The sequence below is a fragment of the Vombatus ursinus genome, unplaced genomic scaffold (assembly GCF_900497805.2).
Source record: "Vombatus ursinus unplaced genomic scaffold, bare-nosed wombat genome assembly UNPS02014821.1, whole genome shotgun sequence".
Classification (NCBI taxonomy): domain Eukaryota; kingdom Metazoa; phylum Chordata; class Mammalia; order Diprotodontia; family Vombatidae; genus Vombatus; species Vombatus ursinus.
This window is the reverse complement of record NW_020954599.1, coordinates 10,969,084-11,223,911: the sequence shown is the minus strand read 5'-3', so window position 1 is coordinate 11,223,911 and position 254,828 is coordinate 10,969,084. Positions and strand designations below refer to the sequence as shown.

Below are 254,828 nucleotides of genomic sequence, written 5' to 3'. Positions count from 1 at the left end.
TCTTTCTTTCTTTCTTTCTTTCTTTCTTTCTTTCTTTCTTTCTTTCTGTCTTTATTCTTCATTTCTTCCTCATTTCTTTCTCTTTCTTTCTTTTCATCTATCTTCCATCTGTCATCTATTTACCTATTATCTATCTATCTGTCTATCTACCTATCTATCTATCTACCTAAGCATTTATCTGTCTATTTGTAATGGTACAGAGGGTTTTATGGTGTTTTGGAAAAACCAGAAAAAAAATATTTTGGAGGGCCAAGAGGTACCCACAGATTTAGAGAAGTAGCAGCAGTGGGAAATCAGCAGTTATTGACATTGAGTTGAGTCCTGGGCTGGCTGATGCAGAAGTGAACCGGCATCACAATAGGGAAGTTCTGGGAGAGCTGACGGTGGCCTTTACATCCCACGGCAGGGCCTTATAGCACCACAAAATAAAATAAACGTTGATTCACATGGAAGGGATGGGGGATCTTAAAGAAACAAAGGAGTTGGGGTCATGTGTTTGTTGTAATAATAAATGGGATGGTTGATTGGTGGACACCTTCAGCCTCCCCTCCGTATTCAAAGCATTTCTTTTCCTTTTGCTTAGTTCTACATCATCCTTAGGTCCTACTTCCTGAGATTGTGGGATTTAGCAATTTATCCATGTGGGCGGGGAGGAGAGAGCAGGGAATAGAAGTGGTGGCGAGTAGGAGCTCATTCCTGTACAGTGTACTTTGCCTGGCGCATATTCTCGTGGAGTCTCGGTGAGCCCTTTTTTTTTTTTTTTTAATCTGGGATACATAATTAAAGGGCCTCGCTCCCAGTTCAAAGCATGCACAGGCATTCTATGACTTTATTATCTGATTACCGTATAGAGAAGAAAATTTTTTTAATTAACTGCTGAGCTAGAACTGAGAGTGCATACAAAAGGCACAAACAAGTGAATTCTCTCTCTCTCCCTCTCTGTCTGTCTGTCTGTCTGTCTCTCTCTCTCTCCTCTTCCCTACCCCCGTAGAAATTGATAAAGGAAAAAGAAGTACTATAAGCCCCTGGGTGAAGAGGAAGGTATGTATCCTGCTGCAGTCAGTTGATTATCTCCCTGCCTGGACTTCCATGTGATCATGAACATATTAATACAGGATGCCAATATTTCTGGAAGCAGCTAGGTGACTTAGTAGATTGAGCACTGGGCTTGGAGTCAAAAAGATCTGAGTTCAAATCTGACCTCAGACACTTAGTAGCTATGTGACCCTGGACAAGTCACTTAATCTCTGTTTGCCTTAATTCACTGGAGAAGGAAATGGTAAACCACTCCAGTATCTTTGCCAAGAAAACCCTACGGACAGTATTGGCGTGATATGGCCCACAAGGTCATGAAAAATTGGACACAACTGAATGATTCAACAACAACAACAACCGATGTTTCTATCTCTATTGTAATTGTCCTTCCTTGATCCTAGGTGGGTGAGTATCAGTTTTTTCTTTCAGTCATTCCAGATGACTCTGGAGGAGAAAGTGAGGCTGGTGACCTTGCCCAGGCCTCCCTCATTCAAATCAAAGTCAACTGTAAGTTATGTCATTATCTCCCTGATGTCATGGTCCTCTTCAAGAACAAAGGACAAACACAACAGCAATGAGTATCAGAGACAGAATAACTGTATGAGCTTTGAAAGGTTACGAGGGTCATCAGGGGTCCAGTAACAGGAGTCCATAACAGAGTAGGCCGTACTCACAGTAGAATAGTAAGCTGCACAGCCCTAAAGATTGACTTGCTTGACTCAGGCCAGCTATTGATTGGCTCGGCAGCGAATATGCCATGATCAGCAAGCAAGAGAATGATTTTTCCATCAGCTATGCTACACTCAGAAGTGCACTTGGTGGGAAGAATTCATCGTAGCTACCACTTCAAGTGGGAACCCATTATCCCCAAGGACCAAGTTGGAAGAGAAGAGTGTCTTCCTGGTTTCAGAGGGTTTTTAGGACTTTGGGTCTTGCTAGAACTTCTCAGTAAATATTCTTTTGTAAAAGCAGGTTGATGTGAATTGGTTATATATGATACCAGGGAGGGATCAACTGATCATTGATATTGGGGAGATATTAACTGGGTGAATGATTTTGGGAGGGAGATTACATTGAATAGGGGCTCATGAGTGAGAGCATTATGGAATAACTACACAACTCCTTGAAGTTTCTCCTATGGCTCTGAGGCACTCTGAGGATCCAACCATCAGTGGTAGTATGTGTTGGGAAAGTAAATCCAGAGTTTTGATGTGCTATATGAGGCAGCTAGTGGGCCTAGAATCAGGAAGAACTGAGTTAAAATCCAGCCTCAGATATTTACTAGAAGTATGACCCTGGACAAGTCACTTGACTTCTATTTGCTTCAGTTTCCTCAATTATAAAATGCGGATAATAGTGGTACCTATGTCATAGGATTAGGGCAGCTAGGTGGCACAGCGGATAGAGTGCTGGACCTGGAATCAGAAAGATTCATCTTCCTGAGTTCAAATCTGTCCTTAGACATTTACTAGCTGTGTGACCCTGGGCAAATCACTCAACTCTGTTTGTCTCAGTTTCCTCATTTCTAAAATGAGCTGGAGCTGTAAAATGGCAAACCATCCCAACATCTTTGCCAAGAAAACCCTAAATGAGGCCACAAAGAGTCGGACACAACTGAAAATGACTGAACAAGAACAAAATGTCACAGGATTATTGTGAGGATCAAGTGAGATAATGTTTGTAAAGCATTTAGCAGTGACACATGGTATATTCCCTTCACCTACATCTGTTTAAGAAAATTCTATTACAACAAAGTAATTTGGAGTCCTTTGGTATTTTTTTTTAAAAATAGCATTCTGTACAACCTCCCTAAGCAGACCACATAGTCTTTTTTATCCTCTTTGTTCAAAATATCTGAAAATCTCACTAAATCACTTCTCTAAATAATTAAACATTTATCTAAGTTGCTAAAATAAAAAAAAATTTCCTTGGTGAGTTTCTCTGACAGACTTTGTGTAGAAAATAACATTAAGAAAAAGATATGCTCTGTAAATAAATCTGAAGAATCTTAGCCAAAAAACACATGGAAAAAGACAATTTCCATTGGAGTTGCTTTGGTAATGTTTAGCAATTTCTGGGTCATGTAAAACGACCTAGCCACAAATTTTCCATTGGTTCAAATAAATTTCAGAAAACAGGGCAATCTTGGTCCACATAGTAGCATTGGATTTGTCACCAAAGTCCCTTTCATCAATACACTATGGGGTCACAAAAGGCCAAGGTCAAGGAGATTCACAAAAAAATTTCTAAACTTCATTGCCAAGCTGTTTTAATACGAATGTGCTGAAGGGCTAAACCTGTGAAAAGGAGCCTCCTGCATGAAACTGAATACTTTGAAAACAAGTCTCTATTGAATTCAATCTCCAGATTTCAAAATAACATGGCAAAATTTTCCAAGACCTTATTTTTATGGTTCCTTTGCAAGACATTGAAATATATCATTTCCTCACCATGTGTTTCTTATCCTCTCTGAGGCTGAAAACTGTGTCTCTGCCTGGTGTGTGAGTTTAACGATGCTTGTACATTCTTGTGGCATTTTTCTGTTGAAAGTTTAAATCACTGGTTGTTTTGATGTCTAACAAAGTAACAATACTTGGTGTCAAAACTTACAAAAGGAAAGAGAAATGCACACCTTTGAATGTACTGTGGGTGGGTTTAGGGTCTTTTTTCACCCTAGGTAAAGTCAACTATTTTCAGGGATTTATTTTTCTATCCCAGAGTTTTGAAATAAGAAACTATCTTAGAAGTTTACATCTCAAAGATTCTCACATACTATGGGTCTACGTGAAAAACAGCCAACCAATGAACTTTTTCACTAGAGCAACTATCAAGGTAGTGGTGAAAGGCTTTTTGGTTGATGAGAGAAATGGTCATTCCTGCTCAGCATTCCAAGTCCTGGATTGGGGATTAGGAATCCCAACTCCCATTACTCAACCCATTCTTACCAAATGACTTTTTTGTTCATTAATGCGTATTATCATCTCTACTATAAATTGTCTGAATATGGGGGGTAAGGGATTGGACCTTTGAGCTTTCTTAATTTAGGGAGTTCCCAAATGAGTGAATTCCTCTACATGTACATCCCTTCTCTGCATACAGAATTGACTAGAATACTGAGAAGTTAAGTGACTTGCTTAGAATTGCACAGCCAGGACGTGTCAGAAGCAGGATTTGAATGCTGGTCTTCCTGACTTTGGGGCCAATTCTTTATTTACTACACATGCTGCTTCTTATATGAATATGTTATTAGTTCTATGGATTATATATATAGCACTCCTTCTTAAATGGGTTGCCTTTTACTTTGTATTACACAGTTTTGCTGCTTTTCTCTAACACCAGGATGTCAGTACAATACTTGGGTCAAAGGGGGCGATCCCATGGAGTGGGAATCCTGGTTTCATGGAGATGGGGATGAACTTCCTGGTAAAGAGCAAACATGACTTCTCAGGTCTGATTGGTCCCTTGGCTACATCAAATGGAATTGGCTACTGAGCCAGAAGGAGCTGTCCACTTCATAGGTTTGAAAGGAACTGATTCGAAAAGCTCTGCCTTCCTCTCTTTTCAAGCTTGTCCCTTGGGACTTTGCCAGCTCTCCCTTGGACTTCCAGAAAAAGGAGTGGATGAGCGAATTTTCCCCTTTCCTCACCAGTGGCCATGGCAGACATAAGCATATGGCAGTGACAATATGTGCTTGCCCATGAGAGCCCGACATTTAGTCTTTGACTGCTTCTTTTGTTTGGGTTTCTTCCCCATGTCGAGAACAGTGACCCCGAGGAATGGATGGTTTTGACCTCATTGATTACTTTGGGAGTTGGAGAGGTTGAGAGTCCTGAGTTGAGGCTGGCTGCCCAAGGGAAAGGTACTTCCTACAACCATACTGCAGCTCTGGGGAAGATCCCACACTGCCCAGAGAAACTTCCAGGAAAATACTGTAAATGCAAGGACTGAAACAGCCCAAGCCATGGCTTATCTTACCAGAAATTCCATATCCATTAGTAACCCAGATGATTTGTTAATACACAATGATGAGTCTTTCCTCTTGTAGGCATTTTTTTTGAGGTAGAAGAAATAGTTTTCTTATATGTCAGCACTTAGTAAATGCTTATTGACTGATGTTTAATAGTAAGGCATTTAATAAAAATGCTTGTTGACTGCTGGAGTCAAATCTGATACCAACTTTGTGGCTTACTGTTATTTCCATTAAATAATTTGTAGCTTTGTGTATAGAGAAATCCAAAGTGGGAGCTGGCTTGTGGGAAAAGATGATAATTACAGTTTTACACATTTTCTGTTTGAGGTAATGATAAGACATCTGACTAGAGATAGTTCTAGTATTGACTGCCAGGAGGCAATTAAAGATGTGGGACAGAAAGTAAAAGCTAGAGATGTAGATTTGCAAGGGTTGTGCTATGTGGTCACTGAGGTCACTTCTAAATCTGAAATTCTGTGATTTAGGCATGATCCACGTAGAAGCTTGATGTAACGATAAAGCCACTAGATGGAGAATGAAAAGATATGGCTCTAAATTATAACTCTCCCATTTTTTGACCACACAAAAGTCACTTAACTTGTTAGGATCTTGGTTTCCTCATCAGAAAGATAAGGGAGTTGGACTGATGAATTCTTAAGGTCCCTTCCATCTCTGACATTCTGGAATTCTATGAGGAATCTCTACTAATGGTGAAACCATAATAAAGACACCAAATTTTGTGGGTTGGAGGATGCCTTAGCAGTGCCGTAATTAGGGCAATGCAGCCTAAACTTTGCCTTGTGATGCTGGCATCTGGGTGGGTGGGGGGCACACTTCCTCTCTATGGTCCATGAGTCCTATGTCATGTGACACCACTCCTAAAATTCCCTCCCCTTCGAGTGCACTTTCTTCCCATACTCTCATTCCCTCATTTGCCAACATATGTCCCCATTTTATCCTTTGTCTTCTTTTGAAGTATGAGAAACCAAGAGTTTTGTGTGGTGCTGGGACTTGTATCTGTGGACTATGAGATGTCGCTTCTCTCAGAGTGCCTGAAACCACCCAGGGCAGATTATCTTCAGTGTGTCCCCCTAAATTCCTTTGCCTTTTAGTGCTCAACTAATTTATCCTGGAAAGCAAAATTCCTAGTTAAAGCTTTGCCCCTTAGGTTGAGTTTTCAGTATGCAAGAGATAGTAAAAGGAATGGGAAGTTCCAGGGAAGTGTCCGAATCCACCATGGCCAAAGGGAGCCTTTGTGAGATGATCCCCGGAGCTCAGAGTCAAATATAGTGTGTGGGGGAGGGGGGTTGGGGGGGAAGATGGGAGCTGAAGACAGGGTATACTAGCACCCTGATAATTTCTGATATGGATTAAGTTGATGGATAGCTAGAGAATATGTCCCGGTGAAGGCACTGGAAGGACCACCTGCTGAATTTTGAACAGGCTGAGAGGGTGAGTTTTCCTCTAGTTTCTTACCATGTTGGGGAGGTCATGCTGGGTGCCCAAAATCCTATGCCAAGGGATCACAAGTTGGAATGGCTTCAAGTATAGGCCCCCGATGGACTGTGTACAGGCCATCATCTGAGGGCCAACCTAGTTATGATCTCAAAGGTTCTTTCCCAGGCTCTCCACAGCCATCACAGCAGTTCACAAAGACTGACCGCTAGGAATAGAGCAGCTTGTAATCTGCATCTGTGAAGCAAGGGCCACACCAGAGAATTCACAGTTCCTTAGAATATGGAAGTGTTGAAGTAGGAGGGTAAGAAGGTCCAGGAAGAACCAGGTCCAGAAAGGATAAAGTTAATGACATTAATGAATTAATGGGAATGATTTTGAACAAATATATCAGAATTTAAATATCAGCCAAATGATAAATAAGCATTTATTAAGTACCTACTACGTGCCAGGCACTTTGCTCTGGGGACACAGAGGCAAAAGTGAAACGATCTCTACCTTCAAGAAGCTTACACTCTACCTGGGAGAGACGTGTCTAGATCATTAATCTAAAGCTGAAAGGGAACTCAGAGTTCATCTAGTCCAATGCCTTCATTTCATACATGAGGAAACTGATATCCAGGAGAGCTGTGACTTGGCCAAGGTCACACAGGTAGTAAATGTCATAAGTAAGGTGGCAAAGTGGTTAGAATGCCAGGTCTGGAGTTAAGAATACCTGAGTTCAAATCAGACCTCAAACACTTGCTAGCTCTGTGACCCTAGGCAAGTCATGTTACCTCTGTTTGCCTCAGTTTTCTCATTTGTAAAATGGAAATAATAAATAATAGCACCTATCTTACAGGGTTATTGTGGGGATCAAATGATATCATTGTAAAACATTTAGCACAGTCCCTTGCACATCATAAATATATACAAATATATTTGTATATAAATTTTTTTTATTATTATCATTTCCTTTGACTCTAATTCTTTCCACTAACTATGTAGATCGAGGCATGGTGCAGTGCTATGTAGAAACTACCCAAGACACTGAGTAAGGGACCCAAGAGCTTAACAGCTACCCTCAGAATTATATCTCTCAGGATCATTGGTTGGACTCCTGTACTCAGAGAAAGACACAAAAAGCAGAAGCCAGAGGCTTGAGGTCCACCAAGTACATATGTGTGACATCTCCATAATTCACAGGAAATTACATGCCATACTTTCCAGAGAAAGGAAAGGAAGAGAGCACGAGAGGTCAGAATCACTTATTTTCAGGTGTAATGAGTAGACAGTTCTACTAAACTCAGTAGCTAATTGACTATGACAGAGCTTTGACACTGTGCTGCCCTGTCTGGAGAAAGGAAGGAAAGAAGCACATGGAACCCAACCAGAAGTCCTTTGGAAAGGACCATAGCAAATATGTCACAGGAAGGGGTCTAGCTCCAAGGGCAACATATATGGCTCTGAAAGTAACCCAGCTCCAGTCATGCTTCAGGAGGTTTGCTTTAACCAGAGCTGAAGGGGTGGCAGTAGGGGTGGAGTCCCTTGATTATATCCTTTACATAGGTATAGACAAAATAGATATTAGGTCACAGTGATGGCATAGGGACAGCACTAACAGCTAGGAGTGGGGAGTGACCAAGAAAAACTTCATGTAGAAGATAGTACTTGGTCTGAACTTTGAAGAGGACCAGAGAGGGACTCTGACAGAAGGAAGTGAGGAGAGAGTATATTCCAGGCATGCAGGACAGCCAGAGCAAGGGAAGAGATAATATGCTGCATATGAGACATAATGCAAGTGAATGTTGTTCACTATAAGTAGTCATCTTCAGAGACTTAAAATAAAATTATCACTGATCCAAACATTTTGGGAATTGTTTTCACAGCCAACAGCACTTCTTCTTGAAGTAGGCAGAACATCAGAGTGGAGAGATTATTGGTTGATCTATGGAGCCTCTAAGGTTCTTTACAGATCAAGATCTATGAGGTTATTGATTTAGTACCGGCCTGCCATTTACTAGCCACAGTTACTGGGCAAGCCATTTTACTTTTGGGGTCCTCAATTTCCCTGTCTGTAAAATAAGGGCAATGGACTTGATATCTCAAATTCTTTCTGGCTATCACAAACTACCAAATACATTTCCCTAGGTTTGATTTGGGGGGGGGGGGGCGGCAGATGAGAGCAGTAGTTTCACCAGTCACGTATCATGATTATCACCAGTAGTAGTAAAATTTTGGTTTTTATAAGTAGATTTGATTTTTAGAAATAGTCAAAAGTTATTTCAAGTCACATGTGGTAAAAAAAGGTTGGTGATAATCTCACCAATGTTATTTTTAATAAAACAACAACCCCTCCCCCCAAAAAACCTCATGAGGCTGGACTATAAAAATAATCATGTTCCTCTTTCTGCATGTCTCTTAAATGAATTATTCTCTTAACCTCTATCTCAGTTTCTTCATCTGTAAATGGGGATAATAATAGCACCAACCTCCCAAGGTTGTTGTGAGAATCAAATGAAATAATAATTGTAAGGTGCTTAGCAAAGTGCCTGGCACATAGTAATCCCTCTATAAATGCTAACTATTGTTATTATTATCATGATTACTCTCAAGATAATTTTCAAAGGAGTGGCCTAAACATATTTTGAAAAATTATCAGAATCGCTAGAATAAGTATATAATCTCCCAAAACTACTACTTTGAATAGGATAACATTTACACACACACACATACACACACACACTTATTTATTTCTATTCTAGCACATTTCTTAAAGAAAATCCAGTGTTTCAGTAAATGAGCAGGCTCTTTATTCAGAATATTTATTAAGCACCTACTGCATTCCAGGTATTGTGCTACTCGCTAGTGAAACAAAGCCAAAAATAAAATATTCCTTTCCCTCAAGGAGCTTACATTCTGGAGTCAATGGGTGAGTGTATTGTATCCTTGACAACAGCAAAAGGCCACCGGAGAACTAAGACCTTCCTCCCCAAACAATTCTTACTAATATTTTAATGATCTTTAGAATGGATGGCAGAGAGGATAGAAAGAGTTCTGGATTTGGAGTCAAGGGGCCTGGTTTCAAATCTTACCTCTGATGTGGTACATCTGTGTGACCTTGGGCAAGTCACTTCAGTCCTTTGGGTTTCAGCTTCTTCCACCGTAAAATAAGGGCTTTGGACTAGTTGATCTCAAGGTTCCTTCCATTTCTCAACTGTACAGATTTTCAAAAGATACAATAGCAATACATTAGCTCAGTCTCTTCTCTTTTTGTTGTCTTAAGGACAACTTTGCCTGTTTTATTCATTTTCAGTGCCCTCTTATTATTTTAATATTGGTGGCAATTTAAGGCAGTTTGTGTTTTTAAAAACGGAACTCCTGAGGTTACCACTGCTTGCACAAAATCAGTCATGTCAGTTGGTGGGTTTGCGCTCATTTCTAATTATTTGTTTCAGCTAATAAGAAGGAAAAGCCATTTCAGTAAATGGAGATGATCTGTATTTTCTTTGTTAAGGGGTTCCATGCCTCTGTTGATCAAGTAGATGGCACTGTGACATCAAAGCTAACCAAAAAGAAAAGAGACTCAGTAATTTGCAGTTGGAGGGAAGGAAACCTGAGAGGAGAAAAATAAAAACCAGAGGAAAATGTTAAAAGATAAAAGGTATTTTTTGAAGAATTTTTAATAGGCACCAAATTTCAGAGGAGCATTGAAAACCTCATTAATTTTAACAGGGGAGATGTCTTCTGGAGCTGTGGATGCCAGCTCTGTGCCTGAGCTGGCTTGCACTGGATTTAGCAGAATCGGTTGGGATTTCCAGCTGGTACTTTTGATCTGGGTGTTTAGTGTCCTACAAAGATCACGAAAGGCTATCTTACACTCACCGATTGCCTTTCAACTTTCAAATACTTCCAAAGATCTAGTCCCACCCCATCTCTAAAACCCCTCCCCCACGAGTCTTAGATTTCTAAAGACCTGCCTTCTAACCAAGGCTTCCCAATATGTTAAAGATTTTGTTGCCAGTCTTTTTCCTTTGAACATTTCAGCTCTTTTTCTAATCCCAGGGTTGGTCTCTTTTCAATTCTCACTTCAGGATTCCCACCTCTATCCACCCTCAAACATGACTTCCAATCCCCTGACCCATTTCCACTGTGCTTTTTTGCTAGGTATTCTGTTTCTATGCCTTTTACCTAACCTTATCATTTTTTTCTCCATCTGCTTAATATTTCCTCTCCAACCTATACTAGTTCTCTAACTCTCCTGCAGAAATAACATTTTTATGTTATTGGATCATAGATTGAGAACTGGAAGGGACCTTAGAGGTCATCTCATCCAAAATCCTTGTTTTGTAGATGAAGAAACTAAGACCCAGAAAAATTAAGTGACTTGCTCAAGGTCACACAGTCAGTAAGAAACAGAGCCCAGATTAGAATTCGGGTTCTGTAACTGCAAGTTCTATGTTCTTTCTACAGCACTATGTACTGATTTTCTCCATAGTTTCTCATAAAGATCTCTTACCTCTCTAATAGCAGCGACCTAATGTTCTTATTCTTCCACCCATAATCATGAAGTGGTAAATATGACAGGGATGTGGGGACACATTCAGGGCCATGGCAAGAAGACCATGATGCTGGCTTGATATCATGAATCAGGACAGCATGGCTGAGGCAGAAGTTCCAAAGCTGGATGGATGAGGTCCTCCAGTGCATGGTCCCTGAAAGGCTAGTTCCAGACTGTGGCAGCAGCGGCATTCACAAAGTGGCAAGGCAGAAAGATGACCTAGGTGAACCATGGTTAGAGATAGACACAGTGGGTTCTAACCAACCAGAAAGGAATATCCCGAGGGTAAGAGTTGCAGAACTGAGAGGCTTAGCTTTTCCTCCTCTTTTTCACATGACAATAGCCATGTTTCCTCCATCTTGTACTTGTATAAGTAATTAAAAAAAGAAACCAACTAACTACAGTATTTAACATTTCTGCCTATGGAATTTTGTCTTCTTAGCTTCTGTGTACCAAGAACTTTTTAGGTCCAGATGATGTTATGCAGTGTATTAGCTATCTATGCCAGCTTTATATCATTTGCTGATCTGATAAGCAAGCTAAGCCTTTGTGGTGTGGGATGGGGAGCACTGGATAAAATAAGATCGACAAATCTTTGTGATAATTCTCTAGAACCTCCTCAATCCCAAACTGGCATTCCTTGATCTAATCACTCAACCAGTTCTGAACTTGTTTTTGGTAGGGAGGAAAGGGTTGGGACCTGTGATGTCAGAAGTGTGTGTTTCTTCTGTTATGGAAATTTTCCCTCCTGGATACAGATCAGCAATTCTTCTGTCCCTTATTGTCTTAGAGAATTGCCTGGAGCACTGAGGTTAATTGTCCATGATCCCACTGCCAGTATTTGATTGACGCAAGATTAGAAGAAGTAGGTCTTCCTAACTTCAAGGCTACCCCTTCATTCACCATCGTGCATTACCACCTCTTGCCTATAGCTGGGCTAAAATTCAGTCTAAGTGATTTGCCCATAGTCACAAAGCTAATAGGTGGGAGAGACAGAACTCAAACACAGGTCTTCTGACTCCAAAACCAATGTTCTTTTCATTTCAAGTTAAAGGGCTTCTATAGACTTAAAGGAAGAGTCCACCTTAAAAATTTGGTAGTTCATTCTCCTCATTTTACAGGGTTTTATAATATGCTATTTGGAGCTGAAAATTCCTTCTGCTTGTTTTAGTCCAGGGGTAGCAAAAATATTTCATCAAGTCTCACTTTATAGTTTTTTCAGCCTGTCTAACAATATGCAGTTAAATCATTTGTGAACCTTACATAGAAGGTAAATTTCGTTATTCACTCAATATACAGCAAAATGGAAAACTTTATGTTAATTCATTATGCAAGTCAGGGCAGATATCTTTAAGAACAATTCGATTACTTCCATTTTCCCCTTCTCCATTTTGAAAGGTTGTTTCCTAGGGCCTCACTCATTCATGGCGACTCATAATGTGACTATACTTATCGCACTACCACCCCCAGCCCTGTTCATTACGATTTCTACAAAACTGAACTGACAAACCTTTGAAAATGGAAGAGAATCACAAGAGTTTTTGATTTTTAGCCCCATTGTATATCTTCCTGTCAAGAATCTTTGTTACTTGGAATTTCTGCTTGGCTGAAACTTAGTTTCAATTCTCTTTGTTGGTGTGTAACATGTTTGGAATCCTTACAAAAAAAGCTAGTTTTCACTAGTAAAGAAAATGGTCTCATGCTTTTCTCATCTACTTTTCTACCATGTGCATCTTAAACTCTCCAATTCTCTAATTCTGCTTCAGTTTTTCATCTTGATAAATCAGATATTGTTCAGTTATGTCCTGCTCTTCATGACCCCACAGGAGATTTTCTTGGCAAAGATACTGGAGTGATTTGCCATCTCCTTCTCTAGCTCATTTTACAGATGAGGAAACAGAGGCAAACAGGGTTAAGTGAATTTCCCAGGTTCACACAGCTAGTAAGTGTCTGAGGCTAAATTTGAACTCAGGAAGATAAGTCCTCCTGATTTCAAACCTGGCACTCTATTCACTGTACCACCTACCTGCCCCTGTAAAAGAAAAATAGCATGTGTTTAATGCTCAGTATTTGCCAGGCATTGTGCTAAGTGTTGGAAATATAAATGCAAAAACCTGTTCTCAAGGAACATATACTTTAATAAAGGAAAACAAGAGCTGTAGGAAGTATTATTCAGTGTCTTCCTGATTCAAGACCTGGCACTTTATCCACTTCACTATCTAGCTGCCCCCGATAAATGACATAGCAAGTCTCATTTCCACAACCCAACTCAAAGGGTTGTTGAGAGATAGTATCATTGACCCAAATTTATCTTTCTAGGCTTTTCCTACTACTGATATCTATTGGGGCATTTAACAAAGAGGGCCCAGTCCTTTAAAAAAAATGTATAATATTGACGGAATCCTAGTAAAGCTGCCCCCAGCCCCAATATTCTAACTTCCTTATGAACTCCACTGATCAGTAGGTATGTCCTGATTTAACCACACAACCTGACTTTAACCATACCTCAGGTACCCAGACTCAATATAGCCACTGCCACTAGCTAGCCACTGCCCCCAGATCCAATTCACGTATTTGAACAGGTGTGTTCTTGTACTTAAACATAATCACGTCATCCTTTTAGCATAAGACAGGACCACAACACCTAACTATCCATCTTGACCAGATAGGACCACAATAGCTAGCCAATCAGAAAGCAGTATGACCATGATGTTTGACCACTGAACCATGGAAGGGACCCCTCCCCATTACCTAATCTCTCCTTTTTAATATTCATGATTTCTGTTGTGTAATCAGCATCATTACACTCTAAATTTGCCTGTGTTGCCTTGCTAAGTTTCTGGTTCCTCTTGGAACCTAGCCTGCTTCTGTGGGGTGTCAATCCTCAATAAATGCCTATACTTGGATCAGAGGTGGTCTGACTCTTAATTCTTTGAGAAAGTGCTGCCACAATACACACCATGAAACCATAACAATATGCTCTACAATATGTACCAATCCATGTGGAGGCTTTTTTGAGCCCGCTTCTCCATATGTATATTTGATGGACCCTTTCTGGATCCACAGCAGACACAGGTATACTGACCATTTTCTGTCAATTGTGAAGAGCTTTTTAATTTACTGATGAGCAAGACCTGAGTGAACATACAAAGACTTGAATGGATAAAATTAATTTGTCTTTCCTGGCGGCTTTTCTACTAAGGAGAAAAAAGTGTTGTGGGCCTCTATGTGGGGAGAGATGTGGCATCAGACATCAGGCACTGCTTTGGTTTCCTTCTCTCTTCCCTCTCCTGCAAACTTTGTTTCTTCTGGCCCTGTGGTGTCTATTTTTTCCTGATCTTAGGTAAATGTTGTAGCTAAATGGACCCAGTTTATAATCTACTGAGCTTCTCAATAGCAGAGCTTTTCAGTCATTACAGTAATGAATCAATCTAGCAGCTAAAACATCATGTCTTGCAAGTATGGGAATGTCCTCTACTAGTGAACTTGGCGCAGGGAAATGTTGGTATTCACCAACCTAAGCATGGGCCTTCAGAGAATGAAGTGATAGAAGAGATCCAGCTTTCCATTTAAGATTTACTTCATTTCTTGGTATTCTCAGAATTTGTAAATGTTAATTGATGTTAATTGGGTAATCGATATTAGAGGGTTTTCAGGTTAATGATATTGAAAATATTACTGGTCAAAATGATAAATGAGGAGACTGTTGAGAAGCTGGTACCTGGTTGATTGATATTGGAGGAAATATCCTGGATGGGGATTTGTGAGTAATGGTAATATAAAAAGATACTTGCAAGCCCTCTGAGGAGAAGTACCTGTGCTCTGGGAACCCAGCTCGCCAGTGTGAGTTGTGACAGGAGAAGAGCTCCATAGTCTTTGTGTGTTACATAAAATGCCGGAATCTGAGTGGGAAGACACTTTTGAGTTCATTGTCTGGATAGTTAGATGGGACTTAAAAGATTATCTAGTCCAATCCCTTCATTTTATAGATGAAGAAGCTAACATCCAGGGAAGTTAAATAACTTCCCAAAGTCCACTTAAATGGCTAGTTGATGAAAGAATGGAGATTTGAACTGAAATCCTCTGGACACCGCACAAGAATCCTCACTATAACATCTTAACTAAGCAGTAATCAGCTTCTCCTTAAAGACCTCCTGAGACAAGAAAATCACTATTTTCTGAGGCTGTACATTGTTTTGAACATAATGTTGTTTTTCCTTATATTTGAGCATAAATTTAAAAAAAAATTAAAAATGCCTCTGAAATTTCTACCAGTTACTCATAGCTCTACGCTCTAAGAGAAAGCAGAAGGAAAGAGTCTAAGCTGTCCGCCAGGTGACAGCCTAAGGGACATGATAATAGTCTTTAAATATTTACTTAAGTATTTATTAAGTATTTACTTAAAGATCGTTATCATGGCCCTCAGGCAGCTAGATGCCTCAGTGGATTGAGCGCTGGACCTAGAGTCCGGAAGACCTGGGATCCAATGTGGCCTCAGATACTTACTAGCTGTGTGATCCTGGGCAAGTCACTTAACCTCTGTTTGCCTTAATCCACTGGAAAACGGAACGGCCAACCACTCCAGCATGTTTGTCAAGAAACCGCCATGGACTATGGGGTCCATGGGGTCATGAAGAGTTGAACTGGACTGAATGACTGAATGACAATAATCACGTTTCTCTAAACCTTCTCGTTTCAAGACTAAATATCCTTAATTCCTTCAATTCCTCCTGCTATCATGTGAGTTTCTAGTCCTCCCAAAATCTTGGTAGATCTCCATGTCCATATTTCAGTGTGTCCTCACTGAGTGCAAGGCAGAGCACAGTGGAATTGTCACTTCTGGGACACTAAGTTTCTATTACTGTAATCTAAGTTAATTTTTTTGGCTGACACATTCCATTGTTGTTGACGTATTGAATCTGAAGATTACTAAACTAGGTAGTTGGGGTATTTGAATTAGTTGACTTCAGGTCTGCCACTGGATTACTATACCATATCTTAGAGATCCTTTATGACTGTGCCAGCCTGGCATCTTGCTTTCAAAACCACTCCTTTCTTCTTTGTTCTTGTTCTCACTTCTTAGGCTCTATAACCTGTCTTCTTACTCAAACTTGTGTTATTCTGGAATCATTTCCTATTGCAGCCAAATCCCTGAAATAGACCACTCATTACCTGTCCTCTGGTCCTTACAATTTTTGTTTTCTCCCAGGCTGTTACTGCCCGAGCCTGTGTTCTGACAGCCTGGTATAACTACCTAGGTACCTAATCAGCATTTGTTAAATGAATGAAAGAATTTGTTCCTTATTAAATGTGTTCTCATAGATAATTAGGATTTCTTAAAAGCCAGTAAATAGTCAATTAACAAGCACTTATTAAGCTACGTAGTGAATAGAGCACTGAATTTGGGGTCAGGAAGACTAGGTTTGAATTCTGCCTCAGACATTTGCTAGTCATGTGACTCTGGGAAATTCACTTAACCACCTTTGGCCTTAGTATCCTCCTGTGTAAAATTGGGCTAATAATAGCTCCTACCTCTCAGGGTTGTTTGAGGATCGAAGGGATTATATATACATATATCACATATATTTATGTATATATTTGTGCATATATACAGTGTTTTGCAAATCTTTAAAAAAGTATATATAAATGCTAGTTGTTATTGTTATTTTCATTGCTATGAGCCAGGTATAGCCACTGAACATAAAGTGATGGAAATGAAACTCCCTGCCTTCAAGGAGCAACATGCACCCATGCAAGTAAATATAAAATGCAGTGCAAAGTAAATAATGAGCTAATTTTTTTTATTGGGAAGAGAGTGAGAATAATGAGATTATATGGTACTTAAACTGAGTTTTAAAGGAGAGTATGAATGGGGGGAGGAGGCAGGGTGTTACATTGAAGCCTGTACATGAGAAGGGAGATAGAATATAGTATAAGATAAAAAGCAAATAATGGAGTTTGGCTAAAGGAGTGGTTCTTAACCTGGGATCTCCGAGCATTTTTTTTAAAAATTTTTAATAAGTATTTCGATATAAGGGCAGTTATGTGGCTCAATGGATAGAGTACTGGGCCTGGAGTTAGGAAGACTCATCTTCCTGAGTTCAGATTTTGCCTCAGACACCTTCTAGCTTTGTGACCCTGGGCAAGTCACTTAACCCTGTTTGCCTCAGTTTTTTTCATCTATAAAATGAGCAGAAGGAAATGGCAGACCATTCCAATTTCTTTGCTAGGAAAACCCCAAATGAAGTCACAAAAAGTCCTGACTGAAAAACTACTGAACAGCAACAACATTTCGGTATAATTGTTTGTTTGTTTTTTTTATAATCGCATGTGTTTTATTTTATTCATATCAAACACATGATTCTGAGAAGGGATCCATTCATGACCCAACGAAGGTTAAGAAGCCCTGGCCTACAACAAGGAATGTACGAAGGCAAATGATGCTTAATAAGTCTGGAAAAGTAAGTTGGAAACAGATCTTGAAAGAAGGCAGATTTTAAACCTAAAGAAAGGTCAGACCTGTGCTTTCAGAATCTCACTTTGGCAACTATGTAGTGAATAGTTAAGAACAGGGAGATAGATGCCTGAGGCAGGAAGCTATTACAGGAGTTTAAGTAAGAGTTGCTAAGAGTTCTGGAAAGCAAATCAAATTTCCTGGGGTTCCACTGAATCATCATGATCTGAGTTTAGGGCAATGGCTCTCTATATCTGGCTGTAAGTGTCTGAGATGGTAATTAGGCTCACGTTTTTCTGATTTCAAGTTTAGGGCTTTTTATAGACTGAGGCCATCCTGAAAAACTGGGGTCTATCAGAAAACATAGAAAACTTTAAGGACTGTAGATCTTTAAATGTGAAGTGACGATTCGCTTTTGATGCTTAAGTGCATCAAAATAGAGGAATTCCTTCTTCCTTTCCAATGCAATGATATAGTCCCCCTCATCTGGGAGCACAGAGCTGTGTGCTAACTAGCCTATGGACTTAGGAATCTTGTTCTGAAACTCTTCCACATCTGCCTTCTGTCATAAAGCACTGAGCCAAGTTGTCATTCAGGTAAGGACCTAGCAGATATATATTAACTGTGCTAAAAAAATAAAGAGACAAGTGAACTACCACCTCATTTAGAAAAAAAATAAAAAACATACCTTTAATATTAAGAAGTCCTGTGAGTGGGAGCTAAAACTAGGTGGTGCGTAACAGCTACATGAGTTATAAAAAGCACTTAGTTTAAATCATATATTCATAAAAAGCCCTTTGGAAAAAGAATGTTTTTCCTTCTGAGAAATTAAGCTTAGGTCATTATGGGGGGGAGAGAGAAGGGGAGATATTCTGAAATGAAAATTACATCAGAAATTGCTTAAAGATAAATAAAATAGAACAAAATTGTCTCAATAAAGAGTAAGATGCTGGAGTCTATGGAAACAGTAAAATTGTCCATAGGATACCCACAAGGGAGAATACAGCAAATCAGCCTAATACCACTTAACATGAAATGATTAATGAGCCTGCAGATTCGATGGTTGAAAGTAGCAATGCTATCTATATCTGCTGATGACAGTACAACGTGAGTTAAGAGCAAATGCATACTCTAAATGTAGCATGTAAAGGTACTAATGATGCTCTGAAAATCACTATTTGTTAGGAAGGTAAACTCAAACAACGATTTTCGTCAGATAGGCAAGGAAAATAAGATTAACAAGGAGGGAGGGGGCTGGGCTAGAATGCTTGCTGAGTTTAAATTACCAGACTGATATTGGATCATAAGCTCTGGAGAACTAAGCCTCCTGTCATTCCCTTAATACAAAGAAAAATAGACTCCCAGAAACATTTAACAAGGATAGATATGTTGAAGAGTTAAGGTTAGAAGAAAAAGCTGATGACATTTTGTTGCACTCTGGTAATAACTATTTAGTTTAGTAACAGAACAATGCCAAGTATTTAGAAGAAAAAATATCTCAACTAGCAAGTGTGGAATGAAAGTTGACTTTGGAAAAATGCAATGCATTCAGTAACGGTTTTCATATTTTCGGGAAATTTACTTGATAACATGAAGAGTATAAAGCCTTCTTCCTTCCCTCCCCTCCCTGGATAAAGGAGTCCAAAGTTTAATGAGATATGGAGGTCTATATACCCCAGATAAATTTATCTAAGTTCAGCTTCAGGAATAACATGTGATAATCCAATAATCCTAATGTTAGCAGCAGAGTCAGAAAGTGAGTAAGAAAATATTAGAGAAAGCTAATCATTTTAGTTGACTGTTGCTAAGTTTATCTGTATAAATTAATGTGTTGTGGCCAGAGACCAAATGTTAGCTAGTGCCTTGAAGAAAAGAACATAGAACAGACTTCTTAATTTTCCTATTTATCTATCTAATGTTAAGAATAAAATTTTTTGAGATATCACTTCCCCATAAAAGCCATTAGTGCCTATGACTTAGTAGTATCTATTTCAAACTTTGTATGTGTATTGTATTTGAAATTCACATGCACTAATTTTTACCTTTGTTAGGTTCTGAGAACTTTTTCACTGAATCAATTAATCAAAATTAAGTGTGAATAGAACCTGTATACCTCCTTTAATCAGTCCAGACCATTTCATGAAAGACTTGATCATGCCTTAAGGAATCTGTATAAAAGGGAGAAGCTATCTCAGAAAAACAGGAAATCTGAGGATCTGGAAGTAGAGAAGAAGCATGTGGGTGATACAGAACTGAAACAAGAACCAGCATCCCTGGGGCAGCCAGTGAAAGGAGAGCAAGCAGAACTGAACTATGGCAGAGAAAGGACATAAAGAGGAGGGCCATCCTGTAGGCATTTTGGAGCAGAAAACCTGGACATGACTATGTCCATTCATTTATTCAAGGACCGGGGAAAAGTCCTGGTCTATCTACCCTGTCTGGTGACTATTATTCATGGATATAATAATATAATCTGTTGTTTCATTTCCCATCTGTTTTCAGTAACTTGGATTTTTGCCTCAATTGTAAGAATACCAGGGGTTAACTAAAAATAGATATCAATGTAAATTTAATCAGGGAGCGTAACCTCTGCCTAAATATCAGGCTTTTTCCTAACTAGGTGTTATGAATGATTGTTTTTGAACTCATAATGTTTTGTTCAAAATAAAATTCTGAAGGCCTCAGAGGAGGGAACCACTTGGATCTTAGTGACCCTTAATTAGGGGCTTTAGTGGCCCCTAAGGTTAAGTCAAGCTAAAATTGTAACAGAATATTATAAATTTTTGTATATTTTAGAGTTTTTTTTTTTTTAATGAGTGTGAGGAACAATAAAAAGGTTTGATAATTGAGAATAAAGCTGAAAAGGTAGATTGTGGTTAGGTTGTCAAGTGATTTAAATGCCTAACAGAAGGGTTTATATTTGATCCTGAAGTAGAGAACCCCTGGAGTTTATTAAGTTGTGGGATGATACGGTCAAATTTGCATTGGAGGAAAAAAATTTTGGCAGCTGAAGGAAGGATGGGTTAGAGCTGAGGGGTCTTGACTCAGGAAGACTCAATTAGGAGGACAACGCAACAGCCCAGAAGAAATATGACCAGGGCCTGAACTAGGCTGGTGGCCGTGTGAGTGGAGAGAAGGGGACAGATGTGAGAGATCTAGAAACAAAGCAACAGCTTCAATGTGGGGTCCTCCTAATTGGTCAGTCCATCCTATAAAGAGCTGCCAGACTAATGTTCCTAATGTGTCGGTCTGACCGTGGTACTCCTTTGCCCAAGAAGGTTCAGGGGCCCCACCTTGCCTCTAGATTAAAATGCAAACTTCTCTAGGCTCCAATTTATCTTTCTAGACTAACTTCTTATTACTTCCCATTACATACCATTACATATTCTGTTCTGAGCAAAATCTGTTATTTTCTTTTCTCCATACATGATGCTCTATCTCTGTCTTATGACAAATGAAAAGCCTGAGAGACATAGTTTCTGTGTAATTAATAACCAATTTATTAATTAGGCTAGCAAATAATCAATAAATTGAGGTCAGTAGGAGGTGACTGAATGTTTAAATACCCTTGGAAAAGGAGGTGTCCCTGGGGGTGAGAATCGACTCTGGTTAAAAATTAATGAGAGAATGAATACTATAAGTAGAGGTGGGTTTTTTCTAATGAGGGGCTTGGGGGAAGTGACTTTGATCAAGTCAGCATTTTCCCAGGTCATTCAGCCTCCAGTAATCTATACAAAAGAAACTGTTCTCTACCCAGTCCTAACCCAAGTTGAACAATGGACCGGAATTCACCTAAATTAGATTCTCTTTACCCTTTAATCAGAAATAAGCTCTCCCAGTTGGGTGGGGTCCCGTCCAAGATTGAGGAGTTTGTCTAGTTTATCAGCCCTGTCCTGCAGAAGTACTGGGCTTTGAATGAGGAAGTAAAAGGAGGGAAAAAAACCGTACTAATAACTAACCTACTAATAATTGGTTAATAATAATCAAAAAGAAGATCTTTGGGTCCCATATATAAAATTGTTTTTTAATATAAAAAGAAAATAATCATTTTTTCAGTCTTCTGTTTCTTTTCACAGCTCATCCTCCATGCTTAGCGCACTCTCCAGTCCTTCCCGCATCCTTTTGGATTCATTATCTTTTTCAATGCTCAGCGTTCCGTGCATCCCTTTCATGAGGTTTTCCTGCCTCTCCTGCCTCCATTCTATTCTCTCTCATTTCACATTGCTATCTTATTAACCTTCCCTAAAGCACCGATTTCATTGTGTCCTTCTCTCACTTAAAGATTTAGAGTGATAAAAATACAGCATTAAAAAAAAAATTATAGTGGCTCCCAATGCCATTTTCTCTCTTCTAGTTTGTATTGTTACCCAATTGTTTTATTTGAAGCTTGTCTTTTCTTCCCAAATAGATCTATAAGTACTTGGAGCAAAGGCTTGTATCTTGTATTTCTTTTGTATTCTGCCTCAGAGCTCACTATGCTTTGTACATAATAAACCCTCAATGAATACTTTTATATGAATGAAGATGGTAAGAAATATAAGCAAAAGGCCAGAAAATAACAACTTGAGTTCTTAAATTTAGTGTAATTATTATGTACCTTAAAAAAAAACACCCTAAGAAGTATATATAAGATTTACATTGAACTGAAAGACAGATGCTGAACCACTTTGCCTATTATAAATTTGTTTTTATTGGCTTATAATCTCATAAATTTGACACTTCTTAGATAAACTCTTGGAAATATTTCACTAAATTACAGAAAGTGAATTTTGCTGATTTGAATGACCATGGATTCATTTAGCCTTGTAACATTCTCCCTTTTATATGAAAAATAGTTTGAAGACATCTAAATTATTCTCTAAAAGACTAAAGCTTATTCTTGTTTTGTGTGCTTCCACTGTGGCTTCTAGTAAACATTTACTTTTCTAAGCCCTTCAGTTTTTCCATGATTTTTTTTTTCCTACTCAGAGGACACATGAGATTTGTATGTTAATTGTCACTATTAAAAGTTAACTACATTGACAGGGCTAAGGGGGGCTGACAAGAGTAGCCAATAAACTATTTATTCTAAATGTGTCAGATTATCTATTGGATACCTCAGACTGATAGGAAACAGAGTATAGCTAATTTGAGACATTTTTCAGAGAGGAAATTTTTCATCACTCCACCAGCCCCTCAAGAAATCTACCATTTTATAAATGCCACAGAGCAATAATGCATCTAGAACCAGACATCTGGAATATTTGATCCTATCTGAAGAATCTATAGATCATAAGAAATTAGCCTACTACTTAAGTCTCAGAGGGTATCTGTCTTGTTGAAACATCTGATCTTGAAAGGTTAATGGAACAATTAAACTTCCTTTCCTACTATGAGGAAACAAAGCACCATATAACCACTGTGATATGTGAACAAAAAGGGATTTTTTTTCCTACATGAGTGGAGACAAGTGCCTCCATTTGACCATCATCAAATGGACTTTATAACCTAGGTAACACAGAGAAAAACTAATAATCTCTCCTTGTTAGAAGTTTATAGCCCAGTCAACCTAGAGTAGAATGGCTAGCAAGGAAGTCTACCTCAAATTATGACCCTCATCAGAAGCACTTTAGTTTGCATTGAATTATGAAAGGGTAAGTTATAGAGCAGGGGCTCTTCACCTGGGGTTCATGGATGGATTTCAGAGGAGAATCCATGAACTTGAATTGGAAAAAAATTATATCTTTATTTTCCCTAACTTCTATCTGAAATTTAGGATTTTCTTCAATTATGATTTTTTTTAAAAAATCACTATACCGAGAAAGGATTCAGAGGCTTTATCAGACTTCCAAAAAGAGTCCATGACCCAAAAAAGGTTAAGAAGTAGTGCTGTGGGGTGTTCAAGCAATAGGTAGAACTCTCTCCAATATATAACTTGTACCTTTATGAAAATCTCAAAATCACAGAATCATGGGTCTGGAATGAGCTGTCTTTATATTTTAAATCAGAAGCGAATTTAGATTAGCCATGTAAATTTGAGATATATATTATATATATATATATATGATTCTATATAAATTTGTTTATAAATTTATAATTTTCTATAAATAAAAATGGTAATAAATGGAATAAATCCAATATTTCCTTTATATTAACTATAGGGGACAAAGGGATTTGCAGGAATACTTCTGAGAGAGGTGGGGGGGCTTATGCCCCTCCCTCCAGTGTTTCTAGGATCTTCTTGAAGTTTCAAGGCTATTTGTATGACTTGAGGGCTAGCTGACAGGAGCTTGATGGAAACCAAAGTGAAAAATAAAAAGGGTGGCCACTGTACTTATCCCTAGTCTCAGAGAGGCAGATCAAGAAGTATGAATGGGTGTAGAACACATAGTCTACACCCTGGACTAAGGAAGAGGTGATGGGCATTCATTCACATTGGTCCAGCTAGGAATTAGGGCTGTCGAGAAGATGAGGGTGACAGATGCCAAATCTAGTGAACACGTCTTCAGACCTTTTCTTGTTCAGCCCCAAAGTGTGAGGATGCTTCCCAAAGGAGAAAAGCAACAATAGCCACCATTGCAGAAAGCAGTAGCAGAAGGTGAAGCTATAATAGATAGAAAGAAATATGATAGAAAGCCAGCACATATGACAGCAGTCATGGGAGTGGATAAGGGGTGGAGTTGAGAAGCAGGGGATGCTAAGGAAGATTCCAAGGAGCTTTGGAAGTTAAAGTTGCATGACTTCAGGCAGGAGGAATATGACATAAAATAGATAGCTTTTCAAAACCTTTCCTCCAGAGATTATCAGTTTTCCAGGGACTTGTTCCCTTTCCCACTGGCTTATGAATCTGTAGCAGTTTGTGCCCATTTGTGTATTGGAGGAGAGCAACAGGATGATTGCATTACTTTATTTCACTGCTATTTACTTGCTATTCTAACCCAATTAAATGCTTTGTTCCTCTAGTCTCCTGGTAAAGAGTATAGGGGTGCAAACTGAATATTAGTCCCAACTTTGAACCAAAGTAACTGTGAGTTCCTATAGTTGAATAATATCCTCATGAAATTATAGCAGAAAGAATGAATTTAGAGAGATCTGGAATCTAGGCCTAGTTATTTCCTTTCTATGTTCCTATTTGAGTTTTTTTTAGGGAGTAGCACCTAGAGTGGATCATTGAGGTGGTTGGATGAGGAGGTTTTGGAAATGAGTAGAGAGAGAGTTTAAATGAACTACTTTGAGTACAACGAAGATGTATTTGAGTCTAAAGGTGGTAAACCCTCTGAAGAAAGATGCTAATCAGGATTGTTATACAGGATTCTGAGCAGTTTTAAGCTAATGGAAGATACCTGAAATAATGTTGCTCTGGGGATGGAAGAAATAAGCCCACAAAGATCTCCAGATGTGAGAGTTTTGATGACAAAGCAAAAAAAAAAAAAAAATCAAGAGTAAGGAGTATAGGAGGATACCATAGAATTTTAGAGTTGGGTGGGATCTTAGAAATCAATTAGCCCAAACCACTCAAGTTATAGATAAGAAAGCTAACTTTCAGAAACTTCTCAAAACAGATTACATGCTAACCCCTGGTCTTCTGGAACAAAGACTTAGAGCCATGGCTTGAATTCAACTCAGCTACCATATTGTTAGTTCCCCTAGTGTTGGATGTGAGGCATCCCCCATCTAATAAAGAGGAGTCCATATAGCAAGCTACCCCAGATTTAAGGTACTCTGTAGATCTGAAGACACTCAAAACAAAACTCCTGCACCTCCAATATGCTTATTTGTACAAGTTTGCTGGGGAAAAAAATTAATTCAAGCAAAAATATTTAATAAAATAGCCTAGTTAAAAAATATCAACAAGCATTTTATTGTGTCTACTATGGAATAATGACGAAAGTAAAACAGTCCCTGTCCTTTCGGATTTACATTTGGTTTAAGGAAACAGATGTAGATAGACCCAAAATACACATATTTGGGAAGGCACTTGGAGCTAGGGGAGAGGAATCAGAAAAGGTTTCCTGTAGAAGGTGGGACCTGAGCTGAATTTTGAAGGAATCTAGGGACTTCAGGGAGTGTAAGTGAGGAAGGAGTACATTACCAGGCACGGGCTATAGTCGCTTCAAATCAAGGAAATAGGAAATTGAGGAAAGTAGCAATAAAGTATCTATGCTAAACACTATACAAATATCTCATTTGATCCTCACAGCAACTCTGGGAGGTAGGTGCCATTACTATCCCCATTTTACAGATGAAGAAACAGAGGCAAACAGCTGTGAAGGGACCCCTCTAGGAAGTGTCTGAGGCTGGGTTTGAACTGGGATCTTTCTGACTCTAAGCCCAGCACTCTATCCATTAGTAGAAACAGCGGCCACACATATAGGGAACATGTGTGTAGGGCAAGTATTTAAAGGGACAATTCGTATTTCTGTTGGAACAGGGCCTCCTGTGTCTTCTGTTGATATCTTTTCAGTGACATCAGTGGGTCTTCTTTTCCTCCTCCCCGCCTCAGTCCCCCACTGGTCTCCTGTAGCGTGGAGTCTTTGCTCAGGAGAGGGACGTGGCAGGGAGTGTTTGCTGTATGCTGCTTTCTTTTGGTCTCAAGCGGCTGTTGCTTGGTGGTGTTTCACTCATCCCGTGATCACTGCTGATCAGGGGCAGTCATGGCTCCACAGGACGTGAGACTGAGGAGTTTCTCTTGAGTTCAAGTCTCCAGCTTCAGTTGAAATCTTCAGCATACTCTTCCTCAGAAAAGTGTATTAGGAAGGGAAGCTCCTTACACAGGCGGGGATCAAACAAGTAAAAAACCCCAAAAAACAACCCCATAAAATGGGTTAGATTTTTCTCCTGTATAAGGAGGGTGTCTCAGTTGTCAGAGCTTAGCTATAACGGGCATTTTCTCTCAAAAAAGGAGATTCCTTGCCCCAGGAGACAACTTCAAAGAACACAAAACAGTCAGACATCTAAGTTGCTCCCCATAGGCTTTAAATTTATTTTTTAACCTTAATTTCCTGCTCACCAAGGGTCGTATCTCTGTCTCTAGCTGCTATGGTTAGAAAGTCTTTGCAACTTCCATATACTGTCTGTTCAATAAACTGCACTCATTCAGCTTTGTCTTAAAAGCTGCCCTTCCAATAAACTTTTCATAAGGGTGAGGTCAGCGGTCCCATAGTTTTTTTTTCCCCCCCTCAATCTCAATATTCTTTTTTTTTTTTTCTTTAACAGGAACACTTCTATTTGAACTGCTCTTAAGTGAATGTACAGGTGAAGTTCCTCCCTTCCCCCATATTGGCACTAATCTCACTGAACTCCCCAGGAGACTATAAAAAGTCTTCATGAATATCTAGATTGGAGGATTGGGAGAGAAAAGAGGTAGCCATTATGGCTCTTGCAATTAACAACAAAAAAAAGAAGAACAGATATTAAGGCAGAAGACACAAAAAGTTTTTTTAAAGGATTACATAATTTGCATGTAAGCAATACTATTACCTCCCCCACCCCACTTCTCCTCCATTGCCTGGATGTATGTAATTGGCTTCTTTTTAGAAAGCAGAGCAGTCTTCATAGAGGAAAGTAATTCCTTGTAATAAGGCAAATAACTTTTGGTATGATTGTTTTAAGTATAGTAAGTGTCTTGACAATGCACCATAGAACGCTGGGGATGTTTGTCTCCAACAAACTTAAACTGTTATTCATCACCTTCACTATTTCAGGTTTTTTTTTTTAGGGATTCCAGTTTTTAAATACTAATTCAAGTGACCCCCAAAAATGAAAGGAGGGAAGAAAGGAATAAAGGAGGAAAGACAAAGGAAAAAAGAAATAAAAGGAAGAGAGGAAGGAAGAAAGACATGCCAATCTCATCTCTTTTGGGGGTAATTATCATGTCATACTCTTTGACAAGAAAAACACCCCCCCAACAAAAACAATAGGTTATTTAGAAGCATTTGACTCCAAGAAATTGTAGCATGAGCATTGGTCACACCCTAGTAAAACTTTCTCAGCAAAAGGGCTAAACCAGGTTGAGGGTAACCAACAGGCCTGAAACCCATCAGTGACTTAGGGGAATGTCTACCCCAAGCTTGTGAAGACTTCCCTTGGCAGAATGGGTACATGAGAACAACTTGTTCCAGTGGTCTATGAAGATGGCTAAAGCAGGGGCTGCGGGGTGCCTTGAACTTGATTAGCCATTGAAGATGCCAATATCATCCACTGCACCCCAGGCCATCACCAGCCATCCTGACTTTGTCTGGCTACTGGACAATAATGGCTCTGGAAGAGAGAGTGAGGTTAATGACTTTGCACAACTCTGCCTCACTTAAATCCAATTCGTTGGCAAGTCAAGACATCACCCTGTTACATCATCGATCCTCTTTGAATATGAAAGATGAGCAACAACAGTGAATAATGAAGAGTCCAGATTCATTATAATTCCTGCTTGCTGATATACAATCTTCTGGAAAGTGGACAGGGAGGCCAAAATGGAACCTCCAAAACAGAGCACTTGCTCATGAATGAGGGCAATGATCTTGATTTTCATTGTGTGAGGGGCTAGGACTGTAATCTCCTTCTGCATCCTGTTAGCAATGCTTGGAGACATGGTGGTACTACCAACAAGAAAAAAACAAAAACAAAAACAAAAACTGTGGAACCTTGGGCAACCTCTAATACAAAATGGTATTGATATAGATAGATCTTTATACATCACGCTTAATGTTTGAGTTGAATATAGTTTCATGGATACCACAGGACTCTATACTTAAGAAAGGCAGTTGGAAGAGAGCTTCTGGGCAACTGAATCTCTCCTTGCCACTGGTGATAAACTAGAGGAGCAGGAGCCAACTTCTGCTCAAAGTCTAGGGCAACACAACACAGTTTCTCTATCATGTTTTGCACAATTTCCTTTCAATAGTGGTTTTGAAGTCATAGCCTCTCTAGGATGAGATCTCCATGAACTACTCTGTTAGGTCATAGTAAGCCAGATCTAGATGGAAGATGGCTTGGCATTGGGAAGGGTATACCTTCACAGATGGGCACAGTGTGGGTTACACTATCACCAGAATCCATCACAATACCAATGATATGACCAGGGGCATAAAGGAATAGCAAAACTTGGAAGGCAATATATAGGACTAGGGGTTTTGAAGGTCTTAAACATAATTTTTGTGAGCAGTATAAAGTGTTATTCAGGGGCCACATACCCTGAAAGCGTGGTGCCAGATCTTCTCCATATCATCTCAGTTGGTGACAATACCATTATCAGAGGGGTTCTCCAGGGTCTAAATAAGTCTCTTGTTGTGACACTCATTCCCTCCATTTCCCAGCTGTCTTTCTGGCCCTTACCTGTCTTCATAACCTCACATCTAGGGCACCCAATAATGGAGGAAAAAAAAAACCACTTGAAGGTCATGATCCCCTGCAAAACCAGTTTGGCATGTTCTAGAGCTACTAACAACCATGAGGGCAACAATATCATCATTCATGGAGAACGTTGAAGTGGCAAGTTTGAACCCTTAAGGCAGAGAGGAGGTGGTACCAAACTTGGCTGAGGGTGCAGGGAAGATAATACATTCTGAGTAGAAGAGCTCACAGATACCTAAAGCTCTATTTTCTTACTGGTTTCTCACACAAATCAATGAGAGGGATGAAAGGCAAAGAATAAAACTCCTCAGTTATAGCTACTTCAAGCATTATTTTCTGCCTCATCTCTTGTTTTAAAAACCTGCCTTTATTATCTATATGTAGCTAGCTTTAAAACTTTCCAGGATTTGAGGTCCTTCATATACAAGTGTGGCCATCTTCTCTGTCTTGATATATTTAACCTAAGTAAGAATTAGATAAAAATCATACCCCTCAAGGATCCAATCTGTTAGAGCTTTTGATTATGAACTCAATCATGGTAGAGAATACATCATTATAAATAAATACATAAAATGATCACATGAGTATCTTTATACTTATTCTACAGGCAACAAAACATGCTCAGAAAGGTTCAGGTATCTTGTTAAGTGTGAGAGTAGGGGGGTTCTAAGTTTTTAAGTCTCCTGACTTCAAGTGCAGGTCTCTTTCTTCAATGCCACCTCACATCTCTTAAATTTACAGACTTATATAAAGTGATAACTTCTCTACTTTCTCTTCTCTTGGTTAAATATCCCAGGTTTTCTGTATATGTTTTATTGATCTCAATTGTTCTAAAATCTCAGTCTACAAATTGTCATATATTTTATAATAAATAATACAGTATGTAAAATGAAATACAATTAGCCCTACGCCAGATTATTTTGGGCCAGGACCTGAGCTAGATGCTGAGGAAATAAAAACCAAAAAAATTATGAAGAGTTATAACTAGTATTGTAGAACCTGTCTTGGGGCAAACAGCGTAGAAGATATCCTCAATTCAACATTTTAAGACAAGTTAGCAGTTGGTCCCAGATACGGAAGACTTTGGTTGGGGGAGAGGGAGAAGGATCTTGGTTTTCAGGACACAGGGCCCCATGGAAAATCGAGACCTTGAAACATTAGACTCTAGACCAATGACGTAGAGTCAGCTGCCTGGGATAAAGGGTGTTGGGGGAGGGAGTAGGATTGGCCTTGCTGGGGAAGTGCTCATGTGAGATGTAGGTAAGAATGGTGGAGAGGAGAAAGAGACCATACAATAGCTTTCTATTTTAACTAATTATTCTTTTTAAAGAACAACCTCTAAATTTGGTCATTATGGCGTAAAGTTCTGTTTAGTCTGTTCTAGTTATGGCTCTGGTCCCTAGCCTTGAGAAGTTTATGGTCTCTGTGAACCTGGGGACCTTGATCCCAGTTTTTCTAAAAATTTTCTAGAGAACTATGATGATGCAAATGAGTCAGGACATTCTGTGAGATAATTTGCCTTTAATCATTTTCATCTCAAGTCTGGAACTTGAGACATTCATATAGACCTCTTTCTCACAGCTAAAAAATACATGGCTTGAAATGATCTTGCAAAGAAGAAAACAGAACAATAAAATGGTGATCAGAGCGAAGGGAGGGAATGAACAAGGTTGGTGATATTGTTCCACTTGTTTTTCTGTAACCTCAGTGGATAGATTTGTGAGTGAGGATGGGAGGTAAGTGGGATTGAAGAGAATGGACCAATAACCCCAGAAAATAATGACTTTTATTACTAGTTCTGAGTAAGGCACAATTTTATCTACTGCACGTTCCTGCTCCCCCTCCCCCAGGGCACTCAACCAGTACAAAGATAAGTAAAAAAAAGATAACTTGAGAAGAAAGAGAACATTAGCCAATAGGATATCAAGGAAGTCCTCACCGAGGAAGTGAGTTTTGAATAAAGAGAAAGATTCTGAGAGGTAGAAAGGAGGAGATATTCCGGATATGAAGGACATATTATATAAATATTGGAGGCAGGACATGGAGCATGGAGTTCAGGGAACAGTAGTAATCCCATTTTGTCAGAATGTAGTGTGTAAAGGGGTACAATGCAAAATAAAACTTGCTTCTCTAATAACAACTAGTTTATTCGATGATATCATACTTGGAATAGTATGGACTGTTTTCCTGGGCTTCCAAGGATGTGTTGAAAGATGTGACCAAAAAATGGACATGAAATGACAAATAAAGAATCTCTATAGTTCATCATGCTTCATTTGTAGGCTAATTGCAAGACGGGGGTGGGGGTGGGGACAGGAACAGTATAAAGATTTCTGGATTTGTCAGAGGGCCCGTGTTCAAAATCCCGGTTCTGCTATTTAATACCCCTTAATCCTTAATCCTTGACCTTGGCCAAATCATTTAATTTCTCTGGATCTCCATTTCCTCATCTTTAAAAGGTGGGGCATACTTTGTTGTATGACACTAAGTGCAAGGCACTGTGCTATAAAGACAAAAGTGAAAGAGTCTACTCTGGAGGAGTTTAAATTTTATTGGAAAAATTTACTTCTTGAAATATTTTACCTTATACATGAAACTTTCTAAAGTACAGAAAGGAAGCAAGATTTTGGTTCTAAAAAAGAATCAAATGGAGGTAAATGGTGTTTAAAAAGTGCTTCTGAGTAAAGGCAGTGAGATTAAAAAAAAAAAACCAATATGTGCCAAGACATTGGATATCCCTCTTATTATTTGAAATTTTAAAGATTTGACTTCCATTTGTTCACTCCCTTTTAGGAGCACTGATCCAAAGCTGGAATGAACCTGATTATCTACTGGGAAACGGCTCAGAGATCATCTAGACCAACCTCTTCATTGGGCCTCATATGAGAAAACAAATTCACAATTTAAATGATTCACTCAAGGTTACCCGGGTAGTAATTGTCAGTCAGGATTCCAACTCAGGGCTTCTTACTACAAATCTGTTCCTCTTTTTGTCTGCTTTCGTGCTTTTTTAAAAAAATATGTATCTCTGACACTTTCCACACTCCTATCTCCATAAAATGTTCTCTTAAGAAACAAAAACAGGTAAATAAAACAGTGACATGTGGACTCTGACTGATAGAATATGCAACAGTTTGCACCTCTAGTCCAACACTTCTCTTCCAAGAGTATTAGCTCATCCATGAGTTTTCTGGAACTCAATCAAGGGTATGCTGGTAAATGTTTAACAACCAGCTCCAGAGGGAGGGAGGGGATGGTCAAATGGTACACTTTTAAGTTTAATCTGCATCATTAACATTTTCTCTATCTCTTCCTTAAGTCTAGATGGGAAACCTGAGGCCTTGAGGCCACATGTGGCCCTCTAGGTCCTCAAGTGCAGACCTTTGACTGAATCCAAACTTCACAGAACAAATCCCCTTAATAAAAGGATTTGTTCTGTAAAACTTGGACTCAGTCAAAAGGCCACACTCAAGGACCTGGAAGACCACATGTGACCTGCAGGCCACAGGTTCCCCACCCTCGGTCTAGATAATTAAAAAAAAAATACTAATCAAGCCCTGATTTATAGTGTTTGGCAATCTGGGAATAAATAAATGCTCACACTGAAAATTTAGCAATAGATTTGAGCTGGTTACAGCAACACCCCCCCCCAACACCCCCACCCCCCATTAGATAGTGTGTATAGCCTGGATTCTGATGTCCTTTAGTGTTGTTTTCATTTGATTTGTTCATTTCTTTAAAAACCCGAACCTGCAGATTAGATATGCCGCTAACATTTGGCTAGATCACTAAGGTAAAATCTGACCAAGGGGTCACAGGCTTTAGTCGTCTTTGCTGACCTTAAGGTCAAACAGAATATTGTTTTGTGTTCAGGTGCATCAGAATTACACACTAATTTACACCCTTTAAAAAAAATGGAAAATCCCATTTCTTTACTAAAAGCTTAGCCAGTAAGAAAGACCATTCTTTGAAACAATTTAAAAAAAAAACATGCACAGGTTCTTTTTTGTTTGTTTGGTCAATTTAATACTTATTAGATATGCTAGCTTGTATTGTTCAGTCCTGTCCAACTCTTTGTGACCCAGTGGACCATACTGTCTATGGAGTTTTCTTGGCAAGGATACTGGAGCGGTTGGCCATTTCCTTCTCCAGTGGATTAAGGCAAACAGAAGTTAAGTGACTTTCCCAGGGTCACATCGCTATTAAGTGTCTGAGGCCGGATTTGAACTTGGGTCTTCCTGATTCTAGACCCACTGATCTATCCAATGAACTGTCTTCCTGATTCAAACTTGTATCACTCACTCCAAATCTTAGCATGGTCTTCAGGTTAACAGTTAGGGTTAGGCATTAAAGGACTCTTCCCCTCTACCAAGGGCTTGTATTTTATTGAAAGGTGAAGGCTTTGTTCAGTGACAATTTGCGAACGAAGTCTTCCAAATCCTTAAAAACTTTCAGTTGACCAGCCCTACTGTTCCTTCACATTATTATTCTACATTTCCCCTCCCTTTCATATTCAAACTCCTAGAAAAGTCTACTGAGTCACACTAGTTGCTTCACTTTCTCCCTTCTAACTTTTCAGTTCCTTGTGATCTCGCTTTTGACTTCAACACTCCATGGATGTGGCTTTCTCAAGGTATCATTGATCTCCTTGGCACAGTGGTGACACATTTTCAGGATGTAAGAGGGCACCTCTTTACATTTTAATCACTAAATTCAATGGTCTTTTCCTTTTTTGGTCCTCTTTATTAATCTGGTAGACTCGAGGAAGAACCTCACGGCTGTTTTAATTTGCGTTTGTCTACTTAGTAAGTGATTTCAAGCATCCCCCTCCCTCCACCCCCAATGCCTGTTCTTAGCTTTCATTTCTTCTTTTGAAAACTGTCTCTTCATATCTTTTGACTATTTATTTGTTTAAGAATAGTTGCTGTTCTTATACATTTGTATCAGGTCCTTACATATCTTAGGTATGAAACAACAAACATGAATTTGGACAGACTTCAAGAAATAGTGGAAGATTGAAGGACCTGGCATGCTGTGGTCCATGGGGTCAGAAAAAGTCAGACATAACTAAATGACTGAACAGGAACAGCAACAACAACAAAATCAGGCCTTTGTCAGAATCTTGCTATTCCATTGATTATAAGCTCTATTTCTTATTCAGGACCAAAATATTTGATGATTACCACTTTGTAATTTAGTGTGATACCTGGTACTGCTAGGCCCTCTTCCTTCACGTTTTTTTCCTTTGATTTCTGTGATACTCTTGACATTTTGTTCTTCCAGATGAATTTTATTATTATTTTTTCTAGCTCTTTGCCTTCTTGGAATATCATATTCCAAGCCCTCTGCTTTATAGTGGTAGCTGCTAAATCTTGTGTGATCCTGACTGTGGCTCCACTAAATATGAATTATTTCTGGCTATTTGAAATAGTTTCTCCTTGAACTGAGAGCTCTGGATTTGGGCACTCATACTTCTGGGAGTTTTCATTTTGAGATTTCTTTGAGGAGGTGACCAGTGGATTCTTTTAATTTCTACTTTGTCCCCTACTTCTAAGATGTCTGGGCAATTTTCCTTTATAATTTATTGAAATGTCTAAGTTCTTTTGTTTTATTGCTTATTTATTAATCTTTACTATTAATTAACATTATTGTCTCATGCAGTCATTAGCTTCCACTTGTCCAATCCTAATTTTTAAGGAGTCATTTTCTTCAGGGAGGTTTTATGCCTCTTTTACTATTTACACAGTTCTGATTTTTTTTCTTGTGGAAGTGTTGCATGACTACACATGTATAACCTGTATCGAGTTGCTTGCCTTCTCAATGAGGGTGGGTGGGGAGGGAGAAAGGGAGAAAATTTGGAACCCAAAGTTTTAAAAACTAAAGTTAAAAAAAATTGTTTTCACATGCAACTGGGAAGTAAGATATACAGGAAATGGGGTATAGAAATCTATCCTGCCCTACAGGAAAATTGAAGGGGAAAGGGATAAGAGAACGGGGGAGAGATAGAAGGGAGGGCAGATGCATGCCATCTTGGGGTGCGGGGAGAGATGAGATGGGGAGAAAATTTGGAACTCAAAAAATTGTGGATGTGAATGTTGAAAACTAAAAATAAAAACAACAAATAAAAATATAAAAAATAAAAGTTATTTTCTTCAGTAATTTTTGTTCCTCCTTTACCAAACTGTTCTCTTTACATAACTTTCTTATATAGTTCTCATTTCTTTTCCTCATTTTTGCTCTACTACTCCTATTCTATTTTTAAAATAATCTTTTTTGTTTTTAAACAAAATCTCACAAAAGTGAATGTTGAAAACTAAAAATAAATTAAAAACAATAACAAAATATTAATAAAGCATTTAAAAATGAAAAAAAAAATCTCTTTCTTTAGCTCTTCTAGGAATTATTGTCAGGCTTTTGTCCAATCCATTTCTGAGGCTTTCTTTGCTTGTAGATGTTTTGAAATCATTCTGAGTTTGTGTCTGGAGCTTCGCTTTCAGCATAGTAGTTTTTTAATAGTCGGGCTCTTTTTTTTGTTGTTTGCTCATTTTTCCAGCCTATTTCTTGACTTTGAACTCCATATTAGAGTTGGGCTCTGCTCACTTCTAGGAGAGATGTCTGTCCTAATCTTCTGGGGGCTTTTTGTGTGTTTTTCTGCTGCTACACAGTTTGGTGGGGGCCTGTTCTTAGTGCTTCCAATGTGCAGTGATCCAGGGAGAGGTCTTTACACTGCTCTCCTGGTGTTTGCTCTGGTCCTTACCCAAGCAGAGCTCCTGCTCCCTTACCACCTCAGCCACCCTTCTCTCTGCCTTGGTACTATGATCTGGAACTGGGTGGTGAGTGATACAGCTTCCAGATGGCATTCGATCCTGCTCTCAATGCTAGTATAGGGGTCTCTGGAATCTCTTTATGACCAAGGTTTCAGGCCCCTCACTATCCCTGAGTATTGTGTTGCAGCTTTCTGTTGCTGCTGCTATCACAGCCCAGTGCTGCCGGCACTACTAGAGCCACTTCCGTGCTCTTGGTAAGCTCCCACTCCAGTGTTGAAAACCTTTCTTTGTCTTCCTAAACTGCCTCAAGCTGGAAAAATGCCTCATTGTGATTTTTAATTGTCCTTCCTGCCCAAAATTTGGTTTGGTGTGCTTTTTAGGCTGTTTTGGGAGATCTCAGCAAATTCTGGCTCCATTCTGCCATCTTGATTCCACCTGCCCTAAGATCTTTCAAAGTTGTTTTTCTCTATAATGTTATCATCATATAAATTGTTCTAGTAATATCCACTTTACTCTCAAGTCAGTTCATAAGATTCATGCCGGTTCCTTCTAAAACTGTCCATTTCACCATTTCTTATGGTATATTAACATTCCATTGTATTCATTTACACAATTTGTTTAGCCATTCCTCAATAGTTTTGCCCTCTGTTTTAAATGTTTGGCTACCACAAAAAAATGCAGCTATAAATATTTTTGTACATATAGATCCTTTTCCTCTTTCTTTTCTTCTGGATATAGTCCTAATAGTGGCAAAGCTAGGTCAAAGAGTATGTATAGTTTAGTAATTTTCTGGGCACACTTCCAAATTGCTTCGCAGTTGACTGGACCAATTCATTGCCTCACAAACGTTGCAACTGGTGAATCTGTTTTCCTGTTCTCTAACATTTGTCATTCTTCTCTTTTGTCATCTTTGCCAGTCTGATGATATATGGTGGAATCTCAGAGTGGCTTTAATTTGCATTTCCCTCATTTTTAGTGATCTAGGGCACCCCCATATGATTATTAATAACTTGGATTACTTTGAAAACTGCCTATTTATATACATTGACCATTTATCTAGTAGAAAACACCTCTTAATCTTATAAACTGGAATCAGTTCTCTATCCTATATCTATATATGTATCTCTCTCTCTAAACACATATATATTATGTTTATCTATACAGTGAAAGCCCAGTTCTTAGAAGCAGGTTCAGTTAGCCTTGCTGGACTTTCATTGACCAATCTCTACGATGTAAGTATGTAGCAAATTAAATTTGCAGGTTATATACAAATATACACATATACATAAATATAAATAAAATAAATGTAGGTATATATGCATATAGACCTTTATCAGAAAAAACTTTTTAAAGATTCCCCCCTCACCCCATTTAATTGTTTTCCTTTTAATCTTTGTTCTACTGGATTTGTTTGTGCTGAACTCTTCGTTTTATGCCATCAAAATTACCCATTTCACGTGCCCGATCCTTGGGTTTAGTGATCTCTTCATCTCTCTATAGATCTGAAACGTAATCTCCTCTTTGCTCCCCAATGTGTTTTATGAGGTGACCTTTTATATTTATGTTGAGTCATAATTATATATTTCTATATAATAACATAACCTAAAATAATATGATATAATATAATATAAATTATGTCATGTATCCAGGGTACATAGCAGGAGGTTGATCCAAACCTAATTTCTGCCAGTTGTGTGGTTTTTGTCTGTCTTTCCTTGGGGTGGCTAGGTGGTGCAGTGGCTAGTGCTGCTGGGAATAGAGTCAGGAAGACCTGAATTCAAATCTGAACTCAGTCAGGTCATTGCATCCGACCCTGGGCAAGTCACCAGACCTATTTTGCTTGCTCTCTCAACCGTAAAATGGGGATCATAACTACAGCTACTTGGTTTGTCATGAGGCTCAAATGAGTTAGTATTGGTAAAAGGTGCTTAGCACGTGGCTGGCACATAGTAGGTGCCTTTTTCCTGACGGGGAAGCTTCTGCTGGGGGGGGGTGTGGAGGCTCCCAAGGTCGCACCTGGGTTTCCGTTAGACAAAAGCAGATCTCCAAACCTTGGCCTCCCCTTGGCACCAGGGCCGGGGAGGGGCCGCGGGGCGTGGCCGCGGCGGGGCGGAGGGGGAGGGGAGAGGAGGAAGAGGAAAGAGAGGAGGCGGTGGCTTCTCGCAGGCCATGCGTGCACTGAGGCTGCTGGGGCTGCTGCGGCCTGCGCCGGGGCCGTGGAGGCCCGGGCTGCCGCTGCGGGGCGCCGGGGCCGCGGCCTGCGCCGGCCGCTCGTGGCCGTTACCGTCGCAGCGAGCCATGAGCCAGTACTGCAAGGAGGTGCGGGGCCACCCGCGCTCCGCCCAATACCGCGTCTACTTCAGTGAGTACCGGCGCCGCAGCCCTGCGGCCCGTCCCCCAGGCCCAGCCTGAGGCCCTGCCCCGGGCTTCCGCCCCTCCCCTCCCCCGCCCGCCGAGCCGGGGCGGGGCCAGGGACCGCCCTGCCCCTAGACCCCCCCCTCCCTAGAGGCCCCGCCCCCCCGGCTTAGGGCTCCAGTTCCCTCCCTGCCTCCTTACTCTCCCACCTTGCCCCGCTCAGTCCTCCTCCTTCTCACCTTCTCCCTCCCTCTTCTCTTTCCTTCTCTCCTCCCTCTTCCTTTCTCCCTCTTTCCGTCTCTTTCCTCCTTCCCACCTTCTCGCCCTCCCTCTTTTCCCCTCCCCACCTTTGAATACCTCCCCCCTCTCCTCCCTTCCCCCTCCCTTCTCTTCTCTCCCCTCTTCCACACCTTCTCTTCCATCTTTTTCCTCTCCTAACCTTCTCCCTCCCTCTTTTCTTTCCTTCTCTCCTCCCTTCTCTTCTCCTCTCTCCGTCTTTCCACCTCTTTCCTCCCTCCCACCTTCTCGCCCTCCCTGTTTCCCCCCTTCTCTTCTCCCCTCCTCCTTCTTCCTCCCACCTTCTCTTCCTTCTTTTTCCTCTCCTCCCTCCACCCTCCTTCCTCTCCCTCTCATTTCCCCTCACCCTCATCTCTTATATGACAAGCCCTCCCCTTAACCCTCCCTCCTTTCCAAACTACCCCAGTCCAGTGTTGCACTGCTCTGTATTTATTCCCTTTCTATTTATTCCGCCCGTCCTTAGGCTCCCTCCCCTGCCCTCCCCTCCCCCCTCCGGGCGTCGCTGCGAGGTCACGCCGGCCCTAGGACCACCTTGGTGGGCCCCCGCAGCCCCGCAGAGCTACTCTCTTTCCCCGGGGAGACGCCGCTAGGAGCTGATTGTTCCTCCCCGAGCTACTTAGCGGCATAGAAATCACTCTGGGAATTAAAAGCCTGCGAGGTTGAAAAGATCCAGGCTCGGGATTAGTTCCCAGTTTTTCTCCTGGGCTTGGGGGCAGGGGCCAGCTTTCTTTTGGGAAAGGCTCCTTGAATGGAGGGGTCGCATTCCTTTTTTGGGGGGGAAGGGGTGTCCACTGCAGAGATGAAGGCGTGAAGGCAACTCTCTGATCTCCAGTTTCTAAGCTAGACTGATGTAACAGCGCATGAAGTCAATTCTGTGCAGTCTGCCAACCTCCCTGGAAGGAAAGGATGTGAAATTCATCAGAAATATGTATCATTTCCTATTTTATAGGCTCTGTGATCCTATGACATGCTTCTGTTGTTTTCACGGCACAATTTACTAGATAAAAAGGGAATAAGGTGAGAGGAGGTAGGTAGAAGGAGGCGGTTAATAGAATCTTGACTCCTGATAAGGAGTATGAATTTTTTAAAAATTGGGTTAATGATTTCGTTGGGGGGAAATTACTAATGCAGATCAGCCCTATTCTGTAATTTTAACAGTCTTGGACTGTTGCCTGGGACACAGAGGTTAAGTGACTTGTTGTGTCAGGGTCATACCTCTTGACAGAGCCAAGATTTGACCCTTAATCTTCCTTACTGAAGCTGGCTTTTTGTCCAATTTGCCATCTTGCCTCTCATGGGGGTCGCTGACTGAGGGTTTATTTATTTGTGTGAGTTGCCCCTTAACTGAAAAAATCTTAGGGCTTTAAGAGACCATAGAGATCATTTGGTGGTAGGCCCGTAGGATTTAGAGCTGGAAAGGATTTTAGAGATTATCCAGACGCATTTGAAGAAATTGAACCTTAGAAGTTAAAGGATTTGCCCAAGGTCACAAACTAATTTATGCCAGATTTAGGGTAGGAACTGACATCTCTCGCTGGTTTAAAAAGTCTCTTGCTTTAAAAAAAAAATCATGATAATATTCTGTTCTGGTTGTGGGGTAAAAACAGTGACTGTTGCAGTTTTATTTGGATGCAAATCATTTACTTTAGTATCCTTGTTTGGTGAGGGTCGTCCAAATAGATAGGAACAAGTACACAGAATTTGTTTTTCTTGGGGGTGGGGGAAGGGGGGACATAATGAATGGATTATGTTGCAAAAGTTAAATGAGTTAGTTTTTTGGCACTGAGAATATATTCCACAGAAGCAATGTTACTGTGGTTGGTATCTCAAATTGTCCTATTTGCCTTAGCACATATTAAGTACCTAATAAATCCCTCCATCCATCCTTCCATCCATCCATCACACATTTAAATACTGTGGGTTTGCAATAAAATAGCAAACATCATTGTTACAGTTACAATATAAACAACACTTATAAATTAAAAATACAAAAGAAAAGACTATAAAATAATCTTAAAATTTTGACTCAATTGCTGGTTTTTGAAGAAAAGCTAATTTAATTAGTGGGAAACAGATGGAGATTGGTGTAGATTATGAAGAATTTCAGTGAGGTGGTCAAATTTCATTTCTTATTTCTGCCTTTCCTTTTCTTTCTGTCAGACATTACCAACACTCCTCTTAGCTTACCACCTATGATTAGGGTCATTATTATTATTTTTTTTTTGCCTCAGCAGAGTGAAGTAAGATTTCCCAAGTTAACCAGGAGGGAGATGGGAGAGTAGGGTGAGGAGGATGTTAAAGAGGATGTGAGTGTTCATGTGAGAAAGAGATTACCTGAGAAAAAAATCAGTTGAGCAGTGAGCTGAAGAAGATAGGAAATATGTGGACCATGACATTTTCTGCCTGAGTGGAAGAAAGGAGCTAGTGGGGGAAAAATGTTGGGTCAGACAGTTCCTCACATTAGCTACCACCAGATGGTGCTGTTGGTTCAGTACAGCTTTGTTGCTGTGTAATAATCTGTACCTCAAGGTGTTTTTAAGTAGTTGGAGGGAGTAGACAACTAGCCACTTGTCCTCACACAAACTTTAGGTGTTTGTAACTTATAGTGCTTATATACTGTATTGTGATGCAACTTTAAACTCATTTCCACAGGAAAATTATTAGTGTAGCACTGCTTCCATAAGAAGTATTTTTTTAAAAAAAGATTTAAAATAGAAATATTTCTCATATTTCCAGGAATATTTTTTTTGAAAGAATAATGGAGTAGGAGGTGAAAAGTTTTAGAACTATAAGTGGTTTTACTTACACTGTTATTTAGAATAAATGCTAAATGGTGTGCCTCCTGCTTTGTATTAGTATTGAATTGTCTGTATGGAAGTCATATTAACATGAGGTAGTGTGCCCAGGCACATGCTAGGTACATAATAAATGAATAATTGAAAAATAACTGTACTGGGAAACAAAGTACTTTGACTGCTACAAATTGTTGTCTTGAACAATTTCTGTGTGTTTTACTTTTTTAAGTTAAAAAAGTTTCTTTTTCATTGTGACCTTATTGATCATTAACAAAAACAAATATTTCAGCATATAAAGGAGAATGAGAGACTCATATCAGAAACTAGGAACTTCTGTCAGTAAAGTTTCTTTTTTTAGAAGTATATACACAGCAACAAAGTACTTTATTTGTGTCCCTTTCTATGCTTTTAAGTTTTCTTCTGTGCATTAAAAAGTGAGGGTTTTTGTTTTTTTTTTTTTGGTTATTTTATTTATCACAACCTACTAATCTATCATCACAGTGTCCTCCATCCCCGGCAGAAGCCCTTCCTTGTAACAAATATGTATAGTCCAGCCTTGCCACTTCTGAGAATGCATATCTTATTCTGTATCTCTAGTCCAGTTACTTTGTCAGGCATTGAGAAGTATTTTTCATCATCCTGCTTTGAAGTTGCTATTGTTTGCTACTTTGATCAGAGTTCTGAGGTCTTTCAAAATTCTTTCCTTTCATATTATTATTGTCATTGTGTAAATTTTTCTCTTTCTGCTCATTTCACATTGTTTCAGTTTGTATGGGTTTTCCTAAATTTCTCAGAATTGATCATATTTCTCATTTCTTATGTTGTAATATTGTTCCATTACATTCATATACCCAATTGATGGGCACCTCATATATTTGCTGTTCTTTGTTACTACTAAAAGCAGTGCTTTAAATATTTCTGCATACTTGGGTCAATCAATCAACAAGCTTTTATTAAGCACCTAATGCATTCCAGGCATTGGAGATATAAATACACAGATTGAGAAAATGCCTACTGGGTCTTTCCCTCTGTTCTTGCTCTTCTTGGAATATAAACCTAATATAGTAGTATTTCTTGGTCAAAGGTTTTGTTTTATTTAGTGACTTTTTTGGGTGTAGTTCCAAATTGTTTTCTAGCATGGTTAGACCAATACCAACGTTGCACTAAATATGCTTATTTTCCCAAAGTGCCTCCAAAAATTGCTATTTTCCTCTTTTGCCATCTTTGCTAATCAGATAGATATGGGGTGAAACCTGAGAGTTGTTAATAATTGCATTTTTCTGATTATTAGTGATTTGGAGCATTTGTTCATATTGTAGTTAATATTTTGTATTTCTTCATTTCAGAATTTCCTATTCATATCCTTTGGTCACTTATCTGTGGGTGAAGGTAGATAGATATCTATATCTATATCTATATCTATATATCTATATATCTATGTGATTTTACATAAACAAGTCCTTTTTATTTGCCCTTCTTTCTTAAAATGTATACAGAAAGCAAAGTTATCATTTAATTAGCTCTTTACTTCTTCCAAGTATTATTTTTTCCTAGGAATTTTTCAAGAAGTTTATGAGTCTTTAAACATTAGATTTCAGTATTTATTATCTTCGTCAGAACCGATTACTTTTCTTCTGTTGAACTTAACAGTTATTTTCTTTTCTGTTTGCTGGCTTACTTTTTCAAGAATTTCTATCAATTCTTGCTCTGATACCTTTCCACTTACCTGCCCATGTCTTGCCATCTGTATGAGGTAGTTCTCCTCTACTGCTTTGGCCTTTTCTGGCTTTACAAGTGCTAAATTCCTTAACCTGGCCCCGTGCTGACTGACCCAGAACTTGAGCTAGAATATTGTTTCTCCTTTCGGCTTCCTTGTGTTGCGTTCCTCCTGTTGTGTTGGGTCACCAGAAGAGGCCCCGCGCTTTGCCTGCAGTTCAGCCAGCCTCTGCTCCTGCAAGGCCTCCAGGTCTTTGTCTGCCATGCTGGGTCCATCGGGGTGGGAGATGAGCTAATTGAATAGCACCAAGGAGGGAATATGTACACACACACACACACACACACACACACACATATAAATAAATATATATATATATATTTTTTTTAAATGAAGTGGCCTGTTGCCCCCTAAGCATGTTTGTCTGGTTGTTACACTGCACTGTCTTGTAATTGTGAAATCACAATGGAGTTAACATTTATAGGATCATAGATTTAGAGCTAGAAGGGGCATTTGAGGCCATTGAGTATAGCCTTCTCATTTTACAGATGAAGAGACTGAGGTACAGAGAAGTTTGCTCAGGGTCACATTTATTCAGTGGACTAGATGGGATTTCAACCCAGATAGGATTTTCTATCTCCAAATCCAGAGCTCTGTTCATTACTGCACTCGGCTTCTACACTGTCATTCATGAGGCTAAAGGCCAAGCCCTGCTCATCCATAACTTCTTGGACATATTGCTTGGGATTTTTGCCTGGAAATTCTCTGTATAAAATCACTTTGAGTTCCTCTTTATGGATAGGGAGAATGATGTTTCCTATACTTAGGATGTTTATTATTAGCTTTTGATTATCCATAAGGAAGTAATGACATGGACAATCCAAAAGTCATTTTTAAATTGGCCTTGTACCACAACACCTAGGTAGCTAGGTGGCACAGTGAGTAGACCACTAGGCTTAGGGTCAGGAAGTCCTGAGTTCAAATCTCACTTCAGAATCCTACTAGCTGTGGAACCCTGAAGAAGTCACTTAACCCTATTTGTCTCAGTTTCCTCGTCTGTAAAATGAGTTGGAGAAGAAAATGACAAATCACTCAAATATCTTTGTTAAGAAAACCTCAAATGTGGTCATGAAGAGTCAGACACAACTGAACAACAAAGGCTTTTTACTCCTCAAAGATTCTATGATGAGTCATATCATAAATTTGGAACTGATAAATATTCTGATGGTTCCCATCCATTTCTAGTATTCCTTTGTTGTGTTGTTTAGTTGTTTCAGTTGTGTCTGACTCGTGACCCCACTGGATCCCACTGGGGAAAAAAAAAGAAGCAAACAAAAAGGCTCATGTCATATATACATAGTCAAGCAGAATAAGTACCCGTATTACCCACATCCAAAAAGGTCTTTCTCATCCTGTCTATGAGTCTGTCATCTTTCTGTCAGGACTCAGGTAGCATTCCTCATCATTAGTCCTTTGGAATCGGGTTGATCATTGCACTGATCAGAATTTTCAAGTCTTTCAGAATTGTTCACTTTGGCAACATTGATGTGTGTTACTGTGTAAGTGGTTCTGGTTCTTCACTTTGCATCAGTTCATATAAGTCTTCTCAAGTTTCTCTGAAATCATCTTTTTCTTCATTTCTTATAGAACAATAGTATTTCACTAAAATTAGATAATATAAATTTGTTCAGCCATTATCCACTTGTTGAAGGGCATCCTATTAGTTTCTAGTTCTTTGTCACTGTGAAAAGGTTTGGTATAAATATTTTTATACAAATAAAATATTTTCCTCTTTTCTCTGATCTCCTTGGGACATAGGCCTAATAGTGGTATTTTTGGGTCAAAAGGCATACACAGGTTGGTAACTTTTGGGGAATAATTCTAAATTGCTTTCAGGAACTGCTGGACCAATTCACGTCTCTTCCCGTAATGCATTAATGTGCTTGTTTCCAGAAGCCCTTCTAACATTTTTTAGTTGCTTTTTTGGTCAGCTTTGCCATTCTGACGATTGTGAGGTAGAACCTCAGGGTTGCTTTAATTTGCATTTCTCTAATTATTAGTACGTTGGAGCAGTTTTTTGCTCATCGCTATAGACAGTTTGAAGTTTTTTTTCCCCTTTGAGAGTTGCCTGTTTGTTATCCTTACATAGTTTATCTGTTGTGGAATGGCTCTTATTCTTATAACTTTGAATCAATTCTATATATATCTTAGAATTGAGACCTTTATCAGAGAAACTTTCTACAATTATTGTTTTCCCATTTAACTTTCCTTTCTTATCTTAATTGTCTTGGATTTGTTTATTAAAAATTTATTAATTTAATGTAATCAAAACTGTCCCTTTTATCTTGTGTAAACCTCCCCTTTCTTTGTTTAGTTATGATCTTTTTCCCTATCCATAGATCTGGAAGGTAATTTCTTCTTTCTTTCTCTAATTTGTTTATGATGTGACTTTTTATACCTCGGTCATATATCCATTTGGAGCTTATCTTGGATTAAAGTATTGGTGTAAAACCTAATTTCTGCCAGTGTACTATCCAGTTTTCCCAAATGTTTTTGTCAGACTGAGTCTTTTTGCAGTAGCTGAGGTGTTTGGGTTTATTGAACCCTTGGTGGCTGGATTCATTTGTTTCTGCTAGACCCACTTCCTTCCAACTTTTTTTTTTTCCATTTTCTCCCTTGAGATTCATGACCTTTTCTTCTTCTAGATGAATTTTTAAATAATTTTTTCTAGTTCTATAAAGTAAGTAGTTTGATCAGTATGGTACTGAATAAATTAATTAACTTAGTAGTATTGTCATTTTTATTATATTGACTTGGTCTCCATGAAAAATTACTATTTCTCTAATTATTAAGGTCTATGTTTCTGTAAAGTATTTTGTAGTTGTATTCATATAGTTCTTGTGTGTGTCTTAGTAGGTGGATTCCCATGTATTTTATACATTGTGTTATTTTAAATGGAATGTGTCTCTCCCTTTTGTGTTTTATTATATGGTAACATATAGGAATCTTGATGAATTATGTGGGTTTATTTTATATTCTGCAACTTTGCTGAAGTTCTTAATTGACCTGTGTGGATACCAGTGGAGTGCATGGTTTCTATCAGTTGTCTCTTGCTACAGGACTGCCCCGTCTTTTCTGGTTACACAATTTTACCCTGTTTGTTCTGTGCAATTTTTTGCTGGTCACTCTAATGCATCTTATTTACCATGTGCTTCGTCACCTTTTGCACAACCCGTAACATTAATTCTGTATAAACTGTGGTATTCTTTGACCAGAATGACAAAAACCTACTAAGCATTCATTAGATTTTTTTAAAAAAAATTGTATTTTATTAATTACACAAAGCAATTACACAAAGCAACAAAACAAAGACCAAGTTTGACATGTGCCTCATGCCACCCATGTAGTCTGCCATTAGGGGGAGATACATTTCATTATCCATATACTAGTGTCAAGCTTGATTATTGTGTTGACCTGAATTTTGATGTCTTTTAGGGCAGTTAAATTATTGCAGTCATTATGTGTGATGTTTTCTTGGTTTGACTTTTTTCGCTCTCAATTCGCATGTTTCTTTGAAGTCTCCATATTTTTGTGTTTTTTTTTGGCTGTGTAACAATTTTCTGTCACATTCATTCACTACAGTTTATTCAACTGCTCCCCAAAAGATAAACGACTTGAGCAATTTTCAGAAGATGTAATGCAGATGATCCACAGAAATATAAAAAAAAGCTTGCTAATACAATGCAAATTAAGGTGAAAGAAAAATTGTTAATATAATGACAGAAAATTGTTAATACCAAATGTACCTGCCACTCCTTCAATGATCCTAGTGATGTCAGAATTTCAGTAATGTCGTTGCATTACTACTCTTGAGATATTTACTCTCCATTAGGGTGAACTGAACCACACCTAAGTCTTCCCTCTCTATCTTACCTTGTAAAGGAACTTAGCTTGAGCTGGATCTCCTAATGGTCTTGTCCTGTTCATTGAGATTTATGGCGAGTTAAAGGAAGGGTAAATTAACCAGAATAAGTGGGTATTCTTGCTCAGATTGCCAAGGGCAATCTACACTGGGATCTCATGACCAGGCCTTGCTACCTAGTGTGACCCCCTCCCCCTTTCCTCCTAAAACTATAAGAACCTTTTCCTGTGAGTCTGCTGGTGGGACATCCTCTAGAGTGGCAGGTTTGCTACCCTATTATCCTGATTAAGGGAGCCTTATTCCTCCACTTTTGAGTTTGATTTATTTCAGAACTTGACAAAGGAGATTCACCTCATACCCAGAAAATTAACAGAGGTGATAAAAGACAAGTACCATGATCAATGTTGGAGGGTCTGTGGGGAGACTGGAACTCTGTGAATTGGTCCAGTATTCTGGAAAATAATTTGGAACTGTTAAAAAAGTGACTTAATTGTTTATTCCCTCTGACCCAGACCTGTTGGTGCTGGTCATTTTATCCCGTGAGGGTCTGTGACAGAGAGAAATGTTCCATATATCCTCACTTCTTTATAACAGTGCTTTTGGTGGTAGCAAGGAACTGGAAACAGAATGGGGGCCCATCGATTGGGAAATGACTAGATAAATCAGGGCACACACGATTTGTTGCAGTCCAACTGGAGAACGAGCTGTTTTCTGATCATCAAAGCTGAAGTGATTGCCCCCTCCCCTAATTTCCTATGGGTTTTGGATCTTTTCTTTGCTCTTACCACATCCTGCCCTGTTATCATTCTTCTGTCTTATCCTCCCCACCTCCCACTCTTCACCCCATTATAGACTCATAAATCAGGAGCTGAAAGGGGCCTTCTTGGAGGCTGTCTAGTTCAAACCATTCATTTTACAGGCAAGAAAACTGAGGCTCAGGGAGGTTAGTGATGTGCTCAAACTCACACTGGTGGTACGTGTCAGAGGCAGAATTTGAACCCAGTGCCTTTGATTCCAAAGCCAGTTCTCTTTCTTATTTTCTCTTATTTTGTTAGCTCCTTGAGGGTTATTCACTTGGCTCTTTTTCATCCTTATCTTTCTAGCACCCGGCACACTGTTGTGCACACAGTAGGTATTTAATAAATGTTTATTGATGATTTGTTGAGAAGTGTCAGATTCTCCTCCCATTATTTTTCTTTTGTTGAGGTAGGGTGGGCTAGAACATGTGTAGAATGCCCACTACAACTCAGAACTCTGGAGAATATTGCAGAGCACCCTGATAAGATGGTTTCTTTCTCATCCCTGGCCTGTCAAGAGCAGCCATTCTTTCAACTGCCTTCTTTTTCATGTTGTTGCCGTTGGCAGCAAGATAAAAAGCTAAGAAGTGGATCGATCCTTTCACCCCTATCCTCCTTGTTAGTTTAAACATTTGAAAAACTGAATTTGAGAACTATGTTAAAAAAGTAATTGGAGGGAAACATTCCCTAAATTGAGAAATGCCAAAGTTAAAATAGTCCAGGATACAGATTTAGGCCTTTCATTTTTATGATTTTCTAATTAAAGGTATTGTTTTTGAAAAGTTGATACATCCATAGTATATAGAATGTATTTCTTAGCCCACAAAATGAAGGAAAAAAATTGGGATCATTAAAGATATTTCAGACTTGAAGTTTCGTGGTCATATCCTCTCACACTTGGGGTGATCCAGAGAGTAATTTGCAAGATTGTTCTTTGGAATATTATAGTACCTCCACCTGTACCTTTCTTCCTTTTTTTCTTCATGTGGATTCTGGGAGGACAGAGGGCTCCCTAATGCATAGGTCTTCTCTAAGGTCATGGACGTGTGCAGCAGTGGAGGGAATAGCCACACTTATGAAATTACTTACCTACTAAAGCTTTCTAGCCATTTACATCAGTTTTAATTCAGTTCACTTGGAAGTGAATGAAGTGCTGTCTCCTCGCCAATATTTCAAATCACTCAGTCAATAAACATTTATTAAGTACCTATTGTGTGCCAGGCACTGCGCTAAGAGCTGGGGGTACAAATGCAAGTTAAAAAAGAGGAAAGACAGGGGTAGCTAGGTGGCGCAGTGGATAGAGCACCGGCCCTGAGTTCAAATCTTGCCTCAGACCAAATACTTAACACTGCCTAAAAATTAAAATATAAAAATAAAAAAAGAAGTGACAGTCCCTGTATTAAATTACAATTTAATAGGGGAAGACAGCAAACAAAAGGAAACTGAAAAGGAGAGGTAGGTACCCACCTATTCTCTGCTTCAATTTCTTTATCTGTAAAATATGTCTACAAATAGCACCGACCTCCCAGGGTTGTTGAGAAGATCGAGTGAGACGGTAAATGTAAAGCACTTAGCAGTAGTGCCTGGCATGTAGTAAGCTCTATATAAATGTTTGTTGTTGTTGTTATTGTTATGATTATTATTATCCAGCCCCAGGTGGGTGGGTGGGGGTGGGGTGAAGAACGTCCAGAGAAGTCCAAAAGCAGTGTAGCTGTTGGGAAATGGGAAGAGACTATGTTGAACCCCCTCCTTAAACAGAGGCCCTAGAGCTCATGGTCCTGTCTAGCCAGAAGGTCCATGGAGGGGCAGAGGGCACTGAGGAGATGTGAGTACCAGGCAGATTCAGTCAATTGGGCTTCTACATGGTCTGAGTGGGCCATTGAGAGACATTTTCAGACTCTGAACATGGTAAATCAGACTCTGGTTTGATTTACCATTTGCATAGGATTACAGCCATGGAACTGGATGCGATGGGGCTGAAAGGAAGATTTGGAAACGGGCCATTGGTTTATTACGAATTGCTTTCTGACTGAGCAGGTTGGAGCAGATTTTTAAAGCCAGCTTTAATTTCCAGAGAACAGTGTTTTGAGTAAAAATGTTCATTGACACACATCAGTTCCTGATGGCTTAGACATAGGGTGTGGTCCTCGGTTTTAATGTTTTTTTTGTTTGTTTGTTTGTTTTTATCTTGCAGAGAATGTAGCTGGTCACTACATCTCCCCTTTTCATGACATTCCTCTGAAGGCTAAATCTAAAGAGGTATTACCCTTAATTATTTTGGGGTTAAAAAGATTCTCCTAAAATCATCAAGGAGCAGATTGGGATGTACAGAGAAGATTATAACAAGACCACAAGATTGGGAGATACTACCAAGGCATACAGCCCCATGACAGGATAATTGAAGACAGTAATCTCTAGGAGAAGGTCTGTTAAAGGGATAAGGAGTGGGGGAGAGATTCCTAGAATTTGCTATCAAGTAAGGAATGAAGCTCTAGAGACACCAGAACTGCAGGAGTTTAGATACTGCAGAGATGAATGGGAATAGAGGGCAGAGCTGATAGTTGGGAAAAGGGGAGTTTCTGAGTAGTGGGTACCACATAAAAGTATATAGGTAACTAATGTAAAAAAAAATGGATTTATTGAATAATATACATTCATTTACTACCAACATCACTGAATTTTTTCTGCCTTCAATAATGTGTTTTTTTTTTTTTGGTGGCACTATTAAAAGATAAATTTAGATATGATATTTGGTCTCAGCTTTGATAATATGAAAACTGGGCTGTCCTAGTTACAGGAGAAGGAAATCAGCTGAAAGTGAGGCCTTCCAAATTCAAAATATTTGACACATATAGTCCTTTAAGATATGCAAAGTGTCCCTAACCTTGTGCTAAGATTACCTTTATTTTAGATACTGAGATTGTTGCTAGTATCATCTTTGTTTTATATACTGAAATAGGTTAAGTGAATTACCCAGATTTATCCAAACCTAGAATAGCTAGGAAATGTTTGAGATGGGATTCAGACTCAGGGCTTCCCGATTCTAAGTCCAGTGCTCCATGTACTATGGCACAATTGGAGGGAGTGGGTGAGGAACCAGAGGATGGTGGAGGATCGTGGGGAGAAGGCCTGGGTAAGTGAAAGAATTGTATGTGGATTAATAGAGTTGAAATTGACCTCAGGGCCACGGTCATGTTTGGTGCTTTGGAGGTGATAGGGTCGTGGAATCATAGATTTGGAATTGAAAAGGATTTTAGAGATCATCTAGTTTAAACTCGTTTTACAGATGAGGAAACTGAGGCTCAGAGAGGTTAAGTTATTAGCACAAGGCCATCCAGGTAAAATAGACTCAAGACTCAAACTCAGGTGCTCAGATCCAACATTCTTCACTGTGTCCTGATGGGGAAGTAGACGTGGGTGCTAAGGCACATGGTTTTGTTACAGAATCAGGTTTCCTAAGCAAAGGAAGGCTCCAAGAATCCTCTCCAGAGCACAATCTAGAACTGCTGTCGCTGATGTAGCACTGTAAGGGGGTGAACTTAGTTGAAGGTCCCTCAGCTGGATTTATTTGTGGTTGTCAGACTGAGCAGAATGGGACGGAGCAGCTGAGTAAGGCTTCTGCTGCATCCCATGCTAAGCCGATTGAAGGGTCTAGTGCTCCTCATTGTGGAGTAGGGGCTTTCTGTCTGCAGAAGTCTATGGGCGCCTCAGAATAATGGTTTTAAATACATGCAGTAATACACAGGATTACCGTTATAGAAAAGCAATTCTATTGAAATATGGGTATAGAAGTGGTTTTTTTAAAAAGTCCACACGCCCCAGGTTGAGGAGCCTTGATTTAGAGAACAAAGCCAGCTATGAAGAGGTAGAGTCTGAAATAGACTTTCTACCAGTCACAGGCTGTACATGGTTGTTCTTCAGGTGGTGCAGTGGATAGAGCGCCTGGCCTAGAGCAGGAAGACTCATTTTCCTGAGGTCAGATCTGGCCTCTGATACCCACTAGCTACGACGCCGGGCAAGTCACTTAACCCTGTTTGCCTCAGTTCCTCATCTGTAAAATGAGCTGGAGAAGGAAATGGCAAACCATTCTCTGCTAAGAAAACCTCAAACGACGTCATGTAGAGTCGGACGTGATGGAAAAACAACTGAACAGCAACAATAACAACGGAATACTGGAGTGTCTGTCCTTGCTCGTAGTGTGGCTGCCACCTCTAGGGCGTGGTGAATCATTGGGAATTAGGAGCATCATAAGCTTGGAAGAGTAGAAGCAAAAGGAGAAGTAGTCATCGGGGCCCCAGTGGTTGCCCTTGGAATGTGCAGAAGGACATCTGGAGCATAGGTTCATTGAGCTGGAACTGGAAAGAGGCTTAGAAGATATCTAGTCCAAATACTGTCTTATCGAAGATGAGGAGACTGAGGCTCCGCAAAGTTAAGTGACGTAGCACTATGCTTGGCACTTAGTAAATATTTATTGAATTAAATTGAATATGTCATGTAATTAAAAAAATACAGACAAACATATTTGGTCCAAAGTATCAAAATGACTTCCTTTTTGAGAGGAGTGATTTAGGAGGTGACCACAGTGGGTTTGAGAATTTTGTGTTACACAGAAAAATTTAGCTTGAGGTTGGGGCTTTCTTAACATTACAATGAGCCAAGGCTAGGAGAAGCCCTGTGAGTCCTGGATGATTGGCAGTGGGGTAGGGATAATGGCACACTTAGATTGTCACAGTGACTGCAAACAGTTTTCAGTCCCACAGGGGTCGCACAAATAGGCTTTACTCACGCAGCCAATAGTGATTAGAACCACTGTTATTTGCACTTTGGAGTGTGGTTGTTTGGAAGACAAAAATAATGTTTTAGGGCTGGCTTATAACAGTCCCTTTTCCTACATTTATTCCTGAATTATGTTCATTTCCTTCATGATGGGTTGTTTTTCTGTGCAAAAGTACACAATGTGTAAGGTGGTGTAAGGGGCATAGTTCTCCTTCCCGCCCCATCCCAGAGGCTGTTTTAATTTAAAACCAGCAAGGATGCTCAAGAGAGGGGTGGTAATCACACCTTTGGAGAATTACAAGGCATGGGCTGCAGTCGAGTACTTTCACGTCTTGTTAGTCACACTCCCTGGAGTTTCATTTCGATAATGAAGTGACTGTTTTATACGTAATCGCTGGAAGCTGCTGCTGCACTTGCCTTTAGTTCAAGCACTGGATTTGCTTCTTGAAGAAAGACTTGGGAAAAAGACCCTTGATAGAGTTGGTTTTGTTTTAATTATTTTTAAACTTATGAGAACACACCAAACAAATCCACTCAGACGTTTTTAAATGGTTCACGATTCATTTTAAAAAAAACCAACGCTTTTTTATGCCCTCTTTGGATTTAACCTTGTAGGACATTTGATCCATAAGGCACTTGGTGTCATATTCATAGAAGATATCAGTGTTACGTGAATATACTGGCAGTTCTAAGCGTGCAGTAGGTGCTCAGTGATTAATTGTTGGTTGCAGTTTGGTTCTGTTGTCACCTCTTACTGCAGTTTTATTTTAATCTTCTGGCCGGGCAATATAGAACAACACTGACAAACATGTCTTTATTACAGTAATCAACAGGCATTTATTAACGGCACTGGCCTAGACTCTGGGAATGCAGTAACAAAAATTAAACAGCCCCTGCCCTCTGGGTACTTGCATTATGTGTGTGAATGTCTATCTAAATCTGTATATCCACACACATGTAACATGCATATATATATATATACATATAAATATACATATACAGACCTCACATATGTGTGCATGTATATATGCTTCCACATATAGATATATCTCTATATAGATACATAACTATAGATAAAGGAAAAATGTAGATAAAATGTAGATATATAGAACAGTATAGATATTTATGTAGATATAGACGTTTATAATAGATAAATAGATAATATAAAAATATAGCTATATATAGATCTATATAGATAAATATAGATGTACATAAAATTTAGTTATACAGATATATCGATATAGATGGATATTTATTTATATGTAGATATAGATGAATTTAAAAAAATATGTGCATTATGTATACATTAGACCATATAGAATATGTACAAAGTAAATACAAGGGGATTTCTGCTGGTGTTTGAGCTGCGCTTTAAAGGAAAGTAAGGATTTTAAGAGACAGAGGTGAGGATGGAGTGTGTTCCAGGCCTGAGAGGCAGCCTGAACAGATGGAATCTGTGTGTGAGTAGCCCCACATGGACCAGTTTGGTGGGACTGTTGAGTGGGCAGAGAGGAGTGATATGTAATAAGTCTAGAAAGGTAGGCTTGAGGCAGATTGTAAAGGACCTTCAAAACTGACTGGAGGAGTTTGTATTTTATCCTGGGGGACCACTGGAAGTTTTTGAGTAAGGCAGTGACAAGGCTGGACCTGTGCTTTAGAAATATCACTTTGGAAGCCGTTTGAAAGATGGATTGGAGAGGAAAGAGATTGAGGTAGAGACACCAATTGGGAGGATATTGCGAGAGTCCTGGAAACAAAGTTTAAAGGCCTGACCCAGGTGGGGGAACAGGTGCAAGAGATGTTGTGAAGGTAGAATCCGAGTGAGTTGGCAACTGATGGCATATGGTGGGGGTGCTTGTGGGGGGAATTGAGGGAAAGTGTGGAATTGAGAATGACTCTGAGGTTACAAAGCTGAGTGACTGAGATGATGTTGATACTTTGTACAGAAACAGGGAAGTTACGGAGATAAGTGGGGTTTGGGGTAAGGTAAGGAATCGTTTCAGATGCCTCTAGGACATCCAGTTGGAAATGCCCCAGAAGCAGTTGGTGATCTTTTGTAAAGAGATGTGCAAACATAAGTGTATTTCTCCCCCTCCTCATACATAGGAGAATGGCATTCCTGCAAAGAAAGCTCGGACTAGTGAGCACGACGTATGTCTAGAGGCTTTTGTTTTTTGTAAATAACTTTCATTGTTTAAGATCATCATAACAATCATGACTGATATTTGTATAGTGCTCTAAAATGTTTTTGCTTGTGTCTCTGATTTTGTGCTTCTCGTTCTGTGAGGCATGCAGAGCGAATGTTGTTGTCCCATTTTGTAGATGAATAACCCAAGATACAGGTTGATTTGTTCTGGTCAAAGAGTAAGGGCTTATATTTAAACCTTAGAGGAAACCATTTTATTTTAAGAACCTGAGAGAAGGAGTTTGGTTAGTAGTGGATAAATCGTTGGGCCTTGAGTCAGGAAGACCTGAGTTCAAATGTGACCTCACACACTTACTAACTTTGTGGCCCTGGACAAGTCACTTAGCATATTTGAACCTCAATTTCCTTTTCTGTAAAATGGAAATAATAACATCTCCTTCTTAGGGTTGTTGTGAGGATCAAATAAGATAATGTATGTAAAGAGCTTTACAAACCTTAAAGCATTATATAAATATTGGTAATGACTTTTATTAATAGCTGGAGTCATACAAATAGATACATATTTGTGTGACTGTATACACGTATGTATACATGTGCATATGTGTATGCATACATATTTGTGCATATGTATACATATATACACTTACATTTCATACATATACATATATTTTTATATGTTTGTGTGTGTAGATATACACACATATGTGTATCATCTATCTATCTATTTATCTAAAAAATGTTTGCTATATAAAAAATGTGATCTCCTTGAGGGTGTAGGGCCTGCTTTTGTCTTTCTTTGTATCCCCAGTGCTTAGCCTTGTATATGGCACATAGAAGTGTCTAATAAATGCCTTCTAATCTATTGATTGATGTTCAGTTAATTTTTTTCCTTTGTTGGAGGCAGTGTGGTGTAGTAGAAAGGGGTTCTCACTGGATTTGACCTCTGGAGGAGAGACCTGGCTTTGACCCAAGGCCAGCTGAATGATCCCTGGGCAAGCCACTTCGTTTCTCAAGGACCCTGTCTTATCATCTGTAAGATAAGGGTGATGTGAGCTGAACTGTTTACCTGACTGGGTTGTTGTGAGAAAAATGCTTTATGGCTCTTAAAGCACTCCTCAGGGGCACGGATTTAGAGTTAAAGGGTCATCTTGAGAGGTCTCATCTTTTTGTTTTGCAGTTTTAGAAATTGAGGCCCCCCCCAAAGGTTAAATGACTTGTCAACCTCACATGGGAAGTAGTAGTAGAGCTAGGATTCATACTAAAACCCCCTGACACTCACTTTCTTTCTCTCTCCTCTCCCTCTCCCCCCTCTCCCTCCCTCCCTTCCTCCCTCCCTTCCTTCCTTCCTTCCTTCCTTCCTTCCTTCCTTCCTTCCTTCCTTCCTTCCTTCCTTCCTTCCTTCCTTCCTGTCCAAGGAACATTTACAAAGGAATAGCAAGAACAAACATACAAACATCCCCCCCAAACCTGGGGACATTAAATCCGCTGTCCCATCCCATGACCATCTCATACACTGGGGAAGGGAAAGGAATTGACTTCACAGCTTTGCACACTCCCATGTTCCAAGTCCAAAGCCCTCCTTGGGCTGGAGTCCCTGGTTTCTTAGGGCTTCCTCTTGGCTACAACATCTGGGCCTGGAATCCTGGCTTCAAGATCCCCAGGGCTTGATTCCCTGTCCTGTGGGAATTCTACCCCGTGCACCAGGAGTGGAAAAGGACAAATGAGACAGGATAACCAGCTACCCAGAGCTGGCTTCTGGGGGCCCCAAGGTAGAAGAGGAGAGCAGGGGAAGGAAGCCTTCCCCCTCTCAGTGCTCAGTGCGTGGCACCTATGCTGTGGGTGAACATGAATCTTTACCCTATCCAGAAGCAAAGAGAAAGAGCTCCAACACCTTCCGTTTTAAAAAATTACACTTAAGTCAGATTGAGAAACGTGTTTTGTACTTGGTGACCAGCAGTAGGTGAGATAAGAGAGAGCAGTTTTGCAGGTAAATTGGATGAGGTCAGCTTTCCCTTTCCAGTGCATGAATAACTGTCCAACTGAATGGAGACCTGGCTAATCTGTCCTCACCCAAAGGTGCCGGAGGACTGGCTACTGTCCCGTGTGCTCCGAATCCTGTCCTCACCGCCACGGGAGCTGCTTGCACACAGTCTTCCCCGTCTTCCTGCTCTCTCTTCCCCACCCCCCACCCCCACCCCCGCAGATCCTAGGCTTAGGACTCCGAGGGGCTCAAGCTAAGAGAGTTCAAGGGGGCTTGGGATTTGGGGAGAGTGCCCTGGGCTACTGACTGTTAGTACTGTTTCAGGAGTGGGCTGGGTTATGTGGTAGGGAGGCTTTTGTGAGCTAACCAGTCATTTAAAGGATTGCATCTTACAATATAGCGAGCAAGGACCATTTCATTTTGGTCTTTGTGTCTCTAGCCCCTAACGTAGTGCCCGGCGTGAGGTAGGTGCTTAATAAATGTTTATTGATTGATTAATTGATTCAATGATTGATCAATGAGAAAATGCATTCAGAGTTCCGAGCAACTAACTTACAAACGAACTTTTAGGAAAAACGATCAGAAAAATGTCATCTTCTTACCCTTTATTGTAAGCACGTGCCTTTCACTGTAGAAGAGCAAGTAGGCAGGCTGGGAATTAGTCCTCAGTGAGCAGAACCAGAATGAGAGAGGTTTTGGGGGAGCTCGTGCTTGGCCAGCTTAAAATTCAGCCCTCATCGATGGTCCTTTGGCCGCATTCTGAGCTCTGTGAGTGGTGATGGTAGTTAGCATTGTATAAAACTCCATTTCTTGTCACTAGTGTGGTCTTCTCTGTTACCCTCTATGCATTCATCCAAAGCATTTGTTCTCTAGTAACCAGGCTTTCTGAGATGAATAAATTATGTGAACATCTGCCATTTACTTAGGTTTTCCTTTATAACGATGACTTCAGACATATTTAAACAGGTGCAGAGGTGCCTCACGAAAGAGCATAGAAAATGAAGCATAATGGTGCGGCTGTGTCTGCAGTTGCTTGAGACAGGCGATGAGACATGCTCTGGGGGAATAATTGTTGAGAATCAGAGCAACGAGAGAAATCCAGGCTCAGGTTTAGCCTCTCCCCTCTTATAACTAGCATGCGGCAGTCCTGCCATATGGATCCCTGAGCCACAGCTAGGGGCAGCTTCATAAAAACACCATTCAGTGCCTTTGTGTTTCTTTGTAGTTCCATCTAATTGTGAGTAAAGAACTTTCTTTGTTTCAGCCTCTGAAAAACTTCAGACATGGCTAAAGAAAGCTCTATCTAAGCCATTATTTAGCAATGATGAGATTGGCTGTTAGAGCACTTCCTTTGGGTGACTTAACCTTATCTTGAGAAGCTGTCTTGATAGGACCACTGAGGGGGGTGGGGGTAAGGAGACCTTTGAACCCACCATAGTCCTAGAACCACTTTTGATTGAAACTATACTTTTGTAGCCATGCAGGGCATTCATAAAGTTCAGAAATGGTAAATGAAGCAATGTGCTTGTTTTGCAGCTAACTCTAGGGTCTCTTACCTTCTGGCTTGCAGAGTTTGGCAATACATTGGCTGAGACTACTCTTAATTGTGCTGCCTGTGAGATCAAATTTTAATGACTACTTCTACTAATTTTGCATTTAATAATAATAATTTGTACATTGGTATAATATTTTATACTTTTCAAGTTTCAGCTTTCCCCAAGCTTCCTTTCTTTTGATCCTTAAGATAGTCTTGTGAAGTGGGCAATTATTACCTAAAGATGAAGAAACTTCACCTGAGAAGCTTAAGTGGTTAAATGGAGATGGGACTAGAGCCCCCATGCCTTCCGACTATCTACTAAACTGCACTACGGAATTCATTTCCGGACGTAACTCTTCTCTGTAGTAAGGGAGATTGGGAGAAGGGAGATCAGCGTTCAAATGCTGGCTTTACCACTTAGTAGTCATGTGACTATTTGTTTTCTCCTTTCTTTTCAGTGTTTATTTCCTTTCTTTGTCAATGTTTATTCCGTATGGGCAACTGGTCTTAAGTTCTGGAAAAGGCCATGCCCCCATTTTCAGATATCTGCTAAATAGCATCTTGGAATTTCATATAGAACTTAAAAAAAAAAAATTCAACAACAACAAACAAAAACAGGTAATTTCACCTCACTCTACCTCATTTTACCTATCTGTCAAATGAGAGGATTGGGCAAAATAATCTCATAGGTCTCTTCTAGCTCAGATCTTCTAGGATTCTCATCATAGGATCTCATCATAGAGCCAGAATGGGCCTTTAAGGACATCTAGCCCGAACTCCTCATTTGACAGATGAAGAAATGAGACCCAGAGAATGTAAGTGACTCTTTCAGGGTCACACAGGTATTCGGTGGCAGATCTGAAATTTGACTCGAGGCCCTCTGACTTGAATTTCCATGGTTGTGATGACATGGAAAATTGGAGAATGTAGTTATATTTTTTTAGACACTATTTTCCTCTTAGTTTTTAGGAAATTGGAGACTTTGGCTCATTGAATTGGAGTAAGAATTTTTCTTAGATGAGGTTGATGTTCATAGGAAAAGAAAAAAACCTGAAGCATATTTTGAAGCACATAAATTGAGATGTTATGAGTTGATAGGTTTTAAATTCTTTTATTATTGTTATTATCACAGGCAGTGTTTAATATGGTCGTAGAAGTACCTCGTTGGACAAATGCCAAAATGGAGGTATGTGATTGAATATATCCTACTAATATCAAAGGAAATTATAACTTCATTATTAAGTATCCAGAACATACGTGGTCTTTTAGTTAAGCGGCTTCCCACAAAATTCAATATATTTGACCATTGCTTTTTTAAATGAGGACAAAAGTTATAATTTATGAACCTTTTTTGTTGAACTTATTTTCCATTTGGTTAAAAGAAAAACTCTATTGATCTGAACTACCAACGTGATCTTGGGCCAATCACTTAACCTCCCTGTGCCTCAGTTTCCTCATTTGTAAAATGAGGGGGTTGGACTAGATGGTCTCTGAGGTCTCTTTCAGCTCTGCGTGTGTGAGTCTATGACCTATGATATCATCAGGATAGAGAACTCCCAGTGTGGACACTCCCTCTACCGTTGCAGACCCGTAACCCTTAGACATTCATATTGTTAAAGCATCACTGAAGGCACTGAGAATGACTTGCCTGAAGTCGCACAACTAATATTTTCCAGAGACAGAACCTCAAGCCAGGTTCTCAGAACTCTGAAAACGGCCCCAGGATACGTTTAAAAAAAAAAAAAAGGATTTACAATTTAGTTGTCAGGTGGATGCAGTTGCACTTGTCCTTATCTGTTTTTTTTTTTCCAGTGCAAATCTATTAACTTAATTTTGTATCGTAAATGACCTCTGTATGTGAGAATTGAACTGACCCTTCTCCTCCCCCATCCTCCCCTCCACCTTGAGAAGTGGCAAACACTGTTTTCAAGGGTGACCTAAGCAGCCACTGAGTTATATTTAGTTCAGTGATGGCCCTGAAATCTATTTATTTGGGAGTGATGCCAGTTTTGGTTTCCAAGGACTTAATTCTCCCTTTAGATTTTGCTCATGCGGGAGTGATAGAGTTTTCCAGGGGAATGCTTGATTTACGATGACTATCTAAGAACATCTGCTCTTCTGCTGATTAGTCATTCTGAATCTTCTTCAGAAGAAGATGTTCAGACCAAGGCCCCTCCAGAGCTTCCCCTCATACTCTGAAGTGTTCAGCAAGACCACTTGCAGAGCAAAGTAGGATTTAATTTGTGGCAACTGTTTCTGTTGAGTTATCCAAAGCATTTCTACTTTCTAGTATTTCTAGTGTTAATGTTAATTCTAGCTTTTAAATTAGGTATTTTTTTTTTGGTAAGTCTTTTTCTCAGAATGTGTGGAAGTACCTCCTGCACCTGTTTATAATGATCAGCCTTTATTAGGGTTTTCAATAATGATAATAATAATGATGAACACTAGATTATTGCTCTCTTTATTTACAATATTTCACAGTCTTTTCCTCCTTTGCCTAGTAAAGGAAGACACAGGATCCCAAAATTTGAAACTTCACCCAATGCAAATAATTTTCTTCATCAAGCATGCTAATGCTTATTTTTATTAACTTGATATTATGGGTAATTTTTTTCCTTTCAATAATTTGAAACTATTTTAGTGAAGCTTAGTAGAAATGTGACTTTGAACCAACCAACTAGACCATGGCCTCCCAATTAATTTTATCATAACATTGATTTAAAAAAGCTTAAGATGAGCAACAAAAAAAAGTAAGTTGACTAATCATACTCTGTTGACCATTCCAATCTTCCTACTTGTTAGATTTTTGAGATTGATAGACTTGTAAAATCTCAACATTTCTTTTCCAGACATTCTTTTCCAAACCTGTAAAGATTAGCTTGTAGATTCATAGTATGAACAGTCTTGACTTTTTTTTTTTAGCCTATGACATGAATAGATTATATGAACTTTGTTGGTCTAAAAATAGCAGACTTTTAAAGAACTTTTCAGCCACTTGGATAGAGGATTAATTGCTATTCATTTGACTTTTTTCCTTTTTTTTTCCTATGATCTCTTTAGATTGCCACCAAGGAGCCATTGAATCCCATTAAACAAGATATAAAGAAAGGCAAGCTACGTTATGTGGCAAATATCTTTCCTCACAAGGGTTATATATGGAATTATGGTGCCCTCCCTCAGGTAACATTTTGGTTCTAATGGCGAAACTTTTCTGTCTTCTGAGTAAATTGCCTTATAAATCCTGTGCACTGCATGAATTTAAATCAGCTGTAAGGATATGTCTGTTTGAGAGATTTGTAAATTTGATTTTTTTAATGCAAAGTTTTATTATATCAATAAATTTTGTTCTAAATCATGTATATTTCCACAAACAATTTCATGAAGTTCAGCATTTAGGAAAACTCCAACTTGGTATTTTATATATATATTTTTCCTCCTTTTGGACATGACTCTGCCATGTTAGTCAAAAGTGTTTAAGCCAAATTTTATTTACAGTCTTCCCTTTGAATGTGAAACATACAATATATTTATGTAAAAGAGTCTTTTTACATCTTTAACAGAGAGTGGTGTGTTTTCTTCTCAACTGATTTTTTCTTTCCCTGACCTCATTATGAATTAGCTTAGTAAGCTTATTCACTTCGACTGTTCAGTGTTTGGTGTTTATAATCTTTAAGTGGAGAACAGTGAAAAGGAGGGAAGTGAGCACTGAGGTAGCATTGTGAGTAATGGGAAAGCAGCATCTGTCTTTTTCCCTCTCTCCCTGTTTCTTTTCTTGTCTTCTACACCCCTTTGCTTGCCTTTCATGCTGGTTCCCTCCCAGTGAGGAGGTGACTCCTTCCAGAGCACCAGAATGAATAAAAATGAGAATGTACCGAGCTGAGCCCTACTGGACCTAGAAACATCTGCCTTCGTGTTTACATAGGCCATTGGAACCCCCATCTGTCTGGAGTTGGGAGTTTTTGTTTGTTGTCATTGAGTTTTTGGGTTTTTTTTGAAGTCTGTATAAAATTCCAAGATGCTATTTAGCAGATATCTGAGAATGGGGCATTGCCTTATCCAGCCCTTAAGACCAGCTGCCCATGTAGAATAAACATTGACAAGAAAAGAAAAGAGAAAACAATTTTCTGAAGGGCCAGGCTGTCTTTGATGCAGTGAGGCCACCCACATGGATACATTCTGGGTTAAAGTGGTGTGCTGAAAGGAATTAGAATTCCTATTGAAGTCATGGAAATAGCAGGTTTCTCTGTCAGCCTTGCGGCTTGAAAATGCAGCCTGGTTGACCTGTGAGTAAGTGAAGGGGGCTGTGAAAGGCTGAAGGGGGCTGCCTTGATCACACCGTGGAGGAGGAGAAGAAGAATGTGTGAAGGGACGGGGCTGATAAAGGAACTCCAGCCACTTAGCTCTTTAAATCCTGTCAATTAGATATTCTCCTATGGGAACATTTGCATTTAAAGCACTTTTATCTGATGTACTAATTTAATTGAGACCCAGCCCTAGTAGGTGGAGAATTGATTGATGTTGGAGCCAAGAAGACCTGCAAGTCCCATTTTTTTAACACATCCTGATTGAGTGACACTGAGTAGTCCTTTACCTTCGAAGGGCTCCAGCAGCTTTCCAAAATTGTAAGTTACTTAGAAGGTGAAAGGTTTTTCCTCCTTTGGGAGTTCCCTTTACCAGTGCCATAACAAGCCTAGCCCCTGTTCCTGTTAACTTAATTAGGTGATGCTTTTTTTTTTCCTCCTGGAAATATGGACCCTAAGTTGCCCAGGATCGTGTAGTTTTACATTTGAGTCTTCTGGGATTCTAGGTGTCAGGGTCTCATAGCTTGAGATATGTGACTTTTTCCTGGGTTACTTCTAGTACTAGCACTTAAGTATCAAATGTGAAGGAGTTGCTTTGGCTGGGAATATCCTAGGATTTGGCCTGGAAAGACATTAGAGGTTGTCTAGTTCAGCTTCCTCATTTTACAGTTGAGGAAACTGAGACCTGGTGAGGTTAAGTGACTTGTTTGAAGTCACAGGTAGAAAATGTTAGGAGGTGGAATATGAACCTTTTCCCACTGCATTACTGAGTCTACTCTGAGTGCAAAGTCAATGAGTTGGCTTTTGTGATCATATTTTTATTTCATATAGCAAGTAATTTTGCAGAGTTGCTTATAGTGAAGGAGCACAGTTTTCAAGGACAAATGGAGGTGATTGTGGCAGCTTCTCCTTCAGCCTTGTCTAAAATCGGTATAGGGAATCCCTGAGTTACACTTCATGAAGAATAAGAACTTGAATTCATTGAGTTTGCAAAACAATTTCCTTAGAATAGTCCTGTGAGGTTGATAGTTTGAATCTTATTAGTCCCATTTTATAGATGAGCAAACTGAAGCTCAGGGAGATTAAATTATTTGCTCGGGGTCCCACAGATAATGTCACAGAGCCAAGACTTGAACCCAGGTTCCTTCTCTCTAAACAGGTGCTGTTCTTCATACAGTGCTGCTCGTATATGCAAATACAAACATTTATTAAGTTATTGCTGCATGCAAAGCACTCTGCCAGGCTCTGGGGGACATACAGAGTTTACATAAGATAATGTTTCTGTGCTCCTCAAGTTTATCTTTGAGGAGGGGCTTAGGATGTGAACACAGATAGCTACAAGGCACTTACCCAATATTGTGTATTAAAGAGTTGTCCAACACATTGCCTTTGAGGCTTGAGGAGAAGGGATATCAGGGAGGCCTTGTGGAGGAAATGATGACATTTGGGTTAGGTTTTAAATGATGAGGACAGTTTAAGAGGCAAGAGGCAGGAAGGGCATTGCAGGCACAGGAGATAGTCTGAGTGGAGGCAGAAGAGTGCAGAGTGTTGCCGGGGGGACAGAAAGCCCAATGTGGCTGGACTGAGAAAGACTTTTTGTAGAAGGTGACATTTTAGCTGAGACTTGAAGAAAGCCAGGAAAGCTAAGAGCTGGAGATAGGGAGGGAGAACAATCCAAGAGTCGGGGACATCCAGTGAAAATGTATGGAGTTGGGAGATGAATTGTCCCGTGAGAGGGACAGCAAGGAAGCCAGTGTCACTGAATCATAGAATCTGGAGAGGGTGAGAAGGTACAAGAAGACTTGAAAGGTAGGAAGGGGCCAAACTATGAAGGGCTTTGAAAGCCAAGTATGGGATTTTCTATTTGATCCTAGAAGTCATAGGGAACCACTAGAGTTTTTATTGAATGGGGAGGGGAGGTTGACGTGGACACATCCCTTTGGTAGCAGAGTAGAGGATGGAGTGGAGTGGGGAGAGACTTGAAGTGAGGAGAGCCATCAGATAAGTTCACAAGACTTTGGTGTTCCCTCCTTGTCCTGCACAGCTGAATGCATCATCACATGGAAACAATATTATAAATTTGGTTAAGCCCCATTATGCCACTGCATGTCCTCGGGCTAATCCTAACTTCTTTGAACCTCAGTTTTGTCATTTGTAAAGGGCGAGAGTGTGGACTGGACCTGTGATTTTAATGGTGTAGGGTGAAGGCATTCCCTCTATCAGTGCAAATCTGCATTTGCTGCAGGTCAGAGTCATGTTGTCCAGTCACATCTGACTTTTTGTGAAACTGGCCATGGGGTTTTCTTGGCAAAGATACTGGAGTGGTTTGCTATTTCCTTTCCTGTGGATTAAGGCAAACAGAGTTTAAGTGACTTGCCCAGAGTCACACAGCTAGGAATGTCTGAGACTGGATTTGAACTCAGGTCTTCTTGACTCCAGGCCCAGCACTTTATCCACTGAGCCACTTAGCTGCCTCATAGTCTTAAAAAAGTTGCTTACAGCACTGAGATGTGAAGGGACTTGCTTGGGGTCGTATAATTTGTCTATATGTCAGGCAGGGCCTGAACCCAGGTGTTTTTGGCTTCAGGATCGGCTCTCTGCCCACTACCCTACACTGCTACATTTGTAAAATAACGGCAAAAAATATTTGCACCCCCTTCCTGCTGTTTGGGGAGCAAATGAGCTAATAGATACAAAGCTCAGTGTAACCATAGAGTGTTACCTAAGTATAAATTATTTAAACCCAGCTTTTGGTACCCTGAGAAGAATAGTCTGCCATGATAAGCTAGTCCTGGTATTCTACTAATATGAATAGTGAAACATATTAACCACATGGAACAGCAATATGGTGGGAACCTTTTTGGCACCTCCCTGTGCTTGGAGGTAGTCCCAAACTCTCAGCATTGGGGAAATTTAAATGGGTCTTTTTTTAGTATAGGATATTTTGAGAAAGATTTTCTTTGTTGCAGTGATCCTACCATTAGTCACTGATTGCTAGGAAACTTTGGTTATTGGCTTAAAGAATCTTTTGAGTCTTTTCCAATCCTAAATAATCCATCCCTCTTATTCATAATTTGCAGGAAAAATGTCTGCTCCAGGTAGAATCTCACAGAAGTATTTACCAAATAGAACATGCAAGATAAGTGACCTTCTAGAGTATGGAAATGCCGTTAGCCTCCATTTCCTCTTCTACCCCAGGCTGTGTTCGGTAGGGCACTCCTTGCTTGGGCCAAGAACAGCATAGCTCAATGATGAGCAAGGCTTTTGAATGAGATAACCCAAAGGAAGCACTTTGTGCACCTTAACGCACTCCATGAGTGTTATTATCATTATTAATTGGAGACCAGTCACTTGAGTAAGTCAGGTAGCTGTTTCTCTTTGCTTGATGCATTTATTACTCAGGTAACATTTTGTGTTCAGCCATCTTGCTTATGTTATACTTGGTGTGGGATTATGCTCTTCTCCTATGATTTGGCTCGTAATGGAAAGAAATTTGTACAGAGCAGTTACCAAGCCAACCATGCTTAGCAGAACGCTGAAGCAGGGAAATGCTGCTCAAGTGGCTGTCTCTCCACTTAACTTGTGATTCACCAGTGTGCTGTCATTATCCCAAACTTGCAGCCCTTTAGACCTTCAGAAGTAATAGCTTTTCCTGCTGAAACAGTAGCATCTCCCCAAAGTTGTAGCTAGCATTGGCCAAAAATCATCCTTGGTTTTCCCTGAGGTACTGAAATTAGCCACATGTAACTAATTATCTTCCAATTGTACTTCTCTGTGTGAGTGTTTAAAGAGCACCACTAAGTGGCCCCCCCCCCCCCCCCCAGCTAGATGATTAGATGATACCCAAGGATGGCTTCAGATATCTGTTGTCTAAGGGAAATCTTGTTTTAATCCACATGATCATTTTCCTTCATTGGTACTGAGAATCCTAATACTTCCTCATGAATGAATATAGTGTCTTACATGAAAGCTAAAGGCATTTCAGGTTGAAGGGAGGACTAGATTGGAAAGCAACATTATGGATGAAGACATGAAAGGACAGAGGGCGACAGGTGTTTGTCATTAAATGAACGTGAGAAGGAGCAGGTTGAGACTGAAGAGAAGGCAGACACCTCATGTTTACTTAGAGCTAAGAAGTAATAGCCATCATGATGATCACGACAGAAGACCAGGAAAGGCGGCATGGTTCACAGAGTGCTGGATTTGTAGTCAGAAGACCTGGATTCAGATCTTGGCCCAGCTTTTCACTACTTGTGGACCTTGGGCAGTTACATAATCTCCTTGGGCCTCAGTTTCCTTATCTGTAAAATGAGGTCAAACTTGTCAGAGCCTTTGGCATCCCGTCTAGCTCTCAATCTGTGATCCCCTGAAGTTGCTGATGCCATAACTTGAGGAGCTAACTTAGATTAGAGATGTAGATTGAGTATAGAGCAGGAAACTCTGGCATCAGAAGATTAGTGAGAAGAAAGATGTTTTTTCACGACCGTCTTTCAGAGCTTCCTTCTCCACAGGAGCTCTGGCTTTCTGCTTGGCCAATGGCAGTTGGTCAGGCCTGATTTTCAGGGCCTACATTTGCCCTCATTTCCCACAAGAGGGCGTGCTCGCAAAGCATTTGATTCTCTTCATGTCCCTGCCCTGGAGACTCAGACCTCTTAACAATTTCAGAGCCAAAGAGGCCCTTAGAGATCATCTGGTCCAGTACCCTCATTTGATATAGGGAAACGGAGGATTTGCGAAGTGAAGCGAGGTGCCCAGGGCCACGCAACTGGTTCGTGACTGAATCAGGACTAGAACACGGGTCTCCTGACGGCCAGGTCACTTTTCTTTCCATAATCCCCTTCTGAGCTGTGGACAAAAGGCAGAAATTCAGAAAAGAGAAAGAGGATCACACAATCAGGAAGGGAACTCAGAGGCCAGGAGGCCAACCTTCTCATTTGACAGATGAGGAAACTGAGGCACAGTGAGGTGATGTGAGTTGTTTAGGATCACACAGCCAAGGAAGCGTATAAGATGGGATTTAAACCCATATCCTCCAGACTCTGAGCTTAGTGTCTATCCATTATGTCAGTTTGCAGAAAAAGAGTTAGCAGCTTAGCAGTGAAAAGGCTGAGTCAATACTCAAAAATTGAACACATTGGTCTCCCAGTCTGTTTTATATGAACATCACTAAAGAAAAGGCACAACATCAACGGTTATGATAAAAGTAAAAAGTTAAGGGCTGATGAGTGAAAGAGAAGTTAAGTAGATTTCAGTGCAAGCTAAGGAAGATGTTTTATAACAATTTTAATGATTCAGCAATGGAATATGAAGTAGTGAACTTCTCTCCATTGAAAGTATTTAAACAGACTTTGTATGTCATCTTTCAGGGCAATTGTAGAGGAAATCTTTGCTTTGGCTGGGATGTTGGATTAGAAAAGTCTTCAGGTCCTTTCCAACTTGTCAGATTTTTATAATTTTTTCACCTTGGTCGTTGAAAAGTGAAGGAAGCAAAGAGAAAGAAACAATGGAAAGAGAAAGATCATGGCTATAGACAGAGCTTGTAGAGATCTTAGAGGTCATCTAGTTCAACCCCCTCATTTTGTAGATGAGGAAATTGAGGTGACTGTGAGTTACCCAAGGGCATTTGGAGAGTAAGTGGTTTGCCTTCAAATATAGCATTTGAAAATGATTAGGCCTTCTAAGGGAAGATATTGCTTGAGATTATGAGATTAGATAAAGGACTTTGAGATGAATGATGTGAATTGAGTGGGTATAGAAAATTTGGTATGGTGAATATAGGTCATTGGAATTGGTTGGTTGATTTTGTTTTGATTGGTTGGTTGGGTCCATTTTGTTCCACAGTAGGCTGTAGAAAGTAAGAAGGAAAAAATACTTGAGTAGGTAGAAATTCTACCTATACCTAAGAATGTATATGAATGTGTAATGTGTAAAGTATAATGGACTACGACCAGCTGTATGACCTGGACAAGTAGCTTGATTTCCCTGGGTCTCAGTTTCTTCATCTGAAAAAAATTGGAGGTTCTGACTAGATGCCAACTCTAAAGTGCCTTCTACTTCTAAAATTCAAGGAATCTGTTATCAGTCCCAAAGGAGGGGACAGTGATATATGGAATCCAAAATTTTAAATAGGCCTGATAAATGAAAAGGGCACTGGAATTGGACTTGGAGTCCCTAGTTTTAAATTTCTGGCTCCAGCACTTCCTGTTCTCTTATCTCTAAAATCTCTAAGGCCCCTTCCAGCTCTGAATCTGCTCATGTCCCTGTCTTCTGGCAGTTTAAATTGAAAGGATCATGTAATTATTGTTATTAATGATGATGATGATGATGATGACCTGTGATTTCATTGAGTGTTAGGTGAGGAAATTCCCTCTAACAATGCAGGTTAGCAACTTTTCTATAATTTGCTGTCATAGTTGCCTAGAGAAGGGGTACCAAACTCAAAGAGAAAGGGAAGGGGGCCACTAAACCATGTGTAAAGATCCCTGCAGGGATGTATATTGACTTAGAAAACCACATATTGATATTATCTATCTTCTTTTTTATTTTTATTTATTTTGTTAAATGTTCTCAATTACATTTTAATCTCCTTCAAGCCACAGGGAGTATTGCAGGCTACATGTTTGAGACCTCCAGTCTCAAGCACAAAACAGCTAAAACATATACACATATGTATTTCGGAGGTCAACAGGATGCAATCTTTTCTCAATTTCTAGATGAACCAGAGAATTTAGGAATATCCTGTAGGCTTGTGAAAACCTCTGGCAGACACGGGGGCAGAGATGGAAGATTTCTATGAATGGAATAAAATGGGGAAAATATAGATGCAGTCTTGCTTTTATTTAGTTCATATTACTCAAGAAGAGACTGGGTTTCTTCTGGTAAAAGATATTTAAAGAGCACAAAGTTTGTTCCCCTCCAAGCCTATCCCCTCTCCACTCAGATAAAGTGCCAGCTCGGCTGTTACTGTTATACGGGGACTGATTAAAGTCCAAATTCTTGCTGGCAGAGAAGGGCAGGGGCACAGTATGGGAACTGGAAACGAGAATATAAGTTTAGACGCTGACTAAGCTTGAAGAAACGTGTGTGTCTGGGAACACCACCCACTTCCAGATGTGATTGTACAGACAAATGGAAGTCTGGAGGAGGAAATATTGTAAAATCTGCTTCAATTGTAGTAGGAGTTATGGATGTACTGGCATATTGACTTTGAGCCTATGTGAAGCCTCAACAGAGGAGAATCTTTCCATTCACATTGTGGATACCTGCAAAACTTCATGGTCACAGGGCAAAGGGAGAAGTTGTTGGAGTGAGAGTTTGGTCATTAATTTACATTTCTGATTTTGTTCTTTTTAGACTTGGGAAGATCCTCGTCATAAAGACAGTACCACCAACTGCTGCGGTGATAATGATCCCATTGATGTTTGTGAAATAGGCTCAAAGGTTTGTTCTATTTGAAGGATTCTTCCAATATTTGTTCTCCTTGATTTATGCAGAAATTGCTCGGGATTGAGAGGAGGGTGATGGTGAGAGGAGAGAGCTTTGGGACACTCACCTGGAAGTCAGACAGATTTATGATATTGCATTTTAGCTAGTAAGAAGCAAAGCCTTGAGACGTGAGCCTTGGAGTCTTGCCTCTGATACCTGTTAGCTGGGTGATGCTGGGTAGGTCAATCTGATTTCTCTGAACCCCCGGCAACTCTTCAGGATGACCAAATGAGGTGCCTACCCAGGTGCAATTACAGATCAGAACCAAGAACTAAAGCATATAGTACGTCCACACCCTAGCACTGACCCACCATGCTGATTGACTATAGTATGGGGTGTCACGTGGAACAGCCCAAGGCTTTCTTCATTTTGTTTTGGAAACCAGGAAGGGGTAACTCACTGAAATCAAATGACTTTTTTGAGTTCTATGCTCTAAGGGTATTAGTATTCTCTCAGTGTAGCCTGTGAGTAAGTGAGGTAGCTCATCTTTTGCAGGCCCTGAGGGTACTGTTATCACATTGCAGCATCCACAACTTTCCTACTTTGAACACCTCACTACATGACAGTGAGGTTTTGTATGAGGTAGAATTTGGGGGCCCATTAGCCACTTAAACGTCTAAGCTTTCTGCACACAAGGTTTAGAATCCTTGAGCTGCTGCTGTTTTCTGATCCCAACACTCGTTACCAGACATTGAGACAAGTGTTAATGGTCACAAAAGCTAAATTAGAGTGAAGGCCTCCATTTTCCAGTGAGCTCGCTGGTCTCTGTGGCTCCCAGTCATATTATGAAGTGCTTTTAAGACTAGAGAGTTGAGAAAGGATAAATAAATGCAGTTCAGTTGATGGGAATCTCATTGTGAGTAGGGATAGTTTCGTCCTTTGAATGAAAGGCCGGATCCTTCCTAACTCTTCCCCCATTCTCCCACCATTCCCTGCCCCGCCCCTCACCCCACCCCAACCCCATTCGAGGGCCTCGAGCTTTGACTAGCATGTAGTTAGCACTTGAGTGATTGATTAAATATGCCCCAAACTACATGAATCTAGATGTGATTTTTTGATTCTTTGGGATACTTCATCAGGGTCATTGCAAGTTAATAAGTTCATTCAGACCTTTGGGAAGGGATCATGTGAAGAAATAACATCATAAGGGAACCAGTTATTTTCAGTAATGCTGTTTCTGTGCTGAGGCAGCTAGATGGCTCAGTGGATGGAGTGCTGGGCCTGGAATCAGGAAGATCTGAGTTCAAATCCAGCCTCAGACACTTACTATCTGTGTGACCCTGGACAGATCACTTAACCTCTGTTTGCCTTAGTCCACTGGAGAAGGAAATGGCCAACCACTCCAGTATCTTTGCCAAGAAAACACCGTGGATAATGTGGTCCCTGGGGTCACAAAGAGTGCACATGATTGAACAACAACAACAGATTTTTGTACTGTTAGAGTAATATTATTCAGTAACATCCCTAAGAATGTAAGTTGAAGAATAGTTGCTGATCCTCACTGGAATAGGGAATTTCTTCACCAGGGAGGGCCCTATACTGGTGAAATCCTGGGTCCAGACTGTAAAACAAAAACTTGGTCATTTTTCTCCATTAAAATCCTCCTTCAGTGCCTCACTGTGACATGGGGGATTCTTGAAGGCTTTGCCAGTCAAGTGTAAGTTGGAAAGAATTCAAGTCCTGGCCTTTCTATTATTTGAGAGCCAACAAATAAATTGGGAGAGGTTGATGGTTTGCACTGAGTGATGAGCTGGTTTTGGCCACGGCAACTCTTTTGTGCTTTCTACTAAGATAAAATCATGGATCTTTGGAAGTATTTTAACAATTATTCGTATTTTGTTTATATTAAATCATTACTAATTGCAGCCTGAGTTGGGTTCTAATTTAGTGGTGTTTCATAACCTGGAAGAGTTGTCCTGTGAAATTTAAACACTTGGTAAGTTAACTTGATATAATAATATTCGATATCACCAAAGTTTAGGTGCCCCTGATTCTAAGAAAATATTCTATATGGAATTTTTAGCTCAATTGATTATATAGGGAGTGATTTTTTTTTAAAACAAATTCTTTCAAACTTGTTATTTCCAGTCTAAAAGCTGTAAGTAGATTGTCAGTTCCTTGAGGACAAGGACTGTGCCTTCAAACTCTTTTGTATTCCATACAGATCTTGGCATAGTAACACGTATACAATAATTGCTTAATAAATACTTCCTTTTGTACTGACTCGTTACTAATAAAATGGCAGTATTTACATTTGCATTAAGTGAAGCCTTGTGATATAAAGGGCAGTTAGGTGGTACAGTAGATAGAGTGCCAGACCTGGAGTCAAGCAGATGCCAGTTCAAATATAGCCTTAGACACTTACTAGCTGTGTGACTCTGGGCAGGCCACTTAATCCTATCTGCCTCAGTTTTCTCATCTGTAAAATGAGCTGGAAAAGGAAATGGCAAACCATTCCAGTATCTCTGCCAAGAAAACCCCTAATGGGGTCACGAAGAGTTGAATATGACTGATATGACCGAACAGCAACAACAGTGATATAAAATGCTTAACTTGGAGAGAGGAAGATGTGGGCTCCAATCCTGTTTTTGACATTTGCCATAACTGTTTAACTAACATGGACAAATCACTTTTTCAACCTCAGTTTTTTCCTTATCTGTCAAATGGGGTTAGTAACACTGAACCTCACAGGGTTATTATAGACTCATTTGAGATATATAAATTGCTTTGCAGACTTTAAAACACTATAGAAATGTCATTATTATTATTACTTAGACTAAAGGAGGAGGAGAGCAAAATTTTGAGAATTGAATGTTGTTTCAGAATACTGCCAGTCATGGGAAAAAAATTTTATGGTGCAGAGATAGACCAGTAATACAGACGAGACCCTGGTGGAACTTGGAAAGTGTTGAGAGTGCACAGAGGAAAAGGAGATGTGAGTCAGGACCAGCAGGCAATACTCTGCTTTATTATTCCAGTGCTCAGCATTCTATGGGCCTGGCCACCATTTTAATGCATTTCTTATTCTAAGTTCTCAGCCATTCATTAGGGATTCCATCAAGAGAAGGAAGGGGAAGTATTCAGATATTCCAATTTTGTTTCTTATAATTTTACAATTCAGTTACATTTTTTCCCTTTCTACTTATATTTCTATACTTGCATATACTGTTCTCCTTGTTGGTCTTACCTCACTCTTTATCAGTTCATTGAAATCACGTGTTTCTTTGAATTCAGCATATTTTGTTTCTTACGGTATAGCAACACTCTGTTCCATTCATGTACTACAACTTGTTTAGCCATTGTTCAATAGATGAACATTAACTTTGTTTCAAATTCTTCGCTACCACAAAAAAGAAATGCTGCTATAACTATTTTGTTGTGTGTGTGACTGCTATTTCTGTTTGTTGTTGTGTATGTGATCACTCTTTTTGTCTGTGACTTCCTTGGGATATGTGCCTAGCAGGGTCATCACTGGGTCAAAGAGTACAGATGTTTTAATAACTTTCTTTGAATTATTCCAAATTGCTTTCCAGAATGGTTAGACCAGTTCACAATGTCTCACATTATTTCACATTTCTCATCATTAATGATTTGGAGCAGTCTTTCATATGTTTGTTAATAGCTTTCAATTCTTTTGATCAACAACATTCCTGAAAAGAGCTCATCCATCCTCTGCTTTCACACTTTCAATGACGGGGAATACACTGTCTCCTGGCGCAATCCATTCCATTCTTGCTGGCTCTAGTTTCTAAAAAGTTTGACCAAATGGCTTCTGTGGTCTCTTCTAAAACTGAGATTCTCTTTTGTTGCTTAAAAATCTGTCCCTCTGTAACTTCTACCCATTGCTTCCAGTTCTTTCTTCAGAGTTATAGCGAATGTCTAGCCCGTTGTCACATGATGACTTCAGGTATTTGATAATAGCTATTGTGTGTTCCTTTTAGTGTTCTATCTTCCAGGCCAAACATTCCTATTTCCTTTCTTAATCATTCCTTATGACATGATTTTTTTCTATCTTTCTCCACTGTAGTCACCCTCACTCATCTCAACATGCTCAAAGTTTGCTTCTGTCACCTTAAAATGTGGTACCAGGAATTAAACATGGTGCTTCCAGTAGATTCTCATTAGTGCAAAGAGAGCTATGTTGCTGTTTTGTGTATAACCAAATACATGTGTAGCCTTGGATTTCCTCCTGTAGTATATTCAAGACCGTATCACCCAATTGAGAAGCAGCATGGCTTAATGGATAGAGAGGTGGCCTCAATGCCAGGGAAACCTAGGTTCAAATATTACTTCTGACATACTGGCTCAGTGACTGGGAGTGAGCCACTTGTCCAATACCAGTCTTCCAGTACCACAGGGAACTAAGAGTGTAAACCCCAGAATGGATCCCGATTTGCATGATAGAAGAAGTTCCTCACCAGGACCATCCTGTACTGACATCACAAGTCTGGTAAAAAAAGAAAAATTCAAAAGTTCAAATCTGTGAACTGTCACTGGAAGAACTGTTTGACCAAAGCTGGTGGAGTGTTGCATGGGGAGAGTCAGTATTTCAAGTGGTCAGACCCAAGACCAAAGGGAAAGTCTTTGTTCATCGTGAGTCACTTAATTGTGAACAGTACTGCTGCTGTATTTCTCTCACAGATGTGGCTCTGCTTGTTTAACCCCTCAAGTCATGTAAAATGTAGCTGAGTTGGCCAAACCACGGACCCTCTGAGCTGGTGCCAAGGAATACGTGTTGGATAATGGGTGTTCCCTGTTGTAACTTCTCTGCAGAGATGGCAGGCTGGATCTTAAGAGGGCTTTCTCTACACATTATGGGAATCTAGTTACTTTATGTCTGAATAGAACAATAATAATAATGCTAACAATAAATAGTGTTATAGCTTACGTGGATAGTGTTTTTCTTTTGTGTAATATGGAGATAATAGCTGTACTACTTAACTCACAGACTTTTTGTGAGGAAAGCATTTTTCATGCCTTTTAATCAAAATTTGTTCCTTATAGAAACTTTTTTTTAATCAGTGAGGTGGTATAACTATAATTATCCCTATTTTATCTGTGAGAAAACTGAGACCCAGAAAGATTAAATGGCTTTCCTTATGAATTTTGAGGTAAGGAAATAAAGTCGGTAGATAAGATCACAGGCTTAGATCTGGAAGCTCAAATGGAGGTTAAGAAACTTACTTCCTCAGTGGCAGAGGAAGGATATGAGCACAGGCTTTCCAACTCCAAATGACTCTTCCTGACAGAGAATACTGCCTTTAGGAACGTTACTTTTTTTTTTTTTAATTTTTTTTTTTCAGGGAGTCAGCTGGGGCTAGTACGTGTCAAGTGTTTGGTCTGAGGCTGGATTTGAACTCAGGTCCTCCTGACTTCAGGGCCGGTGCTCTATCCACTGTGCCACCTAGCTGTCCCTGGAGCGTTACTTCTAATAGAATTGGATGGGTATAGGATGTAAGGGTCATAGATTTAGGGACTATCTATAGTGGCCTAGCCCTTTCATTTTACGTATGAGCTAACTGTCCCAGGTAGGTTTCATTGCCCTATCCAAGGCGAGTTTAGTGGTGTTTCATAACCTGGAAGAGTTGTCCTATGAAATTTAAACACCTGGGACAGCTAGGTGGCGCAGTGGATAGAGCACCTGCCCTGAAGTCAGGAGTGCCTGAGTTCAAATCCGACCTCCGACCAAACACTTGACACTTACTAGCTGTGTGACCCTGGGCAAGTCACTTAACCCCAATTGCCTTTAAAAAAAAATTTAAACACTTGATAAAATAATATTCGGTAGCAACATAGTTCAGTTGCCCCTGGTTCTAAGAAAATATTCTATATGGAATTTTTAGCTTAACTGATTATATAGGGAATAAATTTTTTAAAATAGATTCTTTCAAACTTAAGTTATTTCCATTTGAAAAGACATAATTAGATTGTCAGTTCCTTGAAGACAAGGACTGTGCCTTCAAATTGTTTTGTTTTCCATATGGAACTTGGCACAGTAACAAGTATACAGGTAGGTTTCATTGACCTGTCCAAGGATAGACATAGACAGTAAGATTCAGGGGCAGGATTTGAACTCTAAATCCACCACTTTTTCCACTGATTCTCATTGGTGTAGTGACTTGGACTGGGTAATTGAGAGGTAACATCACATGGCAAAGAAGTAAAAGTAATGAGTATCAGTCAACAGTAATTTATTGAGCAACTCCCAAGTGCCAGGCACGGTGCTGAGTGCCAGGTCACGACTCCCAAGTGCCAGGCGCGGCGCTGAGGGTTGGGTCATGACTCCCAAGTGCCAGGCGCGGCGCTGAGTGCCGGGTCACGACTCCCAAGTGCCAGGCGCGGCGCTGAGGGTTGGGTCATGACTCCCAAGTGCCAGGCGCGGTGCTGAGGGCTGGGTCATGACTCCCAAGTGCCAGGCGTGGCGCTGAGTGCCGGGTCACGACTCCCAAGTGCCAGGTGCGGTGCTGAGTGCCGGGTCACGACTACCAAGTGCCAGGCACAATGCTGAGTGCTGGGTCACAAAGAAAGGCACAATAATAACAACAAAACAAAAACCCAAACCCAATCCCCCCAAACCTGGCCTGCCCTCCAGGAGCTCACTTACTAATAGGGGAGACAACAGACAGATAACTGGGTACATACAAGATGCACACCAAGTAGTAGGGAGAAAGTAATCTGGGCGGGAAAGTCACTAGTAATTGGGAGCCAAGAAGGGACTCCTGAAAATAAGTGGTTTTGAGCTGAATGTTGAAGGAAGCCAAGAAAATGAAGAGGTGGAGATGAAGGGTCAGGGTGTTCTAGGTACGAGGGACAGCCAGTTAAAAGGCAAGAGACAGGAGTGGGAGTGTCACTTTCAGGGAAAAGCAAATAGACCACCATGTTGTTGTTCAGTTATTTCAGTCACATCCAACTCTTCGTGACCCCATTTGGGGTTTTCTTGGCAGAGATACTGGAGGGGTTTGCCATTTCCTTCTCCAGCTCATTTTACTGATGAGGAAACTGAGGCAGATAGGGTTAAGTGACTTGTCCGTAATCACACAGCGAGTAAGTGTCTGAGGTCAGATTTGAACTCAGGAAAATGAGTCTTTCTGATTCTAGGCCTAGCACTTTATCGACTGAACTCCCCAGCTGCCCATGACTCTTATAGCTGGATCTCAGAGTGAATGATGAGAACTAAAGTGTAAAAAGAACAGAAAGGTAAGAGGGGCCCAGGTCAGGAAGAGCTTTAAATGTCAGACAGATGACTTAATACTTGATCCTAGCAGTAAGAGAAAGGAGCTCATGGAGTATGATGTGAGTGGAGACCTATTTTTTTTTTTTTTTGTTTTTTAGGCAATTGGGGTTAGGTGACTTGCCCATGGTCACACGGCTACTAAGTGTCAAGTGTTTGGTCTGAGGCTGGATTTGAACTCAGGTCCTCCTGACTTCAGGGCTGGTGTTCTATCTGGTGTGCCACCTACCTGCCCCCGAGACCTATGCTTTTGAAAAATATTCTGACAAGTTGCAAAGTGGTGGGGGATTGGTTAGAGTGGAGAAAGGCTTGAGGCAGGGACTCTAGTGAACAGAATATTTCAGTTCTTTGAGAGAGAGATGATGAGAACTTGAACGAGGCTGATGGCTGTCTGAGCAGAGGAAGGCCACACAAAAGGCTACAGGTTAGATATATGAGGTAAGTGGAGCAAGAAGTTGAGAAGGACGTTGAGGTTGCAAGCCATGTGTCAGGTAACTGGGAGATGGGGAAGTTCAGAAAAGGGGAGGGTTTTGGGGGAAGATAATGAGTTCAGTTTTGAACATGTTGAGTTTGAGATGGGGACTTCCAGTTGGAGGTGACCGAAAGAAAAGTAGTGATGCAGGACTGGAGCTTAGGAGACAGGGGTGGGGAACCTATGGCCTTGAGGCCACGTGTGGCCCTCTAGGTCCTCAAGTGTGGCCCTTTGACAGAATCTAAACTTCACAGAACAAATCCCCTTAATAAAAGGATTTGTTCTGTAAAACTTGGACTCAGTTCAAAGGCTGCACCTAAGGACCTAGAGGGCCACACGTGGCCTCAAGGCTGCAGGTTCCCCACCCCCGGACTTGGATTCCATATGGAGATCTGGAATCTGTCATAGAGATGGGAGCTGATAAGAATGTAGACTGTGGAACTTTCTAGAATTCAAGTTGGGACCACTTTATTTAAAATTTTAGCTACGAATGGGGGAGATACAGGAAGTCATCTCAAGGGGTAGCAGGGTCAAGGGAGGGTTTTCATTCAGATAGAGGAGACTTGAGAAGTTTGTTTCTAAGTGGTCTGAGAAAGAGCCAGTAGTGAGAAAGAGTTTGAAGAAAGAGGTGAATGTGTAGATGTTTCGGATGACCACTGGAGAAAATTCTCTGAGGAGACGGTAATCCACAAGTGTTTATCAAGTATCTGCTATGTGTAACTGAGCCTTGTGTTGTATTCTCGAGCCATAAGAAAACACATTCCTTCCCCTTGTGGAACCCATGGCTGCCATTGTGGAAAAAGGAAGGGTACATAAAAAGATAACACCACAGTGTAGCACAGGGGTGGGGAACCTGCGGCCTCAAGGCCACATGTGGCCCTCTAGGTCCTCAAGTGCGGCCCTTTGACTGAAGCCAGACTTCACTGAACAAATCCCCTTAATAAAAAGATTTGTTCTGTAAAACTTGCACTCAGTCAAAAAGCCATACCCAAGGACCTAGAAGGCCACATGTGGCCACGAGGCCACAGGTTACCCACCCCTGGAGCAGCGTATGTTAGTGAAGTCAGTGTTTCCTACCTCACATGAAATTATTGCTCTTTTATTAACACTAATGTCCCCTCTTTCAATCCTCACGGTGATGCTCCCTTGTACTGGTATGTTGAAATTTGATGGCAGGTCTGTGTTCATTTGAGCTATACTTTTCATATTTTTATAGACTTCAATGGTATCTTTTCTTAGCTCTTATCATTCCAGATGTAAATCCTTATTTTTATAGTTTGTCCCTATTTGCCTGCATCAACAATACTCGGTTCTAATCACTTGTCAGGAAGAATCAGTTTAATGTCATTTTCCTATGAATATTATGTTGCTGTTTTGTGTGTAACCAAAATACAGATATGTCCAAATTAAAATTCAGTTATAGATGTGATTTTTGGAAATGTCATAGTATATTTTCTAAAGGAGTTATTCTGTCATTATATGAGAGAACTTAATTCTGATATAGTTATTTTATTTACCAGAGCAATTTCAGTCATATACTTGGAGAGGGATCTGTTTCCAGTTTAACAAGTTAATTATGGATATTTGGGATATGTTTTGTTGTACTAAGGAAAACTATAATTATCTAGAAAACATATTTAAATTCTTTTATTTATCTAAAACAACAAACTTAGGTTAACTGGATATTTCTTGTGAACAATAAATGTGTAATTATTTTAACTCATAGTTAGAAACATGAAATATTTAATTTAAAAATTAAATTTAAATAAAAAATTGAATAAAATTAGACTCTTTAGATCAGGTTGATATAATGAGCTCAATATATTTACTCTACAACTATTGAATACCTACTATATGAGGTGCCCTATAAAAGGCTCTGCTTGGGCTACGAAGATGAGTAAGATGCGGCCTTTGTAACCTGGGAAGGACGATAAGACAATTCTACAAATGACTATATTTTAATGCAGAAGATGAGTATATAAAGTGCTGTACTGGTATTCAGGAATCATCTGGGAGCCTTCGTTCTCACTGATACCTCACGTCCAGTGTTGCCAAGGCTGGCAGGCTGGAAGTAAATTAGTATTTATTAAGCACCTACTATGTGTCAGGCACTGTGCCTTTAAGCCTTTTACAACTATTATCTCATTTGATCCTCACAACAATCCTGAGAGGTAGGTGCTATTATGATCCTCATCTTACAGTTGAGGAAATTAAGGTAGACCAAGATTAAATGACTTGCACAGGGTCACACAGCTAGAAGGTGCCCAATTTGAGCTCAGTTCTTCTTGACTCTAGGCCTGATTTGGTGCTCTATTCATTGCACCACTCAGCTGTTGATTCTGCCTCCTCAAATTTTTTTTTTGTATTTTTTCCTTCTTTCTTTTTTCTTTTCTTTCTTTTCTTTTCCTTCTTTCTTTTCTTTTCTTTTCCTTTTTTCCTCAACGACCCTGGTCCAGGCCCTTTCTCCTGGACTATCTTTCACCTAGACTGTTTTAGGAATAGCCTCCTAATTGGTTTCCCTGAATCGAGTCTCTTCTCTCTCTAAATTATCCTCCATGTAGCTGCTACCTTAAGCTGTGTCCTCCCATGCCAGTATGGCTGTGTCACTCTCCTGCTTAAGAAGCGTCGGGGTTCCCCGTTGCCTTTTGCATCACACGCCAGTGCCTCTGTCTGGCATATCAAGCTTTTTACAGTTTGGCTGCAGCCCGTTCTTTCCAGGCTGACTGTCCATTACTCCTGCACAGGCACAATGAGCTGCAGCCGACTTGGCCAACTTGCTTCAGTTAGATTGGCTGGCTTCTTTGCTGCTCGCTGCCGGCTGCCTTTGAGCAGGCCGTCCTTGAAGCCCTGGATGCTGCCCTGCCTACCTCTACGTGTTGCAGCTTCTACCTCCTTTCAAGGCTCAGTTGAATTACTACCTCCTTCGGGAGGCCTTTCCTAATTCCATTTGTCAGCACACAGGCCCCCCTCCCCCACCCTCACTGCATAGTGGCATATACCTTGTATACTTACCTGTGAATGAGTTCATGGATAGAAGCTCCTTACAGGGGAAGGAAGGGCTGGTTTGGTATTTCATCACCAAAGCCTCACCTACATAGTGCCTGCTCCATAACAGGTGCCTAAGAAATGCTTACTAATTGATAGATTCAAAGGGTGGAGAGGTCACATCTTGGGGAGTGTGGGAAGGGGGATCAGTGAAGATTTCAGAAAGCAGGTGATATTTGACCTGAGTCTTGAAAACAGGTAGGATTTCAACAAATAGAGATGAGCCTGGGAGTGCTTGCCATGTACAGAATATAGTCAATTACTGCTTGATATTTCAGTAAAGTTGTTAGAAACTGGGACTCCTTAATACTGAGTGCCTCTTTACCTTGTTACTTGGCTTAGTGACCACGCCCTGAATTCCTGCCCAGAAGCTGTGTTGATGAGCACCTCAGGTATAGCCCACTTCCTCAGGCCTGCTGCTATATTTCCAGGCCCTCTCCTCATTAAAATAACCCCCTCTGGCTATGTTTTATCTCTCTTATTAGGAAATGGTAGCTCCTTGAAGAGGGGACCTCTTCTTGCGTTTGTATTTGTGTCCTCAGCACTTAGCACAGTGCTCAGCACACTTAACAGATGCTTTTTCGTATGGGCATTCATTTAAGATAGAGCAGATAATCAAGTACCTCATGGGGCTATAGCCATGAGTCATTGAATGGGAGCTGCTTCAGACAAACTGAGACCTGAGAAAGACCTTAATTTAGTAAGTCCCAAGTCACCCACTGCATCCTAGGCCATGGCTAGTCATCTTGACTTTTGTCTTGCCACCTCATTGTGATGACTCGAGGAGAGAGTGAGGCTGATAACTTTTTTGAAGCTCTTCCTTCACTTGAAAGTCAAGATATTACCCCGTGATGTCAATGGTCCTCTTTGAGAATGAAGGACAAACAACAATTTGGGACTCTAAATCTGTAAAGTTAGTTTGGTGCCTATCGGCACGAGAGGCTTTGACCCTTTTTGAAGAGGGCAGAACTATTTATGTGGCTAATTCAGGCTCTACCTTTCTTCTCCTATTATCTATAAACTGTTAACTGAGAGAGTAAATTTCTTTTTAGATTTATCAACAAATTCTCAATGGAGAATGTTCACAAGAAGATAATTTCCCTTCAATTCTTACAAAAGAAGCTGCTGCTTACAAATGTTGGATTTTCACTTCGGTAGTTTGTGATGAGTCTGGGTACTTAAGCGTGACTCCCTCCATTCTCCTAGTGTGCCTTTCATTAAAACATCACCTATAAACACTTTATTTCTTGAACTTATTATAGTTGGTATTACTTTGATCTCATTCTTTTCTGTGTTGCTTCCTTTCTGGTAGCCTACAAACATGCTCAAGTTTTCCCATCCTCAAAAACCCCTCAATACTCATATCATGCAGAGTCTCTCCTTCCCTTATCAACCAAACTCCTCATGAAAGCCTTTTCACCCTTGGCTTTTACTTCCTTTCCTGTTAATCTTTTCTAAACCCTCTTTAGTTTGTTTACTTTTTTTTTTAACCCCATCACTCCACTGCAACTGTTTTCTTCAAAGATACTAATGAACCTCATAAATCTAATGATCTAATAATTGCCAAATCTTGTGGCTTTTTCTCAGGCTTAACCTCTTTGCTGTGCTTTCTTCTGGATGCTTTCTCCTCTCAGGGCTTTTGTGATGTTACTTTCTCTTGGTTCTCCTCCTATCTACTTGACTGCTCATAGGATTTAATATTGGGTCATATATGAGAGAAGTGGACAGATGGCCAGAGATGATAGAGGTAGAAACAACAAGATTTAACAACTGAACAGATATGTAGGTTAGTGGGAATGAGGAAGTTAGGTTGATATCAAGGTTGTGAACCGGGATGACTGAAAGGAAGATGATGTCTTTGATGGAAATAAGGAGAATTGGAAGAGGGCTGGAGTTCAGGGGAAAGATAACGAGCTCTGTTTTACACAAACTGAGTTTGAGATGCCCAAGGGACATCCAGTTCCAGATGTCCTAGAGACAGCTGGGGATATAGGACTTTACACACAAGAAGTAGTATATGTAAGAGTTTATTTTTTTATCTGCACCTGTGATTTCATTGGTGTAGAGAACTCTCAGCAAGGAAAATCCTTTTAGCAATGCAGTTCAGCAGCTGCTATTCTATGTATAGAGTTGTCTGGGGACATTGAAAGGTTAAAGATATTCCTGGAGTCGTACAGCTAGTCTGAGTCTGAAGCAGTTCAGTAACTCAGGGCTTCCAAATCCTGAGATCAGCTCTTTCACACCACCTGATGCATGAAGTAAGGAATGTTCTGGAGGAAATGTATGCTTAGAAAAAGAGGTGGGCAGGTCATATGGTAAGAGTGAGGGGCAGCCTGAGTGGTAGTTGTGAAATGTTACAAGGCCTAGAGGAGGCTTTCAGCATGGAGAGTTGATCCTCCATGGAGGATTTATGAAAAAACATGGATAAGAGAGTTGTGATTTGTATTGCTGGAGAGAAGTACCAATATGGGCAAGATCAAAGATCTGTTGAAGTGTTGATAACCTGGGGAAGATCCAGAGGAAAGTGATGAGGATGATGAAGGGCACTGAGATCATGAAAGGAGGATTGATTGAAGGAACTGAGGGTGTTTACCCTGGAGAAGGAACCGAGGGTGTTTGCTCTGTGGTTAGGGATGAATAGTGGTGGGGATATGAGTTATCTTCAATAACTGACTGTCTGTTAAGTAGAAGAGAAAACAGCTTTGTTTTGTCTGATTAGGGAGAGCAAAACTAGGCATAAAGCTTTGAAGTGGTGGAGGGGCAGATTTGGGGTGAAATATAAAAGAAAAACTTCCTAGTCAGGATATCTAAGGTCCCTTCCAACTCTGTATTGCAGTATTTTTAAGAGTCTGTATTTGTACTTCTGTACTGAAGTACTGAAGTATTTAAGCGTTTCTAGCATATTTATGTTTTTCTTAAGGTACAGTGACCAGAATGGCTCCTGGAATTCCAGATATAGTTCAGAGAAATAACGCATTCTAGTACTGGAATGGAACTTGGGGAAACATACCTTGAGCATCCCAGATAAATAGTCTTCCAGTCTGTGCTTGTACACTTCCAGTGTCAAGGAGCTCTCTAACCCATAAGGCAGTCTAATTCAGTTTTCATACAGTGCGAATCGATAGAGTCCTTTATGTAGAACCATGATTTTGAACAGGAATAATATTTTCTTTTTGTTCCTTGTATCCTTCCTGTTGGTGCCTAATATTCCATTGGTCTCTTGGGTTGCAGGACCACCTTTGGGTCAAAGCTTTAGCGAAAAGCCTGTGAAGGTTCTGAGATCTCTAGTTCGTACCTGCTAACTCAGAAACCATCCTCTCATGAGCACAGTTTCGCTTTTTTACACTTATGCTGAAGCTCCTTTGCTCCTTGTTTTGCTCACTCGTGTAGTTGTCAGTGCTGTTTTGCCACCAGGAAGAACTTAGTGTCATCTATAAACTTGGGAGATTTCATTGTGTACTTCCTGTGAACTAGTGTTGAACCTAACTACAGGACTTTCTATATTAGATTTCACCATGTTAAAATTAACATGAAATGCTGTTAAGTAGGTATTTAATGAATATAGGAATCAATGAATGGACCATCAACCTGTTCCCTCTTCACATATGTTTTACTTGTGCAAATACTTTTTAAGTGTAAGTTTAGGATTTTGCCATTCTTTGGTGGGGATAGAATATGTTGAGTTTTTTTTTTTTAAGAAAAATTTCATTTCTTTCTTTCTTTTTTTTTTTTTACCTCACCAAATTTCTCCAAATATCCTTTGGCCTTCTCCCCCCTCCTAGGGAACTATCCTATATAATAAATACTATCTTTAATGAAAAAAAAAAGAAATCAATAAGTGTGTCAAAAAAGTCTGAAAATAGGTGCAACAATTGTGTGATTTCATCATTGAAGGGAACTCTTGGTGAAGGGACTTCCTTTACCAATGTAGATTGGCATCTTCTCAACAACTTATGAGCAACTCAGAGGGACTGAGAGCCTGTACCAGACCTGTATATGGCAGAGGTGGGACCTAATCTCAGATTTTCCTGACACTGGTCCAAGTCTAATTCTTTATTCACTAGGCCACACTGCCTCTTAGCACCCTTATCCTCAGGTTTTCCTGACTCAGAGGTTAGCTGTCTATTCCGTCATGCTGACTCTCACCACCTTTATCCCTTTGAAATTTCATCTTCTTAGTCTTGGCCACGAGTGTATTTGTTATCCCACTCAGAACTGTCATCTGCTAATTTAATTGGCATGATTTCTCCATCTTCATCTAAGTCCTTGATAAACAATGTTGAACAAGATAAAGTTAGCTATAGAGCTCTACAATTGGTATCTATTTTGGGGCCTCCTTGTTCAGTTTCAATGGATCCCATTAAACTGTACTTAGAACTGCCCTTCACATTCAGCAGTCCTTCATTGAAATCCTACTTTAATACCTCATTCGGTTTAATCCAACAAGCTTCTATTAAGCACCTATTAAGTACACCGATAGTGTGCCGGCCACTATGATAGCAACTCCTTGCAGTCTTCAAAGCTCACTTCAAATTGCCTGACCTTAAAAAGACCTTTCCTCTTGATTCCTTTGGTTGTTAGAATCTCCTATCTCCAATTCACTGTATTTTTTACACACACACACACACACACACACACACACACACACACACACACACACTCACACACACACACACATTCACACACTCTCTCTCTCTCTTTCTCTCTCTCTCTCTCCCCCTCTCCCCCTCTCTCTACCTGTTTACTTATCTGTATACGTGTTGTATCCATCTTTGAAAGCATGGATTACTTCACTTTTGTATTATTCTCCCTACCTGGCATATAGTAGACATCTGATAAATGCTTTTTAATTCATCGGTTGAAAATAGCTACCATTCTCCCAATTACCCAGTCTTGAAACTTGGAGCTCTCTTTCAGATTCTCCCTCTCTTTAATTTTTTAAGTGTCTGATCTGTTCCAATGTCAAAGCCATTGTCTTTTTTTGTTAAAGGATGATTAGAGTTTTTCCCTTTCCTTTCCATTTCTATAATCATTAGGGTCTTATCAAGTCCCTGAAAACCTGGTCTGGACTACTTCAGTAACCCCCTCACTTAGTCTCTCCTTTTGGTATTTCATTCTTCTCAGAAACTTATAGGGGCTCCCTTTTTTATTAAGTTCAAATGCTTTTGGAATTTGAGATTCTCTGTGATCAAGTTTTTTCACCTAAAAGAAAATTAAATGGAAATCCAAGCTTATCTCTTAAGACTCTTATCCACCCTTCTTTTCCTGTTAGGCCAGATTGCTCATTGTCCTCTGCAGATACCATCACCCTTTCCCCATTTTGCCTCTTTGCTTATGCTGTTTTCCCCAGTTTGGAATGCCATTCTATTTCCTTATTGGCTATAAAAATCCCCCACACATTTTCAATATGTCTTAAGTGCTTCATTTAACATCAGGTCTTCCTTAGATTGCTTTCATTTTTCCCATCCTAAGTGCTATGAATGCTTATTTTTTGTGTTACATGTTTTAGCCCAAACCATGATGCTCACATTTTGGCCATCATCCTCATCCCTCTTGGATTGTCCTCCTTGTCTAAGGGGCTCTGATAGATGAGAAAAGCCTTATCTTGCCTGGAACTAGTCCTTTTCTTTACTTCCTGGGTCATCTCCACACCATGCTGTTGTGATTGTCCCCCTATCCTTTCTGTCTCCCTTTTATGTGTCGTCTTCCCGTATTAAAATGGAAGTCCTTTGAAGGCAGATATTTATTGTCCCTAGTAATCAGCACAGTACCTGGTATATATCAAGCTCTTAATAAATGCTCTGTATAATCTCTCTCTTTTTAAAAATTTTATTTATTTTATTCTGTACTTAAATAAAACAAGCATTTCTATAACATAGAAGAATAGAAAAAAAGATGAATATGTACACGAAACTGCATATCTATTATGTACAGCTTTCTATTCCTTTTAAATATATAATAAAGTTATCATGTAACATTTTTCCTTTTTTTCTTCCCTCCCCATCCCCCACCCCTGCCCTAGAGATGGCTGCCATTAGACACAAATGCATACACACACATACATATGCACATGTACACATATATCTACATATATACATACATATATGTATATAAAATCATTTTATACATACTTCTATCTGTCAGTTTTTTCTGTGAATGCAGATAATACCTTCATATGTAGTTAATTTGAGTATTTATAATAGTAGTTAATTTGAGTATTTATAATAGTCAAAATGACTTGTTGCTGAAGTTGTTCTTAACACAATGTTGTTGTTACTCTATACAATGTCATCTTGCTTCTGCTTATTTTGCTCTTCATTATTTAATGCAAGATTGTCCATGTTTTTCTAAGATCATTGAGCTCATCATTTCTTATAGCATAGTAGTATTCCATCACAATCATATACCACAACTTGTTTAGCCATTCCTCAATTAATGGGGATCCCTGCAATTTCCAGTTCTTTACCACCACAAAGAGAGCTGCTATAAATATTTTAGAACTTTTTTCATTTTTTCTTTTTCTTTTTTTTCCTTTTCCCCAGTCATCTTGCGAAGCAGACCTAGTACTGGCATTGCTGGCTCAAAGGGTATAGGCAGCTTAATAACTCTTTGGGCATAATTCCCCAAAATGGTTGGATCACTTCACAGTTCTACCAACAGTGAATTAGTTTCTCAATTTTTCCACATCCCCTCCAACATTTGTCACTTTTACCTTTAATCATTTTAGCCAATCTGATAGGTATAAAATTATATCTCAAGATTGTTTTAATTTGCATTTCTCTAATCAATAATGATTTAGAGCATTTTTTATATGACTATAAATTGTTTTGAATTCTTTGGAAAATTGCATGTTAATATCCTCTGACCATTTATCAGTTGGGGAATGACTCTTATTCTTATAGATTTGACAAAGTTCTGTATTTATTTGAGATATGAGACCTTTATCTGAGAATCTCTATAATTTTTTTCCCCAATTTTTTGCTTTCCTTCTGATCTTGGCTGTATTTGTTTTATTTATATAAAACCTTTTTAATTTAAAGTAATTGAAATTATCCATTTTTATACCTCACACTGCTCTCTGTCTCTTGTTTATTCATAAATATATGAATATAGCCCATGTTCTTCAAATTTTCATGTAATATCTCTCATTATGTCTAGATCACGTATTCATTTTGACCTTATCTTGGTGAATGTTGTGAGATATTTGTCTGTGCCCATTTTCTACCAGACTGTTTTCCAATTTTCCTAACAATTTTTACCAAATAATGAATTCTTATTCCAAAACTTAAGTCTTTACACTTTTCAGATACAAGGTTACTATATTTATTTGCTGCTGTAAATTACATGTCTACTCTTTTCCACTGATCTATGTTTCTGTTTCTTTTTTTTTTTTGACACAAAGCATTTTATTTTTTTACTGATCAAAAGGAGACCTACCCCCAAAATATTAGTTAGAGAATTATGATTCCCAACAAACGAGTCATTTTTACATAGGCAAAAAACAACTCTTTTCCCCTCCTCAATGATCAAGGCCACACTATTTTCAAATGCATATCTACTGAGAGATTAGTTGTGCATTTGATAAGGTAACATAATCTGGTTAAAAATAAAAACAAAATTTAGTTAAGAATGCTTATGTGCATGACATATACATACACTCAAGCTTCCCCCAAAGTTCGTTAACTGACACTCTCTGAAGAGCAAAGTATGTGGAAATTAATAGTCACTTTTTAATACCTTGTGTAGATTATTCTACATCTTTGTAATGTTGGGGAAAGGTCACATTTATGTGTTTCTGTTTCTTAGCTAGTACCAGATAGTTTTGATAATTGCAACCTTATAATTTAGTTTAAGACCTCCCTCCTTCACGTTTTTTAATAGTTCCTTTGATGCTCTTGACTGTGTATACCTTTATCATCTATCTCTTTCTTTCTCCCTCCCTCCATTCATCCTTTTCTTTCTTCCTTCCTTTCTTTTCCATTTTATATTTTTGTTGTTGCGTGAATGTAAGTTCTTGAGGACAGGGGCAAACTTTTTTTTTTTTAATCCCTCAAGGTGCCTAACAAATACTAAGCACATAATAGGCTCTCAATAAGCACTTTTTGAGCCAAGCGGAATTGAATCCACCTATTATTTTTATTTCACCATCAGCATGCCTGAAAAATACTGAAATTTTCTTTTTATGGTTTGGGAAAATAGAATAAGTCAAATTATGTTTAAATAGAAGTAGTAACATGATCTGCACAGAATTGCCCTCATCATATTATACAATTTTAGCAGCTAAATAATGAAATGTGCCTTGGAAAAAATCTCAGCAATTATTAGTTTCTCTTCCTTGCATATGAAAAAGATGGCTAAAGATTATACTTTAGTTTCCTTAGTTTATTTTTTCTTTTGTAAAAGAATACTCTAAGCATAAAATGTTTGTGTTATAGAGGCTGGCAGGAAACTTAAGTGAAAGGGCTTCAATTTTTTTTTTTTGTTTAATGTCTTATTGATGCCTTTTGTTTTTCACATCAGTCACTTTCTGATAAATGCCTTATCCTATATAATTCTACCTTAAAACAAAGAAAAACAGTTAAGTAAACCTACCAAAAAAACCAACTGAATCGTCTATGATATGTGATATTATACCTCTGTAGTTCCCTACTTTTCTAACTCTCTTCTGAGAAGAGAGTTGAACTAGTCACTGCATTTTGTAGGAGTTCTGATTTTTTTAATGTCTTCATTTATGTTGTTGTAATCATTTTATGCCTTGTTCTACTCATTCTGTCTTCTTTGCTTATCATCAGTTCATACAAGGCTTCTCATGTTTCTCCAAATTCTTCATACATAGCATTTCTGATGGTACAATAGTACCACATCACATTCATGTACCATATTTTTTTCAGTCCTTTCCTAACAGAAGGACATTCACTTTGTCTCCATTTTTTTTGTTACTATCTAAATGCAGCTATGAGTATTTTGGTATATGTGGAAACTTTGGTTATTGACCTCATTAGTGTTTATGTTTAGTAGTGGTATCACTGAGTTGAAGTCTAATAGCTTTTTGCTTGATTCCAATCGTTAGACCAGTTTACAGATCAGCCAGCCACATATTAGTTTAACTGATTTCCTATAGCCCTTCAATAGTGACTATTTTTAACCTGTATCATTTTTGTTAATTTGATAGGTATTAGGTAAGACTTTAGTTGTTTTCATTTCTCTTATTATCCATAAGCTACTTGAGTGTTGGGACTATTTTTATTTTGTTTGTATCTCTAGCACCTGACACAGTTTATTATTAAGTATACATAGTGAGTCCTTAATAAAGGCTTATTAACTTGAATTATTAATGACTGGAATAATTTTTTCATATGATAATTTATAATTTACATTTCAGCTTTTTAAAAATGTGCTTTGACAACTCATCCATTAGGGTATGACACTTTGTGTGTGTGTGTGTGTGTGTGTGTGTGTGTGTGTGTATACATACATACATATATATATATATATATGTTTTGTGAGGCATTTGGGGTGTTTTATATTTTTGTAAATGTTTATCCATTTCATTTAGGTTTTCAGTTATGTTGTCATTTAACTGTAGCTTCTAATCATTTTCTCTTTTTCTTCACCTATGTGTTGTAGTTTCTTCATTTTCATTTTTATCTGGATAGTTTGGTTTTCTTCTCTTTTTTTTCCTTGATTAAATTAGTGAATGGTTTTTTCTGTTTTATTCTCTTAAAAATCCAGTTTAGTTTTATTCATTGGCTATGTAGTTTTTTTTTCAGTTTTGTTTACATATTCTCTGATTTTCAGCATTTCTACTTTTGTGCTTGTGGTTAGGTCAGTTCAGATCTGACTGAATGAATGTACCAGAGAAGTAGTCAGTCTCTAATGGAGTGCCTCAAAGATCCATGTTTTGCCTTACACAATTTTAACATTCAGGATGGATTAGATAACTTCTCAGGTCCTTTGCAACTATGAGATTCTATGATTTGTTCTATCTGATTGACAGTTCTGGGCATTGTGTTAATGTGGTTGGACCCATCTTGTAAAAATTAGATTTTGTGCATATTCTATATACTAGTTTATTTTCTATACTATCATAACTTAATATTTCATTTTGTTCAGTAACATTCTGCAGATATACTGATTATACTGAAAAGATTTAGTTTTGTGATTTTGTGTTTGAAGTAAAATTTTAATAAAGCTTCCTTTTTCTCTAAAAGGAATCATTTAAAGGTATAATTTATACTTTATCTTTCCTGTTTGTGTTTTTAAAATGTTTTGATGGACTTATATTTTGAATGAATCATTAGGAAATTCACACTGACACATTCATTTAAATGCCAGCTTGTAGTAAAATTTTATCAGTAGTTAGAACCTTTTAAAACAAAGAGGCACATAGAATTCATGTATGTAAACATGGTCAATAACTTTTGTGGCACAAAGAACATCATTCCCTTCTTGGAATTCTCTCTCTCTCTCTTTTTTTTTTTTTTTTTTTTTAGGCAATTGGGGTTAAGTGACTTGCCCAGGGTCACATAGCTAGTAAGTGCCAAGTGTTTGGTCTGAGGCCGGATTAGAACTCAGGTCCTCCTGACTTCAGGGCCGGTGCTCTATCTACTGCGCCACCTAGCTGCCCCGTCTTCTTGGAATTCTCTTAAAAATGTTGAGCATTTGATTAAAACTGTTTTGTGTATGCATTTAAAATGTTCCCAATCTTTCAGGGTCATGTTTTATCTTTTCCATGAAAGCACTAGAAAATGACTCTTGCTTTTTTTTTTTCAGGATTTATTTTACATACTTAAAGGTGTTTTCCACTTGTAATTTAGCAATTTGGACCTGAAACTAGGTATCACAGATCAGAATTAAATATAGTTGATGCCTCACGTCTTTTCCTCCTCATTCCGCAGGAATTCTTTGGAGTCTAAAGTGATGTGTATGACTCTATTTTGGTCTAGTCAGTGTCCAGTACTGGTATAGATCTTAAATTTCAGGGCCTATAAATAGCTCTGTTGCTTTGATTTTTGTACCAGTTTGAAAGCTCCTTACACTGTCAATTTTCCTTGGTGCCAAATAAAAATAATCATACGATTCTGCTTTTGAGGAAATGTTTTGACTTCTGAGTTTTGAAATTTTAAATATTTCGTAGCAACTAAAGTGACTTCTCACTTCTATCTCTCAGAATTCCTAGTTTCATTTCAGACTGGACAAGTGTTACTCTCTACTTGAATTATTTCCTGGTCACCCCTCCCCACAGATGCTAGTGCTCATCCCTGTCACATTGTATCTACTTTGAATACACTTAATTTTAGCACCCTCTTGTGGCCCATTCTTCTGTCCTCTAGCCCTGGTAAATCAGGACCCCAGTGGGGAGGTAGCTGATCACTCCTCCCCTCTGGGTTGTAAAGGTCAACCCTGAAGGGTTTGGGGAGGGGGGTGGTTTTTAGTACTATTGCTCATGAACCCCCATTGGTATACTCCTTATTGATTATCATTTATACAGATGTAGTTAATTAAGGCTTTTAGAAATAGCTATTTACTAAGGAGATATAGTAAGAACAATTATAATTATAGTAAGTTGAACATTCCCCCAAAAGTCTGGGATAATCTCTGTCACAATAATATACAGTGTCCAGGGGAAAGTGGACTTTAGCTAAAAGAGCTCATATGGCCAGTAAACTCACACATCCTGATTATTAGAAGTCCTTTTCTCGTGTTGTGGAGAGTTCTCATGAGGTTTTCCTGAGGTGTTTCTAGCTCTGTAGGTCAGAATCCTTGTGAAATCTTGAAGCTCCACTTTTCTTCACCCTGAAGAGGTCACATTCCCAGAAGCTACCTTTTCTTATACACTGTATATTATTGTGAGAGAGATTATCCCAGACTTTTGGGGGAATGTTCAACTTACTATAATTATAATTGTTCTTACTATACCTCCTTAGTTAATAGCTATTTCTAAAAGCCTTAATTAACTACATCTGTATAAATGATAATCAATAAGGAGTATACCAGTGGGGGTATTCTTGGTGAATCCATTTTGTCCTCTCTCAGATCCTGGCTGAAAGCTTCATCCTTCATCCAGCTTCTCTGGTGTCAGTGGAGTGGGAGTTGGGAGAAGAGAGTGTGAGACTTAACTCTGGGCTCCCTCTCTGCCTCTCTCTTTGCTGCGCTTCTGGTTACAGGTACAAGGACCTGCCTTTCTAAGCAATTGCTTCAATTTTCCTGGAATCCTTTTCTGTGATGTACATAGACCCAAATGTATGTTAGATGCTTTCAACTAATCCTAGTACCTCTTGTCATATGATTTCATCCAGTGATTCAAAGCACTTTACTTCCAACTTGATTAGGTAGATTATTCAAATCTAGTTAATGCCTTTGAGTGATTACTTGATTCTATAACTCAAAGAGGTATAACTCAGCTGAAGGTGTCAGACCATAAATCATCTTGTTAGGTGTATTAATTGAGGTTGGATTGTGTGAAACCCCTCTCTTTCAATACTATATGTAAATACTGTCTTTCTTGGCTAGGCTGAAAGCTCCATGGAGGCAGGGACTATTTTCATTATTTTATTTTTGGATCCCCAGCACCTAGCAGAGTGCCTAACACATACTAATACATGCTTGTATATATTAATTACAGGATTGGTTGCTGTTAATTTTGTAAGAATCATTTTTGTTCCTTGAAGTTCTGAAGCTCAGAGTATGGGGTTGAACTATATCCTCCCTCAGCATTTGTTGTCTCTGGAGTGGCAGCTAAAGAAAGTAGTGAGCCTGCCATATTTTCTTCTCATCTTGTTTAGAATTTCTTCTTCCTTTCTGCCTTTTGTGAATCTTCTCCCCATCTTTGAGTCCTCTCGCTTTATCTTGTACTCTTGTTTCAGAAGCCCAGCAATGCAGTTCTAGTTGTTCCCAGTTCTGCTGGGGAATTCCTGGGCTGTTGGGGTTGTTGGGTGAATAGATGCCTTTGCTCATGCTGATCTCGCCGCTTGGAATGCTTCCCTCTCCGTCTTTACCTGTTGAATTCCTGTCATCCTTTAAAGTACAACTGAAGCAAAAACCTGGAAAGACTTACATGAATTGATGCTGTGTGGAGTGAGCAGAACCGGGAGAACGTTGTCCCCAGTAATAGTGACGTTGTGTGATGATCGACTGTGATAGACTTGGCTCTTCTCAGCAATACAATGATCTAAGACAATTTCAAAAGACTCATGATGGAAGATGCTATCCACATCCAGAGAAAGAACTGTGGAGTCTGAATGCAGATCGAAGCATGTTATTTTCACATTTTTTTTTTGGGGGTGGTTTTTCCCTTTTGTTCTGTTTCTTCTTTTACAACATGGCTAATGTGGAAATGTGTTTAACATGATTACACATGTATACCCTATATCAGATTGCTTGCTATCTTGGGGAGTGGCAGGAGGGAAGGAGAAAAATTTGGAACTCAAAAATACTGTTTACAAAAAAAAATAAAATGAGCTGCAGAAGGAAAAAAATAAAGTACAACTGAAATACCACTTCCTCCATTTGAAGCCTTCCATGATTCCCTCAGTTGGTAATTAGTTTTTCCTCTTAGATTCTACTTCTGTCCCCTTATTTTGCGTATCACAAATGCACTGATCATGTATCGTTGTGTATTATGGCTATTTATACGTATATGTTGAATTGAGTTGAAAAAGAGTGCATCTGAAAATACAGTATCACTGGAAATTGATGTGGTCTGGAGAACCAAGCTAGCATGATCTAGGGTAGAAGTTATCCCATTCTTTTTCTTTTTTTCTTCCTGGACAGCTTTTTCCTGTTGCTCAAAGTAGCAATACTGTCATTGAGGTTAAAGAATCATGTCATTGGAATATTCTCTCATCCTCATTCATTCGTTTTTCATTTGCTGCATCCCTACTAGACAACTCTGACTAAATGTCCCGTTTGCATCTCAAACTCACCATGTGCAAAAAGGAACTCATTACATTTTCCCCAAAACACATTCTTCCAAACCACCTTGTTTCTATCCCTAGTACCGCCTTTGTCTTTCCCTTTACGCAGGTTGACAATCTTGAAATTATACTTGAAGTTTTTCCATCCCACAGCCCACATATCCATTCATTGCCAAATCTTGTCAATTCTGCTGTCACAGTGTCACTTGAATACATCCCCTCTTCACTTATATAGCTTCTAACCCTTCAGGCTTTTCATACCTCTCATCTAGAATAGCCCACTAGTTGGTCTACCTGCCTTGAGTCTCTTATTGACTCTTATTAAAATAATTAAATTTAAATATTTATTTAAAAATTTTATTCAAATTTATTATATAATATATAATACAATATTATAATATATTAAATTTATTAATACAATATATTTATTTATATTATATAATTAAATTTTTTTAATAATTAAAGAATAAAATGATTGTTTCAATAGATTTAGAAGATTTGGCAAAACATGGCACCCATTTATGTTAAAAATAGTAAAAAACATAGGACTAGAAGGACCTTTCCTTAATAAGATCAAAAGTATCTAAAAATAAGATATAACATATTTATAACACAGAAACACTAGAATTTTTCCCAGTAGAATCAATCATCTTAACCAGGTCTGCACAACCTGTGACCTGCAAGCTGTAAGTGGCCCATGGGCTCCCCAAAGGATTTTGGGCGACCTGGGGAAAATGTAGAGGATGTTTTCCTCTACATTTTTGGCAGGCTGCAGCTTGTTTAGGCCTGATCTAAATTGTTGCTTATATAGTGAGGAATTTCTAGCTGTGAGAACAAAATAAGAGAAATTATTAGAGGTTATAATCATAAGCAAAAGTGGCAGTGGAAAGAGTGATGGATATAATGTTAGAGGACCTAGGTTCAATTTCCAACTTAATAGCAGTGTGATAAGTCATTTGTCTGGAAAAACATTCTGGACTTTAATTTTTCATGTGTAAAATGAGTTGGATTTGTTAACTTCTAAGGTCCCTTGAAGGCCTCAAAGTTTTCCTTTTAGAGTTTTGCTATGTAATTATCAGATAAATATTTATTTAAGATTGACATACTCTTCATTTTGCATAGCATGATATAATGCCTTCCTTCATCTCTCAATACTTTCTGGTGGTCAGCTTTGTCCTACATCATTAAAGATACTCCTACTTTTTGTAATTTTACTATGACATCAGAAATCTTTGATTACCCTTGCATTATCAATTAATTTAAATCTTTTTGAATTAATATTTATGATAGCATATTTTTGGATTCTTCTTTTCTATTCATTATATAATTCTTTTGCATTCTGTTGGAGAGTGTGGCCCATTTGCATTTAGTTTTTTGATGGGTTTGGCTTGTCTTCAGTCATTATCCTGAAAGGGTTTCTGCATTTTCTTATTTTAATTCTATTGTTAATCCAAACATAATAGTCACATTCTAAATACAGTCTCTCTCTTCTGCATTAATAATTGTAATTTATAATTTTATATAACTTCAATTTGAGCTTGATATCAAGCCATTTGTCAGCTGCCAACCCCAACAGTCATTTTCATAGCTTTCTAAGTCAGCTTTTACCTTGCTCTTAAAGAGCCTAGAACAGCCTCCATCGTCTCTGTAAGATAAAAATTTGAAGCAAAAGTTGCATTTGACTTTGTCTTTGCCTTTTTCAGTCTACAAAATTGACAGTCTTATAGGAGCACCCCTTTATATTTCACTATTTTTTTTTATCAGTTCTGGACAGTTTTCTTTGATTTCCTGAAAGAGTATCTAGAATTTTTTTTTCTAATTTATCTAGGATGTCAGGAATTCCAGGATTACTGCCTTATAAACCATCTTCCGGGTCTGTCACTTGGGTATATGTGTTTTCAGAAAGTTTGGATAATTCAGAGATTGTGGGGAATGGGAGAGGAGGGAGAGCTGAAAAATAATTCTAGTGCTTTGCATTGTTCCCAATTCCATTTTCCTTAAGTCTGCTTTTCATTGCTTCTGTAGATTAAGTTTTTTTAATTCTAAAATCTTGTATTTTCTTAATTGCCATTTCTTTTTGTCTCTTAATTCTCACTTAATTTTCTTATATGATTTTCTATCTTCTTCACAATCTTTTATTTTATTTTATTTATTATTCACAATCTTTATATGCATTGTGATTTCCTTAGTATTTTCAGATTTTGTTTGATTTTTTCAAATGTCAGCAAACAACATCTCTATGGATATCTTCTAGGATATCATTTTATATTCCTTTTATCTGGTATATTAGCTAATTTACATATTCTGCAGTCACGAAGGCCTTTGTTTGAATCATCCTTGCTTACACATTAATTGAGTGACCCTGGGCAAGCCACATAGCCTCTCTCAGCCTCAGTTTTTCCATTTGTAAAATGGGAATAATAAAAGCATCTACTTTACATGGCCGTCATGAGGATAAAATGAGAACACATAAAGTGCTTTGCAGACTTTAAAGTGCTATATAAATGTTAACTATCCCCATTATTTTACATTTCACTGACAGTCTTTTTCTTCTCTATTTTACTCCTTATTTTGGTTGGTCTTTGTTAAATTCTAGTTGATTGTTTTGGGTGTTTTGATTTGCGTGTGTGTGTGTGTGTGTGTGTGTGTGTGTGTGTGTGTATGTGTGATTGGATGTCATTTGGTCTGTAGTGGAGGACTCAGGTGAGCAGGATTGAGGATAAGACTCCATGCTTATTAGATTCACAGATAGCATAGTGATTGGAGGAATAGCTGACATGTTGGATGGTAGAATTGGGATCTAGAAAGTTCTTACCAGTTTGGAACAATGGGCCATAACAAATAAGATGCAATTTAATAGGGATGAAAGTAAAACTTTTTAGACTTAGGTTTGAAAGGACAGCTTGGCTAAATAGCAGTTCTGAAAACGGTCTGGACTACAATCAACAGTATGAGATAACAAGCATTATATGGCAGCCAGAAAAAGCTAGAAAAAGCCAGAAAAAAAGCTAGAAAAATCATTTATTAAGCACTTACTATATGCCAGGCACTGCGCCAAGCACTGGGAATACAAGTCTAAGTAAAAAGACAGTCCCTGCCCTCAAGGAGCTTACATTCTAATGGGAGAATAAAGCAGATAAAAGGAAACTGAAGGGTGGTGGTGGAGAGATGAGGGAGTGGGTTGAGAAAGGGATGTTCTGGGAGCAACCAGCCAATCAGAGGAAGGAGCGTCATGAATCATCGGGTGGAGGAGGCTGCTGTCTTAGTGGCACTCCAAAATGTGTCCTGAGTAGCTGTGAGTTCATGGCTCAGGTAATTAGGATTCTTGTACCTGTGGTTAGACCTGCAACAGCCATGCAGCCATGGTCATTAAGAGCACAGATCTTCCTCATAATTCTTTCCTCTTGAGGCTTGGCACCAGACATTTGCTGTACCTCCAGTCTAATTGTATCAGTGCCTCAAATTCCCGCCATCATTAGACTCTTCCTTGCCACCTCTTTACGTTCCACTTGGGAGAGGCACCTGGTGATGTTCTGCTCTGGCTAGATCATTTCTGAAGTATTACGTTCAATTCTGGGTAACACATTTTAGGAAGGGTATTGAATTAGTGTTTTACAGAGCTACAGAATATCTGAAGCATTAAAGTTATGTCTCCCAGCTGATTGCAGTAAAATTAGACTGTAGAGAGTATTGGCCCAGGAGACCCAGGTTCTGATCTTTTTTCCCTTACTAACTAACTGTGTGACAAATTGCTTCACCTCTGTGTTTCCCAGTTCCTCATCTATAAAATGAGGGGGGCTGTACTAGATGACCTCGATGGTCCCTTTCAGTTCTAAATATATGATCTCAAGTGCCACGGCCAGGACTTGAGCTACTGCCCTTTTGGGTTGAATTGGATTCCTGGCTGACTTTATATGTGAAAGACCAGGGACAAGATTGCTGCAGTAGCAACTTAGACCTGTTGGGCTCACTGTTAAAGGCTTTAAAATATTTGAGAAAGCTGCATGGGTTCATTAAAAAGTTTAAACCAAACTCTATTTAACTTGAGATGGGGAGAACCGAGAGAGAGAAAGAGAGAGAGAGAATCATCCTTTTAAGGTGCATTGTCTAAACTGGGTATCTGGGGAATGTGAATATGCAGCACATGGGACTCACAGAATAAAATCTGGGAAGAACCTGTGGGCGCTGATCATTGACTTTTCTTTTTCTTTAACTATTCTCATGATCCAGTCTCCAAAGTTCAAACATTAAGATCACCTCATACTGTTTTGGCAACAGGGGAAGTACAACATTTTAACATATTATCGTATGTATATATGTATGTATATATATGTATATATGATATATCATGTATATATATGTATATATGATATATCATATATGTATCAAGTGTCTTGACCATTAATATGTCCCCAAGGCACTTGATTCTGTGAAGGGTATTGTGAGGCACCCTTTTTTTGGTTTGTTTTGAATTCATATAGCTTTTTATCACTGCTCTGTCTAAAGTCTTTTAAAAAAAATATTTTCTGTGGCATAGGGAGATAATAGCCTAGCACAGTAGATAGAGAACTGGCCTCAGAGTGAGGAAGACCTAGGCTCAAATCTTGTCTCTGACACATATTGGCCAGGTGACCTTGGGCATGTAACCTGACAGCTCAGCGGTTCAGGCAGCTCTCTAGTACCTGAAGTTTTAGAGAAGGCGCTGATGGACTCTGGTAGTAGAAGTTCCTCCCCTGCAGTTCTATGCTTGGATGAAGTCTCAGCTGTGGTATAAAAAAGATTAACCCGCTCCAAATACCTGGGTAGGCTCTTCCTATGTTTGTCTAATGCTGAAATTCTTCTCTGAAGGTTCGTGCTTGTGGCGACATAATCCAGGTGAAGATTCTTGGAGTTTTGGCCCTTATCGATGAAAATGAGACAGATTGGAAGTTAATTGCTATTAGTGTGGATGATCCAGAAGCCTCCAAGTTCCATAGTAAGTCTTACACCATTTCAGGAAACTGAGCCGAACTATCCGGGTGGGATAGGTGTTCTGGGAACTGAAATGAGACTTTTATTGCATAGAGTTTATTTAATTAAGAGTCAGATTTGTATAGCCTGACTTTATTGTTTCTGTATTAAATGAAATAGGCATTGTAATGAGATGGTGTCTGACTTGTGTCATACTGATGGGAGATGTAGAAGAGAAAAGGATGCAGGCAGCCTAATGATGCTTCAGACTTAAAGTATGTGCTCTGTCTTACTGGCTTAGTTTCTCAGGATTTACAGCTTTTAAAAGATCAAAGTGTTTTAAGAATTAAAGAAGTGTGGTGCCTTAACTGCTCATGAGAATTTTTAAACTTTGTAGGGCAGTTTTGGAAAATAATATTGGCATATTAGCTCACCCGTGAAATTACCCTCTTTTCTGGGTAAAGGGGAAAGGATACTGTAAAAGTGGGAAGAGGGAGAACAGTGAAAGGAAAGAGTATCAGAAGACCCATCGGCATTATTCCTGCTTAGGTGAGTATCTGCAGGGCTTAGCAGGATTGGGAGGTAGGCCCCTGTACTCAGAACTGTGGTGATTCCTAAGTTTTCCTTTTCTGGACTTCGCCTTCTCTTCTTACTCCTTTCCTTCTTTCTCAATACAATCCCCTCCCCACCTTTATGCCCTATGGCTCCGAGTGTGCCTCGTCATTGTCTGCCATAGTGGCACATGCTGGAGAGCCATGAATTAATACGATGCCAGTTTTCCCAGTGCTGCAGCAGTTCCTCAGACAAGTGGCTTGAAATCAAGGCAAATGACATGAGCTGGTTCCTTTTGTACACTGAATCAGATAGCTTGCTCCATGAGGACGCTGTGGTAGGAGTGGGGAAAGACTGTTGGATTTGTAGTTAGGAGGTTCTTGGGCTTGAATCCCTCCTCCAAAATGTGCAAGATTGTGTGACTCTGAGCAAGTCATTTAACTTCACGTCAAGTGTTTCTGAAGTGCTTATTTTGTGCTAGGCACTGTGAGAGGTGCTAGGGACACAAGGACAACAGTGAAATAGCCCCTGCCCTCAAGGAGCTTACATTCTATTGGGGAGATAACATGGAAATAAAAATAAGATTATGTAAAATCTACACAAATTAAGACAAGGTAAGTTTTTTGAGGGAGTTCATTTGCAGCTGGGAGCAGCAATCAGGAAGAGCTTTGTGTAGAAGGCATCCTTTGAGCAGAGTTTTGAAGGAAATGTGGGGATCTCAATAGCAGAGGTGGGGTGGGAGAGTGTGAGGGACAGTTTGGCCTAGCTATCCCCATAGGCAGAAACCAAGTGAATGAAGGGAGTTTGAGGTTCAGACATTGGGATGCGAGTGGTTGGGCTGCCTGCGGAACTGGCTCGTCAGTGCATATATGTCAGGCCGACACTACACAAAAACGGCAGACTGCCTTTGGGAAATGCCTTTTACTGAACTCAGTCTTCTCGGAGAGAAGGGGCTGTCTTTTTAACAGCAATAGTCTTCCAGTTATTGTTGTATTATTATTGTATAACTGTTAGTTACAGAAGTCAGAAATCATTTATTAAGTGCCTACTATGTGCCAGGCACTGTGCTAAGCACTAGGGCTGCAAAGAGAGTCCAAAACAGCCCTTCCTTTCCAGGTGTTCACAATATGATAGGGGAAACAACATGCAAACAACTTGGAACAAGTGAGCTATAAGTTGGGGGTAGTCTCAGAGGGAAAGCAGAGGTATTAAGGAGGAGAATGCCGGAAAGCTTTCTTGCAGAAGGTGAGATTTTAGTTGACATGCAGAGAAAATGCACAGTAGGGAGATAATGTGCCATGTGCAAGGAATGGCAAGAAGGCTAGTGTCTGAACCATAGAGTATGTGGAAGGGAGGAAAATATAAGAAGACTGTAAAACCAGGAAGGGACGGGTTTAAGAATGGATTCGAACTCCAAACAGCAGATTTTCTGTTTGATCTGGGAAGTAATAGGAAACCACTGTAGCTTCTTGAATAGGGTCATGACATCTTTGGGAAGATCATTTTGATAGCTGAGTGGAGGATGGACTGGAGTGGGGAGAGCCTTGAAGCAGGGAGCCCCACCAGCAGGACATGGCAATAGTGCAGGCATGAAGTGTCTTGTACTACGGTGGGGGCAGTGTCAGAGGAGAGATGGGAGAGCGAGACTACCAAGGTGGAATGAACAGGGCTTGGCAGCTGATTGGATATGGGGAATGAGAGAGAGTGAGGGGTTGATGACGATGCCCAGGCTGCAAGCCTGGGTGATTGAGAGGAGAATGGTGCTCTTGATAATAATAGGGAAATTAGGAAGAAGGGAGGGCTTGGGAGAAAGATAAATAATTCCGTTTCGGATATGTTGAGTTTAAAATGTGTATTGGATATCCAATTTGAGATTTCCAGTAATAGGCAGTTGGAGATGTGAAACTGGAGGTCAGCAGAGGTTAGGGCTGGATAAATAGATCTGAGAATCATCTGCATAGAGATAATAATCGAATCAAGAGGAGCTGATGAGATTTTCAAGCAAAATAGTATAAAAGGAGAAGAGAACAGGATCCAGGACATGGGGGCCATGGTTATTGAACATGTCATGGATAAACGTCCAGCAAAGAGCACTGAGAAGTATTCAGATGGGTAGGAGGAGAACCTAGAGAAGGCAGGGTCATGGCAACCCAAAGAGAAGAGAGTTCCAAGGAGAAGAGAGCAATTGACAACGTCAGAGGTGGCAGAGAGGTCAAGAAGGATGAGGATTACGAAAAGGCAATTAGATTTAGCAGTTAAGAGATCGTGGACAACTTTGGAGAGAGCTATTTCACTTTAGTGATGATGTCAGAAGCCTGACTATAGAGAGTTAAAAAGAGAGTGATAAAAAATGAAGAAGAGGGGAAGAGAGGAAGGGGAGTTCTCGGCTAATGGCCTTAATTTTTTCAGTGAAACATGGAGTAAGGTTTTTAGCTGAGAGGGTGATGTAGGGGACCCATCGGAGTTCTGCGGTGGGATGAAAATGTTTGGAAAATCTGTTCTATTGAGTGGAATAGTGAATCAGTTACAGTGTGAAAGTGTTGTCTTGCTACAGTGAGGACCTTGTTGAAATTACCAGCGTAGCCGTTGAGCTATCCATCATGTCTCTTGTGACCAGCTGACCTCCCTTTCTTGTAATATAGATCTTTGATGATGGCTTCATATATGCTGTTTGCCATATACAGGTCATCATTGCGGAGCCCTATATCAGTATATCTTTCTGTTTTTCTTTGGAGGATGGTTCCTTTGATATGTTGGCCCAAGATTCGTTGTCGTAGCTTTAGAAAGGGAAGGATCTCATAGGTCATCTAGTACAATGCCCTCAATTTATCATTGAGGAAAAAGAGGCCCAGAGAGGACAGTTGACTTGACCACAGTTCCAGAAGTTGTAAATGACAGAACATCACCGGCTGACCCCATGCCTGGAATTCACTCTCTGTCTTCACCTCTTGGAATTCCTTTCTTCCTTTAAGATGCAGCTCATACATCATCTTCGTGAAGTCTTTCCTGATTCCCCTAATTGCTAGTGCTTTCCTTTCCAAACTACCCTGTATTTAACTATGTTGTGTTTATTAACTTTGTATTTATCTACAAACGCATTTGTTGTCTCCTTCATTAGAATGTAAACTCATTGAGAATAAGGATTGTACTTGTGACCCCAGTGTCTAGTACAGTGCTTGTTGCATAGGCAGGGCTTAATCGATGCTTATTGATTGACTTGATACCATTGGTATTAAAAAGTTTTTTACAGCAATAAGCAACTTAGGACTATTTAAAACACCAAAAAGTTTCCAAAATTTGATCTGTCCTGTTTCCCATATTCAGTTCTGGGCCCAGTTTATTATCTGTCTGCAGCATGTAACCTCCCTACCTTTCTTTCTGTCTTTCTCTCTCCCGTCCCTCCTTTCCTTCCTCCTCCCTCCTTCTCTCATGTATGTATTTGTATATATATATATATAAATATATAAAAATAACATATATATGCATGTGACATATATGTATATGTAAACATATAGGTATATATGTGACATATATATGTGTAGACACACACTTGTGTGTATGTGTGTATATGACTACCTCAGTGGGACGTCATGTCGTAATGTGGGTTTCATGTATTTTTCCACTGTTTTTTTAGTGTGTACAGTTAAATTAACTTAATATCATTAACATTACTGAAAAAGCTTTGTTGTATTTTAGAGATTTTTATGATTTGTACAGTGAAAATAGGAGTGTTTGGAGATCGTCTCCCTGGAGTGGAAGCAGAACGTCTTCCATGACACTGACAAACCACCCAGTGAAATCTTTAATCTCAGAAGTTGTTGTTAATTCTCAGAGATCTTGCTGTGGTCACGACTGTCATTGAGTTTTATATTTTCAATACATGCTTGCAAACCACCTGATGTGAGGGAAGCCTTTAAAGTAGTGTTATATTTTACTGACTCAGTCCAAACCAATGTAATTCAGCAAGCATTTACAACTTGTCTATTCCATTGTGCTGGGCACTGAGGATCCAGGAGCTTCTGCCTTGCTGGGAGATTATGATGGAGACACAGAGAAGTGTTATGCATGACAACTGGAGGAGAGAAAGAATACTATGTAGGAGGGCCAGGGCTTCCCAGAAGTGGCACTTGAGCTGAATGGTGAAGGAAGCTAGGACTTGTAAGAGGCAGAGGTAGAGAGGGGTGAATGCCTTGTAGAGGCAAAGAGGTAGGGTTGGAAGATTGAGGGGGTGATGCTTCAGCTAGGGCAGTCTGGCTGAAAGGTAGAGAGTCATGTGAAATAAGTTTGGAAAGATTAGTCCAGAGTTTAAATGGTAATGGAATCACTCAAGGTTCTTGAGCAGGGCAGTAGTAACATGGTTAGACTTGTGCTTTAGGAAGTACATTGGGGGAGGAACCAAAGTGGAGGAGTAAAGGCAGTGACTTGCTTGAGCTCTCCCCCAAACCCCTCCAAATACCTGTAAAAAATAATCTAAACAAATTCTAGAGCAGCAGAATGCACAAAAAGACAGAGTGAGACAAATTTCCAGCCCAAGACAACCTGGATGGTTGATAAGAAAGGTCTGTTGCACTGGGCTGGGAGAGGAGTGCAGTTCAGCGTAGGCTGTACAAGTAAAGACCGGGCCAGAGCAAACCCAGAGCAAGCCTCAGGAGACTGAGTCACGGGCAGCTGTGGTGGTTTCCAGACTTCTCAACCCACAAACGCCAAAGACAACTTAGAAGGTCAGTGGGAAAGGTCTGTTGGATCTGGGTGATAGAGGAGCATGGTCCAGGCCTGGCCCTAGCGCAGCCCCAGGGCAGCGGCCACTGCGGCAGCAGCTGCTTCAGGAGCTCTTGGTCCGCAGATGGACAGGGATCTCTTTGTTGGCACTGAGTCAGGATTCTCTTGCCTTGCCCATGCTTGAATCTGGGTTACAGTCCTGGGTGGTGGTCCTGGGGCAAGGAAGAGTGTGGTAGAGCTTGTAGCGGCAGTGAAGAGGGAATCCTCCTCACAGTTCCAAGGCAGAAAAGAGTGCTTGTGGTCACTCACAGACCAGAGCACAGACTAAGGAAAGGAGTAAACACCTCACCCTTGATCATAGCACCTTGGAAGAACTGAAAATTCACAAGTGCCTAGAAGTATCTCTGAGAACAGCTGCACAAAACCCCTGAAGCTTGGGACAGTACACTCTCCACACTGGAAGCTGAGCTGTACCTTAACAAAGAGTTAAAAAATCAAGTGATTGACTGGGAACCTGAACAAACAGTGGAAAAAAACTCAGGCTATAGAATCTTACTTTGGTGCCACAGAAGATCAAAACATACAACTGGAAGAAGACAACGAAGTCAAAGCTCCTACATCCAAAGCCTCCAAGAAAAATGTGAATTGGTCTCAGGCCATGGAAGAGCTCAAAAAGGATTTTGAAAAGTGAGTAAGAGAAGTAGAGGAAAAATTGGGAAGAGAAATGAGAGTGATGCAAGAAAATAATGAAAAACAAGTCAACAGCTTGCTAAAGGAGACCCCAAAAAATGCTGAAGAAAATAACACCTTAAAAAATAGCCTAACCCAAATGGCAAAAGAGGTCCAAAAAGCCAATGAGGAGAAGAATGCCTTCGAAAGCAAAATTGACCAAATGGAAAAAGAGGTCCAAAAGCTCACTAAAGAAAATAATTCCTTAAAAATTAGAATGGAGCAAATGGAAGCTAATGACCCTATGGGAAGTACATTGAATTATGAAAAATGCCCGTATGGTCCAGGATATGCTTGTAGCATCCTTCATTCCACCAAACATGCTCCATTCTTGTGGGGTAGAGGGAGGGGCACAGCCCTGGTCACTTGCAGCTCTGCTCAGCCCTTAGCCTGAGGATAGGATACAGCTTACAGACTTCCCTCATCCACATTTTCCTAATTAGTAGAGGTAGTTCACCATGGAGACCCACTGTGGGTATGGTGTTGGGATTGGGATGTGAGGAGGCATAACATTTTGGACTGGCTCTAAACACCAGCCTAGCCCTTCCTGTGAATCACCCAAGCTGCAGGTGTCACCCAAACCCATTATTGGGGGTGAGAAATGTGGGCTGTGGGAGACTTAACTTCCCCTAGCAGACTTTCTTGCTATCATATTTGTGGTTTTCTCACTGAGTCTCTATATTTCTGTGCCTCTTTCTTGGTCTCTGTCTTTTTCTGCCTATATAACCTATGTAATTAAATTCATTTAAGTGAAATGAAAGCATGACATAGCTCAACTCTAGCAATGAATAAAAAGATTGCCAATTTGCCTGTAAAGTGGTTTGTTTTTTCTTTATAGGACCTATGATTTCATCAATGCAGGAAACTCCTTGTGAGGAAACTGCCCCTTGGGAGGAAGCATGTGTAGTAGAGAGATGACTGGCTTGGGGGTCTGAGCACCTCCCATTCCCGCTTCCCCCCTGTGTAACCTTAGGCAAGCCAGAGGTGGCTTGTAGGATCTCAAAGGCCCTGTCCAGCTCCATGATCCGTCCGGGGTTTGAGCTAATGCTTGCTGTTCACCTGAAGAGGCAGGAATGAGGAGAGAGCTCTGACATGGAGAGCGGGGGTGGCAGTCAGTGCAAGGGCAAAGAAGGGGAGATGGAATGCTGTTTATGAGGAACCAAAAATAGGGCAGTTTAGCTGGAACTTAGAGTATGTAATGGAGTGTGATATGTGATCATCCAGGAAAGCCGGGCGGGAGCCGGATTGTAAAAGGCGCTGAATGCTCAACGGAGGAGTCTGTTTTGCCTTAGAGACTGTCTTAGGGAGCCATAGAAGCTTTCTGAGCAGGGATATAACTCAGTCTGACTTGTGCTTTAGGGCTGTCCCATTGACAGCTATGTGGAAGGGGTAAGGGGTGGGGAGGAGAGGGAGATTTAAGGCAGAGAAACTAAGTAGAAGGCTGTTGCAGTAGTGTAGGTAAGGGTTCATGAGGACTAGAGCTAGGGTGGTTGTGGTATGAGTGGGGAGAAGGGGACAAATAGGAGAAATCAATGAGTAAGCACCTATTAAGTGGTTACCACTTGCAAGGCACTGGGCGAAGTGCTGGGAATACAAAGAAAGTTAAAAAAAAAACACAAAATAGTACCTACCTTCAAGGAGCTTACATTCTAATAGAGGGGACCTGTTGAAGAGGTAGAATTGACAAGACTTGGCAATTGATTAGATAAGTGGGGTGGGGAGAGTAAAGTCAATGATTAGTATTCCAGTTGTGAACCTTGGTAAAAAAAAGAAGGGTGATGATGCCCTTGACAGAAATATGGGAGTTAAGAACCCAGAGTGGATTGTGGGAAATAATGAGTTCTGCTTTTGGACATAATGACCTTGAGGTGTCTATGGGGCATCCAATTGGAGATGTCCACTAGGCAGATGTTAACGAAGGATTAAAAGTCAATTGTAGTAATCTACACAGAAGGGCAGCTAGGTGGTGCAGTGGATAGAGCACTGGCCTTGGAACCAGGAAGACTCATTTTCATGAGTTCAGCTCTGGCCTCGGACATTTACTAGCTATGTGACCCTGGGCAAGTCACTTAGCCTCGTTTGCCTCAGTTTCTCATCTGTAAAATGGGTTGAAGTCCCCTTGCCAAGAAAACCCCAAAATGGGGTCATGAAGGTTGGATACGACTGCAATGACCCTCCACCACCAATCTGCACAGACGAGAATTAAATCCACGGGGCTAATGAGATCGCTGGGAAAGAGGGCATAAAAAGAGAAATGAAGTCCCAGTATAGAGCCATGGAGTGTGCCTACAGTTAAAGGGCTGTATTTCACTGAAGAGCCAGCAAAGGAGACCATGAAAGAGTGGTCAGGAAGGTGGGAGAAGACTGAGAGAGTGCAACATCACAAAAGCAGAGGGGAGAAAATATCCTTGAGGAGAAGGGGGTGAACCCCTGTCAAATGAGAGAGCAGTAAGGATTTGGAATGAGAAAAGGACATTGGATTTGGCTGTTAAGAGATCATCGGCAATGGGTAGCAGAAAATCCAGTGATTTGGAATCCAAGGGCCAAAGTTTGAACCCTGCTTCTGCTACTTCCTGTTTGCCCATCACGTGGGCAGTTAAAGTCTGAGCCTCACTTTCATCATTTGTAAAGTTAAGCAGTTGGGTTAGATGACCTCTTAAGATCTGTTTCAAGATCTAAATTCGATGACCTGGGTGATAGGTCTCAAACTGACTAGTTCTTGGCAGGCTAATTTTCTGATTATTTGCATTTTGCTGTTTCATGCGATAAAGCCACTCACGATCATTTATTAATTTCCTCTATAATATTTTAGCCATGAGCTCACACCCTAAGTACATGGAAGTCATTGCTTTTGGCTGCTGTTTCACACCTTTGCAAAGAGATTGTCTCTGACTTGGGGTAATTTCTGGGGATTTTTGGCTTCTTTGTGGCTACTTTTTCCCCAATAATACTTCCTAAGAAAGGGTAATAGTTTCTTTATTTTTGTTTCTCATTTTTCAAAGTTGACAGCTTATTAACTAGGTTGAGTTAGAAATGTTGTAATCATATGTAGTGTCTTTCTCCTCCCTTCATCCTTCTAATTTGGTATTTATTCAGATCTTTGCTTCAACTAGTCAATGATTTCACTGTATTCAGACAGCATATTGTGAAGAGACTTATCTATAACTAGCTGTTTCTTCTCCACTAAGACATAGTTTCATTTCTTCAGATGTTTTTAGGTCCTTGACATATCCAGCACCTTCCCAATTTTCTTTTTTTTTGTGTTTGTTTTGGGGGAACAGAATTTATTGCTATACTTTTTTTTTTACAGACACACTTCTCAACAAATATCCAAACAAATGCCTTTACAAAGTAAATACCAGTCCCCCTCCCCCATAAGATTATCAATTAACAGTAGAAATGAGAGATGCTCACTTTAACTTTAGCAGTGTGGCACTGACATTGACTTTTTTTTCTTTTCTTTTTTTTTGGTGAGGCAGTTGGGGTTAAGTGACTTGCCCAGAGTCACACAGCTAGTTAGTGTTATGTGTCTGAGGCTAGATTTGAAGTCAGGTCCTCCTGACTCCAGAGCTGGTTCTGTGTCCACTGTGCCACCCAGCTGCCCCAACATTGACTTTTTTTAATGACCACTTTTGTTGTTTCTCTATGTTGTCTTTATTTGCAATGTAAATAGAAGAAAAACAAAACAATCTAAACTGAATGCTATGAAATTCTAATGGCTAAGGTTAGTCCAGAATAAGGGATATAAGAAAGTACCTCCTCCCATTCTTTGCAGCGGTGGGAGACTATGAGTGTGGAATATTGCATATGTCAGACATTTTTGATTTGTTGGTAAGTTTTACTGATCTGTTTTTTTCTCCTCTTTTTTAAATTTGTTGTAAAGGATGGTTGCTTGTCAGGGGTTGAAGGAGAGGGCTATCTTGGGAGATATAGTTGATTTGAAAACAAAATATATCCATAAAATTTTTTTTAATTAGAGCTGTCAGAAATTATAATAGACTTCCTTGGGGGGTATGATGGGTTTGCCCTCCATAGAGGCCTTCAGCCAAAGGTTGGATTACCAGTAGTCAAGTATGTTGTAGAGGAAAAGACTCTTTCTCAGCTCTGGGTTGGACCATCTGGTCTCTCAGGTGTTTTCCAACCTTGAGGTTATATGATTCTTTATTGTGAGACAACCCAATGTTCCATGAAATGATGTTTCTTCCTGCCTTTGGCTGCAAAATCCAGCCAACCCTTCCAGCTCTTTTATTTGCTTTTCCAAGCAGAATCTCTGAGCCAGTCTTTAATTTTGCTGCAACTTCTTTATGTATTCTGGTTTGATTTATCAAGAGAATGTCAATATAGATGAGGTTCATTTCCTCCAATACTGTACCAGTGATAGGTCATTGGACAAAGAATATATGGTGAATACCAACAATTACATTAATATTTTTAAAATGTCTGTGAGGTAGGTGATTGTTAGTGCCCTCTGCTGCCCAAATTTTTTTTTACTACTGTACTGCGGTCACTGCAGAAATGAAAGAGGAATTGTATAAAATATGGAATGTATATGGCTTTTATGTTTAATATGTTCTTTTGTGGGAGTTTTTTTTATTTAAAAAAATTTACTTATGTGGTTAGGAATGGTCTAGTCTGGTCCACTCATTCTGCAAATGAGGGAAACTGAGGTCTTAACAGAAAAGCAGCTTTCCTGAGGTCACACAATTAATTAGTGGTGGAGCCATGGCAAGAATGTAGTTTCCCTAAGTCCTATGTTAGTGCAATTTGTATTGCATGGATTCTAGAGGTGAGTATCTCAGCTAGGATCCAAGTATGAAGATTGTATCAGTCATTACTTGTTAGTGATGATAAAAATGATAGCAGGGAGGACACCCCAGAAACAGGCAAGTAATTTCCTTAATCCCTTTTATCTCAGAATTAAGGGAAAAGTGAAATACTTTTCATAATACATTTTAGTTACTTTAATGAATAGACTAACAATGTTCATTTAGAGAACAAAGGCTGGGAATCAGACAGTTTTGTAATCTGGGTAGAATCACTTGTGGATGTGAAAGTTCCATTCCTTTTCACTCATCCTTTCAACAAATCAATTCCAAGTGGATAGCTATAACTTGGTGTTCCTTAGTCACAAATCAAGCCATATGAAATGCTTTGTGTATTTGTTTGAACTTAAACATATTTTATGAGAAAGTTGAGATTACTCCTAGGTAAAGACAAGCAGTTCTGTTACAATGATAATACAAATATTTGGCAACTCAGAAACTTAACATTAGTTTCAAAAAATGAAACCAAAATATTAGGTGACTTAGAAAAAATAATACATGTTTGTGGGGTATGTTTCAAAATACTGGTCACGTTATGATTGTATTCTGTGTAGCAATAAGCTGGCTGTACAATATTGGAGTTGATAGATAATTTATTTCCTTTTTATTAATTCATATTCTTAGTAGAAGATTGAGATAAAAGGCAAAAAACAACAATAAAGAAAAAAACAAAAAACCCCTCTCACCTAAACAAACCATTTTATTTGTAGTATTTAGCAGGTAATCTCATTTGCTTTGAAAATAAACATGCTGGGGGACAAAGCCAATATGGAGGACCAGAGGCAGCGACTCAGCTGACCTCTCAACATTCCCTTCCAAACTTTAAAATAACACCTCAAATCCTGTTTTGGAGTGGCAGAACCAACAAAAGGTCGGGGTGACATATTTTTCCAGCTTAAGAAAACTGAGTGGGTTAGCAAGAGAAATCCGTGACACTGGGATGGAGGCCTGTCCAGAGTGCACACGTACAGTGGCAAGAACGGTTGTAGCAGCAGCTTCAGGAGCGCAGAGACAGTAAGGAGGTCAGACTACTGGTCAGAAAGAGATTACAGGGGACCCGTTCCTGGCACTGGGTACAGTTGGCACTGATTGGCAACTCTATTGCCCAGGTGCAGTTCTGGATCTCACTTCCACGGTGGAGAGGAATGCTTCTCAATCACAAGGGAGCATAAATCTCAGTTTCAGAGCCAAGAAAGGCGCGAACACTTGCAGCAGCAGGGGAGCAGGGGATTTGGTCACAGTTCCATGGGCTGGCAATAGAGCTAATGCTCGTGACTGCAGGGGAACCGAGGCCCTTCCTGGGTAAAGACCAGTGCGTAGACCAGGAGAGCAGTGACCACACTTCTCCCCACATCACACCACCTTTGAAGCACTGAAAATTTGCAGACCTCCAGAACTAGAGCTGAAAACAGTAGCACGAAACAGCCTAAAACTTGGGACAGAGCTCCTCACGCCCAGGTGAGCAGAGCCCAACCTTAACCAAGACACAAAATCAGAAGAAGACAATATAAAAACAGCTACAGGTAAGGTCTCAAAAAACAAAAATGCTAATTGGACATAGGCTCAATAAGAATTCCAGAAAGAATTAAAGAGATAAGCATGGTAGAAGAAAAATTGGGAAAAGAAATGAAAGTGATCAAAGAAAATCATGAAAAGAGAATTAATAGCTTAGTAAAAGAGGCACAAACAAATATTGAGGAAAATAACACCTTAAAAAAGCACAATTGGCCCAGTGGTAAAAGAGGCACAAAAATTCATTGAAGAAATGAACTTCTTTTTTTTTTTTAATTAATAAATTTATTTATTTTTTGTTTTCAACATTTACTTCCACAAGATTTTGAGTTCCAAATTTTCACCCCATCTTGCCCCTCTCCCCACCCCAAGATGGCAAGCATTCTGAATACCCCTCCCCTAGTCTGTCTTCCCTTCTATCTCTCTCCCCCTTCTCTTATCCCCTTCCCCTTCCCCTTCAATTTTCCTACAGGGCAGGATGGATTTCTGTACCCCATTTCCTGTATTTCTTATTTCCCAGTTGCATGTGAAAACATTTTTTTTTAAAACATGTGTTTTTAAAACTTTGGGTTCCAAATTTTCTCCCTTCCTCCCTCCCCACCAACCCTCATTGATAAGGCAAGCAACTCAATATAGGTTACACATGTGCAGTTATGCAAAACACTTCCATAGTAGACATGCTGTGAAAAACTAGCTCTATTTCCCTTAATCCTATCCCACCCCCCCATTTATTCTATTCTTTCTTTTGTCCCTGTCTCTCCTCAGAAGTATTTGCTTCTGTTTACTCCCTTTCCCAATCTGCCCTCCTCTCTATCATCCTCCTACTCTCCTGTCCCCTTCCCCCCCCCCCCCATTTTCCTGTAGGGTAAGACAGATTTCCATACCCAATTGAATGTGTATGTTATTCCCTCCTTAAGTCAAATCCTGTGAGAATAAGATTCACTCATTCCTTCTCACCTTCCCCTGTTTCCCCTCCACTGTAGGAGCCTTTTTTTTTTGTGAGATAATTTACCCCATTCTACCTCTCCCTTTCTCCTTCTCCTAGTATAATCCTCTCTCACCCCTTAATTTTATTCTCCAGATATGACCCGTTCATCTTCAACTCACCCTGTGCCCTCTATCTATCTATCTACCTATCTATCTACCTATCTATCTATCTATCTATCTATCTATCTATCTATCTATCTATCTATCTACATACATATAATTTTTTCCCTTCAACTACCCTAATACTGACAGAGGTCTCATGAGTTACATATGTCATATTTCCATGCAGGAATGTAAACAGTTCAACCTTAATAAGTGTCTTATGATTTCTCTTTCCTGTTTACCTCTTCATGTTCCACTTGAGTCTTGTATTTGAAAGTCAGATTTTCTATTCAGCTCTGGTCTTTTCATCAAGAATTCTTGAAAGTCCTCTATTTCACTGAATGACCATTTTTTCTCCTGCAGGATTATGCTCAGTTTTGCTGGGTAGGTGATTCTTGGTTGTAATCCTATCTCCTTTGCTCTCCAGAATATTATACTCCATGCCCTGTGGTCCCTTAATGTAGAAGCTGCTAAATCTTGTGTTATCCTGATTGTGTTTCCACAATACTTGAATTGTTTCTTTGTGGCTGCTTGCAATATTTTCTCCTTGACCTGGGAACTCTGGAATTTGGCTACAATATTCCTAGGAGTTTTCCTTTGGGGATTTCTTTCAGGAGGAGATCGGTGGATTCTTTCAATTTCTATTTTGCCCTCTAAAATATCAGGGCAGTTTTCCTTGATAATTTCTTGAAAGATGATGTCAAGGCTCTTTTTTTGGTCATGGCTTTCAGACAGTCTAATCATTTTTAAATTCTCTATCCTGGATCTATTTTCCAGGTCAGTTGTTTTTCCAATGAGATATTTCACATTGTTTTCTAATTTTTCATTCTTTTGGATTTGTTTTACAGTGTCTTGATTTCTCATAAAGTCACTAGCTTCCAATTGCTCTATTCCAATTTTTAAGGAAGTATTTTCTTCAGTAAGCTTTTGGACTTCCTTTTCCATTTGGCCAATTTTGCTTTTGAGGGCATTCTTCTCCTCATTGGCTTTTTGGACCTCTTTTGCCATTTGGGTTAGGCTATTTTTTAAAGGTGTTATTTTCTTCAGTATTTTTTTGGGTCTCCTTTAGCAAGCTGTTGACTAGTTTTTCATGATTTTCTTGCATCACTCATTTCTCTTTCCAGTTTTTCCTCTACTTCTCTTACTTGCTTCTCAAAATCCCTTTTGAGCTCTTCCAAGGCCTGGGACTGATTCATATTCTTCCTGGAGGCTTTGGATGTAGGAGCTTTGGCTTTGTTGTCTTCTTCTGGTTGTATGTTTTGATCTTCTTTATCACCAAAGTAAGATAATATAGTCTGACTCTTTTTGCGCTGCTTACTCATGATCCCAGCCAATTACTTGAGTTTTAAATTCTTTGTTAAGGTAAAAGTCGGCTTCCAATGTGAAGAGTGTACTGTCCCAAGCTTCGGGGTTTGTGCAGCTGTTTTCAGAGCTACTTCTAGGGACCTGTAAATTTTCAGTTCTTCCAAGGTGCTATGATAAGGGGTGAGGTGTTTCCTCTCCACTGCCACAACAAGCTCCACCACACCAGCACTCCTCCTCACCCCATCTCAGTGACTGGGAGAGAGGGAGAGAATTTGGAACTCAAAATTTAAAAAGAAACGAATGTTAAATTTTTTTTGAAAAGAAAAAAGTAAACAAACATGACTATTTTAGTTTTTAGACAATCTTTCCTTTCTCGTTTACCCTGTATATTGTCCCAGGCATTTTAAAGTAAATAGGAGGTTAGCTTTATTTGGGATCAAGAAGTTCTTCTGTACTTATAAATATGTGCAGACTTTGATTAGAATAGAATTTTTTTTCAGTTGTTTATAATTTTCAATTGCTGATTTTGGAAGACAACACAACTGCTTATTCTTTCAGTTATGGAAGACAGGGAAAGCATATTTTGAGTAAATTGGACACTTAAGGAGGCCCATTAACACTTCGGGGCTACTAGGATATCACTTAGGTCTTTGCAATTAGGCCCTGAGAAATCAGGCTTTAAATGGTTCCTAAATGACTTGAAAAGTGGGACTCCCCAAGCTTGGAAATTATTACCAGGGTATTACCTGGGTGCTAGGGAAATTAGAACCTGAGTTATGAAATAACCAAATCCCAAACTGTGTGTTTTGGTTTTTTTTTTTTGGCTGGTCAGTGGGGTTAAATGACTTACCCAGGGTCACATAGCTAGTGTCAAGTGTCTGAGGCCTGATTTGAACTCAGGTCCTCCTGACTCCAGGGCTGATGCTCTATCCACTGTGCCACCTAGCTGCCCCCATTTTCAAGCTGTTTTTAGACTTATCAAATGCCTGGGCATCTGTAATATTGTTTTGAATTTAATCTCTTTCAAATACAGTGTTTCAAATGTCCATTCAGTAGGTATTTGATCCTCTTCAGAGCAGGCAGCAGTGCCTAAGGACCTCATGTCAAAATGAAGTGATTTGGGTTCCTCATGGCTTTTTCCATTTTTAAATCACTGAGGATTTCTTTCCATCTTCAAGTGTCTTGAACTTTTTGTTTATTGTCCAGCAATAATGCCTGTTATCTGTGCAATAACTTTTACTTATTTGAAAATGAAAAAAAAACTTGTAAAGTAAAACTGAGCCTCAAACAGAGCTACTGTAGATATACCATTGCACCCTCAAATGAATAAATTATGTTAAGAATAAGTACATTTTTTAAAAGTAGTTGCGCTAGTGCTATACGAAGCCAGACTTGCATTTCGTATATGTTTCATGTATGTGCAGTTTTAAATTGAAACAATGGAAATATAAAAGCCAAATAGGCTGTACCATGGATTTTTTTCAGTGTAAAATCCTTTTTAAGATAGAGATAAATATGTGGAAACTCTAAATCTCTTTGGCCTGAATTTTTACTTGCTAAATAAAGCCTTCCATTTACCCACAAAACCATTTATTTCAGCAGTATCTGTACAAAAGTTTTGTTTTTAAAAGCTGAACTGATAAATTTGATTTGAATATTGATTTTGTCTGTAGTCTGAAGACTAGGTTAAGTGTAGAGAAAGACTTATCAATCTGTTGGCAGTGTCAGCCAAAAAGCTATTAGATTTTTAAAAACATAATTGGATGAATCATAAAGTACATATGGAAAATCAAACAGGCAAGAATATCTTGGGACACTTTTGGAAAAAAATGAGCTGATAGAGGTGCTTGCCCAAAGTTTAAAACATGTTATAAAGGTAATATGAATTGGTAGCATATTGTAGTATATTATAAAGGTAGTATGACATTATAAAGCAATTATTATCAAAACTATTTGTCATGGAGCATTAAATAAGAAAAAATGGAATAGAATAGAAATGGAAGAAAGAGTCAAATATGTAAAAATTATTGAAAAATCAAAACTGGAGAAAGGATTCATTATTTAATAATCTTAGGACAATTGGATAGAAATACAGCGGGAAATAAATTTATGATGCCATCTTCTGCCACATACCATAATCAAAATTGCAAGTGATATAAAGGACAATGGAAAAATATAAGGTGGGTTTGTGAGGCCTATAGTATATTACAATAACACCTTTGGAGGAATATGTCTTCAGGAGTATTTATGATGAGAAGATTAAGTGGGCCCATAATGTAAGAAGGACATTGACATGCACAACCTTAGTATTGCTGCACTATACAAAAAATATTAAACATGAAGAGGCCCAGAGCAAGTCCTCTAGTGTGTATTTGGTAGATACTTTGTGGAATACTTATGAAAAGATAAGGACAAGAATTGTATGGGTTGAAAAGACATGGAAGGATTATGATCAGTGGAGATACGAATATCATCTTATGGTACATGAAACCAAAAGTGTTAAAGGTAGATTAAGAAGCAACACAAGGTAGTGGAAAGAGTACGGGATTTGGAGCCAGATGACGTGGGTTCATATACTGGCTCTGTTGTGGTTACTTGTGTGTTCTTGAGGTGCATTTTCTCATTTCTTTTTTTGAGCCAGGCTTAGTCATTATTATTACCCAGTGTTCAGTTCTGTTTGGTTGTTGTCTTAGAATATTAAGATTTTAATTATAAAATACTCTCTTCCTCCAAGGATCATGTATTTTTTTTATTGCTTTGATTACCAGAAGGTATATTAGGCCAAGGAAAAGAAATTTTCAAGATTAAGATTGGAATTGAATTACGGTATTTGGTCTAATGACCTATCTTATTCTGGACTTTCCCTCAACTCTCAGTGTTATTAGGTTATGTTTAGTTATATTTTTATTTTTATTTATGTTTAGTGATCATATGTGGTGTGGTAGGAAAAAATGTTAATGGTAATCAAAAGGCCTGTGTTCTAGACCCCACTACATTAACTCTAGGAAAGTCATAGAGATAACAGTTTACTGTTCTACGAAAGGAGGTATCCATAAGATTTTAAAATTACTTATAAGGTGAGGTTGTTGCTCAGTGCAATGAGAGGGGAGTACAGGTGCAGGCGGTCTAAGTGAAACTCCCTTCCAATTCAAGGAAATATCAATTCAAGGAAAGCTTGCTTCACTCTGCTTTCTGACATGCTTCTTTCCTCTCTCAGACTGGTTGTAGCTTATGCCCTGGCATCATTGCAGTCAAACCCAGAGACAGTGCTTGCTATTATTTTTTAAGGGGATTGAGCAGAGAAACACCTTCTCCCCCACCCCCACCCCCACCCTTTAAAAATAATTACATTCCAAAAGTTCCTTTGTGACTTAGTTGTTTGGGCTTAGAATACATTTTCCTAGAGAAATAATGTTATAAATGGTGGTTCGGTTCCCAGGCTAGCCCATTTATCTGTAATATGGCTCAAATAGTATATATTTACAGTAAGAAACAGTGCTGTTAAAATACTAGTAATTAAAAGCAAAACAGAATTGAATAAAATATATTTTGAATGCTTGTTCTTGAAAAACAGGTTTGATTATAGGGAAGAATGAAGAGGCAGATGGAGACTTGTAAAGAATCTGAAAGGAAATTCTGGTTACTTTCAAAGGTTTTAAAGATTGATGACTCTGGTTATTACATTTAATTTTACTTTAGGACTCATGATTTTCGTTTCTGTTATACAAGCATATCATTACCACTGCTTTTGGCTTTGCAGCTATGATTTGGATCATTTTCTAGCTCGGAGTAAAGTGAGGGAGTGGAATAAGCAGGAATAAAGATTCTTGTGAGGTAACTGAGCAAGAGTTGAAAGAGAAAATGGAAAGAGAAATGCAGGTTGAAAGGATTATGTCTGGAAAGAAGAGAGGGAAGGAGGGAGAGAGAGAGGAGAGAGAGGAGATGAAAGAGGAGGAGAGAGGGGAAGAGGTGAGAAAAGAGAAAGAGACAGAGGAAAAGAGAGGAAAGAGGGTGGGGAGAGAAGGAAAGGGGAAGAAGGAAAGAGAGATAGTGAGAGGCAGAGACAGAGAAAGAGGGAGAGGAGAGAGATTATTAAGTAGTATTCGTAACTGAATTATGAACAGTAAAAGGGTAGTGGGGAGTATAACATGTGTAAGGAAGAGGAGGAGGAAAACTTCTAGGTCATAGATGTTCCTGTTCTGTGAGCCCAGACCTGTGTGGTTGCTGTCCTGAGGGAGTGAAAAGAAAGTAGGACAAGAGTGGCTCTCATAGTAGATGAGGTGAGAGAGTCTGTGTAGAATCAGTCATTGCTGTGCATAGAATGTTCACAAGTCAGATGTTTGTATCTTGGCTCCTCTGTAGCAACCAAGGACATCAATAGCGTTCCCCATCACATTCAAACCAGCTTAGTACCAGGGCTTGCCCACAATCGGTTCTCAGTAAATATTTACTGGTTTGAGTAGGATGGGAAGATGGAAGATGCTTTTGGCTGCTGCAGAGGGCCACAGACATGTAACTTGTAAACATCCTGTAAATGTGAATTATTAGTTCTTTACAGCCTTTATCATGGGCACATTTTTTTTGTTAATTGGGGGCGGGGAGTACCTATGGACCTATTTGTAAACTAAGAATTTGGGGGATGAGACAAAAGTCTCTATATAATTCATTTTCAGAGGTATTTGCTGTTACAATATCTGTTGGCCTCTTTATAGAATCCTCTGGGTAACTGTTAGAAAGTGAATTAATTTATCTTTTAGAAATATATTAATGTATTTTCATGATTTCAAATCCTTTTTTGGTATAAGCTTTAACTTGATGACAGTAGCAGAGGAGGAGTGAACGGGGAACGGAATAGAGAGAGAGAGACTCCCCAAGTGAAGCGTCCTGCTCCTTAGCGTGTAGATGATGCATGTGTTTGTATGTTCAGTGTGTTTGTATATGTAGAGCACTATGGGAAGCATAGGAGATTCTTTCAGTGAGCCCAAGCATGTACCATTCAAAGAAAATCAATCTTCTGTGCTGGAACCTCTATTTGTGATGCAGAAGATATAGTGGATGCCTTTATATGGAATGAAATGGCTGTTTCCTGTGAATGTTTATAAGACGTTATTAAAAACATATGTCCTTGCTTCCCTGGATTTTGTTTAGAGTGCTAGCTGTACACATGTTTAGCTCTGTGAGGAGCAGCATCTGTAACACAGAAATGGTAGTTTTGTGCTAATGTCTTTTAATCACTTCCTCTGGTAAAATCTCATTGAATTGGGACCTCCACTTACCATGGCTCATTTCTTTAACCAGTGCTAGTGTGAGATCATCCTTTAGGTGTTTTGTTTTGTTTTGTTTTTTGATTCAGGAAAGAATCAAGACAATCAGTGTAATAAAAGATGTTTATTATTTTTCCAAATCCTCAGTTTCCATAACTATGAAGTTTTAGTCCACCCATCCTAGTACATCCTAGTCCACTAATCTAGTAGAAGGTGACAAAATGGACAGCATGCTGGATGCTCACCACCTATGTGACCCTGGGCAAGTCACTTAACATCTCTTAGCCTCAGTTTCCTTATCTGTAAAACAGGCATGAAAAAATAAATCAATCAATAAATAAAACAGGCATGATAATAATACTATCTACCTCACAGTGAACTAGAAGAGAGAACTTGAGTAAGAACTGAGGACATCAGTATATAGAGTAGGTATATAGAATTTTTGTCCCTATCCTTGCAAATATATATTCATCCATCCTAATTTTCTGCTCCCTTGACATTCGTCTGCAGAAAGCTAAATTATTAGTAAGCTCAAATTGTTTGCAGTGAGCTAAATTGTATAGTACTTAGGATAAATGCTGCTTAGTTACATGGGGCTTTTGAGGTACTCCTCAGAAGTTAGTCTTTACCTTTGTTCTTTAAATCAACTAGTGACAATGGGTAGTGTCATGGAGAATCTGAAACATCAGATTGTCTCAAAGCCACTTTTTTTTTTAATCATTGGGATACATTCTGTGCTCTTTTGGGCAGTAAGCTTACCTTACTCTTCATATTCTCTTTAAACCAATGTTAAAATGAAATCATATAACTTAGCATGCAGCAATGTGCACGCGTGTATGTGTGTGTGTACACTATGGGGAAAACTACCCAAATGGATGCATTAAATTAGTTAAACTTAATAAACTTTTAAAAAAAACTTTATATGGTACAGGCTACTGTTTAGGCACTGGAAACACAAAGATGGAAACAAAAATAAAAGCCCTACCTCAAGGAAACTGCAATCTAACAGGAAGAGAGAAACCATCCTGTAGTTCTAAATTCGACATTTGTAATTTAGAATTGGTTGTCTTTAATCTTTCAGTCAATGACTTATTGAAGAGTATAAGCAACAAATTCTGATCACATCAGCTTCAGTGGGGTAACTATAATTATTTAATCATAGAGAAGTAAAAATATGAGAGTCAGTAGATGTCCGGACCGTCGTATGGATAGTGAAAGAGTTACAGGATATGGGTTCAGATCCCTGCTTTGCTGCTTGCATAACATTGGGAACAAACATTGTGTGGGAATTCCAGCAAGATGACCGAGTGGGTGGTCATAACTCACTCCGCTTCCCCTTTATTGCCTCAGCATTGCAGTAAATATGCCAAATAAATAATAATTCAGAAGAAATGTAGGGAAAAAATCACCTCATGGAAAAACAAACAAAAAAAATAATAACTAAGGAAATGAGTAAGGGAAAAGGTGAATATTTTGTCAGTATAAGTGAGGAATGTTTCCCAGAAAAAAAGAAAGAGCAATGCATCAGAACCCCAGAAGCCAAAATGGTACTATCTTAAAAACCTTCAAACTGGTTAATCAATTCAAAGAGAAGAATAAAAGACCAAGTGTCTGTAACAGCTGAAATAGAATCCATGAAAGAATATTTAACCCATGAATATGAGAATAGCTTTTAGCCATCAATGAATCATAAAAATGCAGAATTGGAGCTAGAAGATGCCTTAGAGTTTGTGTATGTAGTTTAAGTCCAAAGTTATGCATGACAAAACATGAGACCTACAGGGATGTGTTGACTTGCCCAGTGTCACCCAGGTAGGAAATATTAGTCAGGATTCAAATCAGATGATTTGCCTTTCATGCCAATTACACTTTTCTTTCTTTCTTTTTTTCTGTTACACCATGAGGCTCTTTTTAATCATTGAATTTTCTGAGAAATAGAATCACCCTTTTGGAAGTAAAAAAAAATGTAGATAAAACAGAACAAATAAATTAAAATCTTAAAAGGAGCACATCGGGGCAGCTCGGTGGAGCAGTGGATAGAGCACCAGCCCTGGAGTCAGGAGGACCTGAGTTCAAATCTGACCTCAGACCAAACACTTGACACTTACTAGCTGTGTGACCCTGGGCAAGTCACTTAACCCTAATTGCCTAAAATAAATTAAAAAACAAAAAGCACATCAGGAAGATTTTAGATTGCCGCAAATGAAGCTAATCGTTCTATAGGTCAGAACTCAGAAAGGCAATGAGAGAATTATCAGTCTTCTAGAAAAAAGGAAGCAAAGAAGAAAGGAAGACAGTGGTACATACTAAGTGCTAAGTACTGAAGGTACAAAGACTAGCATTCAAGACAGCTCTTGCCCTCAAGAAGCTTATTTCAAATAGGGAAAGGTAGCATATAAAGAAAGGGGATCTAGAAAGGGATAAAAAGGTATGGTTTGGAAGTGGCAAGAAGTGTGTGGCAAGCCTGATTCTGGGCAAGATAAGAAAAAAAAAAACTAACAACCCAGAGTTCCACGTTCCAATGAGAGGGGGATAAGGGGGATGGCAGGATTCTAAGCATTCTGATTTGAAGAGGATTTGAAAGTGACTTGGCAGCCAAGTTCTGGGCAAGATAAGGCAAGAGCTCATCTGTCAGAACCCAGAGTCCCAGAACAAAGTTGATGTTCCTATGACAGAAGAAAGAAGAGCATTCCAGAGTCTGAACACCATATCTGAGAAAAACCCTACAAGAAAATTTCTAAAAAGCATTGAAGACGGAGTGTGAAATGTGGTCAACCGTGCCCCCTGTGCATGTAGAGGAACCCCCAGATTAACTCAACCAGAAATGTCATTGTCAAATTGCAGGCGGTCAGCAACAAAAAGAGAATATTGTAAGAAACCAAAAAGAAATGAATCATGTATCAAAAAAAAGCAACAGTTCAGATTTGCGTAGGATTTCTCAAGGATGACAGATGAAAGGAGAGACGAGTGTAGAGGTTGTCTAGTCCAGCTCTCTCATTTTATAGATGAGGGTGCCCACCCAGAAAAATCAAAATCATGTAGTTAGTAGCAGAACTGGAATTTGAACCCAGGTCTTATTGTTGAGGTTTAGGGGTACTGGGACCCCAAAATAGCAATGCAGGACTGTGTTGAATGAATTCAATCCAGACCTTCTTTCAGCCAAAGACAAGGTTTATTAGAATACTGATCAGGGATGGGTGAGATTTTCCGAATCCGCTATATTGACCAGATTCTTAAGGAATCTAAGCATTTGTATTACTAACGCAAGCGATTCGTATTGAATCTAAGCAATTTAATGGGGGAGCAAGATGGACCTTATATATAGACTTATATATAGAAAGACTGTGGGAAGGATCTAGGAGTGGCCAAGTAGTCTGGGGTGCCTGGGAGGTAAGGGGTCTAGATGGGATTAAGGGTGAGAAGTGGCTAGGGGTGATCCAGAGGTAACAGACAATGGGCTTGGTTAGAGGTAAGCAGAGAATTGGGAGATTGGGCATTGGCCACAATAAAAGGTCAGTTGGGATGAGTTAGTGCCTCAGGTGAACACCAGAGACTAGACCATGTGGGAAAGTTTAAGGAGGTGGGTGGGGGGAGGGTTTCCAGGGCCTATACCTCGTCATTATGACTCTAGTGCTGGTTCCACAGTACCAGAATTGCCTACCCAAGGAAGTATTGGCCAGCACCCCCAAAATTCCCTTTCCAGAAAAACTGAGCATATCCTTTCATTAAAAAAAAAAAGATTGACTGAAACAAAACAACCCCCCCCAGTGACCTGTAACCCTTTTTTTTTTTTAAATTTACAAAAGAAACCATCTTTGGGCAGGGCTTTTGGCACAGAAAATGACTAAGAAGCTGTAAATTAACATTAAGGAATGAACCGGTAATGACCCATGATGTTGATTTATTGTAAAGCATAGACCATTGTTTCTTTGAAAGTCCTCCCTTGTAAGAGGGACACTGGGAAACATTACATAAAAATTGAGAATGAAATTCTGTTTGTGGGGGGCAGGGGGGAGTAGACCTTCAAGAGGAAGGGGGTGGGGGAGAGGAAGAGAATTAGTATCCCTTATATTTGAGTGTCGCTGAAATAAAGACAACCTATCAAAGAGTTATAGTGATGTAAGGGGAAAGGGTCAGATAAAGTCATCTCTATATAACCATCTAGAGCTAGAGAAAAGGCAAAAAAAACCACATCAGTAAAAGTAGAATCCTGGTATCTGTGTTTCTATCCTTATAGCAACCCTGGGAGGTATGTGTTGTTGTTATACCCATTTTACAGACGAGGAAACAGAGACAGTCAGTAGTCAAGTGACTTGTCCAGGGTCACACAGCTAATAAGTGTCTGACCAGATTTGAACTTAGGTCTTTTGTACCCCAGGCCCAGTGATTTATCCGTTGTGCCACCTAGCTGCCAAAATGTAGGAGAAAATATTAAAGGATGTCAGAATTTAGATTAATTTAATGACCACTTTTGGTTCTAGAGGTGTGATGATGAAACCCATTTCCTTCATCTCACTAGAAAGGTGGTGGATTATAAATTTAAAATGCTGAGCACATTGCTAGACATAGTTGATATGTCTGTTTTCCTTAGCTGCTACCTTTTATTACATGGGATGATTCTATGGGAATAAGGAACTATTGGGAAGCGACAGTGATGTTAAAAAAAAAACAATTATAAAGCAACAGTAATATGTTAAAAAGAAAGAAAATAATGGATGATTGAACCATAGCCTAAATGAATAAGATAATGTATTATTCAGTCATTTCTGACTCTTCATGACCTCATGGACCATAGCACACCTGTGCTGTCCATGGACTTTTCTTGGCAAAGACACTGGAGTGATTCACCATTTCCTTCTCCAGTGGATTAAGGCAAACAGAGGTTAAGTGACTTGCCCAGGGTCGCATAACAAGTAAGTGCATGAGGTTGGATTTAAACTCAGATCTTTTTGACTCCAGGCCCAGTGCTGTTTTCACTGAGCCAACTAGCTGCCTCAACCTAAAAGGGATCTAGTTTGAATAAGAATATTCTTGGCTTCTTCATATTGTTTTATTTTCTGTGTGTGTTCTTAATAAATCACTTCACCTCAGCTTCAATTTCCTTATCTGTAAAATTAGAATATTAATATTCTTGATGTCATAGGATTTTTGTGAGGATTGCAGAACAGGATACATGATCATTATAATTGCAAAGTGGTAAATGGATGGAAGCTATCATATAAATGTAATGATCCTTCTGTTTTTATAAAAGAAGATACAAGATTAATTGAAAGATGAAACAATGGGGAAACCTTTGTTTACTGCCCTTCTGATTATCAAGATAAATGAGGCAGGAAACAGAGTGACAGTGTACTTGCCCCTGGTGTTTCTCCTGTCCTGGAGGATGTCCAGGAGAGAATCTAAAGAGAATTATTCATAAGTTGTGAGGTCCTCTAGATGCTCCTGCTCACAAATGACATTATATAATTACATCAAACCCTGAAACATTGCAGAGCCTCCAAAGCAAAGCCCATAATCATTCAAAAGAGTTTACCTTATCTATTCATAGTAGAAAAAGCAAGTAGTTGAAGAGTGTCTGTTGTCCAAACTAGCATATGCAATTATTAGTCTGTCAGTTAGTAAGCATTTATTAAGCACCTACATGTACCAGCTACTGTACTAAGCGGTGGGGATACAAAAAACAAAACAAAACAAAAAAAGGGACTTAGATGGACTGATAGCCCATAAAGCTGGGTATCATCCCCCCCCAACACACACATAAACACACACACACACGCAAATGTGTGCACATGCACACACATATTGGATATGGATAGATACTGCAGAAAGATGCAGAATTAATTAGGTTAGAAAGCTGGATTACCCTTGGGAAACTCTATAGTACTTTTAATGGTCTAAGCATCTCCCTGAAAGAAGCTCATTATTTTTAACCCTAGTATTCTTGCAGTGATATTGTATGACTGCAACTCATGGCATGCCACAGTCTCTGCAGAATTAAAGTTTCAGAGTACTCAAAAGGCCGCAGAGAGATGTAAGTCCATGGTAGGCTCAAATAGGCCACAGCATATTATCAACAAAAATTGTGAAGGAGAAACCTAAAAGATATTATCAAAGACATATATGAAAAGATGGTGGGCCAGTCCAATAGCAGATATGAGAGATAATTGATGGATAAAGCACATGCTTCATTGGTACCCACATAATGTCAAGAAATTCGAAGGAAGCTCCCCATTGTAGTGATTCGATTCCCCCGCCTCCTTTTTTCCTCTCTCTCCATCCCAGAAGGGTTTATGAGAGGAAGTGAAAAAGTCACGCAAAATAAGAGAGCGTAAATATTCTGTGATTTGCTTCATAGAACAGAGCAACGACATTGAGAAACACATAGGTCTATTAATTACTGCTTTAGTAAAGTGGGAGGATACTAAGCAAATCCACAAAATCACCAACATTTCTTTATATTATTAACAATAAAATGGAAATAAAAGAGAAATGACATTTTAAATAACAATAAAAAGCATTTAATCAGCTGGAACTTTACCTACCAGGATATTCTAGTCTTGGAGTCAGACAAGTTTGAATGAAGTTCGAGCTCTTCTACTTTGTGACCTTGGGCAAAATAAGTCACGTAAGCTCAGGGTGAGCCTCTATTTCATCATCCCTACAATAGGGATAATATAATATTGCCTTCCCTAACTCACTCACAGGTTGTTTGGAGGGTGGAAAAGCAATTGTAAATTATGAAGCACCAAATAAATGAGATCATACTGGCACATGGTCCATCGCTGTTTTCAGTGGGATTGCTAATGATGGCCCTAGCTTTTCCTCTTCTTCTTGTGTTTCCAGTGATCTCTTGAGGCTTCTTTGGAACCCTAGGGTAATTTACAGGGATTCACCCTAGTCAGACTATGGTAGTGGTTAGGGAAGGGTTGATGTGAGGTACAAAGGTGAAAAGAGAACAACTGGAATATTTATCTCATTTTTAGACAGACTGAGTAGAGGAAGGAGAAACCTTGCTCAGACTCTAATATGGGAAAGGGATAATGGAATTCATTTGTCCTGACTTGGCCAAGAAATTGGCTGGATATGGGTGGGTGAATATGGAGGTCTTTATAACTGGTCGAAGTGACCGTTTTTTGGTGCAGAGCTATGGACCCTGACTAAAAATGTGTTGACTGTCCTAGAAGCATATTGGCCCTGGCTATTTCATTGTAAGAGAGCTGTAACATTTACTTAGAAGAAGAAAGGAGACAGTGGGAGATGGCTGAGAAGTATCAGAGTGGGAAGCAGGCCGTAGCATGATGAGAGACCTGTATGTCTAGGAAAGAGAGCCAAACAGAGATTGATACCAGATAGGAGCCTTGGTTACAGATATGTGCCAGTAGGCATCAGATCAACTCCTTTTTCCTACTTCATGCATAGGGAAAGCATCATCCAAATACATATATGTAGGAAGCACAGAGAAGGTGACATTCCTGTGTTGTGATAGTATGTAGAATGAGGACCCAACTAAAGGTAATGATTCAGGAAAGAAAGATGGTGCATCTAGCAGCAGACAGATAATATGACGAAAGATTGTGGATCAAGGAGCCCAGAATCAGGGGACGCAGGAACAAGAGGACTTAAGGGAAAAAAGCAACAAAGAGAAAGGTGCTAAGTCTGTTTTTGGAGTGAAGATATTTCAAAGCAAAGACCTTCAGTGGGGCATAGGATTCCCTTCATGAAGCAGTAATTTAATTATGTGCCATGCTGTGACTGTGCTCAACCTCTGGAGAAAGAAATGCGGTTCCTGTGACAGGAAAAGGCTCTCCCTGTTACTTAGCTGTGGGCTCATATGTGAGTTCTTCCTGTTTGTTATCTGTTCTATGGTTAATATGCTTGTTAGCCTGAGTGCTGGCAGAGGAACTGGAGGCCTTAGGTAGGGAAAATAAGAGTCTGATTCTGATGTTCCCAGAGGAAACCCCTTGTGAGGGGCATGAGTCAGAGATCATCTCTTATTGAGAGGTCCCCAAATTTGTACCAAGGCCCATTTTGCCAGAATCCTGAGCCTCTAGCGTGGGTTAAATAAGGCATTATTATTAGTCAATCATTTGTGTGGTGCTGAAGAAAGAAACACTGGCTCTAGTGACCTATGTCCAAATACTGTTATTTGCCTCTGACCTTTACTCTGTGTGTGACCTTGGGCAAGTCCCTTAGCCTTTTGGCACTCCATTTCCTCATCTGTAAAATGAAGAGACTGTGCCGGATGGCTTCCGAGGGGCCTTTTAGTTCTGGATCCATGAACTTCTGAAATCAAAGTGGGATGGAATAAAAAAAAAAAAACACAACAACAACAAAAAAAACAAAACAGAAAAAGAAGCCTGGACTTGAAAAAGACAATTGAACTTTCAAGATCTGTCTGTCTTTTGTTCTTGTTTCCCCATTAAATGGGCTTTACTCTGGAGTCAGTATTTCACAAAAGAAGTCGGAAAGCCCCCAAATTCTGGATGGATTCGTGTGGAGATGTGATTATACTTTTAAATGACACGGCCTTGGTTTTCATTTAAAGAGCCCCTGTGAAGAACCTCCAAATAACCTTGGTCAATTGCTTAACGAACAGTTCCGAGTTTGCTCACAGTTCTGACTTAAAGTTATGGCTCAGCATTATTTGCAGACGACTCTGACTTAAATTTTCAATGCCATCTTTAAAAAAAAATATCCCGAAGGGTCCCTGTTTCATTGGCCCCTTTGAATCTGACTAAAGTAGAAATTGCCTTTGAGTGTTACAAACACATTTTCCTTGGATTAGGTTATCCTTTTTCAGGGTTATTTCCCCTTCATCTTTGACGCTTTGAATCCAATTTAAGCCCATCCTGGTCTAATCTTTACTCTCCTGTGTTATTTTTTTCTTTTGGAGTTAAATGTCCAATAATTGTATTCTGGTTTTAAACTGCCTTTTTCCTATAAGAGATTTTCTCGCAAAAAAATGACTATGTATCGTAAATTACTAGCCAATAAAAAGGCAAGGTACATTTTCATTTTCATGTACTTATTGCATTAATACAAGGACAATTAAGCTATCAAAAGACGATTAATAATAGTTCTGAAGTACTGCTTTTCTTTTAACATCCGTGCCTGAATGGCCATCAAGTTTCATTCTTGAATTTTGAAAGACTGTTGTGCGTAATGTCCTTATGTTTTCATGGAAGTATAGAAGAAACACTGTAAAGAAGGAGAAAAACCTGGCACTTTCTGCTAATTTAGATAAAAAGGAAAAAGGCTGGAGTTTTTGTTAAGCAGTGACAGTCTTCTGCCCCATCACGGCTGGTGCCTTTGGCCATGGTGATTAGGGAAATGCTTAGGGCTTTTTTTTATTTTAAGTTCTTTTATTAGTGAACTTTCAAAGTGGCATGTAAAGATGCACCTTCTGTTTTCATTAGTATCTTGGAAGATACCTTTCTGAGTCCACCCAGAATCTTGCAGCTTCTGCTATCCCGCCAGAGCTTTCCCCCTCTAAATTAGCAGACTCCTCTCCGCTGAAACAGAAGGAGATGGAGCTGCCCGGGTTCGTTAGAGACACCATCAAAACCTCCTCCTCTTTTGTTTCTGAGTTTTCAGAGTTTCATTTACTGCTTGTTAAATTCCAAACATTCAAAATGTTGGACTCCAAACATACATTTGAGCATTCTAGGAAATGCATTGTTTTGTCAGGCATCTCAAAGGGACGCTGTCAAATGAACAGAGACCTGGCATTTCCTTACCTTGACTATAACACCACTAAATGGTACTAAAATATGCACAGATTTTGTTTGTGGTACATTTCAAAAAAAAAATTGATGTACAATTTTGCCTGAACATCTGTTGGAAAAATTAAAACCCCCATATGGGTGTGTTCATATCAGACTACAGCTTTTGTTGACAGTGTGAAATTTTCTCTCTGCTGTGTTTTGAGGTATTCTGTTCACAGTGCTTCGTAATAAATATCCACATGGAGACAGTTTTCTTTTCCTACATGCTGTACACTTAAGGCTGCTTTCCCACAATATGATTCTGTCACTTTCATTTACATTATTTGTTATTGGTGTTTGAATTCTCACTGAACAGGCAAAAAAAAAAAGAAAAGAAATGTTTTTGATCATCATTGATTGAAGGGGATGAGTTTTCCTAATTCCATTTCTGTTTTCTCTACTATTTGTAGATTAATAGGAAAGTCATTGAATCATATAGCCAAAAAAGTTATGCACCCAGAACTTGCTTTCTTAAGATGTTTTGATCTAGTGGTCATCCTTTCCCTTCAGTCAGCAGACCCATGTTTCATTATTTTCTGAGAAGCAGGGTAGTTGTGGTTTAGGAAATAGATAAAATGGATTTTTGTCCCATTTCTACCAAACATTGGTATGACCTTGGGTAGGTCATCTGTAAAATAGAGAATTGGACTAGATGAGGCTGATATCCCTTCCATCTCTAATGTTCAATGATTTTTTCCAGTATTTTAAAAGCAAAAGTATACCTGTAAAAAGAATGTTCTGTTTTTCTCAGAAGGTGAGTTCTGTATTTTACATGGTTAGCTCTCAGGTATGGGTGCTCATTCAGTACTTTATCAGCTGGAGCGTATGGGGTATTCAGGGGAGTCGAGCACCTCTGGTGCTGAACCCTTTTCAGGGCTGCTTGTCCACCTGTGATGTTCACCTGTCACCCAACTCTCACCTGGGGCTCCACGAAGCTATGGCGTGGGTAGTAGCCACACCCTGGTAAAACTGTTTCAGCAGATGGGCTAAACCAGATTGAGGGTAACTGATAGGCCTCACATCTGTCAGTGAGTTAAGGGGATGTCTACCCCAAGCATGCAAAGACTTCCTTCAGCAGAATGGGTGGATGAGGACAATTGGTTCCAACAGCCATGAAGGCAGCTGAAACAGGTGCTGTGAGCCACTTAGAGCTTGGTCAGATGTCGAAGACACAAAAGTCATCCGCTGCATCCTGGGCCGTCACCAGTCACCTTTTGTCTTGCCGCTGGGACGTCGTTGACTGTGGAAGGGAGAGTGAGGCTGATAACTGTGCAACTCTGCCTCACTTAAATCTAATTCACAGCGAAAGTCAAGACATCACCCTGTGATATAATTGGTCGTCTTAAAAAACAAAGAATAAACAACAACAACTTCATTAGCTAATCAGTTTCCTTTATGTCTGTGGTGCAAAGGACATCAGGAATCATCAAGGTTACGACATTAAGTCATAATGGATAAGTAGTGTCATAGAAATTTAAGGTCGGATGGATTCTAAAATTAAGCTGGAAAGGAACCTTAGATAGTCTAATCCTTTCCTTTGTGAAATGAGGACATAGGCATAGAGGGGGTGAAGTGAAGCCCAAGCTCGTCCAGGTGGCAGGTACAGGGCTAGATTCTAAGGGTTTCCATGACACCATCAATACCCTCTGCCTTCTGGAGTTATCAGTAAATGCTGGATGCTAGTCAGTCCTAGAAATAGAGCCTATGATAAGAGTCAAATGGCAGTGGACTTTTTTTTCCCACTTATTAAAGTAAGTGAACAATACTTATTTTAGTATTAGCGAGTGTTGCTTGAACTTGTGCAAAGAAAGATTTTCTAAATGATTTTGAGTCCGATGAACTTTCAGTGCCATAGTGTCAGGACTCAGACCTTTGCTGTACTTGGGTGCATGGCACAAGTAGATAGACATTCTCTGTGTTTACTTTGCTTATGGCGTCCCTTGTGACAGTTGTAAGGCTGTGAGCTCCTATTTCTCAGGTTTAATCTCCAGAGATCACTGAACAAAGTTATCTCAGTTGCATCTCTTGCAGAGACTTGTATGAGCTTAACATAGCCTTGAGGAACGCATTGCATGAGGACATTCCCCTTTGCCTCCACTGAGAGACAGCATACCTTAGTGGATAGAGCACTAGATTTGGAGTCAGGAACACCTGGGTTCAAATCCTGCCTCAGATTCTTAATAGCTGTGTGACCCTGGGTAAATCACTTAACTTTATTTCCTTGTCTCAGTTTTCTCATCTGTAAAATGAAAGGGTTGTACTCGATAACTTCTGATGCTCCTTCATGGTTGAAATCTATGATCCAATGAGTTAAAGGCTTTTTAAAAAAAAAAGACCAGAAACAGAAAACCCAGTAGGATCGCATATTTTCTATGCCTCTCAGTTAACTTTGTGACAGTGAAGATGCAATCAGCTTTATAAAATTATCTGTTAATGCCTACTTGTTCTTGTCTTATGTTTTCATAAAGGATACCCTCAACATGAAAATAAACCATTGTCTTAAAATGTTTATAGAGTTGAGAAAATAAGACTGTGAATTGATATTAGCTAATGGCTTCCTAGTCACACTTTTTTTGGGGGTGGGTGGGAATAAATAGTCGTCTTTAGCTGTCTTTCCCTATTAGAGGTAGCTTACATTTTTGACTATTTCCCATAGTCCCTGAGCCAGGTTTGGAGTCTAAGTTTGGTAGTTCCACTGTTGTTGAGGATAAGAACAGATCTCTCTAGAAATACTGGCAGGGCTGTGTCATTTTCTATCCAATGTGCTCCTTCCAGTATCAGCCATAAATGCTCTCATTCTGATCTTGTTTGGCCAGATAGCTGGTAAACTTTCTCCAGGCTTGTTTTCTTTTCTCTGTTTTTCAATGGTTTGCTCTTAATCTTCAGTCATCCCAGTCTCCAATTGTTTGCATATGAGCTTATAATATAAAGTAATGTCACCCATGCCTCTTCATTTTGCAGAGCAATCAAGTATTTGTTTACCGAGGCACTTTATTGGCTCTTTTGGTCTCCTGCTTGTGGGAGCTCTTTTCTCTCAGTTGGGCTTTTTAATTAATTAATCAGCAAACATTTATTAAGACCTACTATGTGCCAGGCACTCTTTTAGGCCTTGAGAATACAAGTGCAAAGAATGAAATTATCTCTACTTGCAGTGAGCTGCTTCTTTCCATGCTGGAGCCATTGGATCTTCTGATTAAACCATCTCAGCACCAGGGGACTTGCAGAGAAAGTCTTCCCTATCACCACCTAAGGGCCGGAATGAGGCTGGGTGTGGCCCAACAGAGAGCCTTGACCAATCAGACGGAATATGACGAAAGTCTCCGTTGGTTTGTGAGGAATCGTGAGGGTGGATGGACAGGACACAATAACCTGCCCTGGATCGGTGCCCTACGTAGTGAACAAGACTGAGGACTCTTAAGTGCCTTCTGGGCTTCGCGTTTTGGCCTGAGCCAGATTTCGTGGCTTTTCAGGCCTTAAATGCTGTTTGCAGTGTAACTGGTTATTTGTAGATTGGAGCCAGTTGTTCTCACAGTTCTGTGGTGGGGGGAAGGGAAATAAGCCATTTATATAACACCTGCTATGTGCCAGCCATCATGCTAAGTGCTTTATTATATTATCTTATTTGATCGTTACAATAACCCTGTGAGGTGGGTGCTGCTGTTACCCCCGTTTTACATTTGAGGAAACTGAGGCAGACAGATAACTGAATTGCCCAGTCACCCAGCTCGTAAGTGTCTGAGACGGGATTTGAACTTAGGTCTTCCTGACTCCAAGCCCAGAGCGCTATCCATGCTCCGCCTAGCTCCTGTGATCCCAGGAGCCCCCTGTTGGGGGCCAGCAGGACCCACGAATCTCTCCCACTGCCCCTGCAATGTCTTAGGAATTTAGATAATAATGTGGTGCTTATAATTAAGGAGAACACAAGGCTATAGCTAGGGTTTGAGAGTGAGAGAGAAGCTTGTCCTTCCCAGGGGCAGGGGAAGAGGAGACTAAGAGGGGGGAGGAGAGATGTAGCCAGATGAGTCCCTTTCCAGAATGATTGACTAAGTGGATTTGTTCGAGAGACAGAATTAAAATCCAAGGCAATCTGCTAGAAAACAGAACAAAACATAGTATGCTTTTCACAGAAAAATGGACCACTTTGTTAAACTTGAGCTTCTTCCAAGGTTAGCAAAAGGTCTTATTCTGCCCTGGCTGATGCTAATCACTGAGTGATTCCAGGGTGGTCCAACTTCACAGGTTCCCAACTGGAGTATGTATAGCCCTGGTGGGTATGAGTAGCTTGCCAAGGTGTTGTAGGGAACACTTGGGAGGTAACTATATTATCCTGTTGAAATAGTCCAAAAGTATTAGTGTCAATTAAAAAAATTGCAAGTTCAAGTTTTCTTTGTGAAAAATTAGTCTTCGTTTTATTTCTCACTTGCATATCAGTCGGCAAGTGTTTCCTCTGCACCAGGCACTGTGTTGGTTCACATATACATGGTAAACTCTAGAATGTATGTCCTATCGTATTGAATAAGGAATACATTATTGATTGATCAATACAGAACAAATTTACTGAAAGCCAGGAGGTAGAGGGGCTGAAAAAAGTCAAGAATCCTTGCTCTCCTGTCTCTGGATGATTCATCTACCCGACCTCAATCTCAGGTCTGCATACCAGATTTCCACCTTATTGAATTTTTAAAAAGTGACAGTTGTTTTTCAAACAAAACTTTCTTTTATTGTTATTTACAGATATCGATGATGTGCGGAAGCAAAAACCAAATTACCTTGAGGCAACACTTGACTGGTTCCGATTATACAAAGTGCCTGATGGAAAACCAGAAAATAAATTTGCTTTTAATGGAGAGTTTAAAGACAAGGTAAAGATGGCATACATTTTGACATGCTTTTCATAATGCATCTTACTGACGGCAGCTTCTTAAAATAATGTGAATATCTGCATATGATATGAACAAAAAAAGCTCTTTGATGTGTTCTTGATTTTGATGTTATATATGTATTTAAGCAGATATTTTGATTGTCATTTTATTCAAAGAATCATTTCAAAGAATTTTAGTTAGTGAATTGTCAGAGGAACTTTTAAGAAAAATCCTAATAGAAAATATGTGAGAAGTGAGATGACATTCCTTCTTTCAACCTGTCATAGAAAGAAAACTCTGCCATAGTCATGAGAATCTGCTCCTTGAATTTTCAGTATATTTGTTCATGTTTAGCCAGATTTGCCCATACCAATTTCCCATGGCACAGGAATATACCCTCTTAAATGGAAGACCCTCCATTTGCTAATCTGGGTGTGGCAAAGGGAGTTACACTCATTTCCTACATGAATCTGCAGGTAACTTTCTACTTAGGCCTTATGCCTCCATACTTGAATTGAGCAGCATAAAGATATGAAAGTAACATTGAGCTTTCTGGCCTCAATTGTTATTTCTTTTGCTATAACCCATAAGAAAAAGACCCAGCAATATATCACATCTTCACTGGTTCAGAATAACTGGGGAAAGCAAGTAAATTCTTGAAAAGTTTTTTCTTAGAAAATGTCTTGAAATAAATTTGACTTTTTTCCAGTACAAATTAGTTAATGTACCAATGGGCTCTAATAAATGAGGTGAGGGACAACAGGTCAAGTATCAGGAAGAGGTACTTGGCAGTGGGAATTTCCATATCAGAAGTTACCTACCACAATGAAATCGTACATAGAGATAAAAACAAATAAATGAGGTACTTTAAAAGCCATTTAAAAGTAGACCTAGATTATATAGTGATTCACAGTTAGATAGGATCATAGGACTTATAAAATGCTTTCCTCACAGTCTTGTGAAGTAGTATAAACATTACATTTCTAATTTACAGATGAGAAAACTGAAACACAGATCAGTTAAGGGTCTTGCCTATATTCACACAACTTGTCACTATTGGTGATGGAACTCAAACTCATGTCTCCTGACTCCCAAACCAGTATTGTTTCTGCTGTTCTGTATTTCCTCTCTTGAAAATTCTTTACCATATGACAAATAATTACTAGACATAGAAGTTGTCTCATATTGAAGCAACCTGTAATTTCTTAAATCCTTTGTTTGGAAGAAGCCCTTTTTGCCCCAGGCCAAATCAGTCTGCATACATGTTTTGGATAGGCTAAATTTTATACATGCTCAATAATACATTATTTCTTTTGGGCAAAAATTGTGTAGTTTGCATAATTGTTATGCAAGATCAGTAATTTTGTGCATTACTTTCTACTTCTTCCATATAACATGGTATCTAGTAAATTGTCCAAAATAATAAAAAAATGACTAATTAAATGCTGGGCAAATTGTAAAGAAATGGTCATACTCCTACATTGTCAATGGATTTGCAGATTTGTGGAATCTTTTTTCGTAGTATTCCAGCTTACAAAATTAATCATACCGTTTGATCTTATAATCCCAGTATTGAGAATGTATCCTAATGGCATTATCCCAAAAAAAAGTGTGTGTGGGGGAGTGGGCTGGTGAAGAACCATTTAACGATAATTAAATCAGCATTATTTGTAATGGTAAAAAACTAGGAACAACTAAAAGTATCTAATTGTTTGGTAATGGGTGAGCTAACTGGTATATCAGTGTGACCAAATGGAATGTAATAAAGAATGACGAGTATGAGGACCAAAAATAGGGAAGCAATTATGTGAAATAACTTCAAGGGAAAAAAAAAAGAACCTCAAAAATGTTTATATACTATGAGTGTACAAAAGGAAAAAATGCACAGAAACTTAGGACCGAATGGATAAAGGAAGAGAACAGAGGTAGGAATAACTGATAGGTTGTTAAAGTGTTATTTGCATGTTGACTTTTAAAATTGGAACTAATTTTAGATGCGAATTTATTGCGTTTTTTGTTGTTTGAAGTTAAGTTCCAGATAAATTATTGTGTAAAACGGTGGTCTCCAAACCCTGTAAAACTTGAGGAAAAAATATAATTTGTCCGGTTAAGGTCATCACAGAGATGGCTTCTATTCTTTTATCCATATTCTCACTACTTTTAAAAAATAGGCAATCCCAGTGAATGCCAAGACCAGTTCTCAATAGTTGGTTAGTTTGGTAATTCATATGAAAGCTTTTTGTCTGAAATTTCCCAGTGTACTGAGGGAAGCATGGGTTTTGTTTGCTGTAATGAGCATCTGAAGTGGTGTCACTGAAAGATCTCCTTTCCCCTTCAGTTAGGGCAATATAGATAGACCTGATAAAACTTCCTTTGAAAGGTCAAGTGCCAGTTTTTGTGAAAACCACAGAGCTGCCAAATCCATCCCAAGAAATTTCACTTGGTTTTAATATCAGGTTTTGAGAGCAGGGGAGAAAGGGTGGCAGAATCACTGATGTTGAAAAATGGAAAACCCCTTTAATAGAAATTACTTGACTTTTAGAAAAAATAAAGTAAGTTCCTATTTTAGAGTAATAAAGAATGATGAGAAATTCTCTGTAAGCTCCAGTGCTCTTTGATTCAATATCTTCTACTGGTGCCTTTATGGCAAATGTCATGATTGCAGAGTTATTAAACTATGTAATACTAGCCAATGTTAGTAAAAATTAAATTCCAAAAGGAGAAGAGAATTTAATTTGATATGACTTAAATGTTACAAAATTAGTACACAATGAACTTTGCTGCTAAATTAGTTTTTAACAAACTTTTTGAAATTACTCATGTGTTTGTCTTTCGAATAAATATATTGCACTGCTTAAAAAATAACTGTCCATTTCAAAATGTCTCTTTTGCTGCTAACCTAGGATTTTGCTCTTGAAGTTATTGAATCTACCCACAAATGCTGGAAAGCTTTGCTTCATAAAAAGGCTGATGGAGGAGATATAAATTGGTAAGAATGTGGTCTAATTGAGTTATATTTTATATTACTTGTCTTCTTATTCAGCACATGATGGTTATAAACCCTCCTTCTCCTGTTATTTAAAGGTCTTACATGCCTATGATATTTTTTCTTTAAAAAGCATCTCAACATTCAGTCAGTTTTTATAATAATGACATCAAGCCTTTTCTTGACAAATAATATAGAATAATTGACAAGTGTATGTTCACTTCTGGTGAACTTTTATCTGAGGATAATAATTGCAACAGTGTTTTTAGGGGAAAAAATGGAACCAGATTTTCAAACAAATGAATCTCTTTCAGAAAACAAAATTTAGCTTTTTTTTGTCCTTTTAGGTAGTGACACTTTCAGTATGTTTAAGTGCAGTGGTCAGGATTATGGCAAAGCATTCATTTACTTACCTAAACACGGCCTTCCTTTATTATTAGCAAAATCCCGTGAGAAGCATTAGAGGATGCTAAATGCACAGAAGGAGGTTTCTAAAAGTAACTCTAATCCTAACCCAAGTGAATGTTAGCAGCTCGAGGGCAGGCACGTTTGGTTTGACCTCCTCTGTACCTGACACATAGCAAGAGCTCCTAAGTGAGTGTTGACTTGGTCATATCATGGAGTCATATGAATTAGAGCCCTTTAATAGGCTTTAAAGACCGTCTCGTCCACGCCTCTTCTGTTTCACAGCGAAGTTCAAGTGACCTGGGCAAAGCCACATGGGGGGGAAGGGACAGCAGCAGGCTTGGTGCGCTGGCCCTCCACTCCAGAACCAGCCGAATTGTGCCTCACCAAGGCTACAGTTACTCTACCGTCTGGATTCAAGATTATCCTCTTCATGATAAATGAGTGCATGGGTAAATAAAATACACTGAGTTAAAACAATAGGATTGCATTTGTCACTGACCATGGAATGTGCTAAAGCGTTTTCTGTGAAGGTCGTCAGCTCCGCGTGTTGTGGAGCCTGTGCCAGGAGGGGCTATCTGTTCTCCCCTCTGACCATTCTCAGCTCTCAGCCTGCAGATTTGGAGAGAGACAGTGCAGCCTCCTTTGAAAACCTGTCGTGATGTCAGCCAATTCTGGTTGTCAGGAAATTCTTCCTTAGAAATCACGTACATCTCTTGTGCTACATTTAAGCTTGTTTATTCCCAGTTTCCTTTTTTCAGTTATTAATGGTGACAAAGCATCGCTGTATAAAGAGCCTTTCACATACTAGATGAGTGGAGACCAAGTTTAGTGCCCTTTTCAAATGCTGTTCCTGAAGAACTTAGAACATGGGGCACACGTGTATGTTATAAAGTGTCTTTGCAACCTTGCCTCAAAGAGATATGCTGAAATTTTAACTCTGCTCAGCTATTCTGCTTTATAATTTCATGCTTCATTGGAAGGTTTGTAGTTATGCAGACTCTTTGGAGTCGGTCTCTTTTGTTTGGTCATTTCATTCATTATTTTCCTTGTTTAATATCCACATTTTTATATTTCAGTGTTAATGTGCAGGTACACGACAGCCCTTTCTGCTGCAGTAAAGAAGAGGCCAGATGCATAGTGCAGTCGGTAAGAGATAGCCGTGTTAGGTGTATTTTAGCCTGTTATATATCATGTGGGAGGAATGCAGAGGTTCTGAAAATCAGCAGTGAACTGAGATGAAATGCATAAAAAGCCAGGCTTTTTCTAAGGCATGAGTTTAAAAAATAGCATTGAGATCTACTGAAAAAAAAAAAATCCACGGAACAATAATCAGATAACCCCCAAACCCCTTCGGTGGAGTTTTAATTGTATTTTCCTGAAGGCTCATTAGCTTTTAGTTGATTTTCTATGATACTGTTTCTCTTAATACCAGGTAGCAAGACGAATTGTTATTTGTGTGTACTACACTCTCTTCTCTGATGCTGTGTTGCTATGAGTTACCATTCAATGCTAGGGCTGAGTCTGGCTGCCTGTACTATCTAATCACCAGGGCTGAGCCATTATTTTCTCTTATTATTTTGGAATTGTGTATTACAAATTTATTTTGGTGTAAAAAAAGTGAAATATTTTTAAATTTTATTTTTTTTTCTTTAACAAAGGCCATTTGTCTCCTATTTGGGTAAAATTCAGATCACAAATTTCTTTTGCAGGCTTTTAAGATTGTCTTGGATTTCTTTATTTCCTGCTGAAATACTGTCCATGGAGAAGTTCATTTATTATTAATTTAAAGTTTTCTATCTGGAGGATACTCAGCAAGCAGATTAATGTTCAGATAACCAACCTATATCATGGCAAAATTAGATGTTTCCTTTTTATATTTTTAAAAGTATGTTTATAGGAGATAAATAGAAAAATTTTAGGGCTGGAGATCCCACATGTAAATTTAAAAATTTCTAAAAACTTTAAATACTTCACGAAAGTCTTAATCCTATGCTTTATCATGGAATCCAGGTGCCCATGGTTTCTTGAAGACTATGTTAATGGTACATAAGCTGTTAGATTTTTCTAGGCTGAAAAAAGAGGGTGACAATCATGGATAGTGCCTTCTTACTGTTAGCGTGACCCTGAGCAAGTCCTTTGACCTTTTTCAGCCTCAATTTCCTAATCTGTAAAATGGGGAATCATAAGAACACCTCCATCCTAGGGTTGTTATAAGGATCAGAGGACATGACCTAGGTAAGGCATTTGTCTGTGAGGAATCGTTTGGTTGTGTCAGCCTGTGAAATGGAGAAAAATATAAGTGGTCCTCATTCTGTGCTGCTGGCGATAATCCCAAGAAAGGGGAGTTGAGGGTGATTAATAATAATAATAATAATAATAATAATAGTAACATTAATAAGCTGGTCTGTCGTGTCTGACTCTTTGTGACCCCATTTGGGGTTTTCTTCGCGGAGATACTGGAATGGTTTGCCATTTCCTTCTCTAGCTCATTTTACAGATGAGGCAACTGAGGCAAACAGGGTGAAGTGACTTGCCCAGGTTACGCAGCAAGTAAGTGTCTGAGGTTGGTTTTGAACTCAGCCCTCTACATCTAGACTCTACTAAACTCAGGCCCTCCTGATTGCAGGTCCGGCACTTTGTCTACTGCACCGCCTACTAAGTGTCTGAGGCTGCATTTGAACTCAGGAAGATGAGTCTTCCTGACTCCAGGCCTGGTGCTCTATCCACTGTGCCACTTAGCTGCCTACTTTACCGTTTGTCAAGGGCTTTATATATATTATCTCATTTGATCCTCACAACAACCCTATGAGGCAGGTGCTATTAATACCTCCATATTACAGAAGAAGAAACTGAGTCTGAGGTAGGTCAGGCAACTTGTTCAGAGTCATATCGCTAGGAAGTGCCTGAGGCAGGATTTGGACTCACTCTGTCCACTGCACCACTTAGCTGCCTAGGAAGCACACTATTCTAAAAAATAAGATCGTTAAAAGTTGAAAAGTAATAACTTTGGTAAATGCCCTCCGGGACAGAATATGGAGCTACCTGTACAAGTGATTTGGACGTATCTTCATCTCGTATATCAGTTCCACAACTTCAAAATTTGGTGCATTGAGCTGTCCTGCAGCATCAGTGTTTTTAATCCCATAGTAGCCCTTCCCATTTCATCTCTTTAATATTGAGATGTTTGAAGGAACTTTATCTGGTTCTTCCTTGTTTCCCATATATTGTACTTTTTGTTATCATAGAAGTACCTTTGTGTTTAATGTGTCCGATGGTTTCCCAGTACAACTTAAGATGTTTACATTATGCATCAAGCCTTCCTGGGTTCCATTTGGTACTATGCCCATATGGAAACAATAAATGCTAAGCCTTACTGGGTGCTTGCTTGGCCCAGAAGAAGTAAATTCTCATTCACCAATAGTACCTACTTCCCAGTTATACCATCAGGGCACTGATCTGGGAATGTCCTCTGAGGCGGGGGATATGCATGAGGCAGCTGGGTGGTAGGACCGGGAGATTTCATCTCCACAACTTGGCAGGACCAGAATGAGATGTGGAGGTTTTTTTGATAAGGAAAATTACTGCTTTCTAGAAGATGTTATTTTAGAACCCACAACGAAAGGAAACATCCTGGACTTGGTACTGAATAGGCGAACAGGAACTGATCCAGGAAGTATCTGTGGGTGAACCACCATGCAATACTGATCATAACACAATTAGGCTTCACATTCTTTTAGGAATGGGAGAACCAGAAGAAATCCAACATGTGGTTTCCTAATTTTAGAGAAAGGAATTACAACAATGTGGTTTGTTAGGAAAATAGTTTGTGCTACCATAGCTGTAAAGGCAGCGAAATGCGAAGTACTATCAAGACGGCATTTGGAAATGGCAGAACGTGTTACGCTGCCTCGGTTGGCCTCTTGTAGCTCTTTCCAACCCGGGCCCTTTCTTCCTCCTTTGCTAGTTATCTGACTTTCTCCCCATACACGCTGATCTGGTAACCCTGACCTTCTTGCCCTTCCGTCTCTCAGGCCTGGACGTTTTCACTGACCCCCTTAGAGCCCTTCCTTCATTGATTATCTCCAATTTGTCCCTCATTAGACTGTGAGTTCTGAAAGGATGGGGGACTGTTTTTGCTTATCTTCACATCTTCAGTGTTTTAGCACAATGCCCGGCACATAGTTGGTGCTTAATAAATGCTGATTGACTAGACTTTTTGCCCTTGGAAAAAGTCATGGTACCTCAGTGTGTGGAATCCTTCCTGGCGTTTCTTGATCTTGGGAGAAACTAGCCATCTGGAGGCATCTCAGAGGAGAGTATTATCCCAAGGAGAAGAAGAGGAATCACCTACATGTACGCTGGGCTTTGCAGCTACAAAGTGTTTTACGTGTAAGGATAGGTGACTGAACTGTAGAAATTTATGAAAGGAAACAAAAATAGGAAACGGAAACGAATGGCTAGAGCGACCAGTCTTTGCACATAGTAAGTACTTAATGAATTCTTGTAGAGTGGATGTTTGCCAAATCCAAGGATGCTTTAAACTGGGTGACAGAATAGAACCACTCTATATGGGTCTGGGGTCCAGGATATAATCCTTGACCAATAGCAACAGCATTTGCTTTGTAAATGGGATGTGTATGTCAGACTCTTCACCTTAACTTCAGCTGTTCTAATACCCTCCTAATTGGTCTCTCTGTCACCAGCCCTCTCTCCCATCCATCCTCTACATTACCTCCAGCATAAAGTCCCTAAGGCTCAGATCTGATCCTGCTGTTCCCCCTATTCAGTAAACTTCCATGGCTCCCTATTACAAAAATGCCATTTGTAAATCATCAGGCATTTCAAGCTCATCGTAGTCTTTCTCTGACCTTTCTCTTTAGTCTTATTCCACTTCATTTCCCTTAGCCAAACTGGACTGCTTGAAGTTTCTCAGACTTGATGTACTGTATCCTTTCCCTGCACTCGCTAAGCTGTTCCCCATGCGTGGAATGATCTTCAACATCTCGCCCTTCCTAATCCTTATCTTCTTTCCAGGCTCAGCTCAGGGTCCTTTCTGCTATGAAGCCTTCCCTGATCCCCCTACTTAGTAATTTTCTTTCCTAGAACATTTTATCTGATATTTTCTTTGCCCTTTCACCCCACAAGCTGTATTTGACTCATCTGTATTCATATCGTTTACCCTTCCCACCCCAATATGTGCTGCCTGAAAAGCAAGGACCATTTTGTTTTTGCCTTAAGAAATATTTTCCGATTGAGCAAATGAATGAATCGGCTCAGTCACCAACCACATTTCTTTGGATGGGCTCTGTAGGTTTGGGGGACCTCTGCCTGGTTCTGTAGCAGATAAACAGTAGCTCATCCACATTCACTTGTTATTTTTACATCCCAATTGGAATTGTATTGTCTTATAACATTTACTTGGGAGCAAAGAACCAAGATATCTGGGAGCCTGTATAATGTAGCAGATAAACAGTAGCTCATTCACATTCACTTGTTATTTTTACATCCCAATTGGAATTGTATTGTCTTATAACATTTACTTGGGAGCAAAGAACCAAGATATCTGGGAGCCTGTATAATGTAGTGGAAAGAAGATTGGCTTTAAAGTCAGAAGGCTTGGGTTCAAATACTCCCAATGCCACTTACTATTAGTGTGATCTTAGGCCAGTCATTACCCTTGAGTCTCAGTTTCTTCCTCTTTAAAATGAAGAAGTTGTTCTGGATGGACACTGAGCTCCTTCCTATCTCTTCCTATCTCTTTAGGACCCCTGTATATCTAGTACGGGATTTGCTCTCCTAATCTGACGTGAATTACTTGGTTAGTTGGTATTTTCTTTGGTTCTCTTCCCTTAGGATTCTGTCCTTCAGATTTTTTTTTCCTGTATTTTATTTATAATTTAGAATATATATGCACAAATTTGTGGGTCCAGTGATGGACTGATGTTCGGATTTTTCAGAAAGTATTCTTACCAGTTCTAAACATTTGCCAGCTTCATTATTATTCTTCAGCCTTCTTGTAAAGTAAAATCACATTTTATCCCCCTTTATCCTCTCTTACAGATAGAAGTTTTCCCTTTTCAACTAACACCATTATGGTTCTGTATAACAGAAAGCCCATCCTAGTTCTACTCTACTAATGTGGTTCCAGTGTGATTTCTTGAGTAACACATGCATTCCCAAGGCCATTTCCACATATTCGTCTGTTTAATCAAGCCAATTAATCAATTAACACGTGTTTATTAAGTGCCAAGCACTGTGGCAGGTTCTGGCAATACAAACACAAAGAAGGAAACTGCTTAGTGACAATGCTCCTTTGTCATGGTACTTATGTCTCTTACATAATGTGAATCCCCACATGATATTAATAATTTTTCAAAAAAAAAATGGAAGTGCTTTTGGAAATGTTACAATAGTGCCATTCATAGTATTATGGCTTTTAGAGGTAGAAGAGAAAACAACTAATCCTCTTTCAGGATTTCATAAATCGCTGGTTATTTTTGGTGAAGACTTCTACCTTGTTATTGGTATTTGAGAGTCAATAAAATGGTAGGTTTCTAGTAACCTTTGAGTGGAGACAAGTAAGTGGCACTGTGTTCCTTTGTTGAGACCTTTAACCTCACAGTTTAAAAACTTGCCAAAGCATCTGCAAAACGCTCACTGAATGACCAGCCTTGTTTAGTTTAAATGTCATTTTGCAGCCTAAAACATACCGACACAATATTTTTAAAATATGAAGTTTTGTTAAAAACAAACTAATATTCATATGGTTTTGGAAGGTGGGTATCACTCTGTACTTTCAGATAGCTTTTTTTGAAAGAGACAAAATATCCCCTTTTCCACAATTTTCTTCCTCCCCTAACCTTCCCCATTTGTTATTATCTACAAATATACCCATTATACCTAATTTGGTAGTAGGGGGTAAACAAATGAAAAACTCACCTGACCAAAACAGTAAATTTAAGACTGCAAAATCATAATAACCGAACTTCGTCCTAAAGGAGAGATATGAGAAGACACCTCTTCTTGCTTCTTTGAAGAGGTGGAACATTTGAATATAATATCAAACATTTTTGTTACAATGCTTAATTTTGCTCTAATTTTTTCTCCCTCCTTTCTTTTTTTTTGTTAATGGGGCATGGCTTTTTAGGCATGAGAAAGGCTTCCTTTGGGAAATGTAAGTCAAGTAAAAACATGAAATTACTAAAATTTAAAATCCAAAGAGAACCCATATACTATGTTCCTTCTCTAGACTCTAGCACTAGGCTTACATTTTCATGAAAGATTTGACTGTGACAAAAGTTTTATTTTCTGAAAGTGGAATTTTACCTGTAGTTAGGTTTGTGCAAGTATACCTAAAACTTTCATTTTTAATTTAGGAATTCACTGGGGGGAGGGAGATGCAAAAACAGTTTCGTAGGAGAGGAAACAAAGACCCTTCCATGTATCTGTTGCATCCCCAGGTGAATTGGGGAAGGGGACATAGAATGTTATTGACAAATTTTTGAGGTATTTTTGTGGAAAAGTTGACTTGGATGCATTTTTCTCTTGTTTCACGAAGTTGATACCGCTTCCTTTTAGAACTTGAAACTTTAAAACTTCAAACCTGACCCACTAAAGAGAGGTGCCTTTGATACAAAGAAGCAGGTGTGGATGGCATGCCATTGGTGCTCTGGCTTCTTGTTTTCCTTTAGCCTTCCCCAGTTTGTGAAGTTCCATGTGAATTCCCGTGCACTGTTCACATGGGGCCCCAGTCTGGGGTTACTTACAAGTGCCATAGTTGGGTTTCTCTTAAAGGAAGTGTTTCCCTAGAGCCAACTCTTCATTAGTCAGGGTTGGATTATCTACACTGGATCATTCAACCTCTTTGATTATTGAGATGGATGGAACACAGCATAATGGTTTCTCTGAGTGATGATGGCCGAACGATCTGTTGTCTGATAATGGGAGCATGTGGAGACCAACAAAAGTGCCTATGCTTCCTCTTGGCCAAGTGCTTTGGGGGCCATTTGAAGAACACCCTTTCCTGGAGAGAGTGGACAGGGGTTTAATGTTTTCTGGGGAGAGCCAGGGTTCTGAATACAAAAGATGTAGATTGTGAAATAAAGACATCTACTGATATTTTACGGCAGTCATGTCATCAGTCGCTGAGGCAAACAGGTTAAGTGACTTGTTCAGGGTCACACAGCTAGTAATTGTCTGAGGCTGGATTTGAACTCGGGTCTTCCTGACTCTAGGCCCAGCGCTCTATTCACTGCCACCTAGGTTCCTGAGCAATCACATAGGTAGGAGAACCAGGTAAGAGCAGAGTCACAAAAACAATACAAAACAAAACAAAACAAAACTGGAGAGAAGTGAGTATCAAGTAGAAAAGGGTTATTGACAGTGTCAAAGATTGCAGAGTGGTCAGGAAGGTTGAGAACTCAGAAAATACCATTAGATTTCACAAACCTTGGTCACTTTGAAGAAATAGTTTCATTTTAGTGATGAGGCAAGAAGCCAGACTGCAGAGTTTGGAAGAGACTGAGAGGGAAGGATGTGGGGGTGTGGACTGTAGATGACCTTCTCCACCAAAGGGTGGAGTAATAGTGACAAGGAAAGCGAGGGGGTTTTGAAGATGGGGAAGGCGAGGGCCTGTTGGGAAGCAGCCGGTAGACAGGGAGGGACTGGAGCTGAGGGAATTGATTTATGTTTTGTTTAGACAAAGCAGCAGTGGATCTGTAACATCTTTTGTTTAGAGAGGTAATATGGATGAGTGTGTATGCATTTGTGCATTCCCTGATAAGGAAATACTTGTCACTAATTTGAAGGGAATGCTTGTCACTGATTTAAAATGTACATTGATAAGAATGCCAAAGTGTTCCTTATTATAGTCATTGTGTGTTAATGCCCAGGACCTACCTTGGAACTCCTTGGTCCAAGTGCTTATACCTATCATGTTATCTTCACAGTATCCTTATGAAGTAGGGAACATAGGAATGATTCTTCAAATTTCACAGATTAGGTAACTGGGGGGTGGGGTGGGGGGACAGGTTGTCCGTTGCTCCGTGTCTTATGCCTATTAAATGACAGCGCTGGGTAGAATTCCTTTAGGGCCATTTTACTCTTCCTGTTCTACAATTCTGAGTTTGTTTGAAAGGGAGTGAGAAGATGATTGTGTGAATAAGATAGGGTAGATTCTCAGCGGGTTAAAGAAGAGGAAAATTCGTGCCCTCTATTCCTAACAAAGCAGATGTTTTAAGAGAGGTAATCCCAAAGTTCTTCCTCTTAAAAGAAATTACAGTGCTGTGTAATGTTTTTGTAGATAGAGTAATAGCTTGTCCCTTAGTTTTTGTAATTCTTTTTAAGCTAATGAGAAGTCTCTCACTTACTCTATTTTTATACCCTATCTACCCTCTTTGAAATATTTGGCAGCTCTAGCAAACAGCAGCTGCTGGTTTTAAACAGGAAATTTAAATAGGCTAACTTTCCATCAGGCTTTGTAATAGGAGACCTGCAGAATTCAAAGGGACCAGGACATGGGCAAGTCTGGTCCGGCACTTGAGTTGCATTTTATATTTTTATTTAGGAAAAACAGGAATGGCTCTGAGCCTTCTTTTATTTAGAGAGATAATATGTGTTTATTGTACAAACACATACACACACTTGTGTATACATACTCATGTACACACACATAATGATTATGCTAAAAGGTACTATCGATAATGGGGGCAGCTGGTTGGTGCAGTGAATAGCATGCTGGGCCTGGAGTCAGGAAGACTTATCTTCCTGAGTTCAAATCTGGCCTCAGACACTTACCAGCTATGTGACCCTGGGCAAATCACTTTATACTGTTTGCTTCAGTTTCCTCCAATATCAAATGAACTGGAGAAGGAAATGGCAAACCACTCCAGTATCTTTGCCAAGAAAACCCCAAAAGTGGTCACAAAGAGTTGGACATAATTGAAATGACTAAACAACAACATACATACATGTATGTACATTCATACATATGAATATATGTATACGTTTAAGCATTCATTATTTTTTTACACATGAACACTTAATGAATAACTTTTTCTGGTGATTAGTTTTTTACATTATTTTTTAAAGCAAAGAAGTTTTTTGTTCCTTTTTTTTTAGTTTCAAATTTTTTCCCTCCTTCCCTTTCCGTCACCCATTGAGAAGGCAAAAAATAAAAAAATAAAAATAAAAACCATTACAAATATGTATGATCATTTAAAGCATTTCTGTATTAGCCATGTTAAAAAACAAGTCAAGAAAGAGAAAAAATTATGCTTCAGTCTGCACTCTGAGTCCATCACCTCTGTCTAGAGGTGAATAGCATGTTTCTCCATGAGTCCTTTGGAATTGTGTAGGGTCATTGTGCTGAGCAGAGTTACTGAGTCTTTCACAGTTGGTTATCTTCACAATATAGCTGTTACCATGTAGATTGTTTTCTTGGTTCTTCACATTTCACTTTGCGTCAGTTCGTTTATGCTTTCCCACAAGTCTTCCCGAAACCGTCCCCTGCATCATTTCTTTCCTTTTTTTCTTTTTTTTGTTTTTTGTTTTGCTTTTTGGTGGGGTGATCAGGGTTAAGTGACTTGCCCAGGATCATACAGCTAGTGAGTGTCTGAGGTCACATTTGAATTCAGATCCTCCTGACTCCAAGGCCAGAGAGCTCTATTCACTGCACCACCTAGCCGCCCCAACCCTGCGTCATTTCTTTTTTCTTTTTTGTTTGTTTGTTTGTTTGCTTTTTAAGGCAGTTGGGGGTTAAGTGACTTGCTCAGGATCACACAGCTAGTAAGTGTCAGGTATTTGGTCTGAGGTTGGATTTGAACTCAGGTGCTCCTGACTTCAGGGCCGTGCTCTATCCACTGCACCACCTAGCTGCCCCAACCCTGCGTCATTTCTTTTTTGTTTGTTCATTTGTTTATTTGTTTGTTTTTTAAGGCAGTTGGGGTTAAGTGACTTGCCCAGGATCACACAGCTACTAAGTGTCAAGTGTTTGGTCTGAGGCCGGATTTGAACTCAGGTCCTCCTGACTTCATGGCCAGTGCCCTATTCACCGCACCACCTAGCTGCCCCAACCCTGCGTCATTTCTTATAGCATAATAATATTGCATCGCTTTCATGTGCCATAATGTGTTCAGTCATTCCCCCAGCCATTCCTCGGTTTTCAGTTCTTTGTCACTACAAAAAAGAGTAAGCATTCATTATTAAAGCGCCATTGGCCAGATTTCATCTTCATAAGCTGCCTGTTCCTAGTAGAATTATTGTTTACTTCCTGTGTTTGGCCAGATGTGGTTTCCACTATAGCTTCTCAAATTGTATTTCTCCAGCAGCCGAGGTTCTTAGCCCACTGGGTTCATTTGTACTAACTGGAGGTGGGGGTGGGGGGGAGGGGAGATTAGGTCTGTGATTTCAGTGGTGTAGAGAATTCTGGCAGAGGGAACTCCATCTACCAAAGCAGATCAGCACCTGCTTGGTGACTTAATGTCTTAGTGAGTTACCTGAGTCACTAAGAGGTTAAATTGAAATAATCATCATTATCATTCATATAGCTTTCTAAGATTTGCAAAGTGTTTTACATGTTACCTCGTTTTATCCTCGGAACAGCCCTGTGACACAGGTGCTGTTATTACCCCCATTTTATGGCCAACAAAACTGAGGCTGAGAGACTCATCCAGTGACTGAATCTTCCTAACTCCTCACTCCTATACCCTACGTTATCTTACTAGTGTCAGATACCATTATATTTCAGAGGTGAGACTTAAACCCGGGTCTTCCTGACTCTAAGGCTATTTTATGATCCTCAGTTCCCTGCTGACTCTCATATATATTATTATTCATATGCCTCAAACCTTCCTTATCCTTGCTTCTCTTCATATCCCTATGTCTTAGCAAAACCAGGCTCCCACTTGCATGTGTCGGCACATTTTGTCTACTGTCTCCTGTTGAAGTTCTTCCCTTCTTTTCGAGGCCAAGTTCAGGTTCCATCTCCTTTGTGAGTCCTTTCCTTGGACCTTCCTCTCCTTAATCTGTTTTGCCTTTGTTAGACCTCTTTTTTATACTTTTCTAATTCTAATTTGTGTTATAGTGACTTGTATATTTGTTTCACTGCCACTAAGTTATAAGCTCCTTTGGAGAAAGAGTCCTTCATTTTTCATTTTTGTGTCCTCAGTAACTTTTCACATAGTAGGTGCAAAATAAATTTTTATTGAATTGATTTGAGTACAGGACTTCCCCACCCAAAACACCACTTCAAAACTGTTCTTTTCTCTTTGCACATTTTATGCTTGAGAATTCTTAGGGTTTTTAGGAGAAGTAGAACTGGGAAGAAAAACTTTCTCTAAACTTTTCTCCTCATTCACTTATTTCAAATCCCTTGACACCACCCACTAAGAGATTTAGAAATACCTTTTTTCAAGAGACTTTGAAATACCTCAGAACGCAAAATTCCCAGTGTAATTCCCTTGTCAAAGCTTAAAAGATTGAAAAGTTAAGCTGTTTTCTTTTCAAAGTTTTAAAATGTAAGCTTTCATGTTATAGGAAATGAATAGAAGGCATCAAGTTTAGTAATTATGTGTTGAATATGTCTAAACTTGCAAATTGAGATGTTACAGTTGGACCTGTAGTCAGAGAAATTAAATTCTCCTGTAGAATTTACTTTGGGGGAAATAAATAATTCACTCAATCAACACACATTTATCAGGTACCAACTAAGTTTAAGGCACTAAGTTAGGTGCTGAGTTTACGAAAGCAAAAAGGAAACAATCCCTGCATTCAATGAGTTATCCAGCATACCAGTTCACATTATATGGACATTCCTTTTTATCCTATCCTTACAGAATTTCTTTGTTATTTCCTTTAAACTCCCATTGCATACCTTGATGGTCTTATACTCATTTTTAAACCCTTCTCTCTTCCCTGGAAGATAAAAACAGAACCATATGGAACACCCCACATTATTCCAGTGGGTTACGGAATAACGAGTCCTTTTGAATCTGATCTCACTGGATCAGCACCATTGTTTATGAAAAGTGCTATTTTTAAAAGTCATTGGTTGTTTCAACAGAAAAACGGTATTAGATGAACAGTTCTTCCATCATTTCCAGTACTTTCATCGTGGCTGAGGTAGTGAGTTTCATGCCCACTGGAAATTTTGCACATGGACCCCGTGGCCCTCTCGGTGCATGTGGAAGGCTGAATGAACATTTGTTGTTTGTGGCCTGAAATAACCCTTACCACATGGGAATTCCGAGTTGGCGTGTGATTCCCAGCCAGGCATGTGAGCTTCTGCCCAGGCCTGAGAGTCCCAACTATAGAGGAATCCCCTAATTCCCCTATGGCTATCTAAAAGGCCTGGTATGGCAGGATTCCCAGCACCATGCCTCTGAGATCAAAACAATCTTAATATGGTTTGTTCTGCTCTTCTTGCCCCTAGTTAAAAAGGAGGAGGGAGCAGGCCAAGTTAGATAAGTTCCGCTGTGACTCCAGCCTCTGTTAGTGACTGGCATATAACAGGATGTTTATTTCACTTGTATTTTTGAATGCTGCCATCTGCAAAATTAAGGACAGCCATGAGCCTCTTTGACATTAGTCCCCCAAATGGCCAACTTGCTCTACAAGGAAGCTTAATAAAGCTGCTTCTCTTGTGAGCCCTGGGAAAACCTCCAAGATGAATTACACATAATTTGTGGAGTGAGCTTTTTTTTTTTCTTTGCTTACAGTCACGTTCTTCCCTGTAGCATGATTTAAGAAGAAAGAACAAAAACCAGGCCTTACCTGAATCGTCTGTTTCTTCAAAGAAACAGTGGAAAAGGGCGGGGGGGGCTTTGAAAAGTCTCCTGATTTAGATGCATCTTTTTTTTTTTTTTTTAAATGATGCTGACATTGGCTAGCCTTGTCCTTCTTGCTGAGTCACTCTCAATTGGGGGTCAGCAGGATGAGACAACTAGGAATATGTGCTGCTCTGCTCAATGAAAGAGTCCTTTTTATGCAAGAGACTTAAGTAGGGGGAAAAAAATCCTCTCAGGAAACTTTTCTGTGCTTATACTTGCCTCTCCTGGACCAGATTAAATTAGCTCTGAGAACCTTGGCTGGTCCCAGCATCTGAAAACATTTCCTAGAAATTGCCTATGTAAATGACCTCGCTTTGTGAACTTCATTAGTTTTTCAAGTGCCTCACCAGATGAAGCAACTGAACAGGGAGAAAAAAGAGCCATTTGTGTCCAGTGCTCAGAAGCAAACACCTTAGTTACTCCTTGTGACAAATTAGAACGAAACTTCCTAAACTTTTTATTTTTAATGTAAATCTCTTGATCAGTCATCATAATGCCTGTAGTGTAGGGATTCTGAACCTTTTTGTATGTTTGGCAATCTGGTCAAGCCTATGAAACCCTTCTGAATAATGTTTTAAAGTGCATAAAATACAAAGAATTGCAAAAGAAACCAATTTTATTGAAGTACAGTCATCAGAATGAAAAAAAAAAACAAACAAACAAAGTTCACAGACCCTAGATTAAGAACCCTTGTTCTAGGAGAATGAGAATTTCTTAAGCAGAGTAGAATGGTGGGGAATAGAATCCTCTTTCTTGAGTCAGGGAAATGTGCTCGTACTATCTGTTAGACAGTTTTCCAATAAAATAGCCCTAGTTCTGGATTCCATGTGGAAAGTCTTCACTAAAAATAGGCTCTTTGTTTTTACCTCATAGGCATCGACTGCAACAAATGAAGATTTAAATTCCAAAGAAGGTATGTTATCCAGAGGGCCTCCCCATACTTAATTGTTTGCACTTGTGGAAGCAAAAAACAAAAACCATTCATTCAAAAGTTTCTAGAGGCTAAGCATAATGAGCTGTAAGATATTTGTGAAATTGTCTAGATGAAGTATCTTAATCATTGTCCTTCATTTAAAAAAAAACACCATAAGATACATATATTGTTTTTGAGCAAGGAAATAATGCTTGCATTATATCATGACTTTTGTTTCCAAGCACTGACAAGTTTTAGTAAATTATAATGAATTTAAGTTTATAACCAGTCCTCTGGGGAAATTTTTTTTGTCTTCCTTGTTTTTTCTACAAGTCACCAACAAAGTAGTTTTAACTGAAGGACCAAAGCCTATTTTGGATTTTGAAATTTTTTTTTTATATTTTCTTTGGAAAAATATTGTGTTTAAAGTATTTTGAGAAATACAGCTTCTAGTAAGAAGTGAAAAGTATAAGCTTATACATCCAGCATTTATCAAAATATATACCAGTTCTGATTTTTTGCTTTTTGTTGAATATTATTACTTAGTAATAATAATACTTTACATTTATGTAATGCTTAATATGTGTTATAATATTTTACAGGTATTAAATGATTTCACACACATTAGTTCATTAGCTCCTATAAGATGTGGGAATGACCTGCAACTTGCAAATTGTAAAAAATGAGAACTACTTACCATGGGTTCCAAGATGTTTATAAAGGAACGCATCCATAGACATGATTTCATGGGAAAGCAAGCAGTGGTCCTTATATGGTGTGCTAACAAAATAGCTGCTCTATAAAAGTAGCCCATTTGGGTTATTTGACAGGCAGTCGCAGCCTTTCTAATCCTTTCATGCCAATGTTTCAATGGTAACTTTAGGGCTCTCACTGGGTAACGATATTATAGTCTGGAAAGGTCAGCAGACAAAATATGGAAGCTTTTGCTTTCCTGATGTGGCTTGACTTAAATTTTGTGAAAATGTGAGAAACTAAAAACTTGTGTTTTGCCATGGAGATGGGAAGGAAAAGGAAGTTTAAACATAAAATTGAGAAGGTTCCATGTTTATATTTTTTGCATCTGTCTTAACATTCTGGTAGAATATAAACTCCCTGAAGTCAGGGACTATTTATTTTTAGTCTTTGTATTCTCAATGCCTAGAATGTAGTAGACAGTCTATGTTTGTTGGGTGAAACTGAACTAGAGTGCACTTTCGTTCTCTCTCTCTTTCTCTTTCTCTCTCTCTCTGTCTCTCTCTTTCTCTTTCTCATCTTCTTCTCCACAGATGAAGATACCCACACATGGCATTTCATTAAGAAGTGATGGAAGTATCCAATCAACCTTCATCCGCAAGGGCCACAACAGACAAGTTCAGGCAACAGTTGCTGCCTCCCTCATGAAGCTTCACTTTTTCACGTCTTGAGATAGGCAGTATACAAATAAACACTGGACTTCCAAATTGTTCTCTCTTTTCATATTTACTCAAAATACAAACTTTTTGTTGTTATTTTGATTCTATGGGGAAAGCTTGGAAACAACATGTTTTGAACCATTAGCTATTCCTGTGCATAAAAGGAAACCCATGGATATCATGGCTCTGTTTCTTTGCATGAATGTAGAATACTATATTTAACGTGTTAACTAGGTGCTGGTAAAGACTATTGTTCTCTTTTCAGAGTGGATTAAAATGTCAATCCCAAAACAGGTGAAGGCCTCATTTAGCCTGCATCTGTCCTCTGTCTCACACTAAATTCTGACAGTATCTGAGGACCTCTGGGTGCAAGTTTATACTAATAATACTTTACACTTATGTCACATACACATACAGAACACAGAGTGCTTTATACTCATCATCTCATGTGATTCTCACAAGAAGATTATATAGGGCAGACATTACCACCATTTTAAAGATGAGGAAACTGGCTCACTTGAAATGATTTGCCCAAGGTCACACAGCTAGTGAATAAGTAGATCAAGGTCCAGGTTCCAGGTTTTCAGACTCTTAGTCCATTTCTCTTTCTACTACAATTAAAGAAAAATTGAGTAGTCCTCTAGACTATCAGATAAGGCCACATCTAACCTATTCAGTTCAATAAACGTCTATTAAACTCCAGCTATGTGTTAAAAAATAGGGGAGATGTAAAGTTTATAGAAGAGGGTAGAACTCCTGCCCTCATGGAGCTTGCAACCTAGGAGAATAATGTAGTGTAGTAGTAGAAAGAGCTCTGACCTTGAAGTCAACAAATCAGTGCTCAAGGTTCCAGCTCTGACAGATTCATGAACCTGGATCGATCTCCTTACCTCTCTGAGCCTCAGTTTTCTTACCCATAAGATGGGACTAAATCTGCTTTCATTAGTTACTCATAGGGTTGCTGAAAAGAAAGTGTTTTAGGATCATTCAGACTCTCTCTAAATGTTAGGTTGTTATTACTGTGGGGTGTGGGTGTGATGCAAAACACAAATAACTATAAAATAATACATCATAAATTCATCAGAAAGATATAAGCATATTGTTACATAACATTTTCGAAAAGACTAGCCATGACTGATCGCCGAGATCAACGAACACTTCTTGAGGTAACTATAGTTGACTTGGCGTTTAAGGGATAGTTAGAGACTGAACAAGGTGTATGCTGTATGCTGTGGGGTGGCAGTCTAGGCACAGGGAAGAGCTTAGCCCAAATAGAGAGGTGAGAAAGTGTTGAGCCTGACTAGAGGAAACTGAATTCAGTCTGGTTGGAACACTGGCAGGGATATGTATGGAAAGACGTGGTAGCACCAAATCGTGCACCAAATTTGATTGCCAGTGGTACGAGGTAGAATGTTCCTTAGTGAGCCATAGGAACCCATCGAAACATTTTGAGCAGAGGAATAACTGGGCAAGAGCTTTACATTGGGAAGATAATGCTGACAAAGATGTGAAGAATAGTTTGGAGGGAGGAAAGAGTAGAGGAAGAATGACCTGGTAGGAATCTAGTGTGAGAGTTAGACCATCACTGAAATGTAATAACCGTGTTTTTTTGTTTTTTTTTTTTTAAAGATTTTTGGAAACAAAAATTGAGCAATTTTCTATACAATCTATGCAGCATCCCTCCTTACTAAGACATAATATGTTATGTAACCTAATTTCTAGTGGTTTAACTTAACCTTAATTTTCCTTACCTGATTATTAGCAGACATGAAAAATATTTGGAGAGTATGCCTTGAAAATTCTTCATACACCTGAATGTCATTATTAAGTCTCTTCTCAGTTTCCTCTTCTCGGGCCATAGAGTTCCTATTCCTCAAAGGTATTTTCTAAACACTTGAGTATTGTCAGGATTCTACTCTTTGAGACTTTTCTCTAGATCCTTTCCAAATTCCTGATATTAACACTCTTTAGCTCTAAAGCCCCAGCGTGAATGCGTCAAGCATCTTACTAATGTCAAATGTAAATCGATTATTACTTTATTCTCCAGACTCCCATTTATGCATTTTAGGAAAGTTCCTTCCCATGTGCTGTTTGTATTTTTAAAATTTGCATTTTTGTAATTTCAGCTTTGTCCAATGTTTGTATTGTTCAAAATAATTATTATCATTTGAGTTATTCATATAGATACCCCAAGTGTACAGATGATAATTTGAGAGCAATATTACCTTTATTGTTAGCCTTATATGTCATGTGACTCTAGTAGCAACTTATGAATTAATGATCCCAAAGAGTATCTAATTTGTTTCCAAGGATGTGGATCACATACTGGACTTAGGGTTAGGAAGAGCTGGGTTCATATTCTGTCCCTGTTCCTTCCCAGCTATCCTTAAACTTTTTGAACTTTAATTTCCTCATCTGTAAAATGGGTTTTATAATGTTTGTGGTTCCTATCTCACAGACTTGTTATGAGGACCAAATGAGATAATGTTTGTATGAAGTGCTTTGTAAGCATCTCGTCTCATTTGCTTGTTTGTTTTCATAGTGTGATAGCGATGTGAGAAACTCTGAGAGCAGAATATGCCCAGACAGAACTCAAAGGGTAGAATTTACCTTTTGATATCTCTAAATAGCCTCTTATGCAAATGCTGGTACAGGCATTGATATCAGCAGTCTTCATGTTTCAGGTCTAAGATGGAAGAGTATGTTGTAGCATTCCTTATGACGATTCTCCATGAGTAATTTTAATATAAAAGTGAAAGTAATCCATTCTGGGTTCCACATCATAGATGTGACAATAAACACTTGGAATTTAAGATCTGAATGTTTTCAAAGCAGTAGTGGTGATATATTCAGGATAACAGATGGATATATATTATTTCAAGTAAATGGTTGAACTGATGAAAGTTAACAAAGAGAGTTCTAATACATTCTAGGATACTTAACATTCTCTATTCTCCAAATACAGAAATTAGAAACAGTTATTTTCCATTCATCTTTGTCTTCCATCCCATACTTCCACCCATGTTAATTTCCCCATTTTTTCCTTTAACTATTTTGAGCCATTTGTAACTAACTTTATTTTGACATAGAGAGTTTTGTCCTAAAGCAAATGCTTAAAACTTCTTTGCCAAAAGCATTAATAAACTGTAATCTTATTTCTACCATGACCACACCCACCCAGAGGAGACAAAAGCACTTCAAGATACATTGGACTTAGATGATTAGTGTCTGTTTTGCCTCCAGAATATACTTGTCTACTTAAAAAAAAAAAATCCAAAAAACGAATCATTCACAAACATACAGAAATGACCATTGCCTTAGGTTATGTTTGCCTGAATCAAGTGGAAAGCCTTTCCTTCTTTTTTGGAATTTTAAAGATATATTTCATGACACAACACAGGGGGTCATTTTTAAGTCAAGGCAGGACCTTTCAGGAGCATGAATATCTTTTACTTCACTAGCTGTCTCTGTGCAGTGTGCATTTTGTCATATAATGGTTTTTGGTGATATGGGTAAATTGTTGAGATTTTGTCAGATGTAGTCAGAAAAATAAAGACATCGTTCACTTGTAACTGCCATAAATTTATTCCCAGCAGGCAGCTTTTTCAAGTATTGTTTCTAATCAAGATAATAGGATTCACTTGGGAGTTGTTTATAATTAATAGATGCCACATAGAGAGTCTTAGAAATATTTAATTCTTCCTGATGATTGGAGACATAAAAGCAGGAAATGTTATAAATGGGTTAATATTTAGAAATAAGATATTATTCGTGATTGATTTGTACTAATGAAACCTTGTGGATTGCGGACAATGAAAATGATTATCGCTCTGAAATGCCCAGTAGCAAATGTTAGTGATTTGTCAGTGGTATGGGCATATGGAACATAAACCCTTTCTTTCCATTAAAGACACTGTCTTTGTACCAGCATCTGTGTAGTTTTTTTCCCCTCTGGGGCATAAAACAAAAAGTGCAACAAATTAGGTTTGCCACTCCTTAATTCTTTTTTTCTAACATTCACTGAATGAATGATTTTAAAATGTAGACAGAATTCTAGGGAAAACAGGTGGTGTGGGTGATGGAACTGATGTTGGCTAAATACTGTGTGGCATGGTGTCACCCTCTGACCAGTTGTTCATTCAATAAAAGCTTTTTGCATATTCTAACAAGAAGTATATTATGTGTGTGGTGTTAAGTGCTGGCCTCCTCAGGGTTAGATGCTTAGTTTCTGAGCCCTGCCATGGCTGCTTTTTGTAACAAAGGAGCATTCACTGGTGTCTGTGAGCACAGAAACTCAAACCAGTTATAAAAGCTGGTGAAAACCTGATTCAAATTATAACTTGTTCCTGGTGAAGATAAGGATTTATTTAACGATAGGGAGGCACTGACATCTCCCTCCTCACCAAGAATATAAGCTGATTGGGAGGTAGCACTGTATTATGTTTGCACTCGAATGTTGGTAATATAAGATGTGTCCCTTGTCCCAATCTTTCCTCCTGTGGGGTGTAATGTATACACCTTTGACCACATTAGAGTAATTCAAATGTGAACCCATGCCTCAGTTTTGCTCCTGTAAAAGTAATTCCACCAAAACCTGTTTGACCCCTTCAATTTGTGAATAATATTATGATGATTTCACAATCAGAAAAATGGTGTTCTGTCTACAGTTCACTATAGCTGCTACTAGTACTATTCTGGAGTAAACTGTTGTTAAACCAAAGACTTTCATCCACAAATGGTAAAAAGGAGTAGCTGCGTCTAATTCCTTTTCCTTAATGGACACCTCATGACTTATTTGTGACTTGGATTTGTTATACCTCCTGAGAATACTTTGGGGGTCTAAATTAGATTTTTTAAAAAACATATACAGAAGATGTAGGAAATAAGGGCAGGGTACTGAGGATGAGTATAGAAGTGGCAAACTCCTGTAGAAATGCTCAAGACTGATAACAACTGAAAAGGTCCTTTTCAGTTGTTTCCTTTTTTTAAAGCAATGTTGGTGAAGAGGAGAACCAAACAAGGTATGTAAGCCCAGATGAAGGGGTGGGTGTTTGGGGCTAGCTTCCTAATGCATTGCCAAAGTCCACCCTTAGCCTCCACTTTCGATTGAGCTGGCCCTGCAGTTCCTGCCCCGAGACCCTGGGATTCTGACTGGTGAAAATTCACCATATGTTTGCCATTCCAGACCCAACGTACCATTCTCTGGCCATCTTCCTACCTTGTCACCATAGGTGTACACCCCCCACCCCCTTCCTTTCTACTCTCTCTGGGCACAGTAATCAGAGCACTACTACCTTTCCTGGAAATGACTATCCATCGGCTGCCCTGTGACTCCATTGAGGGGTAGGGGGAGGAATTTCATTTCCATTTTTGAAGAGGGGTATTGAGGAGAGAAGTTCCCTTGTGATCTCTTATTCCATTTTTCTGGAACTACTTGGAGATATATATGTTCACCCACACAGGCTAAGTTCAGCATTCCTAGTTGCTTTTATCTTTCTTTTTAATTATCTGTCTGCTAATCAGAGAACAGGAACCTGACAGTGGTATTTCCTCGCTCGAGAGATGACAACAGCCTTGATCCTATCCCCTTTCTTCTTAAAATATTACCCCCACTATCCTTCCTCCTATCTACAATCTCATGATAACTACTAGTTTCTTCTTGGCTACCTATAAACATGCCTAAGAATCTCCTATCCTTTAAAAACACTCACTAGATCCTATCACCCCACTATCATTTATATCATATTATATCAAAATCATATTACATTATATCATATCATATCATATTATATTTATCGTATTATATTAATTTCTCCTCAGCCAAACTTGTAAAAGCTCTCTGCATTTGGTGCCTTCATTTCCTTTCTTACTTTTTTTTCCTTCTAAACTGTCTGCAATCTAGCTCTGACCTCATCATTCAACTAAAACTCTTTTTTCCACTGGTAGTGAGGATTTCTTTATTACTAAGTCTGATGGCTCCTCAATCTTCAGCCTTCTCTGTAGTTGATCACCCTCTTTTCCTAGATGATGTCTCTTCTCCAGGTTTTCATGAAACTGCTCTCTACTGGTTCTCCTACCTGTCTGACTGTCCCTCCTTATTCTCCTTTGCTAAATCCATGTCATCTCTACCAACTTGGGTGTCACTCAATGTTCTGTCATGTTCCCTCTTTGCTTTCTATCCTCTCTCATTTGGTGATCTCACTAGCTCTCATTGGTTCAAGTATCATCTCTATACAGATTATGTCCAGATGCATATCTTCAGCCCTGGGCTCTTCTGAGCTCCAGCCTTGCCTATTGGACATTTTGAATTGGATGTCTCATAGCAATTCCAAATTGAATATGCCTATAATGGAATATATTAAATCTTCCCCCAAACCCATTCTTCGTAACATTTCCTCTTTCCGTGGAGGACACTACCACCCCTCCAGTCACCCAAATTCACAACCTCAATAACATCCTCACCTACTCTCATTGCTCATATCCAATCAATTGCTAAGTCTTGCTGTTTTTATCTTTTTGCATCTTTCACATTTGTTTCCTAATAATACCACCACCCTATTTCAGAACCTCATCACCTCTCAGCCTAGACTAGTAGAATAGCCTCCTATTTGAGCTTTCAGAGTGGAGTGCTTCCCTCTCCCCCAATCCATAAGTGATTTTGCTAAAGCACATGTTACATCATGTCCCTCCCTTATTCAATTCCAGTGACTCTCTATTACCTCCGAGAACAACTACAAATTGCCTGGCTTTTAAAACTCTTCACAACTTGGTCCGTTTCTACCTTTCCAGTCCTCTTTCCAATTATTCTCCATGCACTCTATGGTGTAGTCATAATTGCCTACTGACTTTTTCATACACAACACTCCATCTCACATCTCTGTGACTTTGTAATGCCTGTCTCCCCCTACCTGGAATGCTCTCTGTCTCTGTCTCTCTGGTTCTCTGGCTCTGACTCTTTGTCTGACTCTGTCTCTGTCTCTCTGTCTCTTTCTCTCTGTCTCTGTCTCTTTCTCTCTCTGTCTCTGTCTCTCTCCTCTCTCCCCCTGCCCCACCTCTGTCTCCTGCCTCTGTCTCTGTTTCTATCTCCTCTCTCTGTTTCTGTCTCTCTGTGTCTCTCCCTCTCTCCATCTCTCCCTCTCTCCCTCCCTCTTGGATTTCCTGATTTCCTTCATCTTCTGTATAGTTTTTCCTGGTCCTCCTAGCTTCTAGTGCTCTCCCACACAAAAGAATTTTGTCTCTATTGTGTATATATCCTGTATATACTTATACATGTACATGTAGCCTCCCCAGCCAGAATGTAAGTTCCTCAACAGTAGGGACTATTTCACTTTTGTCTTTTTATCTCCAGTGTTTTACAGAGTACCTGACATGCAGTAGGTGCTTAATAAATGTCTGTCAGCTACGTAATTGTGTCTACCTTTGCAAGTATCTCTGAACCAGCCAAATCATCTGAGGGATATAGCCTCAGTCACTGAAACCCATCCAGAAGAAGACAAATAGGGCATCAGTTCTCTATTATGGACCATCACAAAGGATGGATCTTTTCACAAAAGTTTGTATTCCTAAAAACCTAAATCAAGGAAGGAATATGGTACAGTGGAGTTAGAGGAACTGAGTTGAATTCCTAGCTCTTCCACTTACTACCTGGGCAAGTGGTGCCATGGAAAGATGACTTAGTTTGGAACTGGGGACCTTGGAACAAATTCTGGCTTTGCCATTTATTACTTGTGTAAGCTTAGATGAGTCACTTAACTTTTCTGGGCCTCAGTTTCCTCATCTGTAAAATGAGGGAGTTGGACCAAATAACTTCTAAGGGTCCTTATAACTCTACACCTAAGATCCTACGGCCAACTCATCTTGGGGGGCAGCCCTAGTCATTTAAAGCCATTGTCTTAGGAGGCACCGAGGGGCAGCTACAAACCAAGCAGGTTGTCTTGGGATAGCCCCGTTCACGAAACTTTACTTACGATTGTCTGTAGTTTTGTTTTGGTTTTTGACAAGGTGCCATTGGGCCGGTCCATAGTCTATAGGGAGACTCAAAGGTCCACTCAAGACTCAACTCCTGGTAGGGATTGGACCTGAGAATTAAGTCAAGGAAGATACTGGTGAAGATCATCAATGTAGATGTTGCCCGTGTACCTCCTGGTAAGTTCATCAATTTATCTAGAAACTCTCCTGATAAGCTTCACTCCCATCTGGGCACCCACCCTTAAACATCATGACTTTACCTAAAACAGCTGATTCTGGGCGAAAGTAGAAAGGCCCAAAGCAATTTATTTACAGTCAGGTTCAGAAGAGACTTCCTCCCCTGAAGTCCTATTCCAATGACTCAAGTGTGGCAGGTCAGTGACCTTGAGTTCATGAAGACTATGCCAGTTGATTGCAGTCTTGAAAAGCCTTGAATACAGGCTCTTTGTCACACAAGGACCAGCTAAATGTGAGATGCTTTGTAAGCAGAGGATTGGTGACCCAGTTGATGAGGACATCTTTCCCAGCCAGAGCAGCTCCTGAAGACATCTCCTGAGGTATGAAGAAGGTGTAATCTATTTCAATGCAGGGAAAACCATGCCAGTGAAATCACATGTATTTAGGTCAATATTCTTTTTTCTGTGTGAGAGAGGTAGGAGGGGGAGGAGGTGGGGAGAAAGGGGAAAGGAAGACAGAGAAGAAGAGAATGGGGAGAGAGAGAGGAGGGGGAGAAAGAAAAGAGAAGAGAGAACTGGGAGGAAATGGGAGGGAGGGAAAGAGGAGAACAAACAGGAAGAGGCAGGAGAAAGAGGAGGGGGAGAAAAGGAGAGAGGAGGAAGAGAAGGAATGGGGCAATAGAGAGGAAGAAAAAGGGGAGGGGAGAGGGCAAGGAGAGAGAGAAATGGGAAGAAACAGGAAACAGAGGAAGGGGAAAGGGGAAGAGAGGAGAGAGAGCAAGCAGAGGGAGATGGGGGAGAGGGAAGACTTGAATAGAATGGATAGAAAATAGCCCTCAGGAAGACCTGAGTTCAAGTCATGTCTTTGACACATACTAGCTGTGTGACCCTCGCCAATTCTAAAACTACAAATTGCAGGCAAGTTGCTGACCTGCATCCGAGTATACAGACTATATATAAAATTGGAATGGGCAATTGAGCTCAGATTTCAGTAATATTAATAGAATGTCTGTTATAATGGTGATTTTTCCTTCATAATATACATGAGTTGTGACTGTGTGTATAAATATGGATATGTGTATGTGTGTATACACAGTCTTTTAAGTATAGAAAGTTTTGTGATTCTTAAACTTTCCATAGCTAAAGCTTCCCATGCTGAAACATCTGTGCCTATTCCAATACCCCCAAAAGAGGCCCCACAAATCACCTGCTAGTAACCTTGTGTTATGGCACAATCTAGAGAAGAATGTTCCCCCAAGCCTTGATGATTGGAATGCCTTTATTTCTGTGTTTCTGTTACTCATCCTTACCCTAATCTCAACTGGGTCTCCATGTATCCTCTTCCCCTCCATCCCCAGCTACTCTTTTTGTCTTGTGTAAAAATGACAGGGGGTTGGGAATTTACCACTTAGGCAACATCTGTTTGGGCTCTCTTGTGTTTCTAACATCACTTCTGAAGTGCTGGATCAAATGCCACTGGCCTGGGGTGTGGAAGGAGTTCTTAAAGTGAAGAGGAAGAGAGATGAAAATGCCTGTGGGGCATGGAGCCAGCCTGCCTTGAGCGCTAGTCTTTTATGTCTTCTAAGAATTGTGAGCCAGATTCAGGTATGAGTGACCAGTGCATTTGGGGTCGGTCCATTATCTGGAAGCATGTCAAGAACTGGAACACAAATTGTGGTAAGCTGAGTTTTTGTGACAAGACCTTGATCCCTGGTGAAAGGCCTTGAGTCCATATCATTAAGTATTTGAAAGAATGTCATATGGAGGAGGGATTATATTCATTCCATTTAACCCATGAAATCAAACCCAGAAGCCAAAAGGGTGGAAGTTGCAAAGAGGGAAATTTAGACTAGATGTCTGGAAAAATCTTGCTAGCAATTAGAGCTGTTCAGAAGTGGACAGAGCTGTTCTTATAGGTGGTATGTTCTCACTCATTGGAAGTCTTCAAGGAGAGGGAGGATGGCCACTTGATGGGAATATTGTAGAGAGAATTCCTTTTGGATATTGGTTGGACTAGATGGTTCATAAGGTTCCTTCCAATGCCAAAGAAAATAAAAAATAAAAAATGCTGTGATTCTATGAAGGCAAGTTGAAAGCAAATGACTTCCATACTAGGCAGAAGCTGCATATTATTGCAATGATGGGGCAGGTGGGTCTCCTAAGCCTCTGATACTTGGATGATTAGGATAGAAAAATGAGATTTAAGGTTGAAAATTCAAGTTCATTATAGTGTGAAAGGGTGAATGAAAGTTAATGTTATTCCTCAATAAAACTTGTGTTTATTATGTTTCTATTACTTTCATTAAACATTTATTTTAAGTACTCATAAAGGCTTGAGTAATTAGGAAATACAGCAGGGAACAATAACAAGGGGAACTCTTTTCCTAGAATAGAATGGGGGCTGGAGCTGTAAGATCTAATTGGGTGAGTCTATACAACCAACCTGGGATAAACTAGAATAGTAGTATCACCCGCAAAGGAGAAGAGCTAAGGGGAAAAAGAAGTAGCCAGCTGTTGGAGAGCCAGAGATAGCTGAGCAGCTCAGAGTGTCCCCTGGTGTTGGCTGGTGCCTACAGCCAGTAGGGATGAACATCTGAATGACAATACTTGGTCCATACTACTGAATGGGGTCTTGCACTAAGTACCACCATTTTCCTGAGCATAGTGCTTTATGGTGGGACGTTAGGACACAGAACCTGCCTCAGCATACTGGCTCAGGATGCACAACACAGTTGGGATATGGCAGCCTCCCTCTTCCCTTAATCAATCAATGAGCATTAAGTGTACTGCCATCTGCCAGATGCTATGCTAGGTGCAGGAGATAAAAAGATAGAAATGAAATAGCCGCTTCTGTCATGGAGCTAATGTTCTAACGGGAGACAAAATGTATATGTGTGTATATATATATATATATATATATGTACATACATACACACATATATAGATGCAAAAATAGATACAAAGTAAATTTGAAGTGACTGATGGTGGAAAGTTCTAGTAACTAAGGATCAAGGTTCAATTTCCCCTACTCTGAGGCTAGATATAATTTTGTAAGTCCCCTCAGTTCTTACCCACAAGTTGCTCAGATTCTTTTTTATTAATAAATTTATTTATTTTTAGTTTTCAACATTTACTTCCACAAGATTTTGAGTTCCAAATTTTCACCCCATCTCGCCCTTCCCCCCACCCCAAGATGGCATGTGTTCTGAATACCCCTTCCCCTAGTCTGCCTTCTCTTCTATTTCTAGAATTTCAAGTCTGTTACGATCCTTGTTTTACCGTTGAGGAGACTGAGGCAGACAGAGGTTCGGTGACTGGCCCAGGGTTCCACAGCAAGGAAGTGCCTGAGGCCGGTTTTGAACCCAGGCCTCCCTGACTCTGGGCCCAGCCCTCTCTCGGCCCACTGCACCGTCTATCTGCCTCTCACGGGCTGGGTGTGAGGAAAGGAATGAGCCGACGTGAGATGCTGGTTATTGCTTAGGGTGTGTGAAGGGACACAGACCCCTTTTATTATCCCCTTCCCTTTCTATTTTCCTGTAGGGCAGGATAGATTTTTGTACCCCATTTCCTGTGTTTCTTATTTTCCAGTCCCATGTGAAAACATTTTTTTTTTAAACATGTGTTTTTAAAACTTTGGGTTCCAAATTTTCTCCCTTCCTCCCTCCCCACCCACCCTCATTGAAAAGGCAAGCAACTCACTATAGGTTATACATGTGCAGTTATGCAAAACATTTCCATAGTAGACATGCTGTGAAAAACTAACTCTATTTCCCTTAATCCTATCGTGCCTACCCATTTACTCTATTTTTTCTTTTGACCCTGTCCCTCCTCAGAAGTATTTGCTTCTGATTACCCCCTTTCCCACTCTGCCTTCCTCTCTATCATCCCCCTACTCTCTTGTCCCTTTCCCCTCCTGTTTTCCTGTAGGGTAAGACAGATTTCCATACCCAATTGAGTATGTATGTTATTCCCTCCTTAAGTCAAATTCTATGAGAATAACATTCACTCATTCCCTCTCACCTTCTCCATTTCCCCTCCACTGTAAGAGCCTTTTCTTTTCTGTTTTTTTTTTGTGAGATAATTTACTCTGTTCTACCTCTCCCTTTCTCCTCCTAGTATAATCCTGTCTCACCCCTTAATTTTATTCTCCAGATATGACCCCTTCATCTTCAACTCACCCTGTGCCCTCTGTCTGTCTGTCTGTCTATCTGTCTGTCTATCTATCTATACATACATACAATTTTTCCCTCCAACTACCCTAATACTGACAAAGGTCTCATGAGTTACAAATATCATCTTTCCATGCAGGAATGTAAACAGTTCAACCTTAATAAGTCTCTTATGATTTCTCTTTCCTGTTTACCTCTTTGTGTTCCACTTGAGTCTTGTATTGGAAAGTCAAATTTTCTATTCAGCTCTGGTCTTTTCATCAAGAATGCTTGAAAGTCCTCCATTTCACTGAATGACCATTTTTTTCCCTGAAGGATTATACTCAGTTTTGCTGGGTAGATGATTCTTGGTTGTAATCCTATCTCCTTTGCTCTCTGGAATATTATATTCCATGCCCTGCGGTCCCTTAATGTAGAAGCTACTAAGTCTTGTGTTATCCTGATTGTGTTTCCACAATACTTGAATTGTTCCTTTCTGGCTGCTTGCAATATTTTCTCCTTGACCTGGGAACTCTGGAATTTGGCTACAATATTGCTAGGAGTTTTCCTCTGGGGATCTCTTTCAGGAGGTGATTGGGGGATTCTTTCAATTTCTATTTTGCCCTCTGGTTCTAAAATATCAGGGCAGTTTTCTTTGATAATTTCTTGAAAGATGATGTTGAGGCTCTTTTTTTGATCATGGCTTTCAGATAGTCCAATAATTTTTTAAATTCTCTGTCCTGGATCTATTTTCCAGGTCAGTTGTTTTTCCAATGAGATATTTCACATTGTTTTCTAATTTTTCATTCTTTTGGATTTGTTGTACAGTGTCTTGATTTCTCATAAAGTCACTAGCTTCCAATTGCTCTATTCTAATTTTTAAGGAAGTATTTTCTTCAGTAAGCTTTTGGACTTCCTTTTCCATTTGGCCAGTTTTGCTTTTGAGGGCATTCTTCACATTGGCTTTTTGGACCTCCTTTGCCATTTGGGTTAGGCTATTTTTTAAGGTGTTATTTTCTTCAGTATTTTTTTGGGTCTCCTTTAGCAAGCTGTTGAGTTGTTTTTCATGATTTTCTTGCATCACTCTTAGTTTTTCCTCTACTTCTCTTACTTGCTCCTCAAAATCTCTTTTGAGTTCTTCCAAGGCCTGGGACCGATTCATATTCTTCTTGGAGGCTTTGGATGTAGGAGCTTTGGCTTTGTTGTCTTCTTCTGGTTGTATATTTTGATCTCCTTTGTCACCAAAGTAAGATAATATAGTCTGACTCTTTTTGTGAGGTTTGCTCATGATCCCAGCCAATTACTTGAGTTTTAAACTCTTTGTTAAGGTAAGAGTGTGCTTTCAATGTGGAGAATGTACTGTCCCAAGCTTTGGGGGTTTGTACAGAGCTACTTCTAGGGACCTGTAAATTTTCAGTTCTTCCAACGTGCTATGATGAGGGGCGAGGTGTTTCCTCTCTACTGCCACAACAAGCTCCTCCAAGCCAGCGCTCCTCCTCGACCCAGGACTGCCCCTCAGAACTGTGACCCAGCAAGAGATTCCTGCCTCAGCCCTGGCAAAGAGGTCCCTTCAATCCTCCTCTGATCAGCTATTAGATTCCCCCTCAGTCTGTACTTGCGGCTGAGACCTAGCTCTTTTCTCACCATAGTCACGGACTTTTCCCACTGACCTTTCAAGTTGTCTTTGGGGTTCATGGGTTGAGAGGTCTGGAAAGCGCCACAGCTGCCCGTGATTCAGTCCTCTGTGGCCTGCTCAAGGGTCCCTGCGGCCTGTGCACCCATGCTGAACTACACTCCTCTCCCCGCCCGGCGCAATATACCTTTCCAATCAACCATCCAGGCTGTCTTGGGCTGGAAATTTGTTTCACTCTTTTCGTGGGTTCTGCTGCTTTAGAATTTGTTTAGAGCCATTTTTATAGGTATTTGGAGGGGTTTGAGGGAGAGCTCAAGCATGTCCCTGCTTTCCCTCTGCCATCTTGTCTCTGCCCCCTCAGATTCTTAATAATAGCTTAGGTTTGTATAACATTTCATTTGATCTTTTCAACAACCTTGTGAAGTCGGTATTATTCCCATTTTACATATGGAGAAACTGAGGCACAGAAAGGTCGAGTTACTTGCCCAGGATCACAAGGTAGGAAGTGTCGGAGGTAGGATTTGGATTCAGGTCTTTCTAACTTGAGCTCTTTCGTCTGAACCTCCTAGTTGATGAATACCTGCTTAGACACAGAAACAGCCCAGATCACTTGAGTTGATTTACCTAATTTGCCTAATTATACTCTTAATGGTCTCCTCTCATTCAGCTCTACTGGATCCTCTTTCATGTAATTTACCTATGAGTTAGTCTCTTCCCTAATTGTTAAAACAATTACCAGTGTAAAAGGTAGGTTCTAATCCTCCTTAAGCCCGGGAAATCACACAGCTTTAAGTAGGTGCCCGTCCCCACCATGTTCCCCGCATACCCATTTGCCTTTCAAATCGGTATCACCAGAGTCTAATACACTTCAATATCTGTGGCTCTCACCTCACAGAAGTTAAATGACTTGACCAAGGTCACACAGATTGTAAATGGCAAAGATGGTGTTCAAACTTGGGTCCTATTATCATAAAAAGCTTTGCCCACTAAGCCACACTGTGTGTTTGTTGACTCCCTACCCCCAAGATGACTGAATGTTTGAGGTAAGAACAAGTGGGAGAGGGTAAAGTTTGCTGCTCTTAACTAAGAGAATTGAGTTATTCAGTCAGTAGACAAGCATTTTAAGCTCCTACTATGTGCCAGGTACTGTACTGAATTCTAGGATTACAGAGACACAAAAGTCCCTGCCCTCAAAGACTTCACAATCTAGAAGGAAAACAACTTAAACACATAGAAATAAATACAAAATTATACAAAGCAAATATAGGGTGATCCTAATGCGAGGTGGGAGGTATAGCTGTGGGTTAGGGGGCAGGGCCATCAGGAAAGACCCCAGATGGGGATGGTGTTTGAGCTGAGCCTGGAAGCAAGCTAGAGATTCCCTTCCTGTTCTGATAGTCTCTGACTGTGAATAGATCCTCCTTGTAGCACATGGTCATAGAGTCAAAAATACCAATGAACCTAGAAACATCCAGGATCATAGACCCAGTCTTAGAACTCATCTAGTCCAATTCCCTCATTTTATAAATGATGAAACCGGGGCCCAGAGAGGTCATGTAACTTTCCCAAGGTCACACAGCTAGCAAAAGGCAGAGGTGGGATACACACTCGGGACTCGCCATATGTAAGTGAGTACATGTAGTGATGAGTTAGAAGGAAGAATCAACTTTGCATGGGTGAGGATTATGGGGAAAAAAGGCAGAAGGAGGGAGTACCTGGGAAGTAACATCAGGTTGAATCTGATCTTTACCTCTTACTCAACATCAAGAAAAGGAAGACGTTTTGGTGGCAGGAATTAAGTTGGAGCACGTGATTGTTGTCTCTTAACGTTGAGTTACGGCTCTAGTCCTCACCCCAAATGAGGCAGAACGGGTTGACTGTCCCTAGAACTAAGGCTCCAGATGAAAACACTTTGGGAACTCGCCAGCTACTGTGCTTAGGGGTTGCTTAAAGAGGCTACTGAATGAATGGTTTTGAAACTAATCTGTGTCACTTTTCCTGATCTACAATAACACTAGCTAAATCTAGAGCTATGCAAAGTCATTTGAGTTCAAGATTGGCCCAAGTCCAGAGTCCTTTGAGCTAGGAAGTAGTGGGGTTATGGTGGGAGCTGGGAGATATCTCAGGACTCTAGCCAAAGCCAGAAGAAATTCACAGGATCATTCACACAGGTTTCTTTCACTGGGGAAGTGGTTCAATAGCTATGTCCCAAAGCCTTGTTGCTGGAAGCAATCACAGCTGATTAGGAGAAAAAGCATATGTGTTTATTCAGAGAAACAGACCATGAAGAAAAACAATAAGGATGGTCTATCGATGATAAATTGTGCATAGAATATTAACTAGCAAGAATGGAATGATGTGGAGGTAACTCACTAGGGATACAGGTTTACTGCAAAAGTAATCAGTATTGGGGACCCTCTGGGACAGACTGTTGTCAACTCAGCTCAAAAGCGAGAAAATGCATATGAAGATGTGGACACATTGCATTTGTCTATTTCCAGAGGCATAAAGTGTTGAACACCGTACATTCTCAGGGGGACGTAAAAAGCAGCTACTGCAATGCTAAAAGTTCTAACTGGGTAGGTTCAGACAACTTTAGCAGACAGCAAAGACCTTCTAACTTTCCAGCCTTCAGGTAAAGAAAGTTGTTGAGCTGTAATCATAATGCCTTCTCCATTCAATTCATGCAATTGTTCTAGAATAGCATAGTGTGAATACAGCACTGGACCTGGATTCAGGAAGACCTGAGTTCAAATCCGGCCAGACACTTCTTAGCTGTGTGACCTGGGCAAGTTACTTAACCTCTATCTGCCTCAGTTTCTTTTTTTGTAAGTGGGGATAATAATGGGACCCAACTTCCAGGGTTGTTGTGAGGATTCAATGGGATGATATTTGTAAAGTGTTTAGCACAGTGCCTGGCACATAGTAAATGCTTAATAAATTCTTGCTTTTTTCCCCTTCTCCTTCTAGACCAGGACTAGACATGCCTCTTCAAAAGGGCCATGTGGAAACTTTGGTCCTGGGATATATTTTTCATTCTGGTTGGTAGTCACTGGGGGAAGGAGCTATACAATCAGATGGGTCTCGGGAGATAGCATGATGCGACGAAAAGGGGGCTTAATTTGGAGTCATGACTTGAGTTCAAATCCTGGTTCTTTCATTCCTTGTGTGACATTGGGGGAATCATTTAACTTCTCTCTCTCTCTCTGTCTCTCCAACTGTAAAACAAAGGCATTGGACTAAATGGTCTTTGAAGCTCTTTATAGCTCTGAATCCATGCTTTTATGAACTAATTTTGTAGAAGGTATAGTTTCATATTGCACAGTGCCTAGTACATACTAGGAACTTAATAAATACTTGCCGGCTTGATTGATTCACATTAGACTTCCCATGGTCCGTAATGCCTATCTAGGCCTTGGGCATTTTGAACTCAGGGGTTTGTGTGTGTGTGTGTGTGTGTGTGTGTGTGTATGTATATATGGTTTTTGGTTTTCTTTTGGTGAGGCAATGGGGTAAAGTTACCTACCCAGGGTCATACAGCTAATCTCAGGAATATTTAGCAATGTCTGATGATTATTTACACTAGTCCTACCCTACATTATTATTAGTTTTGGGATCATGGAAATATGGTTATATTATGCCAGACAATGTTCTAGGTGTTGGAGATGTAAAAGACATGAGTGACACAATTATGGAATAATAGTTCTAGAACCTTCATGCAACAACTGACATTTTTTAAGGGCTATGCTAAGTCATTTCCTAAGTGGAGCTCAGAGTCTAATGGAGGAGAGAATATGTAGACAACTATGTACAAATAAAATATATGCAGGATAAATTGGAGATAATTGGAAGAGGAAAGACACTAACATTTAGGGAGATTGGAAAAGGTTTGTTGTATCAGGTGGGCCATATAGTTCCAGCCTCCTTCATTTTATAGATGAAGAAACTGAGACCTATGGGAGATAAATGACTCACCCAAGGTCACACATGTCGTAAGAACAGAGGCAGGATTGAATCAAAGATCCTTGAATGCAGGGCCCAGTGCTCTTTCCAGCATACTAGGATGCCTCTACAATCCCTGTTCTCAAGGGACTTAATTTTGTCAATCTTCCAACAGAATGAACAAATTGTATGAAGTGATTCATTTTGCAGGATTATTGGCAGCTGGGTGGTGCAGTGGATAGAGCACCGGCCCTAAAGTCAGAAGGACTTGAGTTCAAATCTGGCCACAGACCAAACACTTGACACTTACTAGCTGTGTGACCCTGGGCAAGTTCACTTAACCCCAATTGCCTAAAAATTAAAAAAAAAAATAAAAAATCTGGCCTCAGACACTTACTAACTGTATGTCCCTGGCAAGTCATTTTAATCCATTAGTCTCAGTTCCTCATCTGTAATATGAGCTGGAGAAGGAAATAGCAAACCACTCTAGTATCTTTGCCAAGAAAACTCCAAATGGGATCACAAAGAGTCAGACATGACTGAAAACAACTAAACAATAAATTCTTGCATGAAAAGACATTTCTTTAGAGTTGGGTGAGTGCTGAAAGGATTTTGTCCCTATTGATTCAAACTTCCTGATCATTTTATGAAAGTGTCTTGCAATCTTAAGAAAGCCATCTGTTGGGGCAGCTAGGTGGTACAGTGGATAGAGCACCAGCTCTGGAGTCAGGAGCACTTGAGTTCAAAACCGGCCTCAGACACATAACACTCACTAGCTGTGTGACTCTGGGGGCAAGTCACTTAACCCCACTGCCTAGCCAAATTAAAAAAAAAAAAGAGAGAGGAAAAAGAAGAAAAAAAAAAGAAGAAAGCCATCTGTTTGCGGGAAGCTTTCCATCCACATGAAAGCTTTGAGTTTTAGCTTTGGAATAGTGTACCTTCTCACTGATGGCCTCCTGTCATTCAATGGGAAAACATCCCAAACCAAAAAGAGAGTTAGTTTTCCAAAGATGAATCTGTGGCTTGCTGTGGGCTGTTTCATTCCTGCTAAAATTAAGTAGAGGTTATATTTAGAATTTAAATATCCCCTTCATTAGGAAAGTGTTATGAAAATTGTCTGAAGGCTGATTTTCTGTATGAACCTTCATCTGACTGTTGTGTCTACTGGTGGGGCTGTCTATAAAAGAGAAATTATCCAGACAAGATTCAAAACTCTTTAAGGGGTGGTTCTAGATAATAAAAAATAAACAAATCCTAAACCATTAATGCTGTTGGGTCTTTTGGCTTTGTTAGTAAATGACCTTTTTAAAAGTGTCTCCACTTTAGGCACTGTAGAAATGTTACAGAGACAGGTTAACTTCTCCTTCTGTGGAATTTCCTAATGATGTTGGTATGCTTTCTGGAGACATTACCTAACCTCCTTCCCTCTTTCCAAAAACTTTCCAAAGACTTTATGCTTCAGGGGCAAAGTTCCACTTTAACACAAAGGTGATTTTCATAAAGAAGTTATCTTTAAGGCAGTTGTAGCCAAATGGTGCGTGAATGTCAGAGGGCGGCAATACATGCTGGGAAGGTGGAATGTACAATTTACATGAGTGAGTGATGTGTAGGGGGTGACCACCTTTGGTTCCAGGGCTAGAAATTCTTCAGGGTTTAATTCAGTTTGGTTTGGGATTATTTTTAAGACATTAATTAAGTGCCTGCTATATGCCAAGCATTGTGATAAGTGCTAGGGACACATTAAGAAGACAGTCTCTGCCCTCAAAGACCTTACAACCTAAAGGGGGAGACAACATGCAAAAGGAGGCAGGAAAGTGGGGAGACATGGTGGGGGATAACCTTGTGTGGTGGCATCTTATTCCATGAAATTGAAACCAGGCAGAGCAGCAGATGCAACGTAGAACAAACTGAGTGTAGTTTCTACCTTCTAGTCTACATTCTACCTCTAAAAAGGAAGGCAAGTGGGAGGAGTTAGAAACTGTGTCTTCCAATCGGGGAAGAGGAGGCAGAGGAAAGTAGGCTTGAGTTAACGGCATGGTGGTGAGTTTTCAAGGGATGAATTTAGTTTAGGAAAGGCATCTTGTTTCATGGAATTGAAACCAAGCAAAGCAGCAGATGTTAAGAGGAGTCGATCCTATTCTGTGTTGGAACAGTCCTCTCTGTGCTGAATACCTTCAACTATTCCAGTAATATACTAGACTTTGTCTCCCCAAATAGAGTGTAAATTTCTAGATTGGAGGGATTATTTTATTTTTGTTTTTGTATTCCTAGCACCAAGCACATAGTAGGCACTTAATAAGTGCTTGGTGATTGATTGTTCTTCCGTAGCCACCCCTTTCACCTCCCCCGCCCTTAGAGGAACATACTGAATACATTCATAAAGTGGAAAATGTAACATTTGTGTTATTGGTGTAAGTAGTATTGAATGGTGGTGGCTGGGGCTGGATGAACAAAAGGAGTAATCAGCAAAGCATTTAATAAAGTCTCCTATGATATTCTTTTGAATAAAATAGAGGGACATTGGTTAGTTGATAGTAATCAGGTTTATAATTGGATAATAGCTAACATTTATATTACAATTAAAAGCTTACAAAGCACTTTACAAATATTATCTCATTTTATCCCCTCAGAAACCAGAGAAATAGGTGCTATTCTCATTTTACAGAGGAGAAAACTGAGGCAGGTGGAGATTAAGCATTTGCCCATGATCACACAGCTGGTAAGTGTCAGAAGTCAGATTTGAATGTGGGTCTTCCTCCTTCGGTGTTCTCTCTACTACACCACAGCTAAAGATGGTTGACCAGTTGTTGACTGCTGAGAGGGAAGGAAGTTCCTGGGAGCATGTGAAGAGCTCTGTTCTCAGGCATATTTGTTCAAAACTTTCATCAGTTATTTGAATCAATTCATGATAGGTTTTCAGATTTGCAGAGGTGGCAAAGTTGGCAAGAAGATGCCATACTACATTGGATGAATTTTAGGGGTGTGCGTGGCAGGGAAGAAATGGGGATCTAGACCTGTGACAACATTGGTGTTGGGAACACCCAGTGAAGAAACTCTGTCCTTTCAGAGCAGCATTTATTCTGCAACGTGGTCTTAGTGAGTTGCCTAGATCGTAAAAATGGTAAGTCGCTTGGCCAGGTTCACACAGCTAGTATGTGTCAGAGGCATGACTTAAAGCCAGGACTTCCTACACCTTCCTCCTATGTGCTAGCTTACATTACAGGGGATTGTTTTTGTTTAGTGGGTTTTGTCATGTCTGACTCTTTGTCTCCCCATTTGTGGTTTTCTTGGCAGATACTGGAGTGGTTTGCTATTTCCTTCTCCAGCTCATTTTACAGATGAGGAAACTGAGGCAAATGGGGTTAAGTGACTTGCCCAGGTTCACACAGCTAATGTCTGTGAACTCGGGTCCTCCTGACTCCAGGATCAGCACTCTCTCCACTGTACCACCTAGTTGCCCCGTTATGGGGGATACAAAGTCAAAAATCCTTTACAATTTGACTACAATCTATCTTTTCAAACTTATTTTATATCACTCTGTCATGTACATTCTCTGTTCCAATCAAACTGGTCGACTTGCTGTTATCCAAATATGACATTCCGTTTCCTATCTTGCATGCCTGGAATGATCTCTCACTTAATGTCTACCACTTAGAATCTCTAGTTCTTTTTATGTATCTGCTCAGATTCCACCTTTTACACTAGATCTTTCTTCATCTTCCCTTTATTCCCCCAATTATTACTGTTGATTTTGCATGTACCTTGTTTTTACTTGAGTGCAATTCTCTATTTCTGGTGGAATGTAGACTTCTTAAGAGCAGAGATATTTTTCTTTATCTTCAGTACTTACTATGGTGCCCCGTATATGGAAGGCACTTATAAATGCTTTGAATGAAAGTACTAGTGAGGGTCCCACTGAACTCTGACTTTTTCAGCTCACACCTGGAGTATTGTGTTCGACTTTGTGCACCACATGTTATGAAGGGCACGGACAAATTCTAGACTGCAAAGAGCAGGATGCCCGTGATGGTGAGAGTATTTGAAGCGATGTATTATGAAAATATTTCATATGAAGAAAGATTGAAGGAACTAGGGATGTTTAGATTGTAAAAGAAAATGTAAGGGGCAGGGTATGATTGAAAGCACTTGATCACTGTCTTGAAATAGTAGCTGTTATATACAGGAAGCATTAGACTTGTATGGAGGGTCCTTAGGGTAGAAAGAACTAGAACCAAAGCATAGCAGTTATAGGGAGACAGGTTTTTCTTTCAATTTAAAAAGAACTTTTGGAAAAATAGAGGTGTCTGAAAATGAAATGATCTGCTTCACAAAACAGTGAGTTCTCCATTGTTGTAGGAATGTAGAGACTGGACAGCTATTTATTGGGGATATTGTACAAATAATTTGTACCTTGGTCACAGAAAGGGTTAAAATAATGTCACCTCTTAGTATCCTTTTCTTGTGATTCTGGAGGGCAATCTATGAAATACTGTTCTTCTGTAGACTATTGGGCTATGTGGTGCCACATTCTGAGCTCTCTCTGTGTAAGGTACCTGATGAAAGTGATATCAACTTCTCCCCAGCCTCATACCACACTTTGGGGTTTGGAGCAGATTAGGAATGTTGGTGATCAGGCAAGAAAAAAGAAAGATGTGATGCCTGAGCCTCCTTTCTCCAGTCAGGAATAGGGATAGCAACTCATAGCAGAACTCAAGACTGCTTGACCTATGTTTTTTTTTCCCCCTCCCTCATAAGAGCTATTTACCTCTAACAGATGTGGAGTGTTGGTTTGTCTCTCACACTACCAGTAGTCTTTGCTTTACCTCTAGTGGTATTTTGATTCCCCTAGGTCTCCTGGACAAAAAGCTCATCTTCCCTTTAGTTCACTCCAGATAAAGGTTTTCCAAAAAGCACTTTACTAACAATTAGATGTAAGATAGATTTCTATACCCAACTTAGTGTGTATGTTATTCTCTCTTTGAACCAATTCCAATGAGAGGAAGGTTCAAGTCTTGCCTGCCACCCTGCATCTTCCCCTCCACTGCAAAAGCTTGTCCTTTCACATCTCTTTTATGTGAAATAATTTACCCTGTTCTACCTTTCCCTTCCCCCTCTTTCCCTTCTTCCTTTCTCATCCCTTAATTTTATTTTTTATATCACCCCATCATAGTCAACTCACACCTATGCCCTCTGTCTGTGTATACATATACTTCCTCTAACTGCCCTAATGAGAAAGTTCTTAGTAGTTACAAGTATCATTTTCTCCTATAGAAATATAAACAGTTTAACCTTATTAAATCCCTTGTGATTTCTCTTTCCTGTTTACCTTTTTATGTTTCTCTTGAGTCTTGTATTTGAAAGTCAAACTCTCTATTCAGCTATGGTCTTTTCATCAACAAGGCTTGAAAGTACTCAATTATATATCCATTTTCCCCCTGAAGGATTATACTCAGTTTTACTGGGTAAATGATTCTTGGTTGTAATCCTAGCTCCTTTGTCCTCCAGGATGTGACATTCCAAGCCCTCCTAACCTTTAATGTAGGAGTTGCGAAATCTTGTGTTACCCTGATGCAGCTCCATGATTGAATTGTTTCTTTGGGACTGCTTGCAATATTTTCTCCTTGACCTGGGAGCTCTGGGATTTGGCTATAATATTGCTGGGAGTTTTCATTTTAGGATCTCTTTCAGGAGGTCACCAGTGGATTCTTTTAATTTCTATTTTACCTTTTAGCTCTAGGATTTCAGGGCAGTTTTCCTTGATAATTTTTTGAAATGTGATATTTAGGCCCTTTTTTTTGATCATGGATCTTAGGTAGTCTTGTAATTCTTAAATTATATCCTCTTTCTCTAATTATTTTCTTGAATGAGCTTTTGTACATCCTTTTTCATTTGATCAATTCTTTTTTAGGAATTCTTTTCTTCAGTGAATTTTTGTACCTCTTTTTCCATTTGTCCAATTTTACTTTTTAAAACAGTCTTCTTTTCATTGGATTTTTATGCCTCTTTTGCCATTTGGCCAGTTCTGTTTTTAAGATGTTATTTTCTACAGAGGTGTATATATGTGTGTGTGGGGGCAGGTGTGGGGGTGTCTTCACATCTTTACCAAGGTGTTGACTCTCTTTTCATAATTTTCTGGCATCACTCTCTTTCCTTTTCTCAATTTTTCCTTGACCTCTCTTATTTGATTTTAAAAATCCTTTTTGAGCTCTTCTGGAATTCGTTTTTTTTTTTTTTTTTTTTTTTTTTGAGCCTATAGTCAGTTCACATTTTCCTTTCAGGCTTTGCATGTAAGCTGTTTTGATTGTGTTGTCTTCTGAGTCTGAGCCTTGATCTTCCTTTTTTTTGTTGTTGTTATTCAATTTCCAGTCTATTTTTTTACTTTTAACTGTCTGTTAAAGTGGGGCTCTGCTCCCAGGAAGGAGGAGACGCTGTCCTAAGCTTCACGTTTTTTTATGCTGCTGTTTTCAAAGTTAGTTCTGGGGGTTTATAAGTTTTCAATTCTTCCATGGTGGTATGGTCTAAGGAGAGGTGTGGTCACTACTCTCCTGGCCTGTGCTCTGGTCTGTGAGTGACCACAAGCATTCTTTTCCACCCTGAAACTGTGACTAGGACCCCTGCTCCCCAACAGCCATAAGTGTTACTGCTCGTTATGACTGGAATTGTGACTCAGGCTCCTGCCTCCTGCAGTTGCAAGTGTCAGTGGTCGTCTCTGCCTTTGACCTGAGACCAGGACCCCTGCTCCCCTTTGAGTGACCACAAGTACTTTTCTTCACCCTGGAACTATATAACCAGGGTCCCTACTCCCTTGTGGCCATAAGTGCCAGGACGCTAGTGCTCCTCCTTACCCTGAGACTGACGTGGAACTGTATGTGGGCAATGCAACAGAATCTTGCACCCAGTGTCACCGAAGGTTCCTTGTTTTTTTGACCAGTTGTTCAACTCCTTTGCCGTCTCTGGGTTGAGACCTCTTGAAGCTGCCACTGCAACTGTCTCCAAGGCTGCTGGCTTGCCAAGGTGAGGCCTGCCCTTCACTGCCCTCTAGGCCCAACCACTGCCCCATGAGACAGACCTTTCCTGATGACCTCCTAAGTTGTTTCTGACTGAAAATTGATTCACCCTGACCTTTTGTTGGTTCTGCCACTCCAGAATTCAACTTGAGGCATTATTTTAAAGTGGTTTAGAGGAAAATGTGGGAGAGCTCAGATGAATCCCTGCCTTTACTCCTTTATCTTAGTTCCACCCCTCTATTAATTTAATTAAGTAGAAATAATTAGAGTCATTAAGTAGAAAAGATAAAATCAGGCTAAATACATAGTACAGAATTGATGAATTTATGGAGCAAATAAAACTTATCCCAAAATATCCAGAATCTAACCATCTATCCCTAGCCACCCTCCTAAACTTTCTCCTCATTCATTCACTAACTTTAACTCATGTCAAACATTATCAGTACGCTTTACACCTGTAAAATACAATGTAACAAAATGGCATTATACATGTCAGGGAAGAAATGGGGATTCAATGGACACTATGTAGAATTAACTTTGCCTGTTCAAAGGCCAATGTTTCCAAACTGAGTATGATGCATATGTCGTTCCATATGATATATGGTGGAAGTGAAGTATTATTGGCTTAAACTAAAGAGTTCAGATCTTCTACTTAGATTGTAAGCTTCTTGAGGACAGAAACTATCTTTTTTTTAAAAAAGATATTCCTATTTTAGTCCCTTATGTAGTTGGTGCTTAATAAATATTTATTGGTTTTATTTTTAGCTTTTATTGGTATATTTTTACATCATCAAAATTTCCCCCAGTTTCCCTCCCCTTTGCATTTTCCAGAGAGTTATACCACACAACAAATAATATTTTAAAGGAAAAAGAAAAGAAAAAGAGAAAAAATCAACAAAACTGATCAATATGTCAAAAAAGTCTGGAAAATATATGCAAAATACCGTACCCATGGACCTCCACCCTCTGTAAAGGAATGGGATGGGGATATCTTCTTATATTTCTTCTCTGGAGCCATGTTTGTTAAAATATACATTTTTATTGAAAATACATTTTGTTGATGTATTTTGTTTTATTTTTTGCCAAAATTTATTATTACCAAAATTTCTCCCAGTACCCCTCTTCCTGTCCCTTCCCAGAGATCCATCCCATATAGCAAATAATCTTAAAGAAAAATAAATTAAAGAGGAAAAAACAAAACTGATTAATACATTGAAAAAGTCTGAAAATAAGTGCAGTATACCTCAGCTGCGGATCTCCCATCCCTTCTCTGGAGCCATGGTTGTTCTTTGTAGTTTTGCAATATTCATTTTTGATCGTTTTTTGGTGATTGTTCTTTGCTAACATTGTTGTAGTCCTTGTGTGTGTTTTCTTCGCTGTACTTCATTCTGCATCAGATTGCTAATCTTCCCATGCTCATCTGAAGTCATCAGTTCATTGTTTCGTAAGGGATAGTTATGTTCAAATACGTTTGAGGACCACGATTTGTCTAGCCATTCCCCAATCAATGGAGAGATACTTTGCTCCCAATTCTTTGCTATCATAAATATTGAATAGAATTTAAAAGGGGTCTCTAAATGAGGGTGTGGGGGACTCTGCTTATCTTCTCCTTTCCCTGTCATCCCCTGCATCATCCTTTGCCTATCTATTTCAATAGATATAGATAAATACACATATATAAACATACTTACATCTACCTCTAGGCATCACTATCTAGCTGGAGATATCTATAGGGAGATGTGTGTATGTTTATACATGATTATGTATGTGTACATATATACACACATATATACACACTCATATGTATATGTACATATGAGTGTGTATGTACACACATACATATACGTATATGTGTGTATATATGAGACATACACCAATGCATTCATGAACACACATAACATACCAAATTTTCATTTGGTGGCTACATAATTAAGACAACAAATGTTGCCCATCTCCTCCTAGCACGATCCAGAGGTGACAATGTGGTATGGTGACAAGAGCTCTGACTCGAAGCTCTTCTGCCTACTATTTATGTTACTTTGGAGCAGTCAGACTCTCTGGGCTTTAGTTTGTTGTCAGCATCTCCGGGCTTCAGTTTCTTCACCTGTTAGAAAGATGAGATTGAATGAGATTTCCTTTACGGTCCATTCCAGCTCTAAATCCCTTGTAGTTAGAGGACCCAGCTTCAAATCTCGTCTCTGACATTACCATATGTACTTGAGTGAGTACCTTCACCTCTGCTTGCTGACATGTAAAATAAGGGGGAGTGGATGTGATGACTTCTGAGGTCTTCTCCAAGTCTGGATCTAGGAAACTTCTGAACTATGGCACTATCGGTGCAACTTGCATGATTCTCTGCTACGTGTCACCCCATAATATGTACTTAGGATTTTAATGTTACCAAGCTGTCATCTTACCTGCATTTTCTCATTTCCAGATTTGGCCATTTGCTTCTGTGCCCTTGGCATCTGGCTCCTTCATTGACATCTCTCCTCCTTGGTGTTATCTGTCATTCACTGTGAGTGAATCAGGGAAGATAAGTCTGTTTCATGTCTTTTTTTTTTTTGTGAGGCAATCGGGGTTAAGTGACTTGTTCAAGGTCTGAGGCCGGATTTGAACTCAGTTCCTCCTGACTTCAGGGCCGGTGCTCTATCCACTGCACCACCTAGCTGCCCCATCATGTTGGCTAACTCATCACCACAATGCTGCATACAGAGAGGTGCTTAATAAATGTTGTTTGATTGACTAATTGTGACTGACTAGATTCCTGGGACTGAGGTGGTGCAGTGTCTTTATCAATCTGGCCACTTAATTTCTGCAGAAATTCTACCACTATAATATAACATGAATTGGTATGGGGAGTGAATAGAAGGAAGCTGGAAAGGGAGAGAAACAGATAAAGAAGGTGAGAGTGCTGGCTGTCTCATATCTTCCAATAGGTCTGTACATCGTAAGATCAGTTTGGATAACACATTATGTTTGACTGAAATTGCAAAGTGAAATCCTGCACTTAATGAGCCAGTAAAGTACCCAGAGCACCAGTGACCTTGGGGCGACCTGACTTTTCACCAGGCTAAAAGCTGATAATTGAGCTTTGTGCCAGCTGAGTCCTGGAGATTTCTCTTGAAAGAACACCTGCTTCATTCATTTCATTCATTTGTTTATTAATTCATTTTATTACTTTCTCTATCTATTTTTCTTTTCCACTCTCATGTGCAGCCAACTTCAGAGGAGGGCTCTGGTTCTCTAGGGAGTTAACTTCTCTCACCGACATTATTTTGATTAACCCCTAACTCCAGGCGGCTCAATTTGCTGACATGCAGCAGGGATGGAGAATGCCCTCTTGCAAATGCCTGCGGGAGGGGAGCGATAAGCCAGGTTGAGTGCCAAGGGGATGAGGTTAAAAGATTCTTTTTATTCAGCTTAAATGAAATTGTAACTGGCCCTGCTTCAGAAGCACACAGGGGAGAAGAAAAGGGTAACTGGAGAGCTTCATTTCTGTATTCTTATTTAAAGCTAATCTGCCCCATGGGCCGGGAGCATGAAGGTTATTGCCTTAGTAGGGTGATTAAACAAGGTTGGTTTTATTCTTTATTTAAGAGAGTCTCTCTTCCCCATAGTGTTATGGAACAATTTTCATAATCTCTCTACTTCCAGATTCTCAGTGGGGAGAGTCCTCATCTTGTGTGTCCATATCTGAGGAGAGTGCCTGTGTTTATAGGTATATATGCCGAAATACTCTTAGGGCTTGATTTTTTTTTAAAAATAGAGGTGGTTCAGGGACCAGGATGGGAACTGGGCAGAACATGTGCCTGGCTGTCCTGTGGTTTGAATCAGATAGACAGAGAGAAGAGAAAGCTTAGGTAGGCTTTCATGTTTGTAAAAGTTCAAGAAAAATGGTATGATGGAAAGAATGGCATCAGGAAAGACCAGGGTATGAGGCCTGACCTTAAAACACTCACTAACAGGGTGACCTTTAGTGAGTCACTGAATCTCTGAGTATCAGTTTCCTTATCTGTAAAATGGTGTGTGTATAATGATATTTACAAAAGGGAGCCAGTATGGCACTGTGGTAGAGTACCAGTCAAAGAGCAAAAGGCAGAAAGATGTAATGGGGAAGGCATTGGATCTGGAAACAAGAGGACCCGAGTTCAAATCCTGACTCTGCCACTTACTACCTGGGTGACCCCAGGCAAATTAGTTAACCTCTCAGTGTCCCAGAGTATCCTCTGAGACTAGAAGTGACAGCAAAGTCATTGATCTGAATACCCGTGTCATTCATTCATTTATTCATTTTATTCCACTATCTGTCATATATATATACCTACATACATCTATATGCATGTATATATAGATACACATGCATATCACAAGAGGCACAAGCAAATTATGTGAAATCTTGTGGTGGGAAAGGTCAATTCCTGCTCCAAGGCAGAAAGAACCAGGGATGGTTTCATGGAGGAAGGCCATTTGGGTCAATTTGAAAGATGAGCAAATTCTCAAAACTGAAGAAGGCATTGCAGGTGTAAGAAAATTATAAGAATAGGAGGTAGAAAGGTAAAGAGCCTGTGCGATGAGATAGGGGAAGGAGGACAGTGAGTATCCAGTTTGGTGTAACACAGATTTGGTGGAGGAGTCATAATGGAAAAAGCCCCATCTCTATAGTATGAGGCCCTGAGTTCAAATCCCTCTTCTGACCCTTACTGCTCATGTAACCTAGGGTGAATTCCTTAACCTCCCTATGTGAGAATTTAGCTCCTGACTCTCCAGGTTGCTTTTCCTACATATCCCCCACCCACCCAATTCCTTTTCAGAACCTCCATTTTTTTTGTGTAGTTTTTTCTCATTAGTCAATCAGTCAATAAACATTTATTAAACATTTACTATGTGCCAGGCATTGTGCTAAGCACTAACTATTAGAACATAATAAGCTTCTTGAGGTCAGGGACTATCTTTCTTTTTGCTTGTCAGTCAATAAACATTTATTAAGTCCCTACTATGTACCAGGCATTCTGCTAAGCACTGGATATAAAAAAAAAAAAGAAAAAAAAAGAAAAAGAAAAAGGCTCAAGTCAGTCCCTGGCCTTAAGGAGCTCACAATCTAATGGGGGAGATGAGAAGCAAACAGCTATGTACAAACATGTATTTGTACTCCCAGCATTTAGCACAATGCATGGCATAGACATAGTAATCACTTTATAAATGCTTTATTTAATCTATAGATCAGGTGACTGGATTTTTTTTCCCTGCTAGGTAAAGAAGCCATTCTCTGCCTCATTTCTTACCTACCCTTAATCACTGAATGGGTCTTACCTCAGTCAAACTGAAACTTGTTAGAGACCTTAGCTTAAAAAGACCAAGATCTCCCATTGCATTCGGGGCAGTCATCCTGATCTATATCTCACCACTGGGTGCAGATGGCAAGGAGAAAGTGAGGCTGGTGACCTTGCACAGCTCTCCTTCACTTAAATCCAATTCATTTGCATATCATAGCATCACCTTCCTAATGTCTTGGTCCTCTTCGAGAACAAAGGACAAAGCACTATCTAATCAGGAATGCTGAGTTGGTTGATGGTGCCTAATGAGTGTCAAAAGTTTCTATTTTATCTTATGTGATTTCTATCCTTTATTTTCAGTGTCTTTTAAAGGAAATGCCTGTAAAACTCCAGTGTGCGAAAGTAGGAACCAATGGTCAAAAGAGGAAAGCACAACATAAATAGAAGCCAAAGGAAGAAAAATTCCTTTGTAGATTTGCCAAATGGTAAATTATAAGAGGTCCCTAGGTATTTTTAAAAATTGATTTCTCTGCATGCTCTTAATAATATATTATTATCCTCCAGGATGTAAAGGATTTTTGCCCCATCTATCAGATTAGTTATAGTTGTTAGAAGCCAAGAACTGTCTTTAAAGTCTTGAAAAATACAAGTCAGTTGATTCGATTTATAATTTATAAATTAGCCAATTGACAATATGTATATTGTTCAGTCATGTTCAATTCCTTGTGACCCCATTTTGTATTGTCTCAACAAAGATATTGGAGTGGTTTGCCATTTCCTTCTCTAGTTCATTTTATAGATGTGGAAATGGAGGCAAATAGGGGTCATGTAACTCACCCTGGGTCACACAGCTAGTAAAATTGGGTTTGAACTCAGGTCTTCCTGATTCCACTGATTCCTGTGCTCTCTATTTCACCACCTCACTGCCCTCCAATTATATGTATATAATTATATTATCAGAATCTGGGTCTAAATTCTTTTCTGTCATTATAGAATCACAGGGGACGTGGAAGGAACCTTGGAGACCATCTACTTCAACTCTTTCATTTTATAGATGAGGAACTGAGTCCCCAAAAGGTTAACTCTCACTCAAGGTCAAGCAAGGTCTTTCTTTTTCATAAAGAAAATACAAGTTGAATAGGATTTGCCATCATGTCTTTCCATCTAACCTGAGAAGTTTTTTTCCATGCTCTTGCCCCTAGCATAGCTAAGAAAGTAAGAAACAAACCCCCCAACCCTTTTATTGCGTTGAGCATTTAATACAGTCCTCATCTCATCCTGGGCTTAAACCTTGATGTTCTTCTTACAGGGCCCCGCTGCATTTAAAAAATCATCCTCTACTACTTTTCTCCCCACCCCCTTCTCTTCACATTTCTTTTTTCAACATCAGTGTTTGTTGATGAGTTTGCTTTACAAAGCCGCTGTTTCAGACATGACAGTTAAATAACCATGCTTTGTCTGGCATTGTTATCTTAATTCAATTCTACAAACATTTATCATATGTCAAAAAAAAGCAAATTTTGATTCAATATAAGAAAAAAAATTCCTAATAATTACAGGTGTTCTAATTCCAGAAATAGAACAATAAACTCATGAAGTAACGAATCTCACCCCCAACACTTAGAGGCACTTTTTATATGTTGTCTTTTCCCACTAGAATGGAAGCTCCTTGAGGGCATTAACTGTCTTTTTGCTTGTATTTGTACCCCACCTGTCCAGTGCTTGGCACAGTGCCTCACAGTAAGCACTTAATAAATACTTGCTAACTTAACATAAGCAGAAGTTGTATGATCACTTGTCCCAGACACTCTACCAGAACCTCGGAACAACATGTACTGATTGAACTGTTCTCCATAAGATCCTCCTTTAGCTACTATATTCTTTTTTTATTTTATTTTATTTAATAAAATTTATTTAATAAAACAAAAAAATATTTTTAATTACAGTCAGGACAATTTTTTTGCATTAATTTTTACAAGAGTTTGTATTCCAAATTTTTCTTCCTCCCTCCCCTCCCCTCTTCCTAAAATGGTAGGCAATTTGATATAGGTTGTACATGTGCGATCATGTAAAACATAGTTCCATGTTAGTCACAGTTGTGAAAGAAGAAACAGATCAAAAGGAAAAAAACATGAAAAATAATAAATTAGGTTAATAGATTAGGTTGGTTGATTTATCCAGAACATGACGTTGTGCACAGGTATACTTGATTTGAGTCACTTTACTCCCAAAAAAGGTGTGTGAAAATTGAAGCACATTTTGAATAGAGGGGGATTTCAGAGTCGTAGACTCTCAGAGATGGAAGGGATCTAATTGACCATTTCTAGTCCAACATAAAAATTAAGAAATTTTGACCCAGAGCAATGAAATGACTTGCTTAAAATCTCATAGCTCTTTAGTAGCAGACCTAGAACTTGGACCCACATTTCTTCCTTTCCAGGCTAGGGCCTTTTCCATTGAACCATAGGACCTCTAAAGGCAGGCTGGGTGGTGCAATTGATAGAGCACTGGGCCTGGGATCCAGTGAAAAGTTCAAATCTGGCCTCGGATTCTTACTAGCGGTGAGTCCCTCGGAAAGTCCCTTACCTGGGTCTGCCTCAGTTTCCTCAGTTGTAAAATGAAGATCATAACAGCACCTACCTCACACCATCATTGTGAAGATGAAATGGGATCATAATTGTAAAGCACTTAGCACAGTGCCTTGTAAACAATAGGTGCTTAATGATGCTTATTTGATTCCTTCCATGTTAACTCATTTTACAAACAAATAATTCTTTTGTAATGTTAGTGCTCACCCCAGGCAATCGTGTTAATTTAGAATGTCAAATACTGTATTTACTTAAAGCAAAGAGTACCTGTATTCCTTGGCCATCCCTTTTAAATATCTCACTTCTAAATTTGAAGGAAAGGCTTTTAGAAAACTCCTCTTCCAATGGAAATACCACTTCCTTTTTTTTCCTTCTTTCTTTCTTTTTTTTTTTTTTTTTTTGGTCAAGTCCAGGAACATTTATTAAATATTTACTTCGTGCCAGGTACTGTGCTAAGCACTGAAGATACAAACAAAGGCAAGAACACAGCCCCTGCCTTCATGGAGCCTTATATTCGAGTGAGGGAGACAATATATCAATAGCCTCATATATACAAGATAGATTCTGTTTAAATGGAAGGTAGTACTGGAGAGAAGGGACTAGTAGTAGCAGGGGAAATGGAGAAGGCCTCCTCCAGAAGGAGAGATCTGAGCTTATCTTGAAGGCATTCAGGGAAGCCAAGAGGCAGAGTGGAGGGGTTGGGGAATTTCAGACATGGAGGATGACTCACGTAAACATACAGAAACAGGAAAGGGAGTATCATATTGAAGGGATCACAGAATTAATGGAGGACAGTGAAGTGTAAGAAGACTGAAAAGGTAGGAAGGGTCCCAGTTATGAAAAGTCAAAGGAGTTTATTTTTTATTCTGGAGGCAAGACAGAGCCACCAAAACTCACTGGGCATGAGTGGGTGCGGGAGGGCGACACAGTTAGACCGATGTTTTAGAAAAATTCCTTCGGCAGCTGAATGGAGAATGGATTAGAGTGGGGAGAGATTTCAGCCAGGGGAATGTTTTAGAAGGCTGTTATTGCAATAATCTAGGTGAGAGGTGATGATGACTTCAATTGGGGTTGTGGCCATATAAGTAAAGAGTAGAAGATGCATATAAGAGACATGAAGGAAGAAATAACAAGATCTGGCAGTGGATTGGATATATAGGGTGAGTGAGTTAAGGATTACCAGATGACTTAGAGGATAGTGCGGCCTTCAAAAGTAATAGGGGAATTCAGAAGGGGAAAGGACTTTTGGGGAAAAAAAAGATCCATTTTGGACATGTTTAGTTTGAGATACACAGAAGGTAGAATTAAAGAGAGGTACTGTAGACTTGGTCAACATACCCATCCATCAACAAGTATTTATTGAATGCCTGTGTTCAGAAAGACCGACAGTGTAATTAAGTTTATCTCAATTTTCTTATGCAATGAAAACAATGTTAAGCAAAAGTATTATTACTTATTATTGTAATATGAAGCAGCATGTGGAAAAGCACAATGGAAAAAACCCTTTATCAAAAGTCCGAAGACCTGGGTTCAAAGCCTGCTTCTGATGCCTCATACCTGTGTGATCATATGAGAGTATTTAACCTCTGTAGGCCTCAGTTTCCTCCTGTATAAAATGAGGAGGTTTGACTAAATGACCCCTCAAGTCCCTTCCAGCCATGTATCTTTGCTTCTATGATTTGGGACTTTTTAAGTACAACTTCCACCCTGGCTTGGTCAACGCTTCTTTAAATGGGCAGCTAGGTAGTGCAATGGATGGAGCACTGGGCTTGGAATCAGGAAGACTCATCTTCCCGAATCTGACCTCAGACACCTAGTGGCTGTGTGACCCTGGGAAAGTCACTTCACCCTGCTTGTCTCAGTTTCCTCATCTATAAAATGAGCTGGAGAAGGAAATGACAAACCACTCCAGTATCTCGGCCAAAAAACCCCAAATGGGGTCATGGTAAGGCAGACACAACAGAAAAATGACTTAACCCTTTTTAAATGTCACATTATTTTCCTGAGTAGTGGCTTGCTTTTAGTTTTCTGAAGAATGTGAATACCCCACCTCAACCATTCACCTGGGAAGAACCACTTGTAGAGGCTTAAGAGCCCCCCCCCCAAAAGGCAGTAACTCTCATTCTGCTTCTGAGTTTTATTGACTTGTGTACAGATGGAAACAAGTCAGTGATGAGGACACTATATATTTTAGTCCTCAATTTCTTTTTCCTTGTTTTATCAGTTGCTCTGAACTTCTTTCACTCTTCATACCCATTTGTTCTTCATCTCTGTTTACTGACCATCCTGGCTTCCTTTAAGTCCCAGCTAAAGTCCTACCTTCTACAGGTAGCCTTGCCCGATCTTCCTTTATTCTAGTGCCTTTCTTCTGCTGGTTATTTACTGTTTATCCTGTACATAACTTGTTTGTACCTAGTTGTTTCAATTTTGTTTCCCCCATTAGACTGTGAACTACTTGAAAGCGAGGGTCCTTGTCTTACTTTTCTTTATATGCCCAGTGCTTAGCATAGTGCCTGGAATGTAGTAAGTGTTTAATAAAAGCTTATTGAGAGACTGACTCTTAATATGGTTTTTACTTAAAATCTTAAGCCAAAATGGTCACATAAAATGGTTTTCCTCTGCCCCTTGGCACCTAGTCCCAACAACAAAAAACTCCAAAAAGTGTTTTATGTATGTCTGATGGACACTGCTTAGGAGCTACTCCTGCTTTAACAAACTCTCCTTCACTTTATGGCTTGTCACCTCCTCCTACTTTCTACAGTTTTAAGGTTAATGATTATAAGCCTTCAAGTAATGGCTCTACTGATAAATCAAGTGCAGTGTAGGATGAATAAATCATATGTGTCACAGTAAGCGGTTATGGAAAGAAGTCTGGACACAGGCTTGGGAGATGATGCATGCACCAGACAGAATGTGCTTGATCTCATTTGACTGTGAAAGCTGAACAGGTCTGCAAATGGCCACTAATTAGATGAGTGAATTTCTAGTGATTAAATCTCCTTGCTCCTCAAAATAACATTGGCTGTTCTTAACAATTTTTAGAAATGTGATGCCTTTCACTGGAAACTTGGGTAATAAAGCTATTATTGAGTACAGTGAATTTTCTTTTCCTAAGAAAGGCAGGAGCCCAAGTATAATTTGTCATTTGAAAGGTGTGGGTTGTATATTGAGGAGTACATAATGTGTGAGTGGGAAAGCAGATGGTATCTCATTCATCATATTAAGGTCAGCCTGTTTATCTACACAGATATATTTCATGAACTTGTATCATGAGGTCATTTTTATTTCTGTTATGATGTGGTTGCCAACGTGGTAAGTCATTTTCAATCAGCTATCTGTGTATAGTCAGACCATGGGCTTATTAGAGCAAAGGTAACAACCATCATCAAAGGAGAAGAAAATAAAAAAAATTAAAAAAATGTGAAGATATGTGGTCCACTTCGTAAAATTCCAATCTACCAATTTTTACACACACACGCACACACACATGCAAATAGAGGAAAGAATAGACAGCAACACCACTCCCCAAGATTGTTTCAAAAATGTAAATAAAATTCTCATATCAAGAAGAACTAAAGTGACTAAAGAAACTAGCCAACAAACACTTGATCTCTTTCCCAAGCGGAGATGTAGTAGACAAAGACATTGGTTCAGTGTGTAAACTCAGGTAAAAAAACTAACCGGAGAAGATGGTAGATTATGAACAATATTGCCTCATGAAGCATCAGGAAGCAGTGGGAAAAAAATTAAGTTTACAGAAAGCTTATTGAGATTCCCAACTTTTGTCTTGGGCAAAGACCAAAGATTTTGTTTTGGTGGGTATGCATGATAAAGGGATGTTTAAATTTAAACAAACAAAAAAATAAAGGCAAAGGGCTGATACCCCTGCTCTCCTCTTTAGCTGTTTTGCTCGTGGCTGGGGTTTATTTGCCTGTCAGCTAGAGTATTATGGGAAATAAGGGGATCCTTATCAACATAATTTCATATAGTTCATGTGAGGTTTTGTTAGGTGGAATCCCTTAAATGGATTACGGAGAAGCAGCCTGGTAATCAGGGATTTGACAGTAGTTCAAAGGAATCTCCAAATTGTCTTGGGTCAGGGGTCTTGAGTCGGAGCAATGGAAGAGTCAGTGAAAACAATAGACTTTATCTTAGCCTGTATCTTCTGCTGACTTTTGCTGGTTTTCTGACTGCGTGACATTGTCATGTCCTTAGACTTTGTGTACTAAAAAGATCTTGGTCCTTTCTTGGAAAGCAAGAAGTTTACTAGCAGATTTACCCCTAGGAGATGGTAGCAGAAAACTGAAGATGGCCCCAGAAAGTTGAGTGGCTGATAAACAGTGGGTGGCCGCAGAAAAAAGCTCAGTAAACACCCTAGCTAGAAACTAGTAGAAATACAGAAAAATGCACGGAATAAAGATATGCAAAAGTAATAGGAGTGAAGCACAGTCGAGGTTTAATGGGATCCCCTTTCCCTTAGCAGAATTCAATGACATCACTGGGAGTATCGGCAACTCGGCGCTGTCAGAAGTGTGAGTTGTCCCAGCCATACGGAAGCCTTGGCCACACATGAACCTGGCTACACCTGTTCTGTGTATCTTCCCTTCTGGGTATGTTTCTGGGACATATGTTCTCATGGCATTTTTCCTGGTAATGTGTTCCTTCCCCATTGGTGGCCTGGTTATCTGTGGGAAAGGGCATTCGTGTGTGAATAAATTTTCTTGTTTCTTAACACCTTGTTACATATGTGGTTTGATTAAATGTTCTTTGCTTTGACTTACTGTATTTTTTTTTTTGTCACCATGAAAGTAGACACACTGGTAGAGTCTTGACTGGATACTTGCACCCAAAGTACTTGAATCTGAAGTAGCTTTCTGGGAGGCCCATATCTAGTAAGAACAAACAGACAGAAATGAAAAAGATACATAAAGCTTTTTATAATAAACCTTTTTTTCCTCCATCAATGATAGTGGAGCCACCACTTTTGGACTATCTCTGTGTGGTTCAATCATTTCTGTCATGTCTGACTCATTTTTGGGGTTTTCTTGGCAAAGATACTAGAGTAGTTTGCCATTTCCTTCTCTAGCCCATTTTACAGATAAAGAAACTGAGGCAAACAGTTAAGTAACTCACCCAGGGTCACACAGCTAATAAATGTGTGAGGCTGGATTTGAACTCGGATCTTCCTGTTCCATGCCCCATTATCTATCCACTGTGTCACCTAGCTGCCTCATGTATGCTGGAGACAATACAATTTTGAGGGCTTTGAGGGACCACTTCTCAAGATGCATGAAAGGGTGAAAGATATAAGTCTTCGATAAAAAAAGTCTGTATTATTACCAAAAAAAAGTTGATCAAGAGAATATTAGAAGTGACTGCCTTACATACTCACCCATTTCTACAAAGTGCTTATAATCTATGTACACATCATGGACCTCCTTGATGGAGGTTTGGGAAGGATACACTCAAAGTTTTGCCAATATTTAAAAGAAATCCATGGTTTTTAAGTGATTTAATTGACTTGAAAGGTGTAGAGAACATACTATTCCACTGTGCTTATTGTGTATTGTATATTGACTATAAAAAAACAAACTTTTGGTTTAGTAGCAGGACAAACAGCCTTCAAGGCTTTTCTCCAAGTTTCTCTCATGCATATTTCACAATCATATGATATTCCCTAAAATATATAACAGAGAAAGGTTTGTTAGAGCCTTGGGTAACAAGACCTAAAACAGAAAAGCTTATCCTCACTGAAGTTGATGGCACCTATCCTGGATGAATGTCCAGCACAGACTCCAAATGGAAGAGAGATTCCCTTAAGAGAAACATGGGCAAGCAGATATGAATGGATGTAGAGTGATAAAATCACAATTAGAAGGAAAATACCCACAAATGGCCACAACAATGTAAACAAAGAGAATAAGGAAATCAAGGAAAGGAGATGGAAAGGAAACTAAATACTTAGTAATTTTTATAACCAGTCTTGGTCCCAGACAACAGACGGTGAACCATGTCTTACTTCTACTAGTAGAGAAGTGGAGAGTTATAGGTATAAAATGTTGCATACATTTTCAATCTCAGTAACTGAGCATTGTTCTTGCTGAACTGATTCATTAAAAGGGAGGGTTTGAGGTGGGTTGGGTATATCTGTAAATGACTCTGATTGTCAAAACAAAAGGCATTGATAAAACTTTTTAAAAAGTGGAGAAATTCTCTATGATGAAGACCTCAAGATGTTCTTTGCAGATGAGCCAATTGAATCAGACCCTAGGATGTTACAGATCCTCTTAAAAGAGACCCACAGTCCCTCAGAAGAATTCAGCCTAACCATGCACACTGGAAGAACTAAGTGGATGAAGAATGCCTATTTGAACTACGACTAACAGTTGGATAGATAGTCCATAGAGGTAGTCCATCAGTATATAAAACTTGGACAGATACTGCAAATAAATAATGAGCTAAACTCGGAATTAAACAGGAAGAAGAAAGCAGACCTTTGGGAAATCAATGTCCCCATGCTTCTCCCTGAAACTTTGGATCATCTTTTTAACATCTTTATTCTTCCTGTGGACAACTAGGTGATATATTGGATAAAGAGCTGTGCTTGGAGTCAGGAAGACCTAAGTTAAAATCCAGCCTCAGACACTTCTTAGCTGTGTGACCCTGGGCAAGTCACTTAACCCTGTTTGCCTCAGTTTCCTCATCTGTAAAATGAACTGGAGAAGGAATGGCAACCACTCCAGTATCTGTGTCAAGAAAACCCCAAACAGGGTCATGAAAAGCCAGACGTGACTGAAAATGATTAGACACAAAACATCCTTCCTGTGATGCTGTGTGACTTGGAGACATGGTTACTGGAATATAATGGTCATCAAAGAATTAAAGTTATAGGTTACCCAAAGGTGTATGTTGGGTGTGAGTGGGCTGCAGCTCATTACAAGAAATTATGTGAGAAAAGTGTCATAAAAGATGTTATCAGAGAGATATATAGCCAGATTAGGTGAGTTAGTCATGTGCTGACAGTAAGGAACAGCCCAAAGCCAACCTATATGTTCCATTGATATCCAAGCATATAGACATAGAAGAGATATAGAAGTTTCCTACCCCTGTCCATTGTGGGGAGAGGGCATGGATGTTATCATTAGTATTGCTAGAGGGCAATCTGTATCTGTGAGATCACAGGCCTAGTGAAGTAGGTCACTAGAAACACAGACACAGTCTTAATCAGAAAAAGCATTCCAATTCCATTATTTTGACCCATTTCTAATATATTTCTTTGTTTATTCTCTTACCTGAAAATCTTATCTTAGATTTAACTCCAGGGTAGCCTAGAGATGTTTTGCTGTCCCATTTTACAGACAGAATCTAGGTAAACATGGGGAATCTAGGTAAACATACTCATCATAAACCCACAGGTCAATGGCTGGAAACTTACTTCACCCTAATTTCTTGTTTCTGCACGAATTTTAAATTTAAAGAGTCATGAAAATACAGGAACTTCAGAGTCAGACCAGATGTCAAAGATTATAATAGCCCAATTTGCTCATTTTTACAGATGAAAAAGGCCAAGATCATATACATAATTTGTGGGAGGTCTGGGATGAAAGTCCCAATCTCCTGATTCCAAGTCCAACCAGTTTCCTACCATACCACACAAAGTGGGGAATCAAATCACATGATAGGTAAAGGGAAGAGTGAGGGAGACATAGTAGGCTTCATGTCTGGACTACGCTCCTTCCTCAACACTACCTCTTAAAGTTCATATTTTCCTTCAAGGTTCAGATTGTGTGCCAATCACTGCCTTTCATATACTGCTCTCTCTCTCCTGAAATTATTTGGTAGTTGGATATCTGTGTACGTGATATATTGGAGCCACAGGTGAGAATTGAATGGCAGGTAGACACCAAAGGTAGACGAGCAACCCTGAAAAGGGCTCAGCAAGCACTTGCACCAGAGGTGCTGGTCCTCCTTGAGCACCCCATCACATGCTCAGTGGCCACATCCTGGTAAAACCTTCTCGGGCCAAACCTGTCAGTGAGTTGGTGAGGTGTCTATCCCAAGCATATGAAGATTTCCTCCAGTGGCATGAACGGATGAGACCAAATTGTTCCAGTGGGCAAAGCAAGTGCTATGGAGCACTTAGAGCTTTGTCAGACATCAAAGATGCCAAAGATCCCGGGCCATTGCTAATCACCTTGACTTTTGTCCTGCCACTGGACTTTGGTGACTCTGGAAGAGAGAGCTAGGCTGATGAATTTGCACAGCTATGTCTCATTTCAATCCAATCACGGGGAAGTCCAGACATCATCTGTCATATCATGATGTCATTGGTCCTCTTCAAAAACAAAGGAGGAACCACAGAATACTGTATTTCACTCATTTTCCCTTCCTCCCCACACCAGGGACTCTAAGTTCCTAGAGGGCAGGGGCTGCTTCATTTTTATCTGTATCCCCAGGATGTACCATAGTACCTGAAACATAGTAGGTGCTTAATAAATATTTGGTTTTGTTGTAAATGGGTTTTGGATGGGCACTGATACTACTTAAAAGTCTACTGTGGGACGAGGTTAGGTTAATAATTGGAAATGGGCTTGGAAGAGAAGGAGGGTAGCTAAATCTCTTACCTATTTTCATTAGCAGTGGGACCATGGAATTCTATTTGCTGTTGTGCAGATGTGGGAGCCTAATGCACAGCACTATTCATATCTTCTAGTAATATTCATCTGTAGGATTCTTGTGGATCATAATGAAGCATTTTCTTGATCGCATTATGTGAAATCAGTTCCTAAGTTGCCTGGGCCTTCAGCTCCAGGATGTCTTCTGTCTGCGCAATGACAGCTTGGCTGTTCATCACTGTGGCTGAGAACAGACTACCATGGGGTGCCCAATTATAGCCCCAGTGATAGAAACTTTGGGAAAGTAATTGTGACTTCCTTCATTGCCTTTATGCCAGCCTCTGGATGAGCAGCCCTCTTCGCCTCTTTTCACTCTCCATGGCTGCCAGAGGACTAAAGGTAGTTTAGTGCAATTCTGACTTCTCAAGTCTGCTAGATTGAATCAGGGCTTCCCCCTCCCTTACCTCCCATTTAACAAAACCATTTCCCTCAGATGCTGGGCAACTATTCTTGTCCAAAGATGCTTTGAAAAAGGTAGATGAGGCTTAGAAACTCTTATTTTCTTTGCTTCCTAACAAGCCTCCTTGTTCATTAGAAACAAATCCTTTTTTGGGGGGAGAGGGAGTCTGGGGAAGGTAAAAGGGCATTCAAACAGGGAGCAGAGGGCAGCAATGGGGAAGCTTCCCAGTGAGTCCTTGGGAGAACGGGTGTGTTCTCTGGATAGAAGGGGTCTCTGGTTCCTCTGCAAATGTCCGTGCCATTGGAAATGACTAACAAGCTTCTTGGGGTCAAAGGGGGTCGCTGGTATTGTTTTTCAAATGGAATTCCAGTCATCTTCCTTTCCCAGTAGAGGACACATACTTATGATAGCGTGTTGTTTTTGACTCATCAAGGAGAGCGAACATCAGGATTAGCAGGACAGTTTTAAATATGCTTTGGCCAATGCCAATTACCATGTTGAAAATGAATATCTTTCTGGCTTCACATTCTCCATGTGAAGGTTTGAGTAATGGAACTGTAGAGAAGGGCAGTGTGTGTGTGTGTGTGTGTGTGTGTGTGTGTGTGTGTGTGTGTGTGTAAAGGAGAGTGAGAACAGGAGGGAGGAAAAAGAGAGAGCAGGAGAGAGAGAGAGAGAGAAAGAAACAGCAGATAGAAGATAGCACAGAGACAGAAACAGAAGACTCACAGGCAGACAAATAGAGGATACAGACAGACACAGAGAGATTTGGAGAGAAAAACAGAGAGACAGGCAGACAGAAGACAGGCATACAGACAAAAGACTTAGAGAGACAGGTAGAAGATAGATGGAGAGGGAGAGAGAGAAGGAAGCATGGCCTTTTTATTTTTCAAAATATAATTAAATGATTTCTTACCTTCTCCTCTTCTCATTTTGTATATAAAAAATTATAGGAAAGACAAGATAGGAGGTAAGGTCAACCATAGATTAAGTCAACCACAAGGGCTAGGTGGCCTAATCAGTGTAATAGTCATGCGAGGTCTAGACTTAGTGGAGTGTACCATCCTGTGTGGATAATCATGTGACAATTGAAAACCTATTCCTGGGCAAGAATAGTTCGATAGCTTAATAACTAGTGTTATCTGAAAGGCAACCTCCTGGTCCAGTGGCTAGAGAGTTCTGACTCTGGTGGGAGAGAGGGTGGCTTCCGGTCTTGCCTTTGTCACTGATGAACTAGGTGACTTTGTGAAACCTCTTTGGACTTCTACTCCCCAATTGTAAAATGGAGGTTAAATGGAAAGATTTCTTTCAGCTCTACGTCTGTGATATTTATCAAGAATTCAGTAGAAAAACAATAGACTAAATTCCATTATAATGCACCACAGAGTTTGTTATCCCTCCAAATGGATGGGATGTTTTAACTTGGCATCAAGCTTTCATGGCATGTGAAAAGTCCCTCCTCGCTGAACTCTTAATGGCTTTTTTCAACACAAATAAAGTATTTCCTACTTCCTTGGTGTTTAGGGAACAGCCTGTTTGAAATTAGTCTGTACAAAGAGATCCACACAGGTCTTTTAAATTAAACTAAACCATCAGCCAAATTGCTAACAGAAGACGTGGAATAAAAAGTCTCAGAGGTCAATATTAATGAAAGAAACATGGCATGTGCAAGTGAGGTATATTGCATTATTTGGTTCAGCCATCTGCAATAACAGGCATCTTTGCCTTCATTTATGATAACAAAGAATAAAGTTGCAGGGTAGAGACCAACCCTTCCAAAGTTGAGAGCATTTTTTTTTTAGTGACATCAGCTCAGCTGGAGATGTCTTGGTGGTGACTGATGGAGACAAAACTGTCAGCTGTGTCTTTTGAAGAACGAATTGTCAATCTCATCTGAGAAGACAAAATTGTCAGCTATGTCTCTTGATGAGCAAAATTATTGGTTGCATCCCTGGAAGGTGAAAGTCCTTGGGTGTAAGGAAAATTGTCAGTTGCATATTTTCAAAATAAGATTGTTGGCCATGTCAGCTAAATAACAGGGTACTATTATTTCACTGCTGAACTGTGAAATTTACTGTTTTTATCCTTTGAATTGATGAAGTGAACTTCACCAAAATTGGCATGTGCGTTGGTACTTAGCAAGGACAGATGTGCCACATGTGCCTTTGTGTTGTGGCTGGGAAGACAGATGCATGTGAGCAACCAACCAGATTGGACACAATAAAATGTCCCATGTGTTAATGGAAAAACAGCCTCTCTGGATTCCCCTAATATTCCCTTTCATTGCAGACTGAATGGCAGCCAGGTCAGCAGGAGGTAGGGTGTGAGAGGGAGTGGGATGATCATTACAGGAACACTATGTTTAATGATATGGATAGGTGATGGGTCTATTCCGCCAGTCTTTCACTTCTGGACCACTGACTTCACTTATTTGGTCGTCTAATATATCCATTCAGAATGACCTATTGTTGACAAGGGTGAGAAGTAACCAGATGATTCCACCATAGGCTTACCCATATAACAGAGGGTCTTATGCCTTAATAATAAAACATTCCAAATAATACTACTTGAGTAAGGTCAGCCAAATGAACCTGAATGACTGGCAGGGCTTGGATTTGCTTCTTAAATATGTGTGCTGAGAGGTAGCGTTATATAAAGGATAGAAGAGGCAGCTAGGTGGCACAGTGGATAAGAGTGCTGGCCTTAGAGTCAGGAAGACCTGAGTTTGAATCTGGCCTCAGACACTAGCTGTGTGAGCCAGGGCAAATCACTTAACCTTGTTTGCCTTGGTTTCCTCTTCTATAAAGGCAAACCACTCCAGTAACTCCGCCAAGAACGTCCCAAATGAGATCACGACATGACTGAAATGACTGAACAACAACATAAGGGACAGAAATCTGGCTTTGAAGCCAAGGTTCACTTCTGAAACATACTGGCTGCGTGACCCTGGGCAAGTCACTTAACCTCCTTGTGCCCTAGTAATGAGCTGCATTGGTAGTGCAAATGCACTACCATTCATCACCTGGGAGTTCTCTGTGGCAATGAAATCATAGGTCCAAGTCTCTAGACCTTCCTCTAAAGGATAAGTATTAGAATCAAGAGAGGCCTGGTTTTAAATCCTGCCTTAGCCGCTTATTACTTGTGTGAACCTGGACAAATCACTGACCTTCCTAAAACCTCAATTTTCTCATCTATTAAATGGGGATAATAATATTTGTATGGGCTACTTCACATAGTTTAACAAAGAAAGCACTTTGCAAACCCTAAAGTATAATATAAATTATTTTTTCTTATTCTTCTTATTACTATTATTTTTTGTCAGCATTTACTATTAGAAATTAAAACTGATAAAATTTTAAAATATTCATAATTCATTTTGAAAAAGCACTCATATGTTAACATAAGTCAAATATTTTTATGAAAAATAGCCATTTTCCAAAATAAAAAAAATCTTAGTGAAAAGAATGACATTGTTTTACATATGTTTGCAAATATCTTTAATGTTTGGCTTAATAGAAGATAGCTGGGTTCTCATATCTATGTCTGCCTTCAGTCCATTGGGAATGGTTGGAGTATATGAAGAAAATCTAGCCTCAAACAGATATGTAACTGGAAGGAAGATTTTAAATTGTTTCTGAGATCCCTTCCAGCTCAGATAGAGGGGGGAGTTGTGACGAAACAAGCTGTTAAGCACCTACTATGTGCCAGTCCCTGTGCTATGTTTTACAAATATGATCTCATTTGATCCTCACAATAACTTTGTGAAGTAAGTGCTATTATGATCCCCATTTACAGTTGAAAAAATTGAAGCAAAGAGGTTGAATGACTTGTCCAGGGTCACAAAGTTAATAAATGTGTAAAGCTGTATTTGAACTCAGATCTTCCTAATTCCAGACCCAGCACAGTATTCACTGTGCCACCCAGCTGTCTCTAAATTTTAATAGGTAAATGATGCCTTAGCATTACCACGAAGAGAGTTGTGACCTTGTGCACCCCTGAAAGGGTCTCAGGGAGAACTGCTGTCTTTTCTCCAGATTGAACAACCATAGTTCTTTCAGCCATTCCTAATAGAACTTGGTTTTTAAATCTCCCCATTATTCCAGCTGTCATCCTTTGGGTGAGGTCCAGTTTGCTGACGTGACTCGTGATGTGATCCTCAAACCTGAGCACAGAACTCTAGATGTGGCCTAAAAGAGCAGTTGAGGCTCATGAGTAGTATCCTAGTCCAATTAAAGAATATCCCTGTGCTGATGAAGTGGGAGAAAGACACTAGTTGTGTGACCCTGGGCAAGTTACTCAACCCTGTTTGCTTCAGTTTCTTCAACTGTAAATGAGGATCATAGTAGCATCTACCACACAGGGTTGTTGTAAGCTAGAGAAGGAAATGACAAACCACTCTAGTGTCTTTGCCAGCAAAACCTTCAATGGGGTCACAGAGTTGGACACTACTGAAACAATTGTACAAATGACAGGAATCTACTTTGATCTCTGTTACATTGCAGAGAATCATAGGATTGCAGATTGAGAGCTGTAGATTGGAAGTTTAAGGGCCATTGAGTCTAACTCCCTTGTTTTGCAGCCCATCGTTCCATCCTGTGATAATTTTTTGGATCCTAACTCTGCAATGTATTACCAACACATTGATCATCTTTCCTAGTTCTGATTCAGTTTAAAATTTATGCTGCCTATACTAGTAATGTGAGAAAAAGGAAATTGTGTGAGCTTGCTGTAACGTGTCCTTAACTAATCCACGCTAGCTCCTTTTTCTCTTCTTGCAAATCGCAGAATCTCAGAGTACCGTGTAGTCCACCTGATAGCCAAATCAAAGTCCTCTGTGCAACATATTCAATGTGGAGTCATCCAGCCTTTGCTTGAAGAGTGTGGGGGAGAGGCAGCCCATTCCACTTTTGAATAGCCTTAAGGGTTAGGAAGTTTTTCCTACATCTAGTAGGCACATCTAAATGTGTCTCTACATATTATATGAAGAGAAGAGAGGAGGGGAAAGGGATAAGATGCAATCTGTTTCACATTCTGTTGTAGAATTTTGCTCAATGTCAAACTAAGAGCTCATTTTTTTGACCATTCCTTTTTAAATCAGGATGATTGCCTCTCTCTGGCCTTTAGTCACATTTCATTCCCCCATAGTCCTCCAAAATTACAGACTAAAGTTAAGTGATTGCCAAGGCAAGTTCTTCCAGACCCTGGGATGTAAATTCTTCTTGGCCACCTGAAGCAACTAGGGATTCTCTTACCATCTCCTCATCTACCCCTATCTTCAGGTTTCTCTTTGTGATGTTTGTTCAATCCTGTACTGTTTGAAAATCACTCCCCTTGATGAAGGGAAACAAAATAAGACTGGAGTTATCCCCCTTTTCTTTGTCCTCCTCTGTCTCAAGCAAATGATGGGTCTATCCTTTTCTTGCTCTTGAAAATAGTGTAATTTTTTTTATTGTCCTTAGCATTTTGAACAAATCTCATCTCATTCTTATGTGTTTAGGTGCACATTCTAGTGAAGTGGGATGAGGAGGGAGGGGAGAAAGAGACAGAGACACAGACAGAAACACAGATAGTGCTGTATGTGGGCAAGCACATACCACCCAAGAGTGATGTAAAGGTTCCTCAATTGTCTCCAGGTGCCTTGCCTACTGGTGATGAGTCATCCACTCTCATGATGACAACATTTATAACCAGAACCTTGGAGAGGGAAAGCCCCAAGCTGCATAATATGACTCATTACCAATAACTGAAGAGATACTCAGGGGCCAGTTGACCAAATGAGGTCTTTCAAAGCAGTCAGTGAAAAGGAATCCTTCCCTATTCCACTCTCTTGAGTCATCATTCATGGGCATGATCTGGTAATGGTAAGAGTGATGTGAGAATGTGCCACTTGTGGGACTAACTTAGGGAGGTTTGCTTGGGTGGGGAGGAAGAGGGTGATGGTGTTTCCTTGAAATCAATTTTTTTATCAGCAGGAAAGGGGCTTCATAAATGCTTTCTTTGGCTGATAATTTAGTATCAGTAGAGCTCTTGGTGTGATGGGTGCTCTGAAGTAGTTGAATGACATCTAACCCAGAGTTTTAGAACTTAATCTACTGATACAAAGAGATGCTCTATTGTTCTAGGTGCCCAGGTCCAAAAAGTATCAGTGGCTACATATGGGAGTATGGAGGTGAAAAAAATTAATTAGGTTAGCTAGAGGAAATTCTCTACCCCCTTTCCTCTGCCCTGTCTTACTTACATGGGCCCAACATTCTAGTGTAGCTGCAAGTATGAAGTGCACAGACTGGGGAGAAATGGAAGAAAATCTATTTCTCTTTCACCAACAAGGGGAGGAAGAGGAAGAGAGAGACAGAGAATAAACAAACAAACAAAAAAAGCTTTCTAAGTCTTGCTTACCAGCAGCTGGATCTCCCCACATTGATTCAGCTCTGCTCAGATTGTGAGGATGGGAGTGGGCAGAACCAGACAATGGCATCTGGGTGGAGAGAACTGGGTTAAAATCTGTGAGAAAAATGTCATTGGGCTTAAATTGAAGTGAAAAGATAGATCCCCCATGTAAAATGAAATCATCTGTTTCAAACAGAACATGTGGAACTAGAATTATGCATTCAAACTTTCTAGTGCCAAGGGATTTGGATCTTTTTTCCAGTAGGCAAAGAGGCGCCATTAAAAGTTTTTGAAGAGGAAACTAGTTACCAGAGCTAAACAGTCAGAAAAAGAAAAAAGAAAAAGGAAAAAAAAAGATTAATTGGGAAAAGCAGCACAATATGACAATGATAATGAAAATAATGATAACAACAACTAGCATTTATATAGCACTTTAAAGTTTACAAAATGTTTCACAAATACCTCATTTGATCCTCACAACAACCCTGGGAGATAGATGCTATTACTTTTTTCAATTTACATAGGAAGAAACTGAGGCAGAAAAAGTTAAGTGACTTGTCCAGGGTCACACAGCTAGTAAGTGGCTGAGGCAAGATTCAAATTTGTCTTCCTGACTCCAGCTCTAGTGCTCTATCTTCTGTGCAGCATAGTTGCCAAATCCCAACTCTCCCAACCTGTGTGGTCTTGAACATGTCTTCATCTATCTGATCCTCAGTTTTCTTCTCTTCAAAATGATGTGGTTTGATGTGATCTTTGAGGTCTTCTTTAGTTCCAGATCTAGATGTGGTGGTATTTCATGTGACAATAGCATATAGGATGAATTAGAACAGAAAGGAGTAATGCCTCTTATGAGATTACTGCAGTGATTTAAGTGAGAAATAATGAGAGGCTGAACTCAGATATTGGTAACTGGAATGGAAAGTAAGGCTTGAATGCAATAGACATTATTAAGGTCAGTTCTGTAGGATTTGACAGTTGATGGAGAGGCAGAGAAGGAGTAGTCAAAGATTACTTCAGAATTTCAAGCTTGGATGGTTGTGAGATTGCTGTTGCTGTGAAGAGGAACAAGGAAGTCAGGAGGAAGAGCAAGCTTGGGGGTGATGGTGTGATTTATTTTGAACATCTTAAATTAGAGGTGCTACTAGGTCATTTGGATGGAGATATCCTACAGGTATTTGGTAATACAGAGCTGGAGCTCAGAAAAAGCATCAGGCAGGATTGGTGATTATAGATTTAGGAATTTTCTGCAGAAAGATGGTAGCTGAAACTGGGGATAGAGAAAAGAGGGATGCAATTAAAGGAAAGAGGAAAGAACAAGGCCATCTTTCTTCGCAGAGAAAAACATGAAGACCCAGCTTCAGGAGATCCCTAAATATACAAGGTAGGTGAAGAAAGGAATTAAAAGAACAAGCTTCAGGAAATCTCTAAGTATACAAGGTGAATGAAAAAGGAGGAATCAGTTGAAGAGACTGGTAAAGAGTTGCCAGAAACAAGACATTAGATTTCACATAAGCTGAGGAGACAAATCAAGAAAAGGGAAAATCCATGTAGTGTTAAAAGCTACTGAAAGTTCAAGGAAAATGAGAACTGAAAAAATGCCACTGGATGAAGGATTAGGAAGTTGTTAATTACATTTCAGAGCTTAGTTTTATTGAGGAAGAGAAATTATATAAGAAGAGCTGAGGAATGCTTGGGTTATAAGGAACACAAAGCAGTAGGTGTAGATTTACTTTTTCTAGAAATTTATCATTAAAGGAAGTGAGAGATGAAGTGGCAAATCAAGTGGGCAGCATCAAAGTTATAGCTAGGGATCCTAGAGCCTAGAGCAAATTCAGTTGAATTGGGAAGTCCGCACTAAAAGAGAGTATGCGACAGCTGTGGGATCTGGTATGTGAGTGGGCAGCCCAATGATGGGCACTGGAACAGTTGCACAGTTAGTATTCTTGCTAGACTGGGAGGGGGCAGTGTCTGGCTCAGATGTTGGTTCCTGGGGAAAAGCCCCAGTCACCCCATGCCAATTTTAGCCCTAGATGCTGTGGTCAAATATTGAAGGGAAGACCTGAGTTCTTAAGGGTAGGATGCTTTGTGTAAAGAGAAAGAATAAGATGCAAGTGAAATCAGGATTGACTGATGGAGGAAATAGATAGGTGATAGGAATGAGGGTAGACAGCTTTGATGAGATGGTACATCTCTTCCTCTGAGAGAGGAAAGAAGGTCCAGAGACATTTTGAAGTATGGCAGAAATAGGGCTTTATGCAGGAATTTCATACTAATGGGGACAACAACAACAAAAAAAACTTAGGTGGAACAAAAATATAAGAGGATGAGTGAAACCATTTTCTCACTTTCTTTCCACCAGTGTCACTGGCTGGTTAAATCATCAAATAACACTAGTTTAGGAAGAGTGAGAGTTTTTAATTGATTGTACCATGCTGGTGCACTTATGGCTGATAGATCAACCAGTTGGTGACAGGAAACCTGGCAGTCCTGGGGGATGCTGGCTGTAGAGCCTTCTTCCTTTTTTTCTCTCATCCATTGGACCAGAAGAAGAAGATTCTAGGCTTTAGTCTAAAGAATCTTGTTCCTCTTTGGAATTTCTGCTTTTGTCATTCAATTGCTGTTTCATATTTCCTTTCCCACTTGTAAATTGGTGGGAGATGATGCTTCCCATTGAGGCTCAGGTGATCCCAAATACCTCAGTGCAACATCGACGCTGGGAAGATAGGAAGTTGAGAGAGCTTATGTTGTTGTTATTGAGCTGTTTCAGTTATATTCCCACTCTTTGTGCCCCCATTTTTTTTTATTGGCAAAGATACTGGAATGGTTTGCCATTTCCTTCTCTAGCTCGTTTTGCAGATGAAGAACTGAGGCAAATAGGGTTAAGTGACTTGTCTAGGGTCACATAGCTAGTAAATATCTGAGGCCAGATTTGAACTCATGAAGATTGAGTCTTCCTGATTCCAAGCCCAGTGCTCTATCCGATGTGCCACCTAGCTGCTTATTATGATTTAAGATAGACATGGTCCCTGCATTTGTAATACAGTTGTATTAAAAAGGAAACATGCCTACAATCAAGTTGTCATCATACTGACAGTTCCATTGGTTGCATTAACAATTCTTCATCAAAATAATGGTTTAACCACAAGATAATTAAAACAGTCAAGCTTGGTTCCAAAGAAAAGATTTTTTAAAATGTGCTTGCTTTGATTATTTGCAAAGGTGATGGTCTATGGGTGTGGAATATTGCATGTTTTCTCAGACCTAGTTGATGTGTTGGATTTGTTAAATGTTTTTTTTTTTTCCTTTCTTTTTTCTTCTTTGTTACAACGAATGACTCATTAGATAGGGGAAGCAGAGGGACATATTTGGACATGGTGTTCTAAAAACACAAGGTATCAACAAAATATTTTTTAAATAATGGTTAGTTTTAGGGTTACTACTTCAGGTTATTTACTTGGGATGAGTTGGAAGCTTTAGGTGAATTGCTGAGAATTTTTTATGATAGTTTGAGGTATAACAGAAAGAAGACTGAATTTAGGCCAAAAGATCTGAGTTTGAGTATTGGATTTATAGCTGTGTGACCTTGGACAAGTCACTTAACCCCTTTGAGCTTCATTTTCTTCACCTGTAAAATGTACCGTCTACCACAATTTGTTATAAGGGTATACTATACATGTTTTGCATACTATATTTGTATATAATTTGTTATAAGGATATAGTATACATATGAAAACCTGTTTATGTATAGTAAAATACTTTGTGGCAACAATTATTGTGATAGATTATCTTTGTGTCCTGGATATACTTTTCCAGTAGGGCTTGGTTTGTTTTTGATATGATGATGGAAAAATAATTATGATCATTTTTTTCTCACAAGCTCCTCTGCTTTGAATCGACAAAGATGAAATGTACAGCAGTCTAAGTCATTACAGAATCCTATGGGTGACTTGTCCAAAATCCACCAATACAGTCAGGAAGCTTCCAGGTTTGATAAGAATGGGGTCGTAGAATAGATCTATGAGTTTGACTTGGTTCTCCCAAGTGAGTGATTGCAAAGTTAATGTGGAGTTGGATCTGGGGCCAAATCCATCCATCTCTCATGGGTCTATGAAGGAGCTGGACACCTCATGGCTTAGAGGAAATCATTGACTAAGCTCGTCATGGGAAACTATAGATAAGTTACTTTAGAAGTTAAGAACGGCATGGTTTTAGTCATACTTCTAGTTACCTCAACAAGTTGATTATGAATTTATATGATCGGTTTTGGAAGTAAAGTCTTAGAAACTCACTTTTGTGGTTTGAGTATGCCATACCCCGAGATGATCAAGGCAAAGGGGAGCAGAAGTCATACTTGAGCATCTACAGAGTCATGACAACAGTAGCTAAAGGGGGGAGGGAGAGATTTAGAGATTGAGGGCAGCAGATCTTCTAGTACAGGGAAGCAAATTAGCTCAAAACCCAAAACCGCCTCAGTGCCTATATTAGGGTGCAGTGATCAGGGATGTATCAAAATGACTAAAACGTGAAAGCCTTGGTTTCAAAGGCAAGGTTGCTTGGAAAAGAGCCGTTGGGTTAGAAAGTTTAACTAAGATAAAGAAGACCTACAACCCAGTATCAGATCCTTTACCATTATAAATGCTAACACTATTTCCCTTTTAAATTTGTATTGATACCTTTTGCTTTTGTATCAACTTCATTTCCAAATGCATCCCACCTTCCTCTCCTACCCAGGGGGCCATTTCTTGTAACTAAAAATAAAAAAAGAAAGAGGAGGGGGAACGGCAGTTCAGACAAACTAATCCACACATTGAGTCTGACAATATATCAAAACCATAGTTCTCTATCTCATTAAGGAAGGGACGGATGTGCATTTTCTTTCTTGTTTGGGCATGGGCTTAGGCACTGTAATTGCCTGAGTGCTCATTTTCTTTTGGTGTTGTTTTTCTTCCATTTACACATTGTAATCATTGGGTACAATTTTCCTGGTTCTACTTACTCCACTTTGTATTAGTTCATATACATTTTCTTATTTTTCTCTGGATTCTTCACATTTATCAGTTCTTTTGACACATCACTTTATGCCCTTTTCAAAGCACATTCACGTAGATGATCTCATTTGATCTCTGACACAACCCTGTAAGGTAGGCATAGAATGTATGTGCATACTCATTCCAGAGACAAGGAAGCTTGAGCTGAGAGGTGGTGACATTCTCACCTACGTAGCCTGCAAATGGAAGAGCCAGATGTAGAATCCAATTTTGTCGACTTTGAGGGCAATGCTTTTTCCACAAGGCCACATTCCTTCTCTAGTCTTTAAGTGTTTGGGAATATAAAGCTTCCCTCCTGGGCAGGCCGGATCCCTGGAGAATATGAGAAAGAAGTTGGGCATCCATTGCTTCTTTGCTATCTTTGTGTTTCAGATCCTGGGTCACAGAATAAGTTGTATCACTCTTTTGTTAGGGCCCCATTCTCTGCACCATAACAGCCATGGGTCAGCTGGACACCAGCTGTTTACAATCTGTTTTTAAAAGGGGGTGACCTTATACTGGATCTCTCTCCATTTTGAATTTCCTGAATTCCTTTGTCCCATTGTGAACTAGACCTTAGGTTTTTTTGTCCCCTGAGATGAATTCTCTCACATAAATGGCCTGTTTCTTTCTAAGCTTTCTTATACTCCCTTTGAAAATTTGAAAAACCCCTTTCTGTCCCAGTCTGCCTTTTCTTGAGCCAACTTTTGGTGTTCTTGCTATTTTAGCCTTATACCACCTGGCAGGCTTTAGAGCCTGCTGGCATTGCCATGAACATGTCAGCAAGACAAAAATTGTGAGCAGGGGCCTGGGAAAATCATTCATACCCTGTGAAGGACTAAGTAAGTACCTGCTTTACTGCAGCCTCTCTTCCGACAAATCCCTATGGGTTCACCCTGATTTACATTCTATTGTTAGGAATTTTAAAAATACATGTAACAACATATGTAACAAAAACTTACTTTTATTGGCTGACTTTTTTTTTCAGATGGAGCCAAACAGTTTTCTTTTTGCTGAATTCTTTTCCTCCTCCTTCTCTAAGACATAAGATCCCTAAGCTAAAGTTGGGGGGGGGCTGAATTTAATAAGATGGAGATGAGCAGAAATAAACACAAAGTCCTCCAGCATATTAGATAGATTCCCTTATAGAGAATTTATGGGAAGACATGGAAATGGGGTCACCCAAAATGAGAAAGTGTAGATGGGTTGCAATCTACATTGTTAGACCAATATTGATAGAAGGATGGATCCATTGAAGAACTAAAGTATAAATGTAAAGTCCTACATGTGGTTTCAAAAATTCAATTGCCTTAGTCAAAGATAAAAGAGGAATGTCTAAGTTATGTTGAAAAGGATTATGGAAGTTTTACTGGGCCACAAGTTCAATAAAAGTCAACAACGTGACATGGCAGCCAAAAACACAAGTACAATCTTAGGCATCATTAAGAAAAACATGGTACAAAGAATGCACTGTACTCTTCTCTGTTCAGACAATATATGAAGGACAAAGTTAAATTCCTTTTAATTTCTTTTACTTAATTTTAACTTTTATTTTATTTTTTCAATTAACAGGCATTTCTTTTCCCTACTACCCTTCTTCTCTACTTTTGAATTGTACTGTGCTCAATAGACATTGACAAGATAGAAAAAAAAATCTAGAGACATGCTCACAAGTTGGCAAGAGACGTTGTGACTATGCCATATTTAATATAGAGGAAAAAAAGTTTAGAGAGGAAGTCATAACTGTCTTTAAATCCCTGAAAGGCTATCTTATTGAAGAGAGATTTTTATTTATTTATTTTGCTTGACTCCAGAGAGCAGAACTAGGAATAACTGGTGGAAATTGTAAAGAAGCAAATTTCAACTCATTTATTAAAAAAAAATTCTAGCAATGAGAGCTTTACCAAAGTGGTCTCAGTAGGTAGCAGGTTCCTCCCACCATGCCCCCAACTGGAGGTCTTCAGACAAAAACTAGATGAATACTTGTTGTGTGGTTGTAGAAGAGATTACTTCTTAGTTACCGGTTAGACCAGAGAACCCTTATTACCCCTTCTGTAATATTTTGGATAACAACTCAACACTTCTGAAGGGTAAAGCCTTTCTGATTAGGAACTACATTTTCCATGAAGCTGTAGACCCTAAAATTTGGTCCTGAAAGAAAGGAATGAAGACTTAATTTCTATGAGATGTTATTTTGGAAGTACAGGGGATATTGTCACAGCCCAGAGGAAGGGAAGGAGGAAAATTTTCTTTTGACGTTTACGTGATAACTTTATTATATATTTAGGAGAAATAGCAAGTTGTACATAATAGACTTGCAGTTTCATGTACAATCATCTTTTTCCATTCTACTTTGTTATGGAAATGCTTGTTTTATTTCTCAAGTTTAGAATAAAATAAATAAAATTTTTCAAAAAGGAATAAGAAGGAAAATTAAAGTTAAAATAGTATTTTTTAAATCATGACAGTCTATGGCAATCTCTTTATTATAGGTAAATAATGTTTATAAAAAAATAAAAATTTTTCCATTAGGTACTGACTTTCTTTCCTATTGGACCATTGCTCCTTTACCAAAGATCTTTTAAAAAGAAGAGAAAGTAATGAGAAGGAAGGAAGGGAGGAAGGAAGGAAGGAAAGAAGGAGGGAAGGCAGGAAGGAGGGAGAAAGGAAAGAGGATAGAAAGGAGGAAAAAAGAAAAGAGAGAGGAGAGAAAAAAGGGAGAAAGGGAGGGAACAGAGGAAGGAAGAGAAAAAAAAGAGAGAAACAAAGAAACAAATATTTATTAAGCACCTATAATGTGCCAAGTGCTATGCTAATTCCTTACAAATACTATCTCTTTTTTTTTTTTGGTCTTTATTTATTTTTAGTTTTCAACCTTTCCTTCCTTTAAGATTTTGAGTTTTAAATTTTCTCCCCCTCCCATTTCTTCCCCCTCAAAGGAGGAAAATGTTAAGATATGCTGTGGCTGTAACATTAGGTCTTGATCATGGAGCCAACCAGGAACACAGTGAGCTAAGACAGATGATTCACCAGCAAACTCCCCCACAAAGATGAATTATATAGTATGTGGGGGTCTAGGGCCGTCTAGCATATAGGCTATGCTGTAAAATTTTTGTCTAATTAATTATGGGCCTCAAGTTTAAATTGCTTGTGCTGAGGCACAAGGCTCACCCTTGAGCTGATCATTGACTATACCATTGACAGTGATTTTGCTGTTTTCTCCCCTTTTGAGTCTAGGCTATATTCAGTCCATCGGTCAATATGCACTCGTTATGTACCTACTACGTGCCAGGCACTGGGGTTACAAAAAGAGGCAAAATATAGCTCCTGCCTTCAAGGAGTTCACAATCTAATGGAAGTTAAAGTTGTCGGCTTAGGCTTCTAAAAAGAAAATCTAATTTTGTCAATTTTGGTAGTGTCCTATTCAAAACAAAGCTTGATATTCATCTAGGCAAATTTGATTCCTGTAAAATTACATCAAAGTGACATTAAATAATGGTGCATCGGAGTGACATTTTATATTTGTTTTGAGGCAAGTACTCACCGTGATTCTGCAACTATTGAGGAAGTGGTGCTAAGGAAGGACTTTTGGTTATGAGTTACAGGGGGTACCTACTGATTGTGAGGAATCCAAGACTGAGAGCATGTTGCACAATGCTGTGGAATCTGAGAGGATGGATGTCAGTTATTGTGAGAGGCATACAGACAGGAAGATAATTCAATGTATGTATTCTGCTGGCTATTGGACACTCTCGAACCTCCTGAGATCTTTGGAGAGATTTATAGAAATGATACTACTTGATAATTCTGCTTCTGACAGAAGCTCAAGCAAGTTTAAATCCTTCATGATGAGACCAGAATGGATTATGGATGATGTCATCTGGAGACAAGAACATTCTTTTCTGTAACTAATGACCCAGTGCCAGCTGGTTATCATGGCTCAGGCTCTTGGTCAACTAGTTTTTTTTCAGCCAGAGTAGACACACTGTGGAAAGCTATAATCATGTTTAAGGAAGCATGTTTACTTTCCTAGATAGGAATACATTGAACCTTGGTGAGGACATGACATTGAGACATGACTAAGGAAGCAATCATAGCAGATCAATGAAGAAAAATAAAGGAACCTTCTAGAGACTCTCAGTACCCCTAGGTCACTGTCCTTAAATATATGTATGTCCTGGACAATCAATTTGATGACAATGTGAGCACAGAGAATAGCTATATAGCATTTCTAATGGCCTTTAATTAGAGAAGCTCTGACTTTGTACTTAAGTTAAAGAGGCTTCTTCAGATAACAATAATCGAAGTAACGGTGACTATAGAATGTATGATCATGCCAATGCAGCAGGAGCTTAGGATTGGCTCTGTATCAGGTATAGCCTAGGTAGAGTGATTACCCCTCTCTAACTGATAACTGGGTCATTCTCCTTATTCCTTCTCATCCTTGGTTCTAAAGCAATTAAGGAGCATATTCTGATATGTCCATATTAGTCGGTAAAATTGTAAAATCTCTCATTAATTAACTCTGAGCCTGCATCCCTGTTTATTAAATATTACATATTTATAAACTGAAGAAAGCTCTTTTCCCATAAACATTTGCCTATCTCTATAAATCAAATCTTTAAACATCCCAGGTTTAAATAAACATCAAATTTGCTGACTATACTATTTATTAACAGTTATTAACAGTAACAATAAAACAAAGACATAAGTAATAATTTACAATTTATCAGCAGAGGAAAAGTATATCTATATGTGTACACACAATCAAGGTCACCATTAAATATCATTGTCTTTTACTCAATTCTGGAAACATAATCCTGATATTTCTTTCTTTCGGGATACTATTAAGGTCTCTTAAGAATTTTCTTCACATTCTTTCACAAGATAAGAGTGAAATTCAGTTCTATTAGGAAATAAGTACTCTTAGCCTTTGTCTTCTCTTCAGCCATCACAGTTAGCATTCTCTCCAGAATATGTCTCAGTAACTTCAGACTTCGCATAGTATGTAATGCTAAGTTGGGGCTACTAGGTGGCTCAATAGTTAGAACACTGGGTTTGGAATCAGGAAGACTTGAGTTCAAATATGACCTCAGACATTTCCTAGGTGACCTTGGGCAAGTCATTTATATCCCCTATTTGTTTCAGTTCCTCAACTGTAAAATGGGGACACAATGGAGAAGAAAACAGGCAAACCACTCTAGTATCTTTGCCTTGAAAACCCCACAAATACATTGTTGGGGTCATGAAGAGTTGAACCCAACTGAACAACAACAATAACAACAAGATTCCAATGCCTATTAAAGAATCTATCGTCTTCTACGTGAGAGGCCATTGAAGCTATGCTTGGATGACCAAGTGTTCAGGGGGTGTGTACCTGAAAAAACGCTATAGTTTCAAATAGCAATATTATAGTGGCAACCAAGCAGTACAGTGGCTAGGATACTGGACTTGAAGTCAGGAAGACCTGAGTGTGAATCCTACCTCACACAAATGTTAGCTATGGAACCCCCAGTGTCTGTTTCTTCATCTGCAAATAAAGATAATATAGTACCTGTCTCCCAGCATTGTTGTGAGGATAAAATATGGAAAGTCCATTACAAACCTTAAACATTATGTAAATACTGAGTATTACTGCTTCATCAAGAGGCAACAGCCTCCAAGTTAGTGTGGGAGATTAGGGAAGTAGAAACAAAGCTGATGACAAGAGACAGAACTATAACACAGAGTAAGTACTATACATTAGTCCAATCTGGCACTCAGAATTCTCAAAAAGAATGGACCATTGAGACCAAAATGGATTCAAATAAATCAAACTGGACTAAAAAAGCTCAGGCCAAGCCAGCTGGATGCTTGGACTAGTATGCATACTCAATCATTCCAGAGGGATAAGGAAGTTTGGGAGCAGATGTTGAAGCTGGGCACATCAGGAGCAAAACCAAGAGATTTCACACAAAGAAGCCAGCTGTGTTTTACTGTAATTGTGTTGGTTGCATTTGAGAGAGGAATGTGGGATTGGTCTATCAGAAACCAAATTCCACTGGATTGGCATTGGCAAATGGAGAATGGGGTCAGGAATGGGAATTGCCATGGGTCCAAAAGACTAGCTACTGACCCATAAAAGTGTCCTTGGCTTTTCTCATGGGGACACATAATATACCATATAGCAATGACATTGAGAATTGAAAATGTAGTATTTTATTGTGCTGGACAATGAATTACAAGTGATGTTTAGTTTCTAGTTATTTTCTGATAAAAACAACATATATCTCTCTACAGAATATACAGAGGCTAGGCCTCTATGGTCTGGCCAAGGAGGACAATTCCCACCTCAGTTATATCATGGTGAGTTTGAAATTCCCTAGAGAAGGTTTAGGTGACAATGAGAAGGTGGGCACTGTGGCTCTGATGTGCCCATACCTGGCAAGCATCTGTGGGATTTGAGGAGGCAAGAGCTGATCCCAGGTACTATCAGAATACTGCAGGCAGTGAGCTAACGTTTGATGCCTAGGCACCCTGATAATTCATACCTTCCATGAAAAACCTTTCAGGAAGATAGAGGATAGCACCAGCATAGACAATTAACCTCCAGGTTTGGGGTTGACCCAGAGAAGTTTTACTTTGCAGATTCTTTGCAGACCAAAGAAATAAGTGTCATCTAAAGAAGGAATTCGGTAATTAGGACTAGCATGTTCTCATTGCATGAGTGGGATGTGTTCAAGGAGGAACACACTCAGTCAACCTCAATGATTCTTAATGTTTCTGAAGATGGTCACGGATAATCACCCTCTCTGAGCAGGAGGACTTCAGGAGTCTAGTGGATGAAATCAGTTTTAACCTAGTGGCTATCATGAAGTATAAATGTTTGTGGAGGGCTGGTGGAAAACCTTCATGGTGGGATGGATGAGTGGCCACAGACTGGCAGTGGCATAGGTGGCCAGGTATAATTAAGGACACATGTGGACAAGAGGGCGATGACTAATGACCGGGAAAGAGAATGTCAGAGACGTGATGCTCGCAGAAAAGCAAGAGGTGGAGAAACAAATGACTTCTGTCCTATGATGAACCCTGGTAGGTCAAAAATGAATAAATGTTAACTAGGCAAAAAAGCCCAGCCTTCAGGCTGCAATAACAGTGCATGAATTTAACTGTTTATATCCCTCTGCTGATATGTTGAGGATGAAAGGGAAATAGATAGGAAATAGACAGGCCCTCTCCCTTAGAGGCATAGGAAGTAGTAACTTTAGGAAAATGGTTGACAAAAATGCTCATTCTCTAATTTTTTTTTTTGTTTTGAATTTTTATATTGGTTATATTGGTCTGGGGAATACACAGAGTGGGTATTCATAAACTTTAAATTTGAATAGAAGAAGGACTCAAGTAAAGCCAGAAATCTGAATTCAGCTTTCAGTGGACCATATTGGGAAATGGGGAGAACATTTGATGATACATATTCATATTCATACATATACATATAAGGGTATTAATTACCCTTAGGAGGTCTGCAGTCTCTTGCTACTTGGTAAGGAAATCAGGGATTTGTTGGCTGAGGCACTTTCTAGTTTTCTTTCTCTTTTTTTTTTTTTTGGTCTTAAGGTTTTTAGTAACTGATTTATATCAGTAAAATTTCTTAGAAAATTGTGTCTGTATTGATGTCTGTTCTTTTCTCCATTTCTTTTTTTCCCCCATATCAACAACTTGTAGGTTTGAGTTTACTCATCTGCATACCACATCTAATCCTTTTTATTCTTCTAATTTGTTGTTGATTTTGATTTTTGTCCTAACAGCTTTGTGGTTAGATTGTATACAGAATCTGATTTAGACATGACTTTCACATTAGTAACTAGTACTGGAAAACAGACCTCATGTACTCCTATGTCTTTTCTTCAGGTTAAACATACCCAAATCCTTCAGCCAATTTTTTCATGGCATGACCACTATTTTTCTACCGTCCTGTCCTTCTTCTTCTGAGTGAACCCTAGTTTCTCAAGGTAACAGGCAGCAACAAGCATTTATTAAGCATTGCTATATGCCAGGCACTGTGATAAGCAAAAGAAAGATGGTACCTGCCACCAAGGAGCATATATTCTAATGGGAGAAGACAACATAGAAAGGGAGCTGAAAAGGAGAGAGAGGGGGGAAATACCTATTTTGGGGGGCATAGTGGCAAAGTCTGGAGACTCAGAAACACAGCAAGGAGGGGAATAGAGCATTATTGGCCTGAGCCCATTCCCAAAATGGAGGCACTGTAAGGAACTCATCAATGGCAGAACTGGGCCACAGGGTAGACGGCTGTGAGAAGGCCTCATGCACTGAAGGAAGTTCCAGGGTGGGAAGGCAGCTGAATAATGGCAGTGAAGTCTAGAAAGTCAGAAGCCCATCGATGTCAAAATGTCAATCAATTTCCTGTGATTTCCTTGAGGGCTACTAAGTCATAAGATCTTAGAATCAAAGATCTTAGAGGCCATTTGGTTTAATCATCTCATTTTATACTCTATTCATGGAGTATGCGTCTCCGGCACACCTTCAAGAAAGGATTTTCTATTGGCTACCATCTTTTTCCAGTTGGCTGGGAATATGCTTCCTGGATGCTTTGTCCAGAGGAACTTCAGGTTAGCCCACTATCTTGCCTAACAGGATGACATTGGGAATCATAGGATTCAGAGCCAGAAAAGACCTTAGAAGTCATCTAGCATAACCCTCTCATTTTGCAGATGAAGAACCAAGGTTCAAAGAGTTTAGGTGACAATCTCAAGGTCACAGAAGTAGTGAATATTAGAGCTGGGATTTTTTTTTTTTTAGGCAATTGGGATTAAGTGACTTGCCCAGGGTCATGCAGCTAGTAAGTGTCAAGTTTGGTCTGAGGCCGAATTTGAACTCAGGTCCTCCTGATTTCAGGGCTGGTGCTCTATCCACTGCGCCACCTAGCTGCCCCTACAGCTGGGATTTGAACCCACTCTACACTACTTAGAATTCAGTGTTCTTCCCATCATATCCAGAGAGTTGGTGGCTATTTTGTCCCAATGGTCATAATACTTGTTGATTCTCATCCTATTTCTACAGCTCCATGAATTCTAGTTATTGTTACTCCTCCTGATTTGATGCAATCTGCATTTGTCATACATCCTTTCCAATTATTGATAGCTATAAATACTTAAAATAATCAAAGAGAATAATCAACACCCATTTTTAACATTTACAAAATACTTCCCTCACCACAACTCTATAGGGATAGGAATTTGACCCGTGATCTTATTGTTCTATGGAACTCCCAGGTGAGGAAATACCATCTATCATTGCAGATGGGTACCTTTTATAATGCATAATCCTAGAGAGTTCTCTAGAATGGGGGAAGTTAATTAATTTGTGCAGTTACATAGTGTGTATCAGAGATAGGACCTGAACCCAGATCTTCTTGGCTTTGAAGAGTGGTTCTACTATCTCATCCTGTAAAGCAGATAAGCCAAATAAAGTCATCCCCATTTTATAGATGAGGAAAAGGACTCATAGAAGACATAACTTCAAGACCATACACCAAAATTATGTCAGAGCTAAGGCTCAAATCGAGGTATTCTGACTCCAAGTCCAGTCTTCTTTCTACAACACCAGGCAAAATGCTGACTGACAGTACTTCTGTGTGCCTAAAATCATTTTAATCCACTGGGACAAAGTGATGGTTGACATTTCCCTTGCTCATGCTCTTTCTTTCTCTCTTTTAAAACTTTGCTGTGCCCTAGAAGGTCAGTAATTGGTGTTTCTCATACAATGTGAACAAAGATCCCATGAGAAAATGTTGATGCTGGCAATATTTCCCCCTTTAAAATATTAAATATGAAATGATGTTTGTATTAAAAGTTCAACAATTTTGAATATGGAAATGGATTTACTTTACTCCAGAATGTCTTTTGCCCTGCCCCTTTGGCCTAGGGATAGTCTATGTCCTTGGAAATTGCTGGATCTTTGTTCTTTGAGGTTCCATTAATATGCTTAAGGCTTAAAGTGTTCCATGGCCAAATTAATGGATGATAAAGAAGACTTTCTATCCTTGGTGCTTATGATCTCATCAGCTGGAATGTACATAAAGGCCTTTCTTTATCATTTTATACTGTTTGTATATGTCTAGGTGTAAGGTTGAAAGTAAAGCCAAAAAGAAAAGAACCAACTTCATCTCTTGCCCCATCTTTGGAATACGAATGTTTCCAGCCAACACTTTTCCTCTTCCCAACAACAATTCCTTTTCTCTAGTCGTTGCCCTTCACTCCAGCCTTACTGAGAACTTTCTGTATATAGGGGTAAGGTGAAGGATGAGTGAGTGAGGCCAAATTACTCAACAGAGCCCAGAGAGAAAGATGGCACCCTGACTCAGCTCATTGTAGCTTGAGATCTGGTTTAGTTTCATCTTTTGGGAAGTTTTTCCAAAATCAATCAAAACCATGAGTATCTCTTGATTTGTTTCCACCTTTAGCCAAGAGAAGGCCTGATATTCTTTAGACCAGGGCTTTCACCTTGATCTTTTCTGTATAACTGCACACCAAGTGTAGCCAAACACTGTTCCTTCCTCTTGAAGTCTCGGTGTTAAAATGGGTCAGATTCTAGTGAGTTAGCTTTTAAAATCAATACTTAAAATAGCAGACAAACAACTGTCCTCTTGGATAGAAGCAGGGGGAGGGGAAAAGGGATAGAATAAAGTGACTTTTCCTTTTCTAGCTTCCTGGATTCTTGGACAGGTGAAAGTTCATCAGTGATAACTCTCCCCATTCTCTGGCTACAGCTATTCTGTCTGCCATGATTAGTCAGTCAGTCAATAAGCATTTGTTAAGTGTCTTCTCTGTGCTGAGCAGCTAGGTGGTGAAATAGATGGAGTGCTGGGCCTGGAGTCAGAACGACTCATCTTCCTGAGTTCAAATCTAGCCTCAGTCACTTTCTAGCTGGGTGACCCTGGACAAGTCACCTAACCCTATTTGTCTCAGTTCCTTGCCTATAAAATGAGCTAGAGAAGGAAATGGCAAAATCATTCCAGTATCTTTGCCAAGAAAACCCCAAATGGGGTCATGAAGGGTCAACACAACTGAAAAATGACTGAACAAAAACTGTGTTAAGTGCTGAGAATACAAGGAAGTGTAAAAGACAGTCTCTGACTTCAGAGTGCCCACAATCTAATGAAGGAGAGACCATGTAAAGACCTATGTACAAACAGGATTCATACAAGATAAATTGGAGATAATCCAAAGAGAAGGGAGGCATTGGAATTAAGGGGGATCGGTAAGGCTTCCTGTAGAAGATAGGATTTTAAGAGGGACTTGAAGTCCTGGTAGATGGAGGTGCCAGTCATCTTGAAGCTTCCGTCACACATATCCCCTCTCTCCATATGACATGTCCTCCTATTGCCACCACATCTGGTTGCCCCTTCTCTTTTCTCTACAGCCTCAGCTCAAAATCCCCATGCTGTCTCTTTGTGCTCTCTTGAGAATCTCCAATTCTCTTTACGGTGAGAAGAAAATAACTTATCTCCTTTAGCTGTGTCTTCCAGGCCACCATGCAGCTAGATCCTGTCTCACAAACTTGTGACCTTGAGTTTAGTGCCATGCTGGGATGCCTGGTTGGGTGGTATCTATTGCCTGGCTTGCTCTGCTTTTTGGTTTCTCTGCTTCTCTTACTCATTTCTTTTTTCCTGCTGCTGCCAAACTTATTTTTCTGTCATGCTGCTCTGACCACAGAATGCTTTCGTTCCCGGAATCTCTGCTGTGCCTCTATGGCTGTAGTTCCTTTTTCTTTTTTGTATGCAATTTAAAATCTGAGTCCTGGAGCAATACAGTTCAATTGAGCGAGTATTGATTAAGCACTTTGTGTGCAAGCTGCTTTGATGGGCACTGAGGATGTATTGGGAAGATGAAAAAAAATAGTATCTGCCCTCCAGAAACTTAAATTCTACTGCAGGGGTGGGGAACCTGTGGCCTCAAGGCCACATGTGGCCCTCTAGGTCTTCAAGTGCGGCCCTTTGACTGAATCCAAACTTCACAGAACAAATCCCTTTAATAAAAGGATTTGTTTTATAAAACTTGGACTCAGTCAAAAGGCTGCACCCAAGGACCTAGAAGGACACATGCATCCTTAAGGCCGCAGGTTCCCCACCCTTGTAAGAGAGACACTTACATACACAGCAGGCGTTTCTGTAAGGAAGGGTTTGTTCATATAAAAGACCTGAAAAACAGCAATAAAAAATAACCAGGCATTGACTCTTTCTTTCTTTCTCCTATCAGGAAAGGATAGTTTTCCAGACTATATCTTTATTCTCCCCATAGGAATAGCCATAGCATCTTGATCTATCTCCTTTTCTCCCCCCTTTCCTGTCGGAAAGTAGAGTTAATAAATGTTTGTTGAATGACTGACTGAGCTGCCCATATTCTAGGTCATCTGATTCTGGTGTAATGGTGGCTTAGCCTAGAGTAAAGGGGGAAAAATAAAACAAAACAAACAACTCTGGGTTCAATTTAATTCTCCCTTTTGGTATGTTTGTAAAAAAACCTTTTTTTTAAACAAAATAACCATAAGGTTCTCTCACAATTACAGCTTAGAGTCCTCTAGTTAGGAAATTCCTAATAACTATTCTGGGTTGAAATATAAACCTTCTGGACTAGGAAATTTTGTGTAATTTCATTTAGCCACTGGACCCACCATTTGACCACCCTGACACACAATTAATATATAATATTAATATATATACATATGCATCACAGAACAATTATAACAGATCATAGTTCTGTGTCAAGGGAAAAGGCTTTCAAAAACTCAAGATAGATGTGAAGAACAGAGAAATGGGAGTCTGTCTGTAGGTGGAGAGAGAAGTAAAAAGGTAGGAGAGAATCAAAGGACTTCAGTACCCTCAGTCTCTTGAAGAACATTTTAGTTATCTCCCATTCAGTGATTTAACTCAGCAGAGAGAGCTCGGCTCTCTTCTGTAATCACCTCAGCACCACAATATTAATCTCATTCTAAAGGCACATTCTGCTATTGTGCTTTAAGAAATGATGCGTAGGATGGTTTTAGAAAAACCTAGGAAGACTCATATAATCTGATGCAAAGTGAAGTGAGGAGAACCAAGAGAACATTGTATACAATAACAGAAATATTGTAAGGATGATCAGCTGTGAAAGACTTAGCTACTCTGATAAAGACAATGACCCATGATGAAAAAATGCTATCCACCTCCAGAGAGAGAACCGATGAACTCTGAAGGCACGTTGAAGGATCCTTTTTAAAAAACTTTATTTTTCTTCTTTTATTTTTTGTATGTTTTCTTTTTGCAACATGGCTAATATGGAAACATGTTTTGCATGACTTTACATGTAATAATTGATATCAAATTACTTGCCTTCTCAAGGTTGTGGCTTGTCCTTTATTCTTGAAGAGGACCACGACATTAGGGAGATGATGACATCACTTGCAATTGACTTTGATTTGAATGAGGGAAGGCTGTGCAAAGTCACCAGCCTCAGTTTTTCCTCCAGAGTCATCTGGGTCCAGTGGCCAGATAACAATGAGAGGATGGAGGAAAAGAGAGAACCTAGAACTCAAAATTTTAAAAAAATGATTTAAAAATTTTTACATATAATTGGGAAAATTTAATGAAATAAATAAAAAGGTATTAAAAAACAAAAAAATAAAAAGACAAATTCCAACTGTCTACTTTGCTGATGGCTTGTTCCTTCTTTATTGCAAACTCCAACTCAACTGGGTTGTCCCTGTCCAAAACTGAAAGCAAATGCTCTCTAGTCTCTCCAGTATTTCTCCCAGGGCAGAAAAAGAATGTTGTCCTTCTAGGAATAAAAATCCCAGAATTCATCATTAGGTTTCAGAACTTTTTTCAGTATCTCCAGGGGCAGCAAGTGCGCCTGTCCCTTTCATATATAACTCTTCCACTTGTAGTAGGAACCAAAAAAATTACTCCCCAACCTTAGATTTCCTATTCTGTGTATTTATGCTTGTCAGTGAAATGAAAAGGAAGATACCTTCCTTGCATATGTACAGAAATAAGTAAATACAAATACGATCATTTGAGGAGAAAGATAATCAGGAAAGACTTCATGTAGGAGTAGCTGAGCTAAGCCATGAAGGTAAGAAGGAAGTTCATTCCAGGCTTGGAAGATAGATCCTACAAAGGCCCAAAGGTGGGGGATAGAAAGTTAATGTGCTGAACATCAAGTTAGGTCAGTTTGACCAAAATGGCCAATACATAAAGGCAGTTTTTGTTGTTTGTTGTTGGGTCATTTTTCACTTGTGTCGGACTCTTCCTGAGTCCATTTGGTGGTTTTCTTGGCAAAGATACTGGAGTGGTTTGCAATTTTCTTTTTTTCAGCTCATTTTACAGATAAGGAAACTGAAGCAAACAGGGTTAAGTGACTTGTTCACGGTCACACAGTTAGTAAGTGTCTGAGGTCAGATTTGACCTCAGGAAGATGAGTCTTCCCAACTCCAGGCCTGACACTCTATTCAACCGTGGCCAGAATTTACTCTATTCAACCTTGATGCCCAAAAGAGAGGTAATGTGAAACAAATCTGGAGAGTTGTCTATCTTCCAAAGTCTCTTTCCTCCTATTTTTTTTCCTCCATAAATTCCCTTTTGATCCCTTTGACTTAAATTTGTACGAGCCTGCCTCACGCCTGGGAAACTGCCATTAGGAAACACCTAACCCACATTCTTCTTTAAAGCATGATGACAACAGTGCTGATTTATAGTCCAGTGACCTACAGATAAGCCCTGGTTCTGCCACTTACTCGTTGTGTGACATTGTGCAAATCTCTCTACTTTTCTGCCCTCAGTTACCTTATCTGTAAAATCAGATAATGATACTGTGTCTCTTGACAGGGTGGTTGAATTTTGTAAATCTTAAAGCATATTAGAAATATGAGTATATTAGTCTTCAAACCTCTCCCCTCTCTTCCATCAAAAATTAATTTTTCCTTCTTTGTTTTCTACAATTTCCTTCGTCATGGACCCATAGAACTTTAAAAACTGGAGGGAACTTTATGATCATCTAATTCAAGTGTCTTAGCTAGGTTGGTGCAATGGATAGAGTGTTGGGCCTGTAAGTCAGAAAGACTGATCTTCCTAAGTTCAAATCTGGCCTCAGACACTTATTAGCTATGTGGTCCTGGACAAGTCACTTAACTTTGTTTGCCTAAGTTTCCTCATCTGTAAAATGAGTTGGAGAAGGAAATGGCAAACCACTCCAGTATCTTTGCCAAGAAAACCCCATATGGGGTCACAAGGGAGTCAGATATGACTAAAGAATGACTGAAAAACAAATCCAAGTGCCTTATTTTTAACAGATGAAGGAATGGAGGAGGAAAGCAGTATGGCATAGAGTAAAGAGTGCTGAACCAGCAGTTCCAAAACCATACGTTCAAATAAACTTACTGCTGCTTATGTGACACTGGGCAAATCATTTTATTTCTCTGGGGTTCAGTTTTCTCATCTGTATGTAGCCCAGTTCCCCCTCTTATCAGGGAGTCAGGTCCCCACATGGCAGCCACATTTCCTTCTCAGAGTTCTTGGGATAACCCTAAGGGGTTAGGGCAATTATTCTAATGTATTGCTAATTTGCATGTGGTTATTAGCCCAGTATCATTTGCTAGAGACAATACCTCTCTAGTATCATTTAACCAGTTGATATCTCAATATCATTGATAAGTAAATCACATAAATGAGCCTTTAAAAAGGAATTTTTATGAAGAAGATATAATAAGAAGGAGTAGCTAGGTGGTGCAGTTCATAGAGCACCGGCCCTAGATTCAGGAGGATGTGAGTTCAAATCCGGCCTCAGACTCACAACACTTAGTAGCTGTGTGACCCTGGGCAAGTCACTTAACCCCATTGCCTAGTCAAAAATATGCATATATATATATATATATATATACATATGTATATACATATATATACACACACACACATATATACACACACACACATATATACACATACATACACACACATACATATATATATATATATAAAATAAGAACAGAGGTACAAAGACATTCTCCAGAACCGGGGCAAATTCTCCAATTTTCCTCTCTACCATATAGGGCCATGAACAGAGTATGGTTGCTGCAAATATTCCTTCCACCAGTTTCTCTTCTGGATGCAGCTCAGACAAGGGACAAGTCACTCCTTTGTTTGCAGAACAGCGGATTTAGTGCTAGGTGCCTCCTTAAGGCTCTGCTGGCTCGTCCAAGGTAGTTCCTTACTATTGTCTATGCCATGGGCTACTGTCATTGACCTCTAGTCATTCATTCTTCTGACTTTTCAAAGTTCACAAGGCTGTTCTGTGTCACATATTACTTCACCTAAGATCAGGAAAGAACATCAGCGACAAAAGAAACGGCAGGGCCGTACATTGATAATCCACACTGTGGCCTTATGTGGTACATATGGAAACTTAGCTGCTCTCAATTCACCCCTTCTCCACGTGGAGACTTAAAACAGTTCTTGTGTATCTCTTGAAAACCACCAGGAGGAGAGGACAGAGAGAGAGAAAGAGATCCTCTAGATAAGGTACTTTTCTTCTCCACATATTCCTCTTCCTCATGTTGGAGAATATAATTATGTCTTTCTTTTTGTTTTCTTTCCAGCCTTTTCCACGTACCAGTCCTGGTCATGTATCACACTCACGTCCACTAAGGTTTCCCCCAGACTTCTACTGAATATTGTTCAGTTGTGTCCAACTCTTTGTGACCCCATGGACCATAGCACATCAGGCCCTTGTACCTCCTGGGATTGCTCTGTTTTATTATGTGTAATGAGGAGTTGGATTAAATGACTTATCCCTTCTTGGTCTAAGTCTGTGATTCTTTAAACCCATTTAATTTTTTTAATTTAATTTTCTCTTTTTAAAAAAATTAACAAAAATCTATTCCCTTCACCCCCCATAGAGGAAAAAAAAAAAAAGAAAAAACCCAAACACACAAAAAAACCCAAAACTAAGCAATTTCAAACGAAACAGATTTCTACATTGGACATGCCCCAAACATGTCTCTTTTTGCACCCTGAGTCCATCTCCCCTCTAGCAGGAGGTGGGGAGCATGCATCATCTCTCGTCCTCTAGAATCATGATTGGTCATTGCATTGATCAGAGTTCTCAAGCCTTTCAAATTTGTTTTCCTTTATATTGTTGTTGTTATTAGATAATTTGCTTTCCTGGTTCTGTGCTCCACTCTGCAAACATAGCTAATTTCTAAGCAGAGATCCTGCCAGGCTTGTTTTAATGAATTGCTAAAACTCATTTGTAATTAGCAGCATCTATTTGTGTATTGATAACTAATGTGTTATATTTATAATAGCAAACAGGTTAACCATTTCTCTTCTCCCAATCTTATTTATGCTTTTTTATTAAATAGCTCATACTTGCATGATACATTAGTACCATGCAAATATGAGTTATTATTTAGCAAATTGATTTCTCTTTCTAATAAGTAATTTGACAGATCAGGAAACTGAGATTCAATGACATGACGTGAATTGCTCATAGACATGCAGATAAACGTCAGTCTGACATGCTATCCAGTATACACCATCCTACCTTGGCAAAGGCAAACTTCAGCCTTGCCTACGTTAGATGATCATAAAACCAGAATTCACCTTGTCCAGGTGACCCAGACTTTTCTGTCCTACTTTATTTTGTGTTTCATTTTGTGGGAGAGGCAACTGCTGTAGAGGAAAGACCCCAGAACTGGCAGTCAAGCAGCCTAGGATAGAGGTCTGCCTCTGACTCCAACTAACTGTGTCACTTTGGATAAGTCACCTCACTTTGGTTTCCTCATCTTTAAAATGAGGAAATGAGGGGGTTGGACCAGATGGCCTCTAAAGCCCTTTACAGAAGCTGTAGCTAATTAATTTCCTCTCTCCAGCTCCCTCCTCTTCTCTCTCCCTCTCTTACTCCTTCCCTCCCTAACTCTCTCAATCTCTTTCTTTCTTCTCTCTCCTCTCCTCTCTTTCAATCTCTCTCTCTCTTTCTCTGCATATATATATATATATATATATATTTATATATGGTGTGTGTGTGTATGTGTATAAAATCCATGAGAGAGAGTAAAGAGTCTCAGTTATTGGAATAACTCAAGCTAATGTCAACTTACAAAACTGGAACCTATGTAATGCCCTCATGAAATCAGCTTTAAAAACAATGAATAACTTATGCTAAGCCTCCTTACCCATCTACCCCCCACCCCTAAGAAACCAAACCTGCTCCAAGTGCCTTCCTGCTCAACAGAGACAGTCTGGAAATACTTTATGTGTATGATTATATATATCTTGGGCCTGAAACTAAATGATCACTTCTACAGAATTGAACATTTAAACATACAGATGAGATCACCCTGAATTTCTGGGAATAAAAACTTAATTATTTCCCCCAAATTGCACCATGTTTCTCTTCTACTCTTAGCTGTTCTGAGTCTTTGTTCTGCTTTTAGCCTTCCAGTCTCAGTTTTTATCAGCCCTGAGATGCATTCAATACAATGGAAACAATGACGTCATGGCAACAGCTGAGTGCTTAGCAACGGTAACAGGACCCAGAGAGTAGTCTGAACTGCAGTTTGGAGCACTGGGGACTTGGAGAAAGTAGGCTCAGTCCTTTTGCTGGGAACCACCTTCTCCCTTCTCTTTGGGAAGGACTTCACCAGGTTCTGTGAACACACGTTTTTTGCTCCTCCAATGGACAGGTCTTACCAGAGACAAATGGGGTTTGAGGTGGGGGGGATGGATGCCTTCCTTGGGACACCTGGGAGTAAGACAGGCATAGTTACAAGATCTAGCCAGTAGGAGGAGCCTGAACACCCTTTTCTCTTCTCCAGTGCAGGGGCAACCTTAGGAGAGAAAAGAGGAAGGACCATATCCCTTACAACAGGGTGATAAAATTAGCCCTCTAGCTAGAAGGGACTTCAACGGTTATAGGATCATTAATCAAAGATTTAAAACTTGAAGGGATCTTAGATGCCCTCTAGTCCAACCCCTTCATTTTACAGATGAGGAAACCGAGGCACAGAGAAATTAAATAACTTTCCCAAGTTTAAGGAATGGTGCTGGGATTTGAACTTAGGATTTAGAATTCAGGTTAGCTGTCTTTCTGTTAGCTGTCTCACTGAAGACAGAAGTACACTTTTAGGGAATCCCTGCTAATGACTTAGATATTCCAATGCTGAAGATAGGGCAGATAAGAGAGAGAGAGAGGAAAAAAAAAGTAGGGTAGGGTAGGTTTGGAATCTCAGGATTTTCAGGAATCCAAATCAGACTGATTGTTTTAGGAACTGTATCCAAAACAACTGAATTATCTGTTCATCTGAGCAGGGTATGGGGTTATGGATGGAGTCACAGATCTAAAGATAAAAGGGAGGTCATCTAAAGATTATCTTGTCCAAACCCCCTCATTGTACAGCAGGAATAGACCAGTCTAAAAGACAAAGTTACTTTCCCAAGGTCACATAGGTAGTTAAATAGCAAAGTGGGGTTGAAACTCAGGTCCTGGGTTTCAAGGTTCTTTTCACTGGTCCAGACCATGAACCTAGGTTACCCAAAGATGTCATTGTCATGCAATGTGTTTCTGTGCTATTAAGAAGCTATTTACAACTAGAGGGAAACCATTTCATATCACCATAAGAATTATTAGGAAACAGACATCATCTGGAAGGTGGTGGCTTTCCTCATTATGTTGGTGGGTCTGTGAGTTCTCTTGACTAGGTACCTTAAGTATGGTATGTGCAGTCAAAAGTAGAAATTCTGTTGGGAGGCAACAACAACCTGGGGGGGTGGTACCTTCAAATCAACTTTTTAGACTTAGGACGCAAAATCCAACGAGAGGGAGGCAGAGACCAGCTGGTTCATAGTTTGGAGACCCCAAAACACCATAAGGTTTCTACTGGTGATGCTACTATCACCACGGCAAAGATTTGTTCAGAACTGGGCTAACAAAGAGCTCACTTGGAGTGCTTCTTGGACTGGGGGAAAGGAAAACAAATACATCTGATAGTTTTCCATTCTGACTATTCTAGCAAACTAAGTGCTAAACTCAATTGCTTCTACCTGCTGGAGGGATCTACATTCTCCAATTTTTTTTTGTGGTGTGGGGGGAAGGATCAACATGTAAGTGGAATAGATGCTACATGTAGACTTAAAATTGTTGTTCGGTTGTGTCTGACTCTTCACGACCTCATTTAGGGTTTTCTTGGCAAAGATACTGGAGTGGTTTACCATTTCCTACTCCAGCTCATTTTGTAGATGAGAAAACGAAGGCAAACAGAGTTAAATGACTTACCCAGGGTCACGCAGCTAGTAAGTGTTTGAGGCCAGTTTTGAACCCAGGAAGATGAGTCTTTCTGACTCTAGGCCTGACACTCTATCTAGTTTGCCAGCTAGATGACCAAAACACCTAGGTTCAGACTGACGCTTTCTAACTACTAGCTGTGTGACCAGAGGGAGGCAATTTAACTGCTTTGAGCCTCAATTTGTTCATCTGTAAAAAAAAAATGAGGAAAATAATATTACCCACCTCCTAGTGCTATGAAGAAAGTACCTCGCCATCCTTCAAACACCATATCCATGAGTTATTGTTACTATGCTTCATAACATAGAGTAAGGTCCTGGGTGACTTCCACTCTATGCTTTGGTGGAAGAGCCACCTAATGGCTGTCCTCTTGAGCTTGACTTCCTCCCTTGGCCCATCTCTTGTCCTGATTTCTTGCCATGTGACCAATTCATCCAGTCAGCTCCTTCACAGTCTTTGCCACACTGCCATCCTCAACAGGAATGTGATGTAAAGTCTTTTGCTCACTATACTTTTTCCCTCTGCTCTTTGGGTTATTTGTAATTTCCATTCTTCCAGAATTATGTTTGTCTATTTTTTGCAATCTTTTATATTAGTGGGAGAAAGAGGCAGTGTGGGGTAGTCAATAGAGCTGCTCTTCAAAGCTCAGAAGACCTGGATTCGAGTTCTACCTCAGATACACTAGTGTGCTCTTGGACAAGCAATTAATCTCTTATTGTTCTAGGCAACTGTCTAAGATAAGTTACAGGGAGGTGCCAACCTGCATTGATAGAGACAGCTTGGTGGTGTGGTGGATAGAGTATTGGACTTGGAGTTTGGACAACAGGGCTTCAGATACAGCATCAGACACTTACTAGCTGTATGACCCTGGGCAAGTCACTTCACCTCTGTCTGCCTCAGTTTCTTCACCTGTAAAATGGAAACCAAGGCAGCTAGGTGGTTTAGTGTATAGAGCAGTGAGCCTGGAGTCAGGAAGATCTGAGTTCAAATGTGGCCTCAGAAACTGTGATCCTAGGCAAGTCACTTAACCTCTGCTTTAATCTACTGGAGAAGGAAATGGCAAACTACCACTCAAGTATCTTTGCTAAGAAAACTTCAAATGGGGTCACAGAGTTGGACACAATTAAAATAAATGAACAACAAACTGAGAATTATAATAGCACCCATCTCCTGGGGTTGTTGTGAGGATCAAATAAGATAATAATTGTAAAGTGCTTAGCACAGTGCCTGGCTGGCACATAGTAAGCGCTCTGTAAGTTTCAGCTATTATTATCATTATTATTATAGAGCGAGGTCCCTATACCAATGAGGCCCCAGACCCAGTCCCTCTCTCCAGACCAGCAGAATGCTGGCATTAAAGAGATGGCCTTTTGCTGTGGACAGCAGTTTGGGATCATTGAGAACACTACACAGATTTATTCTAATTTCCCCCATTCCATCCTTCCACCAAAAAAAAAAGCCTAAAAGAAATGAGTATTGTTGGTGAATTGACAAGGCGTGAGTTACTACATTAGTGGGTTAATATTGGACCAGATTTACAGTCAGAGCAAACTATGGTGGTTCATTAAAAAAAAAAATTGCCAAAACATTTGGCAAGTGAATATTATTTCACTAAACCTTGCAACTCTGTGGATGAGGAGTGAAAAATCTTGATGGAAGACAATGGGAACTACCCCTGGTCATTCAGGACTAATTGATCAGTCCAGGCCTTACAAAGTACCTGGGATGTGTCAGACACTGTACTGGGTGCAGGACAGAAGAAAGAGGTCTAGGCTAATAGACTGGTTACTCTTCCTCATATTGATCACTAAGGAAGACAGTTCCTTAGGCTTACTTCTCCCTGAAGATTCAGTGGAAAGAGCCATAGGCTAGGAAGTCAGAAGGCCTGGGTTCAGATCCTGCCCGTGAAGTTTTGACTGCCTTGGACAAGTCACAGCCTCCATGGACCTCATTTTCTTCATCCGAGGACTGGAAGACATCTAGCTCTGCATCTATGATTCCAAGTCATTTTAAGCCCTCTTAGTCTGTTCCCTCATGTGTTAAATGAGAGGTTGTACTAGATGGCTTTCAAGAACCTTCCACCTTGATGTGGAACCCGATGACCTATGAAACTGGTTTCAGTCACTTAGGCAATAAGCATTTATTAGCACTGTGCTAAACCGGAGATACAAAGAAAGGCAAATGTTTTCAAATACTCTGTTAAGAATGGCAGTCACAGTATGCGTCTAACATCAGCTAAGGCTATGAAGAGAATAGAAAGAAGTCAGCAGAAGGAGAAACTTAAAAAGAATTAGCAGGCAGACGGTGTGACTGGGAGAGGAGGCAGGCAGCAGTGTGAGGAGACGTCTGTGCGCAGGCGTGCTTGCGTGAATAGGTTCATTCTTGGCAATTATTTCCAGAAAAGCCCAGGTACCAATATAGCTTTGCTCACACTGGCTCATCTGTTATTTCCAGCTGTCTCCGGCATTCAAGTCCACCTGCACTCTCTCAGGAAGGAGGGCTGCACCTCTGCTCCCAGTAAGATGCATCCCCCCCACCCCCCAGCCTTCCCCATCAGGGAACACGATGAGGGGTCCGGGAGAGCACTGGGGAGAGCTGTCTTAAATCTCCAGGCCCCGGGCACCTGAGACATGAGAATGTGCAGAGAGGGAACACTCAAAGGTGCAGACAGATGACGGATGCTATAATGAGGGTTGACAGTGTGCCCAGAGGTTTGAAGGAGGAAAAATAATTAGATCCTTGCTTTTTAATGGCCATTGAGGAACCTGCGGATCCTCTTGAAGCTGTCAGCTTGAAGCTGGGTCCTAGGAGCAGCCCTCCTGAGTCTGCTTACAAGTCCTGGAGGCTTGGGGTATTTAAATCAAAGTTTGCCCGAGTCAGGAAGGACTGGAAGGCTGAGGAGGGACTGGGGGAGGGTGGGGCTGGGAATTCTCCCTCTTCGTGATGAGAACCATTTCCCTGCCAAAGAGAGGGGTGGGAAACTCACAAACAATAGCCACTCTTAATGACTCTTGGGTACTTGTGCAGAACCTTTTAGTGGGAGGCTAGAAACAAGTGAGAGATTCCCAGAGAGGAAGGAGTAGGGAAGTGAGGGGAGGGGAGGAAGGGGAGAAGAACAAATGAGTATATTTAGCCTCAAGTTCCGGGAAGTCCTAGGTAAAAGGAGAATGACGTCCAAATTGGTGTTCTCTTTTTGACAGGGGCTCTCTCCGCCCCGTTAGTCCCCTTTGTAATCAGTCATTAGTCTACCTTCCTTTATTTGTCAAGGAAAGACAAACCGGACATGATGGGGAGGGAGAGGCTATTTGTGTGTTGTGGGTGTGAAATTCAGAGAACAGACAGGCTGAAGAGGGCTGGGCATAGAAATAGATATTTTAAAACTGTGAAACCAAATCCTTTGTTTAAGGAGGCATGATCTCTTCTAGCAGACCTGCCTAATTCCACCTGGGCTGGTGTTAAGAAGGAGCACCAATAGTGACCCCAGGGAGCTGTCACTCACTAGCTGTCCCCTCTTATACTATCTATATACACACACAATTACTTGAATAGTCACATTTCTTAGATTATTTATTTAAAAAAAAAGCATTGGCTTCAATTATTTGGGCATTTAGGTGCAGTTTTTTTTTAATGGGGGGGGGGGTTGCAGTGGTGGGAAGGGCCTAAATTGTCTTGGTTATTAAATTCTGTGCTTAAAATTTAACCATCCAAAGGGGTTGTAAGGCATGATTTCTTTCTTCCTTTCCCAATGATTATCAAACAGGAAACAGGCTTTTGCAAGACATATTTAGAGTGCATTAAATAAATATAAATTTTATTAAAAACACCCACATAGCGTTATCAGGAATGATATAATAATAAACAGCTTTCAAATAACCTGCATTCATTACATTACAATACTTACAGTATTTATAACCATCTTCAGATTTTTTTTTTGTAGACAAACCAAACATCTCATGAAAATGAAATGAAATCAAAGGGGGAAAAAGTAGAACATAAAGCATAGAAAATGCGCACAGAAGTTCATTTGCTTAGTGTCAAACTGCAAAAATTTCCTACACAAGTTAACCACTAGCTTTAGAAGTGACTATACATCACTGTGCGTCAATCAAGATGAAAAAAATTCATTCAAGTAAAGTTGACACCACTCAGAAGCATTTTCAAGTATGGCTATAGTCAACCTGATAATCCTATACAAGCAATTTATGTCTGCTTTCCATTCATTCTAACTGAGGCAGGGTTCTGTACACCAAAATTACAGGTCTATATTTACAATAAAAATTGAATCCCGCCTTCCCCCCCTCCCCCAACCTAAGCTTACTCTGTTGTCCACCAGTGGTTTGGCAAATGATGGGTAGTCTAAAAAACACAAATATTCACCATGAGTTACGTGACAATTGTACAGACTCCAAACCAGCCGTTTTTTAAAAAAAAAACGAATCAAGTTAATACTACCATGATAGTTTTAAAACCTAAAAACAAACAAACAAAAAACTTTTGGTTTGATGTAAAAATGCAAATCAAACATTTCTGAAATGTTTGTATCATAGTGGACACAATCACAAATGTGAGAAATTTTTTTTTGAAAAGGCAAAGAAGTGTGTTATAAATATCCGATCAATAAAACCCAAAGGCTTCCTTTGATTAAGAATTCATTTGAAATCCTGCTAGTCAAACATTTCTTTAGACCAAAACTTAATTATACAGTATATTGCACAACACATATCTAGGTGATGGTGGTTTGCACATTTAGGGAAGCCTTCAAACTGTCTGTACCTTTGTTTATTACAGTATCATAAAAACCTTATTTAGAGAGTTGTGAAACTCTGGTAAAGTGGCCATTTGCCAAACCCCTGCCTTATTTTTTTCCCCTTTATTAGCTCAGTGCATTCTACTTTCATGTATATATTTTTTTCCTGCTTGAAACAGTCAAAACATTCCCTAAACTGTAAAAAACATTTTATTACAATAAAAAGTCAACAAATTTACAAAATTAGTTGTAGTTACATTAATACATTTACAGGAAAAATTAGAGGAGGGATTCAAAATAGAAGGGTTAAATCCCTGAAAAAAAAAAAAAGAATATATTTATTAACCTATAATAGCTTTACATACACACAGTTGACGTGTTGGAGTAAGGAGAATGAGCTGAAATATCCCTGAAGTTTTAGAACAAAAAAAGGTTGAAATTTCAAGTTATACTTGTTAAGATATCAAGTATTGAGAAAAAGGTATGTTTTGAAAAATTTATTTAAAAAAAAAAGACTGTTGGAAACAAAACAAAACTAAAAAAAAAGATGGTACACAATGTTATAAACTTTCACTCTCAGTTCAATTTCCTATTGCCAAGCTAGTGTTGAGGTATATGACAAGTAGGAACATCACTCCAACCTTTAATGTACTCTTAGCTCACATTATGATTTATTTGTAGCAGGCTGAGTAGCACCATCATGATGTGAATTCACTTTCAAACCCAAATATATATATATATATATATATATATAATATATTTAATATATTTAAATTTTTACAGTACTAAAATACTAAAGCATTGTGTTAAAAAAGTTTCATTTACAATTTAATTTACTATACAACTCTTTTGCTTTTTTTTTTAATACAAATTATTGACTTAAAACCACCACAGCAAACCAGCTGCCTGTTTTTTGTTTCTTTTTAATCAACAGAATCACACAGAACTAACCCTGTTTTATCATCTTGGGTAGGCATCAGTCTGCTTAGTCTTCCCGGTTCAAGAGGACACTTAATCCCAAGAAATGACACATATCACAATGCACATAGTTATCAGGACAAAGCAGGCTGCCTTTCCCATCCTCTAAGAATTTAGGGAGCCAGGAAATGGTGTAGCCCCAAGCTAACTACAGCCATTGAATCTGTAGTTTGTGGCTAATTGTCACCTGTGGTTAATAGAAAATCTGTCTTCAAACTGTCCACATTTGAGCAATGAACTTGTCATAACAATCGTATAAAACGGGTTTACAGTATAGCAGTGAAATGAGCACCAGAAAACATGTGTTTTGTGTACTAGAAGTATTCCCTTGAATCCAGTAAGCCCCGTTTCAGTTTTAACTGGCTGCATTAGAATGAATATGTAGCCCACCAGCAGATGTCTGGCTAAAAATGAAAATATATATATATATATATTTATATATATTTAAAAGCTTTTTTTCTTTAAAAATCACTTTACATTTTAAAATTAAAGTAAACGTTTTCATTTCAAATGTCTCAGTACCTTAGCATTGTTCAAGTTGTCAAAGCTTAGGTAGACAAAGTGCTTCTAAAACACCATTAAAATATTTATAATTATACATGAATGTGCATGTATATGTGCACATATACATAGCATGTATATATATATATATATATGTACATCAATATGCTTATTGTCCTAATGAGGACTTCACTGGATGAGCAAAATCCAGAGGCCTTTAAAATTTCCATGTTAAAAAACTTGTGTAAGAATACATTAACTAGGATAAAAACTTGGATGAAAAGATGCCCCTGTCATTCAAAGGCATTTGAGTACACTGTTAACATTTTGACTGTTATAAAGGCATTAAATGTTCAACATCTATATTAAAGACACCATTTTCTTAGCACCATATTTTACGATTTCCAAACAAATTCAGTGTTTGCTGTCTAATCATTTTCATGTTCTATGTATGTTTTGATAAATAAAAGCTAATATTAAGATTACAGTAAAAACTGCGTGTTAAAAACCCATAATTCCAGTCTTTCAGTACATCATATATTCAGCACCAGATGGTATTTTATGATTCCTACTGTAACACTATGGTATTTGTTTGACTCTTGTTCCGTGACTATGAAAACTTGATATTATTAAAAGTGGTCACAGATGTGCAGAGTTGTAAGGAAAATTCACATTTACATATTATCTCGTCCAATAATAGAACCAGTGTTTTCAAAATGTAAATTGTGAAACACTTCCGCCCCTCTCTCTTCTTTTTTGCATAGAATGCTTTGGTCTCATTTCCCACCTACCATCGGTGACCACTTATTACTAGTCAGTGGAAAGTAAGTGCCATGGTAAGACTACCTCATGTTTTTTTTTTTTTTTTTTTTTTTGCTGGTGTGCTGAGGTTATTCCACCATGTTGAACATAAATATGGTATCTATTTCTCCCCCCTCCCCCCCATCAAAATGAGAACGCTCCCCCACTGACCGATTGGTGGTCATCTTTATAAATGAGGTAACCAACAGAGGGTGCGATGTCATATATATCTGTTATAAGGCCCTGTGACCCGTGTAAAGGCATATGGAGATGTAGTTACTGTGGAGTTTGTGGTGACAGACATTGTCCTTTGGGCAAGAGACTTGATGAAGCGCAAGTAGGTTGGTTCTGAAGGTTCATGAGGCTCGACAGGCTCCCGTTTTGTTTTCTTACCATAGGTTTTCTGAGGCACGTAGTCTGGCCCATACTTTTCACACTCTTCCTCCTTCTCCCGTGCTTTCTCTGCCATTTTGGCTTCCCATAGAGCCAAGCCATGTTTTGGTTCATTCATGCTTTTATGCTGGTAGAACACAAGGGATATCCTGGTGGGGTGGTTTCTGTTGGGGTTTTTTAAGGGGGTGGTTGCATGGAGCTCGCGTTTTGCACATTCGATGAGAATTGACCCATGAGTTGGGGCCACTGCCACTCCACCGATGTCGGGATCCAGAAAGCTGTGCTCACTGTCCGACCACACATCATCGTTGTCCTCTGGGGCAGAGGCCACACCCTGGCTTGGTGCGTGCAGCTGCTTTTCTAGATGATTAGCATCATTGAATTTGTTTAAGCCTCCTTGAGCAGGAGTAGTCCTATCATGGTTAAAACCTGGAAGCATCTTAGGCAGTCCATTAGCTGTATGGGAAAGAATCTCATGATCTTTGTTTGGGAGATGGAAGGAATGAGGAGAACTACTGAATATACCCGAAGCAGCATGGTAGTCATGAACTAAGTGGGGAGGCGGGTGATGTTCACCATTTTTATTTATAGATGTATAGTCTAAGTTTGGATTGTTCAGATTGGATGGTAACCTTGAAACAGATTCCATGAAATGGCCATCCATATCATGCATGGAGTAGGAAGGAAAAGACCCCACATGGTGTACATTGGGTCTAATGGTACAACTACTATAGGGATCTACCTGCATATTTTGGTTTCCATAATTCAAGTACTTGGGACCAAAACTCTGGCTGTTTCCAAACCTCTGCTGGTATAGTGTATGAATAGGTGGGAGATTTAGCTTAGATAGAGGGTCTTGGCTCTGATACCTGTATAGATCCATTGGTTGAGACTGGGAAGGATAGGAACCCAAATAGGCAGAGCAGTTATCCATAGGCATGTTTCCATTGCATTGGTAAGATGGATATTGATTATTCTGATTCAGAGACCCTGCATAGGGGTTCATGGGATTGGAAGAATTCAAATAAGAGCCTGCAGCCTGGGATGAGGTGGTATAGAGATTCATAGGGTTGGCTCCACTATAAAGGTCTGAAGGGTGGGAAGAGCCGGAATAAGGATTAACTGGGTTGGGTCGCCTCATATACAGATTTGGGGGGCCTGAAGGAGCATAAGCATTGACAGAAGTTGACTGAGGGTTATTTGTCAGGGGCTGTTGCTGTTGTGGCTGCTGCTGCTGTCCAGAAAGTCGTAAAAGGTCTGTAGGTAGGAGAAAGGGGACAAAAAAGGATAGATGTATTTAAATGTTACTTCACGAAAACTGAATGAAAACTTACATCTGTGTAAGAACCACAGTCTAGACCTGTGTTGTCAAACTCAAACAGAAATACAACCCACCATATAAAAATCCCTATGGGTCATATCTTGACTTAATTTTCATATGTAATATTATCTATGTTTTATTTTATTTTATCTTATTAAATATTTCCTAATTACATTTTAATTTGGTTTAAGCCACAATCAAGAGGGTTGTGGCTTTATGCTGCCTGTAGGCACTATCTTTGACACTTTTGGTCTAGACCAATAGCCCACGCAATAGGGATTGCTGTGTTCTTAACCTGAGGTTCATGGGCCGTATGTTTCAGGGAATCTGTGAACTTGGATGGGAAAAAAAAAAAGATTGCAACAATATTCACTGTAATTGGTTTTCCTTTGTAATCCTATGTATTTTATTTTATGCATTGAAAAATATTATGCTGAGAGAAATAAGAATGACAAATCTGTATCACCGCAGCACATTCTGGAAAGTGGACCAAAGGTGAACTTTGAAAACAACATCAATAAAATGGACCTCAATAGCACCTCACTGATCCTTGGCAACTTTTTCCTCATCAGTCAATGGTCAATAACCAGATAATTGTTTACTCTTGGCTAACTCCCGTATACTTTAGCAGGAACTTTGCTTCTTTGTAACTAGATTTTTTTAGCTAGAAGAGCATATAATGAAATTTAATTGGAGGAAGTGATGCTCATACAATGACACGTTGTACTCTGAGGACAAAGCAAATAGCTTCAAAGCCATAGTATCCTAATTGCTCTCTAAAGTTTTTTCTTTAGAATTTTGAGGTTCATATAGGAATAAATCTGAGGAGAGACTATATAATAATGAGATCGATTGCTCATTGCTTGTGAAATCAGTATCATGACTTCATATGGTCACAGCTTATACTTTTCATTTTAAAGCTGTAATTAATCTTCACTATGTCCTTTCCCCACCCCCAACTTAATACTAATGTTATGAGATGTGTGGTGTAGTGGAAAGAAGGAACTGTAGACCTGAGAGAAGTCCTAGTTCTCCCACTTGTGTGATCTTGGGTAAATTATTTAACTTCTCCAAATCTCCATTTCCTAAGGTATAAAAATAGGGATGATGTCATCTGTTTTGCCTCAACTCAGAGGGTTCTGAAATTTTCAAATGATTTTAGGTACATGAACTCATTTTGTAAACTTTAAATCCCCATCCAGATATTAAGCATTATTAAATACAACTAATAAGGGGGTTAGTGAGCATCCATGGAGGAACAGAAAAAAGATCCGAGTTGTCTCTACTTTTGTGCTGCAAATAACAGGGCCTTCAACTTTTTCATTAAAGATTAGAGTTATTTTTTATTTGAAAAAATTAGGCTGTAGGAACAGAAAGCAACATAACATTGGGTACTCTGGTGATGGTACAAGGAGAAAAAAAAGAAGAAGTCATGTTTATTTTGGATGGCACATCAAGTGATCTTATTTCCAGTGGCATAATCCCTACATTGTAGAGGAGTAGGGGCAGTTAGATGGTACAGTAGATAAAGTTCTGGGCCTGGAGTTAGGAAGACTCAGCTTCTTGAGTTCAAATCTTGTTTCAGATATTTAACTGTGTGACCATGGGCAAGTCACTTAACCTTGTTTGCTTTAGTTTCCTTACCTGTAAAATGAGCTGGAGGAGGAAATGGAAAACCACTCCAGTATTTTGCCAAGAAAACCCCAAATTGGGTCATGATGAGTTGGAACAACTGAAAAATGACCGAATAACAACAACATAGTAGAGTAAACTCTGTTTTTTTTTCTTCATTGAAAATGGTGACGATTGGCCTCTCACCATCCACAGTCTCTTATTGGAGGTCTCTCTAGGGTCAAAGATTTAGAGCTCAAATGCACTACAAAGAAAGTTTTTTTTTAACATCAAAAAGGCAAATCCTACTTTGTTACTAGGCTTTGGGGAAAGGAAAATAGCCTGTGCTTACATGTGAAACTCTGATTATTGTAAGTGAAACTTTCAGAAACCCTCACTTCCTTTTCATGACCAAACTTTAAAAAAAAAAAAGTCATGTGAATTCAATGCAAGTTAAAGGGGTGATTTTAACACCCTTGAGGACTGTTATCTGGGCAAAAAGAATTAAAAGACAATTGCTATAAAAAGCAAGTCCCTTACAACTCAACTAAAAGAGGTAAAGGAAGAAATTGTGGCTTGAAGTTAGACTAGTTAATAAATATTTATTAAACTCTTATTATCATAAGATAAGTCATCTGGTCTCCTTTCTGCTAAGCCTAAGCAAGAGTATCAATGTGAGTGGTGTGTATGGTATATATGTGTGTGTGTGTGTGTATATACACTATACACATATATACACATACAAGTGTGTATATGTGCATCAGTCTCTGTGAAACAGAGGCCAATTCATCCAAAATAGGACCTTAAGAAATGTGATCTGATTGAGTCCACACATTTAACTCTTTTTAATAGACCTACAACAGTACCAACATTTTGGTTGTAAGGATCAAATAAGATAACATGTACAAACTTTGTAATCCTTAAAATGTTATATAAATGATAGCTATTATCATTATTGTTATTATTAATGTGATGATGATGATAATGAATTTTGCTTCCAAGTCAAGGCTAACATTACACTGAAGCTTTGCCATATTTGGGTACGATTGGTTCCCCAATCCTGAGAAGTCTCACACTGGCAGTTATGACATTAAGCAACAGCCTAAAGACTTGGTGACATCAACTGGTGTTCCAGGATTTCAAGAATAGGAGCAAATACTTTGCACCATACTGCTTCTGAGACTTTCTTCTGGTGTTAATCCACCAAAAGGAAGGGAGAAGAAGGGGAGGATCCATAACTTTCCATTATTTCTGTGTCTCTTGTCACTGCCTGGCTGAGCTATCAATTAGCCAACAGGATATAGTAATTGATTAAAACTGATGTTGGTGACATTGTCAGCTAGGAAGGCACAAGGTCTCCTCTTCCTACATTTTTGTGTGCCCCATTAAAACAAAATTCATGTCTACAATTCTGCTTACAACCATCAAGCATAGTAATCATTTCCCAAGAAATCTCTAGATTTAAAGAGACAAAACCAAAATTAGTTAAGTCCAACAATATTTTTGTCATGGGCAAATATAAAGGATTCACAGAGTTACGTGCTAACAATTAAAATCACAGATTTACATAGAGACAATAAAGGATACTGAATTTGGAATGAGAGAAAATTATGTAATGCACTGGATAGAGTGTTAGACTTGGATCCGGAAGACCTGAGTTCAAATCCAGCCTCAGACACCTTTACCAGGTGTATGGTCTTGGGCAAGCCATTTAACAACCTCTGTTTGCCTCAGTTTCCTCAACTGTAAAATGAGGATAATAACAGCACCTACCTCCTAGGTTTGTTGTGATGATAAAATGAGATAAATCTTTATAAACTTTAAAGCATTCTTTATTATGGTTGTTGTTGTTGCTATCATTTATTAAGTCTTGGGGCTCTGCTATTTGTTTCCTGTGAAATACGGAGTAAGTCACTTCACTTTCCTATATCTCTAAGTTCTTCATTTGTAAAATAAGGACATTGAACTAGATGATTCCTCACGTCCTTCCTCATGATCCTACAAATATAATGATCAGACATACAAGGACATATTCTATCCATTCTAAAGATCACTGAATTTTTTTTATTCTTCTTTTTTTTTTTTTGTGAGGCAATTGGGGTTAAGTGACTTGCCCAGGGTCACACAGCTAGTAAGTATCAAGTGTCTAGTCTGAGATCGGATTTGAACTTAGGTCCTCCTGACTGCAGGGCCAGTGCTCTATCCACTGCGCCACCTAGCTGCCCCAATCACTAAATTTTTTTAAAGGATCATATATTTAGTCCTCTGTTTGTTAGGTTCAAGAATTAATAGACAAATACTTGCTTACATAACAATGGTGAATAATTATTCTGGTGTTTGAGATGAGTCCAAAGAGATCTGAAATGATGGCCTTGGTCAGAAGATGTGGTTGAGAGATTATACTTAGATGATTTGGTCTAGACCACAGACCCAGGTTATAGCTGTGGTTTTCTAACACTGATAGGCTCTAGGACTACCACTGCAGCCACATTGAAAGAGCAATTTACTTCACCAGAGGGATGAACCTGAGTTAATGTGACATTGTGACTTTCCTACTAACTGAATGCTTTTTGGCTGGATGCCCTTCCTTCTCCTGCTTCCTTCCTTACTGTAGGCATTCTCTAAGGTTCAAATCTTGGTACCCTGATTCACCCACTCCAGGCTTTTCTCTTGGTAAGCACATGTTATCCCATAGCTTCAATGATCTTTTCATATCATCCAAACTCTAACCCACGCAACTCCAAATGCTTAGTGACTATTTACAGTTGAATATCCTCTAGTCAACTTAAACTCAACATGCCCAAAACCAACATTGTTGCTGTTCACCCATCACTTTTCATTATACCTATGTTTCTTGTCACTGGATGGCTATGCTAACCAGCCCATGTTGACTAATTAGCCAACATGATAAAACAGCTGATTAAAACTGATGTTGGTGACATGGGTATGAAGGTGGGCACCCAGTATTTCATTGGATGTAGCATCCACTTTTAGAGTTATTCATATACTCTCTTGCACTGTTAATTGATTGTTTTATGTGTGGGCTTATTCTCTCTTTAGGTAGACTGTAAGCTCACAGTAGACAGTGACTTTTCGTTTGCATCACCTATAGTGGGATACTCAATACCAATTGAATGGAGGAAGCAATGACTACTCTATTTTTTGGGAACTTACTATCTCTTCTATTCTTGTATTACATCAAGTCTTTGATGGTCTGTCTCTCCTTGCCTCCTTCCTCATTTTTCCATTCTGTATATTTGAGTGAACCTTTAAAGAAATTATTATCTTGCATTCTAAACAATTTAACTGTAGCCAAACACATAATTAGTTACAATGATAATAGCATTTATGTAGTACTTTAAGGTTTGCAAAGGGGTTTACATATGTCATCTCATTTTATCATCACAATCCTGGAAGGTAGGTGCTATTATCCCCATTTTACAGAAGAAGAAACTGAGGCACTGAGAAGTTAAATAACTTGCTTAGGGACACAGAACTAGTAGGTGTCTGAGGCAAGATTTGAACTCAGGTCTTCCTGATTCTAAGTCTAGTGTTCTAACGTACTGTACCATCTACCAGAAGCACTGTGGTACAATGGAAAGAGCACTGGCTTTGCAGGTAGAGGGCCTGGGTTCAAATTCTTCCTGTCGGGACCTGAATAAATCACTTAACCATTCTGGATGCCAGTTTCCTAATTTGTAAAAGGAGGGAATTGTACTGGATGGTCTATATGGTCCTGCTCAGCTCTAAATATTTGATCCTATAGAAAAAGTGAGGAAGAGGGTAGAGACGTGATGCAGACAGCTGCTACCTCTGTTAAAAAGCCCTAACTCTCTCCTTTTCATAGCCAAACTATTTAGATGAATGTGATACATTCATTGGTTATTTCTTCCTCGTTCTCTGCAACCTGCATTTGGTCTTCATAACTACTGAAAAAAATACTCTTGAAGATCACAGGTGATTTCCTAATGGCTAATTCCAAATGGTCTTTTCTCCTTTTGCTTTGTGTAACCTTAACTTTTACGTAGACCATGTTCAGGTCTTCATGAAAGGCCATTCAAATGGAAAAGCCCAATGACGGAACCCTACTATACCTTTGGGGATTGTGCCATGGGAAATAAGATAACCAGATGTTCCATTCAACATGAACGATTCTGTACTCTTTCCCTAGGTCCACTCCACCCAACATAAACACTTTCAGTACTTCGAACTGAGCTTACCTGCAAACTGTTTAGCCTGGTTTACAGTCTCTGCGCTGGCCTGTTTTTGACGTCCAGAAGCTGACTTCTCTTTCTCATTCTTATTTGAGCTGTTCTCTAAGGAGGAGAGCCTTTCAGCTACCACTTTCTTGGCGTCCAGTTTCCTCTGCCGGCATGTCTTGGCAGGCTCTGCCAACATTCTGACTTTGCGTCGAAAGGAGCTAAGCACCTGGATGGCCCCATTCCTCTTTTTCTCCTCCTGGGCCTCCACACTGCCAAACTCATCCATGTTAGAGACTTTGTACAAAGGCAGGACGTGGAGCTGCTCATCCTCGGGTGTTCTACCTATCTCCCGATTGTCTTCTCTGGTGAGTGTGCAAACCTAGTATGGAAAAAAGAAATGACAGCTTCAGTTTCTGTTCAAGAAAGTAGCAAAAAAAATACAGTTGTCCATTTAATGCTTCACCTTTCACTGCTAGGCTGGCTGGTTCAAAGACACTTGCCAAGGGAGTCCAGAATCCTGCTCGGCTGTTCTCACTGAAGCACAAGGTTGAAATGAAATCGTAAACAATCATAAACCTATTCTCTTTGGAGCGAAGTAAGAAAATGGATAATTTGATACATGTACACCTTCCAAGGTGGTCATCAGGCTGTATATAATCCATGACTACTCTGTTAAAGATTTATACTTTTCTTATCCCCCAGAAGCCAAGAAAAAAAAAAGCAGCCCTCCCTACTTTCCTTACCTTAGACCTTGAACTCTAAAATATATAAAACACAGAGTTCTCTTCAAGCCACTTTTATCAAATAATCTTCTCAGTTCTTTTTCAGTTGCAGGGTGTTTACACATAGTGTTCCACTCTTGCACAGAAAGAAACATTATAATACTTCCCTTCACTCTCCAATTCCCCCTTTCTTTCTTCATCTTGGTGATTCTACAATGAAGATCTGTCTGAGATAATGCCAGAAGATGACAGCCTTGTACATGATAGTAACATGTTATCAGTAGTGGTAACGAGTAGTAACATGATACCATTCCTATACATCATTTTTCTTCTCCCCCGCCCCATGCTGTTTTAAATCAAATTTATTGATTTCTTTTCCTTTCAAATTAGAGAACTGAGGCTTCTGTGAGAGACAAAGGAGATGAGAAGTTTTGTGTTTCAAAAGTGGAACTGGATAGAGGGCTAGATTTGGAAGACCTAAGTTCAAATCCTGCCTTAAACACTTATTGTCTGTATGAATCTAGGCAGGTCATTTAACCTCTTGCTTCAGTTTCCTCATTTGTAAAATGGAGGTCATAATAGCGCTGAAATCACTGGGCTTTCATGAGGATCAATTTAGACAATTTATCTAAAGCACTTTGCAAACCTTAAAGAGCTATATAAATGCTAGTTGTTTTTATTTATCCATCAATTGATTGATGGATACAGGTCATGTAAAATAGGATTATATAAATCATCTAAAGCTGATCTTGGAATGAATTTGTTACACTTATAGCAGATGTATTTTTACTATTTCATTGCACTTGGGCAGACATTAGAATGGCTTCCACTAAAGTCTGACTTCAGCAGCATCTTCATGAAGAGATGATCTGAGATTCTTAAGGGTCAAGGTACAGAACATAAACAGTTCTTGCAGGACTTACCATGTATAGAACCTTTAAATATATGTCAACAGGACTTTGTGTAAATGTTATCTGAGTAATGGCCTTGGTTAAGATTGGAAGGGATTATAACCAGGATGTTGACTATTAGGCAATGAAAGTTTTTGATCACAACTATTCACACAGTACAAGAGGAGGAAGTATCTACACAAACAAAACTATAACTCTTTTGAAGTATCAAAACTATTCCAATGACCTTACCATGTACTTTCATTTTTGAGGTGTATAATACCCTGGCCAAACCTGTTCCAAGCACTTTCTCACATCTTCTCTTCTCATCTTGTTCTCACCCATATCATGTCACTTCTGACTTTCCCTTTAACCTCTTAACTCCTGTCTCCCTCCACTGCTATGACCTGTAGAACCCTTGTTTTGCAGTTAACTTTTCTGTGTTTTTTGCTTGAACTGTAATGTGGTTTTTTTCTTGATTTCCCTTCCATAATTACTTTATCTTTTCTCTTTTCCTAGCAAACCACACAATTCAATAAACATTGATAATGATGAATGGGAAGTGGGAGAGATTTAGCCTTCTCCTTAATCCCTAGTATCACTTCAAGACCATTTGCTGCTCTCTCTCTCTCCCCGCCTCCCTGTCCACTTCCCCTCCCTCTTCCTCTCTCCCTGTCCCCCTCCCTCTCTCCCCCTCTGACTCTCCCTTCCCATTCTCCCTCTCCCTCCATCCTGAATGACTCCATTGAAAAGCTTCACAGTTATTGGTTATTGCTTCCATGTATCCATTTCTATCATCTCAACTGATTTTAGCATCTGACTCACATTCTTCCCCTACACTTGGTTTTCTACCATTCTCCTTGTATATTTCTCTACTTCCATATCCGCTTTGATCATGTGGATTCTCTAGTTTCATAGTTCCTCAATTTCTTACACTTAGCTTTCTACCATCACCTTTGCATATTTCTTTACTTCTATATCAATGTTGATCAAGTAGATTCTTTAGCCTCATAGTTCTTCAATTTCTTAGACTCCAAAACCTCAGTCTATAACATCAGCCATGCAACAAGGCAATGTGGTACTACTGAGATTCATGTTCTTATACTTCATTTGGTCTTTCTCTTGGTAGATGACTTTGCCACTTTCTTTATTGAAGAAATGGAAACCACAAAGTGCAAACTCCCTAATATTCCTTCCTTACCATACCACTATCTCTATTCTTTTACTATTCTATTCCTTCCACTTGTGCCCTTAAACCCTTCCCTTTGGGAACTTGCTCCCCTCAATTACTTTTTCTCTTCACTTGTCCCCTTCCTTTATCTCTCCAAATATGCATAGATCTTCCATGTCTTGAAAAAAACTTCACCTAACTCTTTCTTTCCTTTTTTAGCCAAACTTTTCTAATGAATGTTATACATTCATTGCTTACTCCTTCCTCACTCTCTGCAACTTGGATTTGGGTTTCATATCTATCAAAATAATACTCTTGATGATCACTAGTGGCTTCTTAATTGACAAATCCAATGATCTTTTCACAGTTCACCATCCATGAACTAGTATGTGATACTGTCAAATTTTGTTTGCTTTCTTGCAACTCTCTTCTCTTGGTTTCCATGAGACTGGATGATTTTGGTTTTACTGTTTTGGTGACTGTTTCCTTCACAGATCCCTTGTACTCTTTCTTCCTTCGTAGGGGAAGTTCTTACTCTATCTTTAAATTTGCTCCTTCAAAGATTTAACGCCCATGATTTCAATTATATTACATCAAAATGACCCCAAAATGGAGATTTCCCTGATGTCTTCCAAACTCCTTTTCCTTCTCAATGTTTCCATTTGAGTGTCCTTTCATCACTTCAAACTAAGTATCTCTTTAAGAGAATTTACTTGCCACCTCACCTTAAACAAGCTACTTCCTCTGATTCTCCTGTACTGTATTTTAATGTCACCATTATTCTCCAAGTCAAAGAAGCCCAAAATGCCGATATCCTCTTTGATTCATCCTCTGCTCTTATCTGTCACAAACAACTTCATCATTGAATTCCATAAACTTCCTGCGCTTCTGTGATTTCTTTCCTGTTATCCCCTTATGACTGAACTATGATGAGTAACGTCTTAAGTGATCCTCTTACTTTTGGGTCTTCCTCCTCTCCGATCTATCTAAAACAGCATGGCCAGATTAATTTTCCATCACTTTCATGGTATTACTATATTGGTCAAAGTTCCACATTGTCTACAGGTTAAAGGTGGGGGGGGAGGGAGACAGAGGAAGCAGCAAATGGTCTTGAAGTGATACTAGGGATTAAGGAGAGGGCTCCTCCACTTCCCATTCATCATCCTTTATCCAGCACCCAATACCCTCTGCCACACAGCCCTAACATTACTTCCCCGATGAATTTTCCCACCTCTATGTCTCTATTTCCTTCACCTGGAATGCCCTGACCTTTCACTGCCTTTGGAGACACTCGGTGGTGTGATATAGTGAGTGGAAGACTAAATTGAGAGTTAGGAGACATGGGCATGAATTTGAGCATGGCAACTTACCAGCCATATAGGCTTAGGCAAAACAGTGTCTACCTCAGAGGGTTGTTGTGAAGAAAGTGCTTTATAAATTTGACAAATCCTACTTATCCTTCAAGGCTCAAACCTTACTACCACCAGAAGGAAGGGAGTGCTGATCTGCAATGTGTAACTACCCCAGATTATAGTTTATCTCCACAGAACACTTTTTGTTTGCCCCACTTATGGGGTGATTATTGCCATATTCGTAATCTAGTTCTTAGCATCAAACTTGGGGGTTGGGAGGGATGTTAGAAACCATCCAGTTCAAACCTGTCATTGTACAGATCAAGTCAGAAGGCCCAGGTCACAAAGGTAGTATCTGAACTGGGATCTGAATTCAGTTCCTACAACTCCAAATCTAGCATTCCTTCTTTTTAACATTCATTTTTTAAAATTCTGAGTTCCAAATTTTCTCTCTCCCTTACCTATTGAAAAAGCAAGCAATAGGATATCAATTACATGAGAAATCATTCTGTTGTGTCCCATTGTCTCCTGGTTACTTGAATAGCACAGGGGTAAGAACTGAACCTGTCATCTAGCCACATAGGAAACTTCCAGTAAAGAAACTCCCACTAACAATATAGATCTTCTTACCCCTTTGCAACTTACAGGCTTAAAGAGTTGCCCAGAGCACTGAGAAATGAAGTCATATGCTCAGGATCACACAGCATACGTCCCAGGCAGAACTTAAACCTAGGACTTCCTGGCTTGGATTTCAGTCTTTTTCAGTTTTGTTCGACTCTTCATGTTCCCATTTGGGGTTTTCTTGGCAAAGATACTGAAGTGGTTTGCTCTTTCCTTTTCCAGTTCATTTTACAGATGATGAAACCGAGGCAAATTGGGTTAAGTGACTTGCCCAAGGTCACACAGCTAGTAAGTGTCTGAGGTCAGATTTGAACTTGGGAAGATGGAGTCTTCCTGACTCCTGGCAGGGTACTATCCACTGTGTCACCTAGCTACCCAAAGCTTTAAGGCCAGCCCTATTTCCACTATGCTGAGCTGACACTGTCTTCCCTAGAGTACCTCCCCATAAGATAAAGCCAGTGGTTTCACTGACATAGGGACCAGCCTCTACCAATGCAGATGGGTACCTGCTCTGCAATGTCTAATCTTGGTTGCCTGGAGCTCTGAGAGATTAAATGACTTGCCCAGAGCTACACAGCAAATATGAATAAGAGGCAGGACCTGACCCCAGGTCTTCCCATCTCTGGGGCCAGTTCCCTGTCCAATTGGCCATAGCTCCTCTTTAGATAATATGTTTCAAATAAATGTAAAGTAAGCCTTAGGACTGGGAAAGGGACCAGTGGGGAGGTGTATACAGTTAGAGTCTTGACACCATTCCAAACTTATTCTCTAGCACTTCCTCCCTCCAATGGTGGGGTGAAGGTACCCCAGTTACCTAGGGGTTCAGTTGGATCCTCATGTTTCTCTTTTTCCAATCCAGACATGCAGGCACATACCCTTCTTTTGTAATGCAAACCACACAGATATCTTGGCTGGTGAATGATTCTATGATCAGTGAATTGTGAAATGCCAGACGTATGACACTCTGGCATTGCAAGTGTTCCTTGGCGGCAGCCTGCAGCTGGCAATATGCTCTCTCTTCTGTAGACTCGTCCTCCGAATTTCCATGAAATTCTCATATGCTTGTTGCAGGGTTTGGCTCTAACGTGCCAGCATGTTCTGAGGGCAATAGCGATGCCAAGTAGGGTCGCCATACAATAGCAACCCATTCATAAAAATGCTTCTTCACATGGCTTCTGAAGAAAATATTTTTTTTTCTCCCAATGAAGCATAGCAGGTACAAAGAAGCCTCTAACACAGAGAACGGGACTGACCCTGGATGTGAGCTACCATCACTTACCAGCGTACTACCATTTTGCATGTTGTGCAAGTCTCTGTGCGCATGGGCACAGAAATCCAGGCAGGCAGTGACTCCAGAGAATGGGCGACCTTCTTTTAATCCCAGGCGGCACTCTGGTGCTCTGTGCTCATATTCAATCTGGAAGAGGACAAGAGAGTCAAGAGTACAACTCTGACCAACACACACTTAGTACATAGGCCATTCAAAGCATTAGCATTTCTGTACCTCTGCCCTACAGAAACAAAACAGACTTATACAATACAAAGCAAATGCATTGTCACATCTTTCTTTACTTTTTGAATGTTATTGCCCTATATGTCTGCATCCAGAATATCCATAAATCTATCTAAATCAGATCCATGAAGTTGTTTTTAAAAAAATATTTTGACAATTGTATTTCAAGAGCATTATTTTCATTTGACTTTCTATGTATTTTATGTATTCAAAAACATTATTCTGAGAAGGGATCTATAGCTTTACCCAATGATGCAAAAATGGTTCAGAGACCCTGATCTAAACTAATAAGAACCTGGCATATTTTGGATGGAGAAACAAGAACTAAAACAAATGAAAGAGTCTTAAATCGATGGTAATGGCCAAGCTTATGTATAGCTGCGTGACTTATGGCTGGTTAGGACAATTGATTACTCATTCAACAAACATTTATTAAGTGCCATGTGCTAAGCTCTGTGGATACAAAGAAAAGTAGAAGTATTCTTGAGCACCTCATAGCCGCATAGGACAGACAACTATGCATAAACAAGCTATAGACAGGATAAGGTGGAAATAATCAAGAGGAAAAGCATTTGAGGTAAGGGTGTTTGGGAAAGACTTCCTAGAGATGAGATTTTGGCTAGGACTTGAAGGAAGCCAAGAGGCAGAGTTGAGGAGACAGCATTTCAGGCATGAAGACAGCCAGTGACACAGCCCAGAGTTGGGAGATTGAAGTATCCTATTCAAGGAATAGTGAGGAGGTCAGGGTCTTTGGATCAAAGAGTATCTGGTGGAATATAAGGTGAAAGAAGACAGGAAAGATAGGGTGAGGGACAAGAATGAAATGAGGCCAAGATCAAAGGGCCATTCACAACTGGACCCATTAGCTTCACTTTGTTCTATGGGCACAGAATGCAACCTGAGTTCCAATTAGCCACTCAGAAACTTCATATTGTTATTACAAGTGAGTCTATGTAAGTGTGGACTGATTAGTAGTCATCTACACTTTGTGGGGGCCTTTGTTGTTGAGTCATCTTCCATCATGTCCTACTCTCTGTGACCCCATTTAGGGTTTTCCTGGCAAAGATATTGGAGTGGTTTGCCATCCTTCTCCTGCTCACTTTACAGATTAGGAAACTGAGGCAAACAGAGTTAAGTTATTTGCCCAGGGTCACACAGCTAGTCAGCATCTTAGGATAGATTTTAACTCGGGTCCTCCTGACTGCAGGGCCAGCCCTCTATCCACTTCACCACCTTGTTGCCCACTGTAGGAGGGCAGAGGAGTGGAATAAAATACATGCCTTTCTGAGTATGAATCAAAGTGTTACTTTCTACTAAGGAAAACACATGCTTGTGAGGCTTGATGTGCTCCTAATGATATATCTCATTCATGAATAGTTATATCAATTCAATTTAATTAAATTTTGTTAAACTCCTATATTAGGTGTTGAACATAGAAAAACTAAAATGAAACTTCTTTTCCTTCTACTGGAGAGAGCCAACATGTGCACATGTGAATAAATTGGGATTGACCTGTGATTTTATTCATTTAGGCAACTTCCAGGGAAGGAACCTCCCTCTATCAAGGCAGGTTTCTCTCTTCTCTAGTTTCAGAAAGTTTTCTAGAGCAGAGGTATCAAACATCACCACAATCCCAGTGCACCTAAACTAGATTAAAATGTAATTGGAAAATATTTAATGAAATAAATAAAAATACAATAGAATGTAGAAAATGTTAATATGTGGCTTTCTAAGTTAATATGTGGCATCAGAGAGGTTAAATGATTTGCCCAGGGTCAGACAGTTATTATGGAACAGAGACAGGCCTTGAATTTGGCCTTGTATTCCTGACTTGAAGGCCAGCTCCCTAACCCCTGTACCATGTTGACCCTCAGTAAGTATCCTATTTGAGGGGAGAGCACTAGTAACTGGGGAACATGTGCATTCAGGAAGGCTTTTCAGAGGAGGTTGTACTTGAATTGAATCTTTAAAAAGCTAAAGATCCCTGGAGGCAGAGATGCCGAGGGAGTGCATTCCAGACATTGGAAACAGTTTTTTGCAAAAGATGGGGGGTGGGTTGGCCAGCTCAGGAACAGTTGGCCTGTTTGATGGGAATGTAGAATGTGAGCAATGCGAGAAGAATACAAGGGTAGTTTGGAGCCAGATTCTGGAGGGCTTTAAAAATGTCAGGCTGAATTTTTATTTTATCCAAGAGAAAATAGAGAGCCACTGAAGGATTTGCAGAGGGGCATAATGTGGTTGGTGCTGTGCCACAGGAAGATGATCTTGGCAGCTATAGGGATGGTGGATTGGAGAAGAGAGATTCTGGAAGCAGATGATGGATTAAATGAGGGTAGGGTCCTGTGAATGGAAAGAAGGGGATTGATAAGAAATATGTTATGGTGGTATAAACAGTCTGATGGCAGAAAGTGAAGAGGAATTAAGAAGCCTCTTGATGAGGGTGAAAGAGGAGAGTGTGAAAACTGGCTTGAAGCGTAACATAAAAAAAGAAAAAACAACAACTAGGATATTGGCAACTGGCTGCATCCCTTCCTGGCAAAAAGTGGGAAAAGAAATGGAAGCAGTGTCGGATTTTATATTTTTGGGCTCAAAGATCATTGCAGACAGTAACTGCAGCCATGAAATTAAAACATGTTTGCTCCTTGGAAGAAAAGCTATGGCAAATCTGGACAGCATACTAAAAAGCAGAGGTATCACTTTGAAAGGTCTGTAGAGTCGAAAGTATGGTTTTTCCAGCAATAATGTATGGCTGTGAGATTTGGATTGTAAGGAAAGCTGGGCACAGAATAGATGCTTTTGAATTGTGGTGCTGGAAAAGACTTTTGAGAGTCCCTTGGACAACAAGGAGGTCAAATCAGTCAACACTTAAAGAAATTAATTAACGCTGTTCACTAGAAGGTCAAATACTAAAGCTGAAGCTTAAGTACTTTGGCCGCATAATGAGAAGATGGGACTCATTGGAAGAGACTCTGATGATGGGAAAGATTGAAGGCAAAAGGAAAAGGAGACGTCACAGGATGAGATGGACAGATAGTATCATGGAAACAACGAACGTGAACTTGGACAGACTTTGAGAAATTGTGGAGGATAGAAGGGCCTGGCATGCTATGGGCCATGGGATCACGAAGAGTCAGACATGACTGAAAATGACTGAACAACAACAAACATTTTCTACCTAGACTCCATCAAATGAGAAGAATAATTAAATAATAGTAATGTTACGATGATAGATTATTTTCCTAGGGAATTTCGCATTTGGTCATCATAGCAACCTTTTGAAGTAGCTAAGTGCTGGTAGCAACAAAGGAACTGGTAGAAGAAATCCTATGAGGACAGAGCAAAGCATAACCCCGAGCAGGTTGTGGTTGTGGGATTACTGGAAAGAAAAGCAGCCAACAGATTAGGCAAGCAGGCGGCAAATAGAAAAAGATGGTCTATTCATTTGGAACAAAGGCACTGTGCCACTTGAGAGCAAATGCAAACTAAAGAAGCTTTACATGTGTCTAAAGGAGTTAGGAACATTAAGCCACTAGCACTGTTGCCTAGGTCCTTTCAGCCAACAACTCTAAGCACAACTAAACACCATCAACAGCTAGAGCCCCACAGCTAGACGGCATCTCAGAGTGGCACTGGTATACATTATATGCACAGGTGTCTGACAGAGGAAGTTTAAAAAGTCAATCCATCAGAAAGCATATTTATTAAGTGACTTCTATGTGCCTGGCACTAAGCTCTAGGGATATAAAGAAAAGCAAAAGAGAATGATGACAACAGCTAAAAAAAATCCAGTTTCCTTCTCAAGAAACTCATAGTCTAATGGGAGAGACAACATGCAAACAATTATGCACCAACAAGATACGTAAGCGGGAAACAGAGGGTGAAAGGTGCTGAGCTCAGGATTAAGCTGTCCTTTGAAAGGCTAGCACCAAGGATGGTCCAATTGATCCGGTCAACTTATTCCAATGAGATCCATCCTCCAACTGGTGATGTGTTACATTCATATCCTTTTTACTAGAGGAAGAAATAATATACTCTAAATAAACTCACCAATCTATAAGATTATCAAGGGACATTCTTAGTTAGTTGCCCCCTCCCCCCTCCCCACATATATACACACAATTTAAACTATTAGAGCTAAAAATCGCACTTAGAGTTTTGGGACATCCTATATATGCATATAAAATGTGCAGAGAGGATGTAAGAGTTGAATTACTTACTATATAATTTCATTAACATAGTTTAAAGAATAACACAAGTTAATATCCATTGGAGGAAAAAAGAGTTTAGTTATAGTTTTGCTATGGAGGATAATCATATGTTTATTTGAATTAAGCTCTTCTAGCTTTGTTAGAGCCATTTGTGTCTCTCAGTTAATGATAATGTTTTGAATTTCCTCAAGTATGACCAAGATGCAAATATTTCTCATTTTATGGTAGAAACCTAGGCTTAATCAATATCTTCCACTTACTGACAGTACTACCCAGTGCACAGGATAGTACTTAAACCAAAATACAATTATATTCCAACAGGACTATAGACAGTACAGCAAATCATGAATTTCTTTATTCTTGTTTGGTGTTTAGTTAATATGCTACACAGCTATGTGCTTACGCAATTTTATACATATAGGCTTTATATGTGCTTATTCACTGAAAGGTAGGGCAGAGCCAATAAAGCTAAGTCTGAGAAGCTGTTTTAGGGTCATTACCTCTGAACTGAGCTCAACAGAATAAACAAACATCTGCTTAAGGAGAAACTAGTTCAGTTTGCCTTTTAAAGTCAACAAATGCAAATTTTCAAAGACAACATTTTAAAAGCACATTCTAAAGGGTACATCATATTATTTGTTTTGCTTTGGCATTTGTATTGGTGTCAACTTTTGAAAGTATGTTGATATTTCAAGTGCTTCTGGATGGCTCTAGAGAAGAGAGAACTTGGATCAACTCAACAAAGGCATGATGTCTACAAATAGGCAGGATACAGAGTATATCAAAATTTTTAGCTGAATTTAGAAAAAAAACATCTATTTCAGGAAAGAAAACCATTCTCTACATTTCAATCACCACATATAATAATTTATTCAGCAATTGCATTTATTCAATGGTAAGTATTTGCTTGATACCATTGAATATAAACAATTATTTATTTTAACATAGATAAATATAAGTCCTTTAATTATTATTTTTTAAAAAATCCATTGTGGAGTAGGACAACTGGTTAGAAAGAAATCACATGGAGACTTTCTCTAGCCCTAGGTGTTGATGGCATTGACTGGCCCACACACAGTTCTGAGTCATAGCTCTTGGGCAGAGAAGAGTGGTCACATGGGAGCAGGAACCTTGGTCACATTTTCAAGTAAAAGAGAAGCACTAGTACTTGTGGCTGCAGTGGAGCAGGGGACCTTCCAGGGTAAAGACCATAGTGCAGACCACAAGAACAGTAAATATACCTCTCCCAGGATCACACCATCTTGAAAGCTTGAAAACATTGAAAACAGATATCCAGAACTAGCTCTGAAAACAGTAGCATGAAAAAATCTGAAGCTTGGGACAGTGCCTCCCCACCCCCAGGTGAGTATAGCCCAACTTAAATATAAAGTTCAAAGTCAAGAAATAGGATGGAAAACAAACAAACAATTTTTAAAAAAAGGAATTTGACTACAAAAAAGCTACTATGGTGGCAGGGAAGGCCAGGGCATAAACTCAGAAGAAGACAACAATGTGAAAACAGCTAGAAGAAAAGCCTCAAAGAAAAATGCTAATTGGACCCAAGGCCAGCAAGAATTCCTGGAAGTTAAAGAAAGAGATAAGAGTGTTAGAGGAAAAACTGGGAAAAGAAATGAGCATGATGCAAGAAAATTATGAAAAATTATAATAAAAGAAGCACAAAAAATACTGAAGAATATAAGGCCTTAAAAAACAGAATTGGCCTAAGGGTAAAAGTGGCATAAAAATTCACTGAAGAAAAGAACTCCTTAAAAAACAGAATTGGCCAAATGCAAAAAGAGGTACAAAAGCTCACTAAAGAAAATAATTCCTTAACAATTAGAATTGGGGAAATGGAAGACTATGAGACTTCAAGAAATAATAAAACAAAGTTAAAAAAAAAGAATAAAAAATGTGAAATATCTAATTAGAAAAAACAACTGACCTGGAGAATAGGTCAAGGAGAGATAATTGTAAGAATTATTGGAGTACCTTAAAGCCATGATAAAAAAAAGAGCTTAGACATATTTCAATAAATTATCAAGAAAAACTTAGGTCCAGAGGATAACGTAGAAATTTAAAGAATTCACTGATTCTGAAAGAGATCCCAAAATGAAAACTGCCGAAAATATTATAGCCAAATTCCAGAGCTTTCAAGTCAAGAAAAAAAGTGTTGCAAGCAGCTAGAAAGAAACAATTCAAATACTGTTGGAGCCACAGTCAGGATAACACAAGATTTAGCAGCTTTTATGTTAAAGGAGAAGAGGGCTTTGAATATGATATTCCAAAAGGCAAAGGAGCTAGGACTATGACCAAGAATAATCTACTTGGCAAATATGAGTATAATCCTTCAGAGGACAAAATTGGATATTTAGTGAAATAGACAACTTCCACATATTTCTGCGGGAAAGATGAGAGCTGAATAGAAAATCTGACATTCAAACACAAGACTCAAGAAAAACATAAAAAAGGTAAACATGAAAAAGTAATAATAAGGGGCTCAATAAAGTTAAGCCATTTATAATTCTATATGGGAAGATGATACACATAACTCTTATGAACTTTATCATTATTAGGGCAGTTAGAAGGAGTACACATATACAGAAGGCTTGGGTATGAGTCAATTATGTTGGGATGAACTCAAAAGAAAATGTGGGGGTGAGAAAGAGGGATGCACTGAAAGGAGGGGGATGCTGGGCAATGCTTCAACCTAACTCTCATCAAAATTGGTTCAAATAGGCAAGAATATATATATATATATATATATATATATTATATATATATAATGTTTGTGAATATGTATAGTTCAAATAGGCAAGAATATA

The 254,828-nt window shown here is 39.4% G+C and overlaps 2 protein-coding genes and 1 pseudogene across 3 annotated transcripts in view; 1 reads left to right on the top strand and 2 right to left on the bottom strand.

Moving 5' to 3' along the window:
• Window positions 1-37,718: 37,718 nt before the first annotated feature.
• On the top strand, window positions 37,719-157,363 carry PPA2 (pyrophosphatase (inorganic) 2). Its single transcript, XM_027837562.1, has 11 exons — window positions 37,719-37,911; window positions 49,624-49,688; window positions 59,002-59,055; window positions 60,930-61,049; window positions 69,524-69,610; window positions 99,168-99,294; window positions 133,761-133,888; window positions 136,792-136,877; window positions 138,359-138,428; window positions 151,982-152,021; window positions 153,308-157,363. The coding sequence occupies exons 1-11, from the start codon at window positions 37,719-37,721 to the stop codon at window positions 153,343-153,345; spliced, it is 1,008 nt and encodes a 335-aa protein (XP_027693363.1). The 3' UTR covers window positions 153,346-157,363.
• On the bottom strand, window positions 42,591-42,977 carry LOC114024528 (annotated as a pseudogene).
• A 76,674-nt stretch (window positions 157,364-234,037) lies between the features above and the next one.
• The window catches only part of TET2 (tet methylcytosine dioxygenase 2), a 155,640-nt gene continuing 134,849 nt past the window's right edge, over window positions 234,038-254,828 (bottom strand). For both annotated transcript variants that reach the window (XM_027837437.1, XM_027837438.1), the window contains 3 exons: window positions 247,565-247,702; window positions 241,548-241,908; window positions 234,038-235,652 (listed from right to left, as the gene is read on the bottom strand). In XM_027837437.1, the coding sequence (XP_027693238.1) occupies window positions 234,223-235,652; window positions 241,548-241,908; window positions 247,565-247,702 (1,929 nt within the window). In that variant the 3' untranslated portion in view covers window positions 234,038-234,222. The remainder of the gene's footprint in view (window positions 235,653-241,547; window positions 241,909-247,564; window positions 247,703-254,828) is intronic.

Bases quoted from the DNA above. Each gene is read 5' to 3' on its own strand.
- PPA2 (XM_027837562.1), top strand. From the start codon at position 37,719: ATGCGTGCACTGAGGCTGCTGGGGCTGCTGCGGCCTGCGCCGGGGCCG. The intron at 69,611-99,167 runs GTTTGTTCTATT...TCTTCTCTGAAG, and splicing joins TTTGTGAAATAGGCTCAAAG to GTTCGTGCTTGTGGCGACAT. The intron at 99,295-133,760 runs GTAAGTCTTACA...TGTTATTTACAG, and splicing joins AGAAGCCTCCAAGTTCCATA to ATATCGATGATGTGCGGAAG.